A 288358-nucleotide genomic window follows, 5' to 3' on the forward strand; every position below is an offset into this window, starting at 1 on the left:
AATTTGTACCAAGTGGACAGACAGACAAGAAAGTTTTCTAATAAAACCGTGGTAAGGAGAGTACCCTCCAAAACACACAAAACACAAAAACTAGTTATTATTTCATTGTGATCCAGTTCTGCTTCATTAAAAATTTTAAGTCTCTCACACATTGGGATATTCCTTGACATCAATTGTAAAGTTTGTACTGAACAAACAGGTAGACCGAAAAACAAAATATTCTCTGCCACACACCACACGTGAAAGCGAGTTAACATTGCATCATCATCCAGGCCTGACCAATGTCGCAGGTTTCAAGCAGCTAGCTCATATTGAAGTTAATTTAAAGCTAGTTGAAAAATTTGTACCGAGTAGACAGGCGGGCAAGAATGCGATCTAATAAAAACTTGGTAAAGATACTTCTCTTAGCCACACACCAGACAGAGAGAGAGTTATTATTTTATCGTCATCCACTTTCGAGTTACATTGAAAATTTCAAGTCTGTAGTACATCGGGACGTTAGTTGTACATGAGCTGCAATGTTTGCGCTGAAGAGACACTAACATCTCAAAGAGTTCCAGACTTCGAGCTTTCATTGTAGCTCAGAAATGAATGATAATACAATATTAACTGGATGCCAATGAAATAACAACTCATCCTAGCGTCTGGTGTGTGGCGGAGGGTACTTTTCTTACAATGTTATTACTAGGAAACTTCCTTGTCTCTTTGTGTACTCGGTCGAAGTTTGCGATTAATGTATATTACCTTCAAGATGGGCTAGAATTTTTAAACTCTTTACGTAGGTCAGAAAGTGTCGATAATGTAATATTAACTCCCTTTCGTACATGTTGTGTGGCAAAGGGTACTTTGTTTATGGTGTTTTTGTAGAGTTTGTCTATTTGTCTATTTATCTGTTCGGTACAAATTTTGCAGTTAGTTTAAAGGAACTTCTCAGTGAGTGACAGACTTGAATCTTTCAAGAACTGGATGACAGGGCAATATTAACTCTGTTTCGTGAGTGGTGGGTGGCGGAGGGTTCTTACTTTACTATGTTTTTATTAGATCGCTTTCTTGTCTATCTGTCTACTCAGTAGAAATTTTGCAACTAACTTTCAGCTATCTTCATGACGAACTACAGTCTTCAAACTTTAAACTTAGCTCATAACTGAATGGCAGTGGTATATTAACTCCCTTTAATGCCTAATTTGTCAGGGAGGGCACTTTGGTTTTCAGTCTGTCGGTCTGTTGGTACAAACTTTGCAATTTACGTTAACAGACTTCCGAATGTACTAGAGACTCCAAACATGCAACGCATGTTAAAGCTGGTTGACAGTGAAATAATTAACTCGCTTCGAAGTCTGGTGTGTGTCGGAGGGTACTTTCTTTGCCATGCATTTATTAGGTCGCTTTCTCGTGTGTTTGTCTACTTGGTACAAATTTTTCAACTATCTTTAAATTAACGTCAATATGAGCTACAGGCTTGAAGGTTTCACCATAGCTCAGTACTGGCTGCCAATGCAATATAAACGTTCCTCCGTCTATGGCATGTGGCTGAGGTTGCTTTACCATGTTTTCATTAGATCGTTTTCTGACCCATATGGAAAGCTTCAGGCCTCTAGTTCACCATGAAGTTAATGTGAAGTTAGATGCCAAATTTGTGGCGAGTAGGCACACATACAAAAAAGGAACACAATAAAAGCATTGATAAGAGCAGTACCTCCACCACACTCCAGACAAGAAAAAGAGTTATTATTTCATTGTCATCCAGTTATGACTTTCGTCGAAAGTTTCAAGTCTCTAACTTATTGGTACGTTACTTTAACCTCACTAGCGAAGTTTCTACTGAGCAGACAGAAAGACTAGGAAACGAAATACCCTCCGCTACATATGACGCACGAAAGCGAGCTAATTTGCCCTGTTATCAAGTTCTGAACTATGTTGAATGTTTTAGACTTATATCTGTATAAGGTGTTAATTTAAAATCAGTTGCAAAATTTATACCAAACACTCAAGAAAACACTCTAACAAAAAAAAGTAGCCTCCACCACACAGTTAATATTGCATTAGGGACATATTCTGACCTATGTGGAAAATTTCATGTCTGAAATTCATTCTCTTTTTTTTAATAATCAGTCTTCTAACAAGTTTGATGCTGCCTGTCACTGGTACCAACCTCTTCATCTCAGAGCAGCACTTACAACCTATGTACTCACTTATTTGCTGAATGTATTCCAATCTCTGTCTTGCTGTACAGATTTGTCCTCTACAGCTCCCTCTAATATCATGGAAGCCATACCCTGATGTCTTAACAGGTGTCCTACCATCCCATCCCTTCTCCTTGTCACAGTTTTCCACACATTCATTTCCTGGCCGATTCAGGGCAAAACCTCCTCATTCGTTACGTATCAGTTCACCTAATTTTCGATATTCTCCTGTAACACCACATCTCAAGTGATTCAGTTCTATTCTGTTCCGGTTTTCGCACAGTCCATGTTTCACTACCATGCAATGTTGTGCTCCAAACATACATCTCATAAATTTCTTACTCAAATTAAGGCCTATGTTTGGTACTAGTAGACTTCTCTTGGCCATGAATACGCTTTTTGCCAGTTATAGCCTGCTTTTGGTGTCCTCCCTGCTCCTTCCATCGTTGGTTATTTTTCTGCCTACATAGCAGAATTCCTTAACTACACTTACTTCGTGGCCATCAATCCCAATGTTAAGTTCTTTGCTGTTCTTATTTCTGCTACTTCTCATTACATTCATCTTTCTTAGATTTACTCGCAATCCATATTTTGTACTAATTACACTATTCATTCCATTCAGCAGATCACTCAGGATAGCAATGTCATCAGTGAATCGTATCATTGATATCCTTTCACCTTGAGTTTTAATTTCACTCCTGAACCTTTCTTTTATTTCCAACACCACTTCTTCGATGTGCAGATTAAACAGTAGGGGCGAAAGGCTACATCCCGGTCTTACACCGTTTTTAATCCGAGCACTTCACTCTTGGTAGCCCACTCTCATTATCGAGCTTTTGTGCATATTGTGTATTAGCCGTCTCCCCCTACAGCTTACCGCTGTTTTTCTCAGAATTTCGTACAGCTTGAACCATTTTGCATTGTCGAACACTTTTTCCAGGTCGACAAATCCTATGCACCTGTCTTGATTTTTCTTTAGCTTTTCTTCCAATCGCAACGTCATAATTGCCTCTCTGGTGCCTTGACATTTCCTAAAGCCAAATTGATCGTCATCCAACACATTCTCAATTTTCTGGTCCATTCTTCTGTATATTATTCTTCCCACTAACTTGGATGCATGAGTTGTTAAGCTGATTGTGCGATAATTCTCGCACTTGTCAGCTCTTGTAGTCTTCGGAACTGTGTGGATGGTATTTTTCCGAAAGTCAGGTGGTATGTCGCCAGACTCACACATTCTACATACCAACGTGAATAGTCGTTTTGTTGCTACTTCCCCCAATGATTTTAGAAATTGTGAAGGAGTGTTACCTATCCCTTCTGCCTTGTTTCATCTTAAGTCCTCCAAAGCTCTCTTAAACACTGATTCTAATACTGAGCCTCTATCTTTCTAACTCGAATGCTGTTCCTTCTTCTATCACCTTATACAAATTTTTCCCCTCATAGATGCCTTCAGTGTACGCTTTCCACCTATCTGCTTTCTCCTCTGCATCTAACAGTGGAATTTCCATTCCACTCTTAATATTATCACCCTTGCTTTTAATTTCACAAAAGGTTATTTTGACTTCCGGGTACACTGAGTCAGTCCTTCCGACAATCATTTCTTTTTCGATTTCCTCATATTTTTCATTCAGCCATTTCGTCTTAGTTTCCCTGCACGTTCTATTTATTTCTTTCCCCAGTGACTTGTATTTCTGTACTCCTGAATTTCCCTGGACTTTTTGTATTTTCTTCATTGATCAACTGAAGCACTTCTTCTATTACCAATGCTTTCTTCTCAGTTACCTTCTTCGTACCTATGTTTTTCTTTCCAACTACTGTGATTGCCCTTTTTAGATATGTCCATTCCTCTTCAACTCTACTTCCTACTGCTGTTTCTGTAGCATTAGAGAATTTGAAGCGCATTGTGTCATTCCTTGATACTTCTGTATCCCACTTCTTTGCATGCTGATTCTTCCTAACCAGTTTCTTAAACTTCAGCTTACTGTTCGTCACTATTAAATTGTGATATGAGTCTACATCTGCTCCTGGGTACACATTACAATCCAGTTTCTGATTTCGGAATCACTGTCTCACTCAAATCTTCCCGTACCATCCGGCCTTTTCCAAGTATACCTCCTCCTGTTTTGATTGAACAGAGTGTTCGCTGTTACTAGCTGAAATTTATTACAGAATTAAATTAGTCTTTCTAGTCTCTCATTCCTTATCCCAAGCCCATATTCTCCTTGTACTGTTTCTTCTAGTCCTTCCCCTACAATTGCATTCCAGTCCCTCATGACTATTAGATTGTCATCTCCATTTACATGCTGTATTACCCTCTGAGTATCCTCATATACTTTCTGTACCTCTTCATCTTCAGCTCGCGACGTATACATGTATACCTGAAACAACATTGTCAGTGATGGATAAGAACAATCTTATCTCTGAACTGTTCAGAGTAACACACTCTCTGGCCTACCTTCTTATTCATAACGAATCCTACTCCCGTTATACCATTTTCTGCTGCAGTTGGTGTTAGTCTATACTCATCTGACCAGAAATCCTGGTCTTCCTTCAATTTCACTTCACTGACCCCTACTATATCTGGATCGAGCCTCTGCATTTCCCTTTACAGGTTTTCTATCTTCCCTACCACGTTCAAGCATGTGACATTCAATGCCCCGACTCCTAGAACTTTATACTTTTATTGGTTATTCAATCTTTTTCTCTTGGTCACCTTCCAGTTGGCAGTCTCCTCCCAGAGACCCGAATGGTGGACTATTCCGGAACCTTGTACCAATGGAGAGATCATCATGACACTTCTTCAGTTACAGGTCCTGTGTCTTTAATGCAGTGGTTTACATTGCCTTCTGGTGTCCTCATACCATTGATCATTGCTGATTCTTCCGCCTTTAGGGGCATTTTCCCACCCCAAGGACAAGAGAGTGCTCTGGACCTCTGTCCACTCTTTCGCCCTTTTGACAAGGCTGTTGGCAAAATGAGGGTGACTTCTAATGCCGGAAGTCTGTGACCGCCAATGCCAGTTATTAATCAAAATTTAAGCTGTTGCGGGTTTCGAAGTCAGGAGGCTTTGATTTCTAATCGAAGACGCTACTCCGAGACCACTGGTGCACAGTGCACAACTATTCATGAAGTTTATTTAACTGTAATTGCAATTATTTACGTAGTAGCCGAACGGACAAGAAAATGACCTAACAAAATCATAGTAAGGAAAGTACGCCCCGCCGCACAACACACACGAAAGTCAGTTATTATCTCATTGCCATCCAGTTTTGACCTGCATCGAAAGTTTCAAGACTGTAGCACATTGCGATGTTTGTTTAACAACAGTTGTGAAGTTTGTGCCGAACAGACAGACAGACTGGGAAACAAAATAACCTCCGCCGTACACAAGACAAGAAGTCTACTTAATTTTGCAGTGTGATTCAATTCTGAGCCACGTGGAAAATTTTAAGTCTATAGCTGCTCTGGAAGTTAGTTTGAAATCAGTATTCAACTTCGTACCGAACAGACACACAAAAGCAATACGGTGCTCACCCTCAGTATTTTAGATGTTTCGGTTTCTAAAAAATCCCAAAATTCTTCTGTTTTTTCTGTATTATCTGTGTCGCCTTCATATCTCCGTGTATGGCAGTTAACAAGGGCTTTTTTCTTTCTGCATTTGACTGGCAGTACAGGTAGTCTTTCTTAGTGAGAATCAAATTCTGTTACAATCCCTATTGTACCCTTTTGAACAACGAAAGCTGTACGCAGTAATAAAATCACTTTCAGAATTCTGATTGCAAGTTTTCCTTTGAAGATGCTGTAGTTACAAGCAACTTTTACATTTTCTTCCGGCAATCTTGTTTCTTGTGCTTCAAGAATATGAATTTAATTTTTCTCTAAAACTGCTTCCAGTTTTATTTGTTTACCAGTTTGAGTAAAGATTTTACATTTAAGGCCTCTAAGAAGAATTCCTTTTGTCTCAATGCACTGCATGACGCAATGGTGGATCTTTCTTTCGAATTACTACCTGGGATAGTGCACTTGTTTAGCAGACTTTCCGCCCCACAGTCATCAAATACAAAGCTTGGAAATAAATTCCAGGATTAGGACGAACTGTTAGTCCGAAAAATAATATTTAGTTCGTATTTTACTCCACTAGGCTCTTCCGTTCTCTCCATCGTTTAGAATTCTAATTCCTCTTCCGCGTTTGATATCCTTGGCTAGGTTTCTCCTCTAGCCCTAGGCAGTGCACTTTGCTGGGTGTCACCATCCAGAGCCAAATGGTCCGAGTTTCATTTACAAGGTTGTTATTTCTCGTCACTCCTCCAATCCCCGCCCCCCCCCCCCCCCCCAGGCTCTTTCGTTCTCTCCATCATTTAGAATTCTAGTTCCTCTTCCACATTTGATGTCGTTGGCTAGGTTTCTCCTCTAGCCCAAGGCGGTGCACTTTACTGGGTGCCACTGTCTGGTGCCAAATGGTCCGAGGTTTTTTTATACGAGGTTGCTCTATCTCGCCCCCTCCTCCACCCCCCCCCCATAAGGTCTCTTCCATTCTCTCCATCGTTTAGAATTCTAGTCCCCCTTCCACGTTTGATATCGTTGGCTAGGTTTGTCCTTTGGCCCAAGGAAGTGCACTTTACTGGGTGCTACTATCCGGAGCCAAATGGTCCGAGGTTTTTTTAAGGGGTTGTTCATTCTCGCCCTACCTCAACCACCCCCCCCCCCCCCCCCCCCCCCCCCGCCACCAGGCTAATCCACCGTTCTCTCCGTCGTTTAGAATTATAGTTCCTCCTCCTCATTTGATATCGTTGGCTAGATTTCTCCTCTAGCCCAAGGCAGTGCACTTTACTGGGTGCCACCATCCAGAGCCAAATGGTCCGAGGTTTTTCTTACGAGGTAGTTATTTCTCGCCCCCTCCTGTAGCCCCCCCCTGCCCCTACACTCTTCCGTTCTCTCCATTGTATAGAATTCTAGTTCTTCTTCCGCATTTGATATCGTTGAGTAGATTTCTCCTCTAGCCCAAGGAAGTGCACTTTACTGGGTGCCCCTATGGGGAGCCAAATGGTCCGAGGCCTTTTTTTATGAGGTTGTTATTACTCGCTCCCTCCTCCAACCCCCACCATTAGGCTCTTCCAATCTCTACATCGATTAGAATTCTAGTCCCTCTTCCGCGTTTGATATCGTTGGCTAGGTTTGTCCTTTAGCCCAAGGAAGTGCACTTTATTGGGTGCCACTATCCGGAGCCAAATGGTCCGAGGTTTTTTTTATGAGGCTGCTATTTCTCGCCCCGACCTCGACCCCTCCCCCTAGCCTCTTCCGTTCTCTCCATTGCTTAGAATTCTAGTTCCTCTTCCATGTTTGATATCGTTGGCTAGGTTCCTTCTCTAGCCCAAGGCAGTGCACTTACTGTGTGTCACAATCCGGAGCCAACTGGTCCGAGTTTTCTTTTATCAGGTCGTTCTTTCTCACCCCATCCCCCACCCCCCCACCCCCCACCCCCCTAGGCTAATCTGTTCTCTCCATCTTCTAGAATTATAGTTCCTCTTCCACGTTTGATATCATTGGCTAGGTTTCTCCTCTAGCCCAAGGGAGTGCACTTTACTGGGTGCCACTGTCCGGAGACAAATGGGCAGAGGTTTTTTTTACGAGGTTGCTATTTCTCTTCCCATCCTCCACCCCTCCCCCTAGCCTCTTCCGTTCTCTCCATCGTTTCGAATTCTAGTCCATCTTCCACGTTTGATATTGTTGGCTAGGTTTCTCCTCTAGCCCAAGGCAGTGCGCTTTACTGGGTGCCACCATCAGGAGCCAAATGGCCCGAGGTTTTCTTTACGAGATTTTTATTCCTCGCCCCCTCCTCCGCCCCCCCCCCTTCACTCTTCCGTTCTCTCCATCGTTTAGAATTCTAGTTCCTCCTCCGCATTTGATATCGTTGGCTAGATTTCTCCTCTAGCCCTGGGAAGTGCCCTTTACTGGGTGCCACTATGGGGAGCCAAATGGTCTGAGGCTTTTTTTACAAGGTTGATATTACTCCAACCCCCACCCTTAGGCTCTTCCGTTCTCACCATCGTTTAGAATTCTAGTCCTACTTCCGTGTTTGATATCGTTGGCTAGGTGTGTCCTTTAGCCCAAGGAAGTGCACTTTACTGGATGCCACTATCCAGAGACAAATGGGCAGAACCTTTTTTTACGAGGTTGCTATTTTTCGCATCAACCTCCACCCTCCCCCCCCCCCCCCCCCATAGCCTCTTCTGTCCTCTCCATCGTTTAGAATTCTAGTTCATCTTCCGCGTTTGATATCGTTGGCTATGTTTGTCCTCTAGCCCAAGGCAGTGCACTTTACTGGGTGCCACTGTCTGGAGACAAATGGGCAGAGGTTTCTTTACAAGGTTGCTATTTCTCGCCCCCTCCTCCGACCCCCCCCCCCAGACTCTTCCGATCTCCCCATCGTTTAGAATTCTACTTCCTCTTCCGCACTTGATATCGTTGGCTTGATTTCTCCTCTAGCCCAAGGAAGTGCACTTTACTAGGTGCCGCTATGGGGAGCCAAATGGACCGAGTCTTCCTTTTACAAGGTTGTTATTACTCGACCCTTCCTCCAACCCCCACCCTTAGGCTCTTCCATTTTCTCCATCGTTTAGAATTCTAGTCCCTCTTCCGTGTTTGATATCGTTGGCTAGGTTTGTCCTGTAGCCCAAGGAAGTGCACTTTACTGGGTACCACTATCACGAGACAAATGAGCAGAGGTTTTTTTTATGAGGTTGCTATTTCTCGCCTTCACCGCTACCCCTCCCCCTAGCCTCTTCCGTCCTCCCTATCGTTTCGAATTCTAGTTCCTCTTCCGCATTTAATATCGTTGGCTAGTTTTCTCCTCTAGCCCAAGGAAGTGCACTTTACTGGGTGCCACTATGGGGAGCCAAATGGTCTGAGGCTTTTTTTTAAAAGGTTGTTATTACTCGCCCCCTCCGCCAACCCCTATCCTTAGGCTCTTCCGTTCTCTCCATCGTTTAGAAATGTAGTTCCTCTTCCCCATTTGATATCGTTGGCTAGATTTCTCCTCTAGCCCAAGGAAGTGCACTTTACTAAAGTGCGCGTCATTTGTGTTGGCGGCGGAGTTTAGGTTCGTTCTGCGCATCTGACGTCACAAAACACAGTCAGCCAATGAACAGAGAGGGACGTTGCCATATCTCGACTGCAGTGCCGAGCACGGACGAGTGTCTTCAGTTTTAGAAACGTTCAGTCATAAATAAAGTAATAGAACAAAAGCAATGTCTTGATAGCAGACTTTCTTTTATTGAAAGTTTGGAAAAAGCAGTCTTTATACCAATTGCTCCATATTCTGTTAATTAAACCAAATAAGCAATAAGATTCCTAATTCAGGCGATAGCAAGGAAAGGTGTTTGTATCAACCTCGCGAACCGCTTTTTCGCAATAAAGAACAGCGGTAATTGTTTATTTCCTATTGTACTTCGACGAAGTGTGAATAATTCATAGTCATACCAACAGTGTTTATCAGTATTTTGCATGACGTGTTAGATTCCTCAATAAGTTACATTATCAGACGAGTTGCGTTAGCGTAAAGGTGAAGGTGTTGGGCTACTGAGCGAAATGTTATGAGTTGAAACCTTGTGTAGTGCTTAATATTTTCTTTATTTAAAAACAATATCGAAGTGTCTTACTTCACGAATTTTATTCGTTTGAATGCAATTGTTTTGAAATGTCTAGTACTTTGTCTCTTAATTAACCCTTTCGCTGCTGCAGACACGTGCTCCTCGCATTCCGCGCTGTGCGCGATTTTGTCATCACTGCACTGCTCGTCTGTGCAGACACATGGTGTTCCCACTGCTTTGACACACTTATCATTCGATTTCACAAAAACTATTTGGCCCAAAAATTAGATTTTTACACATTCTCTTGACTGATATCTTCCCCCCATAAATGACTTAATTTTGTTTCGATGTTCAACGCAGTTATTGTGCAGCATTAAATGTAGTAAACCATTGCACGAAATTTTGAAGAGTTTGCAGAGGTAAAACTCCATAGCGTATACTTTCCGTATGGTCGATTTTAGTTGCCACAATGTTGAGAATGAAATATTGACAAGATACCTAAATTTCATGTAAAATTTACTGTATAACAATATCTCATTTAATTTAAGTACCACGTAGGTGTCGTATGTAACATTGAGAAATGTTCCGTCTTTCGCGACTGTAATAAAAGTTTTATTTACACCGGGAGCGTTTGGCTTTATTTTAAAGCACTTCAATCAATGAAAGGTATGGCACATACAAAAAGGTACTCATGTTCTCTTTCTTGTCTTTGTTCCACAGTCGCAGTTTTATCAATGGTATTTAAATATATTCCTCTTCTGCAACTGTAATAAGAGACTTATTTCGACCAGACGCATTTCTCTCTTTTGAAGCATCTTCAGTGGACAGTATTTTGTGTCCTCCATTGCCAAGTCACCTTTCGTAGTTTTGTGCTGCGGTAACACAATATTCAAGGTTTGTGTCGGCTCATCAGTGTTTTAGCAAATAAATGCTGCTTGTGTGTGCCACACACAAAAATTATATTTGACATAGCTCAGAGCACTTCACTGATAGACGGTATATTCAAGTCCTAATGTTTTTGTGAGTCCACAGTGTTGTTTAATGTATTTTGTCTACTTCCTTTTGATTGATTGAAGTGCTTTAAAATAAAGCCAAACGTGCCCAGTGTAAATAAAACTCTTGTTACAATCACGAAAGATGGAATATTTCTCAATATTACATGACACCTATGTGGTACTTAAATTAAATGAGAAATTGTTATACAGTAAATTTTATATGAAATTTAGGTATCTTGTCCACATTTCATTCTCAACATTGTGGCAACTAAAATCGACCATACGGAAAGTATACGCTATGGACTTTTACCTCTGCAAACTCTTCAAAGTTTCGTGCAATGGTTTACTGTATTTAATCCTGCATAACAACTGCGTTGAACATTGAAACAAAATGGGGGGAAGGTATCAGTCAAGAAGATGTGTAAACATCTAATTTTTTGGGGAAATAGTTTTTGTGGAATCTAATGATAAGAGTGTCAAAGCAGTCGGAACACCATGTGTCTGCACAGGCGAGCAGTGCAGTGACAAAATCGCGCACAGCGGGGAATGCGGGGAGCACGTCTCTGTAGCAGCGAAAGGGTTAATGCGGCTGTGGTGGCTGTACTTCATGAACTGCGCGCTCACCCCTAAACGTAAGCTTGCGAACTATGATATACTATGGCGCTGCTTCTCTTGGCGCGTGCATCGTGTGCAACCGGCAAAGCAGCAATCTCCTGCGTCTGGGCGGGCATGCGCGAGCCGCCAAGATAAAAGAATTGAACTATAGGTGCCGCTATGGGGAGCCAAATGGTCCAAGGCTTCTTTTTACGAGGTTGTTATTACTGGGTGCTACTATCCGGAGCCAAATAGTCCGAGGTTTTTTTTACGAGGTTGCTATTTCTCGCCCCCACCTCCACCCATCCCCCTAGCCTCTTCCGCTCTCTCCATCGCTTAGAATTCTAGTTCCTCTTCCGCATTTGATATCGTTGGATGGGTTCCTCCTCTACCACAAGGCAATGCACATACTGTGTGTCACAATACGGAGCCAAATGGTCTGAGGTTTTTTTTACGAGGTTGTTATTTCTCGCCCCATCCCCCACTCCCACCTAGGCTATTCTGTTCTCTCCATCTTATAGAATTCCAGATCCTCTTCCGCGTTTGATATCATTGGCTATGTTTCTCCTCTAGTCCAAGGCAGTGCACTTTACTGGGTGCCACTGTCCGGAGACAAATGGGCAGAGGTATTTATTTACGAGGTCGCTATTCCTCGCCCCCTCCTCCACCGCTCCCCCTAGCCTCTTCTGTTCTCTCCAACGCTTATAATTCCAGTTCCTCTTCCACGTTTTATATCGTTGGCTTGGTTTCTCCTCTAGCGCAAGGCAGTGCACTTTACTGGGTGCCACTATCCAAAACCAAATGGTCCGAGGTTTTTTTACAAAGTAGTTATTTCTCGCCCTTCCTCAAACCCCCCCCCCCAAAAAAACTATTCCGTTCTTTCCATCGTTTAGAATTTTAGTCCCTCTTCCGCGTTTGATATCGTTGGCTAGGATTGTCCTTTAGCCCAAAGAAGTGCACTTTACTTGGGGGCCAATATCCGGATCCAAATGTTACGAAGTTTTTTTCACGGGGCTGTTATTACTCGCCCCCTCTTCCACCTCCGCCCCCTAAGCTCTTCCGTTTTCTACATCGTTTAGAAATCTAGTTCCTCTTCGGCGTTTCATAACGTTGGCTTCGTTTCTCCTGTAGCCAAAGGCAGTGCACCTTACTGGTTGCCACCATCTGGAGCCAAATAGTCCTAGGCTTTTTTATGTAGATGTTATTTCTCGACCTCTCCTCCACCCCCCCCCCCCCATGACTAATCCGTTCTCTCCATGGTATAGAATTCTAGTCCCTCCTCTGCGTTTGATATCGTTGTCTAGGTTTCTCATCTACCCCAAGCCAATGCACTTTACTGGGTACCACCATCCAGAGCCAAAAGGTCAGAGGTTTCTTTTTATGACGATGTTATTTCTCGCCCCTTCCTCCACCTCCACCCCTCTAGGATCATCTGTTCTCTCCATCATTTAAAATTCTAGTTCCTCTTCCACGTTTGATATCGTTCGCTACGTTTCTCCTCTAGACCAAGGCAGTCCACCTTACTGGGTGCCACCATCTGAGGCCAAATGGTCCAAGTTTCTTTATGAGGTTGTTATTTCTCACCCCCTCCTCCACCACTCCCCCTCCACCCCAAGGATATTCCGTTCCCTCCGTCGTTTAGAACTCTAGTTGCTCTTCTGCGTTTGATATCGTTGGCTAGGTTTATCTTCTAGCCCAAGACAGTGCTCTTTACTGGGTGCCACTATCCAGAAACAAATGGTCCAAGTTTCTTTTACGAGGTTGTTATTTCTCGCCCTTCCTCCACCCCCTCCCCCTCTCCCCTAGGCCATTCCGATCTCTCCATCGTTTAAAATTCTAGTTCCTCTTCAACGTTTGACACCGTTGCCTAGTTTTCTTCTCTAGCCCAAGGCAATGCATTTTACTGGGTGCCACTATCCGGAGGCAAATGGTCCGAGTTTTTCTTACAGTGTTGTTATTTCTCGCTCTCTCCTCCACCACCCACCCCTAGGCTCTTCGGTTCTCTCCATTGCTTAGAAATCTAGTCAATCTTGCATGTTCGATATCGTTGGCTAGGTTTCTTCTCTAGCCCAAGGCAGAGCACTTTACTGAGTGACTCTATCCGCAGCCAAATGTTCCGAGGTCTTTTTTACGAGGTTGTTATTACTTGCCCCCTCCTCCAGCCCCCGCCCCTACTAGGCTCTTCCATTCTGTCCATCGTTTACGATTCTAGTTCCTCTTCAACGTTTCATATCGTTGGCTACGTTTCTCCTGTACCCCAAGGCAGTGCACTTTACTGGGTGCCACTATCCGGATCCAAACGGTCCGAGACTTTTTTTATGAGGTTGTTATTTCTCGCCCCCTCCTCCACCTCCACCCCTAGGCTCTTCCGTTCTCTCCATCGTTTAGAATTCTAGTTCTTCTTCCGCGTTTGATATCGTTGCCTAGGTTACTCCTCTAGCCCTAGGCAGTGAACTTTACTGGGTGCCACCATCCAGAGCCAAATGGTCCGAGTTTTTTTAAATAAGGTTGTTATTTCTCGCCCTTTAATACACCCCCTACACCTAGGCTCTTCCTTTTCCTCCATCGTTTAGAATTCTAGTTTTTCTTCCGCATTTGACATCGTTGGCTAGGTTTCTCTTATAGCGCAAAGCAGTGCACTTTACTGGGTGCGACCATCTGGACCCAAATGGTCCGAGATTTCTTTCATGACGATGTTATTTCTCACCCCCTCCTCCAGCCCCACCCCCCTAGGCTCTCCCATTCTCACATTCATACAGAATTCTTGTTCCTCTTCCACGTTCAATATCGTTGGCAAAGTTTCTCATCTAGCCCAAAGCAGTGCACTTTACTGGTTTCCACCATCCATAGCCAAATGGTACAAGGTTTTTTTTACGTGGTTGTTATTTCTCACACGCTCTCCACCACCCCCTTCCCCGCCACCAGGCTCTTCTGTTCTCTCCATCGTTTACAATTCTAGTTCCTCTTGCGTGTTCGATATTGTTGCTAGGTTACTCCTGTAGTGCAAGGCAGTGCACTTTACTGGGGCCACAATCCATAGCCAAATGGTCCGAAGTTCCCTTCCTCCACGCCCATTACCAAGGCTATTCCCTTCTCTCCATCGATTAGAATTCTAGTTCCTCTTCCGTGTTTGATATCGTTGGCTTGGTTTCTCCTCTAGCCCAGGGTAGTGCACTTTAATGGGCGCCACTATCCGAATCCAAATGGTCCAAGGTTTTTTTTATTAGGTTTTTATTTCTCGCCCCCTCCTCCACCCTCACCCCCTTGGCTCTTCCGTTCTCACCATCGTTTAGAAATCTGGTTCCCTTCCGCCTTTGATATCGTTGGCTAGGTTTCCTCCCTTGCCCAAGGCAGTGCACTTTACTGGGTGCCACTATCCGGAGACAAATGGCCCGAGGTTTTTTTATGGGGTTAATAATTCTCGCCCCCTCCTCCAACCCCCAACCTAGGCTCATCTGTTCTCTCCATCATTTGGAATTCTAGTTCCTTTTCCGCATTTGATATCATTGGCTAGGTTTCTCCTCTAGCCCAATTTAGTGCACTTTACTCGGTGCCACTATCGGGAGCCAAATGGTCCAAGGTTTTTTTTACGAGGTTTTTATTTCTCGCCCCGTCCTCCAACCCCTGCAATAGGCTGTCCATTCTATCCATCATTTAGAATTCTAGTTCCGCTTCCGCGTTTGATATCGTTGGCTAGGATTCTCCTCTAGCCCAAGGCAATGCTTTTTACTGCGTCACACTATCCAGAGTCAAATGGTCCAAGGTATTTTTACGAGGTTCTTTATTCTAGCTCCATCCTCCAGCAACCCCCCCCCCCCCCCCATAAGCTCTACCGTTCTCTAATTCGTTTATAATTCTAGTTCCTCTTCCGCATTTGATATTGCTGGCTAGGTTGCTGCTCTGGCCCAAGGCAGTGCACTTTACGGGGTGCCACCTTCTAAAGCCGCATGGTCCGAGGTTTTTTTTTTTACGAAGTTTTTAATTCACGCACCCTCCTCCAACCACTCCCTGCCCCCCTAGGATAATCCGTTCTCTCCATCGTATAGAATTCTAGTTCCTCTGCAACATTTAATATCGTTGGCTACGTTTATCCTCTAGCGCAAGGCACTTTACTGGGTGACACCATCCGGAGCCAAACAGTCCGAGGATTTTTTTATGTGGTTGTTAATTCTCGCCCCCTCCTCCAACCCCCCCTTAGGTTCTTCCATTCTCTCCATAGTTTAGGATTCTAGTTCCTATTCTGCCTTTGATATCGTTGGTTAGCTTTTCTGTCTAGCCCAAGGCAGTGCACTTCACTGGATGCCACCGTCCGGAGCCAAATGATCCGAGGTTTTCTTTACAAGGAAGCTATTTCTCGCCCCCTCCTCCATCCCTCCCCCACACTCTGCCGTTCTCTCCATCGTTTAGAAATTCAAGTTCCTGTTCCGCATTTTATATCATTGACTAGGTTTGTCCTCTAGCCTGAGGCAGTACTTTTTACTGGGTGACACAATCCGTAGTCAAATCATCTGAGGATTTTTTTTGAGGTTGTTTATTCTCGCTCCATCCTCCAGTAACACCCCCCCCCCCCCCCACTTAGGTTCTTCTGTTCTCTCCATCGTTTAGAATTCTGGTTCCTCTTCCACGGTTGATATCGTTGGCTAGGTTTCTCCTCTAGCTCAATGCAGTGCACTTTACTTGGTGCCACCATCCGGACCCAATGGTCCGAGGTTTTTCTTATGTGGTTGTTATTTCTCGCCCCCTCCTCCAGCCCCCCACCCTAGGCTCTTTCGTTCTATCCATCGTTTAAAATTCTAGTTCCTCTTCTTCGTTTCATATCGTTGGGTAGGTTGCTCCTGTAGCCAAAGGCAGTGCACTTAACTGGGTGCCACCATCCGGAGCCAAATGGTCAGAGATTTTTTTATGTGGTTGTTATTTCTCGCCCCCTCATCCGCCCCCCCCCCCCCCCCCCACGGAGGCACTACCGTTTTCTCCATTTAGAATTCTAGTTCTTCTTCCGTGTTTGATGTCGTTGGCTAGGTTTCACCTCTAGCCCAAGGCAGTGCACTTTACTGGGGGCACTATCCGGAGCCAAATGGGCCGAGGATATTTTTTTCAAGATTGTTAACTCTCGCCCCCTCCTCAATCCCCCACCCCAGGCTCTTCCGTTCTCTAAATCGTTTAGAATTCTAGTTGCTCTTCCGCAATTGGTATCGTTGGCTAGGTTTGTCCTCTAGCCCAAGGCAGTACTTATTTCTGGGTGACACTATCGGGAGTCAAATGGTCCGAGGTTTTTTTTACGAGGTTGTTTATTCTCGCCCCATCTTCCAGCAACCGCAACCCCCCGCCCCCACCTAGGCTCTTCCGTTCTCTCCATAATTTAGAATTGTAGTTCCTCTTCCACATTTGATATCGTTGTCTAGGTTTCTCCTCTAGCCCAAGGCAGTGCACTTTACTGGGTGCCAACATCTGGACTGAATGGTCCGAGGTTTTTTTATGTGGTTATTATTTCTCGCCCCCTCCTCCCCCCCCCCCCCTCCCCCAGGCTCATTCGATTTCTTCATCGTTTGGAATTCCAGTTCCTCTTCCAGGTTTGCTATCGCTGGCTAGGTTTCTTGTCTAGCCCAAGGCAGTGCACTTCACTGGGTGCCACAATACGAAGCCAAATGGTCCGAGGTTTTTCTTACGAGGTTGTTATTTCTCGCCCCCTCCTCAACCCCCCACTCAGGCTCTTCCGTTCTCTGTATCGCTTATAATTCTAGTTCCTCTTCTGCGTTTGATATTGTTGGCTAGGTTTCTCTTCTAGTCCAAGGCAGTGCACTTTCCTGGATGCCACTATCGGAGCCAAATGGCCCACGGTTTTTTTTACGTTGTTGTTATATCTTGCCCCCTCCTCCACCCCCTGCTCCCCCTAGGCTCTTCCGTTCTCTCCATCGTTTGAAATTCTAGGTCCTCTTCCACATTTGATATCGTTGGCTAGGTTCCTCCTCTATCTCAAGGCAGTGCACTTTACTGGGTGCCACTATCCAGAGACATATGGCCCAAGGTTTATTTTACAAGGTGGTTATTTCTCGCCCCCTCCTCCACCCCCTCTTCCCCCTAGGCTCTTCCGTTTCCTCCATCATTTGGAATTCTAGTTCCTCTTCCACATTTGATATTGTTGGCTAGGTTTCTCCTCTAGTCCAAGGCAGTGCACTTTACTGTATACCACCATCCAGAGCCTAATGGTCAGAGGTTTTTTTTACGAGGTTGTTATTTCTCGCCCTTCATCAACACCCCCCCCCCGCCCCCCGTAGGCTCTTCCGTTCTCTCCATCAATTAGAATTCTATTTCCTCTTCCACCTTTTATATCGTAGGCTTGGTTTCTCCCCTAGTCCAAGGCAGTGCACTTTACTGGGTGCCACTATCCGGAGCTAAATGGCCTCAGATTTCTTTCACGAGGTTGTTATTTCTCACCCCCTCCTCCACCCCCCTCCTTAGGCTTTTCCATTCTCTCCATCGTTTAGAATTCTAGTTCCTCTTCCACATTTGAAATCGTTGGCTAGGTTTCTCTGCAAGGCCAAGGCAGTGCAATTTACTGGGTGCCCCCATCCAGAGCCAAGCGGTCCGAGGTTTTTTTTACGAAGTTGTTATTTCTCGCCCTTCCTCAACCGCCCCCCTCCCCCTAGACCCTTTCGTTCTCTCTATCGTTTAGAATTCTGGTTTCTCTTCAGCATTTGATATCGTTGGCTAGGTTTCTCCTCTAGCCCAAGGCAGTGTACTTTACTGGGTTCCTCTATCCATAGTTAAATGGTCCGAGGTTTTATTTATGAGATTGTTACTTGTCGCCCCCTCCTCCACCCCCCCCCACCTCATGGCTCTTCCATTCTCTCCATCGCTTAGAATTCTATTTCCTCTTCCCCGTTTGATACCGTTGGCTAGGTTTCTCCTCTTTCTCAAGGCAGTGCACTTTACTAGGTGCCACCATCCGGAGCCAAATGATCCGAGGTTTTCTTTACGAGGTTGTTATTTCTCACCCACTCCTGCACCCCCCCCCCTCCATGCTCTTCCATTCTCTCCATTGTTTAGTATTCTAATTGATCTTCCGCATTTGATATCGTTAGCTATGTTTCTTCTCTAGCCCAAGACAGTGCACTTTTAATGGGTGCCACCATCCGTAGTCAAATGGTCTGAGGTTTTTTTTACAAGGTTGTTATTTCTCACCCCATCCTCCATCCCCCCCCCTCAGGTTCTTTCATTCTCTCCATTGTTTAGAGTTCTAGTTCCTCTTCCATGTTTGAAATCGTTGGCTAGGTTTCTCCGCTAGGCTAAGGCAGTGCAATTTACTGGGTGCCACCATCCAGAGCCAATAGGTCCGAGGTTTTTTTTTACAAGGTTGTTATTTCTTGCCTCCTCCTGCACCCCTCCCCCCCTTGGCTCCTCCGTTCTCTCCATCGTTTAGAATTCTAGTTCCTCTTCCACGTTTGATATTGTTGGCTAGGTTTCTCCTCTATACCAAGGCAGTGCACTTTGCTGGGTGCCACCATCCGGAGCCAAATGGTCAGAGGTTTTTTTTTTTTGTTTTTTCTCTGCCACTCCTCCACCCACCCCCCACACCCTCGGCACACACACACTCGTCCGTCGCCATCACGTGCGAGATTGTGCCATGTACTTGAGACCAGCTCTAACGGAGTTGCCACTTTTCTCTATTTTATTCAATTTTCGTCTTACCTCCAATTATTTTTACTTCCGTCATGTCTTTGCGACGTATAGTTTGAACAGTAGTGGCAAATGACTGCATCCCTGTCTTACACCCTTTTATTCCGAATAGCTCGTTCTTGTTCAACGGTTCTTACTGTTTCGTCTTGCTTTCTGTAAATATCAGATATTACATAATTTCCTTATAGCCTATACCAATTTTTCTTAGAGCGCAGTACTTCTTTCACCATCTACGTTACCGAACGCTTTTTTCCGATCCACGAATTCAGTTAAGGTGTCTTAGTTATTCTCAAGTCTTGTTTCCATTATCGAACGCAGCGTCGGAATTTCCTCTCTGATGCCTTTATCTTTCCGACAGCCAAACTGACTATCATCTGCTCCACAATTCTCTTTTTTTCTTCTGTGTGTACTTATAGTCAGCAATAGTAATGCATGAGCTGTTAACTAACTTGCAAGATAGTTCTCGCACATACCTGCCCTTACCACCATTCGCTACACACCAGATCAGAAAGGAAGTTACCGTTGCATTTTCATCAAGTACAGACAGTCCTGAAAATTTCTGCTTGTTATGGGCCCTCGGGCTTCGCAGCGCGATTCCTCACGTACTGCCAACTGAAAAATGTCTCTAAAAAAATTTCGTCCTGCGTATTTTACGGGCAGTAAATGGACGCTAATGACTTGCTGTCTGGCAACACTGTAATCGTGTGTACGGTAACTACCTCTGTCGTTAATAACAGCAGTGCTGTGCAGTTAGTACAATGGTTAGCTTTTTGGGTTAGCATACAGGAAGTAGAGAGTTCGATTCTGTGTAGAGGCGTATTTGTTTTTATTTGCTATAAGTAGTCTGCTTGGTACGGTATCTGGCATCTTAATAGTCTTGCAGCAATTACAGTGAGTCTTCTACAAAACATTTGCAATCACATACTACAAACACAGAAATGAAAATACAACAGTTTTCATTGGTCTGCTTTTAAAGAGGTCTTTGCACGCCGTGGGCGCGAATTGTTTCGCGCCACCGCATCTACTAGATTCCAAACTTGTATTCTGTGTACCCTCCCCCAATGGTCCCATCGAAAGTACTTGCAAAGCACGTTGCTTGCCCTACTGGTGACGTAAGGCAAATATAATACACCTGAACTTGGAAACCATAATAGGTGGTATTAATCGATGGGACAACTGGGGGACGGTGCACATAAAACAAGTTTGAAATCTAGTAGATGCAGTGGTGCGAAACAATTCACGTGCACGACACGCAAAGGTTTCTGACGAGTGAAAACAATTGTATTTCCATTCCTGTGTTCGTAGTACGTAACTGCAAATGTTTTGTAGATGACCCACTGTAATCGCTGTATGACGATTAAGAAGTCGGATACCGACCACGCAGACCACTTTTAGCAAATAAAAACAAATGGTCCTACACCTAGAATCGAACCCTCGACCTCCTGCATGCTAAGTCTAAACGCAATCCACTGCATCAACTCAAAAACGCCAGTTACGACTCCGGACGGAGGTAGCTACCGTACATGTGATTACAGTGTCACCAGATTGCCAGTCTTTAACGTCCATTTACTGCCCGAAATATGCGTAGGACAAAATTTTGTGAGACACTTTTGTATTGTCATTGTGTGAGGGACCACGCTGCGAAGACCGAGTGCGCGAATATTTCTTCACCCTGTGACAATACTTGTAAAATGTTTAACAAAAAACGTGGAATGCATCCAATAGACAATAGTAAGGCGTGTAGAGAGTAGCTGTCATTTTCACTGCAATAAAATTGCTGATGATTTAGGTGAAGTATGCATACGTGAGTTGTCTGTTACATGCGCCTCATTTTTTCGTTTTATATTTTGCAAGTGTTGTTGTACCTTTTAAAAATTCACAGTCACAAATTGTCAGGACTATGATAGGTGTTAGGAATCAGTATGGGGCTAGGAGAAACTATTTTATACTTTTTACTATTAAAATGTTTTTTATTTAATTTATTATTCTATGCTTTTACCGAATGTGTGTAAGCTTACGGTGTTTTTATGTCGGAACTCATACTTTCTGGTTGTATAAATTATTTAGATATTAGTTATATCATTATGTACTATGAACAACATTGAACTTGCAACGTCATCTTATATTGTGCTAGAAAATGACATCAATATAAATTGGAAACCGGCAATGCAGTAAAACAAAAAGCTTTGAACAACTGGAGCGGTTATTCATTAATTCAAAATTGTAAATTTTGTCGATTATTTTCAGCTACGCTACTTTTCCGTCCATCGCGACATCTGTTGTGTTGTTTTACTTAAACAGTGAGCGATACAGGAGGAACAGAGACGCGCAAAGTGACTTTCAAGAAATAGATACGTACATATAATAAGGGCAACATATGCTAACCGAGACTGGAGAAAGGGACAAGAGGAGGCGTTTAGTACGCAGTTTCATAAACCGGTTTTCCACTAGTTAGTACGATTCGGTAGCTGCAGCTTCTACCTCGCCAGCGACGTAATATGCGCTCATGTTTGTGGAAATAGCACCAACATTTTGATACGTTTGCGGCTCTTATCTCTGCAACTATTTCGTGTGTACATGATAATGTCAAAGAGAAAACTGTTGCTAGGTCAAGGGCATAACATGGCTAATATGACCATGCCCAGGAAAACATTGTGGTAATCCAATTAACTACCATTACAGTAGCTGTTAACATCACAAAAGCCTGTCCATTCTGCCTGGTCGCCTTCAGTCAGAAGAACTATGGCGATGTGAGGCACAGCACAGGCATATGCCTCTCTTGCCTTGCGTCTTATTCCTGTTCTAAGAACTCTGCCTCATCCTTCATTAACTTCAAAGTGACCCAATTTCTCTTAGGTCGTTCTTCTTCAAATGTTGTTGCTCAATCTACAGTCACCTCTCCACTGGTTCCTCAGTCAGTCTAATTCTAACGTGGTTGGCTTCAGATCTTCTCCTGCCTCATATCACTGGCCTTTTCAAAAATATACTCCAAGACAAAAAAGAAATGACGCACCAAGAAGGAATCATCTGACTGGAATGGAAACCAGTAGATGTGATGTACATGAACAGACAAACAAATGATTACGACTTCGGAAAAACTGGATGACTTATTCAGGAGCAAACACTTGACAAAATGAGCAAGTTAATAACGCCTTGATCCGCCTCTGATCCTTACGCAAGTGGTTATTCAGCTTGGCATTGATTGATACGTTTGTTGGATGTCCTCCTGAGCGATATCGTGCCAAATTATCCAACAGCTGTGTCAGTAAATGGCAAGCCGAATAACTCCTTGAATATTGGCCACAGGTGGAACAACATGTTACTCAGTTGTTCAATTTGTGAAGCTCGTTCTCTTCAATAAATGATCCCAATTTACTGAAATTGTCATCGTTTATTTGTTTGTACATGTACATCACATCTAACGATTTCCCTACCACTCAGATAATTCCTTCATGGTGCGTCTTATTTTTTTAGAGTTTATCTCCCTCTCTCGTGATTTTAGGAAGGAGTTTTCACTAAAATCAGTTTTAATTTATTGGCACGATCAGGAATCATTTATACCTCGTGTATTTCTTCTCGCCAATATACTTCCCGTCTTTGGCATACTATAAAGTTTCCAGTAATATTAAATTATCTACTTCACAGAGTATCTCAATTCATCAGTTTTGTTATATCGTCTATTTCACCTGCACGCAAATCTGTGCTATGTGGATGACTGTGGTTTTGTTTATAAGCTGAGCAGGCTAAATCTGTCACAGCAGAGTTTATAGTAAGGCACTCGAATACCTGGTACACCGTTCCTTAATGCTGTTGTTATTCCCCAGCGCTAGTTTTCTGTGATTTAATTAAATCGCTCAAGTCAAACAACCACATGACTGCTTTAAAAAGGACAAATCCAATTAGTTACTTCGTAGTCCATTCACATCGTGTGCTGACACACTATCTGTTATCTGCAATGGCCTTATCGTCGACGGGCGCGAAACTAAGCTTTGTTCCTTTCTTTTTACATTCAATGTTCAGTTTTTTAGACCTCTACGCTGGTGCATTCTGCCCTTGACAGCCCTCCGTCCCTCGATCTCTTGCACTGGCTGAAGGCAGAGAACAGAGTTGGGGACTATTTTACCTACAGGATGGTTCAAGAAGAGAGAGCTAATATGTAGATTATTTTGTAGAAGACTGCACGTCTTTTGGATACGGTTGTCCTTTCGATCTATTGCGCAATACTAAGAGGCTGATAATAGCTCATTCTGAAACTCTTTAGAGATTATTTTATCACTCCTTGGGTGTCAGGATATCCTGAACGAATATCAGTTCCTAAGCTATAACTCAGCATCCGAACAGGATTTGGAAGGCCCAACGGGATCGCCCGACCACCATGTCGTCCTCAACTGAAAGGCGTCACTGGAAGTAGATACGGATGGGGCATGTAGTCAGCACACCGCTGTCCCGGACGTTCTCAGTTTTCACGCCCGAAGCCGCTACTTCTCAATCAACTAGCTCCCCAATTGGTCTCAGGAGCTGAGCGCACCCCGCTTGCCAACAACGCTCGCAAGTCTCGGACGGTTACCTACCAAAGGGTTAGCCAAGCCCGACAGCGCTTAACGTCGGTGATCGGGCGGGAACCGGTGTTAGCACTGCGGCAAGGTCGTTGGCTCCTAAGCTGTAGATGTGCTTGAAAGCCTGCGCAAGAACGTGAGTCACACACTGCATCATCATCAAGACTCATTTCATAAGAGCAACGCTCTCGTAATATGAAAAACCTTCACTCAGTCCAATCTGTAGTCTCACTTGAGCCCAACGGTTTCTAAGAGAGTCCTCGAAGTCAAAGGTATTAAACATTACCATGTCCGAGGTGACTTGCAACTTCTTTAAGACGTAGCATTTCTTGTGCGGCCCATTTCTGCGCTCACAGGGCCGCTGAAAGCGTGGCGATCCGCTCATATTTCAAATCGATTACAAACTGTTTGAGGCTTTCGTGTAAATTTCTTGCCTTGGTGATCCCTTCTGGTGTAGCGATTTCCACAAACATGAGTGATTTGGCGAGTAGGGCTTATTTCACTAAACTCGGACTAAACTTAGGATATTCTGCATACCTACGATATTCACTAAGTTTTTTGTTCTTACTGCGGCCGTTGTACGTGATTATCAAAAAGGTTCGTTGGAACAGCACTCAAAAGCGGAGTCATTACTTGCCTAGGAGCAGCCCGTCCTCCAATACCTTGCCGTCGCCATTAGAAATTCATTCTATTTTTAATTTACTTTTCGTAATGATCGCACACCTCTCTCTACGTAATTGTGTGCGTGCATTTCTGAATGGTCTGTTTGGGAACTTTCGATTTATCCTACATCTTTTATTATACTAACGCATTCTATGTCATTTTATATGCCGTTTTCGAGTCCCGGTCCTGCACACATTCGCATTCGTCGTCGCTGATTCCGCGTAACGTCCCGATGCAGCTAACATCACTAGGCCCTTCCCTTTCCTTCCGTTTCTTCCCCTTTCCACCTTCAATTTACATTTTGTTAATGTGGTCTTCAGTCCAAAGACTTGTTTGATGCAGCTCTTCATGCTGCTCTATCCTGTGCAAGCCTCTTCGTCTCTTCGTCTGCAAACTACATCCGTCTGAATCTGCTTATTGTATTCATCTCTTGGTTTCCCTCTTCAATTTTTATCCTCCAGTACTAAACTGATGATCCCTTGATGCCTCAGAATGTATCCTACCAACCGATCCCTTCTTATAATCAAGTTGTGCCACAAATTCCTCTTCTCCCCAATTCTGTTCAGTTCCATGCATGGCTACACTTCATACAAATACTTCCAGAAAATACTTCCTGACACTGTAATCTACACTCGATGTTAACAAATTTCTCTTGTTCAGAATAGCTTCCCCCCCATGAACCATGGACCTTGCCGTTGGTGGGGAGGCTTGCGTGCCTCAGCGATACAGATAGCCGTACCGTAGGTGCAACCACAACGGAGGGGTATCTGTTGAGAGGCCAGACAAACGTGTGGTTCCTGAAGAGGGGCAGCAGCCTTTTCAGTAGTTGCAAGGGCAACAGTCTGGATGATTGACTGATCTGGCCTTGTAACAATAACCAAAACGGCCTTGCTGTGCTGGTACTGCGAACGGCTGAAAGCAAGGGGAAACTACAGCCGTAATTTTTCCCGAGGGCATGCAGCTTTACTGTATGATTACATGATGATGGCGTCCTCTTGGGTAAAATATTCCGGAGGTAAAATAGTCCCGCATTCGGATCTCCGGGCGGGGACTACTCAGGAGGATGTCGTTATCAGGAGAAAGAAAACAGGCATTCTACGGATCGGAGCGTGGAATGTCAGATCCCTTAATCGGGCAGGTAGGTTAGAAAATTTAAAAAGGGAAATGGATAGGTTGAAGTTAGATATAGTGGGAATTAGTGAAGTTCGGTGTCAGGAGGAACAAGACTTCTGGTCAGGTGACTACAGGGTTATAAACACAAAATCAAATAGGGGTAATGCAGGAGTAGGTTTAATAATGAATAGGAAAATAGGAATGCGGGTAAGCTACTACAAACAGCATAGTGAACGCATTATTGTGGCCAAGATAGATACGAAGCCCACACCTACTACAGTAGTACAAGTTTATATGCCAACTAGCTCTGCAGATGACGAAGAAATTGAAGAAATGTATGATCAAATAAAAGAAATTATTCAGATTGTGAAGGGAGACGAAAATTTAATAGTCATGGGTGACTGGAATTCGAGTGTAGGAAAAGGGAGAGAAGGAAACATAGTAGGTGAATATGGATTGGGGGACAGAAATGAAAGAGGAAGCCGCCTGGTAGAATTTTGTACAGAGCACAACATAATCATAACTAACACTTGGTTTAAGAATCATGAAAGAAAGTTGTATACATGGAAGAACCCTGGAGATACTAAAAGGTATCAGATAGATTATATAATGGTAAGACAGAGATTTAGGAACCAGGTTTTAAATTGTAAGACATTTCCAGGGGCAGATGTGGACTCTGACCACAATCTATTGGTTATGACCTGTAGATTAAAACTGAAGAAACTGCAAAAAGGTGGGAATTTAAGGAGATGGGACCTGGATAAACTAAAAGAACCAGAGGTTGTACAGAGATTCAGGGAGAGCATAAGGGAGCAATTGACAGGAATGGGGGAAATAAATACAGTAGAAGAAGAATGGGTAGCTTTGAGGGATGAAGTAGTGAAGGCAGCAGAGGATCAAGTAGGTATAAAGACGAGGGCTAGTAGAAATCCTTGGGTAACAGAAGAAATATTGAATTTAATTGATGAAAGGAGAAAATATAAAAATGCAGTAAGTGAAACAGGCAAAAAGGAATACAAACGTCTCAAAAATGAGATCGACAGGAAGTGCAAAATGGCTAAGCAGGAATGGCTAGAGGACAAATGTAAGGATGTAGAGGCCTATCTCACTAGGGGTAAGATAGATACCGCCTACAGGAAAATTAAAGAAACCTTTGGAGATAAGAGAACGACTTGTATGAATATCAAGAGTTCAGATGGAAACCCAGTTCTAAGCAAAGAAGGGAAAGCAGAAAGGTGGAAGGAGTATATAGAGGGTCTATACAAGGGCGATGTACTTGAGGACAATATTATGGAAATGGAAAAGGATGTAGATGAAGATGAAATTGGAGATACGATACTGCGTGAAGAGTTTGACAGAGCACTGAAAGACCTGAGTCGAAACAAGGCCCCCAGGAGTAGACAATATTCCATTGGAACTACTGACGGCCATGGGAGAGCCAGTCCTGACAAAACTCTACCATCTGGTGAGCAAGATGTATGAAACAGGCGAAATACCCTCAGACTTCAAGAAGAATATAATAATTCCAATCCCAAAGAAAGCAGGTGTTGACAGATGTGAAAATTACCGAACTATCAGCTTAATAAGTCACAGCTGCAAAATACTAACACGAATTCTTTACAGACGAATGGAAAAACTAGTAGAAGCCAACCTCGGGGAAGATCAGTTTGGATTCCGTAGAAACACTGGAACACGTGAGGCAATACTGACCTTACGACTTATCTTAGAAGAAAGATTAAGGAAAGGCAAACCTACGTTTCTAGCATTTGTAGACTTAGAGAAAGCTTTTGACAATGTTGACTGGAATACTCTCTTTCAAATTCTAAAGGTGGCAGGGGTAAAATACAGGGAGCGAAAGGCTATTTACAATTTGTACAGAAACCAGATGGCAGTTATAAGAGTCGAAGGACATGAAAGGGAAGCAGTGGTTGGGAAGGGAGTAAGACAGGGTTGTAGCCTGTCCCCGATGTTGTTCAATCTGTATATTGAGCAAGCAGTAAAGGAAACAAAAGAAAAATTCGGAGTAGGTATTAAAATTCATGGAGAAGAAATAAAAACTTTGAGGTTCGCCGATGACATTGTAATTCTGTCAGAGACAGCAAAGGACTTGGAAGAGCAGTTGAATGGAATGGACAGTGTCTTGAAAGGAGGATATAAGATGAACATCAACAAAAGCAAAACAAGGATAATGGAATGTAGTCTAATTAAGTCGGGTGATGCTGAGGGAATTAGATTAGGAAATGAGGCACATAAAGTAGTAAAGGAGTTTTGCTATTTGGGGAGCAAAATAACTGATGATGGTCGAAGTAGAGAGGATATAAAATGTAGGCTGGCAATGGCAAGGAAAGCGTTTCTGAAGAAGAGAAATTTGTTAACATCCAGTATTGATTTAAGTGTCAGGAAGTCATTTCTGAAAGTATTCGTATGGAGTGTAGCCATGTATGGAAGTGAAACATGGACGATAAATAGTTTGGACAAGAAGAGAATAGAAGCTTTCGAAATGTGGTGCTACAGAAGAATGCTGAAGATTAGATGGGTAGATCACATAACTAATGAGGAAGTATTGAACAGGATTGGGGAGAAGTGAAGTTTGTGGCACAACTTGACCAGAAGAAGGGATCGGTTGGTAGGACATGTTCTGAGGCATCAAGGGATCACCAATTTAGTATTGGAGGGCAGCGTGGAGGGTAAAAATCGTAGGGGGAGACCAAGAGATGAATACACTAAGCAGATTCAGAAGGATGTAGGTTGCAGTAGGTATTGGGAGATGAAAAAGCTTGCACAGGATAGAGTAGCATGGAGAGCTGCATCAAACCAGTCTCAGGACTGAAGACCACAACAACAACAACAGAATAGCTTTCCTTGCCATAGCTAGTGTACAGTTTATATCCTCTCTATTTCGACCATTACTGGTTATTTTGCTCCCCAAATAGCAAAACTCATCTACTACCTTAAGTGTCTCATTTCCTAATCTAATTCCCTCAGCATCACCTGATTTAATTCGACTACATTCCATTATCTTCGTTTTGCTTTTGTTGATGTTCATCTTATTTCCTCCTTTCAAGACACTGTCCATTTCATTCAGCTGCTCTTCCAAGTCATTTGTTGTCTCTGACAGAATTACAATGTCATCGGCAAACCTCAAGGTTTTTATTTCTTCTCCCTGGACTTTAATTCCTACTCCGAATTTTCCTTTTGTTTCCTTTACTGCCTGCTCAATATACAGATTGAATAACATCAGGGATAGGCTACAACCCTGTCTCACTCCCTTCCCAACCACTGCTTCCCTTTCGTGTCCCTCGACTCTTATAACTGCCATCTGGTTTGTGTACAAATTGTAAATAGCCTTTCGCTCCCTGTATTTCACCCCTGCCAACTGATCTTCCCAAGGTCGGCTTCTACCAGTTTTTCCATTCGTCTGTATTTTGCAACCTCGACTTATTAAACCGATAATTTGGTAATTTTCACATCTATCAGCACCTGCTTTCTTCAGAATTGTAATTATTATATTCTTGCCCACCAGATGGAAGAGTTTGCTCATGGCGCGCTCTCCCAAGTCTATCAGCAGTTCTAACGGAACGTTGCCTACTCCCGGGACCTTGTTTCTCCTTAAGTCTTTCAATGGCCTGTCAGGATCTCCACACAGTTTCATATCTCCCATCTCATCTTGAGCTACGTCCTCTTCCATTTCCATAATACTTCCCTCAAGTACATCGCCTTATATAGACCCTCTACATACTCCTTCGACGTTCGGGCTTTCTCTTCTTTGCTTAGGACTAGTTTACCATCTGAGCTCCTGACATTCATACAGGTAGTTCTCTTTTCTCCAAAGGTCTCTTTAATTATTCTGTAGGCGGCATCTATCTTACATCTAGTAATATATGCCTCTACATCCTTACGTTTGTCCTCTATCCATTCCCGTTTAGCCGTTTTGCACTTCCTATCGCTTTCATTTTTGAGACGTTTGTATTTCTTTTCGCCTGCTTCATTTACTGCGTTTTTATATTTTCACTCATCAGTTCTATTCAATATCTCTTGTGTTACCCATGGATCGCTACTAGCGCTCGTCTTTTTACCCAATTGATCCTCTGCTGCCTTCACAATTTCATCTCTCAAAGCTACCCATTCTTCTTCTATTGTATTGCTTTCTCCTGTTCTTGTCAATTGTTCCCTGATGCTCCCTCTGAAACTCTCTACAACCTTTAGTTCTTCAGTTTATCCAGGTCCCATTTCCCAAATTGCCACCTTTCTGCAGTTTTTTGAGTTTTAATCTACAGTTCATAACCAATAGATTGTGGTCAGAATCCACATCTGCCCCTGGAGGCTGGTTAATGACGTCACATTGGCACCACGTTTTACCACAATTCTTCCCATAGTCACCGTGGACGCCTCACACGATGAGAAGGTAACCACACCCCCTCTTACCAACATTTCACCCTTTCATTTGACACCTCTGCGACAGAGGACAGAACTACGACTCCTTGCTTTGAAATCATGCTGTATCTGATGGGTGTGCGAGAAAAGTAGTTGAGACACACCACCGACTAGAAGCAACAAGAAAATGCCCCAAGGGCGTGGGATAAAGGACGTCAGTGAAACCACCACATTACTTTGGGCGTGGTTTCCCACAAATTTCGCAGTCGGAAACGACAGTTCAGAGTGGACGACCATCTTGACGACCGTGAACACTTGTGACACCCTCCAGATGTTTCGACCCTTCTTTAAGGATGTCGTGAGGCAGCAACCCCATTAGAAGTGATCGCACCCCTTTGAAGTCCAGTGCTCTGGTGTACAGGGTGGAACGACTAGGGACCGTTTAAAGCCATTCGATGAAATCTGAACATGATTCGAAGCAGCTAAGGACGCCTTTTCCTCTCCCGTTTCGCACCCTTCTCTGGCGTGATCACGAGGAGGTGTAAGCTTGACACATGCATGAATAAAACGGCAAAGAGACCATCTAACACTCCCCAGGTTCGCCATCCACCTGCATTTGTTGGGCGCTTTAAATATGTACCTGTACAGTGAGAACCCGAGACGGAGTCCTAGGCGGCTAAAGTCAGGCAACATCCTGATACCCCTTCATTCCGTATCCCCGCTAACGGGAGCTAGAGCGGCAGTATATTCTGTCTGCAGAAGCGTAAGACTCCATCACGGGTTATTTCTGTACAGGTACTTTTCGAAGAGGTCAACAAAGGTGCACGGATGACACCGAGGGTGTTGGTATTACTGTACTGAGGAATCTTGGCTGGATCCTCTGCTGTTTTATTGACGCATGTGTAAATCTCCCCCCACCCTCCACCTCTGATCACGCCACGAGAGGGCTGAAGAAGCAATAGCAGACTTTGCTGCTTCGGATCACGTTCAGATTTCGTCGAATAGTTTTAAACGGTCCCTTGCGGTTTCACCGTATACATCAGAGCAAAAATTGCGGTTGCACTGCACATCGACGGGGTGCCATCATGTACAGTGGGGTTGCTGCGTCACGAAGTCCTTAGAGAAGGGGTGCATTACCTGGGGGAGGTCAGCAATGTCAAAGGATGACAATAACGTCGTCCTGTTCTTCATTACACTGTGAACTGTCCTTTTCGACAGCGAAATGTGTGGTAATCAACTCCCAGCGGAAAGGGGTGGTGTCATTGACTCTTTTTATGCCACCCCCTGAGGTCTTTACGTGTCGATTCGGAGCGACGACGTGCCTCAATTATTTTCCTCGTCTACCCATCAGGAAACCACGTGATTTCAACGCAAGGCTTCACGGTTCTGCCTTCCGTCGTACAGGCGTCAAATGAAGGGGGGCAGGGGGGGGGTGAAAAGTGGGTAAAAGAGGGAGTGACGACCTTCCCATCATGTGACACGTCCACAGGGGCTTTGGGGAGAATCGTGGTGAAATTTTGTGTCAATGTAACATCATTAACCCACGCTACACCTGACATGAACTTGTGAACTGTGACCCCGAGAGTGTCGTCGCATTGTACCACGCTTTTGTATCATTACACAGGAAGGTTGTATGTACATATGAGCCACATCCAAACTTGTACGTCGTAATGGGAGACAATTATGGTGTTTCGAAAAAGCGACCCTTTAACTGTGTTGTGCAGTGTATACGTACAATATACCCTCTATACATTTCATAAATTTCATTTACTAATTGCATGCAACTGGGTTATATTCCGGTCCTGCACACCCTTTCGGCTTACCACACATAATATGGTCTGCATACAGCGAAAGGTTTCTTTTTCGACATCTCTCGCTGTTGAGTTTCAAAACTGCGTCTCCCCTTTTCTCATTAGTCACGTTTTTAACCGAAGTATCCACATGTGATCTGATTCTCTTCTCGTCTTTCTTCTCTAATACCACTTCTGCACCAAGACGTTAAACCTGAGAAGTAGTTAAATTTATACATCACTCCTTTTTAATCTCCTTTTGTGGTCCGAACAATAGCTTTATTAAAGCTGCAGAACCTACCTACAGCACGCCTCCTATTGGCGAAGTCCACATCGTGAGAATCTTTTTTTCCGTTGTCATATTTTGAACATATTTAAACGAATTGCTCATGGCCTGCTTCCAACACATCAGAATCAACCGCCCTCTCACGTTTCTCTTGAGCCAACGTAATTCCAAACTGCCTTGACGTCTGTCAAAGCATGGATTTCCCTTTCAAGCTCTAGTTCGGAGACTCCCAACACATGGCCGTCATCTGCAACAAGGAACGCTTTCTTTCTGCCATTACCTCTGACATAGTAAGGCTTCAGTCACTGCGTAGGTAACCACTTCTCCTTATACTTGCCACATCATCGCTTGCATAAGTCATTGTTCCACATCACAGTACTTATTTAGCAAGGCGCTCCGACCATCCTTACCATCAGCAAACGTGACCCTTCTTTATTAGTTAACGAAATACAAAGATTGAATCGGTTGTATATCTGCACTTGCATCATCCATACCATTCGTTCCTCGCTTTTTTCCCTGTAAGTCCTTTCTTAGAGGCTTCTCACCTACGATATTAAACTGACACCTCGATATTTAGAATATATTTTTCCCTCAGCACGTCCGCCCCGATAGCTGAGTGGTCAGCGCGGCGGTCTGTCACGCCAAGGGGACTGGCTTCGATTCCCGGCTGGGTCGGAGATTTTCTCCGCTCAGGGACTGGGAGTTGTGTTGTCTTCATTATCATTTCATTATCACCAGGGGAAGGCAACGGAAAACCACCACTGGAATCACTTCAGTAGACGCTCATGCGGTGGACCTCTCTGACGAGGCTTCCCCCTTGAACAGACCTGCCGTCAGGCAGAACACAAAGTTAAGTTTTCTATCAGCACTTTTAAAATACGAAGAAACGATGCCTTTCTTCCAGTCTACTGCTGGCTGTACATCCACATCATATCTGAGTGGAGAACTTATTTATGTTTTCGTTACCACTTACTCCCACGACCTTCTTCATTTCACCAGTTTCGTTACTCAATGATTTCTTGGCCTGACAGGAAAAGACAGCGTTTCCTAGGTCACATCCCTTTTAGAGCAATGTGCTACGCTCATTTGATAATTTCCACAGCTGAAAAACCATTCTGAAGGGTCCGTGGTACACCATACGGCTTCCATACCTTTTCCTCAGGACTCATAATGTTTTTTGCTCACAGTTTCCTCGCTTGCAAGGAAACTGAATTACAGGAGATACCGTTGCAAAGTGAATCTTTAGGCAACTCATGCTTCATATTTTCCAGTTCATATTTCCAGGTGGAAGGAGTATATAGAGGGTTTATACAAGGGCGATGTGCTTGAGGACAATATTATGGAAATGGAAGAGGATGTAGATGAAGACGAAATGGGAGATAAGATACTGCGTGAAGAGTTTGACAGAGCACTGAAAGACCTGAGTCGAAACAAGGCCCCGGGAGTAGACAACATTCCATTAGATCTACTGATGGCCTTGGGAGAGCCAGTCATGACAAAACTCTACCATCTGGTGAGGAAGATGTATGAGACAGGCGAAATACCCTCAGACTTCAAGAAGAATATAATAATTCCAATCCCAAAGAAAGCAGGTGTTGACAATTGTGAAAATTATCGAACTATCGGTTTAATAAGTCACAGCTGCAAAATACTAACGCGAATTCTTTACAGACGAATGGAAAAACTGGTAGAAGCGGACCTCGGGGAAGATCAGTTTGGATTCCGTAGAAAGTCTGGAACACGTAAGGCAATACTAACCTTACCACTTATCTTAGAAGAAAGATTAAGAAAAGGCAAACCTACGTTTCTAGCATTTGTAGACTTAGAGAAAGCTTTTGACAATGTTAACTGGAATACTCTCTTTCAAATTCTGAAGGTGGCAGGGGTAAAATACAGGGAGCGAAAGGCTATTTACAATTTGTACAGAAACCAGATGGCAGTTATAAGAGTCGAGGGGCATGAAAGGGAAGCAGTGGTCGGGAAAGGAGTGAGACAGGGTTGTAGCCTCTTCCCGATGTTATTCAATCTGTATATTGAGCAAACAAAAGAAAAATTCGGAGTAGGTATTAAAATTCATGGAGAAGAAGTAAAAACTTTGAGGTTCGCCGATGACATTGTAATTCTGTCAGAGACAGCAAAGGACTTGGAAGAGCGGTTGAATGGAATGGATAGTGTCTTGAAAGGAGGATATAAGATGAACATCAATAAAAGCAAAACGAGGATAATGGAATGTAGCCAAATTAAATCGGGTGATGCTGAGGGAATTAGATTAGGAAATGAGACACTTACAGTAGTAAAGGAGTTTTGCTATTTGGGGAGTAAAATAACATGATGGTCGAAGTAGAGAGGATATAAAATGTAGACTGGCAATGGCAAGGAAATCGTTTCTGAAGAAGAGAAATTTGTTAACGTCGAGTATAGATTTAAGTGTCAGGAAGTCGTTTCTGAAAGCATTTGTATGGAGTGTAGCCATGTATGGAAGTGAAACATGGACGATAACTAGTTTGGACAAGAAGAGAAAAGAAGCTTTCGAAATGTGGTGCTACAGAAGAATGCTGAAGATAAGGTGGGTAGATCACGTAACTAATGAGGAGGTATTGAATAGGATTGGGGAGAAGAGACGTTTGTGGCACAACTTGACTAGAAGGAGGGATCGGTTGGTAGGATATGTTTTGAGGCATCAAGGGATCACAAATTTAGCATTGGAGGGCAGCGTGGAGGGTAAAAATCGTAGAGGAAGACCAAGAGATGAATACACTAAGCAGATTCAGAAGGATGTAGGGTGCAGTAGGTACTGGGAGATGAAGAAGCTTGCACAGGATAGAGTAGCATGGAGAGCTGCACCAAACCAGTCTCAGGACTGAAGACCACAACAACAAATATTTTCCAGTTGTCCCACTACCACAGCACATTGTTGGTCATGTGCACCGTCGTTATTTCACGCCTGTAAGGTTTCAAAACTGGCTGTGTTCTATGGTTGCACCCTTTCTCGACCGAACTGGCACTAGAGTTAGGTATTTACGGTAACAACAGGTGCCGCTATTCATCGGCCTCGTCGTATCTGTGCCAGACCGATTGATTTTCTCCTTGCCTCCGTGATTTTCTATGCGGAAATACCTGTGGACCGAGGAAACGGAGAAAACGCGGCCTTCGTTTTACGTGTGAGGCGCCTCGCGTTTAGGGACTAGTATGGTATTGGAGCGGGCTGCTGACAGGTTGCTATACCGACGCGTAGGGACCAGTAAGAGGCTAGGACATGCTGTAGCGTGCTGTATGCGTGTATCCGGCTGTGGCCCCGACACGCTGCAGGCGGTGGCCGGCGCTGCAAAGTCAGTTGTCTGGCTACCTGGGCCACGGTGCGCTGGCCTAGCGGCCAGTGAGCGCCAGTTTCCTCCTGTCCACGCCGGAGGCCGACGCAGAAGGCCGCGAGGCTGCAGCAGCCTCGAGGCACTTCGCAGCAGTTCGCAGCCTGGCGAGTACTGCACCTACTCACTGTTGCTCCTACACTGTGTGGTCACAAGTCTGCAGGCACGCACTGCCGTTCAGTACAAGCGCGCCAGGCGTTTACCTCAACGCCGCCAGGACCACCTCATTCGCACCGTTCATCGTCACCGTACCTGATGGGCCCTCCTGCACTGTGTTCTGTTTCTCGCTCTCTCCAGTCGTTCATCACAGATTCTCGTGGAATCCATCCCTCCACCTTTATGTTAGCCGGCTCATCAATTTTTGTAACGAGGAAATGTCGTTCTGCCTTGAGCGAAAACATTTTTTTCCTAGCTTTACTACACATATATGTTTCGGACAAGTTTCTCAATCTTCAGGGGTTTTTATTTATTATCGTATTATAATGTACCGGTGTTCACAATTGTGTTTGGTATTTGCAGCACAGCTATAACTATTGCGTTGCAGAATGTCATTTTTTGCAGGTCTTGCGCTTTTGTTCTTCTAAGGGTGTCTTAACGGAGCTTCCTGACATACACTGTTTCACTGGTTCATTCATGGTCAAGCAATGAGACCTTAGTAAACCCTCGCCGCCAGTTTTGTAAAGGCCTCGCCGCTACTACGGTAGTGGGCCGCGATGCCACTGTTGTTACGATAGGACCAGTTTGTTAGTTCGTGAAACGGCTTCTGGTGCAGTACACCGTTAAGACAATTTCTCCCTGCCGCCATTACACAGCTATACCCCAGGCTCAGCTAACAGGATAGGGCAACGAAGGTTCTACAACACTCCAACAAATTAGTAACGAAGTCACACAAATGAGTTAAAAAGGTCTACTTATCTTTGTGACTGGTCGAATAATGAGGTCTGCAACATTGCATGTAATGTAACACAAGAAAGGCCATCGAGCGAGGTGGGGCAGTGGTTAGACACTGGACTCGCATTCGGGAGGACGACGGTTCAATCCCGCGTCCGGCCATCCTGATTTAGGTTTTCCGTGATTTCCCTAAATCGCTCCAGGCAAATACTGGGATGGTTCCTTTCAAAGGGCACAACCGACTTCCATCCCTCATCCGATGGGATCGATGGCCTCGCTGTCTGGTCTCCTTCCCCAAAACAACCCAACCCCCCAACCCCCTCTCTTCGAATGAGACCAGACAAAAAAGGCCCTCAATGGTTAAGTGCAAATAATCGTTGGTACACTACACAGTACATAGAAAATGCAATTACAACAACTGTCTTTTCACTTCTAAGAGTTCACGAAACGACGTCCACAGTCTAAGTCAGCCCTGGACGATGATCTATAACCAACCGGGAGAGACCTGCTCTTCTATTTTCTGAGCAGTCTTCCGTCCGTTGTCGTCCGGTCATTGGCAGGTTGTACTCCGCTGGCAGCTGGCCGAGGCGAAGTCGATATCTTATTCCTCGGCGCCGCCCGTGGCGATTGTGGAAATCGCGCAAGTGGCGAGTCTATAGCACTGGCACCAACTCGCATCTTTCCGTCCCTTGTGCTTTTGCAGAGACTGTGTCTTGTTCGGACGACACAGCAAAAATATTACGTGTTAGGAAACTCCACTCAAACACCCTCAGAAGTACGAAAGCACGAGGTCTGCAAAAAATGACACAATGCAACGCAATAATTGTAGCTGTGCTGCAAATACCAAACAGACATGCGAACACCAACATGTTGTAATAAGATAATAAATAAAACCTGCTGAAGATGGAGAAAGCTCTCCGAGACATATATGTGTGTAGCAAAACTAGAAAACAAAAATTGTATTTGCTCGTAGCAGAAACACATTTCCCTATAACATAAACGAGCGAAGTGGCGCAGTGGTTATTACACTGGACTTGCATTCTGGAGGACGATGGTTAAATTCCACATCCGGCCATCCTGATTTTAGTTTTTTACCCTTTCTCTAAATCGCATCAGGCAAATGCAGGGATGGTTCCTTTGCAAGGGCGCGACCGACTTCCTTCCCTAATCCGATGGGACCGAAGATCTCGCTGTTTGGTCGTCTGCCCAAATCAACCAACCTAACTTGTTACATATTATGAGTAAACACGGACAAGGAAAGAACTTCGCGTCAAAATGATTATGGTTCTCTATTATTTTTCGTTTCCATCAGCCTGGTCTGATGTGGCCCTCCGCGACTTCCTCTCGTATTCCAGTCTCTTCATCTCAGAGTAATACACACAACATCCTAAACTGTTTGTTGCCTGTATCCACAATCTCCGTATCCTTCCACAGTTGTTGCCCTCTAGCACCATGGAAATCGTTTTCGGGTGTACAGGTTGATTCTTCGAAATAAAGGAAACAACAACTAGCTTCAAATGAAAATGCAGTTTGATCTTCACAAGGCTGCTCACGTCTAGGTGCACATTTATTGACGTTTACATAGGTTTTTTTTTCTCTCTATTCCACCTTCTGGTGGAACATCCTAGGGACAGTAGAGCCGTCGAAAATCCTCCATCATTTTTTTGAAGTGTTGTTTGCTTGTCTTCATGAAACAGTTAAGAGTATATGAAACCCTTACTTGATTTATGCATATACACGTAGCCTAAAGCCCCCACACACCAAAACGTTTTGCCACTTAGGAAGACATGTGTTCCACAGTCCATGATTCACTTCCGTACAACGCTTTACACCAGACGTACATTCTCAAATATTTCTTCCTCACTTTAAGGCCGATGTCTGATATTAGTAGACTTATTTTGGCCAGGAATGCCGTTTTTGCCTTTTATAGTTTCTTTTTCTTATATACCCCATGCTTACCCGCCATGTATTATTTTGCTCCCAAAGTAGGAGAACCCCTTCACTTCATCTACCGCGCGGTGCCCAATTTTAATGTTGAGTTTCCCGCTGTTCTCAGTTCTGCTACTCCTCATTGTCTTCATCTTTCTTCAGTTTAATCTCAACCTGTATTCTGCACTCATTAAACAGTTCATTCCATTTAACAGGTAATTTAATAATTTTTTCATAGTGTGAGGCCCCAGTCATATACCGCCATTAGACTGTTTTTTATTTGCCGCGTAACACCGACAGTATGCCATCTTAGCCACTGTATAACACTTAAAACACTTGATAATGGCACTTTGAAGCCGAAATCATGATCGTGTAAATATAACACTGTAAATAAAAAACAGTCTAATGCGGTACTGACTTTAAAAGAACAGGTAATTCTTCCTCACCTTTCACCGAGTACTGCAATGTCATTACCGGATCTTATCAGTGATACCCTTTCATTGTGAATTTTAATCCCATTCCTCAACCTTCTCATCTTTTTCGTTGTTACTTCTTCGCTGCATGATATAGATGCGACCAAGTGCCGTGCGTAACACGCCTGCCCTCGGGGTCATCGCACATCTGTGTAGGAGGGCATTTGGCCAAATCTCTTCCCCATCCTCCCCTAATCCGAGCCTGTGTTCCGTCTCGCAACGTTAAACACTAAACTTACTTCTTTCTGTGTCGCAAGACCCGAACAACTGGCCCTCTAAATTCCGCAACTGCCCTCCGTCATTCCGTCCACTCGTGCACAAATTACAGCATGACACGTCCAGAGCGTTGTCAACAGATTTTTGGCCACAGAGTGTAGTAATTACTAATGTTTTGTAATCTCTTTCAGTTATAGCATTTTAAGTGTGTCTGTACAGTTGCTCGGCGGTCTGTGTAAGCAGAAAGCCTGATTTAAGCCATTAAAGGGTACGGGTGTAGTCAGTCGTACAGAGATTGATTTTAAAAAGAATCCACATACGTTGTTAAGTAATCGACACCTCCATCCATGAACTGACATCATCAGCCAGCAGAAAGTTATTGGATAAACTTGCAGAAACAGAAAATCATCGCTAGTGATTTTTTGGTTCCCATCGGCAGTTTGACCAAACGCAGTTCTTTTTTCACTCGTTATTGTTTTTGTACCGTCTTTTGTAGATGAATTGCTACCATTGATTTTGCCTAACATGGTTCCGCTAAATGTATTAGTCATCTTCAGTGGTTTTAATGTCCCCTATGCTTTGTGTGTGCCCACTGACTTTTTCATAAGCTCTAGTCGAACGCAGCGTAAGTTTTCAATCGACTACTTCTCACAATCTTGCAATTCGCTGCCCATAATCTAGGAGCAAGGTTTAGAACAGCGTACAAAAAAAAAGTAAGGCTATGTGCAGTGAATTGTAAAACTGTGACATGAAGTTGAATGGAAACTTACACGGCGTTCAACTAGTGCTTGCATAAAGTCGTCTTAGGAGAAATGAGAACCACTATAGATGTTTAATACAATTAGGAGAAATATGTTTGGTTAAAAAAAACGAAAATTTAGTTCCAAATGAAGAAGAATATTTTTTCTTCTCTACACCGTATCATTATATATTCAGAGAGTTTCAGAAGTGATGGTCAGTATTCAGGGATATGACAGGAATGATCATTCGAAACACAAAAGTCCATTCAACATGGTCTCTCAAACGCATACCTTAAGACCTATGAGCAATTCTTGATCATCGATACTGTGAAACTAATCTCCCCTACTTCAAGCTCTTTGTTTTCCACATTTTGTGAAGTGGTAGTATGGACCAAAACAAGAAAAATTTCCTTAAACATGTGGTCTAAAATGCATACCTTAGAAGTAATGAGCACTTGTTCATTAGAAGAATTGTGTTTCAAAGTAGCGAAAATGAAAAAGTGCTCATAACTTCTAAGGTATGCATTTTAGAACATATGTTTACTAGACATGTTTTCTTGTTTTGGTCCATACTACCACTTCACAAAATAGGGAAAGCAAAGAACTTACAGTAGAAGAGAATTGTTTCACAGTATCGAAAATCAAGAATTGCTCATAGCTCTTACGGTATGCGTTTCAGAGACCATGTTTACCTGACTTTTTTGTTTAGAATGATCATTCCTGTTATATCCCTCTACACTTAAACCGTACAACTTGTTTCTTACTCTCCTCTCCTTGAGTCTACTATGCTCTTAGACTGAGGCAATTGTAACGGCATGCTTGTTAGGTATACACAATAAGTCGTCTACGTCAACGCCTCAGATTAAATACGAGACTACAGGCTGAAGGAAACGAATGTTGATAAAGATGAATAATTCTCGATCAATGACAAGAGGCTGTGATAATATACTAGTCCAAGAAAGGAGTCAGAAGCAATTACGAAATATAAAAAATCATTATACTCTGGAATGAACAAATAAACGAATTGTTTTATAGAAGAATGTCCGTGTAGTATGGATCACGTTTTAATGCCGAACGAAATTACAGAAAAACAGATGTAAAATGGAGATAAAAAGATAGATGGTTTGTTCTATAATAAAAGGGATTGAATATGTGCTGGCCTCTCATGGGTAGCACCAGATGCAAGTCTCAACTACAAAAGGATTTCAGTAATAGCTTGGTACACAGAAAAGTCTACCGCTATGTTGTACATCGTATGACGTTCTCTAGTCGTTAGCTAGGCTGTGAATATCTTCCTGACATATAAGGTCCGTCTCTGTGACAACACTGGCTGATTCAGTAGCCCTATGGCTGTCTTTTTATGCATCCCACTATGCTTCAAAAACTATGCGCAAGATTTTAATATTTACCTTTTCGAACTAAATTTACTGTATTTAAATTTTGTGCAGGGATACGTTTTCGCTTATGGCCACGGTTTTCGAGTTATTCAAGAAAGACGCACAAAAGTGACCTTCAAACGCACCCGCGCCCCACACTCATCCCTCACCAGTCAGAATTTCTAGTATGTTCTTAGTTCCATTCCCTCCTACCACACTACAAAAATTTGCAACTATACGAACTTTTCGAACATTCGAACTTTTTCTGTCTCTTATTGATTGGGCTATTACGCTACCAGCATAGTCGGCTATTTCGTTAACGTCATTAATTGAAATCTGCCCGTGAGGGTAACGAATGAGAAATGACTAATGTAAACGTTACGTTAAAGCTAATTACGTTGATAATTCGATCCAATCTTAGCCCTCACAAGCGCAATAGTTTCTAAGTCAGACGGCTTGAGGAATACAACATTAATTTATTTTATGCTGTTGAAATTCACAAAATTGTAAGGTCAAATTTGCAGAAAGTCTTACAAGTTGTCAGCGTTCGATGAGCCGGTAGCGTAATGAGGCCAGTCAATAAAGATAAAAAAAGGCCGAATGTGGAAAATAATTAATGTAGTCGTAAATGTTTGTACACTGGCAGGAAGAAGTGGGGGCTGAGTTTGGGCATGAGGGTGCGTTTGAAGGTCACTTTCGTACGTTTTTCTTGAATAACTCCAAAACTACGGCCTCTAGCGAAAACGTGTCTCGGTACGAATTATAAGTACATTAAATTTCGAACAAAGAACGTCCTGTTCATTTTTTCTATACGACTAAAAGTTTGCCCGTAGCTAGCGAAACAATATCAATAGCTCATGGGTGTTTCTTGAAGGCCAGATATAACATTGCAGGCTGCATAAAACGACGGCGATAGGGCCAGCTGAATCACTGTGTATAAAAGCCTGCTTTTAATAATCTTTATTACAGTTTGTTGTTGCATTTATCTTTACAATAATGGCCTGTTTCATTCATATTTCGAACAACCTCAGATCTGTTAAAACAAATGAAGGACGTGCTAAAAGTTAGATCTTATGTAACTAATCCGAAACGCACATATGGTAAATATAAAAGTTTATGCAGTACGCACTCTACTTGCAGAAGACCCCTTCAGTTTTATGTGCTGTGCGCGGCCTTCTTAATTCAGTAATGTACATAAATGTCTGAAATTATAAAGGAGTCAGTAACCGATCTGCAAAAGATATTATGATTTTTTTCAGGTCACATAAATGGAACATTAACCCAATACGTATCACCGATAGTCACTTTTCGATCGGGTAGTGTTAGAACAGGGCAACTTGAATACTTGAGTGCTGAATAATTAGCTCCTGGGTTCTTCATCGTCCTTAATAATCTGACAATATTTCCATGCCACTTCCGATTTATTCTTGACAGATATACCACAACACATTCTCAATTTTTTTTTGCTATCTTTTGTCTGATTTTGAAGATATCTTCGCAACAAATTAAATCAACCATGATTTTAACAGAACTCGAGCACAAAAACTATGCTGCTCTGTAAGGAACTGAACTCTTGAAGATGCAACTGTTGTTATGCATATACAGGGTGAAAAGTGTTTAAACCGACAAAATCTGGGAGGTTGTAGGGGACATCAAAACAAATATTTTTCCCCAATGTCATTTTTTCCTATGAGGAGTGTTTAAACCGGTACAGGAACTGTGCTCTTGGTGGATAATCAACTGGTTCCAGGTTGTGGACACGCAGTACGTGAAATGGACGTAACGCATGCTCTCGAAGGACTATTCTTACATTCGTCTGATTCGTCCCCATGTTACGTGCAATTGCACGAGTGCTGATTGAAAGATCCTGCTCCACATGCTGCAAGACAGGTAATCTGCTAAATAACCCGGTCTCAAGCAGACGTTGGCACACAGCAGCAAAGGTCGTATGATCCGGGATACGGCGATTAGGATACTGTTGTTGATAAACCCGCTGTGCAGCTCGTCCGTTATGGTGCGCTACGCAGTACGCATCAACCATATCAGTGTACTCACTCCAGGTGTATCGCTCTATTAGTAAACAGAGACAATACACTACGACATTGGTGGACAGCAGTTGCCTACAACTGAAGAGCGTAATACGCCCTCTAACAGCTGAAGATCGTAATACGGCCTCTAACAACTGAAGAGCGTAATACGCCCTCCACCGGGTTAAATAATCCTCATAGCAAAAAATGACATTAGGGAAAAATATTTGTTTTGATGTCCCCTGCAACCTCCCAGAGTTTGTCGGTTTAAATACTTTTCACCCTGTATATATATAGAGATGTAATATTCAAAAATTACTAATATGTTGTTAAAACAGTTATTTTCGTACTCCTACCATGACAATTTTTTAAAGATCCGTGCACCAATCGGTAAGGGTTCCGCGCACCAGTCGGTAAAAATGGAATGCTTATGGAATCGCTCTGTTCTCAGAAGTCCGTCTGTCTGCCTATCCAACAGTAAATAACTATATTTCTCAGTTTAAATCTATGTCACATACTGACATTTCACATATTATAATAGTCGTAAACTCACTCGTGAAAATCGGTAGCCCCTTTTTTTCTGTGATCAGTGTTCTGACTGATTTGATGCGGTCCGCCGCGAATTCCTCTCCTGTGCTAATCTCCTCATCTCAGGGTAGCATTTGAAACCTACGTCCTCAATTATTTGCTCCAATCTAAATCTTCCTTTTCAGCTTTTGCCCTCTAAAGCTCTCTCTAGTACCATGAAAGCCTTTCCTTGATGCCTTAACAACTGTCCTATCAACCTATCCCTTCTTGTCAGTGTTTTCCACATATTCCTTTCCTGTACGGAAGCCCCGACTGGGACTCGAACCGGAATCTCCTGCTTACACGGCAGACGCTCTATCCGGCTGAACCATCGAGGACACAGAGATAGTGCGACTGCAGGGGCTTATCTCTGGCAAGCTCCCGGTGAGACCCACATGTCTAAATCAATGTCCACACGCTACATTTGTAGTGCCCCTGCACAGACAACCTCTGAAACGGTTTCGATGTTCGTTGTTAACTCAGGATCATTTGTTGCTAAGAGGTCAAGTGTGTTTTCACAACCGATAACTATTTGCGTGGACTCAAGAACTAACTGCTCGAAATAATTTTCAGAGAATGCGTTTAGCACAATTTCGGATGATATTTTATGCGTACCTCCGGAATTAAACATGTATTTTCGCCAACATATGGAGGGTAAATTAAAGTCATCACCAATTATTATCGTATGAGTGTTCGAAATCAAACTCAAGTTTTCTTTGAACCTTTCAGCAACTGTATCATCTGAATTGGGAGGACGGTAAAGGACCCAATTATTATTTTATTCCGGTTGCCAACAATGACCTCTGCTCATAGTAACTCACAGGAAGTAGCTACTTCAATTTCGCGACGAGTTAAACTACTTCTGACAGCAACAGCCACGTCACCGCCAGCCGTGTTTGGCCTATCCTTTCAGAACACCGTTAGGATCTTCGCAAAAATTTCGGCTGAGCTTATATCCGGCTTTAGCCAGCTTTCATTGCCTATAACGATTTCAGCATCAGTGCCAAGCCACATGTCCTGTAGATACACGTAATGTGCCTTAAACTCAGTGGATTCCTTTGCCTTGTGCTTCATCGTGCCACTAATCATTGCTGATTCTTCCGCCTTAGGGGCAGTTGCCCACCGCCAAGGGCAAGAAAGTGCCCTGAACCTCTATACGCTCCTTCGCCGTTTTGACAAGGCCGTAGGCAGAATGATGGAGACTTCTTACGCCGGACGCCTTCGGCTGCCAATGCTGATTATTACTCAAAATTTGTGCAATGGAAGGTTTCGAACACGCGGCCGAAGACGTTTCGATTACCAACCAAAGGCACTATCTCTTTTTTTTAAACTCATTTTGTTCGTTATTGTCTGTTCTGTTTGTTCGAGGCGGACGTCCCATGAGGCTTGTTCAAGTTCATCATTGATCCATTAACTCAGTTTTTTTTATTACAGAGGGCAAGTAACACTCTGATCGAACCTGCTGAGTTACGGTGCCGGCAGCCCTAGACCATGGGTCCATGACAATTAGTGATCCCAAATTCTCGTTGACCACCTACAATGGCCATGATAGTGGCCGGATAGCTGAAATATTGTTGGCAAAAATCTGGAAAAGTTCAGCATTGATTTAGATCAAATTTTTAGACGATATTCTAATAAATATTTCGATGGGAATAGTCTATATATTTTAATACATTAACATGTGGATAATGTATGATAGTAAATGTTGTTATCAAACCGATTTACTTCAGGTTTTTACGCGATCCTCCAATAAACTTGCAGATGGTCATAGCCTATATACTTTTTGAACAACGATGTACAGGTTTTCTGTTGAAACCGACTGGTAGACCGAATATGCTGTGCAGTGCTGTGCTGTGTGAAACAACGTGCGAATTCGTTTTCTTTGCCGCTGTCAGTTTTAACTATGATAGCAGCGCATTTAAACCACTGCACAAATTGTTTCCCAATTATATTTATTTTCCCTCCTTGCACATAATTTTAAACAATATTTATATACGCAGCAGTTTGTTGTTCTACTCCTTGCAGTCAGCTTCAACAGAAAATGGGGAAGTTGTATTTATGGCTTATCTTCTTATGATTGGAATTCTGCTACGGAATATGAATCGTCAGAAATTCTGTAATCCTTCCGTTTACAGATTAAAACAATGCGAAATACTGTCACTGAAGTTACTGTCCTCACAGATCCAGCAACTGAGAAGGTCAGTCTCATATACTGTATACCTAAGATGCCAACCGATATACCCATTCGTTTTAAGCGACTTCGATTCCCAACAAAGGTTTCGTTTGCAACAACAATAAATAAGGTTCAAGGTCAAAGAGATGTTGGAAAGAGGGAATAGACAGGGAGGGGAGAAGGAAATGGAAATAGAGGGAGGCAGGAGGAGATGGAGAGAGGGAGGGGGGATGGGAGAGAAGATGAATAGATAGAGGGGGAGAAATTGACGGACAGAGAACGCGAGGAGAGGGGCGGAAGAGACGGATAGAGAAAGGGAGTAGAGGAATATTGGTCGTATGTCCAATTCAAATATTGTGGTGCAGTGTGTAGTGCTGTTACCTAAACAGGTGCATTTTGTAGTACCAAAAAAGAAATAAAAAGGAGTCCCAGTCTATTGCATTACAACTGTGACACATATTATTCTTCTTATTACAAGGGGTTTTCATAAAAAAAAGTATGTCCTAATAACAGACATTCGGCAACACGTAATTATTCGGATATGGGTCATTTTACTCCTGACGGGGTGGCGACAGAAAGGGCATCTGGTCATCCCTTAAACTGACAATGCCAACTCCGAAAGTTCTCACGCCGACCCCACATAGATACGGGACAAAGGCGAAAGAAAAAGAAGGAGGGTGTTAAACCTTGAACGCAAAATTATTACTGTTTTAGCCGTTTTGTAACACAGATGGAGCGGAATTCACAGAGAATCGACTATTAAATTACTACAAAAACCGCGTATGGGAAGCGATTATGGACGCTAGGCATCAGGTTCAGTTTATTATCCAATGTATATGTAGGCATACTTTTACTGGATACATTACGACTACCAGGTGCTGTTTGTAACAATTTCTGCCTGACACGTGCTATTGGAGAAAGTTACCATTGAAGAAACCCAACGAATGCGGTTAGTGCACGACGTCGCACAATCCTATTTTTCACTCGTGGTACGACAGTGTCTAACAAGAAAGTTTAATAGGCGATAGGTTGATCATGGAAGTCCAGTACCATGGTATCTCCCTTCAGTAGACGACAATCCCGCTTTGGGGAGGTCTAACGACCTCAGGGTATTCCAGACAGAGTGCACGAGATTCTGCGGAGACTGTCCACATTTATTATCTTAACTATTTTTCGGATTCCATAATAGCACTACATTTCAAACGTTTCGATATTATTCTTTTCCATTCTCTACATGTCCATTCTCAGAAATGTCTTCCTCAAATTAAGGCCTATGTTTGGTACTAGCAGATTTCTTTTGGTCAGGAATGCCCTCTTTGCCTCTACTGGTATGCTTTTTGCGTCCTTGCTCGTCCAACGTGTGTTCTTATGCTTCAAAGGTAATAGAATTTCTTCACCTAACCCAGTTTGTTGGGGTTCTTAAGGTTACGTTTACCGCTAATCTCATTTCTGCTACGTGTCATTACTTTCTTCTCTTCGATGTTTTTTCAATCCATAGCGTGTGCTCAGTGCATTGCTTATTCCATTCAACAGGTTATGTAATACTTTCTCGGTTTCATTGAAGATACACTATGTGATCAAAAGTATCCGGACACCTGGCGGAAAATGACTTACAAGTTCGTGGCGCCCTCCATCGGTAATGCTGGAATTCAGTATAGTGTTGGCCCACCCTTAGCCTTGATGACAGCTTCTGCTCTCGCAGGCTTACGTTCAATCATGGAAGGTTTCTGGGGAATGGCAACTCATTCTTCACGGAGTGCTGCACTGAGGAGAGGTATCGATGTCGGTCGGTTAGGCCTGGCACGAAGCCAGCATTCCAAAACATCCCAAAGGTGTCCTATAGGATTCAGGTCACGACTCTGTGCAGGCCAGTCCATTAGAGGGACGTTATTGTCGTGTAACCACTCCGCCGCAGGCCGTGCATTATGAAAAGGTGCTCGATCTCGTTGAAAGATGCAATCGCCATCCCCGAATTGCTCTTCAACAGTGGGAAGCAAGAGTGCTTAAAACATCAATGTGGGCCTGTGCTGTGATAGTGCCAAGCAAGACAACAAGGGGTGCAAGCCTCCTCCATGAAAAAAACGATCATAACACCACCGCCTCGGAATTTTACTGTTGGCACTACACACGCTGGCAGATGACGTTCACTGGGCATTCGCCGTACCCACACCCTGCCATCGGATCGCCACATTGTGTACAGTGATCCGTCACTCCACATAATGTTTTTCCACAGTTCAATCGTCCAATGTCTACGTTCCTTACACCAAGCGAGGCGTCGTTTGGCATTTACCGACGTGATGTGTGACTTATGAGCAGCCGCTCGACCATGAAATCCTAATTCTCTCACCTCTCGCCTAACTTTCATAGTACTTGCAGTGGATCCTGATGCAGTCTGAAATTCCTGTGTGATGGTCTGGATATATGTCTGCCTATTACACACTACAACCCTCTACAACTGTCGGCGGTCTCCGTCAGGCAACATACGAGGTCGGCCTGAACGCTTTTGTGCTGCACGTGTCCCTTCACGTTTCCACTTGACTGTCACATCGGAAACAGTGGACCTAGACATGTTTAGGAGTGTGGAAATACCTCGTAGAGACGCGTGACCCATTGACACCCAATCACCTGACCGCGTTCGAAGTCGGTGAGTTCCGCGGAGCGCCCCATACTGTTCTCTCACGATGTCTAATGACTACTGAGGTCGCTGATGTGGAGTACGTGGCAGCAGGTGGCAGCACAATGCACCTATGAAAAACATTTGTTTTTGGTAAATTAAAAGAAAGGTCAGCGTTGGCCGTAATATTGATGTTTTATTGATAGTAGAATCGAGTTTCGATGACATAGTGATCATCTTCGGTGCTGTACAAATTAAGCTCAGACACTGGTATCAGTTTATCAATAACCAAAACTGAGTTATTGTGATCGCTTCACAGTTTTGGTTATTGATAACCTGATACCAGTGTCTGAGTTTAATTTGTACAGCACCGAAGATGATCACAATGTGATCGAAAATCGATTCTGCTATCAATAAAACATCAATATTACGGCCAACGCAACGCTGGCCTTCCTTTTAATTTAACATATATGGTCTTTGTGCATACAGCACTCCATAGAGTCGCCAATAAATTTGTTTTTGGGGTGTCCGGATACTTTTGATCACATAGTGTAACAATTTCATCACCTAACCTTATTGATATCGTTCCACCGCGAATTTTAATCGCCCTACGAACCTTTTAATTATTTCTTAGATCAGCTCTTCGGCGTATAGATTGAACAGTAGAAGTAAAGACTACATTCCTATATTATACGTTTTCTGGTCTGCAGATTTCGCTCTTCACATGGTCTCTCATTCTTATTTTTCCCTCTTGGTTCTGGAATATATTGTGTATCACCCGTCCTTCCAAGTAGCTTACAAATATTAGTCCGATAGTTACGAACATCTTGCACCATTTCACACTGTCGAACGCATTTTTAAGTCGACAAATACAATGGGTGTGTTTTGACTTTTCTTAAGTATTGTTTCTATTATCCAGCGGAACGTCAAAACTGTTTCTGTGGTGCCCTTACCTTTCCTTCAGCCAAACTAATCGTCATATAAGAGATCATCTGTTTTGTTGCCCATTCTTCTGTATATTATTCTTGTTAGTAACTTGGACGCACGAGTTGTTAGCTGATTATGCGAAACTTCTCGCTCTTATCCGCCCGTGTTCTCTTTGAGATTGTGTGAGTGGCTGGAGCACACAGAGTCGTATTCCAGGCTGCCCATTAATAGCCAGCAGTTCAATAAATACTTAAGCGAGGTCGGCAGACAGCTACGGGAAAAGCCCTCGTCGGTGCACCGGAACACTTGTGCAGAACGCGGATTTGAGAGGCGTACTGCGCCACTGTTCCGATCATCGCCGGAGGCACGCTCACCACGAATGGTCTGCCAAATCAAATTCGTGAGGTTGTCGCGACATCACGTACGCCCTAGGTAAGCCTTGTTGGATGGTCAATGTTCCGTGACAGGAGGACAAAAGCCAGTAGTGAAGTCCCTCTAGAACCACTGAATGACTCTTCGTGGAAATGGGAAGACAACGATTTGTACGTGTCCAGCTCTCGGAATTAACTGTCACATCTGCAGGCGATACAATCTTTGAACTTCAGCTATTTATATCCGCGCGTGTCCCACAACTAGAGTTCCATCTCCCTCTTCGTCTGGCAACTAGTTGCACCCATTTCCTCTTCACTGCCGTAACCCATTCTGTTATATCACAAACTTTCGTTACAACACAAATATCGCTAGCTGTCTTCGAATCTGGCCTGACATCGATGTTCCTACGCCTCTGTGTGTGCGGTTCTCAATTTCCCTTTTTCGAATGCGGTTAGTATAGTCCGCGCAAACCGTTGTGGCCGCTAGATGCGCAGTCGGCTGGGGAAGTGTGAGGACAGCGGCAGTCGTCCCCTCAGAGAGCTGCTGGGGAAACGCCATTCTAAACTGAGAAAAACGTATGAACATCCTCGATGTTTATACGTGCGTTCGATACGTGTTTGCCAATAAAAACATAAACGTATTACGAGATTATAAAGTAAAATGCTATAAGAGGTGGGAAATTGTTTCACCTGTGCAACGGGAAATGTCACCGCTGATGAATTTGGGTTGTGTTGTACGTCACACAAACTTCCAGCGAGAACGTTGTAAAATTAATTTTGGTAACATGTGAGGCATCTTTGAGCCGTCGGCACACGGACCGTGCATCCGAACGTTGAGAGTTGAGCGTGCCGAGTTTCTGACGTCATAGCGTGGAATAGCATGGTCGGGAGTCTTTCCGAACGTGCAGAGCAACATCGGGCATGTCAGATATTCTGAGCGTGCGTCTGAGCGTTGACCAATGAGATGGCCAAACGCCACCTACGTCACACGCACGCCGTCTCCCTTCAGTACAGAGTTGTGAGGCGCCATATTGGCATTCATTTGAAGCCCACACGTATATATGCAGTTTCTGAGCACCAGCAAATTGAGAATCACTGGAAAACTCGTTGTTACTTGTGTGATTCGTTCCAATAAAATAATGAGAAACTTCATATTCGTGGCAAAAGAATTATTGTAAATTGCGTATTATGAGAGTAGGCTATTTGAAGGCAGCGACACACTGAAGATCCGCCCAAAACGCAGTGTTCTTGGTACAATTTGTTATAATTAAATTTCAATTAGTAACATAATTATCTACGATTACCGTTTTTAGCAAAGGGTAACACAATATGTTTACATCTTAGGAGCCTAATGTTCGTTTAGCGTTTCGGCGGTGGTTCGCTTCTGAACGCTTCCAATGATTTTTTTCCTAACATTTGCATATTTATTAGGTTCTGATACTTTATTATTAGTTTAATACAAGTGTATGCTATAATATTAGATGTTATGGAAATATAAGTTCACCTTTTTTTGACTTTGTTCGATAGGCTTAATTTACAGGACAGCTCGGGCTACTGGTATAAAGGTATTTTGCTTCTTTTTCTTTTACGCTTCCTAATTCACATGTTACAATGATTCTGCTACTGGGTAGGAACAGCGATCAAGTAAGACTGACCTTGGGGTTTTACTAAAATGTGGGAATGATGAAATACTGTTTATCTTATGCGGAGAAGTATTCCAAATTTGTACCGCACTGTTTGTAATGGAACTTTTATAAGCCTGTGTCTTTATCGAATGGACATGATACTTTCCTTTTCGTGGACGATGGAGGAAATGTGCGTTTTAACAGAGCTAACGTGGGAATTTTACGCGCGCCCATTGGGTAAACAGTGTGATTTAGGAGCTAGAAACATCCCTCAAACTGCCGCTGGAGTGCGTTGCGATCGCGTATACCACGTTGGGGCCCACGTACCGTATGCACGAGTCGCATCGTTCCTGAGCGTTCAGCAGCACGTTGGACTTGGCACGCTCAACGTGAACGTTCGACAGCACGGTCCGTGTGCCGACGGCTTTACCGTATCGTGTCACCTATGAACGAGATTATAGAGTATTCATCACTGCGCCCATCATCAGAAACACATTCACTGAACTGAACTACCTGCAGATATTTTCGGAACAGCATTCCCTTTGGAATCATGGTAATATATTTGTTCATATGGTTTTGCAAAACTCAAGCTTTGTCCAGGTAAATAGCGGTTGTTGTCATCCGTATGCAATAACTGCACAGTCCGCAAAAATGAAGATCTCGAGGTGGCAGTATCGCTTCTTCGCGTAAGAAATTTGCGTCCATCGTCACGTACTTTGGACTTGCCATTTGGCGAGTAAAGAACGAACATTTCCGCGCCCTTGCACTCAATCTGTATTGTAGTTAGGTAGTTCCACTTTTAACTGTATCTCCAAGCAGAACGAGTTCACGAAAAAGAGCGTAACCAAATACATGAAAGTCGTGTATCGTGACGACACAGCAGCCGGTCGGTAGCTGATAGGGTTGGACTGCAAGGCCAGGGACGGAGCGGTGTCAGCAACGTTGAGCAGTTGTCTTTCGTGACGGAGAGTATTATAGACTCTCAGAGTCTGCAGGAACTGACAAATTACAAAATTAAGAGGAGAAATGTATCAGCGAATGGTCAGAAGCAACTCTGGCGACGGAGGAAGGATCGCACGAAGACGGCAGCGAGCGGCGGCGTACCAGTAACCCCATGCAGTTCGCGGAAATGGAAGCCGAACTGCGTGGGGGAGCTGGACGCCGTCGCTGGTGCGCGCAGCGGCCACCAGGCAGCAGCACGGGACGTCACTGGGTGGGAAGCCCGGCCACGGGGAAGCCCCACCGCAGGGCGACAACTCACTCTGCTGTAACACCGGGAACCGACGACACCCGAAGCGATAATCCAAGTACTCGGCAGGGCGTAGTGGTCACCCGGCCCTTGCGGCAACTAACTTTGTGACTCAACGAGGTACAGTCACGTTCCAGTTCAAAGAAGTACACATCGTTACCTTGCACTGCGATCGTTAGAAATGATAAAAGAAAACACCTTCGCAGGAAGGTGCGACTAGTTGTTGTTAACATCATTAATTTTACAGGCAGTTGAGGATTAGAATGGGGAACGAAAAGGGGAAGAAAGGTGCGAGCAGAAGTTAAGCAAATCAAGGGGGTGGAAGTTGTAGGAGGGTCACAATGGTGAGTGGAGCAGGAGTCAGATATCTGCCCCAAGGCAGAATAAGTGAAATACACTCATTGACTACACAGAGAGATGTGTTATTGCACAACAATTTTTATGATGTAATGAACAACATAAGAAAATTCAATTTTTTTGCAAATAGTTTACAGCTTTTTATTTGCACAGAAATGGAATTCGAGGATAGGAAGGAAACTGAGGAAAATGTGTTCCGTCTCCGCGATCTGATTTTAAAAGACGACGAAATGAACGAGTTATTGAGTGCGGAAAAAAGAACGGACTTGTTTTACGAAAAATCTATCACGAGAATTACTACAGCAGCCAGTACTTTATTGAGACGAAGCGTTGAGTCATACACGCTGCAGTGAGTGCTGTAAAGTGGTTGAATGTGAGCAGTACCGCAAAACAACACAGCTGGTCAACATTTCATTGTTGTGAATGCAGACTGAGTGGTTTCACTTCTCTGTCGGTGTGACAGGAAAACGTCAGTCCATCACATTGAAATGGACAAAAAAAAATTAAAAATGCGTACAGAATACAAAAATCGAACTTTTGGCATGAAATAAGCAGACACCAATTACTCCACTGACAAACTGGTTCACTTCATGCTTCTGGCATTCCATCAAGACCTGTAACCTACAAAACCGGTCTGGAATCTTGTAAAGAATAAGATTCGTAGTCGCAATAAGTCGAGCATCTCATTCTCTGAGCCGTAAAAATAACGGCTGATAAACTTTCTGCTAACAGGTAAACGTCGTGTGACACCCACCCAAAGGCTTTCTACGAAAAACGCTACTTCGCAGACTTGCGCCTCAGTTTCGCTGCTTTTATATTCGAGTAGTTTTTCAAGTGGCCTCATAAGGCATTCTGGACCTTCTGACAGAATTTTCCACCATGAAAAAAACTGAGATGATAACAAGAATCGAACCTGGTACCGCTGCGTTACAGACCAAAAACGATTACTTCTACCTTTTTAAACTACAAAAATTTTTTTAACAGCTAAGAACAATTTCACACAACCAGTAGATCACGATGACAGTTTGCTTGTATTGCAGCGGCATCAGATTTTAGCAATGCGATATTAGAAAACTATAAAAGTGTGCGATGTATACTGAAACTATAAGAAAACTAGCGAACCCAGCAATTCTTCACAGTCGCTAAATGTAAATGGGAATTGGATATATGTTCTGATCTCCTTCTCCCCCCACTTTGTGTATTTCCTGCTCCTCCCTCTCTCTGTGTCCATTTCCTACCCCTCTTCCCTACCCGCCACCCCCTCCCCCATCTCTGTCCATTTCCTCATCCCCCACTCTGTGACCTTGAGCCTTGTCTTTTGTTGTAGCCAACAAAAACTTGATTGGGAATTAAAATCGTTTAACACAAACAGAGAGAGGTGTTCTGTTACTGGATCTGTGAGGACAGCATCTTCGGTGACAGCACTTCACGTAGTTATAGTCTGTAAATGGATAGGATTACAAAGTTTCCGACGATTCAGATTTCGTAGCAGAATTCTAATCATAAGTCGACGAAACACAAACACAACTTTCCTGTTTCCTGTCGACACCGACTGAGTGGGGGAAAACAAATCAGGGCATAGTCGTGTACACAACTTTTGTTTAATATTGTGTGTAGGGAGAAACAGTATACAGGGTGTAAATTTTAAGTTGACAAACCAGAATAACTCGAAAAATAAGCTTCACACGAAAAAATGTGTAGAATCCAAAGTTGATTATTTTCGAGGGGGACATCTGGTGGTTCTAAAATTAACCCGCCACCCAGCCCCCTGGGGGGGGGGGGGGGGGGGAGGCAACTTTAAAATTTGAAATGGGAACCCCCATTTTTCATTTCAGAATCTACATAAAAAGCTACGTACATTTTGTCCTGAACATTTGTTTTAATTCTTGGTAGTTGGCGCTGTAATTCAAGAAAATCCAGGTTCTCATTTTTGCGTGGAAAATGGTTACGGATAAATAAAAAATACTTCGTATATTTCGATTCGCTAAAACTATAACTCTTCCGCTCTCCCCATAGGGTGGAGTTCGCGAGAGAGGAATTAGCGTTTTACAAATGTTAACTCATTTATTAATTTTTTCCGCAGATTCGGATAAGTTGGGTCAACATTTGTAAAAGTCTAATTCCTCTCTCTCAGACCCCACCCTATGTGGAGAGAGGGAGAGTTTTAGTTTTAGCGAATCAAAGTTTGCGAAGTAAGCATTTTTTATTTATTCGTAACAATTTTCCACCCAAAAATGAGAACATGAATTTTCTTGAATTACAGTGCCGACTACTAAGAATCAAAACAAATGTTTAGGACAAAATGTACGTAGATTTTTACGTGTAAATTGATTTTGCAATAAAAAGTGGGGGTTCCCACTTGAAATTTTAAAGTTGCCTCCTGCCCCAGCCCCATGCGGGCTAATTTTAGCACCAGAAGATGTCCCCCTCGAAAATAATCAACTTTGGAATCTACACATTTTTCGTGTGAAGCTTATTTTTCGAGTTATTCTGGTTTGTCATCTTAAAATTTACAGCCTATACATGGGAGAAACATTTTGTGTAGCGGGTTAAATCCTCTGCTACCTTAGTTAAAAATGACTGCAACCAAGGGAACGAAATTTTCACAACACAGGAGACCATTTTCTTTCTCGCAGTCACGTTTAACATAAAAGCAGTACATTGTTGTTTAAAAAATATACAGCCTGTGTCCGCCTGAATGTTTATTAAAGCATCGTGTAAAAATTTGAAATGTATCGGTCAAGAGCTTTTCGAGGCACTTGGTAACAACGTTAAACATGGACTTGTCTTTACATAAGAGAATAGATTTTAAATATACAGTACATAGTGTTCATTTTAACTGAAGCCGTAGAAATATCTCGAAAACAACACATCAGATCGAAAAACGATATTATTTCAATTTGTTTGTGTCGGAAGTATCCAATGATACTCTTCACCCCCAGCCCGTGCGTGGGTGGCGGAGAGCAACTTTGAAAAGTTCAACAGGAACACTCGTTTTTTTTATTGCAGATTACGCTTCTACGACAAAATCTACATACGTTTCGTCTGAAGCATTTTGTTCACTTCTCCACAGGTGGCGCTGCAATGGGAGAACAGAAATCGGTACACAATCGTAATTTGCGACATGCTAGTCAGTGGGACCCCACCTATATGCTGCGAGAGTAGGACAGGCCAGCATTTCATAACTTCTAATTGGAAACCCCATTCGCAACGTTATATTGCTCCGAGGTATTGAACAGGAGACTACTCGCGCGCCACTATGGCTGTGGCCCGAGGCGAACGCTACTTTTCCGACTTGATTAAGTGTCAAACCTAGTACCGCCAACTTCAGTACACGTAGTGTTCCTCTTTCCAAATGACCGTACACAGGACAGAAGCATGTCTGCGGGAATGTCAGCACAGGCGTTTCTGATACGGTCTGCCATGTCTTCACGGCTTGTTGGCTCATGCTGGTACACCTTCTCTTCTAAATATCCTCACAGAAAGAAACCCGGTGACGTCAAATCTGGCGACCTAGCGGGTTACTTAATAGGGCCACCTCTGCCGATCCACTGACCAGTGCAAACAGGGTCTGCTACCTCCCGTGCTTCCATTGCGTAATGCGCTGGGCATCCGTCATGCTGAAACCACATGCGTCGTCGAACGTCCAGGGCAACATTCTGCAATAGTATCGCTGTTTCCTGTTCGAAAAACGTTCGATATTTGCGTCCATTCAACGCGCCGTCGGTAAAATAAGGAGCAATGAGTTTGTACTCCTTGATGCCACGGCATACGTCAATCGATCAAGGCCGACCGCGGTGGTCTAGCGGTTCTAGGCGCTCAGTCCGGAACCGCGCGACCGCTACGGTCGCAGGTTAGAATCCTGCCTCGGGCATGGATGTGTGTGATCTCCTTAGGTTAGTTAGGTTTAAGTAGTTCTAAGTCTAGGGGACTGATGACCACAGATGTTAAGTCCCATAGTGCTCAGAGCCATTTTTGAATCGATCAAGGACGTTGACGGTCAATTTGCCGTAACCAGTGGAGATTACCTACACTCCAGTAATGTATGTTATGCCGGTTAGCGCTACCATGGTTTCGGAATGTAGACTCATCGGGAAACACTACGACCGGTACGAACGTGGGAGTCGTTTACATTTGTTAACGTGCTAATTCACAAAACACTTTCCTGTTACGGAAATCAGCGCCAAGAAGTTCTTGATGCAGTGACACGTTGTATGGATGATACAACGACGCAGTATTGTGAACTGCCTACGGACCCCAGATCACGTAAGAAACAGATTGACCGTCCTGACGGCGGAACAGGCAACCGTAAAAATAGTTTTCCCGTCGGTCAACAGATGCCGCAGGCGACGCTACAATGCTAACTGACCTGTCCACGTCGCGGAATTCGCAACGCTGTATCTTCGGTGACGTAAATGGCGCTGATTTGTGTTCGGCTAGAGCGCTGCGCGCGAAATGCATTCGTCACACAGCTGACTGTAGACCATGATCGGCAATGTTTTTTCCCGAGTTTTCAATCGAAGAATGTGGATTAGCTCCTGTAATTCTACAAACCAAGTTATTTCTACTGTAGGGATACTTCTCACAATCATATGCTAAATGAAAAGTAATACACAATCTACACTCGCGTAGACCTGTTACTATAAGTAGTGTTGTTTTCAAGTGAAAGCTGTGTGAGGATTATTAGCGCACAGATAAAAAAAAATTAAAATAGGCAGCGTCTATAGTTTGCATGCTATGCTCGTTCTCTTCTATCCTCCTCCCTTCATTCCAGTATAAACGTTTGTTCACAAGTATAAACGAATGGCAGTGAACATTGGCGAATTATCTATGAATACTCATTTGCAGCAGTGTAAACGAGGTTTTACACTCGTTCACTTCGTTCGCTCTAGTATATACCAGGATTTAGAGGGACCGATGACCTAGCAGTTAGATGACGGCTATAATTCATTTATTTCACTGTTGCCATCTCAGCTCTAGAGCCATTTTCAAGTACCAAGGGAAAGGTCTTCTAAGGTAATGCTTCTTAAATTGTTTACCAAATGTTACCACACTATGCTTTGCATTTTGTTATCCATATCTTATATTGGTTTCAGTTTTCACATTGCACACAAAAACGCCTCTACAGCCAAAATTACGATAGTGAAGTGAATAAACAGTTTAAAAAAAGTTCAAATCGCAGCAAAGATTTCATTTAAAAATTATATGGTATGATTCTTGTACAGGAAGGGCTGCCACGTTATATCAGAATATAAGATCGACAAAATTTAGATATGATCGAATGCTTAGGGCTCTTTATTAATTCTTACTCGTAACTAATTTATAGATTTACCTGAATTTAAAATCCACTCGCATAACCTTTATTTTTGACGGGAATCTGAACATTTTTAGTCCAGGATTTGTTCGTCTACTCCTTCCACAGTTGATATACTCGCAGGCCCTCGGCAAGATGACTCGATCCACTACCACCGGTATGTCAGAAACAGCTGTACTTCACAGACGGCAAATAGTGTAAAGCTGCACGCGTTCGGCCGATGTTGCCACATATTTCACAGAACGGAGTGCCGTCTAGTGGTTGATTCCACAAATAAGGGTGTGACGCTGTTGCCGCCTGGTGGCCGTTCCCTGACAAGGGTTGCCTGCTAGACCAAGCGATTGGGCAATCTGTTTCTTACGTGATCTGGGCTACGGACGTACCGGAGTCGCGATGTAATTGGCGGAGCTTGTCCGTGGGTTTTGCTGCACTGCATTTCATTAGCTTCTCCTGTAACAAGTTTGCTTCGTTTCCTTTTGGCGGTCTGTACGCTGCCACCAGACATAAAGGCATTCACAAACTTGTATAAGAACGAACGAGAGCGAGCTTTCTCTGGAAAACGCTCGGAATACAAGACAACAGCAGCCTCAACATTTCTCCTACATCCTCCGTAAACCAGGAACATATCTTTTTTTTTCTTCTGTGGTTGCAGCATTCTTCGTCCACTTGCACGTCTGTCCTCCAAATGATAGGTAGATGTGTAGACAATAAACACTGTGCAAGTGTTGTAACGTTCAGAGGCTTTCTGTTGAACGTCAGTACGATACGTGAGCTCCGGTCGCAATGCACTGTCTGCTATCATACGTCGTGGGCCGCTACATGGGCACGGTAGCGAGTCGTCACCTGTTCGATGCGTCGGAGGAATGCAACGTTTCCCATTACAAGTTATGAAATACTGGCCTGCCCTAACCTGCCATGCCACGTGCCATTGGATATTCAAGGGCCACTGAGTAGGATTTAAATTACGATTGTGTACATATTTCTATTCCTCTGGTTACAGCGCCACCTTTGGCGAAGCGAAGAAAATGCGTCAGACAGAACATGTGTATATTCTGTCGTAGAAGCGTAATTTGCAATAAAAAAAATGGGTGTTCCTATTGAAGATTTCAAAGTTGCTCCCCGCCACCCACGCACGGACTGGCGGTGAGGAGCCGAGTGTGGTATCATTGGATACCTCCGAGACGAACAAATTGGAGAAATAATGTTTTTTCGATCTGATTGTTGTTTTCGAGATATTTCAATGTCTTCAGCTAAAATGAACACCATATATATCCTTCACAAGGTTTATTAGACTATCTTGTAAAATCGGACAAGCACTTTTCGAGATTTTTGGTAACAACTTTAAGGGACAGCTTGTCATTACTAGCTTGAAGCAGCCCGCCACCATTCCTGCTCGTGTGCCAAGCTTTTCGTCTCAGAGAGGCACTTACAGCTCGATGTCCTACTTCTACATCTATACCCCACAAACCACGTAGTGGTGTGTGGCGGGGGGCACTTTGTGTACCACTGTGACCTTCCACTTATTCTGTTCCAGTCCCCAGTAGGCCGCTTCATGTCTGCCCGAAATATTCTGTTTTACCTTCATCGTCTTTTCTCTAAATACACGTACGAGGAAGCAATATATTGGTTGACTCTTCCAGAAACGTCGGTTCTCGGGATTCTACATCTACATTTATAATCCGCAAGCCACCAAATGGTGTGTGGCGGAGGTCACTTTACGTGCCACTGTCATTACCTCCCTTTTCTGTTCCAGTCGCGTATCGTTCGCGGGAAGAACGACTGCCGGAAAGCCTCCGTGCGCGCTCGAATCTCTCTAATTTTACATTCGTGATCTCCTCGGGGGGTATAAGTAGGGGGAAGCAACATATTCGATACCTCATCCAGAAACGCACCCTCTCGAAACCTGGACAGCAAGCTACATCGCGATGCAGAGCGCCTCTCTTGCAGAGTCTGCCAGTTGAGTTTGCTAAACATCTCGGTAACGCTATCACGTTTACCAAATAACCCTGTGACGAAACGTGCCGCTCTTCTTTGGATCTTCTCTATCTCCTCTGTCTAACGTAGACTACACCGTGATGTAGGAAGCTTTCCTTGCAGCGTCTGCTACTGCTGTCGGGGGATCTAGGTGAACTTTCGCGCTCGCTAAAGAGATCCGTGAAGCAACGCGCTGCTCTTCTTTGGATCTTGTCTACTTTCTCTATAAATCTCATCTGGTACAGACCCTAGACTGACACGCAGTACTGAAGTAGTGGTTGAAAGGGAGTTTTATAAGGTACCTTCCTCATGCGTGGACAACAGTTTCTGGGGATTCTTCCAATGAAGCTCAGCCTGGAGTCTGCCTCATCTTCTATCACTAGGAGACTTCGAAAAGCAAGTTACGCGTTATTACGGGAGGCCACGTAACTTTTAGCCACCTTAAACTGACACAGACACTACTATTCAGTATACTCACTGAGTCGCTGTAAGCAGCTCTCGGAACGTGCCAGCAATCACTCAGTTCTGTGACGATGGATATTCACTTTCGGTCACGGACACATTCGGGAATCGTTGTGTGAACTTCCTCAGCGCAGCAAAATCTCGTGGTCGCCCCCCTCCTCCCCCCCCCCCTTGGCTCCCCCTAAATGCTCGTTCATCTTGCTGAAAAGATGGAAGTCGCATGGTGGAACACCTGGAAGGTCGGCGGATGTTTTCAAACCACGCACAGAAAACGATGAAGCAATGTCCTTACGATCTTAAACAGCGGTGGCTGTTGGAGAATTTGCGCAGAGCATTTGTTTGCAAAAACAGACATAATATCTGATAGGATAGCCGCAGTCAGTGATTTTACAATGCTACTTATAATCGGTCTTGATTGCAAAATTTTTATTCATATGACCGGTTTCGGTTCATCTAGAACCATCTTCAGATCTGATATTTCGGTTACAGGAGTAACCCGTCCAAATCCAGCAACTTTCAATGCTGCGTCACATGATGTGACCGAAATCGGTCATACGAATAAAATTTTTGCAGTCAAGACGCATTGTATGTAACAGAGCATTTGTGTTCGTAACCGTAGTAGCAGCTACCGCCAGGATGCCAGGTAAGCATCCTGTGAAATTCTTCACTGGAGGGTTGGGCAACTACCATTCAGTATGGCACGTATCTCGTAAGGAGTATCACGATAAGATTGAGAAGCGAGCCGGATGTTTTCAGGTGTTGCAAAAGCTTCCTAAGGGTTTTGGTGGGAAATCGAATCGAGAGAGAAACTTTATTTCAAAATTCGAAATAGCCCTGTCCAGGAAATGTTCTACTCCCACGCAAGAGCCCTGTCGTCTCATTGTTCAAATCCTCATTCAAAGATGTTATGACCAGCCGAAACAACAATTGTTGGTCCACAACTGTGGTTTCGTTGGTTGCCCCAGGACATGGCTCATCAGAACTACAAGATATGAAATATTACTTCACTTTATTACATGAATGATAAAAATATTTGCTCAATTTGATACAACCCTTTGCCACAGGAGTGCTTGGTAATTTACAACTGTCATTGGATATTCACCACTCGACGCACTAATTAACAAACTCTGCTCTTGAAATACAGTGTTTAACATTTACAAAAGTACTCCATCTGAGACCTGACTAACCCTTTTGTCCTTCTCGATGATGTTGCCTGCTGCAGCTGGGTTCACGAGCTGTGCCACCTCCCACCTGCTGAGAGAAGGGCATCTGTTCTTTAGTCTCTCCCAGACGTCCTTGCAGTTTCCAGCATAACAACGCTGACGTCTGTGGTATCAATACGCATTGCCGGCTGTGGTGTGGCGCCGCGTTCTTTGGACGATGCCACAAGTACGAGGGCAGTTCAATAAGTAATGCAACACATTTTTTTCTCGGCCAATTTTGGTTGAAAAAACCGGAAATTTCTTGTGGAATATTTTCAAACATTCCCGCTTCGTCTCGTATAGTTTCATTGACTTCCGACAGGTGGCAGCGCTGTACAGAGCTGTTAAAATGGCGTCTGTAACGGATGTGCGTTGCAAACAACGGGCAGTGATCGAGTTTCTTTTGGCGGAAAACCAGGGCATCTCAGATATTCATAGGCGCTTGCAGAATGTCTACGGTGATCTGGCAGTGGACAAAAGCACGGTGAGTCGTTGGGCAAAGCGTGTGTCATCATCGCCGCAAGATCAAGCAAGACTGTCTGATCTCCCGCGTGCGGGCCGGCCGTGCACAGCTGTGACTCCTGCAATGACGGAGCGTGCGAACACACTCGTTCGAGATGATCGACGGATCACCATCAAACAACTCAGTGCTCAACTTGACATCTCTGTTGGTAGTGCTGTCACAATTGTTCACCAGTTGGGATATTCAAAGGTTTGTTCCCGCTGGGTCCCTCGTTGTCTAACCGAACACCATAAAGAGCAAAGGAGAACCATCTGTGCGGAATTGCTTGCTCGTCATGTGGCTGAGGGTGACAATTTCTTGTCAAAGATTGTTACAGGCGATGAAACATGGGTTCATCACTTCGAACCTGAAACAAAACGGCAATCAATGGAGTGGCGCCACACCCACTCCCCTACCAAGAAAAAGTTTAAAGCCATACCCTCAGCCGGTAAAGTCATGGTTACAGTCTTCTGGGACGCTGAAGGGGTTATTCTGTTCGATGTCCTTCCCCATGGTCAAACGATCAACTCTGAAGTGTACTGTGCTACTCTTCAGAAATTGAAGAAACGACTTCAGCGTGTTGGTAGGCACAAAAATCTGAACGAACTTCTCCTTCTTCATGACAACGCAAGACCTCACACAAGTCTTCGCACCCGAGAGGAGCTCACAAAACTTCAGTGGACTGTTCTTCCTCATGCACCCTACAGCCCCGATCTCGCACCGTCGGATTTCCATATGTTTGGCCCAATGAAGGACGCAATCCGTGGGAGGCACTACGCGGATGATGAAGTTATTGATGCAGTACGACGTTGGCTCCGACATCGACCAGTGGAATGGTACCGTGCAGGCATACAGGCCCTCATTTCAAGGTGGCGTAAGGCCGTAGCATTTAATGGAGATTACGTTGAAAAATAGGGTTGTGTAGCTAAAAGATTGGGGAATAACCTGGTGTATTTCAATGCTGAATAAAACAACCCCTGTTTCAGAAAAAAAAATGTGTTGCATTACTTATTGAACTGCCCTCGTAACAACCGCTTTAAATGTGGGATCTTGCCCACTCGTTGCTTATACGCTGCCTAAAGGATGCTGCGTTCTCGGAATGCTATACAACAATTCAACCAAATAACATTAGTAGTTTTAATTCTACGAAGCAATTGACAGTACGTAACTTTAATTACAGCCACCGAGAGGCGACAGTAAAGTTCTTGCTATGCATAAAGTCCAGACAGGTAACTGATACGGATTACAATTAGTTGTTCTTGTAGGACACTCCCCAAATACCTTCCACTAAAGACAGTACCCCTAGGCGATCTGAGCCCCCGAGGCTAGCAGGACCGCCGCTTATCTTCACTTCTTCCAGGTATCGCTCTTTGCGCGGTGCGATCCAATTCTGCTCACCATTGGCCGACGTTGGCTCACCGCCTTCTCTGGTCTTGCGTTCCGCACCTTCGTTCCGGCGCTTGTGGTTACGCCAGAACATGAAATATAATCTACTATTTCAGAGGACTTATTGTAATGACTATCTGACTGTGTAGTAGCCGTACTGCCTGCTTTCCCCTGCCAACGTGCAAACTGGTTGTTTTCCACTCAGGTACTGCTGCGTAGCGTTCCCAACCTGAAACGAGGCAGCTTCCGCACCAAGGGAGTAGAATTATCGTAAATGGACCAAATTTAACCAAAATTATCATACTTCTCAGCGTAGTTACGGTAATACAAAATACAGAGTGCGAAATCTGTTTGAGTGAACTTTGTAGTCTATGTCTTGTAAAACATACTACTGTTCTCGTATCAACAGTGATTCCTTTAGAATTACAGGGTGATTCAAAAAGAATACCACAACTTTAGGGATTTAAAACTCTGCAACGACAAAAGGCAGAGCTAAGCACTATCTGTCGGCGAATTAAGGGAGCTATAAAGTTTCATTTAGTTGTACATTTGTTCGCTTGAGGCGCTGTTGACTAGGCGTCAGCGCCCCTTTTTCTTCGAAGGTGCTACTGTAACTGGACTACAGTATCTGGAGATGTTAGAGAATTGGCTGTTCCCTCAGCTCGAACAAGAAGCACAACAATTCATATTTCAGCAGGATGGAGCGCCACCACATTGTCACTTATCTGTCCGTAACTACCTGAACGTCAACTACCCGAGGCGATGGATCGGCCGCCAGGCAGCCCGTGACAGAGCACTTCATCACTGGCCTCCAAGAAGCCCTGATCTTACCCCCTGCGATTTTTTCTTGTGGGTGTATGCTAAGGATATGGTGTTTCGGCCACCTCTCCCAGCCACCATTGATGATTTGAAACGAGAAATAGCAGCAGCTATCCAAACTGTTACGCCTGATATGCTACAGAGAGTGTGGAACGAGTTGGAGTATCGGGTTGATATTGCTCGAGTGTCTGGAGGGGGCCATATTGAACATCTCTGAACTTGTTTTTGAGTGAAAAAAAACTTTTTAAATACTCTTTGTAATGATGTATAACAGAAGGTTATATTATGTTTCTTTCATTAAATACACATTTTTAAAGTTGTGGTATTCTTTTTGAATCACCCTCTAAAATTATTGCCTTATGCATGGCATATAAAACCATTAGTGAAAAGTTGTGCGATGGCCCCCCTGGTTAAGTTACGTCACGTTTCAAGTCCATCCTGAACAATCTGCGTACACTCTCTTCACTTTCCCGTTGCTGCCAACGCCAGCGACCCAACAATAGTATTACCTGCTACTAGGTAGCCAAGCATTTGTAGGCCATTGTTTGGATAATGCATTTAGCGAATCAGTGTTAGTTCGATGCGAGATTGATCGGTGCGAGACGCGCTACTAATACAAGTAGCACGCACAGAGCCGATCCTGGATCACGTCAGCATTTCCTCTCACCCGTTTCCCCACACGCAGCGATAAATATTAAGAGGTGTTCGTTTTTACCTGTGGTCTTCGGTTGCTATGAACGAGACGATATGAGAGGTAAAAACAAATGCCGGCGATAGACATGGCGCGCGGAGGGGAGAAGAAACTTGCTGTGCTTGTTGTACGCCCTAAAGTGTGAAGAAATTAAGCAGCGCCTTTATTTTACGAGATTTATTCATTTTCTTCAAAGAATGAAAATCAACATGCCGAAGAGCCAATGCCATTACTAATACAAAAGTCCAAAATACGCTGGTCACTCTTAGATCACGAATATTGGTCACAGAAAATATGTGAAATGGTAGAGCGCCAAAATCAACAACGGAATTATTGATATCGAAGAACGTCATTATATTCTCACTCACTGGTCAGTAGAATTCACAGCCACTTAGATGATGAAAGCGAAAGTGATAAGTCGTTAGGACTGTGAGGAAAAAAAAAACCTTATTTTTACTTAATTGTTGTCGACCTCCGTAAGAGTACAATGTATTGTCACATTTTTTTTACGTTCGAAATTATCGTACATCTGCTTACGATAGTACGAGGGTCACTCCAAAAGAAACGCACACTATTTTTTAAAAAAATCCATCTTTTATTCTACATGTTTGAAAGTTTTACAGTGTGTAGATACATCCTTTAGGAACAATATTTTCATTTCTTCACATAATTTCCACCCCTGTCAACTGCCTTAAGCCATCGTGGAACCAGCGCCTGTATACCCGCACGGTAAAATTCTGGACCAACCTGTTGGAGCCACTGTTTGGCAGCGTGCACAAGGGAGGCATCATCTTCAAACCTTGTTCCACGAAGAGAGTCTTTCGGCTTCCCAAAGAGATGATAGTCACATGGAACCAGGTCAGGACTGTAAGGCGGCTGTTTCAGTGTTGTCCATCCGAGTTTTGCGATTGCTTCGACGGTTTTTTGACTGACATGTGGCCGTGCATTGTTGCGCAGCAGCTAAACATCCTGCTTTTGCCGATGTGGTCCAACACGACTCAGTCGAGCTTGAAGTTTCTTCAGTGTCGTCAGATATGCATCAGAATTTATGGTGATTCCACTTGGCATGATGTCCACAAGCAAGAGTCCTTCGGAATCGAAAAAAAAAACCGTAGCCATAACTTTTCCAGCAGGTGTGGTTTTGAATTTTTTTTTGGGTGAATTTGCATGATGCCACTCCATTGGTTGCCTCTTCGTCTCTGGTGAAAAATGATGGAGCCATGTTTCATCACCTGTCACAGTTCTTCCAAGAAATTCATCTCCACCATTCTCGTACTGTTCGCTGCATACCGTTTTTCTTGTTTGTTTGTGAGCCACTGTCAACATCCTGGGAACCCACCTGGCACAAACCTTTTGTAACACCAACACTTTCAGTATTATGCAAACACTTCCTTCCCCTATCCCAACGTAGCGTGACAATTCGTTCACTGTGATGCGTCTGTCAGCAGTCACCAATTCGTTAACTCTCTGCACATTGTCTGGAGTGTGTGCAGTACGAAGCCCGCCGCTGCGAGGACAATCCTCAATATTGCCGTGCCCGCTTTCATCACGTAACCTGCTCGCCCACCGACTAACTCTACTGCGATCGACAGCAGCATCTCCATACACCTTTTCCAATCTCTTGTGGATGTTTCCCACTGTCTCGTTTCCTCATCACAGGAATTCCATGGCAGCACGTTGCTTCTGACGAACGTCAAGTGTAGCAGACATGCTGTGACGGCGCCACTCACGGGAACAGGTGGAACTAAGTTTGAAAACAAGCGGGAATGACGTATCTACACACTGTAAAACTTTCACACATGCAGAATGAAAACTGTATTTTTACAAAAATGTTGTGCATTTCCTTTTGAGTGACCCTCGTAACATGCTTTCGTGCATCGTACGCAGGTATGAAATTATCGCAAATGTACGATAGTTATAGCACGGTTGTGAAAACTGCCGCTGCGCGATTATCGCTGCGGTGTTGCCGGCGGTCTGCGGCTGCTCAAACGACTGTCAGACGCTGCGCGCTCTCGCGGCTGTTTTACTCGCTCGAGCGCAGCCCTCTACTGTCAGAGCGCACGTTTACTGTACAGAGTCCGCGACCCCTCCCTGCATTCACGTTCAAGACCACCGGCGTCGCGTGATTCATTGCGGTTGCCCGTCATTGGCGGCGTCGCCACGGCCGACGACGCTTTTTTGTTCGCGGCGCCGTGCGCATGCGCGCTGCCGGCGCGGTGAAAGCTGTCGCGCGGAAGGCCGCGAACGCAGAAGGCTTGCTGAGACCCGCAGCTGCCTGCACCGGCACGCGTCAGTCAGCTGACCGCTGCGCAAGCGGGCCGCAGTCTGCGCGAGCAAGCGCTGAAGTTTCGTGTACATCGCAGACGCGCCTGTTCGCTTTTGAGGCGACGATGACAACGCGCGTTTAGCGACGTTCCGACGCTACCGATATGAGTAAGTATCGATACTTTTATATACATGTGAAGTGCGTGGCGGAGGGTACTTAGCACGGTACCACCTGTTAGCCTTTCTTCTCGATCCATTCGCGTATGGAGCGCGCAGCAGTGACTACCTCTTCGCGTGCTGTGATTAGTCTTCGCACTGCCTACGAAAGCGATACATAGGGGACTGAGTAGTGTCAGTACTAGGGGACATAAAAAAATATGTTCTGTCTTACGGGAGGTCTTGTCGTGGGGGAAGCCTCGTCAGAAGGTCCACCGCATGAGCGGCTAGGGAAGTTATTGCAGTGGTGGCTTCCCGTTGCCTTCCACTGATGATAATGAAATGATATTGAGGACAACACAACACTCAGTCCCTAAGCGGTGAAAATCTCCGACCCAGCCGGGAATCGAACCCGGGCCCCTTGGCGTTACAGACTGCCGCGCTGACCGCTCAGCTATCGGGGCGGACAAAAGGGACTGTTAATTTTTAAAAATGCACTGATTCACCGAATAATTTATGTAGAGAAGTAACAATTGAAACTCACACCTGAGATGACACGGGCTTTTGTCGAAACCAAAAACGAGTGCAAAAACTGGTGAACAGATGGCGCTGGACTGCAACTAGCCAGTGACAACGCATCGTTTGTGAAACGAATTGTGGTGGTAGAGGGAGTCATATATTCCATAGCCTGGCTGATAAACACCTGCTGCAAGGTACGACTTTGATGCAGTATGGCGCTCCTTCTCCATATTGCTACACGTGTGTAAGATTTCTTGCGAACATCGTTTGGTGAGTATCGCGATCTGCGCTGTCACTTCCGTCATGATTGGTGTCCCAGGTCTCCAGACCTCAACTCCTGTGATTGTTGGTTACCTGAAGTCGCACAGTGTACTGCGATCGTCCGACCTCATTACGGATGCTACAAGACAACATCCGATGGCAATTTCTCACCATACCTTCTGAAATGACGTACACTGATGTTCACAATATTGTTCCTATACGACAGGTATTGTTGATGAATGTCGACCGTCATGCTGAATATTTCTTATGGACAACATCGTCTTTACAAAACAGCAATTGTTATGCTAATTGTTGTTTTTGTATCTTATCAAGCAAGCCCGTTCGTCATTTTAGCACTTCTTTTTGGTTTCAGTACAACCCAGTGACATTTCAAGCTTGTGTATCAATTTTTACCTCTCTACCTACATTATTCCGTGAAGTACAGTATTTTCGAGTGTTGACGGACTTTTGGGTCACCCTGTAGATCCTTGACGTAATAATAGTGAAATATTGTATGTAGGCTTTCGTGGGATAATTTGTGTCTTTTTTTCAAGAAGCAAACAGTTTAGGTTCTTTAGGTTCTTTGTATATGTTCGACTAGCTGAACCTGGCCACACGTTAATGTGGCTCAGTGTGGTTAAACGCAAAACAAAGAAAGGGGAAAGGACACGTTTCTAATATTTTTAATTTCACAGCGCTAGCTTCTGTCTGGCATATTAGCAGCAGATGTTGGACTGATTTTCTGAAAATGGGCAGTGCTTCAGAATAGCTAAATATGTATAGATGTTGAATATCCATCATAACTTCCTTCTTCTCCACCTCTGTCTGCTCATCTCCTCCTCATGCTCTCCACGTTCGTCTCCTCCACCCCTTTCTCTCTTCCTCTTACCACAATCTCTGAGCGCGAGTCTTGCTTATTGTTACTACAAACGAAGTCTTGATTGAGAATTGAAGTTGCTTAAAATGAATGGGTAAGTCGTTTGGGCTCATTGGTATCAATGGCATGAGAGAGACCTCTGCAGTTGCGGGATAATAAGCTTTTGAGCCATAAATACAACATGGCCGTTTAAAAAAAATAGCCTATGACTTTGTGAATGTGTATTAGTGTACCGTGTAAAAATAAGAAGTAATTCGGTGAAGGGCTTTTCGAGACTTTTGGCGACAACGTTTCCTCTTCATATATTTCAAAAAATATAGGTAGTCTATGTAATTCCAAATGTTCATTAGAGTATCGTGGAAGTTTTTGTAACAGATTGGTACAGGACTTTTAGAGATTTTTCGTGACAACGTTTCCCCTTTATGTATTACATACACATTTAGATACTATGTATATTAAAATGTACATAGTCTATGTTCGTCCAGATGTTCGTTAGAGTATTGCAAAAATTTTAAATAAATCGGTAAAGAACTTCTCTAGATTTTTGGTAACAATATTTTCGTTTATATAAGACATATACATTTGTATATGACATACGGCGCTCCAGTAATTACCTAGAAATACACACATATTCTAATGAAACGTGTTAAAATTTCAAAGCAATCGGTGAAGAACTTTCGGAGATTTAAGATTTTGAGCAAACTAACATTTACATTTTTAACAACGTTTCTCTTTACAAATGACAATTATATTTAGATATTATATAAGGCTCTCCACTAGCAATCTAAAAGCATGTGCGTGTTGGAATGAAACGTTGTGTCAAAATTTCAGAGCAGTCGGTGAACAACTTTCAGAGATTCAAGATTTTGAACAAATTAACATTTACATTTTTTTTATACAGACATCCCCTGTTAGTCCTATTTGGCATGGGCCCTATACATTTGAACAATATTTTAAGATGGGACACACAAGTAATTTCTAAGCGGCCTCCTTTGCAGACTGACTGCATTTTCTCAGTGTCCTGCCAATGAGCAGGAGTCTGCAAACCTGAAATACCTACGACTGAATCTATGTAATCGTTCTATTTATATCCCTACAAACTGTTATCTCTGGTATTTGTATTAGCTGACTAATTTTTACTTGAATCATAGCTATTACAATCGCCAGTCTTTTTCCGTTTAGTGAAGAGCGTAATTATTTCATTTCTGAACTTCTGAAACAAGTTGCCAATCTTTGTACCGCTTAAAACTGTTAGAAGGGCCTCACTGAATATTTGCGTGGTTTCATCAGGGGAGTTTCACGATAACAACTACGATATTTGCGAGATGTCTGAGGCTCCTGTTAGCAGGTTTCTGCAACGGCATTAATATATAACACGAACAGGAAGGGTCCCAAAACGCTTCCCTTGGGCGCACCTGGAGTTCCTCCAAAATCTATTGATGACCCTCCATCCAGCATAACGCATTGTGACCTCCGTGTGGTGCGACGGCCTCCTTATAAAACCGAAAGGAAAGTAGTTCATTGTTGTCTCAAAACTAGTATTTCCAGTGGTCCAAACCCAGCTGCGTTATTAATTACAATTGTCCATGTCCATGTCCTCATTATTTCTATGTGTCTATGCCAAAATTGTGTCTCTTCAGTACTTCGTCTTTCCGCCCGACCAGTTACTATTCTCCTTCGAGACCTAGCCCAAAACAACTTTAATTGTAACACGAGAAGTCGTAGTCATTCATAATGAAGAAACTGAAATACAGGAACTTACTTCAAATGTTGTGGTGTAAGTAGGCTGTTTAGGTTTTTTATTGGTAACGCCATCTCTGTATGAAGATCACTGGCTGTGCTGTGTGCAATCTGTGGCTAGTTTGCATTGTTGTCTGCCATTGTAGTGTTGGGCAGCGGCAGCTGGATGTGAACAGCGCGTAGCGTTGTGCAGTGGGAGGTGAGCCGCCAGCAGTGGTGGATGTGGGGAGAGAGATGGCGGAGTTTTGTAATTTGTCATGAACTGCTATATATATTATGACTATTAAGGTAAATACATTGTTTGTTCTCTATTAATATCTTTCATTTGCTAACTATCCCTATCAGTAGTTAGTGCCTTCCGTAGTTTGAATCTTTTATTTAGCTGGCAGTAGTGGTGCTCGCTGTATTGCAGTAGCTCGAGTAACCAAGATTTTTGTGAGGTAAGTGATTTGTGAAACGTATAGGTTAATGTTAGTCAGGGCCATTCTTTTGTAGGGATTTTTGAAAGTCAGATTGCGTTGCGCTAAAAACATTGTGTGTCAGTTTAAGCACAGTCTTGTATAAATTGTTCAAAGGGGAAGTTTCAGTGGTAACGACGGCAAATGAGCACAATGTTAGTCCCGTTTAGACAAAAATAAGCGAAAAAAAGACGGCAGTGAACAATGTTATGTACAGTCTGTGTTGCTGTCGAAGGTTTAGTTCCTGCGATGTTTTGTTTTCCTCTGTTACCAACATCAACGACCTAACAGTTGTGGCATTGCAGCTGCCCGGTATACTGTAAATGAACCACGTGCGACAATTAAACATGAACGTTCCTAGAAGGGATTTCATGACACGTTGTTACTTTCCGTACTTTCGTGTGACACTTCTACCAGAGTACCTGATCGGTACGCGGGGCATAAGCTGGCAACAGTGTGACGGACAGTAGAAAACTTTTCTGAAATGTGTGTATGTCTACTTCCTTTTACCTCTCTTAACGGCTACATACATACATGATTTTTGTGCGCATCTAGGGCAAAGTACCTTTCTAATTATAAATGTTCCACTGGACTCGTGTAACGAATATTAAAAATCGATACTTCAATTGTCGATTTTAACGTATAAGATTGCCTTTAGAATTTGCACAAATTTGCGTTAGATATTCGAATATTCGCGTAAGGTCTTAGAATACAAATAACTTTATTTTCTCTCAGTTGCTTACGGGATTACGAAAAGTGTACATGGTAGACGAGTTCAAGAATATTGCGGGAAATCGACTTTTGTGGAAAGAATTTCATTTATTTGTATACATCAATATTATCCCCTTCGACATTGTCTCATCTGGTCGAGGTTTTTTGTCCCATTACTCCACACAGACGGCTAGTAACACGAAGAGAAGTAGTGGCGAATTGAAGATATATCGTAAATGCAGGGTTTTAGAACCCGCCTGGTGTTTTTCAGTTGCAAGGTCAATAGTGGTGAGTGACCGAATAGTTTTGATGTTTCTCGACAACGGTTCTCTGAGTTCGCTTGTTACCAGTTAATATCCATCGCCTGTTTTGGTATTCTTCGAACGTATACTAAACTGAAACGTTTGTCCACAACTGTCGTCGAGTCTCCCTACCATCAATGCCGTATGATCATTTCATTTCTGTGGGCGAGCAGAATTCCGAGTCCGGTTTCCCCCCCCCCCCCCCCCCCCCTCTGGGACGGACGTCGTTTGTTACGTCTTTAAAACGGGCAGGGCCGATTAGCTTCCACATTCCAGACTCCTACGAGCTGCTGTTCCTGGTGACACTAAAACAGTGTTCTCCCTGTTTTGTTAGCGTCGCCTGGCTTGTAGCAGCTTTCCGCGAAGACTTGTCCGCTATCAGTTCCCACAGCGTACTTGCGCCGCGTGATAACAAGGAGCAGTACTTTAAGAGCCGCTAGTTTCCATTGCGGTCGTAGCAGTTACGGCCGTTACGTCGATTAATGCGTCCCATTTCAGCGTCAACAGCTCTTTCTGCGAGCCACAGAACGGCTTTGGCTGCGTTAGTATATATCTGCACTTGCGAAACACGTATTGTGTTAAAAATTATGTATTTGGCATTGAAGTACAGAGCACGACCGATATTACGAACTGAAAGCCTGCACGGGACAAGTTTTCCTTATCACGTGGCTACTAACATTTTTCTCTGTTTTCTTTGTGCACGAGCAATTTCAGTTCGGCATGCTTATCTTGCTGTCTTTATGTTTGTTTGTACTGCAATCCATAGTGTTGGCTGTGTATGGAAGAATGAATTCTCATTGACATTCCATACTTCCTTAGACGCGTCGTAATAAACAGTTTGTGCTAATGTTGACAAAATCCAACACTTAACTCTGTGAAAAATAAAAGCTGACTTATGTTATACGGTGGTTTGTTGCTAATGTATAACACATTTCGAATCCTCTGCAGACATCTTTAGATGACGTTTTCCCACAAAATACTCTTCGAGCGAATGTTGATCAATTCAGTACCATAAAATTTTTGAAAACATTATCAGCTATCTTATATAATATAATTAAATATATATAATTAAAAACAGTCTTGATCGCAAATTTCTTTTAATTGGAGTGACCGGTTTCATTCCTTAAGGATCGTCTTCAGACTCTAGAACGGTAGGTGGACCTCCATGGAGCAAGCTGCGCCGACCCACGACGCTGAACAGTTGAAACAGCTTCCCCATCAGCATCCTGGAAAACTGGTCTCATCTTAATGTTCCTGTATTACCTATGGAGATCGCTTCATCATGGTATAGGGCCATTCATCGTCGGATACCGACTGGCGACCGTCTTCTTCGCTTAGGCTTTCGCCCAATTGATCAACGTCTCGAATGTCATCACACTGATACCTACTTCAAAGGCTGGTCTCTTGTGGACGGGATCATTATTTCTGGGTTTGTCTGCAGTTGGCTTATCTTTCCTGAAGGCCTGAATCCGCTTCATCGGATGAATTTCTTATTCGCCCGGACGTATCCCTTCTTCTGTAGACGAAAACGACCCCTGGACCATTACGTTCACTACGATGTTGAAGGTGGAATCGACGCTGATGCGTGTACCTTTAACCAGTATCTGGAGACCGCGCGTTGGAAGAGGCAGCGGTTCCCAAGTTACAGAGCGCTTTTGGCAAATATGCTTCTTCTTGTCTTTTGCGATAGTATATTGGTTAAGTTCCCCTGTGGTCTTTGATTCCTCCCTGGTTTTGGTGCGCAATCACGTGAAACCTTGTTTTTTTCACTTCCTTCGTGATAAGAAAAAAATGAAAATAAAATAGAAAATAAATAACTAGAATTAAAAAATAGACAATAGGGTTGGTTTCCTGGTAACTCAGAATTTTTTTTCATGTTTCGTTACTATTAACTATTCGTTTTCTCAATTTGCAGCTCATATTACATGATGATTTTGACTGTGGTCTTCTGAATGTTCAGGAAAGTACCAAGTCAATCTGATAATAAAATTTAAAGAAAGATCGTAAAGTGCCTCCCAGGAAGCCATGAGGTCGCGGTATCGAATCCCATTAGGACCTTGAATTTTTCAGTTTACGTTTTAAGCCAACCTTTGGAGTGTTTATTAGTGTCTGATGACTGCTGTATTTAATTAGTATGGCGATGTTTTTTGACTACATGAGCAGCGTGTTTTCTAGACCTATTACTCCATGCAGCGGCGCCTTTACGCTCCTTTATTAAATTCATGTAGACATTCAGCCTTGCAACTCTTGTGATTTACCTCAGGATCCAAATCTGTTGTCCCCTGTTCTTGTTCGGCATCGAACTTCTTTCTTCCGTGCAGATTTCTGTAAGTGAAGTGGCTATAAAACAAAACTCTGGTTATCTACTTAAAGAAAGCGTAGATTGCTTCCAATTAACTCTGTGCATTATTGCAAACTTTCACAAAAGGTTACATGGGAACCAACTGTTGTTTCTGTCTCAAAGACTTCTCGTTTACATTCTGTCTGTGAATAATATACAGGGTGTTACAAAAAGGTGCGGCCAAACTTTCAGGGAACATTCCTCACACACGAATAAAGCAAAGATGTTACGTGGACATGTGTTTCCAATGGGAACCGAAAACATTTGATCGCAAGGTCGTAGGTGAACCTATTCCTCCACAGGAAAACACGTTTGATATATTCTATACGACACTGGTGACGGCATGTGCCTCACATGACAGGAATATGTTGTCGACCCACCTAACTTGTACACTTGGCGAATGGGTAAAAAGATTCTTCTACCTTGCCCGATTTAGGTTTTCTTATGGATGTGATAATCACTCCCAAAACTGTGATGAAAACATAAGAGTTTGTCACACGAACTTTAACAAATGAATGCAACAGTTTCACAGTATCACAGTTTTCCCTGTGCTCTGTCAAAACATATGTTTCTAACGTTTCCAAATTTTTCCGTGTGTAGATCGTTAAATCCTGCGTATGTCCAAGCAAATCTGAACATGTCCTGGAATTTTGGAGAGCGAAGTTGATTATGTGTGAGTGCCTGAACTTTGATAATTGTGTGAAAATAAAAAATTAAACTTATAACTCGAGGGAAGACATGGACCAAGGACCTCTCGTTCCTCAGCTGCTCACGCTAACCACCAGGCCAGGGGGCGCTTATCTTGCGCATGGGCTACTCAGATGGGGAGGTTCCCTTGTGAGCACTATGGGACTTAACATCTAAGGTCATCAGTCCCCTAGAACTTAGAACCACTTATACCTAGCTAACCTGAAGACATCACACACATCCATGCACGAGGCAGGATTCGAACCTGCGACCGTAGCGGTCACGCGGTTCCTGACTGCAGCGCCTAGAACCGCTCGGCCACGGCGCCCGGCGCACCTTAGCTTGATAATGCGTTCTGTTTGCGGTATTTCCATATTTTCATCCGCCCCTGTAATTTTGTTCATTGTCTCCGCTTTCGGAAAGAGGGGGCAAGAGAAAGGAATCCGCAGATGAATTATTGTTATTATGATGCGCGGGCTACACAATCGAAAGGTATAGTTACTCATTGCTAATAAATTTGTTTATTTCAATACTGCAGCATAGATTCACAAAAGACATTGTAGGCGGGAGGCAGAGGGATATTGCAACCTGTTATTATCAGAATATCGTTGACTATAAGAATATACCTTCTGGTAATGGTATCTCGTCAGATGGAGAGGCGAGCTTCGCAGCATGACATTTGAGTCGCGGGAGGGGTGGTTCCAGGCGCTGCAGCTGTACGTGACGTTGGGGGCGTAGCTGTAGCGGCTGGAAACGCCCCTCCTGTGAAGAATCCACACCACCACCGGCGCTGAACTGGACGCTTCAGGTCGCTGCGTCGAATTGGCCGCCATGTCGCATCGAACAGCCTTGGAGGTGATCGGCAGTGTTCAGGGCATGTGATGTCACACAATATGATGCGGCCTTTAATTTCGGCGTGGGAGGCTGATCCAGAAACAGCTCAACACGCGCTGAAACCCTCCGCTACGTCCAACACTGACCAACGAAGGCGCATGGGATTTGAATGCCTCGCTCAACATGAACAGCTTCAACAAACTGACAATTACTATGGAAAGAGTGCGTGCTGCACGAAGAAGAAAGTGTTCGCGTATTGATACTCCTGAGATTAATAACGCCGTACACGCTGCGTGTCAACGCAGTGCCTTCTGGGACAGTTAACGGAGAATGTGTAGATGGCATTACCAGACTTCTAGGAGATGAACTTAAACATATACTTGATGCAGGGAAGAGTGTGGAGTCCGGAAGCGGAGTTTTTCCAGAACTGGTGTCAATGGGCTGATGACGATAATGATGATGACGACCTGCTGACGGCTTGAGACACTAACAACTAGTCTCGCCGAAGCATGTTTACCACCTTCATCACCATTCTCATCATCATCCCATCGACATTAGGGATCACACACAGAAGAATGTTTACCTGTGGTGTCTGCAGAATTCCGTAATGTTTTCGTTGGACAATGATTAAACACGCAAACCATATACAATTTGTTGGCTATGACAGTTTTTTTGCCGAGGACTGTAAACAGAAGTCTTGAATGATGATTTTATTCTCGTGCTTTCTATTTTTATATTTAATACTATCAAGTGAGTCGTTTAGAAAAACAAGTCAACTTCGTTCTGCAGATAATTTAGTCAGCTTCGTTCAGCAGTTGAGTGTACACTGTTTTGAATCTTCCAGGCAGGTTCAAACTGTTTGCCAGGCCGTGACTCGAACTGGGAACCTTGGCCATCTCAGACAACTCCTCTTCCCACAGAGCTATCTTACATCACTGAAACTTTTTTATTTTTTAATGTAGTGTCCTTGTAGATTAATGCACTTGCTCCAACGATGTCACAGTGCCTTGATCACATCTCGAAAGTCAGTTTCCTCCAGGCCTGCAAAATAGTTCTTCGTTTGAAGCGAATCTTCGTCCACCAAGAAAAATATTCAGTTCTGGGAAGAGATGGAAGTCTGACGGAGCCATATCAGGTGAATAATGCGGCTGTGGCAACAATTCATACCTTAGTTCGTGTAATTTTGCCATGGCGACGGCACATTTGTGCGGGCACGCATTGTCTTGATGGAAGATGACTTTCTTCCTTGGTAAACTAGGCCTTTCTTCGCGTATCTTTTGTTGCAATTTGTCCAAGAGGTAAGCATAGTATTCTCCAGTAATTGTTTGCCCAGTGGGGAGATAATCTACAAACAGATTCCCCTTCGCATCCCAGAACACTGATGCCATGACCTTCCCAGCGAATGAATTGTCTTTATTTCTTTGGTGGCGGAGAATCAGCATGCTTCCACTGCTTTGGTTGTTGTTTTGTCTCTGGGGTATAGTAGTGCACCCAAGTTTCATGTGTGGTCACAAACCAGCGCAAAAAATCTCGTTCGTTTCTCCTAAAACGGGCCAAACATTGTTCCGGTTAATTTTTTCATTTCTAATTCTTGAGTTGAAATGTGGTATACCCTTTCAGATGATATCTGGCGCCGGCCGCTGTGGCCGAGCAGTTCTAGGCGCCTCAGTCTGGAACCGCGCGACCACTACGGTCGCAGGTTCGAATCGTGCCTCGGGCATGGATGTGTGTGTGATGTCCGTAGGTTAGTTAGGTTTAAGTAGATCTAAGTTTTAGGGGAGTGATGACCTCAGATGTTAAGTCCCATAGTGCTCAGAGCCATTTTTTGACATCTGGCAAGCGTGAGCAATTTCACGCACTTTCAATTGGCGATCCTCCATGATCATTTTGTGCTCTTTTGCAATGATTTCTGGAGTAGTGATAACATCTTGGCTGACCACTGCGCGAATCATCATCTAAGCTCCCCCGACCAAATTTAAATTCATTTGTCCACTTGGCAACAGAACATGAATGTCCTTTGCTTTCATACCTTTCTTTACGAAGTACTCAATCACAGCTCGAATCTCGATTTTTTCCATCTTCTCAAATCACTACGCGGGAACAACAACAGAGCCACGTCACCGCCACAGCTCTCTTCCAAGAGCAGTGACGTGGCATGTGTTTACAGCCAACAGTGCAATGAATATCACGTAAACAACTCGATGCGCTAGCGCTGACCTCTCGTGGCGATGCCAAGAACTTTACAAACCACCCTCATAGATGTCCGACACATAGTGACATGAATGGGAGGAAAGCTTCCCATAACATCATGCAAACTTAAGAGAAAAAAATCTTCTGCTCGTTGTGTTAACTTTTTCGCAAATCATTCCTACTCCTGTACAGCTTCCCTACGACGAGAGTTTCCACGCCGCTCTGTATACCACCTCTCCTTATACTGAATGAAGTGGTCCACAACATTTACCATCCATGGTGTACTTTCTTATGACATTGCTGGTTGAGAAACGGTCTTAGAAAACTTTAATCTCGTACGTTTCTGACAAGAGTTTAATTTTTCAGACGTCTGATGAATGTTTATAACAGTCGTACATTATATCGAATCCAAAATATTTTAATTGTTTGCCTTGTATTATTTATTGATAACGCCGCTTTAAGTTTGGCGCTTACCTACAAAGGATGTGTTTTTAGTTTACTACACAGCAAAGTTTTAGATTATATTCTCAACATTTGTTTTAAATTTTTAGGTGCTATGTGTGTGTCTTTTTCTGTCCTCGAAATCAATAGAGTTCGTCAACATACCGTAAAGAAGTACTTTTAATAGTGACAGCTTGTTCAGTTCTACCCCATTATTTACTCTTAAACTCTATTAGCAAACCACATCGTCGCTGACGGTATTAAAGAGGGTAAGAGGTAAAGCTAGATGCTTATGCCACTCCTTTGTTTTTTCGATTGGGTATATCAGTTTTCCGAATTTATGCGCCACAGATTATGTGGTTGCGAACGTGCTCAGACTTGCAGATATCGTATGGAAATGTCGTACTCTACACTCCGTTATATATCATAATTTCGAACTTTGTGTACACTTGAGACATTTCTATTTTCATTCCCAGTTATATCTTTATGCTGAACAGGATGTATAAGTTTAATTCGTAAACGCTGACCGTGGTGGCCGAGCGGTTCTAGGCGCTACAGTCTGGAACCACGCAACCGCTACGGTCGCAGGTTCGAATCATATCCCGGCCATGTGTGTGATGTCTTTACGTTAGTTAGGTTTAAATAGTTCTAAGTTCTAGGGGACTGATGACCTTAGAAGTTAAGCCCCATAGTGCTGAGAGCCATTTGAACCATAATTCGAAAACTAGTGACGAAAACACTGTATGTCTAAACTGGTGGGGGAAACGTTCCAGCGTGTATAGCAATTCATAATACGTGGCTCAACGCTGGAACTTTTAAGGGAAAAGGAAATGGAGAAAAACATTTGTGCAACAGAAGTGTTATATACAAAATCAGACTTGTGTGGCCAATGACCCTAGTAAATCAATAATCAAAGATAGACGTGTGTTAAATAGCTACAGAAATAATATGAAAACAAATTCAATCACTGCATTATTTATCTATATAAATAAAAATGTCTATGTTCGTTTGTTCGGAATCTTAAGTGTCTCAAAATTCTCCACCGACTGCTTTGAAAATTTGGCACTATGTTGCATTCCAATACGCGCATCTTTTTATATACCTACCGCCATATGTTGTACGTAAATATAAATATGTCCATGTGACATTGTAAGAATTTGAAGCGAATCGGTCAAGAACTATTCGACACTTTGTTTCTCCTGTATATAAGTATATAACTATAATATATATAAAGGGGAACAAAAAAAATTTTTATCGATTGCTGACACTCAGGAGGCGTGAACATATTTTAATGATTAACTTTTGTTTATTATTTAGCTTTCCTTAGAGGTATGCTACTGGATACTGAATATTTCTTCTAGATATTAATACTTATAGGTGCAGCAGTATGTAGTAAGCAGCCGGTCCCTGTGGTCGAGCGGTTCTAGGCGCTTCAGTCCGGAACCACGCTGCTGCTACGGTCGCAGGTTCTAATCCTGCCTCGGGGCATGGATGTATGTCATGTCCTTAGGTTAGTTAGGTTTAAGTGGTTCTAAGTCTAGGGGACTGATGACCTCAGATGTTAAGTCCCATAGCGCTTAGAGCCATTTGAACCATTTTTGTATGTAGTAAGCTTTCATGTAATAGTGGATTATAGTTTGCATTCATTAAAAAACTATTAAAGGTGGATGAATAGATGAATGAGTCATAGTGGATTATTGTTTGCATTCATTAAAAAACTATTAAGGGCGCATGAATAGGTGAATGAGTCTTATCTTTTCAAATGGCATACTAAAAACAAGTTCCGGGGTTGCACAAAAATATGGAAACATTGCGAGGAATGGATGCCTGAACATAACTGCAGGTGCTAGTCAGGCCTGGAGATTGCGCTGTTGTATTTGACTACGGAACGGCAAATGTCATTTGCTGTCGGAACACAGTTTTGTGTAGATGTGAGTGCGCCATGTTGGAGCTCCGTAAGTCGGAACGTGGAAACATTGTTGGTGCTCATGTGATGAATGCTTCTGTAACCAAGGCAGCCGAAGTGTTGATGTTTCCAGAGGCACTGTGCTGAACATTTATACTGCATAAAACGAAATCGGAAACTCGCCATCAGTTAAGTCAAAACGTGGACGAAACTTATGTTGAGTGATCGTGACAGACGGTCACTGAAGATGACTATGACGAAAACTAAAAGAACGACACCTGCAGAAATCACTGCAGAACTGAATCTCGCACTCACGAACTCTGTCAGCATGAAAACAACACGGAGAGAGCTCCATAGGCAAGGAGCCGCAGGGCGAATAAGAGTCCCACAAAACACACATTAGTTAAGAAAATGCCTGTAGCAGGAAAACGTGGTGCCGAAGCCATAGAACCTGGACTGTGGTGCAATGCAAGAAACTCATTTGGCTGGATGAGTCTTGTTTCGCACTGTTTCCAACTTCAAGCCGAGTTTACCTGCCAAGAGCGAAACATGGCAGTGGATGGTTGGTGTTTTCGACAGCCTTGTCGTGGTATTCCCTATGCCCTATGGCTACTCTGAAAGGTGTGACCATTTTGGCTGATCAGGTGCATTCTGTGGTGCGATGTTTGTTCGCCTATGGTGATGCTGTGTTCCAAGAGGACGCAGCTCGCATCGCCCAGAGTTGGTCTTGTGAGGAAGAAGATGAAAAGTCGCACCTCCACTACCCACCACAATCTCCAGATCACAATATTATTGAGCCTTTGTGGTCTGCTTCGGAGAGAAGGGTGCACGATCGTTTTCCACCTCCATTATCGTTACCTGAATTTACCACTGTTTTCCAGGAAGGATGTTTAAAATTCTCATCAAAACCATGCAGAACTTGTATTTATCCATTCTGAGGTCGCTGTAACCTGTTCTGTATGTCAGTGGTTTTCCTACGCTGTACTAGGTACGGTAAATGGAAATGAGCGTTTGGCGTTATTGGCCGGGAGGCCCCTTGCGGGGCAGGTCCGGCCGCCTTAGTAGAGGTCTTATTACATTAGACGCCACATTGGACGACCTGCGCGCCGGATGGTGATGAAATGATGCTGAAGACAGCACAACACCCAGTCCCTGAGCGGAGAAACTCCGCGACGCAGCAGGGAATCGACTCCGGGCCCGTAGAACGGCAATCCGTCACGCTGACCACTTTGTTTTTCTTTTCTTTTTTTTTTCGTTGATTTTGATCTGAGCGGACGTCACAAGACATACGTTTAAGTTTGATTGGTGAATCCGTTACTCAGTTTTTTAATTACTCATTACTCTGACTGAATACGCTGAGCTACCGTGCAGGCATCTCTCACCTATCTGGGCGGACACTAGGTACGCTAATGTGTGTTCAGTGTTTCCATATTTTTGTCAGCCCTTGTATATTTGTTCATTGTTTCCCTCTTCGGAGAGGAAGCAAAGAAAGGCATCCGCAGATGAATTGTTATTATCATTAAATGTCGACTATGTAATCGAAAGCTGTATTTACTCATTGCTAAAAGCGTTATGTCAATATCGTGGCTCTGGTACATAACAAACTTGGAAGTGGAAAACAAAGCGATCTTACTACTTGTTATAATCGGAATACCATTGATAATAAGAAAATAGCTTCGGGGAATGGTATCTCAGCACGTGAAGAGACGAGCTTCGGAGAATGGCTGTTACGTCACGAGAGGGGAGGTTCCAGGCGCCCTGGCTATACGCGGCATTAGGGGCGTAGCTGTGGCGGCTGGAACCACCCCTCCTGTGGAGAAGCCGCACTGCCACCGGCGCTAAACTGGACGCTTCAAGTCGCTGCGTCGAATTGGCCGCCATGACTCTTCGAGCAGCCCAGAAGCCAATCGGCAATTCTGACTGCATAGAATGTAATGTAAAACGGTGCGGTGTTGAATTATGGTGTGAGAGAGTGGTCTAGGAACAGCCCAAAATGCACTGAAACAGTTCGCTAAGTCCAACACTGACCAGCGAAGGAGCTTTTTGCGGCATCGGGGGCTTTGAATCCCTCGCGGCATATGGACACTACAACTGACAGACAATTACACTACTGGACATTAAAATTGCTACACCAAGATGAAATGCAGATGATAAACGTGTATTCATTGGACAAATATATTGTACTAGAACTGACATGTGATCACATTTTCACGTAATTTGGGTGCATAGATCCTAAGAAATCAGTACCCAGAACAACCACCTCTGGCCGTAATAACGGCCTTGATACGCCTGGGCGTTGAATCAAACAGAGCTTGGATGGCGTTTACAGGTACAGCTGCCCATGCAGGTTCAACACGATACCACAGTTCATCAAGAGTAGTGACTGGCGTATTGTGGCGAGCCAGTTGCTCGGCCACCATTGACCAGACGTTTTGAGTTGGTGAGAGATCTGGAGAATGTGCTGGCCAGGGCAGCAGTCGAACGTTTTCTGTATCGAGAAAGGCCCGTACAGGACCTGCAACATGCAGTCGTGCATTATCCTGCTGCAGTGTAGGGTTTCGCAGGGATCGAATGAAGGGTAGAGCCACGTGTCATAACACATCTTAAATGTAACATCCACTGTTCAAAGTGCCGTCAATGCGAACAAGAGGTGACCGAGACGTGTAATCACCCCATACCATCATGCCGGGTGATACGCCAGTATGGCGATGACGAATACACGCTTCCAATGTGCATTCACAGCGATGTCGCCAAACACGGATGCGACCATCATGATGCTGTAAACAGAACCTGGATCCATCCGAATAAATGAAGTTTTGCCATTCGTGCACCCAGGTTCGTCGTTGAGTACACCATCGCAGGCGCTCTTGTCTGTGATACAGCTTCAAGCGTAACCGCAGCCATGGTCTCCGAGCTGATAGTCCATGCTGCTGCCAACGTCGCCCAACTGTTCGTGCAGGTGGTTGTTGTCTTGGAAACGTCCCCATCTGTTGACTAAGGGATCTAGACGTGGCTGCACGATCCGTTACAGCCATGCGGATAAGATGCCTGCAATCTCGACTGCTAGTGATACGAGGCCGTTGGGATCCAGCACGGCGTTCCGCATTACCCTCCTGAACCTACCGATTCCATATTCTGCTAACAGTCATTGGATCTCGACCAACGCGAGCAGCAATGTCGCGATACGATAATCCGCAATCGCGATAGGCTACAATCCGACCTTTATCAAAGTCGGAAACGTGATGGTACGCATTTCTCCTTCTTACACGAGGCATCACAACAACGTTTCACCAGGCAACGTCGGTCAACTGCTGTTTGTGTATGAGAAATCGGTTGGAAACTTTCCTCATGTCAGCACGTTGTAGGCGTCGCCACCGGCGCCAGCCTTGTGTGAATGCTCTGAAAAGCTAATCATTTGCATATCACAGCCTCTTCTTCCTGTCGGTTAAACTGCGCGTTTGTAGCACGTCATCTTCGTGGTGTAGCAATTTTAATGGCCAGTAGTGTATTAGGGAAAGAGTGCCTGCTGCACGAAGAAAAATGAGTATCCGTGTTGAGCCTCCAGATCCTAATTCTGGCATACACGCTGCGTGACAACATAATGGCTTCGGACGTACCTAATGGAGAGAGGATAGACGACATCGCCAAACATGGAGGACCAAACCACAAGCATATCGGTGGAGCGAGGAAGAGTGTGGAGTCTGGAAGAGGTGTTTGTCGAGAAGTGGTGTCGATGCGATGATGATGACGATAATGGTGATGACCTGGTGACGGCTTGAGAAACCAACAGCTCATCTCACCGAAGCATCACCATCCTCTTCATCATCGTATCGGCATTAAAGATCACACATGCAAGAATGTTTACTTGTGGTGCCCATAGAATTCCATAATGTTTTCGTTATACAGTGACTGAACACGGAAACAGTGTACGATCTCTCGGCTGTAACAGTTAATTTGTCAAGGAGTGTCAATAGAAGTGTTGGATTATTTTCTTCTTTTATATTTTTGTTTTTAATATTATCAAGTGAATCGTTTAACAAAAGAAGTCGACTAAGTCAACTTTCCTTTGTGATGGAATGTACACTCGTTTGAATCTTCCCGGCAGGTTAAAACTATACGTCGGATCGGCACTCGAACTTGGAAACTTCCCCGTCGTGGGAGGCTGCTCTGTCGACCTGGACTCTCCTGTACTGACTCATGACACATCCACCCTCACAGCTTCACTTCCGACAGTCCTATCTCCCAAACTTCACAGAATTTCTCCTGCTTACCTTGCGGGAGTAACACTCTTACATTACGGCGCACAAGGCGTTTAAAAAAAAGTATTCCTGCAGGAAGTAGTGTGAGCTGTCAGTCAAGTTATTTAGCACACCCCTAAAATGCTAGAAGTCTGATCCCAGGTTACCTACATTTTCCAGGCGTAAGAGAAACCATGTCACGCAACAGATAACGTCTCTGGTTTGCTGCAACCCGCCATGAGCTCCTCTTTATCTCAGAGTAGCACTTGCAATCTACGTCCTCAGTTATTTGCTAGATGTATTCCAGGATCTGCCTCCCTCCACAGTCTTATCCTCTACACCTCCCTCTAGTACCATGGTTGTTATTTCCTGGTGTCGTAACAGATGTCCTATCATCCTGTCCCTTCTTCTTGTCAGTATTTTCCATAAACTCGTTTCCCCTCCGATTTTGCACACAACCTCCTCATTCCTTACCTTATCAGTCCACCCAATTTTCAACATTCGTATTTAGCACCACGTCTAAAATGCTTCTACTCTCTTCTTTTCCGATTTTCCCGCAGTCCACGTTTCACTACCAATTTGTCAGAAATTTCTTCCTGAAATTATGCCGATGTCTGATAGTACTAGACTTCTCTTGGCCAGGAATGCCTTTTTTTGGCAATGCTAGTCTGCTTTTGATGTCCTCCTTGCTACTTCTGTCATTTGTTATTTTGCTGCTTAGGTAGTAGAATTCTTTCATCTTTTTCGTGACCATCATTCCTGATGTTAAGTTTCCCACTGTTCTCATTTCTGCAACTTCTCATTACTTTCGTCTTTCTTCGATTTACTCTCAATTCTTATTCTATACTCATTAGAGTGTTTATTCCATTCAGCAGATCCTGTAATTCTTCTTGACTTTCATTGAGGGTAGCAATATCATCAGCAAATATTATCATTGATATCCTTTCATCTCGAAATTTAATTCCACACCTAAACTTCTTTTTAATTTCCATCATTGCTTCTTTGGTGATTAGATTGAACAGAAGGGGGAAAGACTACACTCTGTCTTACACTCTTTTTAATCCAGTCATTTCGTTCTTGGTCTTCTAGTCTTATTCACTCTTGCTTCTTGTGCGTTTTGCATGTTACTCGTCTCTCCCTATAGCATACCCCTATTTTCCTCAAAATTTCGAACATCTTCCACCATTTTACATTGTCGAACGCATTTCCTGGGTCGACAAGTCCTATGAATGTGTCTTGGTATTTCTTTTTTTATTATCATAAGATATCAAAATAATTTACCCAATGAATAAACCATATATACATTTGATAAATGGACAAAAATCTTTAAGCAATAATTATAGTCTTTGGAGAAGTGGGTGGCTACATGAAAGCATAATGTTAAAGTATATCATGGATATGGCTAATGACGGTAAAAATGGCTAGTGATTTGGAGAAAGAACCCCGGAAAAGCAAGTATGAACACCAATAGAATAGATTCACAATTGTACATAATGGGTGCAAGTACTTGACTGTGAATTTTACAAGAGCATAATTAAACTGTGATGTAAATTAAAGAGCTTTGTCTCCAGTAAATTAAAGAGCTTTGTCTCCACCTTAGGTCTGTGACAGCATCACTGGCTCATGCTTACAACAGAATGTCTGGAATATGGCTGCAAATTTTTAGCCCAACTCGACCCCTTTACTGTGATCTCTGTATACTGCCACCTAAAGTGACGTGCGTTCTTGACACCGTCGCTGTACTCATTAATTTCTTGGCAGAAAGTGAGTTCTGACTTTAATCCCTGAAAAATAGCTGGTTGTGTCGGTGTAGAAATCTCGATGACGAGTTGCAGCATACCTTGCAATTTCTGACCAATAATGGTTTTATGAGCACGTTTAAGAAATTCCTGTTCTCACAGATTTTGTCGTGGTTAACTAATAATAGTGTGGCATCGGAAAGTTGTCAGAAAATCTCTCCTACTACATGACAGGTTTATAACCCTGGGCAATCAAAAGCTTTTAATGAAGGCACACGTGAGAAAACACGCCTTCTACCGAAATAATTATTGTGAGCTAATCACAGCCCTTTTATTTGGATTCAAACGAACTTTCTTGCATGCTGTGGCTGTGGACAATGGCCGATCACACAGTCTCAAGTTCTGAGTGTTTCAGCTGGTTGTCAGATCTTTATCTCTCCAAAAAGTATTCCTGCTAGCAGCTCACACAACGCACACAGGGCTCCCTCCTACTCCTGCTGTACTGAGATGGGACACTGTGACGTCACTGTTCTTTCTCTGCTCGGGGGCTGATTTCAGTGTTGAACAAGTTTATGACACTTTGGTGCTTCTAAGTTAACTTCCCTGTAACGAGCCAATTAAAGAAATCTCGCCAGGCTGCTGAAAATAACAAGTGTCCCTCACTGTACTAAGAGGAAAAGAGAAGCAGAAGTAATTAGCTGTGCGGTGTGAATATTCCCTGCCGTTTTCATGCAGCGTTAAAGAATCAACTATACTGACTATTGGGAAATGCATATTATATTATAAAATAGGTTGCATGACACCTCGGGTATAAACTTCCAGGTAACAATAATATTGATCAAAACAAGAAGAAAAGTTCCTATAATTACATGCCTGGAAGCCAGTACTTGTTAAGATATGGATCGTTTTGCTTGTGCATTTACAGATGAAGCAGGATTCACAAGAGATGGCGTAGTAAATTACCATGATATTCTCCCGTCGGCAGATGCAAATCTTCGAGTAATCACGGAGGTCAGGCTACAGGATCTCTTTAAAATCAATGTCCTGGTGGGAATTGACGGTGCTAGGCTCATAGGGACATAAACTGCAACATATTTATGAGTCCAGTGCATCAACGATTTCTATTTACGAGCGCAGTGCGTCAACGATTTCTGTTTGGTAAGTCAGAGAGTGCTATTGGAGGACATTATTGCAGAAAGACAATAACTATAGTTTATGCATGGTGGGGCGTGACTCTATTTTCTATTTATCATGCAATGGTAGCTCACAGCAATGTTTTACAGCCGACTGATTGGTCTAGATCATCTACTAGCACCAGACTCGATTCCATTGGTTTCTAGCTTCAGGGTATTTAAAGGCATAAGTATATGCTCACCTCCTTGGCAATGTGCAGATGTTATAGAAGCGTATGCCCAATTCGTGTGGTAAACCCCAAATGAATCCAGATGTATTTAAAAGAGTGCATGATTCACTGTGGAGAAGGGCTGAGAGATACGTCAGGATGCACGGTAATCACACGCAGCACTGCCTGTAGTCTCTACTTCTACATAACAGACAGGTTGGAATGAGATGACAGATTGGTCTATATCTCAAATGTATTGTTTTCTGGACGTAACAATGTCGAAACTTTTCTTTTAGCTGTGATCAATACTACCTCATGTACGAATATATGACACTTTCATTTTAAACGACCTGTGTAGCAGAGAAATGGGTTCTGCACAACCTAGGAGATCTTTACCAGGATCAGAATGAATTTTCTGTCAGAAGTTCAGAAGGGCTGTGAGAGTACTGGTGGTGTAGAGCTCGTTGGGGAGCTCAGTGCATAGAGCACTTGCCTGCGAAAGGCAAAAGTCCAAGGTTTGAGCCCTGGTCCAAATCAGAACATATTGTCGTCGTCCCCCCCCCCCCCCCCCCACTACCCCAAGGAGTGAAAATCCATTCTGGAAACAATATGAGTCTGTGGCTAAGCTTTAGCTCCGCTGTATGTTTTTCTTCCAGCAGAGTTAGTTCTGCTAGGTATGCAGGAGGAAGTCTGTGAAGTATGGAAGATAGGACGTCGCAATAGCGGAAATGAAATTGTCAGGGTGCGTCGTAAATCGTTCTTTAACAGTTCAGTTGGTACAGTATTTGCCCACGGTAGGCAAAGGTTACAGGTTCGAATCCCATTGGCTACGCGGTTTTAATCTGTCAAGAAGTTTCAAGTCAACCAGACTGTCATAGGTTACATACATTTTTTTATTATACATAATGTATTTATATCTAATTGTAGTTTATAAGGGAGTAACATTGTTAGCAAAAATATCGAATGGTTCTTGACCGATTTACTTCTAATTTTTACATAATTCTCTAAGAGACTTGTAGACGTGTGGACGAACGTGGTCTATATAACTTTATTATATATATATATATATATATATATATATATATATATATATATATATATATATATATATATATATATTTGTGTGTGTGTATTTATTTAATATGTAAAGGGGTAACCTTGTTACAAAAAAATCTCGAAATCATCTTTTCCAATTTAATTTTTATATAATAATAATATAATAAACATTTGGAGCGACATGTGCCACATATTATTAATATGTATGGTAAGCTACGTAAACATGCGATATGTAATACACAGAGAAACGTTGTTAGCAAAAATCTCAAAAACTTCGTGGCCAATTTCCTTCAAATTTTTACACGATACTGTAAGAAACAACTAGACAGACGTAGTTGGTGAGTTGGTTTTGACGTAATGCAGGAAAGTTGTATTTGTGGCTAGTCGGCATTTGATTATAATACTAATACGGAATGAGAATCGTCCGAAAGTTTGTAATCCTAGCGGTTGTAGATTATAACCATGCGAAATTCGGTGACTGAAGCGACTATCCCCATCAACCCAGCACCTGGAGAAGTCTCCGCCATACCCTGTAAACAATGACCCCAACGGATATAACTATTCATTCTAAGCGACATCAAATGCCAGTCAGGGTTTCGTTCGCAACAGCAATAAACAAGGACCAGAGTCAGAGAGAGAGGAAGGGAGAGAAAAGCCGGCCGGGGTGGCTGAGCGGGTATAGGCGCTTAGTCCGGAACCACGCGGCTGCTACGGTCGCAGGTTCGAATCCTGCCTCGGGCATGGATGTGTGTGATGTCCTTAGGTTAGTCAGGTTTAAGTAGTTTTAAGTCTACGGAACTGATGACCTCAGATGTTAAGTCCCATAGTGCTTAGAGCCATTTGAACCATTTGAATATAAAAAAGGAGATGGACAGAAAATGGTTCAAATGGCTCTGAGCACTATGGGACTTAACATCTGTGGTCATCAGTCCCATATAACTTAGAACTACTTAAACCTAACTAAGGACATCACACACATCCATGGCCGAGGCAGGATTCGAACCTGCGACCGTAGTGGTCACGCGGTTCCAGACTGAAGCGGATAGAGCCGCACGGCCACACCGACCAGCAGATGGACAGATACAGGGAGAGGAAGAGATGGACTTTTATCTGTGTTCACATTGCCAATTTCTATTTTTGTTGTCCATATTCGAACTGAATTCCTATATTAGCTGGTCTGGGATAGATGTACGGAGTGTGGGCCCACATCGTTACTAATTGATCGGGAGCATAAGGAGAATAAGAGGTCTCACTTTCTTCTGAGAGGCCTAGTACCTTCCTAAACCGGCAGTAAGTGGCAAAGCAAAACGAGCACAGTGCAAGAAGTACAGAAACATACAGTGTGTCCCAGAAATATCGTGACAAACGTATTGGGGTTGCAGAAGGTGCCTTGGAAAACAGATTGAGGATAGGAACCCATCTCTAGAAACCGTCACCCAGCGACGCTACAGAGCGCCAAACTTATAGGCGCCAGCGCCTCCTATTAGGCAACCCCTGTGGCAGCAAGACGTGACTTTGTACGGTGACAGGCCGTAGGCTGAATGTCCCACAGTGTTGGTTGTTATTCAGTGATCCCAAATGATTGCCACGATCGCCAGCGAAGAAGACGGAGCTAGCAGCTGCGTGCAGAGGCCATGCCTCTTACGAATACAGTGCTCTGTATTCTTAGTGGATAATGATTTCAGACATGGATATCCATCCGCAGTTTATTTTTCTCCTGTACGCCGATAAACGTAGGACTTTTACAGTGTCGCAGGAGAAAAGTAAATTTCAGATAGAAACTCACGTGCGAAATTGTCATCCACTGAGGTAATAGCTGGGGCTCATCGCTATAAGTTTCGAACACAAACAACACTGCAAGACGTTCTGCCTATGGTCCGTGAGCGTACAAGGTCACGTTTACAGCCAAAGGGGTGGCCTAGTGGCAAACTCCGAGGCCTGTAACTTCCACGCTTTGGGTGTGATTGGATGGCATCTCAGGACTCAGGTCCTGATCCTCCATTTGCTCCTCGAAGTTTATTACAACAATTCTTGAACACTATGTACAAGATGTATCTGTTGGATCCCTCTCAAGACTTGCAGTGGAATGATGGCCATTAAAATTGCTAAACCAAGAAGAAATGCAGATGATAAACGGGTATTCATTGGACAAATATATTATACTACAACTGACATGTGATTACATTTTCACGCAATTTGGGTACATAGATCCTGAGACATCAGTACCCAGAACAACCACCTCTGTCAGTAATAACGGCCTTGATACGCCTCGGCATCGAGTCAAACAGAGCTTAGATGGTGTGTGCAGGTACAGCTGCCCATGCAGATTCAACACAATACCACCGTTCATCAAGAGTAGTGACTGGCGTATTGTGACGAGCCAGTTGCTCGGCCACCATTGACCAGACGTTTTCAATTGGTGAGAGATCTGGAGAATGTGCCGGCCAGGGCAGCAGTAGAACATTTTCTGTATCCAGAAAGGCCCGTACAGGACCTGCAACATGCGGTCGTGCATTATCCTGCTGAAATGTAGAGTGTCGCAGGGATCGAATGAAGGGTAGAGCCACGTGTCGTAACACATCTGAAATGTAACGTCTACTGTTCAAAGTGCCGTCAGTGCGAACAAGAGGTGACCGAGAAGTGTAACCAATGGCACCCCATACCATCACGCTGGGTGATACGCCAGTATGGTGATGCTTCCAATGTGCGTTCACCACGATGCCGCGAAACACGGATGCGACCATCATGAAAGTGAGTTCAGAAAACAGAACCTGGATTCATCCGAAAAAATGACGTTTTGCCATTCGTGCGCCCAGGTTCGCCGTTGAGAAAACCATCGCAGGCGCTCCTGTCTGTGATGCAGCGTCAAGGGTAACCGCAGCCACGGTCTCCGAGCTGACAGTCCACGCTGCTGCCAACGTCGAACTGTTCGTGCAGGTGGTTGTTGTCTTGCAAACGTCCCCATCTGTTGCCTCAGGGATCGAGACGTGGCTACACGATCCGTTACAGGCATGCGGATAAGATGCCTGTCATCTCGACTGCTAGTGATAGGAGGCCGTTGGGATCCAGCACGGCGTTGCGTATTACCATACTGAACCCACCGATTCCATATTCTGCTAACAGTCATTGGATCTCGACCAACGCTGGCAGCAATGTCACGATACGATAAACCGCAATCGCGATGGGCTACAATCCGACTTTTATCAAAGTCGGAAACGTGATGGTACGCATTTCTCGTCCTTACACGAGGCATCTCAACAACGTTTCATCAGACAAAGCCGGTCAACTGCTGTTTGTGTATGAGGTGTCGGCACCGGCGCCCAGCTTGTGTGAATGCTATGAAAAGCTAATCATTTGCATGTCACAGCATCTTCGTCCTGTCGGTTAAATTTCACGGTTGTAGCACGTCATCTTCGTGGTGTAGCAATTTTAATGGCCAGTAGTGTAGTTTTTCTCAACTCTTTTTCACAGCAGTGCATCGAGATCTATCAACTTTTTTTAATCTGGCTTTGTTTTGTAGAATTAGTCTAAGTTCTTCAATTGGACACCAGTCCAGTGCCTTGCGTGTCCGTAATCTAACACATCTGTCCAAACATTGAAAGGGTACCTACAGTTTAAAGTGAATTCGGAACCTCGTGTAATTCCTGGCGGCTCGTCAGATACTCGAGACATGACGGTTCGGTTGAAGGCAGAATGAAAATTTCTATGGTCAGATCCCATGGTCTTTCAGTTTCAAAGGATGCACTTGACCAATGGACCACTGGGCCGTACATACTGTGATAATCTTTGGCTACCTTCGTTGCTTCTTTGAGGAGAAATCCAGAGAGAAAACATAAGCCTTGTAAGCAAAAATTTCTGTGGTTAGATCTCTTGGGGTTACCGTGACTTCAAAATACCATGCAGGTGGACAGCGCTTAACGGCGTTGTCTTCAGCTGTGGGAGAGTTCGCTCCTCTCCAGTTCCATTTCTGAGGGAGATTCAAGGTTGCACTGATGAATTTGATGCCATCGGTGCTCCGTTGGACCTCCCTCCGGAATGTGTTAGCGGCAGGCGGTGCAGAGGATGTGTGTATGCCAGCAGAAACATCATCATCGTGAGTTCTACACAGCTAACAACGTTGCAGTTGTCCCATTATCTCCCACAGATTATTTTTTCGTCTTCGAATCTGCTTCCCCAAAAAAAGTGATGTATTTAGCGCGGAAGTATTGATGTCATTTGCATCTAAGAGGGCTAACACCAAAATCTTCCTCATTGGAAACAATGTAGGCTCTAGATAAGCAAACTCCGCCCTCTGACTTGTGTGTGGAAGTGTTACGTCGCCGTACATTATTGTAAAGACCAAACATGAGATCAAGACAGTAATGAATTAGTCATTTCCCTTACATGTAATCCACATATGGCACTAACAGTGCAGATAATGGCTGACTGACAATATGAAAAGCAAGTTAAGCCTGTAAATTTTCAAATAAGACAACAAAAGTGAAATTCCGAGTGATCAAAAAGTCAGTATGACTTCGAAAACTGAATAAATCACGGAATAATGTAGATAGAGAGGCGCAAATTGAGACACATGCTTGAAATGACATGGGGTTTTATTAGAACCAAAAAGTTCAAAAAATTTCCGACAGATGGCGCTTCATCCGATCAGAATAGCAATGATTAGCATAACAAAGTAAGTCAAAGCAAAGATGATGTTCTTTAAAGGAAATGCTCAATATGTCCACCATAATTCCTCAACAATAGCTGTAGTCGAGGAATAGCGTTTTGAACACCACCGTAAAGCATGGCCGGAGTAATGGTGAGGCATTGGCGTCGGATGTTGCCTTTCAGCATCCCTCGAGATGTCGGTCGATCACGATACACTTGCGACTTCAGGTAACCCCAAAGCCAGTAATCGCACGGACTGAGGTCTGGGGGCCTGGGAGGCCAAGCATGACGAAAGTGGCAGCTGAGCACACGATCATCAGCAAACGACGCGCGCAAGAGATCTTTCACGCGTCTAGCAATATGGGGTGCAGCGCCATCCTGCATAAACATCGTACGTTCCAGCAGGTGTTTATCAGCGATTCCGTAACATATCGGCGTACCCCTCACCCGTCACGGTAGCAGTTACTAAACCAGAATCACGCATTTCCTCGAAGAAAAAAGGCCCGATAACGGTAGATGTGGTAAATCCAACCCATATCGTGACTTTCTCGTCGTGCAATGGAGTTTCCACGACACTTCTAGGATTTTCGGTAGCCCAAATTCTGCAGTTGTGGGCGTTGACAGACCCTCGGAGCGTGAAATGAGCTTCGTCGGTCCACAACACGTTACTCAACCAATCGTCATCTTCCGCCATCATTTGAAACGCCCACACAGCAAATGCCCTCCGCTTCACTAAATCACCAGGTAATAGTTCATGATGCCGATGGATTTTGTACGGATAGCATCGGAGGGTACGCCCAAGTGCCAACCAAACAGTAGTGTATGGAATGCCGGTGCGACGTGCGACTGCACGAGCGCTGACTTCCCCGTGCATAGACGAACCCGCTCAGTCTCCATTTCTTCCTGAACTGTCTCAGCAGCATTACGCCTTGTGCTCGGTCGGCCACTAAGGGGTCTATCGTCTAAACAACCCGTGGCTTCGAACTTCGAAATCATTGTCGCCACAGCTGCAATTGTCAACGGACCTTTACACGTTCGAATCCCCTTCCTATGGCGATAGGATCGTAACGCTGAACTAGCACATTCCCCATTCTGATAATACAGCTTCACTAAAAGCGCCTTTTCAGGTAACGTCAACATGCTGCGACTGCTGGCGCATCTGATTCTCTCTCTCATTACAGCCCCTTTTATACACGATTGTCATGCGCAGTCACTGACGTTTTGCTGTCCAGCGCCATCTGTCGGACATTTTGTGAATTCTGTTTTTTTTTTTTTGTTCTAATAAAACCCCATGTCATTCCAAGCATGTGTGTCAATTTTTACCTCTCTATCTACATTATTCCGTGGTTTATTAAGTTTTCAAATTTATGCTGACTTTTTGATCACCCGGTATGTTGACAGAAAATGGAGTCGGTTCGCAATGAACTGTGTTGAGGAGAGAAAACGTTCACTTCTGTCTGTAGAAATAGGCCACTCACAAACGTCGCACTAGGGATGTGGTGAAGATCAGAGTGGGTAGTGTTTCGACGGTTTAGGTAGCAGCAGGATCATCGGACCGCCAGCGTCTTCTGCGGCGCCAGGGGCGACGTGAAGCTCGTGCTGCTGAATCTGAAACCAGCAGCGAGAGCTGCACGTGGCCCCCAGCGACGTGCAATCAGCAGGACCAGCATTCAGCAGCTGACGAGACAAACAGCAGTCAGCAACTTACAAGACAAGTGGCAGAAAGCGGAAGACATGACAACAGGCTGCAGATAGTAGCTGGCGAGACAATCAGCAGTCAGTAGCTGTGAAGACAATCAGCAGTCAGTAGCTCTGAAAACAATCAGAAGACGTAATCTTCAGTGTGTTTCCATGCAGTTGAATCGAACTCCCAACTATGATAGAGAGGGGAGAGTGTGTCAGCTCGAGGCAGGCAGTCGTGGTACAGAAACGACTGAGGCGGACAATTATAAATTATCCGAGCCGATAATTGTAAGAAAAATTCGAAAATTTTCAAATTCGCCAATAACATGTTTGCAACGTACAAATTACAAGTAAATACACTACTGGCCATTAAAATCGCTACACCACGAAGATGACGTGCTACAGACGCGAAATTTAACCGACAGGAAGAAGATGCTGTGATGTGCAAATGATTAGCTATTCAGAGCATTCACACAAGGTTGGCGCCGGTGGCGACACCTACAACGTGCTGACATGAGCAAAGTTTCCAACCGATTTCTCATACACAAACAGCAGTTGACCGGCGTTGCCTGGTGAAACGTTGTTGTGATGCCTCGTGTAAAGAAGAGAAATCCGTACCATCACGTTTCCAACTTTGATAAACGTCGGATTGTAGCCTATCGCGATTGTGGTTTGTCGTATCGCTACATTGCTGCTCGCGTTGTTCGAGATCCAATAATTGTTAGCAGAATATGGAATCGGTGGGTTCAGGAGGGTAATACGGAACGCCGTGCTGGATCACAAAAGCCTCGTATCACTAGCAGTCGAGATAACAGGCATCTTATCCGCATGGCTGTAACGGATCGTGCAGCCACGTCTCGATACTTGAGTCAACAGATGGGGACGTTTGCAAGACAACAACCATCTGCACGAACAGTTCGACGACGTTTGCAGCACCGTGGACTATCAGCTCGGAGACCGTGGCTGCGGTTACCCTTGACGCTGCATCACATACAGGAGCGCCTGCGATGGTGTTCTCAACGACGAACCTGGGTGCACGAATGGCAAAAACATCATTTTTTCGGATGAATCCAGGTTCTGTTTACAGCTTCATGATAGTCGCATTCGTGTTTGGCGACATCGCGGTGAACGCACGTTGGAAGCGTCATCGCCATACTGGCGTATCTCCCGGCGTGATGGTCTGGGGTGCCTTTGATTACACGTCTCGGTCACCTCTTGTTCGCATTGACGGCACTTTGAACAGTGGATGTTACAATCCAGATGTGTTACGACACGTGGCTCTACCCTTCATTCGATCCCTGCGAAACCCTACATTTCAGCAGGACAATGCACGACCCCATGTTGCAGGGCCTTTCTGGATACAGAAAATGTTCGGCTGCTGCCCTGTCCAGCACATTCTCCAGATCTCTCACCAATTGAAAACGTCTGGTCAATGGTGGCCGAGCAACTGGCTCGTCACAATACGCCAGTCACTACTCTTGATGAACTGTGGTATCGCGTTGAAGCTGCATGGACAGCTGTACCTGTATGTGCCATCCGAGCTCTGTTGGACTCAATGGCCAGTCGTATCAAGGCCGTTATTACGGCCATAGGTGGGTGTTCTGGGTACTGATTTCTCAAGATCTGTGTACCCAAATTGCGTGAAAATGTAATCACATGTCAGTTCTAGTATAATATATTTGTGCAATGAATACCCGTTTGTCATCGGCAATTTTAATGGCCAGTAGTTTATGTTTCTGAATTAATTTTATTTTGTCTTTGCAGTTTATGCAGTATGCTAAACTCACAGTAGTTCTTCATAGCAGATTTTTCCCTGGTAGGCACATTACGGCTACAGGTATTTCTGTCATATCCATCCGTACAACCCCGTTTGTGCTCAAACAATGCCATAGACAGAGAAAACTTTTTCAGTGTGTCGCTTGCCATCTTGTTGATTGTGTGCAACAAAAGTCTTTTTCCATAATCCATCAAGATGAGATTAATGCGATCCTTCAAAAAAGGTTATGCGTCTGTACTACCTAAACTTCCCCTACCACAGTTAAAAGTAGAATGAAGGAAAATGTGTATTCCATCTTCAATAGGATCACTAGTAGCTAATGAAAACTGAGATGCTCAAACCACCCCGTAGGTTGATCACAGGTTTACCTTATTGTTCGGTGCATATTCCGAGTTTAGATTCGTTTTGATTTCTTTTGGTTGCTGCAATTTTCGCAGTCAACCTCGCTGTCATCCGACTGAACTGAGTACACGAAATATGTGATTTCATTAAACTGCCCTGAAAATGTGCACCTCTTTTATACAAAATATTGACCCAAGAATAATAATTAATAACGCTGACTATGGCTAATGGAAATATTCAAGAACAGGACATGCTTTCACTGTGCAATGGGAAAGAAATTTCTGCATAAACAAACGTTTGAATGACTCTAAGATAGTAATTATTCAATGTACTAACATGCATGACTGAGAAGTATTGATGTGATCTCCCTTACAGGCAGATCCTGTGTAGTGACGGTGTACAAACTAACACCGTAATCCTAACGTCTGCACAGGGAATATAAAGTCACTTCATACTTAATGTAGAAGAAGACAGCAACCAGCCACTATTAATAGTGCTCTTTATTTAAGTAAATAGCGCCGTAACCAGTTTCGAACTGACAAGTTCATCGTCAGACGGCTGTTCACGAGATTTGCAAGATACGCTTTACATAATCAAGGAAAACTGACGATTATGTAAAGCCTTTGTAAGAATCAACTTACATTAATAGTACACAGCCACGGTCTCACCATGTCAGTTTTAGACAAAATAGCACTTCGTACTTAATTTGAATTGCAGACGTATCTTACAAGTTGGAAGGTATGCAAAAAATTTCGAGATATTCCTGCTGCTAGCAGCTGATTTCACTTTGTGTAATAATTCTGCTGACCGCAAAATTCACTGCGAAGTTCGTGCTCACGTCGTATGCAGTAGCAAGAATGAAGATAAAAGCATGTATGACACCAAAATATTGTGCTGATTTCGTAAAGGAGTGTGTGAAAAAATAAAATCAAAGATGCTCCTTTGAAATGCCCGTTTATTAACAAGCAAAGCAATGACCAATGACAAACAATATACAGGGTGATTCAAAAAGAATACCACAACTTTAAAAATGTGTATTTAATGAAAGAAACATAATATAACCTTCTGTTATACATCATTACAAAGAGTATTTAAAAAGGTTTTTTTTTTCACTCAAAAATAAGTTCAGAGATGTTCAATATGGCCCCCTCCAGACACACGAGCAATATCAACCCGATACTCCAACTCGTTCCACACTCTCTGTAGCATATCAGGCGTAACAGTTTGGATAGCTGCTGTTATTTCTCGTTTCAAATCATCAATGGTGGCTGGGAGAGGTGGCCGAAACACCATATCCTTAACGTACCCCCATAAGAAAAAATCGCAGGGGGTAAGATCAGGGCTTCTTGGAGGCCAGTGATGAAGTGCTCTGTCACGGGCTGCCTGGCGGTCGATCCATCGCCTCGGGTAGTTTCATAACTAACCTTTTTCGTAGGACTCTCCATACATCTGATTGTGGAATTTGCAGCTCTCTGCTAGCTCTGCGAGTCGATTTTCCTGGGCTGCGAACAAATGCTTGCTGGATGCGTGCTACATTTTCATCACTCGTTCTCGGCCGTCCAGAACTTTTCCCTTTGCACTAACACCCATTCTCTGTAAACTGTTTATACCAACGTTTAATACACCACCTATCAGGAGGTTTAACACCATACTTCGTTCGAAATGCACGCTGAACAACTGTCGTCGATTCACTTCTGCCGTACTCAATAACACAAAAAGCTTTCTGTTGAGCGGTCGCCATCTTAGCATCAACTGACGCTGACGCCTAGTCAACAGCGCCTCAAGCGAACAAATGTACAACTAAATGAAACTTTATAGCGCCCTTAATTCGCCGACAGATAGTGCGTAGCTCTGCCTTTTGTCGTTGCAGAGTTTTAAATTCCTAAAGTTGTGGTATTCTTTTTGAATCACCCTGTATTTACACTTGTCCGACGGTGGATCACGCGATATACTCTGAAGAGCCAAAGAAACTGTACACCTACCTAATATCGTGTAGGCCTCCCGCGAACACGCAGAAGTGCCGCAACACTACGTTGCATGGACTCGACTAGTCTGACGTAGTGCTGGAGAGTATTGGCACCACGAATCCTGCAGGGCTGTCCATCAATCCGTTAGTGAATGAGAGGGTGGAGATCTCTTCTGAATAGCACGTTGCAAGGCATCCTAGATATGCTCAATAATTTTCATTTCCGGGGAGTTTGGTGGCCAGCGAGTGTTTAAACTCAGAAGAGCTACTCGGTAGCATTGCCGCGCGTGTGGGGTGTCGCATTCTACTGCTGGAATTGCCCAAGTCCGTCGGAATGCACAATGGACATGAATGGATGCAGGTGATCAGACTGGATGCTTAAGTACGTGTCACCTGTCAGACTCGTATCTAGGCGTATCAGGGGTCCCATATCACAGCGACTGCACAAGGCTCACACTATTACAGACCCTCCACCAGCTTGGACAGCCCTCTGCTAACATGTTCCATGGATTCATGAGGGTGTGTTCATACCAGTACACGTCCTCCGCTCGATACAATTTGAAACATGACTCGTCCGACCAGGCAACATGTTTCCAGTCATCAACAGTCCAATGTTGGTGTTGAGGGACCATGTGAGGCGTAAAGCTTTGTGTCGTGCAATCATCAAGGGTACACAAGCGGGCCTCTGGTTCCTAAAGCCCATATCGGTGATGTTTCGTTGACTGGTTCGCACGCTGACACTTGTTGATGGCCCAACATTGAAATCTGCAGCAATTTGTGGAAGGCTTGCACTTCTGTCACGTTGAAAGATTCTCGTCAGTCGTCGTTGGTTCCGTTCTTGCAGGATCTTTTTCTGGCCACAGCGATGTCGGAGATTTGATGTTTTACAGGATATATTCACGGTACACTCGTGAAAATCCCCACTTCATCGCTACTTCGGAGATGTTGGGCCCCGTCGCTTGTGCACTTATTTCTAGATAACCTGTCATTGTAGCAGCAGTAACCGATCTAACAACTGCGCCAGACACTTGTTGTCTTATACAGGCGTTGCCGACCGCAGCGCCGTATTCTGTCTGTTTACATACAGTATCTTTGTATTTGAAAACGCGTGCCTATACCAGTTTCTTTGGCGCTTCAGTGTCTAAGTTCATGATGTATGAAAATCGGAACAAAAAGAAGCTCCATACACACAAGAATACTTTAAGCAATATTAAATCACTGGGAGTGTAGTGAATCCAGTACTTTCAGTAACCTCACTGATGAACGATGGAACTAATGGTACTGTACCATTAACAAGGAAAAAGATCCATTTCTTTGAACAAGACGGAAGGTACATCTGTAGACTTGAAAGCGTTATAAACAAAATATTACACCAAGAGTCTAGAGCATCCCATGGTCTGACGGCAATCCTCGTAGCTTCTAGAATGAGATTTTCACTGCGGCGGAGTGTGCGCTTATATGAAACTTCCTGGCAGATTAAAACTGTGTGCCGGACCGAGACTCGAACTCGGGACCTTTGCTTTCCCGGGCATGTGCTCTACCAACTGAGCTACCCAAGCACGACTCACTCCTCGTCCTCATAGCTGTACTTCTGCCGGTGTCTCCTACCTTCCAAATTTCACAGAAGCTCTCCTGCGAACCTTGCAGAAGTAGCACTCCTGGAAGAAAGGATATTGCGGAGACACGGCTTAGCCACAGCCTGGAGAATGTTTCCAGAATCCTTTCTTCCAGGAGCCCTAGTTCTGCAAGGTTCGCAGGAGAGCTTCTGTGAAGTTTGGAAGGTAGGAGACGAGATACTGGCAGGAGTAAAGCTGTGAGGACGGGGCGTGAGTTGTGCTTGGGTAGCTCAGTTGGTAGAGCACTTGCCCGCGAAAGGCTAAGGTCTCGAGTTCGAGTCTCGGTCCGGCACACAGTTTTAATCTGCCAGGAAGTCTCGTAGCTTCTAGTAAGTACACGTCGTCCATAAGCCAACTCTGACAAGTGTCTAGGAGCGGGAGTGGCTAGTCGTCGCTAGGAAGGCAGAAACTCAAAGCAGGATAAATAACAGCTTTGTCTCCCATTGAAGGGACTCTGGTCATCCAGGCTTGCTATTGGCGAACCGACTCTAGCTCCAAACTTACCTTTACTTTACCAGATATAGATCTTCGTATGCTTAGCAATCGATAACACTAGCATAGAATGTCCTTCTAACATATTAGCATCTCTGAACGCATGTAAAATGATAATTTGAAAGGTGACTATTTGATGACCGTCTTTCAACAAGACGGAACATATGGTCAACTTAGCGTCGTGACGTGCTGGAACCGGCTACAGAGGCAGTGTTGCAGCGGAACAGCGATGTAGCCCAACTGCGCCGTTGGTCGTGACTGGGTGAAGCCACAGCTGATGTCAAGACCAGCTGTGGTGACCCCTGGCCACGCCCCGCGGTGTCCCGCAGGGTCACACCCCATCTCTGATGTACAGCACCTCGCTAGAAGTGTAGTTATGTAAGCTTCTCCTGCAAACACTAATGTTCGCCCTGTAATACGTATGATGAAAATGCACTGTACAGTGTATTGTGGGAACCATTACCAAGGAAGCTAACTCTGTTCGCAATATACGTTTTGGCCTGTTTCACCGACTCTGGCACGTGGCGTATCGGTTTCAGTGTACCTACCTACCTACCTACCTACCTACCTACCTACCTACCTACCTACCTCCCTCTCTCTCTCCCTCCCTCCCCCCCTTTCTCCCTCCCCCCTCCCTCCCTCCCTCCTCCGCCCTCCCCCCTTTGCAACGGCTGCACCATGACTGCATTGGCATTCACCTAGATCTCCGCCGTTTCTGTAATAACCAAAAAGACGAAACGGAGCAGTTGCTACGTCACTCCATTCAAGTAGCGTCAAGGAAGCCGCACATCTAAAAAGCCAACTTCCGGTACCACCAGTTGAGCGACGGCGTCTTCTGTCTGGCTACGAAAATCAAATAAGGTCGTTTTGACTTTGCGACACCATTAGCTTTCCGCCACTACCTATTAGCACCAAATGACTGCCACCTGGTGGCTACATATGAAAACACCATCGATCATCATAATATTTATCAAGTTTTGGATGAGGCAGCCTTGCCTCTTCCAGTTTGAAGTAGATTGCAGCTGATCATTCCATGTCTTCTTTGGAGATGCCCAACATTCCTTTTCCCTTGAGGTGTATATCTGTATACTAATGTAGGTATTCGTTCCTCTGACACATAGCGTGACAATTGTTGAACTATATGAAAAAAGTTAGTTACAAACTACTTCGTGCAAACTCTTTATTCAACATGCAGACGTCGCTACACATATTGGAATTTAGGTTATAACATGCTCGATATGCCTGTCATCATTGGCGATGATGTGGCGCAGACGAATAGCGAAATTATGCTTCATCCGCTGAAGTGTCGGAACATCGATGCTGCTGATGACCTGCTGAAAGGCTGTTTTCAGCTCAGCAATGGTTTTGGAGTCGCCTGTGTTCAGATCCGGAGAATATGGCGGCCAATTGAGGACCTTGCCAGTGGCCTCTGAGTACCCCAGAGCCACAATGTCGTCTCCAAAGTGCTCTTCCAGGATATCAAATCACTCTCCTACTTCGATGGGGTCGAGCTCCGTCTTGGATGAACTACGTCTTGCCGGAATCAGGGTCACTTTGGGTAATGGAGATGAAATTATCTTCCAAATTCTTCACTACCGTTCGGCAGTCATCGCGCCATCAAGGAATATCGCACCGATTATTCCGTGACTGGACACTGCACACCACACAGTCACTCTTTGAGGGTGAAGAGACTTCTCGATCGCGAAATGCAGATGCTCAGTCCCCCAAATGCGTCAATTTTCCCGAACCCATCCAACTGAAGGTGGGATTCGTTGCTAGACGAAAACATGCATGCGCATACTAATTCCCAACATCCTCCGCGGCTAACCGTGCAGTTTGAACGTCCTAATGCAAACAATTGAGAATTTATGACGATTTTATTTTATATGGTTCAATAATTGTCATTCTGTACTTCGACTGTATTCATACGATATTCAGTGAAGAATTTTTTGAACAGGCTGATGATGTCGCCATGGTTAGTCCCATGTCGCCCTTGCTGGCCATTTTATTTTCGGAGGGCCTCTGGAATCTGCTAGTTGTAACACCTCCCATTCTTCAATGTGTTGGGTCGGCGAAAAGATATGGTAGCGGTATCCCGGGCTAATTAATACGGAATGTATTTACATGCAAACGGCCATGTCTACCCGTACGGTTTTTACCATCTACAGCTCCCATCGTGCTACAGGGAGCTGTGAAGGGTAAAAACTGTACCGGAAGACTCAGATTGGACTGCATCAAGGAAGTGATGCAGGATGTGGAGTGCAGTTGCTACTGTGGGATCAAGAATATGGCGCAAGAGAGTGGCTTATGGTGTACACCACGCGCCTCACACAATGGATGTTCTCATAATATCGCTGACGAGAGCAGTCTTCAGCATGAGCTTCTGCACTTGAACGTAGTTTTTGAAGCAACAAAATCCTAAGACACCACGGATAATACTTCACGTGGAATTAAAGAATAAGGAGGATCAATTGGAGAGATTGATGGCTTTCCTGGCACGTGTGGGAAGCATGTTGTCAAAAATAGGACGGATCCTCACCAAGCACAAAATAAACGTAATACATGAGAAACAGCAGCTAATCTGACTTGATATTTGGCAGAGGTGAAGTTGACAAGATCCCGTGCGAGGGTGATCTTCCACACGTCGGTCCATCAAAGGCGCACCGAACATTGAAGCTACATCCGGCTTTTACGACCCAATAAATCAGCCTTGGCGAACCACTGTGTCGATTTCCCTCACGCTATGTGGCATCGTCGAAATTCTAGCATAGGGTTTCTGGGACTCAGCGTTGGAGGAAACAATAGAAATACGTTTGAGGAAGAATTTAATTAACGAAGACAGCAGTTTCAGCTTGCACGCAACATGCAAGCCGGCACTTCGTTTAATAAACTCGCAAATACGTCACTAAGGTGCTGTTCATAATCATACATCGATATCCTAGCACGGACGGACCACCTATCAACATATTCAGTTTATGCACAGTTGTTTGCCGCCGATGACATTGTCTCTGGCGCTACTGTACCAGAGGGTGCATGTGCATTGCCGCGGTCCGCGGGTTTAATAGGACGCACTCAGTGTTTGCTATGTCTGAAGGTGGTCGAAAGATATGCGGCTGAGACGTCAGGTGAAGGAACAAAACTTCTGTGAGTGCACGCAGAAATCTAGTGGGTCACCATCGCTCTGTTTATCCACAGAAAACATGTGATACAGTGATCGATATGAGAGTAGCATGAAGTCAAGTTGCAGCTGTGTGTTTTGTACAGTTATATGTAAAACAGATAAAACTTTCAGCGTAATTTCTGTCACTGTCTCTTCACCGGGACGGATTAAAGGAAGACATCAAAGCCGTTCAGAGGTGGGCTGATAGGTCTGTTACCGGTTGGCTGATCAACATGCAAGTATTGCGGAGATGCTTCGTGATGTCAAACGGAAATTCCTGCAAGGAAGACGACACTATTTCGCGAGGCATTGTCGCGCAAATTTAGAGAAGCAGCATTTGAGTCCGACAGCTGAATAATTCTACTGCTGTCAATGTACATTTCGCGTAAGGACCACGAAGATAAAGCGCAAGAAATTAGGGCTCGTGCAGAGGTTTTTAGATAGTTGTTTTTTCCTCACTCTATTTGCGAGTGGAACGGGAAAGGAAATGACTAAAGTGCGCGTCATTTATGACGGCGGCCGAGTTTAGGTTCGTTCTGCGCATCTGACGTCGCAAAACACAGGCAGCCAATGAACAGAGAAAGACGTTGCCAGAGCTCGACTGCAGTGCAGAGCACGGACGAGTGACTTCAGTTTTAGAAACGTTCAGTCATAAATAAAGTAATTGAACAAAAGCAATGTCTTGATAGCAGACTTTCTTTTATAGAAAGTTTGGAAAAAGCATTCTTTATACCAATTGCTTCATATTCTATTAATTAATTAAACCAAAAAAGCAATAAGCCTCCTAATTCAGGAGATAGCAAGGAAAGGTGTTTGTATCATTCTCACTAACCGCTTTTTCGCAATAAAGAACAGTGGTAATTGTTTATTTCCTATTGTACTTCGACGAAACGTGAGTAATTCATAGTCATACGAACAGTGCTTGTCGGTATTTTGCGGGATGTTTAAAGTCCTCCAGGAGATGTATTGAACGACGAGCTGTGTTAGCGTAATGGTTAGAGTGTATGGCTGCTAAGCGAAAGGTTCTGAGTTCAGACCTGGTTTGGTGCTTATTTTCTTTACTTAAAAACAAAATCGAAGTGTCTTACTTCATGAATTTTATTCGTTTGAATGTAATTTTTTGAAATTTCTAGCGGCAATAAAATCGACCATAAGGAAAGTATACACTATGGACTTTTACCTCTGCAAACTCTTCAAAATTTCATGCAATGGTTTACTACATCTAATGCTGCACAATAACTGCGTTGAACATCGAAACAAAATTAAGTCATTTATGGGGGGAAGTTATGAGTCAAGAAGATGTGTAAAAATCAAATTTTTGGGCCAAATAGTTTCTGTGAAATCGGGTGATAAGCGTGTCAAAGCAGTCGGAACACCATCCGTCTGCACAGGCAAGCAGTGCAGTGATGGCAAAATCGCGCACAGCGCGGAATGCGGGGAGCACGTCTCAGTAGCAGCGAAAGGGTTAATGCGGCCGTGGTGGCTTTACTTTACAAACTGCGCGCTCCCCCCTAAACGTAAGTTTGCGAACTATACTAATGCGCTGCTTCTCTTGGCGCGTACAACTGGCAACGCAGCAATCTCCCGCGTCTGGGCGGGCATGCGCGAACCGCCAAGATAAAAGAACTGAACTATAGTAGTGACACAAGGTACCCTCCACCATGCACTCTACGGTTGTTTGTGGAGTATGTATGTAGGTGCGGATAAAATCCACTTGCTGCGAATGTTCCCGAACTAGTCAAGCTTTGGAACGTACATGTCTGCTCTCTCCTTCTGTACACTACTATGCACCGAGTATACATGCTCAGGTTCACTTCGATCAGCTTTCAAGTGAACATTGGCATGTATACTCCGTGCACTGTGCATGATATTTTATTTAATGGCAGTTTTACCTATCATATGCCGATATAATACGCCATGCATGCTGTAGAAATTTCTTTTTACGATGTTACAAAACATATTGTGGTCCCTTGGACAAGGCTCTTTGAAGTGTATTGAATAAGACCCAAGCACAATATAGTTTACCAAAACTGGTAATCTAAATAAATGCTCTACAAAAGCGATCGTGGCTGTTTGAAGTTTTCTTCTTCTGTTTCTATATAAACCTGGATCGCCCGCAAATTGCAACAAAGCCAGGCAAATACAGATCATTTATTACTTTATCTTCTTTCTTCTCTCCTCTGTCTCTCTGTCTCCTTTCTCTCTTTTTCTCTTTTTGTTTCTCACTAACGCTCATTGTACGTTGGAAACATATACACAGTCTTAACACCAAATCACTTGTCACTTTATCTTCTTTCTCCCATCTCCCCTCCCCTCTCTCCCCCTCTACACTACTCCAGCTCCCCCTTTCTCTCTGTTCTATCTTTCATTATCTTTCTTTGTGCATTGTAAATTAACTTAACAACTCTATGGTCCGCAAGCCATAATACTTTTCCTACTGCATCCTCTCTTTATGTCTGTGTCTCTATTTACTAACATTTTCTTTTCCAATTTACATTCAGCATCACACTAACGCTGTTTAACAAATAACAGGATAACACCCAGTCAATGATGATGATGATGTTTCCTGGTCACGTGAGGAGGAGAAATGATGTTTCTATCTCCTTGCTGTTTCTGCAGGAGCATCATTCAATGCTGAGACAGCTTCTATGTCTAACACAAACAGTTTTGCACTCTGAGAGCTATCATTAATCGCCTGTAATTATTCAACATACTTCTCCCAAGCACTGTTCTCTATGTTCCTTTAGATCACACAGTGATTGATTTAACCTATTGCATTTACGCAGCAGATACTTAAACGATGTTCTCCGGTCTATAGGGTTCTCAACCTTAGAACGAATAAACTCACTCAGGCAACACTATTGCAGAATTATCAGTAAAACGGCAGTATACTGGGTAGTATCAGACTAAACGTACGATCCGTGTTCGGACTGATCGGTTGTCGAAAACACATCGTTTCTGGATTAGACTTCGAGTCTTGTTCGGCACTTAGTACGAACATTGAGCTCTGTACATGTTAAAATTCTCTTCTAATTAGTTCTTAACAACAAACATTGTGCTATGTGGCGCGCCGGAATGGTTTTGGATAATTCGTTTTGTTTAGCAGGCGCGCCATAATTCCGCCAGGAGGTTTCTTTTCTTTCACTTACCTTCTCCAAATCCAGGAGCTTCCTCGAGTGAAAAAGAATCTGAGACAAACACATATAGCTGAAGTACTCAGCCCAGCAGATTACTAATAATAATGAATGAACGTACGATCTTTATTAGTCTTTACATCTGAAAAGAAACTAGTGCAAAATGGGTTCTTGTTTATTTTCCTAAACCTTTCGATTTATACGTAATGACAATAATGGTATAATGGTATAACTGTATAATGGTATAATCTTGTTCTTTATTTTGTAGTGCTATCAAGCAGCGCTTTAGAATAATCTTTATACTTCTATTTACATACAGAGGTGGATTGCTGTGTCCATAATGGGGAAGGCTGGGTATTTGTTATCACTGAGGAGCCGTACAAATTTTTTTGTCCCCTACAAGTATGTTTCAAACTATGTTTTATTGGCAGTTCTGCCTGATGCATACGTTGTAAAAGCATCACGATGTACCTCGAGTAACGAAAAGAACTTGCTATCAATAAAATTTATTAAGTACACGCTTTTAAAAGGACGTAAATTGATGACTAAAAGTAATAACACACGTTTCGCTTTCTTATTTCGTCCAACCGTTCGTGAAACTCCCTCAGTGTGGTCACACTTACGTCACCGTATTTTAGCACACACTAGTCAGATATTTACAAACGTAGCGTGCCTTTATTTCCAAGGATAGAATTGCCAACGCCAAAAACAAAAAGTATCTTTAACAGTATGAAAACATAACATCGATTAATGACGCATCAAAGGACATCAGAGAGAAATACAGAGACGGGGATTCCAGTTCGGAGGTTCAGTGCCTTTGCTGATTCCCCTTCGTTGTAACTAGTGGAACCTTAAAATCAAGTGGAAATTGGCGCAACGAGCTTTCGCAGGAGCCCATAAAGAGCTGTACTCCCAATACGCCATGTTCCACCCCACCTCAATCCCTATACGTCTGCCGCATGGAGCTAAACAACATTTTAAGGCCCAGCCTTAATACTACTATCTGTTTGAAAAAAAAAATCTCTTAATATCAATATTTCTAAGAATGTTGACTGTCTTTTTTAATATTCGAGTGGGAAATATTCGAAATAGTTTGGTAATTTAAATAGCATAATAAATTATTGAAAAATATAATCTACTCTGCGTTTTGGCACTTCTCCACCTCAGAACCTTCAACTACCAGTTGCAGCTGCTTCTGTATATAGTTTCGTCTACACTTATCACATACTATACTACTTCATTTGTAGAATTAACCACCACCATTCCTTACGTCTTGGAAACTCCCCTCCACAGTTTTTCATACTGCGCTAACTAGTTGATGTTATTTTGCTCTAACAACTTCTTTCAACCAGTAAGCTTTTTTTTTTTAATTTGTTAGGCCCCAATCCCAGCTATTATAGGTCTTGAAGAGACTGTACAGAATCTGCATTTATCATCTCATCTCTCTTATTTTTGTGCGTCACCAGCAAGTCCGATTCTGAGAGTGTTTCCTTTCCTTTGTAATACATTCAGTACTTGCTTAGCTGCAATTGTATCATTGTTTAGGCCACTTTGCTACTCTTCTCACTGAAAACACCGTAGCCGACAGCAATTTCGACGATGGGTGATTTGTTTAGTTGCAACTGCGCTGGAGCTAAACTCAATTATGATAGCCGTATACACATGTGAAAATTTTTCAGTATTTCTCCTGTACTACGGTAACAAAAGATTCTTAATTTAACCGTTCGATCATAGATTCGAGGCTATGGGAGTCACTTGCAGAAAAAGCGATCTTTTTCTAAAATAATGAAATAATAATTTCTTCTATTCACCATGTTGAGTCACGTGATGGGCTAAAGATGTTCTGATGGATTCGTGAGTTTCTTTCTATTACGACTACTACTAAGGTCGTACTAAAGAAGACTTCTGATTTCCTTTAGTGTTTCTGGCAAAAGAATAAAGAAATTGGTCTTGTAAATGTAAAAGATGCGTCATCTTTAGTTTACCAGTGTTCAAACAGTGTAGCGCATTCAACAGCTGCTTAAAAGTCAGCTGTATGAGCGGACTTGTATCCAATATGTCGTTGGGTTGACACAATATCAGGACAAAATCTGCATTTGTTCCCCATTTTTCTCTTTAGTTACATACTAAGGAAACAGGCTGGTCTACAGGACTGTACAGAATATGAACAAATTATTTCGTTTGCATTTATAATTCCTTCGTTTCTACAGTCATAAAGAAGGGCCTACATCTGTTATTGATGTACCACGATTTACAACATTTAGCACTTCTGTGGGGAATGTGAAAATAAGAGAAAAGAATTTAATCGTTGAAAGTGTGCTGCTACAGAAGGATTCTAAAACTGTGTGGTCATAAGAAAGAAATAAGGGGTTTCTAGGCAGAATTGGCGAGGAAACGGAAACGAATATATACTGTTCGGGTGAGCATTGCCGTGGTCTGTTAGAGACCCACTTGCTAGTAACTGAGTTTGGTTTTTGCGCAAACTCGCGGTAATAAACAGTAGCTATACAGCTTTCACGGGTAACTTCGTATATCATGAGTAACCCTCCGTCATGACAACCCAGAATCGTCATTTCTTTCATCTTTCAATTAGCTCCCCGAAAGTCGTTTTGACCGTGAATGACATGGACATACCTCACACGGGAAATCTCAATGGAGCCAGAATGAAAAAGCAAATGTAGGCAGTAGATCCGTGGGCGCGATACGGACCGCTTTACGCAGTACACTGGAACGAGTCTGCAGTGTATTATATGTTCATATAGGCGAGCTCGTGGCCACGCCCATCTCACTGGCTTACAGCGCTCCAAGCGAGCAGACCTGAAGGTAATTATTCGGGACAGCAATAATGCCTCTAACAGGCATCGAGATGCACGGCAGGGCGTAATACTAAATTGCACCAGCATCAGCGTATCCTAAACTGCTCTTCAAGCACTGTGGTTTTCCATTTCGTTTTCATACGAAGTTTCGATCACAGTATGCTTCGTTTGCTGCTAAACAGACAGTACTAGAAACAGGTGCAGGCTCTATTTCAAGTCTGCTTAACTTAAAAGGAGGATGTACTTTGGCTGAAACCAGATTCTCGCTTCTTCTTCAACTACTGAAGCGCAAGTTTTGTAGCTTTCACTGCTGTGACGTCACGCCAACTAGCGCATCATTTATGAAATGACTCCCGTATCTCCTGTCCTACGGCGTACCTGTTAGTTTCTCCTGCAGCAGCTTTTAGTTCCTTGCTTTTGCGACGAACTACACGTGTTTAATGACTTCACCAGCAAGGTTGTTGGATCTTATGGCTTGGGTCGCTGGTGTCAAAGACTGTCACTGCGTCTTGTTGGCTAAGAGACAGGTTTGTCATTGCTAGGTTTGCAAACTGCAATGACTCACCGGTTTCTTTGTCAACGATACGCCAGAAACTGCGGTGATACTGAGTGATACGAGCTGTGCTGCGACATTAGGGATCAGCTAACAATGCCCTAGAGGGAGTCGTCGAAGGCATAACTTACGGCGCCAGACTGAAAAATGCGCAGGAATAAGTGAGGAAGTTGGCCGTTATCAGTGCTCTGAGGAGATAAGGAGAATGGCACAGAAGAGGAACTCATGGTGGGCCGCATCAAAACACTGAGAAGACTGCTTTCCCCCCACCCCCACCCCCACCACTCAAAACTGTCACAGTTCTGTGCAGCGATTTTTACTGCGGGTAAAGAATCTTTCTTTAACCTCTGAATGATTCTTCTTGTTTCTTTCCTCATTGTGCCCACACCTTGGTAACTTTCAAACTTTCCCTAATTGCGTTAGTTGCGAGCATCATTTCGTAAATAGTTTACATAATTTTTGATTTATTTTATTATATTTATTTATTTATTTAAACTGATCTGCTTAGGGCTGTCAGGCCCTCTCTTACATCGTACCAGGGTTTCACACACAGGCTACGATACCTTTCTTACATCATAGTTACCTAACAATTAACAATTTTAATATGACAAATAGTATTGACATTATCTGACTGCCTATAGCGACAATGTAAGTAATACTGACCTTGAATTAACAAAGTTAATTCTGTCATGTGTGCTGCTGCCACAAATAATAATATTACTACTACTAATAATAATAATGTCACCGACCGGAGTAGCCGTGCGGTTCTAGGCGCTACAGTCTGGAACCGAGCGACCGTTACGGTCGGAGGTTCGACTCCTGCCTCGGGCATGGATGTGTGTGATGTCCTTAGGTTAGTTAGGTTTAATTAGTTCAAAGTTCTAGGCGACTGATGACCCCAGAAGTTAAGTCGCATAGTGCCCAGAGCCATTTGAACCAATAATAATGTCACTAAGAATAATAATAATAACAATAATGATAGTAGCAGGTACAAAAAGAACTTCTAGGTGTACAAGATAGATGTCTTCTGATATAGCAAGTTCTGGGGAAAGGAAATTTGAGAACACTGCACCAGCTAAGAGTAATAGGCAATGAGAAGGATCTGGTTGGAAAGAAGGATATACAGGGGTTTACGAGTACGTGCAGGAACAATGATAATCATTATTTTACTTTAGTAGATATGTCATTAAATGTCTTCTGAAACTGGAGACGGTATTAAGTTCTCTAATGTACTGCTGGAAATGAAGTATTCTTATCCATCATCAGCAACTGTATTTCTGTTTGCTGAAATCATCGGCAACCAGTTGCACAAAAGAAATTTTCTTCCTTTACCGGTTTCAAGTACCTACTGCCTTTCTTCACGAGGCTATATTTATCAGTTTAGCTGCGAGCGTCAAAAGTAAAAAAAAATGGTTCAAATGGCTCTCAGCACTATGGGACTTAACTTCTGTGGTCATCAGTCCCCTAGAACTTAGAACTACTTAAACCTAACTAACCTAAGGACATCACACACATCCATGCCCGATCAAAAGTAAGATAGTGCTGTACTCCTAGAAATACACGAACAGTGTCTAATACAATAATGAACGCTTTAATGCGAAAAGAGCTCTTAAATACTTACATGTTACAGTGTCGGTACAAAAATGGTATAAGGAAACCAAGCAAAAAGTGCAGACATCATGCTAGAACTGGGACTGATCAGCCAATCCAATCGTTTACACTTACGACATTTTCGTTGTGCGGGCGAACAGTAGCACGGACTCATTCACAACTGACTGGGTTTGGTTTTTGCGTAAAATCGCGTTGAGAAGCAGTGATTACGCTCCTTCGAATGTAGTTTCGTGTCTCGTGATCAAAAGGCAGAAACGTCATTGATTTCATCTCGGAATCAGCTCCCCGATTCTCTTTTTGGCCGTGGAGAAACTGGGCATCTGTCACATGACAAACTAAGTAGAGCCACAGACAATAAGAAACCGGATGCAGCAGATCCACTGGCATGATAACGACTTCTTTATTCAGTATATTGCAGTGAGTCTTGACAGCGGTGCAGTGGTGTTTATCTGGAGTGGCCGGCTGTTGACCACGCCATTTCAATCACTTGCAGCGCACAGACCTGTAAGTAATTATTTGTGTTATCATGACGGCAAACGAATCGTCGCCAGTGTGAATGGCTGGTGGCCAATGCTAAACAGAAACATACAGATCACTTCTTTGCATATACAGCAGATTTGTCAGTGAAGTCGATAAGGACCAGGCTGCCTGGTCTGTATCTACAACGACTAAAATAATTATAAGTCGTTCGTAAAAAATAATATATTATACTTAACTGGTGGTACAGGAGTCTTCATATTCAGGAGGAATATAATTACAAAGAGAGAGCTATAGAGGCGTCACCTATGCCATACATTAACTAAGCGCCTTGTTAGAGGTTGCCAGCTATCAGCTGAAGGCTATGCTACTTTCCTACTTGACGTCGTGAGCGAGACTGGCCGAGAGCTCGCTAGAGACTTGTTGCAAGCCGCGGAGCGGCGCTAGTCTCGACTCGCGGGTCCAGGGATACTAGTACCGACCGCGGTCGGTAACTGCAACCCCTACCAAGTGTGGTATCGATCGTTGATATCACAATTTGGACAGCTATAATGACTTTGACACGCATCGAGATGCATATCAGATCGTGATACTAAATTTCATCAACGTCAGCTTACCCTAAACTATCCTTAAAGCAGCGTAGTTTTGTGTTTTTCCATGTAAAGTTTCGATCGTAGTGCGGGTTCTCTGTTTTTAAAAAGACACAAAACTAGATGCAGGTGCAGGCTTTATTTCAAGCCTGATTAAGTTAAACTGAGACTAGATCCCCACTTCTTCTTCAACTACTGTGCTGCAAGATGTGTGGCTTTCATATCTGTCACGTCATCCATGCTGTCAAATAGTGCATCGTTTAGAATTGACACCCTTGCCTCCTCTCCTGTGGCGAAGCTGTTAGTTGCTGCTGTAGCTGCTTTTAGTTCCTTGCTTTTGCGAAGTGCTCGTAGTTAGTGATTTCACCAGGAAGGCTGTTGTGGTTCTCACGGCTTGGGTCGGCTGCGTATCACATCGTCAGTGCGTTTCGTTGGTCAAGAGGCTGGCGCGTCATTTGCTCAGTTTGCAGGTTGCAGTGACACGCCAGACTCTTTGCCAATGGAATGCCAGAAACTGCGGTGATACTGGTTTTCAGAAACGAGGGGCAAAGCAGAACTAACAAGTAAAGGTACAGGTAAGACTGCATGTTCTATAAAAATTTATATAAGGCGCATCTGAAATTTTCGGTGAATGATCTGTTATTAATTGGGATGGTGTTATTATAGGGATGGGCATTTACGAGAAAGCCCACATAGTTTCTAACTCACTGAGGTGAGACAGATTTTGTCTTCGACCTGTCCAAGAATGTGAAGGTTGTGTGATAATCAGAAACTGATGCCGCTATCTCCGTGGTCACATTGCTCCAAGCTAATCACAACGGAAAGATGGTTCTCATTACAGTTGGAACAGATACATGATGCGAGAGTCTACTCGGAGGTAATACGATCTAGTAGACACGAAACTGATACACGCGAGGAGCACAGTTTAAGCGAAAAGCTAGCAGCGACCTCAACCATCTCGATGAAAACACCAGTCTACATCGCCCGTCCGAAAAATAGGGCAAAAACGTCCACAACACACAAAAGCTGGTCCACACAGGCGTCCTCCCCTTCCACCATTTTGCCTCAACTGTAATTTTAACGGTATGGCCCGCGATTGGCTCTCTCAAGGCAAAGACCTTCAACTCTGCGAGACACTCCATATGACACTGTTCAGAGAGGAGCCAAAACTGATAATTTAAATAAGTGCTCCGTGAAAGCTATCGTCGCTGAAGTTTTTTACTTCTGTTTCTTTATATATCTGGACCGCCTCCAAATTGGAACAGTGTCAGGCAAATACAGATCACTTATCACTTTGTCTTCTTTCTTCTCCTCCCTCTCTGTCTCTCTCTCTCCTCTCTCTCTCTTTTCCTGTTTTTCTCACTAACGGTCATTGTACGTTGGAAACATGTGCTCTGTCTTAACGCCATATCACTTATGGGTTTATCTTCTTTCTCCCATCTCCCTTCCCCCCTCTCCCTCTCTACACTTCTCTATCCCCCCTTTTCTATCTTTCACTATCTTTTTTTGTGTATCGGAAATAACAACTCTATGGTCTGCGAGCCGTAATACTTTTCCTGCTGCACTCTCTCTCTCTCTCTCTCTCTCTCTCTCTCTCTATCTCTCTCTCTCACTCTGTGTGTGTGTGTGTGTGTGTGTCTATTTACTAAACTTTTCTTTTCCAAATTTACGTTCAACATCACACTAACGCTGTATAACAAATAACACGATAACACTCAGTCAATGATGATGATGATGATGTTTCCTGGTCACGTGAGGAGGAGAAATGATGTTTCTATTTCGTTACTGTTTCTGCAGGAGCATCCTTCAATACTGAGACTGCTTCTATGTCTAACACAAACAGTGTCTAACACAAACAGTTTTGCATGCTGAGCGCTCTCAGTAATCACCTGTAATTATTCAACATACTTTCCTCAAGCACTGTTATCTATGTTCCTTTGAATCAAACAATGATTAGTGTAGTGTACTGCATTTACGTGGAAGAGACCTAAACGAGGTTTGCCCCCTACCACACGGTATTCAACCTTAGGACGTGTAAACTTTATTCAGACAACGCTATTGCTGACGTAACAGTACCATGGTAGCACACTGGATAGTGTTAGGCTAAACGTACGATCCGTGCTGGGATTGATCGGTCGTCGAGAACACATCGTTTGTGGATTGAGCTTAGACTCTCGTTCAGCTCTTAGTCCGAACGTTGGGGTCCGTGCACGTTACAGTAGAGCTGTTGTAATTAACTCTTAACAAGAAACATTAGACTATTTCGCACTCCGGAGTAGTTTTGGCTAATTCGTTTTGTTTACCAGACACATCACAATAGTATGAGAACATTTGTTTCATTTAACATGGGTATGAACTGTCATATAGCTGCACGAAATCCAGAGGCGTTCTCGAGTCGGAAAAACAAAAATTCAGGCAAACGGATGTAGTTGACGTATTAAGTCTTTCAGATTACTAACAATAAGGAATGAACATATCAGTCCTTTTTATCGCAGTGAGTTTACAATTCCTTCCATGTGAAAAGAATTTAAGTGCAAAATAGATTTTTTTTCCAGAATTGAAGCTGCATTTACGAAGAAGTACTGGCAGAATTGAAGCTGTGGGGACGGGGCGTGAGTCGTGCTTGGGTAGCTCAGTTGGTAGAGCACTTGCCCGCGAAAGGCAAAGGTCCCGATTTCGAGTCTCGGTCCGGCACACAGTTTTAATCTGCCAGGAAGTTTCAGATTCTTGTTTGTTTACCGAACCTTTCGGTTAATATGTAATCAGACTTTTTTGTAATACTATGAAGCAGCGCCTTAGAATAATCTTTATGCTTTTATTTATATGCATAGCCAGCTTACGATTTCCGTAATGGCGACGGCTGAGAATTTGTTATCACTGTGGTCGAGTGCCGGATAGTCCTACAGATTTTTTTGTCCACTGCAATTGTGTTTCAGGCTATGTGTTATTGCCAATTCTATGCAATGCATGCGATACAGTAATCATCGCAATGCACTTCAATGGAATAAAATTTTAAATAACACAGTTTATCAAGCACACGCCTTTAAAAGGACTGAAAGTTATCACACATGTTTCGCATCCTTATTTCATCTAACTATTCGTGTAACTCTCTGTTTGGTCACAGTTATGTTACCGTATTTTAGCACGCTCTAGTTAGGCATTTACGAACATAGCATAACGTCAGAAACAAAAAGCAAAACTACGCAAATATGACGTTGATTTATGATGCGTCAAAGAATATCAGAGAGAGGTACTGCACAGGGATCCGAGAGCGAAAGTTCAGCCAGTCTGTTGATTGCCCTTCTTTGTAAGCAGTGGAACTTTAAAAATCAAGTGGAGTTTGACACAGCTCCCTTACCCCAAGCGATTTGAGCTTTCCAGAAGTCCATAAAGAGCTGTACTGCCTCCAAGCCGCACGCCACTCCACCCAAACCCCCATACATCTGCTGTATGGAGCTAAACAACATTTCCAGTGCAGCCTTAATTCTACTACCTGTTTGAAAAACGTCACTCATTATCAACAGTTCTAAAAAAGTTGACCGTCATTATTTAAATTCGAGTGGAATACATTTGACATTGTAGCACATTATTGAAAATTATACGGAAGTGACAAAAGTCAAGGGATTCTCCTAATATCGGTCGTTAAGGGAACACTGTTGGTCGCTGCGTCGTCCGTGGCGAGAGGTAATGCTTGAAATTTGGTATTCTCGGCGGACTCTTAACACTTTGGATCTTGGAATACTGAATTCCCTAATAGTTTCCGAAATGGCAGGTGCCATGCTTCTAGGTCCAACCACTTCGCATTGGAAGTCTAGTAGTTCCCGTCGTGTGGTCATAATCGTTTACATGGATCACCTGAGAGAAAATTATAATAGCTCTGCCAATCCACTGCCATCTGTATGTCAGCATATCGTTATCCCATGACTTTTGTCACCTAGGTGTAGGTTCTAAGCTATCTTTTGGGTCTTCTGCACCTCAAAACGGTTAACTACCATTTACGCCTGCTTTTGTATATATTTCAGTCTACCCTTACCACGTGCTGTTCACCTTCATTTTCAGAATCAACCACCGCCATCTCTTTAGTCTTACAAACTTCGTCGCAGTGTTTCATACTACGCTAACTCTTTTGATACTCATTACTATAACAACTTATTCCAGGTAATAAGCTTTTTTTTTAAATTTATTGGGCTTGAATTCCTGCAATTATAGTTGCTGAAGGGACTATAAAGTGCCTGCATTTGTCATTTGTTTTATTTTTATTTGTCGCCAGCAAGTTTGATTTTGGGGTTGTTTCTTTTCTTTTTTACTACATGCAGCAGTTGCTTACCTGCAAGTATATCATTCCTTAGTTCAGATTGCTATTCTTCTCACTGAAAATACCGGAACCACCACAGTTTCGGCGATGAACGATTTGTTTACCTACAACTACTGTCAACCTAAGCTCATACTGTGACAACGGCGTACATTTCTTGTGTAAATTTTTCAGTATTTCTCCTGTAGCATGGAAGCAAAAGATTCAAGGTTATAGGAGTCACTTGCAGGAAAAGCATTCTTTTTTTTTAAGAATAATAAACTACTAATTTCTTCCACGCATCATGCTGAGTCATATGATGGGCTAAAGATATTGTGACAAAGTGATAAGCTTGTTTCTATTACGACTATTACTAAGGCCGTGCGAATGAAGATTTCTGATTTACTTCAATTTTCTTCAGTATTTTTCCCAAACGCATCAGATATGGCTTTTGAAAATGTAAAAGATGCGCCATTGTTGTTTAGCTAACCAGTATTCGAACAGTGTAGTGCACTGCACAGTTTCTTAAAATTTCAGATGTATGAACAGACTCGACTTATATCCAGTAGGTCGTTGGGCTGAGACAGTAACATACAAAATCCGTCCTTGTTCCCCATTTGTTCTCTAGTTACACCGTAAGGAAAGAGGGACTGTAAAGAAACGAACAAATTATTTCCTTTGCATTTTTTGTATCTTTGTTTCAACAGAGAAATGGTATATTAATTACTAAAAATAATAAGAGTAATTAAACGCGATGTATCACATTTACCGCTGTAAAAAGAAAAGATTCGATTGGTTGAGCACATGGTGTTACAGAAAAATGATAAAATTAATTAGGCTTGTAGGATAAGAAATAAGGGGTTTGTCCGCAGAATAGGCGAAGAAACGAATGTGTGGAAAACACTGATTTGAAGAAGGGACGGTATGACAGGGCCCCTGTTGAGACATCAGGGGACAATTAACGTTGTCCTAGAGGAAATCGCCGAGGACGTAACTTGTAGGGCAAGATAAGGGATTGGAAAAATGCATAAAATATGTTTGAATACGTTGGATGTTAGTGGTGGTACTCCGGGGTGATAAATAGATTGGCATAGGAAAGGAAGTCATGGTGGATCGCATGAAACTGTTCGGAATACTGCTGAACCCCCCCCCCCCCCCCAACCTCTTCCCGCCAAATCTGTCTTGGTTTTGTGCATTGCGTTTTACTACGACTAACGAAACATACTTCAATCTCTGAATGATTCCTTTCTTCTTAATCTTCTCCTCATTATGCGCACGCTCAGCTGACTTTCATCCTTTACCCTAACTGCATTAGTTGCGAGAGTCATTTCGTAAATAATGCACATAATTTTTGGTTTAATTACTTGCTACCGACCTATCCTGGCTTTACTGGACAGCATTAAGTATCTAACACCGTAGAACTTGTAAGGCGTAGCGTTAATAAATTATACACACAAACCTTCGCCGGGAGTCTGTCTATTAATGAAAACCGTATCAAAGCGTCTACCGTAGCTCCTAAGATTAGCCGTCATGTAAAAAATAAATAAATAAATAAAAATAAAATAAAACAAGGACTCAGCCGTGAACGAGAACTATAATTTAGAGCATGTATAGAAGAAGAAGATATGTGCAAGATGCCTAAGATTTGGCACTAATAGTTTCGTGCGTCTGAATGGTCTTGTAATTAAACGTAACTTCGGGAACTCGCCTGTCCCCCACCTACCTTAGTTATTCCAACTAGGAAAAAGGGGACCTACGGTTTAACGTTGAATTCAAAGGAGGAATCCTTTCTGGAGAATTACACATCGTTGAGAGGTGAATACTGGGTTAAAAGACAAACTAAAAACATGCATGGTCCGACAAGGGTTCGATCCTGCGACCTTTCTGTTTGTTAGGCACACACATCACTGGTAGACCACCAGGGCCGATATAGATTCCGGTCAAGGTTCGCTGCTCTCTGGAGTTTCGGCGGCTGTTTATTGCCTTTCCTGCCAGGTACCGCCTCCTGTGTACGACCACTTTGTTTCGCCCAGTTACAGCGATAAGTCACTCTAAACGACAGGTAAATGTCGAACAGATATCAATACATATATTCATCATTACTTTGCGGTAATAAATTATACACACAATTGGTCCTCATCAAACCATCTATTGGTGACAAACGTATTAAAATCCCCACAACAGCTCCTGAAATTATCGTGTATAGATAATTTTTGGCTCACACCTGCCCATACGGGGCCGTGGAATGAAATTACAGCTTTTCCCTACAGTGATTCAAGACAGTCTCCTCGCCTCTCAGTGACGTAGTTTAAGGTCTAAGAAGTTTCACTACACCGTTATTTGTTGAAAGGTTCGGGTATCGATGCAAAGAAGCGAAACTACGTCCTCAGACAGATTCATTCACGGCACGGTGGCCTATAGGGACATCCTGCTAACACTTCGCTTTCCAATCGCGTTTCTGACGTGCAAGCGAATATTGGCATGGAGGCTGCGAGGCGCAGACTGAATTTAACTCAGACTGAGTTTAACTCTGGCATAAACCCCTCAGTGATATGAAGCCAGAATCGTCGTCCTTGAATCAGCTCCTCGAAACACTTTTTGACCGTGGAGAAAATAGGCGTCTCTAACCTGGGAAGAGTCGCAAGAGCCAGAAAGAAAAAGCAAGCGTAGAGGGTCGTAGATACGTGGGCGCGAAACGGATTGCTTTACGCTCTTCACTGCAGTATTGTTAGCGCCGCTCTGGTGTTTATCTGGGCTGGCGAGCTCCTTGTCACGCGCGTTATATTCGCTTACAGCGCTCCAAGCGGACAGACCTGGAGGTAATTATTTTTGAGAGCAGTAATGGCTTTCGCATGCATCGAGATGCACGCCAGGGCGTGATTCTAAATTGTACCGACATCACCTTAAGCTACACTATCCTTAAAGCACTGTAATTTTCTTTTCATATAAAGTTTCGATCATAGTATGCATTCTTTGTTCTTATACAGACAGAACACTCGTAACCGGTGCACGGAGCAGGTCAAGTCTACTTAACTTAAAATCGGGTTGCGCTGTGTTTAAAACAATATTCTCGATTCTTCTTCAGCTACTAAACTGCAAGCTGTGTAGCTTTCACGACTTTCGTGTGGGACCCTTCTCACTGCTTCCAACTAGTGCATCATTTATGAAATTACTTCGCACTTCCTCTTCTATCATGAACCTGTTAGTGGCTTCTGTAGCTGCTTTTAGTTCACTGTTTTTTTAGGTACTCGTGGTTAATGACTTACCAGCAAGGTTCCTCGTTCTCATGGCTTGGGTCTCCGCCGTAAAACTACGTTTTGTTGGCAAAGAAGCTGGTGGGTCATTTGCTGGGTTTACAGATTGCAATGACTCTCCAGGTTCTTTGTCAATGAGACGCCAGTAACTCCGGTAAAGCTCGCAGTAAGAGAAATGAGAGCCAAACTGCTACCAAATAAGGTTCAGGTAAGATTGCATGTTTTAACGTGAATGATCAGTTATTGATTCGGAACGTGACATTGTACGTATAGGACTTCAGAGAAATGCCACTTAGGGTCGAACTTAATAAGGTGAAGCAGGTTTTAACTACGTCATGTCCAAGAGTGTGTAGTCAGGGTCCAAGTGCAATGCTGCGAACGAAACGCATCGCGTTATGTTTCAGGCGGCGACAAGGCCACAGTTACATGTGTGAAACACAAGCTCTGTGCATAAAATGTACTTGCAGATGGTTCAAACGTCCAAAAGGATGCTCCTTATGGTAAGCCGTGAAGCGAATGAACCATCAACAAACGCAGTGTAAGAATGCAGAGTGTAGCATTGAATAAAATGTCCTCTGGATTCCAGCTTTCGACGAACAGAGATTGTTTGCAGATGATGCTGTCATTTACTGTCTTGTACAGTCATCAGATGATCAAAACGACTTGCAAAATGATTTAGATAAGATATCTGTATGGTGTGAAAATTGGCAATTGACCCTGAATAAGGACAAGTGTGAAGTTATTCACATAAGTACTAAAAGAAATCAGCTAATTTCGATTACGCGATAAGTCACACAAATCTGAAGGCTGTGAATTCAGCTAAATACTTAGGGATTACAATTACAAATAACCTAAATTGGAACGATCACATAGATAATATTGTGGGTAGAGCAAACCAAAGACTGCAATTCATTGGCAGAACACTTAGAAGGTGCAACAGCTCTACTAAAGAGACTGCTTACAACACGCTTGTCCGCCCTATTCTGGAGTATTGCTGTGCGGTGTGGGATTCGCATCACGTGGGACTGACATCGAAAAAGTACTAAGAAGGGCAGCTCGTTTTGTATTATCGCGAAATAGGGGAGATAGTGTCACAGACATGATACGTGAATTGGAGTGGCAATCATTAAAACAGAGGAATTTTTAGTTGCGACGGGATCTTCTCATGAAATTTCAATCACCAGTTTTCTCCCCCGATTGCGAAAACATCCTGTTGGCACCCACCTACATAGGGAGAAATGATCATCACAATAAAATAAGAGAAATCAGGGCTCGCACAGAAAAATTTAAGTGCTCGTTTTTCCCTCGTGCCGTTCGTGAGTTGAACGGTAGAGAGACAGTTTGAAGGTGGTTCATTGAACCCTCTGCCAGGCACTTTATTGTGAATAGCAGAGTAATCAAGTAGATGTAGATTTTATTGCCTGCACTACTCTGCAAACTCCGCTCCACCTGAGCTTGCTCTGTAAAGCGGTCACCGGGTTAAATTTGACGAAACCTCTGCCGTGGACCGTACTAGCGGTGTGTACAGTGTGGGTAAAGAAGCTATTCGAAAAAAAATTCACTGACAACACTCTTGGTGGAGAGAGTGGCGTGCGGACTCAGCGTAGCGTGGGATCCAGAGCCCGCGAGGTGAAAGCAGCTCCCTCGAACGCACAGTCAACGTATGCCCATATATGGCGATACCGCGGTCAACAGTGACGTCACAGTCGGCAGCTAGACTATATAACGGCGTACCAGCAGCCCAAAAGCACCCGCTACACTTGACAGTGACCAGAGAATCCTTGGTCGAAAGATCGTGGCATTTTGGACACTTGACGCTGCTGGCTCCTGAGAACATTTCATTCCACAAACATAACGACGAACAAGGTTGATTAAGTGCAACGGATCCAAGATGCTACTCCAGGTGTAAAATGAATGTGTGCAACGGAGAGTAATAAACGCTAAAATTAAGATTTGGCCCTGTCTAACTACCCTCTAAAGCAGATCTTAGGATCTCTTAATTCTGCAGGGTGTTACAAAAAGGTACGGCCAAACTTTCAGGAAACATTCCTCACACACAAATAAAGAAAAGATGTTATGTGGACATGTGTCCGGAAACGCTTAATTTTCATGTTGGAGCTCATTTTAGTTACGGATGAAGCTTCATTCCAACGTGATCAAATTGTAAATTTTTACAATCGACATGTGTAGGCTGTCGAAAATCCGTACGCAATTGTACAATCACGTCATCAACACAGATTTTCTGTGAACGTTTGGGCAGGCATTGTTGGTGATGTCTTGATTGGGCCCCATGTTCTTCCACCTACGCTCAATGGAGCACGTTATCATGATTTCATACGGGATACTCTACCTGTGCTGCTAGAACATGTGACTTTAAAAGTACGACACAACATGTGGTTGATGCACGATGGAGCTCCTGCACATTTCAGTCGAAGTGTTTGTACGCTTCTCAACAACAGATTCGGTGACCGATGGATTGGTAGAGGCGGACCAATTCCATGGCCTCCACGCTCTCCTGACCTCAACCCTCTTGACTTTCATTTATGGGGGCATTTGAAAGCTCTTGTCTACGCAACCCCGGTACCAAATGTAGAGACTCTTCGCGCTCGTATTGTGGATGGCTATGATACAATACGCCATTCTCCAGGGCTGCATCTGCGCATCAGGGATTCCATGCGACGGAGGGTGGATGCATGTATCCTCGCTAACGGAGGACATTTTGAACATTTCCTGTAACAAAGTGTTTGAAGTCACGCTGGTACGTTCTGTTGCTGTATGTTTCCATTCCATGATTAATGTGATTTGAAGAGAAGTAATACTATGAGCACTAATATGGAAAGTAAGCGTTTCGGGAAACATGTCCACACAACATATTTTCTTTCTTTGTGTGTGAGGAATGTTTCCTGAAAGTTTGGCCGTACCTTTTTGTAACACCCTGTATAAATTACAATGTAAACATAAATGAATGATGAAGGCAAATAATCCTACTAAATGATGTTGTTCCTGCTCATGTATCTATTGCAGATTTTAAAAAAACCTTTATATTACAAAGTTTACATTCCCTAAGTAAAATTACTAATCAATTTCCCAACTCTGCCCCTTATTATGACTGCGTGGTTTAATATCAATAACGCGAAATGACTGACATCATCTACGTACCAAACACTAGAAGACACTGCTTTCAAAGATGATCTATGGTGGTGTGGAACCTCAGTGGAAATAAACCAATGTGTTCACAGCTGTTTAGCTTTTATAGCCTTAATAAGCCGAAGGAATTTGCAATATCACCGTATGTACCGCATCCGGTGCGTCGAAGTGATGGTTCTCGTACTTTTGTGCGAGGATGGAAGAACTCCAGCCACAAATAAACTCTTTCAAACTCTAGGGTGACAGAAGGCGGTCCTCTGACTAATATACTCTAGTACTGTCTTCTCCTCTGTGTGTTCTACAGACGAGGAACGCGAACTCCCAGCCACAATGACGGAATTCAGATAATTAGAATTATGTGAATACCTTCAACTGCTAAGGGACGTTGATATATATATATATCAACGGGGACAGGTGAAAATGTGTGCCCCGACCGTGACTCGAACCCGGGATCTCCTGCTTACATGGCAGACGCTCTATCCATCTGAGCCACCGAGGGCACAGAGGATAGTGCGACTGGAGGCACTATCTCGCGCACGCCTCCCGCGAGACCCACATTCTCACCTTGTATGTCCACACACTACATTCGTAGTGTCCCACCCCAACACACTCACTACTCGTGGAAGACATTCTTGCCAGGTCCCGTAAGAGTTCGGGAAATATGTGTGCATCCGCACAGAAGAAGAAGGTCATGGCCGGTGTTGCCAGAACTTTTTTTTAAACATTGTTTGTGATGTCGAACATTATGAGGCAAATGTCTGCAGACCAAGTAGCGACACAGATAAAGTATGGTCTTATTTTCGACCTTGCCGTCCAGTGATGCGCTAGATTAGACAACTGTCGTAACCGGCAAGGAACATCAGAGCATCCGCCAGGTGGCTGGAATTGAGGCTCATCAGATGTGACCTGTTTTGAGCTGACCCAGGTCCATCGGGTAAGCCTCTCCTCCCCGCCCGCAACTGCCACCACGTTGTCACTCTTCTAGCCGCCGTAGCACCAGCCGTTGTGCTGATGGTGAACAGTAGAGCTAACACCTGCAGTCTGCAAACACGCTGTAATCGAAGACTTGTAAACATTCTGACCAAATCACCCTGATTTGTCACGAAGATAGCCACGCACTCGAGGATCCATCTGTAGTCAACTAGTGTAGTATATTTTGCTAATAATGTTCTGAAGCGTGTTCCTGATTTTGGAACAGCGGCAAAAGGAATGGCTAGAGATCCAAAAGTATAACCTTCGCTTCAACGACATATACTTTTGTACTCTGCCGGTAGCACTGGCAGATCGTCGTAATGCCTGCTCAGTTTGGAAATCAGAATGTCTGGCATGGAATTGTTGTAGTTACCACCAGTATGCATTTGTAACCCTGTTGTGAAGACCATACTGACAACATATTTCTTTTTAATCGCCTTTTGAGTAATTTGCGCTGTCCTCTGGCTTTTTCTGCCTTCTGCTTATCCTTTCGTTTTTACGTAACAACTAGGCCTATCATGCCCTATAATTTATTTTCCACGTTTCAGCTGTTGTCTGCCCGAACTGTCCTTCCTCCGTACTGCTCCTTACATCTGGAAGTTATTCCAGGATGACGTAGCTTTTTTTCCTTTGAGTGAGTAGTCTTCTAACGGGTTCGATGCGGTCCAGCACGAATTTCTCTACTGCGCTATCCTCTTCATCTCGGAGTAGCACTTCCATCTAACGTACTCAATTATTTGTTGAATATAGTTCAGTCTTTGTCTTCCTATACAGTTTTTACCCTCTATAGCTCCCTCTAGTACCATGACTGTAACCTTGTCCGTCCTTCTTGACCGGTTTTTTTTTCCATACGTTCCTTTCTTCGCTGATTCTGCAGAGAATCACTTTGTTCCGTACCTTATCAGTCCACCTAATTTTCAACACCCTTCTATAGTACCACGTATCCGACCCTTGGATTCTCTTCTCTTCCAGTTTTTCCACAGACCATGACTCACTACCGCACAATCCTGTGGCTCCAAATGTACACTCCCAGAAATTTCTCCCTCGGATTAAGGCCGATGTTTTATACTAGCGGACATCCTTTGGTCAGAAATTCCCACTTTGCCTGTGCTAACCTTTGTATGTTTTCTGGTTTTCCTCATTACTTCCGTGTTCGTTGTTCGCTGTAGCGTATGTCCCACGAATCTATCCGCTCTCTAGTAGTACACAGAATCTCATAGACCTCTTTTCTCGCCTATACGTTTTAGTTCTATTTCATTTCGCACTTTATCGGACCAGACATCTAAGTTGATTCGGGACTTCCTAGCAGATGGAATTCAAGACGTCGTTGTTAAAGGGATCAAATCGACAGATGTAAAAGTAATTTCAGGAACACCGCAAGTGTATGTTTTAGAGACGTTACATTTTACAAAATATATAAGTGATGTAGTGAAAGACTGTCTGCGGATGATGCTGTTATCTACTTTGAGGTTGCAACGCGAGAAGATTGTAGCGAGTTACAGAAAGACCTGCCGATGATCGGCAGTTGCTGGAGGGAAAGGAGCGTAAGTGCAACGTGTTGTGAATAAACAGGCCAGGGGATACATTATGCTGCTGGCGATATAGCACTGTGAAGGGTAACAACTGTAAGACACCAAGGGATAACAATAATTTGGTTTGGTCGCCAAATCAGTTTTCCTTATTTTTAAGTTTCACAATGTGTCTCATGTTAGCGCCTCATGTTGCTTAAGAGTACAGTGTGAAACGAAATAGAGAAATGTAGATCACAAAGAAGAAGTGAACGCTGTTGTTTGTTACTTATAGTAATTCCACGATAACCCGTAGCTCTAGATCACGGAGTCTCGGTTTCGATTCCACGCCAGGTCGGAGATTTCATTCACAAGGGGACGGGGTGTTGTGTTGCCATCTTCATTCCATGTTCATGGACGGGCAAGGTGGCCAATTGGCGAATAAAAAGACTTGAGCTAGGTGGCCGAACTACGGCAGACTTAGTCACCAAGCCGATAATGCTATACCACGATTTCATTTTAATCCTTACCAACATCAGCGTCGAAACAGGCTCAGGCAGTACAACATGTTATACGCGACACAATCTTTGCCACTAGGTGGCGTTAGTGACAGTACCAAAACATCTGTGACAGTAGGCATATCTGTGACGTCTGAACGCATGTTACAAGAAGATGTATCACTGAACTTCAATTATATAAAAAATTAGTACAGGAGCCATTATATACGGGCTGATTCAGCTGGCCCTACCTACGGGTTTTGTGCAATCCACAGTGCCTTCGAAAGTCACGTGCGAGATTTTTATATTGTCTCGCTTGCAGTGCGCAAACTATTAGTCCCAATGAAAAAATGAATAATTTTGTAGGAAACGTAATGTCGTTAAATTTTTTACGGGGACACGTTTTCGCTGGAATACGTTGTTTTCCAGTTGTTCAAGAAAAACCCGCTTCAGGATCACTTCTGTACGTTTTTCTTCAATAACCCGAAAACTGCGGTCTCTAGAGAAAACGTATCCCAGTACAAAATTTAACTACATTAAATTTCCTACAATAAGGTCCTGGTCACTTTTTCTGTAGGACTAAGAGTCTGTATGTAGCGAGCGAGAGAATATTAAAATTTGCTGTGGTATTTGAAGGCATGCGGGTTGCATTAAACCGGTACGTAGGGACAGCTCAGTCACTCTGCATAAAAGCAGGTACATCAAATTACAAAAATTTAACGCATTTGAAAGTTGGTTCTAGGTGAACAAGAATATTATTACAATTAGAAAGGACTTCTCGATGTACAGCCCAGCGCCCGAATATGTTTGTACTAGGGGTGAGAGTCTGGAGGAAACTAAATCGGAATGATCACCTAAAACTAGAGCAGGGAAAGCATTTGGTACGCTGAGATTCATTGGAAGGATCTTAAGGAAATGTAATTCATCACCAAAGGAAATGCCTTCCGAAACTCTTTATTGCTACAGCAGGCTCATCGGTTTGGCACGCTTGCCCGGCTGGATTAATTGGAGCGACAGAGAAGATCCAACGAAGAGCATTTGGTTTCCTCACGCGCTCGTTTATCGAGCACGAGAATGTTACGGTGATGATGAATAAACTTCAGTGGCAGAGGTTACAAGAGAGGCGTTCTGCACCACTTAGCAGTTTACTGCTGAAATTACGAGAGCGTAGCTTTAATGAGGAGTCGGACAACATGTTACTACGGTACAGCCGTTCGTCAAATGCAGCGTTCGCGAATAGAACAGGGAAGGGCTGGAAACGGTAGCGTTGCAGTAGGCACACTGCGTAAGATGGCTTGCAGAGTCTAAATGTAGCTGTAAATGTAAGCCAATCCACGTAACTTTTATCGTTCTTCGTGAACACCGCTTATCAAATTCACAGATTATCCTTGTCTGAACTTCCTGCGACCCATGTGATACTACACCCCAAAATTTTCTCCCTTATTTCCATGTGGATAATTTACCAGTAGAGCTCTGTTTGTTAAAGGCAGCTTTCTTCGCCCACTCCAATACACAAAAAGCCTACTAGTGCTTGTGAATTCAGACCTGGGTGTTCATGAATAATTACGAACTTGCTTTCGCTCTGAAATTTACCCAAAATCATTGAATAGGACCTCCCCTAATGCAATTTCCCTAAAAGATTTGCACTTGCGAGATGGGAGATCTTTCGCAAGCTTAACTAAGAGGTTAATGTGAAGTGACTGAGAATAATTTAGATGTGAATCCTGATTGCCAAAATGGAACACCTGTAGACTCAACCTGTGCAGAAGAAATGTGCCTGCAATTTGTAACCTATACTGCCTTACAAAAACTGTTACACTATGACATACAAGATAAGCGTCTGTGTCATCCCGCCGAGCGGTCTAGGGCGCTGCAGTCGTGGACTGTGCGGCTGGTCCCGGCGGAGGTTCGAGTCTTCCCTCGGGCATGGGTGTGTGTGTGTTTGTCCTTGGGATAATTTAGGTGATGTAGTGTGTAAGCTTAGGGACTGATGACCTTACCAGTTAAGTCCCATAAGATTTCACACAAATTTGAAAAATTAGTGTCATCCCGTTCGAAGACCCACCAGGAACGAGAGTAAAAATAGTCCTCGCCCATCTGTGATTCTGCAGAAAAACGAATTTTGGAGCCACACGCCCTGATTGGGTGCCGCAGGTGAAAGCTGCGCGTACGACCAGGATATACTTCACGATGTCCTGCAAGGATACACTCCCCTGGCAGACGGAGTTCGCTAGAGATTGAAACGCTCGGGGAACGAGTGACTTAACCCGCCCTCTCACGCGACCTGCTTCTTACCGCAAAGCACGCCAGACTTGGTGTCTGTTGTGGTTGTTGCACGCTACGAAACGACCGTCCTACACCTCACAAAACGTAACACGCTCCTCGTCGCGATTTACGATCTTAGCACTTTACAGAGGCAGTTACCGGTTGCGTCTCGCTCATAAGCCACACAGTCTTTTTACGAAAACGGACGCGTCTAAATTAGCTGCGTTAAAACTTTTCACGACGTCGAAGAAGAAGGGAGAAATTAGCGAAGATGATTGTGAGCTGTCCGATAGATTGAACAGAGAATTCCTGGTAGAGGAACAGCACATAATGCTGTGCAACTTTCTCAGATACACACTAGTAAACTCAGTTGAATTTCTGTATCATTTTAGGTCTTAAATGAAATACACAACAGTTAAAGCATAGTGTCTAATTTCAGATTGTGCATGCATAATATTCATATTCTAGACGTTGTAATGACTACCATCACCGCAGCTCGTACTCTAAAGTGCGCGTTACTTACGATGGCGGCCGAGTTTAGGTTCGTTCTGCGCTTCTGACGTCACAAAACACAGTCAGCCAATGAACAGAGAACGACGTTGCCAGAGCTCGACTGCGGTGCAGAGCACGGACGAGTGTCTTCAGTTTTAGAAACGTTCAGTCATAAATAAAGTAATTGAACAAAAGCAATGTCTTGATAGCAGAATTTATTTTTTTAAGAAAGTTTGGAAAAAGCATTCTTTATACCGTTTGCTTCATATTCTATTAATTAATTAAACCATACAAGCAATAAGCCTCCTAATTCAGGCGATAGCAAGGAAAAGTGTTTGTATCATTCTCATTAACCGCTTTTTCGCAATAAAGAACAGCGGTAATTGTTTATTTCCTATTGTACTTCGACGAAACGTGAGTAATTCATAGTCATACCAACAGTGTTTGTCAGTATTTTGCGTTATATTTTGAAATACTCCAGGAAATGTGTTGGTTGAAGATGGGCGTTAGCGTAATGGTTAAAGTGTTTGACTGCTGAGCAAAAGGTTCTGAGTTCAAGCCTTGTTTGCTGCTTAATATTTTTTTCTTTATTTAAAAACAATATCGAAGTGTCTTACTTCATGAATTTTATACGTTTCAACGTAATTTTTTGAAATTTCTGGTGGCAGCTAAAATCGACCGTACGGAAAGTATATGCTATGGACTTTTACCACTGCAAACTCTTCAAAATTTCGTGCAATGGTACATTTAATGCTGCACAATAACTGCGTTGAACATCGAAACAAAATTAAGTCATTTATGGGGGGAAGGTATCAGTCAAGAAGACGTGTAAAAATCAAATTTTTGGACCAAATAGTTTTTGTGAAATCGAATGATAAGTGTGTCAAAGCAGTCGGAACACCATGTGTCTGCACAGGCGAGCAGTGCAGTGATGACAAAATCGCGCATATCGCAGAACGCGGGGAGTACGTCTCTGTAGCAGCGAAGGGGTTAATGCGGCCGTGGTGGCTTTACTTCATAAACTGCGCGCTCCCCCCTAAACGTAAGTTTGCTTGGCGCGTGCAACTGGCAACGCAGCAATCTCCCGCGTCTGGGCGAGCATGCGCGAACCGCCAAGATAAAAGAATTGAACTATAGTGGCTAGCGTTGCTTCCTCTGGATCATGGGGTCCCGAGTTCGATTCCCGGCTGAGACTGGGTGTTTGTTCTGTTCTCATCATCGTCTTTCGTGACGGTGACTATATTGGACTGAGTAAACTATTGCACTGTGAAAAAATTGGGACTTTGTACGGGCGCTGATGACCGCGCAGTTGAGCACCCCCACAAGCCAAACATCATCATCGTCATCAAATGCCGACAGCGCACTTCATCACAAAATGAAAGAGTTTTTTTTTTTCGATGCTGATCAGCACAACTGAAAAAGATAATTACCGGCAAGATGCAGAGTGAGACGCTCCATAAAAATCAAGAGATAGGTTTACATCTTCTATGAAAACTTTCATAACAGCGAAAACGTCCAGTGTGTGTAACTTGAATTTACAAGCTGAGACAGACTGCCAATCACTTTAAGATTTCTGGCAATTGGGGAAACATACCAGTCGTTGGCCTATGCAACAAGTATTGCAGAAAATACATTAGCCGTACTTCCGTGTCCATGCATAATGTTATTAATGCGAAAGTAATTCTGTCTGTTAAGCTTCCACGACTAAATAGCTGAACCGATTTTAATGAAATTTGATATGGAGATAGCTTGAACGCTGGGGAAGAACATAGGCTACTGTGAAAAGTGTTTAGTACAAGAAATTTATCGATTTGAAGAAAATAATGTGAAATATGGAACAATAATTGCTCTCAGTAAAAGCTATTTACTCTTTGATTTTTGAACTTTGTTACATTTACGAATATGCTTTTATTGTTGGATGTGTTATATATATAAAACTTTTCAACGTAATGAATACAATATTTATACAATCCTCAGCCTACTTAATCCATGCTTCTATTATAATTTCAGTCACGAGCCCGTCGCATTTTAGCCGCCGAGCGTCGCGCTTCTCTTGTAGCTTTTGAGACAGAGAGACCTTGTGCCTTTACGTGTAGAATGTGGGAGGCTTTTAGTGAGGCTGCATTTGATTATTATATACGAGGGCCGCGGATAATAGGGAGAAACGTGAGGACCTCTGACATTATTGCATGTACAAATGTAATAAAATTTGCACTGCGCCGACCTACAAGTTATTTATTTTCTTTCTTCGTCAGTTTAATGTTATTTAATAATTTTAGGAAGCCCACATTTTATTTTAGTGCCATCACTCACCGTAACAAGACTCGATTAGCGTCAAAAATTCGTTGTCTTTTGGTTAGCTATCCTGATCCTTGATCTCGGGTCCCGGGTTCGATTCCCAGCCTGGTCGGATTTTCTCCGCTCGGCAGTATGAGCGCGCGCGCGTGTGTGTGTTTTGTCCTTATCATCATTTTATTATCAACGACTCGCAAGTGCCCGAATTGGCGTCAAATAAAAAGACTTGAACCAAGCGGCCGAACATCCCGAATGGGATCTCCTCGGCAATAAAGATACTCGCCCATTTCGTTTCATTTTACTGAAATGCGAGCGCAGCCACGGATAACATTTTATAATAAATGACGCCAACTATTGCAGATAATCCTTCTGCGAAATTAATAAGAAAGACCCACAGTATTTTCCAAAAGAAAAAGCGAATAAAATGTGTGGAAGTAGCTAGGCTCTAACCTCCTCTACTCATTATAAGTTATGACGTAGTGAACTACGTTATGATTTCAATAGGCAGCTTCGCCTGAGTTATATACACTGTCTAAAATCTGTATTTGCAGTTATCAATATTTTTTATTTAACTATAACAAATAGTACCAAAAAGACGCGCTTTTCATTGTGTCTGTATTATCTGAGCTCGTTTATCAAAATCTGCTCGTATAGACTTCATCACATATCAACGACGTTCTATGGCGGATCTACTCATTTTGGCAAAACGCTTCTGCGATATCCCCAGGATTAAAGTACCACGTAAATAAGCAAAAGTTCGCCTACAGTTCTCGACATATTCGAAAACAAATTCCCGTAAGGCGTTAAAAGCCGACTACAAGTACCACACATAGCACCAATTTTATAGGGCGGGCAAAATAAACGTCGGCCAGAAAATATTCCATGCACCTTAAGATAGGCAATCCAGTTTACATCGTCCAAAGTATTCTATTTTGCATCACCTTCATTATGTCTTCCTCCTTCTCCTCAGTCTTCTACCTGTTCTTCTTCTTGCGTTCAGCACGAAGTGATGCACAGTCCGTGAAGATTTCTGCAGACTACTAGAGGAGCTACGCTTGCATTCGTAGCTCCTTACAGCTGCTGAGACTGCGCTTGACACTTCACATTCATGTCTCCTTCTTCTTCTGTGGTAATCTGCTTTAGCACAGGTATCTACTGGACACTCCCCTCTCGCCTCTCTCCTCTACCTCTTACTGAATCTGCTGATAATTTCGACCATTTTTAGTGTCCCTCAACATTCCAAGTGCTCTTCTTCCCCTCCCTAAGTTTCCTTCGGTCACTCTTCGTTACAGAATAATTCCTGCCAATATAGGCCCCAAAAGCCGTGTTTCCCTCATTCCTGTCATTTCCACAGTGTTTCTTTCATTTCCTTTCCTAATCTCAGGACTATTTCTTCATTTGTCATTCTCTAGAGAATGACGGTACATTGGTCAGTGAGCTACTAGAGGAGGTGGAGAACAGCGGGTGAAACGGTGTTCTAATACCACTGGGCCTCGTTGAACCCTGACACAGGGGATGCAACGTCATATCGCCAAGGTTGTTGTAAGTTTGACTCGATTTTGTAATCACTGTAATAACATCACATACCCTGTCAATCCGTGAAGTTTCACTTTGTTTTCTCCTCCACTTCAGCGTGATTCACTGTTTTGTCAGGCACTGTACTTTCCCAGGCGCTGTAATCTTTAATCGTATACTTTTCAGAGGTCAAGTTCATTCATTATGTAGCCGTGAGACGGAAAATTCTTACGCCTTGTTGACAACCAGATGTGCGAGTCATTGCAGCCTGAGAACCCTTCTCGCCAGCAACACGCCCTAACAGCTGCGATGCGAGCGCGTCTGGTGGCAAAATCAACAACCACTCTGGTGTGCGCGCGGTCGAGGTATAGCGACGTTTAGAATCCTATGAATGCCAGAGAGATCCAGAAAGTGAAAGGTTTGTTGACGTTGTTCTGATAGAGCTAAGAAAGATATCGCATGTGCTTTGTCTGGAATGTAGTATATATTTAATGCTGTTATGGGAAGGCGGTCCGCAATCAGTTTGCGTGTGGTCGTGCGGAGTGAGCATGAAGTTTTCTCCTTATTAGAAAACTTTATGTCTAAGGAACTATGGTGGATACAGCCACGCGTTTTTTGCTGCTGGTAGCTTAAGTAACAAAGCGTTTTGTGCATACTGTTTCACAGGAGCTCCGTTTCACCAGTGTACTGGTGCACCATCTTGCTGAAACGCTACCTGGGGCTGAAATTCGTTTAACTGAGCCGCAACGTGAAGTTTCAATGTGTTCCACGTAAACGTAATGATAGGCTCCGTGAAAAAGGACGTTTGAATAATTGTGTTGTGCATTAAGCCATACGTTGCATACACTTTCGGGGTGCCCATTACCTGCTTTACCTCAAAGATCCGCATATCATGATTGTTTTCTATCGCCGGTCGCTGTAGCCGAGCGGTTCTGGGCGCTTCAATCCCGAATCGCGCTGCTGCTACGGTCGCAGGTTCGAATCCTGCCTCGGGCATGGATGTGTGTGATGTCCTTAGGTTAGTTAGGTTTAAGTAATTCTAAGTCTAGGGGACTGGTGACCTCAGATGTTATGTTCCATAGTGCTTAGAGCCATTTGAACCCATTTTTTGTTTTCTATCTCGGAGACGTAAAAAGTCGCTTCATCGAAAAAAACAAATTTTTATTAAGATGGTCATTGCTTGCATGATTCGTTCCCACGTGTTCATAATAGCATCCTCAGCACGTTTGGACCCATCTTCTGGCTGTAAAACATGCGGTAGTTGCACCTCGTACGCATGGAAATGCAGCGGTTTTTGTAAAATTTTCGCCGCAGTGCTTTACTGTATGTCTGTTTCTCTGTAAATACGACACGTCGTTTTCCGCACATATCAATAGCTCCGTCACTCACCCCAGATCTATCGCGTCCTGCCTTGTCTCTTTAAACTATCAATACCATCCTTTGACGCTCTTCACATCTGCCGGATCTCGACCATAGACGTTTAGGAACGGTCGCTGAACCGTAATAGTTACCGTGTTTCATGAAACCACTAAAGACATTGCGTCTTCTGCAAAGACGCCTCAGCGCTCGTAAATTATGCTGCCTGTCGTATGAAAACTCCTGGAGCTAAGCCATCATTTGTAAGAATGCCGTACGGATAGGTGCAAGGGTATCCATAGAAACTTAAAGCGTTGTCCTAGCAGATGCAACAAGCCACGTACCTGTCTGCGGTATAGTCGCTTAGAAATAAACTTTTGTAATAGGGGAAAGAGTTTATACTCACCCTGTAATTTGAGATAAAAGAGCGCACTAAGTTAAACTCGAATGTGGTCGTAGCTGCCCGCATGGTCGAATTGGTTCGCCCTACGACCTGCACCCCACTTGACTTTGCCGAGGAGCGTGAATGACATGGTGCGCCTTTCATGCTGTGGACTCCTGTTGACGTCCACTAAAATTCTTATGCAATCGGCTGCTGCTCAAGCACTGACACGCAAGGTAAACGTTTTTTTCTGGCTTCCTCGTCCAAGCAAGTGGTCTGTCACTGAGATGACATAACAGCGAGTGGCAAGCGACAAATCACCGCCGGCCGCAGTGGCCGAACGGTGCTAGGCGTTTCACTCTGTAACCGCGCGACCGCTACGGTCGCAGGTTCGACTCTTGCCTCGGGCATGGATGTGTGTGATGGCCTTAGTGTAGTTAGGTTTAAGTAGTTATATTTTAAGTCCCATAGTGCTCAGATCCATTTGAACCATTTGACAATCACCGAAGCCACGCTGCTTGCCGGAGGTGAGTCTCATCAGATATGACCACGTTCCTAAGTAGTCGTGTCTGGTGAGGCTTCCTTCCTGCAACTGCTGAGCACCCAGCACCATTTTACAGGAGACCAGCCTTCGACTTGATGTTAAAGAGTGAGCCGTTGTTGCAAATAGTGATTTCAAACGAAGGGAAATGCCATCGTCGAAGAACTGTAGCTACATTGCAAGAGCAAAACAGCTCTGGCCACGAAGAAAGCGCTACGTACAAAAGTAAACAACCGCAGTCGTACAGTTTACCACTCCTCCCTTTATGTACATCCAGCGCAGCTGCATTTGATGTTGTGGTCTTCGGTCCAAGGAATGGTTTGCTGCAGCTCTCCTTGCTACTCTGCCCTATACTTGCCTCTTGATCTCCGAATAACTACTACTACCTACATCCTTCTGACTCTGCTTCCTGTATTCATCTTTTGGTCTCCCTCTACGATTTTAGCCCCTCCCCCCTCATTTCTCTCCAGTACTGAATTGGTGATCTTGATGTCTCAGATTGTGTCCTGTCAACCAATCCCTTCTTCTGGTCAAGCTGCGCCACAAATTTCTTGTCTCACCAGTTCTTTTCACTACTTCCTTCTTAATTACGTGATCTACCTATCTGACATTCCACATTCTCCTGTAGCACCACATTTCAAAAGCTTCTATTCTCTTCATGTCTGAACTGTTCACGTCCATATTTCACTTCGTACACGGCTTACACTCCCTACAAACGCTTTTAGAAAAGACTTCCAGACACTTAAGTCTATATTCGATGTTAACAAATTTCTCTTCTTCAGAAACACTTTTTTTGCAATTGCCAGCCTACATTTTATATCCTCTCTATTTCGGCCATCATAAGTTATTTTGTTGCCCAAATAGCCTAAAGTTAAAGCAATTACAGCCCTCAGTCGCAAAAATTAAGTCTTTTGGCCTGGTTTCGACGCTTATATGAGTGCCTTCGTCAGAAATGAAACATTGAAATAAAATAATTATCAAGCGATAAAGCTTTAGTTTCAAAAATTTTAAAAAAGATTACATGGAAGGCGAGCCTCCATGGGCTGCTCTTACATGTCACGCCACAGGAAAAAAATCCTTTTCTGCTTTTAGAGTCTCGTTTCCTAATCTAATTCTCTCAGCATACCTGATTTAATTCGACAACATTCCATTACATTTGTTTAGCTTTTAATGATGTTCAGCATACCGAGAAAAAAACAGTAGCGTGGAATTGTTGAGCAGGGGAACTCAACTGCAAAAATGACGGTGAGAGCAGCGAGATAGTGAAACCTGGTGGCGACGTGCAGCCTATTCCTTTGGAATACCATCGAGATGCTTCTGTTGCTAAGTTTCCACTTTCGTCTTGGTTCATCATTTAACAAGGAAGCACTATTCTGGCCTCGAGACATGGACACCTGTCCTGCTAGAAGACATCAAATGCGAAGGGCTGCATGTGATCTCCAATGATGTGCTTAAATTTGATACCTGCCCACGTCTTTCGAGCATTTTAAAAATGTTTCAATATGGAGAAAATCCGTGAGAGACTCCTGACTGTCTGCTACCAGGCATACAAGATCTCTGGGGTGTCAAGGGGTTGCCTTCCTGCAGGTGCCTAGGACTCCAAGGGTTGACTCTTTACAGGGACGTTTTTAAAGTGCTCACCAAATGTGGGCGAGTGGTACTGAGGGTTTTGCCAAGCTGGGGTATCTTAGGCGGACCCTTTGCCATTTTACTCATGCATGTGTCAGTGTCGCGTTCCCCCACGATCACGCCACAGGAGAGCTTGAAATAGAGAGCTGAAAAGCGTAAGCACTCTTTGCTGTTTCAGATCGCATTCAGCTTTCATTAGGTGGGGTTGACCTCCCCCTATTGCTTCCACATTGTGCACCAGAGCAAAAATTGCAGTCTCACTGCACTCCAAAGGGGTGCAATCACATTCAATTGGGTTACTGGATCACGATGTCCTTAGAGAAAGGTTGAACCGTCCGCAGATTGTCAGCAGTGTCAAACATTGTCAAGAACTTCGTCCCGTTGCTCATCGCACAGTGAACTGTCGTTTTCGACCGCGTACTATATCCGAATCAGTGCCTCGGGGGAAGGGTTGATTTCGCTGACGCCTTTATACCACCCCCTGAGACTTTGTGTTTGTTATGTGCGGTGGTGTATCTAAAATATTTTCCACGGCCACCCATAAGAAAACCGCGTAATTTCGACGTTGAGCGTCGGAGTCCTGACCTCCATCGCAGAGGCGTCAAAAGAGGGGTGAAATTTGATTAAGGTGGAGGGGTGCGAATATCTTCCCATCGCGTGACATGTCCACTATGGCGTAGCGCAGAATTGTGGTGAAACGTGGTACCAATGTGACGTCATTATCCACCTTCACCTGACATGAACCTCTGACTTTTCGCATGTGTCGCCGGGCCGGAGGATGACGAACTATGTCAGGACTTTCTCCATTGCAGGGGAAGGTCGTAGCTACTTATGAGCCAAGTTTAAAACTTGCACGTTGCAATGGAAAACACTTACGTGGTTCCGAAAAAGAATCCTTCAACTGTGTTGTGCAGTGTATTTCCGAAACTTAGTTTTCACTACACTTTAGAATTTTGTTCTAGTATACTTTATGCCCTTGGTTCATAGAATTTCCACTCACCTCTTTTCCCCAGTTCACGTCTTGCAATGCGCAGTTACTGTGCAAATAACTAACAGAATACTGTGAGCTCAGTGACGAAGTTTTCTCCTGCTTATAGGGATAGTGGGCCAATGTGGTTTCAGATCCTTACGTTACCTGCAGGAATTGTCAGTATACTGAGACTGCACTTAACTCTAAGATTCATGTAGTTTCTACAAGTAATATTCCACTTACGTTCACAACGTGGATCTCTAAATATGGGTCGGATCATTCAAATGAAACCACGATCTATTTTACATACAGTACGAGCTCATAAACAGGCCAGTGTGTTTCCTCAATTGCGAATGTCGCGTTGGGTTTGTAGGGAACTACTCACGAGGAGACTTGAACAGTTGCCTTTGGGAAAAAAATCAAGGACTCCACCGAGGAATCCTTATGATAGCCGCCCTTTTAAGGATTTAAAATTATTATATTTGTGGATAACAAACCCAACATTACATCCGTTGAAGAGATCCGGCTGTCTAACGTGGAGTTACAACTGAACGACCACTTGCTCGCTGATGCTACAAACCTTTTTCCATCAACGAGTCCCCACCCGCCCCTTTCTCTGTCATTTCCTGCATCAACACAAGTACAACGCTGTCCTCTAACAGATGTTTATCGAAGTCTACTGCTCCGCCGGCCGGGGTGGCCGAGCGTTTCTAGGCGCTTCAGTCGCAGGTTCGAATCCTGCCTCGGACATGGATGTGTGTGATGTCCTTAGTCAGGTTTAAGTAGTTCTAAGTTCTAGGGGACTAATGACCTCAGAAGTTAAGTCCCATAGTGCTCAGAGCCATTTGAACCCTTTTTTTCTACTGCTCTATTCTAAACCGTCTTTCACAACATACAGCTGCCACCGCAAAGGAAAGGTGTCATTACGTGTAACAGTTTTAGCTGGGCGCCTGAAACGAATTTTTGAAGTCTCCCGACGAGGATACCACAAAGCTGTCTTATATTTCTTGTAAAATATTTAAGTCAGAGCGCTAGCTCTCCACAATACATTCTTAATCTATAAACAATTTCTGTTTTCAAGGAAAGATATATTGTTATCAGCATTTTTCCATTGATTGATGTTGCCTCAGTTCCTTTCGTTGTAAAACGAGGAATAAAATATGTGGATGTGGTCATTAGAGCTTGCTAACCAGAAATGGCTCGGGCGAACGTATAACACTTCGACACCGGCTAATACTGCATATTTCATGCGGCCACTAGCTAGAAATTGACATGTAATTCGTTAAGTTCCATGTGCTTCCGCAGATTAATAGAGGAGGAAACACGTGCATTAGTTGGTATCTGGTGAGGTATCAAGAATGCGGTTCGTGTAATTTCTTAAATCGAGCACCATTCCTAATGCTTCACCGGATGTCATCTAAATTATTACGTCCACTTTAACTCACTTATTTCAGGAGGCGTCCTGCTAAACGGTCAAAGCGTAATATTTATTAAGACTGAAATATAAGAAAATCTACGCTTTAAGGTGGTCCCGAAGGAAGAAATATTTCAATGTGTGGAAAATGTCGTAGACTAATCACAGAACTTCATAACTGTTTTTCGTGGCATATTACGGATTTTCTGTCTGTTTTTTGTCCATATGCCGTGGCTACTTCAACCAAAACCGTTTTATTCAATGGCAGCGTAACACAGCCGGGTTCCTCTGCTTAGGGCCTTGAAAATAAAGGCAAAAGAGACATGCTGCAGTTCTGTGCACTTATTAATTGTGTTCGGTTAGCGTAGCCATCTTTAACAAAGGTCTAATGTAATACCATACACGTATGCTTTCGTACGTTCCACTGCTGGAAATATTTCTCCTTGTCATTTACCACGAGACTTAACAAAAACTCCATTATTTTTGCCTTCTTGGAGGTACCTTTCTCAACTGCATTCCTCAACAGTGTGTGCTCTACACAAATTGCGTCTAACTGTACAGTGTTGTGTATTCATCCAAGCTATTGCCAACCTACCCCAAACTTCAGACTGTTGAGTCTACATGGCAGAAATTCCTTCACGCGGAAATATGTTTCCAGTACTACTGTGGAAGGTACGATTTCACTTAGATCGCATATTACGTGCGTACATCTTTCGAAAACAAGTATCATATTTAAAGTTCTCCACTGTAGCAATGCAGAGCTACGTACGTCCATTGCAGAAGAGTTGGCGAAGTGACGAAATAACTTCTTATTTGGTGTTTGATTTCTCGGCATAAATCACTACTTAGCTCTGAGTTGTTTGTTTGCTTCTTTGTATGTTTAACGGTAGCCAGCCATACAAGTCTACCGAGAACTCTCTTGTATAATCATTAGCTATGCCGCAGACATGTACGCTAACATTTATGAAAATTACAACACCAAAAACAATATATTAGACGTGGTTAAACGTTAACGTCAATTCATTAAATTATACACAGGAATCAGAATCTCCAAACATTATGACATATGGTGGCCGAGCGGTTCTGGCGCTACAGTCTGGAACCGCGCGACCGCTACGGTCGCAGGTTCGAATCCTGCCTCGGGCATGGATGTGTGTGTTGTCCTTAGGTTAGTTAGGTTGAAGTAGTTCTAAGTTCTAGGGGACTTATGACCTCAGCAGTTGAGTCCCATAGTGCTCAGAGCCATTTGAACCATTATGACATAAAAACAATGAATGTCTGTCTCTGCGTTTTCGTGGGGAATGTCCCTCCATGTATGTATTAAGCGTCTTGAGTGATTGGTGGATGACCAACACGACCGAGGCACTTGCCTAGACATATTAGGCTAAAGGCCACTTCAGGGTACAAGTGATAGGGCCCATGTGCAGTTTTCGATACGCCATTGCCTGTTCCTAGCCATGGGCCGCTCCACAGAAACATCGCAATTGGAGAAGCCTAGATGAGGGATAGTGCCTCAGGGTCTAGTACACTTCCAATGCAATGGCTGCAGTTCAGATGGCTCTCAGTGCCGAAGAGTCGCTTCGCAAGTTACATTCACTTCGCCGTGCGACGATAACGGTTCGTACTGTTCTCCACAAGTCGAGCCACAAACAGTCCTAGGATTTAGCGAAGCCATTTCTCCGCGATAACTTGTCTACCACATGTGCTAGACGTACAAACTTCTCTGAAGTTGGGGAAGATGTTGCTGGGTAACTGCACAGGTGGAAGTGACGGGACGGGTTGCGAGTCCGGTCCACATCCAAACTCAGCAAACCACTGTGCAGTACTTGGCACTAGGTTTGTCGGTTCCCTTTGTAAGACATGTAAGCCTTTCTTGCCGTTCCAGTCACATATGGGGCGAGGGGATAGTGATTGTTTAAATGTCTCTGTGCCTGAAGTAATTAGTGTGATCTCTTCAAGGTCACTACGGAAGAGATACGCAGTCTAACTGCATTTTCCCAGTATCCTGTGGTGCATAATTTTACACTTCCGATTTAAGGATCGTGTTAATTTCTGCACCACTTTAAAATCATCTAGATCTGCGTCAATATTTGTGTAATTTTTTTCTGGCAGGACTTCATTGCAGACAACTGCATAATCTGCAAAAACACTGAGGTTAATAGTAACCTTGTTTACCAGGTCACTAATATGCTACACGAACAGCAAGTGTCCGAACACTCTTCTCTGCGGGCACCTGACGTTTCTCCCCAATATGTCGATCATTCTCCATGAAAAATAACGTACTGCCTTATCCCCACGAAGCAGGTAAGAGTACTGGCCGGGAAAACGAAGTTCCTGTTTGGCGACGGTTAGACATTTCAAACGACTGCAAAGTACAGTTTTCCATTGAACAAGCCATAATTGGGATGTAATGTGCGCCATTTGCAGTCTGAGGCAACTGCGTGTTCTGGACAATAGAAACCGCTGCTGTCGAATCCGTTTCCCAACCACAGCCAGCATCACGAGGAGTCCATCTGTCGAAGCACGGAGTTCCACATGTGGAGGAGGACCCAACACTGGGGATGAGACCCATCCATCCGTTACGGCCAAGTTGGAGATCGTGACGTTTGTTGCCGACTAGCAGCTCTTTGATGTGTGTAAGCCTCCTCTGTTTACTGCCTCCACACATGCTACACTGCTGTACAAAATTGCTTTGTAGAGGCGAAACGCCGAAATGTCACTTTATGATTAATCCACTTCCCAGATATTGATTTTTATTCCCGTTTGAATTCCCTCACCTGCGCAAATTCTCGCTCTCCACGTCGGTAAGCCATATTGGCTCCATCTTCACACTACTGTTCCTTCTGTCACACTATATTTCTACTCATACGACAGACGGCACTGCCGTGTCATCCCTCGCCGATATAAAGCTCTTCTTAACTTCCAAGTCAAGATATATCCGAACGATTCTTGATGGACGTTGCAATTCCGCTTATGTTCCTCGAATCCTTATTTGGCGACCCTGTCAGGATTTGATCTGAAGTCACTTCTGAGATTATTATGTACTCTTCAGCGATTACTGCTGGCATCTGTGTGGGCATTAGGGATGTGAGTCGTGCCTTAGTAGTAAATCGAGTCACAGCCCAAATGCTCATACAGCTGCTAGGTATTTCACCCTGGCATCGGCAGCTGACTGTACTCCAGAAGTGGTCACCCCCATCAAGAGGGGGTGAAGGGCCAGATATCATTCACCCAGAATGCATAGCAAGCGAGGCTCCAATCTGTCATGATGTCTAAATCTCCAAAATGCACACTAAGTGGGCATTAATAAAGCTAGAGATCCAGATTAATTGAGGCCAGATAAACAAACTTCCGCTCTATTTGTATATGTTCCATTTCATACAACAGAGAGGGGGCAGGGAATGACGTATAGTTGCAATAATATGAGGCAGTGTGATGGTGTGGCTGATAGAAATAATGGTAGAAAGTTGGCATGCAGTGCATGCCATACAAGGTATGGTAACAGGCGATAGCTCATAAGTGATACTTAATTATAAAGCTGAGTAACTCATAAATTTATATTCTAAGCAAGTATTTTGACTGGTGCAATGCATTAGTGAAGACATCAAATTACGTGTACGTGCTGATGTGGATATTTGTCACTGTACGAATTGCTATGACAGAACATGCGTTGTACATACTTGACGAGCATGAAGTGGACATATGAACAAGTTTAGTTTTTTTTTTTTTAAACTGCGGTGTACGTTGTAATGGAGTTTACGCTGTCGACAATATGGATGTGATTGGTTGCAAAGGTAGCTATGTAGACGCAAAGACTCTCTTGTTATACCAAAGCCACTCATCCCCATCAAGACTATGCACATGAGACATTGAAAATTAAAGGATAATTTTACTACGAAGTAGTATTTGCGAGTTTCCCCCCGATAAATATGTCACTAATACTTAAGTTATAAAAAGCGTCCTTTTTTAATTACTTTTCATGTCAGGTAAAACAAGGTAGAGAGCCTAAATTCAGGTCTTGAAACTAGAGCCATAGAACTGTGGAAAGAATAAATACATCGTGCTTGGAACTGTTTATTACTGTTAAATAACCTTATCGTGCACCTCACTCGCAGAGAACGCACACTAACAGAAACGTCGGTTACTTAATTGTTTTAAAAAATACAGCAACCGGCTGCTTTCAGTTACTTATGGAAATGTCAGATTTCTACGAAATGTGACATGAAATCTTTGCTCTTTATGTTTGTTGGACGCCCTGAAGTATGTGGAAGAGGCTGTACTTTTTGTAGCAGTTTGTCAAAATGGATACATTTGTTAAGAAGAAATCTAAAAGTTGAAGTGGTTTACTTGTATTGTAGGAAGATCACTTTTATGCATCCTCTGTATATATCCCAACACTTTCACCTACACCCTCATCTACACTTAAATCCATACTGTGCAAACCACTCTGAAGTGCATTAGGTACTTGCCATTGCGCCACATATTCGGAATTTTTTGCCGTTCGGTTCGCTGTGGAGCGCGAGAAGTATTTCTGCTGTAAAATACCCGTGTGTGCACAGTAGATAGCCTAATCTAGTCTTCGCAGTCCATACAGAAGCGATTCCTCCGTGATTGTGGTATGTCATAGATTCATCACTTAAGCTAGTTCTTGATACATTAAAAGAAGGCTTTTGCGTCTATCTTCAAGTATCTACGAGTCTGGTTTTTTCAGCAGCTCTGTGATGCTCTCCCGTGAGTCAAACAGAATTGCTGCGGCTCTTTATATCCGTTCAGTACCCCCAGTTATCCCTATTTTGATAAGGGCTACACATACATGACTGATGCTCTTGATTGGTCCACATGAGTGTTACACAACTTCCATTGTAGACAAATGGCATTAGCGGAGTTTTCTACCCATAAAAATATTTCTCCCACCTGCTTTACCTCCGACTGAGCTTATTTTATGTCTCATTAATTGGTATTTGTATGAGATCACTCATTCACATTTCACGCTTCCACAGATTGCGTTTAGTCCAAATCGAACTGCTCACTTCTTTCATCTTCTGCGATAAGTAAGAGTAGGTTTGCAGTAAGTGATGATATTTGCTCTTTACCACAGGAAGAGCGACATTTATGTTTTCAGCTTCTTTCTGTGGTTGCAGTAGCATTCACTGTTGCTGAGACTGCACCTAAAAAATGTCCACGTATTGAAACCAGAAAATCATTCCAAATGGCTTTGATAATCTAGCTCCGAAGCCGTAAAGCCGTGATTCGAATTACAGAACAGCTAATTTACTGTTCCATAAGAGTTCATCCGTAGGTTTGAATGCGGCTTCTACCTTCCTCGCGTCATGTTTGAACCAAATTACGAGTGTACGGAATCTAAGACCAGTTCTGTAACTAAACTGAACAGTTCCAAGTAACCAGATAATTCTTAATGATCCGAAATCTTCAGACTGAAAAGTAATTTCTGGCGTTTTACATTTCTTGTAAAATATTTACATCAGAGCGCTATCCTTCACAATACATTATTAATCTGTGAACAACTCTCGGGAACAGGCATTTTTATCAGTATCTTTCCATTCATTTTCTTTCCTGTTGCCCCATTTCCTTTCGTAGTATCAAGCAGAATAAAACAATAGTGGCATTATAGCTTATTAAGCAAAAACGGATTGTGCCATTGTATGGCTCTTCCCTAAACATTATGACACCGGCCGTTTGTAAATATTAGATATTGCATGCAGTCAATAGATAGAAAGTAACATATAGTTTTTTAAGTTCCATGTGTCCCCGCAGAATAATACTCTAGAGAAGACATGCATTAGTTGGTATCCGGTGAGGTATCAAGAATGCGGTTCGTGTACTTTCATAAATCGAGCACCATTCCTGAAGCTTCACCGGATGTCACCTAAATTACCACGTCCATATTAGCACACTTATTTCATTAGCCATCCTACTAAAAGGCGAAAACACAAAATTTATTGAGGCTGAGATATAAGAAAATACATGCACCAAGTTGGTCACTTAGAAGAAATGTTTCAATGTGTGGAAAATGTCGTAGACTGTACTAGACTCGTCACAGAACTGCATAACTATTTTTCGTGGCGTTGTAAGTAGACTGTTTATGTTTTCTTATTGGCAACGCCACGTAGCGCTCTATATGAAAAATCACTGGCTGTGCTGTGTGCAGTCTGTGGGTAGTTTGCATTGTTGTCTGCCATTGTAGTGTTGGGCAGGGGCAGCTGGATGTGAACAGCGTGTAGCGTTGCGCAGTTGGAGGTGAGCCGCCAGCAGTGGTGGATGTGGGGAGAGAGATGGCGGAGTTTTGTAATTTGTCATGAACTGCTATATATATTATGACTATTAAGGTAAATACATTGTTTGTTCTCTATTAAAATCTTTCATTTCCTAACTATGCCTATCAGTAGTTAGTGCCTTCCGTAGTTTGAATCTTTCATTTAGCTGGCAGTAGTGGCGCTCGCTCTATTGCAGTAGCTTGAGTAACGAAGATTTTTGTGAGGTAAGTGATTTGTGAAAGGTACAGGTTAATGTTAGTAAGGGCCATTCTTTTGTAGGGATTTCTGAAAGTCAGATTGCGTTGCGCTAAAAGTATTGTGTGTCAGGTTAAGCACAGTCGTGTATAAATTGTTCAAAGAGGACGTTTCAGCGTATTACGGATTTTGTATCCGTATGCCGTCAAGAAACAGGGAAACATTTCCAACACCTACCGTGTACAGTGTAATTAATTGTAATTAATATAATTAATTAATGTCATTCTTTTAATTGTAATAATATTGAGTCCCATCTCCATACATAACAGCACCCACCAGTAGTGAATCGCGGCCCCTGGCTTACACATCGACATGGATGTGCTGCTGCCGTCTTTACGCCCCCCTGAAGGCGAGATACGCCGAGCTCGCCGCTGCAGAGAGACTTTGCGGACGCACTGTATAAGCCATTCTTCCCGTCCCATTTACGTATGACGCACGAGAATAATCATTGTTTAAATGCCGCTGTGGATGCACTAATTTAGTTTGATTTTGTCTTCGCGGCGTATGCGGAAGACATACGTAGACTCATTGAATCCTATTGACGAACCCAAGTTTGCCCACTGGTTTACCTGTGACTGAACCTTTGTGATCATGTAGCAGAAATTGCTACACCAAGGTATTGTCATGAGCTGACTGATTTCAGTTCTAACTTACTGATACTGTAGTCACCGGATCCGTTTCTGCGTTTTGTGAGGTGCATAATTTTACACTTCTGATTTAAAGAGGGTGTTAATTTTCGCAACATACTGAAATCTTATCGAGATCTGCCTCAGTATCTGTGGACGTTTTTTTTTCTGGTGGAACTTCATTATAAATGCATCGTCTGCAAAAGGTGTAAGGTTAATATTAGCATTGTTAACTAGGTGACTAACATGCAACGCGAAGAGCCCCTTCTCTGGGGACACACCTGAAGTTTCCTCCCAGTCTGTCGCTGATTCTCAGTCAAAGATAACAACGTACTGCGTTGTCCTGTACTGTCCTTGAAGCTTGTCTTGTAGAGTAAACGTCGAAATGTCGCTTTATGATTAAACCACTTGCCAGAGACAGACTTTTATCCCCGTTCGAACCTTCTAAAATGCTCAAGTTCTCGCGCACTGATTCGACAAGTCATACTGCCTCTACCTTTCAAGCTATCACTTCGTTTGTCGGCTCATCATTCTCTATTTGTATCGTCGTACAATATTACTGCTCGGATGACAGAGGCGACTGCCACGTCTCATCTCTCGCCAATCTCAGTCACGTTTTCGCGACGTAAAGCTCTACTTACCCTCCAAGTTAGGATTTGTTCGGAGGACTCTTAATGGACATGGCAATTCAGATAATGTTCTTCGCTTCCTTATTTAGAGACACTCTCAGGAGTTGATCTGAAGCCACCTATCAGATTATTATGTGTTCTTCAGCGGTTACTGCCGGCATCTGTGTGAGCATTAGGGCTGTGGATCGTGTCCTTTAGTGAATCGAAACGCAGTCCATATGCTTATACAGCTGTCTGGTACTTCATCCTGGTGTCACCAGTTCATTTTATTATTTGGAAAAATACAGCAACCAGCCAGTTTCAGTTAATAATGCAAATATCAAATTTCTACGCCATGACGTATGAGGAAGAGGCTACAATTTTTGAACTAGTCCGTCAAAAAGGATACAGTTGGTAAGTAGTAAAGTAAATGCTAGAGTAGAATGAAATTTTCACTCTGCATCGGAGTGAGCGCTGATATGAAACTTCCTGGCAGATTAAAACTGTGTGCCGGACCGAGACTCGAACTCGGGACCTTTGTCTTTCGCGGGAAAGAGCTCTAACTAGTTATTTTTTTGTTCGTTTTTGTTCGGGGCGGACGTCCCATGAGGCTTTTTCAAGTTCGTCGTTGAGTGATGAACTCAGTTTCTTTTTATTTCAAAGGGCATCTAACCCTCTGACCGAACACGCTGAGCTACCGTGCCGGCTTCATTTGAGCTACCCAAGCACGATTCACGCCCCCTCCTCAATTCGGTATACAGTGCAAGAAGAATGTTTGCCGTGAAACGCCCCTGTGTGCTCAGTACGTAGCCTAATCTTCTCTTCGTGGTCTGTACGGGAGCAATGCCTATGAAACTGTGGTGTATGATAGATTCGTCACTTAATACTGGTCACTGATACTTTGAAAGTAGGCTTTCATGCGATACCTTCATGTGTGTATGAGTTCAGTTTTTTGATCAGTTTACTGATGCCCTCCCATGAGTCAAACAGGACTGAACTGCCGCTGTTCGTGCTGCCCTTCTGTATATTGTTCAGTATCCCATATTAGTAATATTCGGTATGACCCTTACATACATGAGCAGTGGTCAAGAATGGTCTGCATGGGTATTATGTACTTGCTATTGTAGACTGATTGCATGAGCCCAGTGTCTTACCAATGAACCTAAGCCCTACCCTGCTTTACCTCCAACTGAGCTTATTTCACAAACTGGTGCAAGTAGGTATTTATCTGAGTTCATTCATTCCAACGGTGACTCATAGATCCTTCGCACTTCCATAGACTGTGTTTGGGCCAATCTAGAACTACTCAGGGAGATACTCAAATTTTCTTTTATTTTTCGCATAAGTAAGAGTAGGCTGCAGTCAGTGATGATGTTCGCACCTCACTACAGGAAGAGCCACATTTAAGTTTTCAGCTCCTTTCTGTAGTTGCTGTAGCATTCACTAGTGCTGAGACTGCACCTAAAAAATTCCCTCATGTTGAACCCAAAAAAGCATTCCAAGTGGTGTTCATAAGCTGGCTCTCAAACTGTAAAGTGGTTGAATCGAATCGCAGAACAGCTAACTTTGTGTTCTGTAAGAGATCGTCCGTAGGTCTGAAACTTCCTGGCAGATCAAAACTGTGTGCCGGACCGAGACTCGAACTCGGGACCTTTGCCTTTTGCGGGCAAATGCTCTACTATCTGAGCTACCCAAGCACGACTCACGCCCCGTACTCACAGCTTTACTTTTGCCAGTACCTCGTCTCCTACCTTCCAAACTTTGCAGAAGCTCTCCTGCGAACCTGTAAAGCTGCAAGGATGGGGCGTGAGTCGTGCTTGGGTAGCTCAGTTGGTAGAGCACTTGCCTGCGAAAGGCAAAGGTCCCGAGTTCGAGTCTCGGTCCGGCATACAGTCTTAATCTGCCAGGAAGTTTCATATCAGCGCACACTCCGCTGCAGAGTGAAAATCTCATTCTTGCATCCGTAGGTCTGAACGCAGTTCCTACCTTTCACAGATCATGTATGGGCCAAATTACAATCTACAGAATTTCACATCAGTTTTGTAATTAAACTGAACAGTTCCCAGCAACCATAATGGTCAGAGATCTTCAGATAAAAAAATAAGTTCTGGTGTCTTATACGTCTTGTAAGATATTTACGTCAGATTGTTACCCCTTCAGAATACAATCGTAATCTGTGAAAAACTTATGCTTTCAAGGGGACATGAACTTTCGTCAGTATCTTTCCATTCGTTTTCTTTCATGTTGCTTCATTTCCTGTCGTTGTAACACGCAGAATAAAACAAAAGAGGCATTATAGCTTATTAACTAGAAACGGATTGGACTATTGTATAGCTCTTTCCTAAATGTTATGACACTCGGTGTTTGTAATACTACATATCGCATGCGGTGACTAAATAGAAATTCACATATAGTCCGTTAAGTTCCGTGTACTTCTGCAGAATAATACGGTAGGGAAGACACATATTAGTTGGTATCTGGTGAGGTATCAAGAATGTGTTTCGTGTAATTTTTTAAATCGAGCGTCATTCCTGATGCTTCATCAGATGTCATCTAAACTACCACATGCGTATTAGCACACTTATTTCAGTACTCATCATGCTTCCACATCGTTTGACAGCTCTTCATTCACTTTTTCTGTCATCACACTATATTTCTGCTCAGATGACAGAGAGCACTGCCGTGTCATCTATCCCCAATCAGCCACGTTTACGCGATATAAAGCTATGCTTACCCTCCAAGGTTGGATTTATTCGAACGATTCTTGATACACATTGCAATTCCGCTAATGTTCTATGTTTCCTTATTTGGCGACCCTATCAGGATTTACTCTGAAGCAACCTGCCAGATTATCAAGTCTCTTCGGTGGCTACTGCCTTCATCTGTGTGAACATTGGAACTGTGAATCGTGTCCTTAGTAAATCGAATCACAGCCCAAATGTTCACACAGCTGCCAGGTACTTCGCCCAGGCATCACCAGTTGTCTGTAGCCTACTCCAATACTGGACACCTTCATTGATCGAGAGGAGGTGAAGAACCAGACATCTGCTTCACTCATATAGCATAGAAAGTGAGGCTCCAATGTTTGTTGTGATGGAGAAGAAACTGTTATCGGCCGCTGTGACCGAGCGCTTCTAGGCGCTTCAGTCCAGAACCGCCCGACTGCTGCTGTCGCATGTTCGAATCCTGCCTCGGGCATGGATGTGTGATGTCCTTAGGTTAGTTAGGTTTAAGTAGTTCTAAGTTCTAGGGGACTGATGATCTCCGATGCTAAGTCCCATAGTGCACAGAGCCATTTGAACCATTTTTTGTTATCCCACAAAATTCCAGTTTCTGAAACTCGAGGATAGACGGAAAGAAGGCGTCAATAAATCCAGAGATCCGGATTAATGAAGGCTAGATAAACGAGGTTCTAGTGTGTTATATGGTCAATTGCATACCGCAGAAAGAGAGAGGGGAGAGAGGTGGCAAGGGAGGGACAATATTATAGTGTGTTTAAAATCAGTTGCGACTTTTGACAGTTCAGTGCGCAGGGAGTGGAGGGAAGCGTAGTTTCCAGCGTGTGCTGAGTGCATCAGCGGGTAACCACAGTGTATGGCCACGGTCCACTCGTCGTGAAAGCTGTGAGGCAGGCTTGCCTGCGTTGACAGCACGTCGCGCCGTGCATGCCGCTCGATCTGCAATCTTTCTCAAGCGACTTGAGACAAACTGTTCGGTAATAAACTCCGATTCTCGCACATCTTATACCTTATTTCGTCAGCTTCATGATGAACTGCCTATCACATCGCTGACGGTCATTGTTGTTCTAATACTCCCTTATTAGGTAAACTACGGCAAGAAATGTTTACAGTTTGCAGTGAAAATTAAGGGTCGGTACGACTTTGCGTTTGGTGCATGTTACATCACACGTTGCTGCTTATGACATGCAGATAACATATTGAATTATTCTTTAAACTTGGAAGTATATCGGTATCTGTCTCCAGGCTCGAGAAAGTGGAATGTATGTAATGAGCGCTCTGTCAGAAAAGAATGCGCCAGTGAAAAACCAGATTGAACTATTCATAAATTCCTCATATCTCATAACCGGTCTGAGATACCGAAACAAGATTTTGGCAAATGATAGCACACAAACAGGAGATAATTTGACCATGTGATTAGTATGTACAACATCTAAATCTACTGCGATCGTCAAGCAACTACAAACTTTTTCCAATGAAATAATGTAACATTTAAGGACCATCGGTAGGTGGCGAAACAAGAATTGCTGTTGTTTTTGCAACAATATAAGTGGAGAAGTAACAAATTGATTATTATACTGAGAATAGGCTTTTTCATAAATCATTGACCTGTCTTGCACTCAGTTGCTGGTTTAATATTACAGTGTTTCAGGATTCTGTCGCAGTTACTGTTTTAACTGCAATAGATGTTAGTAACACACTGCTTTTTTTTGGGAAAAGAAGAAGATTTTAACATGACAATAAGAGGATTTACGTATTACTCAAAACTTATCGGTATCCTTCATGGATGCCTCTCCTGAACTATTCTCTTGGTATGGCTGACAGCCGGCCGCAGTGGCCGAGCGGTTCTAGGCGCTTCAGTCCGGAACCGCGCGACTGCTACGGTCGCAGGTTCGAATCCTGCCTCGGGCATGGATGTGTGTGATGTCCTTAGGTTAGTTAGGTTTAAATAATTCTAGGTTCTAGGGGACTGATGACCTCAGATGTTAAGTCCCATAGCGCTTAGGGCCATTTGATTTTTTTTGTTGCTGACAACTCGAGGCCAGTTCTGTGACGTCACATTTCCAATGACATCTTTTGTCGGCATTTAAACCCCACTGAGCGAAGATTTCTTGTTGTTTTTTTGCCACGTTACTTTTCCCCTAGGCCCATATATTCTCAATTGGATTCCAACGAGCGTGACAGGGAGGCAGGTTGATTAAACTAAGCCCTTTTGCGTTAGCTAGTTTGTCGACCTGGTAGGGTGGAGCCGGCCGCTGTGACCGAGCGGTTCTAGGTGCTTCAGTCCGGAACCGCGTTGCTGCTACGGTCGCAGGTTCGAATCCTGCCTCGGACATGGATGTGTATGATGTCCTTAGGTTAGTTAGGTTTAAATAATTCTAGGTTCTAGGGGACTGATGACCTCAGATGGCTTTGAGCCATTTGGTAGGGTGGAGTTTGTTGCTTGCACACCACTACAGGTTCCGTTATGTCTCCCTTATGCATGCTACGTTCAACTTTATCCAATAGAACGTTTCTTACTACCCAGAGCAAAATATCCTCTTACTTCAACTGCACTGTTGGAGCTTTGTCAATCAGAAATGAGTAGTACGCGCATTGTACATTACTGTTGTCGAATTTGGAGGAATATTCTGCAACAGAACATTATCTTCATAGCCGGTGAACGTGTTCTTGGACGACAACTTTTAATGCGAACCTCATGTTCAGATGTGCTGCACTGTCGTTATTAATGCAATGCCAAAACAAAACACTTGTTCACAATACTTGACGGTTGCAGAACTCTTCACCACGGGAATTGAGGGACGCAGGTGTGCATCTAACGCACGACACCACGTGGTACTGTTTACCCACTGCGTGGTACCAGGAGGCGACATGGTAGGGAAAGGCGGCTCACCATTGGAGTCACCCGAGCAATGGCGGCACGACCACTGCGGTGAGCCACACGTCATACGTCGCAACTAATTTTGAACGCACAATAGGGATTGCGATGGTGTGGTGACAGATATAATAGTAGAAGGTATTCGTCACGCATTTGCGTTTTGCTGTCTTGTATAGACATTGGCATTTCGTGAAATATTTTGCATACCTTACGAGGCCGGGCAGCAGGTGGTAGCCCGTAATATTGATACCTATCGTAGATCTGTGTAACTCATAAATTTATATCTGAGCAGGCATTTGACTGTTGCAGTATGTTAGTGAAGACATCAGATTACGTGTGTGTGTTGATGCGGATATTTTTCACTGTACTAATCGCTAAATATACTATGTCAGGACATGTGTTAGCCGCGCGTATTGGCCGCACGGTTAGAGGCGCAATGTCACGGATTGCGTGGCCCCTCCCGCCGGAGGTTCGAGTCCTCCGACGGGCGTGGGTGGATGTGTGTATTGGTCGTAGCATAAGTTAGTTTAAGTAGTGAGTAAGTCTAGGGACCGATGACCTCAGCAGTTTGGTCCATTAGCAAATTATATATATATTAATTTCTGTGTATATTGTTATTGTATATTACTCTGTGTGCAAAATGGATGTGTTTGGTTGCAAAGATAGCTTGTTACATACCTGTTAGACCAAAACTTGTCATCGCCATCAATAATGTGTCCAGTTGCGGCCTTCCTCCCGGTATATATATGACTAATACTGGAGTTACATAATGTGGCTTTATTTATTATTTTTCATACTAGATAACTAAACAGAAAGCCTTAATTTAGGTGCTTAAATATAGAGCCACAGCTGTGGATCGCTAGAGATTGTGACAAGGATGAATATATTGTGTCTCGAGATGATTTATTGTTATTAAACAACCTCACAGTCCTCCTTACCGTAAGAGTATGCACTCAGACGAAAACTTCAGCTACTAATATCGGATTATTTCTAAGATGTGACGGAAGACTTTCGCACTTTACTTTTTCTGTACGCCCTGAAGAGTGAGGAAGAGACAATAGTTTGTGAATTAATCTGTCGAAATGGATACAGTTGGTGAGTAGAATCCTATATGTTGAAGCGGTTTTCTCGAATCGCAGGGAGAACAGTCTTATGCAGGCTGTAGGTACATCCCAACAGTTGCACCTACACCTTCGTCTCCATTTAAATCCGTATTATGCAAACCAATCTGAAGTGCATGGCATTAGATGCTTGCCACTCCGCCACTTATTCGGATTTCTTACCGTTCGATTCAGTACGCAGTGGGAGAAGAATGACTGCCGTGGAATGCCCCTGTGTGCTCGTTTGTTGGTCTAATCTTATCTTCGCGGCCGGCCGTTGTGGCCGAGCGGTTCTAGGCGCATCAGTCTGGAGCCGCGCGACCGCTACGGTCGCAGGTTCGAATCCTACCTCGGGCATGGATGTGTGTGATATCCTTAGGTTAGTTAGGTTTAAGTAGTTCTAAGTTCTAGGGGACTGATGACCTCAGATGTTAAGTCCCATAGAGCTCAGAGCCATTTATCTTCGCGGTCCGTACAGGAGCGAGGCCTATGTGACTGTGTTGAATCATAGATTCATCATTTAATGGTTGCCGGCCGCTGTGACCAAGCGGGTCTAAACGCTTCAGCCCGGAACCATGCGGCTGCTACGGTCGCATGTTCGAATCCTGCCTCGGGAATGGATGTTTGTGATGTCCTTAGGTTGGTTAGGTTTAAGTAGTTCTAAGTCTAGGAAACTGATGACCTCAGATGTTAACAGAGTCCCATAGTGCTCAGAGCCATTTGAACCATTTGAACTTCATGGTTGGTCCTGAAACTTTGAAAGAAAACCTTCCTTGGGATAGTTTGCATCTATCTTCAAGTGTCTACGAGTTCAGTTTTTTTCAGCAGCTCTGTGGCGAGTCAGACAGAATTGTGAAGAGTCGTGCTGCCGTTCTTTATATCCGTTCAGTACCCTCCCCCCCCCCCCCAAGGTAGCCCTATTTTGGTATGGGCCTTACATACATGAGCAATGTTCTAGAATGGTCCACACGAGTCTTATGTAACTTCCACTGTAGACAGATGGCACAAGCCGAGTGTTCTACCAATAAAGTGATGTCTCACACCTGCTTTACCTCCGACTGAGCTATAGTATGGCCTCATAAATTGGTATTTGTATGAGTTCATTCATTCGAGTTGTGACTCCCTGACCTTCCACACTGCTCCAGATTTTGTTTGAGCCAAACCGAACTGCTCACTTCTTTCATCTTCCGCGATAGGTGAGAGTAGATTGCAGTTTGTGATGATGTTTGCTCCTGACTACAGGAAGAGCGACATTTATGTTTTCAGCTCCTTTCTGTAGCTGCAGTAGCATTCACTACTGCTGAGACTGTAACTAAAAACATCCATATACTGAACCCAGATGAACATTCCAAATGGCGTTCATAATCTAGCTCCCAAACTCTAAAGCGATAGATTCGAAATATAGAACAACTCATTTTATGTAGGGTAAGAGACTGTACGTAGACTTGAATGTAGTTTCTACCTGCCGTAGATCAAGTTCCACCCAAACTTCGATCGCGCGGAATATCAGACTAGTTTTTTTTATTAAATTGAACAGTTCCCAGCAACCAGAACATTCTTAAAGAGCAGAAATATTTAGACGTAAAAGTGTTCGGGCGTCCCTACGGGACTGTTACAGAACCATTACTTCTTATATCATATATAGAAAGCTAGTGTATAACGCCACAAATACCACGAGGCTTTTCGCGGTTGGTACTGTTGAACACAGAGAAGTGGCAACGCTAAGAAATTTTAGCGAAAGGCAGGAAGACCTGTAGAGAACTGACGCATGGTACAGGGATTAGCAGTTGATACTCTAGATAAACACATGTAACGTGTTGCCCATACATAGACAGAAAAGCCCATTATTGAATGGTTACACGGTTGCAGAACAACAACGTCACTTCCATGAAATATATTGCAGTTTGGATGTCGAGTGATTTTAGATGGGACAACCAGAAAAAATTAATCGCAGGCAATGCATATTCCGGACTGAGATTCATTGCGAGAATACTCAGGACATGTTGGCCACATTAACTGAGTCTTCCGTCGCTTGTCAGTTGTACAACATTGTAAATATATTGTGTTCAAACATTATGAATTACCTCGAAGAAAACGGTCTATTGACATACAGTCATCGTGGGTTTAGAAAACATCGTTGTTGTGAAACACAACTAGCTCTTTATTCACATGAAGTGTTGAGTGCTATTGACAAGGGATTTCAGATCGATTCCGTATTTCTGGATTCCCGGAAGGCTTTTGACACTGTACCGCACAAGCGCCGCGTAGTAAAATTGCATGCTTATGGAATATCGTCTCAGTTATGTGACTGGATTTGCTATTACAACGAAGTAATTGACGGAAAGTCATCGAGTAAAACAGAAGTGATTTCCGGCGTTCCCGAAGGTAGTCTTATAGGCCCTTTGCTGTTCCTTATTTATATAAACGATTTTGGACACAATCTGAGCAGCCGTCTTCCGTTTTTTGCAGATGACGCTGTCGTTTATCGACCAATAAAGTCATCTGAAGATCAAAACAAACTGAAAAACGATTTAGAAAAGATATCTGAATGGTGCGAAAAGTGGCAGTTGACCCTAAATAACGAAAAGTGTGAGGTCATCCACATGAGTGTTAAAAGGAACTCGTTAAACTTCTGTTACACGATAAATCAATCTAATCTAAAAGCCGTAAATTCAACTAAATACCTAGGTATTACAATTACGAACAACTTAAATTGGAAGGAACACACAGAAAATGTTGTGGGGAAGGCTAACCAAAGGCTGCGTTTTATTGGCAGGACACTTAGAAATTGTAACAGACCTACTAAGGAGACTGCCTACACTACGCTTGTTCGTCCTCTTTTAGAATACTGCTGCGCGGTGTGGGATCCTGACCAGGAAGGACTGACGGAGTACATCGAAAAAGTTCAAAGAAAGGCAGCAAGTTGTTTATTATCGTGAAATGTGGGAGAGAGTGTCACAGAAATGATACAGGATTTGGGCTGGAAATCATTAAAAGAAAGGCGTTTTTCGTTGCGACGGAATCTTCTCACGAAATTCCTATCACCAACTTTCTCCTCGGAATGCGAAAATATTTTATTGACACCGACCTACATAGGGAGGAACTATCACCACGATAAAATAAGGGAAATCCGAGCTCGTACGGAAAGATATAGGTGTTCATTCTTTCCGCGCGCTATACGAGATTGGAATAATAGAGACTTCTGAAGGTGGTTCGATGAACCCTCTGCCAGGCACTTGAATGTGATTTGCAGAGTATCCATGTAGATGTAGGTGAGCTCTGTATTGTGTATGCTGTACAATATCTTGTAGAACATATGCAATATAGTGCTTTTCATCTGTAATTATCCACCCATAAAGGAGGTACCTCACAAAACACTCATTAAATCAATATCTGAAAACTGCGGTGAGGCTTGGATCCGTTCCGCGTAAGACTGATATAGGTAATAGTGAAGAATGAAAAAAAAGGGCAGCGCGTTTTGTCACACATTCATCTAGTAAGCTGTAAAGCTTCACCTAGATGCTGAGCTAACTCCGGTCGGTGGCAGACGTAACAAGAAGGCGTTCTCCGTCACAGAGTGATTTACTGTTAAAATTGCGATAGCGTACATTCCTAGGAGACACAAATGCACTGTAAGAAAGAAAGGCAACACACCATGAAATAATTATGCAAATGGGACGGAAATCAGTGGATGTGACGTACATGTGCAGACAAACAGATGATTAAAATTTCAGAAAAATTGTATCATTTACTCAGGAGAAAGATGTTCACAAATGAGCAGGTAAATGACACGCTGGTCCACCTCTGGTCCTTATGCTAGCAGTTATTCGGCTTGTCTCCTGAGGGATATCGCGCTAATTCTGTCCCAGTTGGTGCGGTGGATCGTAAAACTCGTAAGATGGTTGGAGGTCCCTGATCGTAACGCCCCAAAATTGGGGAGAGATCCGGCGACCTTGGTGGCGAATGTAGGGTTTGACGGGCACAAAGACAAGCAGTAGAAACTCTCGCCGTCTGTGGACAGTTATTATCTTGCTGAAATGTTAACCCAGGATGGCTTGCCATGAAGATGAAGAAAACGGGGCGTAGATCACCACTCTTGAGTAAATCATCCAGTTTTTTTCTGAAATTGTGAGAAATTGTTTGTTTGTACGTGTTCTTCTCAACTACCATTTTCCGTCCCATTCGGATAATTCCTTCATAGTGCGTCGTTTCTTTTTGTATCTTAGAATGTAATATATTGCTTGCTCCTGTATCTTGAAAAGAGACCACGAAGGTGATACTGAGATCCCAGTCCGCAAGGAGGTTTTCCAACACTCTTACTTCCCGCTGAACAGTTGCAACAGGGAAGCGGCTAACTAATAGTGGAACCCAAAGTACCCACCGTCACCCACCACAAGGTGACGTGCGGAGTGTAGCTGTAGATGTAGAAGCGGGAAATATCCGCAAAGTGACGTAAGATTTTTATCTTCCGTGATTCAACTGTGCAACCATAAGTACGAGCATTATGAATTATCCGTTACTCGTCAGGACATGAGCGCTGCGCTATTAGAGATACTCAAACTGCACAGTGGGAGAAGACGCTGTGCTTTATGGTCCATTTGGGGTTATTGTGAAGGATTTCTATCTACTGCTCCTCTCTCGATTTCATCAACGCCAGAAATACAGCGCTTCTTACTAATGCTTACACCAGTCTATTACTCTTATCCTTAACTGACCCTGTTATAATGCAACCGGAACGCTATACACAGGGAAAGCTTTGATCTGTGTAATAAATTCCATACTCAACAAACATTAAATATTTTTTTAACAATACAGTACTGGTATCTCTAGCTATTCTCTAAGGAGAAGAGAAAAAGGGAAATGTTCTGTCAGTTGGTGGTGCCACTACATTCGCAGTCGAAAGTCGCGACAAAAATATCAGCCTTAAAGCAGTTCTGTTATCGATAAACTACAGTTACCCCAAAACGAGTATCTGAATGCAAGCATCTCTTTCTAAGCACGGAGAGGTGTCCGCTGCTCCACAAGCTAATTTTCATTCTTCCCCGCCAACGTTTGCACAGGGGTTTAACACTTAAACTCTAAAAATAGTTGTTCGACGTCCCTCAGTAACTTCGTTGGCGTAGCGTACTCCTAGTATCCAGTACTGCGTATCTTCCGGGTTACGATTTCAACGGCGCATTCTTTGTAGATCTTGCACTTCTCGATCACATTAGTGTGGGGCCCTCACAGCACGTCACGAATCTGGGCTCCACGTTTGGTGACCGCGCAAGGGCTGGGATTCTCTGAGGTCTTCAGCGGACACTCCCGGCGTCTGAGTAAGTATCGCGTTTGTGAATCGTATGGTTATAAGTCGAATCACATGCCCGATACTGCCACAGCCGCCAGGCGTTTCATTCTGTCACGGCCAGTCGACTGAACTGCTCTCACTGATCAAGAAGAGAAAGACAGTCAACGTCTTGATGACAAGAAAGCGGAGGACAGTAGCAGCTGGTTGTTCACGCCAGTGATACATACTTTTTCACATACATATATTTATATTTCCATTGATACCTACTGGTTCAGTTCCTTGATATCAACAATGGACTGTAACAGTTTCTATTTACAATTGTCTTACTTATCGTGGCAATAAATGTTAGTGTGCTTTTTTTCTAATCCCATAGTTAATATAAGTTGACACTACATGGGTGGCCAGAGTCAGTTTCTGTAAATTCTTGTGGGTGTGTTACTGCGCCATATCTGGCTGATGACGGCTGCCTACAGCAGTAACTGGAAACATTTTTAGTTTGGTCATATCATGTCGAGGTCACACTCCCACTAGAACTGTACAGAAATCAGATTACAAGATTTATAATACTACTTTTATTTATTTCTGTTTAATCGTATTACTAGCACTCGAGCATAATTGCTGATCAGTCATAAAATAAACTAATTTTCCTTCTTATAAGTCATAGACGTTCATACTTTCTGTGAGTCACGCACCTAGTATTTCCTGCCATGAGGAAGACTTGATTAGCTCCCTGAATCCGACACGCCATCTAACATTTTATGCATATTAAAAATATGTAGACTATGTCTGTTTGAATGTAAATACCGTGAAAAAATTTGAAGTTAATCGGTCAAAAGCTTTTCGAGATTTTTGCTGACAAGGTTTCCCCTTATAAAAAACATAACATTTGTCCACCCAAACGTTTATTAGAATATCAAGTAAAAATTGTAAGTAAATTGTTGAAGAACTCTTCAAGATTTTCGATAACAACATTTCTACTTTATGTGGCATATATGTATTTATATACCATACGTATTAAAAATACGTGGACTACATATGTCCTAAAGTTTATTAGAATAACGAGTAAAAATTTGAAGTAAATCGATCAAGTATCATCATGACTTTTGCAACAACATTGAACAGTGGATGTCTATATATTTATTTACCATGTACAGCATATTTGAAGAAATGTAGGCTATAACTGTTTGAAAATTTATGGAAGTATTGGGCAAAATTTGATATGAACTGGTCAAAAACTGCGGGATTAACATTTCCCATTCGTTTAAAAATTTGAAGTAAATTAGTTACAAACTCTTAGAGATTTTTTGGTAACAATGTTCAACAAGTTCTTGTCCTTGTATAATAGATTAGAATATATATATATATATATATATATATATATATATATATATATATAGCCTGCTTCCAAGTTTTTATTAGGGTGTCATTTAAAAATTTGAAGTAAATTAGTCAAGAACTTCCTGTCTTTGTATAGCAGATTAGTTATATATCTTTTCTAGGTTTATTTATGTACAGTTCTTACTAATTTCTTTCTTTAATTTCTATTTTATAGTTCTGCAATGGCTGAGGAGTTTTCAACCTGAGCCACTGTAAGTACAGCTCCTTTTTCCGTTGAACAGCAAATTTCTGTCCTTCATTTTAAATAATGAGTCCTTTTTTTCCCATGTTTTTATTTCTTTACCCCAGGATTTAGAAAGCTGCATTTTCATTCGGTTGAGTTAGTTTCTTCCATTTTCATTAGATGTTTGTATTCATAGCCTCCTTTACCGTATATGTACTTATACATGACTGATATAAATTTCTGATGGTATGCTCTCCTAGTAAGTTGTTTTGTGTATCGTTCCTTTGTAGTTTTCTGTTTATGTGTTGATTTTGCCCATTTAGTTGAGAGGGTTACTTTCCCTTTGATTATAAAACAGTTTATATCCATTCCTCTCAACACCCTTGCATTCTCGAATAATTTTCCTATCTTCTCATTTGCTATTAAACAGTGTATTATTGCTCTTCTTCCGTGGGACATGTAGGAACATTGATGAACATCTCTATCTTTTAAAAAATGTTCTATTTCTAATGTTATTAAAGTCTCGTAACATTTTTCCTTTCTGATTAACTGGTATTTCTCCATTTGTCCCAACTAGGTTCTTAATGGATTGTTGGTTGATCTGTTGTACCATTCATTCTCATCCCATAACAATATACTCAATATTATTTATAGAGTCAAGGACACTTTTTAGGCTCACTAAATATTTAGCTGATTCTCTCGTTCTTCCTTTTTCAGGGGCATACTTCGATAAAATGTTCAGTTAATCTCTAGCTATTTCGATTTATTACTGCCATTCAGAAATGATGTGGGCATCGCTGACAAGTAATTCCAACAAAATATATGGCGCGTCAATCCATCGGCAAAACACAACTTTTGTCTCTGTGTCCCCAGCTTTGAATTAATCTACAAATCTTTACTCTACACAGAATCTGTAGCTGTTATCTGAACTACTCCTAAGTTTCTTGTAAACCGCTGGGAGTACAAACCAGTTTCAGAAACTTACTTCTTACTGTCCTTCACTAGCAGAGACTAAGTCTAATACATACCTCATACTTTGACCTTCTTCTTTCCTTCTTTTTCTTCCACCTGTCATCTTCCACTCCACTGGTACTGCACAAGAGATAACAGGATAATTGTGCAGCCTGTGATGATGTTTTGCTGTGCCTCTAAAAGGAGCTCTGTTCACGCATTTAGCTCCTTATTGTAGTTGCAGGAGAGTCCACTACACCTGAGGCTGCACATAAGCCTAAAAGGCTGACGTCTTTCCGCAAGCATGTGAAATTATTTCATATGTCGTTCATAATCTGGACCCCGAACTCAAAGTGGTCTATTGTAATCATAGGATGATGAAATTGATGTCAACAGTGCCAGGTCTAAGCGAGATCCTCCCTTCTGCAGACATTCTTTGAACCAATTGCAAACACTTGGAGGAGTGCCTCGGTCAGAGATCGAAGTATTCCATCTCTCTGTTAGAAGTGCACAAGTGCTAAGTCACTATTACAGACTGTAACCGCAGAATACATCCCGCTCTCTGTCTGTCTCTTTTTCATTTACAACGGAACTAAAGAGATCCATAGAACTACTCATAACTACTTGTCATGCTTTAACCATCATTCTAATGACACAGTCGTCCCCCTTTTATGATGGAAGTGTGCCACAATGTGGAATAAAACAAAATCCTTTGTAATCAGAAAGCTGTATAGAGCTGTTATAGGCTATTGACATGAGTAATTTTTGATACAATTCTTTTAAATGTAAAGTTTTTTTTACAGCATATTGCTTTACTTTCAAAATACATTCTCAGTCTGTGAACATTTTTATTATTATTATTATTACTAACGATCCATTCATATCACTGATAGCCATAAACCGTGTTCCATTCTTTTATTTCGTGGTATCATATTTTATGCTCTCATATGGTACAGAATATACTTGGTGTTTGGACTGGATTCTGTTTTATTAACCTGAAAACAGTATGTTTTATAGCTTCTTTATAGAGCGTCATCGAAATATTCGCGCCAGGCATTTACAGTCCTTTTGAGAATATTAATCGTACACGGACAGTAGACACAAAGTACCAAGTGTTCTGTTGCAACAACGTCCACAGAATAATATGGCAGGAAGACGTGAAAATTAGCTAGTATTTGATTAGGTATCAGGAACATGTTTCGTGTAATATTTAAATCGATACTGTTCTTGATGCTTCATCAGATGCCATCTGAATTGTCACAGCCCTATTATCACATTGTCCTTCTTTTCGAATAGGGCCATAAGCACAGCATTTAACTCTGTTTAAATCTAAAATAATGTCCGTACTATGTCAATGAAAGGAAACCAACAGCCACACGAGCAATAAAAGCTTCTTAGAAGAACAGCTCATTTTGTATTATCGCGAAAGAGGAGAGAGATTGCTACAGATATCATTGGTCAATTGGTGCAAGATTAAAAACAAATACATTTTTCCTTGTAGTTACATATTTTCACGAAACTGAAATTACGAACTCCTTCCTCTGAAGGTCAAAATATTTTACTTACTGAACAGTTAACTGTAAATTATAGAGTGATCAGGTATATGTAGATGTGAGTCAGAGTTGTTGACTGGCACTTTGTATCACGTTTCTCCCTGGTCTGCAGGCTCCCACTAGATTTCCATATTGTAACAGTGCTCTTCTACTCACCGTGAGAGGGGTCTGCACAGCTTCTGTGCCGCCAATCGCTGCAACATTACTCTCGCATTTTTCATTTTCACTTCTACACATCGTGCGAGTCTGTCTTTATTTGGGCCGTTAGTTGTGAGTGATGCAGTCGTCACAAATGTTGGTGTAAACATTTCTCCGCACTGGTGGCATAGACAGCTCATTTGGCGACTCTGCCGCCCGGAGTGGCCGAGCGGTTCTAGGCGCTACAGTCTGGAACCGCGTGACCGCTACGGTCGCAGGTTCGAATCCTGCCTGGGGCATGGATGTGTGTGATGTCCTTAGGTTAGTTAGGTTTAAGTAGTTCTACGTTCTAGAGGACTGATGACCTCAGCAGTTAAGTCCCATAGTGCTGAGAGCCATTTGAACCATTTGGCGACTCTGCCAGGGCATTGTCTGAAGTCATGAGCCGGTTCTTTACATGCTATTCCACGATTCATCTGGATGTCTAAGAATGTGAATCGTGTCCTGATTATAAATTGAATTTCTTTCCTTGTGCCGATTCGGCCTCCAAGTGCTTCATCCTGGGAACAACAGTCGACTGAACGACTATTATGAACTCCCTCATTAATCAAGAAGACGTGAGTTGTCTTAATATCCCACTGACAAGGACAAAGCAGAAAGTAACAGGCTGCTGAGTATTACTACGATGTTGAACAATGTGTGATGTGCCAAGTTAGGAATTTCGAGCATACGTGTAAATCATACATAAATTAAACAAAACTATGTAACTCTAGAAACTAGTGTGCCATACTCATCTAATATATTTTGCTGTCGTGCAGTACAGAATTTCTCTGTGTGCCAACATCCACGCAAGATGAAAAGCGGTAACTTTACGATAAAAAAATTTCTCAACTTTAATTTTCTCACTTGCTCCACCAAATCATCTTAAAGTAACTTACATAGTCTTCTGCCATCAAAATTTGCAGGCGAGTGTAACACGTGAACTGTAAAAGTAAGTGGTCGACATTCATCAGCAACCTTTTCGGCGTAGCGTACTCTTGGTATACAGTTCTAAGCATCTTCTGGGTTCGGGTTGCAAGGGCACATTCTTCACGGATGTAGCAGTTTTCACACAAATTAGTGTGGAGCCCTCACATCGCATTTCGAGTCTGGGCTGCACCTTTGGCTACAGTGTAGGGCTGGGATTCCCTGACGTCTTCAGCGGCCACTCCTGGCGTCTTAGCAAGTACCGAGTATGTGAATCGTGTCCTGGTTGCAAGTCGAAGCACATGCCCGATACTGCCAAAGATGCCAGGCGTTTCAGTCTGTCATGGGCAGTCCACTGAACTGCTCTCACTGATCAAGAAGACACGGACAGTCAACTTCGTGAATACTAGAAATCGGAAGACAGTAGTGGCTGTTGGTCCGTCCTAGTGATACATAGTTTTGTGTTTATATATTTATTTATCCATTCATACCTGCTGGTTCATTTTCTCGGTATCAACAATACACTGTACTAGTTTTCATCTCCATTTGTTTTAGTTATTGTAGCAATCAATTTTGATGCATTTTTTACTACACTCAGATTTAATGTAGATTGACAACACATGAGCGACCTGAGTCCATTTCAGTAATTTCAGTAATTTCATGCCCGATACTGCCACAGATGCCAGGCGTTTCAGTCTGTCATGGGCAGTCCACTGAACTGCTCTCACTGATCAAGAAGACACGGACAGTCAACTTCGTGAATACTAGAAATCGGAAGACAGTAGTGGCTGTTGGTCCGTCCTAGTGATACATAGTTTTGTGTTTATATATTTATTTATCCATTCATACCTGCTGGTTCATTTTCTCGGTATCAACAATACACTGTACTAGTTTTCATCTCCATTTGTTTTAGTTATTGTAGCAATCAATTTTGATGCATTTTTTACTACACTCAGATTTAATGTAGATTGACAACACATGAGCGACCTGAGTCCATTTCAGTAATTTCAGTAATTTCATGCCCGATACTGCCACAGATGCCAGGCGTTTCAGTCTGTCATGGGCAGTCCACTGAACTGCTCTCACTGATCAAGAAGACACGGACAGTCAACTTCGTGAATACTAGAAATCGGAAGACAGTAGTGGCTGTTGGTCCGTCCTAGTGATACATAGTTTTGTGTTTATATATTTATTTATCCATTCATACCTGCTGGTTCATTTTCTCGGTATCAACAATACACTGTACTAGTTTTCATCTCCATTTGTTTTAGTTATTGTAGCAATCAATTTTGATGCACTTTTTACTACACTCAGATTTAATGTAGATTGACAACACATGAGCGACCTGAGTCCATTTCAGTAATTTCAGTAATTTCATGCCCGATACTGCCACAGATGCCAGGCGTTTCAGTCTGTCATGGGCAGTCCACTGAACTGCTCTCACTGATCAAGAAGACACGGACAGTCAACTTCGTGAATACTAGAAATCGGAAGACAGTAGTGGCTGTTGGTCCGTCCTAGTGATACATAGTTTTGTGTTTATATATTTATTTATCCATTCATACCTGCTGGTTCATTTTCTCGGTATCAACAATACACTGTACTAGTTTTCATCTCCATTTGTTTTAGTTATTGTAGCAATCAATTTTGATGCATTTTTTACTACACTCAGATTTAATGTAGACTGACAACACATGAGCGACCTGAGTCCATTTCAGTAATGTTCCTGTGTGTGTGTGTGTGTGTGTGTGTGTGTGTGTGTGTGTGTGTGAGTGTGTGTGTGTGTGTGTGTGTGTGTGTGTGACTGTGTCATGTCAGGCTGACGATGGCTGCCTAGAGTAGTAGTCGGAAACATTAGTAATTTGATCAAATCATGTCGAGGTCACATACCCACTAGAACCGTACAGAAATAAGTTTACAGTATTTATAATCTTTTTTTTCACTTCAGTTCTGTTTATTCGCATTACTAGCACTCGAACATAATCGGGAAGCAGACGTAAGTTAAACTAATATACATCTTGAAACTTACTGTCAAATTAAAACTGTGTACCGGACCGATACTCGAACTCGGGACCTTTGCCTTTCGCGGGCACTCCGCGTACACTCCGCTGCAGAGAGAAAATATCATTCTGGAAACATCCCACAGGCTGTGGCTAAGCCATGTCTCCGCAATATCCTTTCTTTCAGGAGTGCTAGTTCTGCAGGAGCCAGCCGCGGTGGCCGAGCGGTTCTAGTCGCTTCAGTCCGGAACCACGCGACTGCTACGGTCGCAGGGTCGAATCCTACCTCGGGCATGGATGTGTGTGATGTCCTTAGGTTAGTTAGGTTTAAGTAGTTCTAAGTTCTAGGGGATTGATGACATCAGCTCTTAAGTCCCATAGTGCTCAGAGCCATTTGAACCATTTGAAGTTCTGCAGGGTCCGCAGGGGAGCTTCTGTAAAGTTTGGAATGTAGGAGATGAGATACTGGCAGAAGTAAAGCTGTGAGGGCGGGGCGTCAGTCGTGCTTGGGTAGCTCAGTTGGTAGAGCACTTGCCCGCGAAAGGCAAAGTTCCCGAGTTCGAGTCTCGGTCCGGCACTCAGTTTTAATCTGCCAGGAAGTTTCATATCAGCGCACACTCCGCTGCAGAGTGAAAATATCATTCTGGAATATAAATTTTTATTAGTCAGAGACACACTTCCTGTTAGTCATGCGCTAGTTTTTCCTGCCATTAGGAAGACATCCACTACTAATTAGCACCCCGAGTCCGACACACCATCGCAAATTTTAAACATATTAAACAAATATATAGACTACGTCAGTCTGAATCTAAATGTTGTGTAAACATTTGAAGTAAATCGGTTAGGAACTCTTCGAGATTTTTGCTAACAACATTTACACTTTATAGAGGACGCATTGTGTATAAGTGCAGGTATTTCTATTGGTGACTATGGACGGTCTGCTGAACAACATTACATCAGGATTCACGTCATTTGCAGACTTATAATTAGAGGTGTTTCAAGTGTAACATTTTTAGATTTTTTTAGTACCTCAAAGTACATGTGGCAGGAGCAAGACATTGAAGTTTATTTCCCCCTTGGCAGCAGGTCACATATTCATGTGCAGACATCTGTAAAGACAGGCATAGTCCACCTACAATCAGTGGTTCATTTACGGCCATGCAGAAAACATTAGGGTGTAAAGTTTGTGAAGTGTTGTAGAGATGACACCCAAAGAGGGCCTACTATGAAAAGAAACGGACCACAGACCATCACTCTTGGTTCTCAGGCCATATGATGGGCGACAGTCATGATGACATCTCTTTGCTGTGCAGGGCATCTCCAGACACATCTTCCGCCTGGAATCTGTACTAGCCAGTCCTATTTCGAACTAGGTCCCGATGGCCAACGAAGACTTGTCTGGAGGTGTTCCAGACAGCAGTGGAGCACCAGCCTGGCGGTCGTCCGCAATACGTCCCGAGATCCGGGAGTGCTGGTCTCATGTTCCATTTCTTTTCATAGCTTGACCCCTTTGATTGTCATCCGCGTCAGCCTTACAGCATAGCTGTACGTCGACGATATACTACACCCCGTTTTGGTGACCTATTGGCAAACCATCCTGGGCTTGCATTTCAGCAAGATACTGCCCATCAACACAAAGATAAGTTTGTGCCGCTTGTATACCTGTTTGCCAAACCCTACCTTGTCCTGCAAGCTCGCCGTATCATTCTCCAATTGAGAACTTTTGGAGCATTTTGGACAGGCCCTTCAACCATCTCGAGATGTTGACGATCTAACGTGTCAATAGAACAGGATTTGGCGCGATATCCATCATGCGGGCATCAAAAAAAAAATTATCAGTCGCTGCCAAGCCGAATAACTTCTTGAGTATTGGCCAGAGGTGGAACAGCGCGTTATTGACTTGCTCAATTTGTGATGCTTTTCTCTTCAGCAAATCATCTAATTGTTCTGAAATTGTAATCATTTGTTTTTCTGTACATCTAAATCGCCTCTACGTATTTCTGTCCCATTCACATAATTCCTTTGTGGTAATACGTCATATTACTGCCACTGATAAGAAATAAGTCGATTCTCGAATGAAAACTTTTGACAGAAATTCCCAGTGTCATTTTTAGTTCCAGATGTACTAGCCAGAAGCATCCAATTATTTGTCACTCAGACATAATTATGAATTAATACCCACCAATCCGCCACTTTTCTTCGCTTCTGAGAAACTGAAGTTGTGTGACGTCTCTCGCACCACAGCTGCTGTATGGCAAATTAAATAATTCGAGCAAATGTTTGGGACATTCCGTCATCAGCGAAGCGTACCTCGTGTCTCTCTGTCTTAAATTCATCCATAAAACTGCTCTCTAAGTGAACTGTGTCCAAGTCACTTGGAAATCTCCACGAATAGAAGCCATTTTCAGAAGCCTACTGTTTACTGTAATTCAGTAGCAGAGATTGATTCTAATACACATCTTATTGTTCGCTGTTCTTCTTTCCTACTTTTCCAACGGCTTCACATCTCGTAATCCACTGGTGCTGTATAGGAAGTAACAGAATAGTGTGCAGTCAGTGATGACGTTTTTCCCTGCTTATAGAAGGAGCTCTTTTCACATTTTTAGCTCCTTACTAGAGATGAGTCAGGTACTGCTGAGGCTGCACGTAACCCTAAGGCTGACCTTTTTCTGTGAGCAAAATTAGGATGCCGAGTGTTCAGGTTGCCTACTCTAATCACAGGACGATGAAATTCATATCAAAAGTGCCTGTGTGCAGACCCATGCGTAAGCGAGATCCTCCCTTCTGCAGACGCTCTCTGAACGATTCACGCACGGGCACTTCGTATTTACCGTCGGTCAAAGACGAGGATGCTATCTCTTTATAAGAACTGCACAAGCGGCTTTCCGCTATATAGTTTGTAACTGCAGTATATATTCTGCTCTGTCTTTCTCTCACACTTTTTCATTTACAACAGATATAATGCGCTGCATCGAACTACTCATTTCAGTCTACTAGTCACGCTTCAACCGTCATTCTTAATCACACAATCGTCACACTTTTATGAAGGAAATGTGTCTGAGTGTGGAATGAAACAAAATCTTTTCAGTCAGACAGCCGGACATAACTATGGTAGGGTTTTGGCGTCAGCAGTTTTTGACGGAATTATTTTATTTTTAAACATTTTTACAACAGACTGCCTGAACTATAACTCATTCTCATTCTGTGAACACTCCAATTATTATTTTTATTTTAATTAACGATCAGTTCCTATCACTGATAGCTATATGCCGTGTTCCGTTGGTTTATTTCGTAGTATCACATTTTCCGGTGTCAGATGGCGCACAATACATTAGGGTTACTGGGTTGGATTATACTTTACTAACCTAACCAGAAAAGAGTACCGTTTGTAGCTTCTTTATACAATGCCATTGAAATAATCACGCCATACATTTACAATGCTTTCGACAATACACATCGTACATGTACAGTAAGTACAAAGTACGAAGTGTTCCGTTCGAGCAGCGTCCACAGAATAATATCGGAGGAGGGACCTGAAAATTAGCTGGTTTTTAATTATCAGGAATTGTTCCGTGTAATTTTTAAATCGATACTGTTCTTGATGCTTCATCAGATGCCACCTAAATTACTACAGCCCTGTTATCACTTTCGTTGGGTATCCAAAAGAGCCAAATCCAGAGTAGTTAACTATGCCGAAATCTAAAATAACGCGCGTACCATATCACTGAAAGGAACGCGACGGCCACATGAAGAAATAATGCTTTATAGGAGAACAACTCGTTTCGTAATATCGCGAAACAGTACATGTACTTGGAGGTAGTTACCAACCTAAAAACTTATGACTTGCAATAGCTATATAGATCTGCAAACGATGTAAATACTGATGTAAAGTTGTTCAGTACACTGTCACCAATAGAAATATCACTGTCGCCATTAGAAATGTCTGCACTTTTACCCGTTACACCTTGTATAAGCCAAGCAGGGAGGAATGGGGAATCATTCTACAGATGATACAAGCCACATGTGGGAAAATTTACTTTGACAAAGGAAAGACTGTTACGGTCCAGCGCCTGCGAACGAGCATCCCTCGGAAGTGATGAAGATGGTCGGCTGCTAGTGCCTTCGTGATCACCTATGGAAAGCGGTAGAAAGACGGTGAGACTAGGAGTAGGTGACAAGATGTTTGACATCTACACCTCATCACAGAATGTGATGGTGGAATGCTTGCCCTCCCTGCAAACCAGTATGTCGGTGGAGGCGTGTTGCATTGTTGGCTGAATCCCAAGTCAGTGGTTGTGTCCAGATACATCCTTATCTAGGCGAAGGGTTGCTCGAAACATGCTGCATGCCACTGATGCAGGCTGGAGGCAGCAGATGATGCTATGGGGGTGGGAGGGTGGGGGGTGGGGGGGGGGGGGGGACACATTCACGTAAACTTCCATGAGACCACTGATGGTAATCTAAGGTACTAGGAAAGATGTGGACTCCATGAACAGTATTGTGGACCACCTACATCACTTCATCCTTGAAGTCCCCATGACTGGCATCCTCCTGGGGGATAAACTTCCGTGTTGGAAATCCAGTATCGTGCTATCGTGGTTTTAGGGGGATGATAGTAAAGACACGTTAATGTCTTCGCCATCAAATTTCCCTGGTGGAACACATCTGGAATTCTGTATGGGACTCTGCGTGCTTCATCCAACCAGGCGAGATACTTCAAATGATCTAGTGGCCCGTAATTTACAGGAATTGCATGATCTGTGCCCTGCTGGTGTATTAATTTCCAAAACAATAGGCCAACACTATGTCTTTCCATCCATCCATCCAACCAACCAGGCGAGATGCTTCAAATTATCTAGTAACCAGGCGAGATGCTTCAAATGATCTAGTGCCCCGTAATTTACGGGAATTGCATGATCTGTGCCCTGCTCGTGCATTACATTCCAAAAGAATGGACCAACACTCTATCTAGCAGGTGGTAACAATGTTTTGTATCATTGGTATGTATCAATGATTCAACAGTAGAGCAGGAGTGGGGGACATCCTACTGAAGAATATAATTCTCTACTGAAACAAGTAAAAGCCAACTCAAGATGCAATGTAGTATTTGTTATTGATTGCGAACCAAATAGTAGGGAATAGTAAGCTCACTAACTCACTCGGAAATTTCACTGCTAATTGGTTATGGCCTTAAGCTTAATACAACACCCTACCTTTTTTTCCTTTTCTGGAGAGCATCTCTCGTTTTCATCAGCAGAAATACAGTACTCGTCTATTCCACCACTCTTATTCCTACCAGTAACACTATACGCAGAGAAAGGACTGATGTGTGTAATCAAACAACAGTTTTTCATGTACCCAGACCGTAATCTTTCCTTCATTTCGCTAAATTCATGCCATCACAGTGTATACTCACAAAGTACTCCACCTCTTTTTTCAATAGTCTACCAGCGATATCGCCGGCTGTTCTCAAGGGATACACAGTAAGAGAACTGTTGTATCAATTGTTGGTCCACCTAGATTCGTGATGGGAGGTCGCAGCAAAGACATGGGCTTCAAACCATCCCAGTTATTGATTTCTGAATAAAATACAGATCGTATAGATCTTAAATTAGATTTCCCCTGAGATATTGAAGTCTCTCATTTATCTACGATAACGCTGGAAGCTGAAGAAGTGAATTAAAATTGGGGCTGCGGCCGGGACTCGAACCGAGATTTTCTTGTTTACTGGTTAGATATGCTGACCATATGGGCATTATGGGCAACAGAGCTGCACGAACTACTCAAGTCAAACACCCTCCCTACCTGGCAATAGTGACCATATAAGAGGAGATGTGAATTGGAGTTTGTGTTGGGGAGGGTATTTGACTCAAGTACTTCATGAAACTGTATTGACCATAATGCTGCGATGGTGTAATGGTCAGCATATCTGCCTAGTAAACAAGAAGACCCGGGTTCCAGTCCCGGCCGCAGCACAAATCTTAATTCGCTTCTTCTGCTTCCAACATTATCGTAAAATACAGATCATATAAAACGAATATCCGAACGTAGACGCTGTTGTCGAAACAAGGAGAGGTGTTTGGGGCACCACAAGCTAACTTGCGCAGCCTGCAGGCGACATTTGCACAGTAGTGTGCCACTTATACTGTAAAACTAGGTGCTCGGCATCCCTTGTCGGTGTAGTGCACTGCTACTAACCACTTCTGCGTATCTTCTGGGTTCGGATTTCATGGGGAACATTCTTTGTGGATCACATTAGTGTGATGGCACGTCATGGGCCTGGGCTCCACGTTTGGCGACCGTATAAAGGCTGGGATTCTCTGAGGTCTTCAGCGGTCTCTCCTGGTGTCTGAGTAGGTACCGAGTATGTGAATCGTGTCCTGCTTGTAAGTCGAATCGCATGCCCGGTACTGCCACAGGCGCCAGGTGTTTCACTCTGTCATGGCCAGTCGACTGAATTTCCGATCGCAAGAAGGCGTGGACACTCCACTTTGTGATGACAAGAAAGACGTAGGACTGTAGTAGCTGACAGTGCACTCGAGTGATACATAGCTTTTCATTTATGTATTTATTTATCCATTCATTCGCACTGATTCAGTTTCTCTGTACCTTCAATGGATTTTAACTGTTCTTATTTACATTTGTTTTAGTCCCTGTTGCACTCAGTTTTAATGTGCTTTTTCCTGCACTCAAAATTAATGTAAGTTGCACTACGTGAATGACCAGATTCTATTTCAGTAAGAATGTTGTGAGTGTGTGTGTCTGTGTTTGACAGCGTCATATAAGGTGATGAAGGCAGCCTCCAGTAGTATCTGGAAACGTTAGTAGTTTGATCATATCATGTCGACATCACACACCCGCTAGAACCACAGAGAAATAGGTTCACAATGTTTATAAAATTACTTTTACTATATTTCTGTTTATTGCTGTAACTACCAATCGAGGATAATTAACCAAGCATACATAAATTAAATATATTTAGATTTTTATATCAGAGACGTTCATACTTTCGTGCCATGAGAAGGACATCCTGTATTAATTAGCTCCTTGAGTCTTACACGCCATGTCAAATTTTATACATATGAAACAAAATATGTCGATCATGTCTGTCTAAAAGTAAATGCTGTTGCATTTTTGGTGTTGTTCTTCTTCCTAAGAGCGCCAATTTGCTGTTTTTTCCACATTCCACAGCACTATGCACTGAACGCTTGTTTTAATGCAATGTTTTGGTTTCTGTTGCCGACTGTCAAATCTGGCAAATATGGCACTAAAATTGTGTTTTATTCAGTTGCTGTCAGACAGTCCATAAGTGAAAATTATCAATATACCGTAGTATTACGCGCAACTGAGGAGGACAGGACCACAAAAGATGAAGATATATCTGCACCTACACCCGTTACACCACATATAATGTAGAAACGTTGTCAGCAAAAATCTCTTTTACTAGGGTAGAGCTACCTTCAGTGGTGTGTCCTGTTTTGAACTGAGCCCCAATGGTCAGCAATCTCTTTGACTAGGGTAGAGCTACCTTCAGTGATGAGTCCTGTTTTGAACTGAGCCCCAATGGTCAGCAATCACTTTGACAATGGTATAACTCCTTCATTGATGAGTCCTGTTTTGAACTGAGCCCCAATGGTCAGCAATCTCTTTGATTAGGGTAGAAATACCTTCAGTGATGAGTCCTGTTTTGAACTGAGTCCCAATGGTGAGCAATCCCTTTGACTAAGGTAGAACTACCTTCAGCGATGAGTCCTGTTTCGAACTGAGCCCTAATGGTCAGCAATCTGACTAGGGTGGAACTACCTTCAGCGATGAGTCCCCCATGGTCAGAAATCTCTTTGACTAGGGTAGAACTACCTTCAGCGATGAGTCCTGTTTTGAACTGAGCCCCAATGGTCAGCAAAGACATGTCTGGAGACGTCCTGGACAGCGGTGGGATATTACCTTGACTGTCGCCCGACATACAGCCCGACAGCCAGGACTGATGGTCTGGGGTGCCATTTCTTTTCATAGCAGACGCTTTTGGTTGTCATCTGCGGCAACCATACAGCAAGATGGCACGCCGACGACTTTCTGCGCCCTGTTTTGTTGCCCCTTATGGCTCTGAGCTTAGATTTCAGCAAGATAATGCCTGCCCGCACTCGGGTAGTGTTTCTACTGCTTATCTTCGTGCTTGCCAAACACTACCATGGCCAGCGACTCAACTGGATCTCTCCCCAGTTGAGAACGTTTGGAGTATTGTGGGCAGAACCATCCAACCATTTTGACGATCTAACATGTCAATTGGACAGAATTTGATGCGATACCCCACGGGAGGACATCCAACAACTCAGTCATCAATGCCGAGTAACTACTTGTATATGGGCAAAAGGTGGACCATCGCGGTGTGTATTTACGTTATATTATTGCCACTGAGAAACGATAGGTCGGTTCTCGAAAGACAGAAATTCCAAGTGTTATTTTTTAGTTTTATAGGTACTAGCCAGAAGGACTCAATTTTGTGTCCCTTTTATGAAATTATGAATTAGTAACTACACTCCTGGAAATTGAAATAAGAACACCGGGATTCATTGTCCCAGGAAGGGGAAACTTTATTGACACATTCCTGGGGTCAGATACATCACAAGATCACACTGACAGAACCACAGGCACATAGACACAGGCAACAGAGCATGCACAATTTCGGCACTAGTACAGTGTATATCCACCTTTCGCAGCAATGCAGGCTGCTATTCTCCCATGGAGACGATCGTAGAGATGCTGGATGTAGTCCTGTGGAACGGCTTACCATGCCATTTCCACCTGGCGCCTCAGTTGGACCAGCGTTCGTGCTGGACGTGCAGACCGCGTGAGACGACGCTTCATCCAGTCCCAAACATGCTCAATGGGGGACAGATCCGGAGATCTTGCTGGCCAGGGTAGTTGACTTACACCTTCTAGAGCACGTTGGGTGGCACGGGATACATGCGGACGTGCATTGTCCTGTTGGAACAGCAAGTTCCCTTGCCGGTCTAGGAATGGTAGAACGATGGGTTCGATGACGGTTTGGATGTACCGTACACTATTCAGTGTCCCCTCGACGATCACCAGTGGTGTACGGCCAGTGTAGGAGATCGCTCCCCACACCATGATGCCGGGTGTTGGCCCTGTGTGCCTCGGTCGTATGCAGTCCTGATTGTGGCGCTCACCTGCACGGCGCCAAACACGCATACGACCATCATTGGCACCAAGGCAGAAGCGACTCTCATCGCTGAAGACGACACGTCTCCATTCGTCCCTCCATTCACGCCTGTCGCGACACCACTGGAGGCGGGCTGCACGATGTTGGCGCGTGAGCGGAAGACGGCCTAACGGTGTGCGGGACCGTAGCCCAGCTTCATGGAGACGGTTGCGAATGGTCCTCGCCGATACCCCAGGAGCAACAGTGTCCCTAATTTGCTGGGAAGTGGCGGTGCGGTCCCCTACGGCACTGCGTAGGATCCTACGGTCTTGGCGTGCATCCGTGCGTCGCTGCGGTCCGGTCCCAGGTCGACGGGCACGTGCACCTTCCGCCGACCGCTGGCGACAACATCGATGTACTGTGTAGACCTCACGCCCCACGTGTTGAGCAATTCGGCGGTACGTCCACCCGGCCTCCCGCATGCCCACTGTACGCCCTCGCTCAAAGTCCGTCAACTGCACATACGGTTCACGTCCACGCTGTCGCGGCATGCTACCAGTGTTAAAGACTGCGATGGAGCTCCGTATGCCACGGCAAACTGGCTGACACTGACGGCGGCGGTGCACAAATGCTGCGCAGCTAGCGCCATTCGACGGCCAACACCGCGGTTCCTGGTGTGTCCGCTGTGCCGTGCGTGTGATCATTGCTTGTACAGCCCTCTCGCAGTGTCCGGAATAAGTATGTTGGGTCTGACACATCGGTGTCAATGTGTTCTTTTTTCCATTTCCAGGAGTGTATATTTTCGCCACTCTCGTTCGTTTCTGTGAAACTGGAGCTGAACGACGTCACCCTCACCACAGCCGGTGTGGGGTGCAGGCGTTGCTGACAACTGCATCAAAATATTTGTGACGTCTCGTAATCGGCGGAGCGGACCTCTTAAACTACTTCATACAACTTCGTCATAAACGAGATCTGTTGTTGTTACCTGCACTACTTCCAAGTCACTTGCAAATCTGTGGGAATACAAGCTATTTTCAGAAACCTGCTTCTTACCGTAATTCACTAGTAAAGATTGATTCTGACAAATACCTTACGGTTTGATCTTCTTCTTTCCCTTTTTCTTCTGCTTACCATCCTACAGTCCTCTCGTGCTGGACCAGAGGTAACAGAGTATTGTAAAGCCTGTGATGATTTTTCGCCCTGCCTGCAGGAGGAGCCTTGTTCACAGTTTCAGCTCCTTACTGTAGTTGCAGGAGAGTCCACCACTTCTGAGGCTGCACATAACCCTAATTCTGACCTCTTTCCGCAACCACCCGAAATTATTCCATGTCTTGTACCTAACCTGGATACCGGAACTTTAAGTGGCCTACTTTATCATAGGACGATGAATTTTATGTTAACAGTAGTTGTATGCAGAGCCAGGGGCAAGCGGGATCTTACCTTTTGCACACACTCTTTGATCCAATTTCGAACGCTTCACGGAGTGCCACTAAGTATTTACCGTCTATGAAAGATCTTTAGAAGAACTGCACAAGTGTCGTGCCACTAATAGCCTATAACTCCAGAATGTATTCTGCTCTCTCTCTCTCTCTTTTTATTTAGAACAGAAATAAACAGCTGCATAGTACTACTCATAACAGTCTACTTATCACGCTTTAACCGTCGTTCTTGTGGCACAGTCGTCACACTTTTATGAGGAAATGGAACAAAGTCCTGTCAGTCAGACAATTGGACATAAATCTCGTAGACTTTCGGCATCAACTGTTTTTGACAGAATTATTTTAATTGTAAACATTTTTACAACAGGTTATCTTACTAAGTACATTCTCAGTCTGTGAACACATACTATTATTTTATTTAATGATCGATTTCTGTCACTTACAACCATAAGCCGTGATCCTTTGTTTATTCCGTGGTGTCATTTTCAACTCTCATACGGCACAGAATAGACTAGGCGTATAGGTTGGATTGTACTTTATTAACGCGGAAACTATACGTTTGATAGCTTCTTCATATAAAGACACTGAAATATTCACGCCAGCCATTAACAGTTCTTTCAACACTATAAATCGCACACGGATAGTAGCTACAAAGTATCAAGTATTCCAATCCAATAGCTAGGAGTATGAGGGAATTTAAAATTAGTTGGCATTAGGTGAGGTATCAAGAATGTGTTTCGTGTAATTTTAAGTCGATACCGTTCTTGATGCTTCATCAGATGCCATCTAAACTGACACAGCCCCATTATCACACTGTCGTTGGTTTTCGAAAACACCAAATACAGTTCTGAAATCTAAAATATTGTCCGTACTACATAACAGAAAGGAACCCGGCAGCCATAGGAAGAAACAAAGCCTCATAGGAGAACAGATCATTTTGTATTGTCGCGAAACAAGAGAGAGTGTTTTACAGATATCATTGGTGAATTGGGGTGACTTTAAACAAAAGCGTTTTTCCTTACAGGGAGACAATTTCACAGAACTGCAATCAGCAACTCGCTCCTCTGCATGCCAAAATATTTTATCGACGCCCAGTTACATAGAGAGAAATTTCCATCGTAATAAAATAAGAGAAATCAACGCTAGTAGAGGAAGATGTACGTGTCCATGCTTCCAACGTCCTCTTTGAGTGTGGAACGGTGGAGAAATGGAGAATGAACCCTCTATCGAACAGTTAAGTTTAAATTGGAGAGTGATAACCTTGCCTGTAGGCTCTTCACTGGATTTGCGTATCGTAACGTCGCACTTCTAGTCACCAGCAGAGGAAACGGCCAAGTTTACGTATCGGGGATCCTAGCAATATTATTCTCGCATCCTTCACGTTCACTCCTAAAGAGAGAACACGTTTGGATTTATTTAGGCCGTTCCCTATGAGCGATGCAGTCGTCGTGAATGTTAGTGTAAGCTCTTAGCCGCACTGGTGGCATAGACAATACATTTGGCGACCCTGTCAGGGTTTAGTCTGAAGTCACGTGCCAGATGATTACGTGCTACTCGACGGTTATTCCTGATGTCTGTGACCGCAGTAGGAATGTGACTCGTGTCTTTATTCTAAATCGAATCACCTTCCTGATGCGGACTCAGCTGCCAGGTGCTTCGTCCTGATATAACTAGTCATCTGAAGTACTATTACAAACATTATTATTAATCAAGAGGATCTGAGTTGTCTAACATCCCTTTGTCAAGAATAGAACGGCAAGCGACATGCTCTTGTCTATTACTACGATGCAGAAGAACGTATGATGCAGCAAATTACGAATTCCGAACGTATCTACAGACCGCGCATTAATTAAACCAAGTAATATACCCCTAGAAACAGATGCATGACTCCCATCTAATATATTTTGCTGACCTATCTAGTATGCAAACTAAATTTCGCACCAAGTGGAAATCTCTACGCAAGGTAGAAAGCAGTAACTTTACAATTAAAACACTCACCTTTAATTTGCTCACTTGCGCCTTTCAACTATCTAAAATTTTTCCTGATATCCATTTCAATCTATCCATTTCTTTATATTTCTCTCTTCATTTTCTCAGTCCAAAACACAAGCACGCAAACAAATTCATTCAAATACCCGCATAGGCAGCACACACACACACACACACACACACACACACACACACACACACACACACACAGGCAACTACTGAAATCAAGCACGTGGATGATCCAAAACGTTGAGAACACCACCCACTGCGAAACTGAATGTGTCTGATGCCGTTGTGGGCATGTGATGCGTCAGGGAAAGTATGTAGCATGTAAAGGTTAGAATTGCAGATACTAGTATATGTTGTACATTAATATGTACACAAATCAGTACTTTGTTTTTTTTTTCTCTCCATCGAACACTCTCCCCACAAACATGTCACAAACATTATTACTTGATGTTTTCTGCATGGCCGCACTGCACCATTAAGTGACTAAGCCTGTCAGTATAAACAATTCGTTTTATGTCTAGACATCCACTCTTCAGCACCTGACCTACTGTTCATGGGAAAATAACCATTAATTGTTGGTTCTTGTCATATGTGCTTGGAGCTACTAACCAACCACAAAACATACGACTTGTAATGTCTATAATTATTAGTCTGGGAATGACGTAGACGAAAGTCTGCAATTACACATGTTACACTCCGTATAAGTGGAGCAGAGAGGAAAGGGGAATCACTTTGGCGACAGTACAGCCGCAAATGGGAAAATCCACTGACAGAAGCAGCCTCGATAGAGGACGGTGTTATGGTACATCGCCTTGGAACAGGCGCCTCTCGGAAGCGGCGAAGCCCGCCGGCTCTGAGCGTTTTACCTTCGTTAACATCTATGCAAAGTGGTAGGATGGTGAAACAAGGAGAGGTGTCTAGGCATGGGACGTCTACACCTCAGCACAGAATGTGGAGGCCAGAGGCTTGCCTACTGTTAAGCAGGATGGGCAGATTACAGCGCTGGGCTGGGCACAAGTGTTTCACAGCACAGTGGTTCACCTTATATTTTTGAAAATGGGCTCTCCACAGCAGATGAGCCCTACACGTTCCTTTGTTGTCCCAACGACATCGTCTATTACGACTGCAGGTGGTACGGGATCATACAGCGTGGACGGTCTGTCAGCGGAAGCATGTCCCGCTGTTGGATGAATCCCATTTCTTGACGGCGTGCCCAGATGGACATGTGCTCGAAACATGTAGCGTACCACGGATGTTGCACAGTGGGTGTAGTATCATGCTATGAGGGACATTCGGAAAACGTCTGTGACGGAAGGCGAGAATCGTGCTTCTGTGGTTTGAAGGGGATGATAGCAAACTCGTTGATGACTTAGCGAATTAATTCACCTAATAGAACACATCTGGGAAGCAACATTCGCAGACCAATAGTGTGATTGGATTGAAGAGTTCCTAGATAACAGAACGCAGCATGTCGTTCTCAGTGGAGAGAAGTCTTCCGAAGTAAGAGTGATTTCAGGTGTGCCGCAGGGGAGTGTCGTAGGACCGTTGCTATTCACAATATACATAAATGACCTTGTGGATAACATCGGAAGATCACTGAGGCTTTTTGTGGATGGTGCTGTGGTATATCTAGAGGTTGTAACAATGGTCAATGCGGGAGGATCTGCAGCGAATTGACGCATGGTGCAGGGTATGGCAATTGAATCTCAATGTGGACAAGTGTAATGTGCTGCGTATAGATAGATAGAAAGAAAGAAGCTACAATATAGCAGGTCGGCAACTGGAAGCAGTTAATTCCATAAATTATCTGGGAGTACGAAATAGGAGTGATTTAACATGGAATGATCATATAAAGTTGATCGTCGGTAAAGCAGATGCCAGACAGATTCATTGGAAGAATCCTAAGGAAATGCAATTCGAAAACAAAGGAAGTAGGTTACAGTACACTTGTTTGCCCACTGCTTGAATACTGCTCACCAGTGTGGGATCCGTGCCAGATAGGGTTGATAGAATAGATAGAGAAGATCCAACGGAGAGCAGCGCGCTTCGTTACAGGATCATTTAGTAATCGCGAAAGCGTTACGGAGATGATAGATAAACTCCATTGGAAGACTCTGCAGGAGAGACGCTCAGTAGCTCGGTACGGGCTTTTGTTAAAGTTTCGAGAACATACCTTCACCGAGGAGTCGAGCAGTATATTGCTCCCTCCTACGTATATCTCGCGAAGAGACCATGAGGATAAAATCAGAGAGATTAGAGCCCACACAGAGGCATACCGACAATCCTTCTTTCCACGAACAATACGCGACTGGAATAGAAGGGAGAACCGATAGAGGTACTCAAGGTACCCTACGCCAAACGCCGTCAGGTGGCTTGCGGAGTAGATGTAGATGTAGATTCAACTAACCAGCGAGGTGTTTCAACTGATCCAGTGGCCTGCAGTTTGTTGGAGCTGCGTGATCTGTGCGTCGGCACTGTATTGCGTTCCAGAAACAGTCCCACACGCTATAGAGCAGGTGGTCACACTGTTTTGTCTCATCAGTGTATACTAATAATGCAACGGTAGCCCAGGAGCGGGCGACAAGCAGTTGACGAATATAATTATGGACTGAAACGAGTGTAGCCAGATGAAGATGTGCATGATAATATTTGCTGCTTTCTCTATCTACAAATCTTAGTTGAATAACAGCCACGGAACTGAACAAGGTTCAGCACGGATAAAGTTCTATTCGTGAAGCGTTCTCTCTCTTCTCTGTCTCGCTCTTTCTCTTGCTTGCTGCCCCCCCCCTCCCCCCTCACCCCGGTCTCCAGCAGTCTCCAATGATATCTCACAGAAGCGTGCTAGACGATCTCCTGTGGAGCAGTTCCCACAATTTGATCATCTTCTTTCGTTTCTGAGAGACTAAAATTGACCCTAGTCTGGGCTCGGCCGTCAAATCAAGTAATTCTTTTTTTTTTAATAGTCTGGAAGCGATAGCGCTGACTATTCGCTACGAATAGGGAGCAAGGGAAGTGTTGTATCAGTCGTTGGTACATTTAGTTACGTAACAGCTGAGCGGGAAGTTCAAATGGTTCAAATGGCTCTGAGCACTATGGTACTTAACAGCTGTGTGGTCATCAGTCCCCTAGAACTTAGAACTACTTAAACCTAACTAACCTAAGGACATCACACACATCCATGCCCGAGGCAGGATTCGAACCTGCGACCGTAGCAGTCGCGCGGTTCCGGACTGCGCGCCTAGAACCGCGAGACCACCGCGGCCGGCAGAGCGGGAAGTCACAGCGAAGCTATGTGCTTTAAACCAGCACTGTTATCGATTTCTGAGTGGAAGACAGGTAATCTAAAACGAGTATCTCAATTCAAAGGTCAATGTCGAAGGAGAGAAAGATGTGCGAGCCACCACAAGCTAACTTTTGTAGTCTCCCGACAGCATTTGCACAGGCGTACACCACTGTAACACTACCTTGTCGGGGTAGTGTACTCCTATCCACGAGCTCTACATGTCTTTCGGGTTCGGATCTCGCAATGTTCAGACACATCAGTGTGGAGCCCTTACAGCACGTCACGAGTCTGGGCTACACGTTTGGTGACCGTGTAGGTGCTGTGATTGTCCCGAGCTTCTCAACGGCCCCTCTCCTGGCGTCTGAGGAAGTACCGAGCATGTGAATCGTGTCCTGTTTGTAAGTCGAATCACATGCCCGATACTGACACAGCTGCCAGGCGTTTCATTCTTTCACGGCCAGTCGACTCAACTACTGCCCTCATTAATCAAGAAGACGTGGACAGCCAGACTTCGTGATGGCAAGAAAAGCAGAGAATAATAGTAGCTCATTGTCCGTTCCAGTGGTGCATATTTTTCATTTATATATTTATTTATCTTTTCATTCATACCGATTCAATTTTTTGTATGAACAATCGACAGTAACAGTTTCCATTTACGGTTGTGGCAGTCAGTATGACAACCAGCTTTAGTGTGTTGTTTTTCTACACTCAAACTTAGTATTAGTTGACAATATGTGAGCCACCAGTATGTTTCATTGAGATTCATGTGGGTGTGTTGCAGCGGCATATGAGAATGACGAAGGCTGCCAACCGTTCTAACTGGAAACGTCATTAGTTTGATCATATCATATCGAGCTCACACACCCACTAGAACCATACAGAAATAAATTACAGTATTTATAAAATTACTTTCACTGTTTTCTACACACTCTAAGCAGACACTAAACTAATTTTCCTTCTTATAAGTCACAGACGTTCATACTTTTTATCACTTAGGCACTAGTTTTTCCTGGCAGGAAGGAAACCAACCAGTAGTCATTAGCACCCCGAGACTGACACGCCGTCTAGCATGCTGTATATATTAAAAAAAATATGTGGCTATGTTCGTATGAACGTTTATTATAGCATAACTGACAATTTTGAAGCAAATCGGCCGTGATCTCCCCCTCTGCCCTCTCTCTGTCCTTCACCTCCTCCCCTGTCTCTCTTTCAATCTCCTCCTCCTGTATCTCTCTCCACCTCCTCTCCCTTGTCTGTCTGTCCATCTACTCCGTGTCCATTTCCTCCCACCCCTTGTTCGGTCCATCTACACTTCTCGCTGACCTTGAGTCTTCTTTATTCTCATAATCTGAAGTAAATCGGTCGAAATTTTTGTTAACAACGTATTCCATTTATATATTAAATATATATTTATGCACCATATATATTAAAAATTATGTACCCTATATCTGTCAAACTTTATTGCAGTATCATGTAAAAATCTGAAATAAATTGGCCAAGCACTCGTACTTTTCAAGATTTTTGGTAACAACATTGAACAACGACTTATCTTTATAGAGCAGTATATATATATATATATATATATATATATATATATATATATATATATATATCACTCCGTCTTCGGGCCACGAGTGGCCTACCGGGACCATCCGACCGCCGTGTCATCCTCAGTGGAGGATGCGGATAGGAGGGGCGTGGGGTCAGCACACCGCTCTCCCGGTCGTTATGATGGTATTCTTCACCGAAGCCGCTACTATTCGGTCGAGTAGCTCCTCAGTTGGCATCACGAGGCTGAGTGCACCCCGAAAAATGGCAACAGCGCATGGAGGCCCGGATGGTCACCCATCCAAGTGCCGACTACGCCCGACAACGCTTAACTTCGGTGATCTCACGGGAACCGGTGTATCCACTGCGTAAAGGCCATTGCCTGTGTATGTTTATATACCATATAGATTTAAATAAATGCAGGCTATGCCTGTCAGAACGTTTATGAGATCGTAAAAATTTTAAGTAAATAGGTCAACTACATTTCTAAATTTTTGGTAATAGCATTAAAACTTCTTTTCTTTGTATAGTAGTACAGAACATAATTTTGTATATATACCAGCTTTGTTTATATGCAGTTCTTACTAAATTGTTCCTTTCCTTTGTGTTTTTTAGCCTTGCAGTGTCTGAGGAGTATTTGTCCTGAGTCACTGTAAGTACAGCTCTTTCTTTAGTTGAATTTTAATCCTTGGCTGGAAATAAAAAGTATATTTTTTCTTTGTATTTATATTTCGGAGGGTTCCGGAAGTTACCTTTTCAATCGGTTGATTTTGTTTCTACCATTCTATTTCGATGTTTGTACTCATAGCTTCTTCTATCATTTATAAGCTTACAGCTGACTGTTTTAAATTTCTAACGCTAGGAGTTTCCATAACGATTCCTTTGCAATTTATGATTTTTCCTTCGTGGGGGGACCATAATCATGTAGAAGTTTTTGAAAAAAATTTCCAACATTTGATTGTAGATTTGTATTCACTTGTTTCACAATGTCGTGATTTCAGCTTTGCAGACATTCTCAAGTGAAATCTCAAAGAAAAATATTTAGTTCGTACGCACTATTTTCACCATGTTACGTGGTTTGATATGTTCTCATATCCTTTAATACGGCGACTGCTACATAAGACCTGATAAATGTTATGTGGAAGATGACATATCATTTAGGTAGACCCGACATTTTTTTGAGATTTCACATTTCACTTGGGAATGGCTATAAAGCTAAACTCACGATTGTGTGAAATAGATGAATACAAATCTATAGTCAAATGGTGGAAATTTCTTGGGAAAAGAACCACCTCCCGATTTTGACCATCTAACACGCCTATTTAGCATCATATCCCTCAGGAGTATATCGAACATTATCAATCACTGCCCAGCCGAATAACTGCTTGTATTAGGACCAGAGGTGCACCAACGATTTTTTCACTTGCTCACTTCCGTAAGCTATTTCTCGTGAATAAATAATCCATTTTATCTGATACTGTAATTATTTGTTTCTCTGTACGTGGACATCACATCTAACATTTTCCATCCCATTTGGATACTTTCTTCATGGTGCATCGTTCTTTTGTGTTAGAATCTGTTGACCTCATATTACTGCCACTGAGAAGTGATAAGTCGATTCTCGAAAGAATATATATGACAGAATTGTTTTGTGTGTTAGTTTCAGAAGTAATAGCCAGAAGCATCCAATTCTATGTCACTGAGACCTAATTGTGAATTAGTACTCACCTTTTCGTCACATTCCTTCGTTTCTGTGAAACTTCTCTTTCACCCCAGCTGGTGTGGACATTGGTGACATATGACATACTTCCAACATTATGTTTGCGACGTTCCGTCATCGGCGAAGCGGACTTTGTTTTTCGGTGACCCCGGCGTGAAATTAATCTACAATTCTTCACTATAAAAGAAATCTGTAGCTGTTTTCTGAACTACTAAGTCACTTGTAAATGTCGCCAGAAACTTACTTCTTACTGTTCTTCACTAGTAGAGACTGATTCTAAAAAATACCCTATAGTATGATCTTCTTCTTTCCTTCTTTTTCTTCTACTTGGCATCTTGCAGTCCACTGATTCTGTATAGGAAGTAACAGAATATTGTGCAGTCAGTGATGATGTTTTGCCCTGCCCGTGGGAGGAAAATCTGTTCACTCTTTCAGCTCCTTACTGTAGCTGCAAGAGAGTTCAGTACAGCTGAGACTGCACACAGCCCTAGGGCTGACCTATTTCCCCAAGCACGCTAAATTATTCCACATGTCGTTCATAATCTGGATCCTTCCTCCTGCAGGCGCTCTGGGAACCAATTGCGACAGTTTCATGGAGGGACAATAAGTATTTACGTTCATCAAAGACCGAGGATTCCATCTCTTTATAAGAAATGCTGTGCGACGGAGTAGTATGTAACTACAGATTGTATTGCGTTCTCTCTGTGTCTCTTTTTCATTTACGTCAGAATTAAAGCACTGCGTAGAAAGGTTCATTACAGTCTACCCGTCACACTTTAACCTTCATTCTTATGACACAGTCGTAACACTTTTATGAAGGAAATGTGCATAAGTGTCGAATGAAACAAAATCTTTTGTCAGAAAGCTGGACATAATTCTCGTATGCTTTTGGCATCAGTAGTTTTTGATAGAATTATTTTAATTGTAAACTTTTTACAGAGAATCACCCTACTTTGAAAACACATTCTCAATCTGTGAACTCTGTTATTATTATTATTTTAATTAACGATCCATTCCTATCAATGTTAGCCATAAGTCGTAATCCATTTGTTTCCTTCGTGGTGTCAAATTTTATGCTCACAGATGGCGCAGAGTAGACTAGGCGTATAGGATTGGATTCTACTTTATTAACCTGAAAAGAGTGGGTTTTATAGCTTCTTTATAGAATGCCGTTGAATTATTCCCGCCAGCCATTAACAATGGTTTCAACAGTACAACTCGTGCGTAGACAGTAGCAACAAAGTACCAAGTTTTCCGTTCCAACAGTATTCGCAGACTAATACGGCAGGAGGAATTTGAAACTGAGATGTCATTCGATGAGGTATCAGGAATAGCTTTCGTGTAATTTTCAAATCGACACTGTTCTTGATACTTCATCAGATGCCATCCAAATTGCTACAGTCGCATCATCACAGTGTCGTGTGCTGAGATATACAATAATGACCATACTGTATGAGTGAAAGGAACCCGACGGCCACATGATGAAACAAAGCTTCGTAGGAGAACAGCTCGTTTTGCATTATCACGAACAGTACAGAGAGTGCTACTCCTCATGTCTGAGTACGCAATAGGAATGTGAATCGTGTCTTCATTCTAAATCGAATCACTTTCCTGGTGCGGACTCAGCCGCCAGGTGCTTCTTCCTGATATGGTCACTCGTCTGAAGTACTGTTACAAACCCTCTCAGCAGTGAAGAAGACGTTATTGCTCTAAAACGCCGTTGGCAAGGAAAGAGCAGGGACCGGGATACTGTTGTCTATTACTACGACGCAGAACGACGTGGGCTGCAATAAGTATTGAATTTCCAGCATGCCCTCAAACAGTCATTAATTAAACCAAATTATATACCTCTCCAAATTAACGTGTGATACTCATCTAGTATATTTTGCTGGTCTACCTAGCTTACAAAACAAAACGTCTTACTGCGTGCCAGCCTCCATTCAAAGCAGAAAGCAGAAATTTACAATTAAAAAACTCTCAACATTAATTTGCTCACTTGCTCCACCAAATCATCCAAAATTTTTTCTCATGTCCTACTCAATCCATCCATGTCTTCACATTTGTCGTTTCATTTTTTCAGTCCAACACACACACACACACACACACACACACACACACACACACACACACACACACACACACACACTCATGAATATACGCAAGTGGCTAATAAAACTAACTACACGAATTATCCAAAATATTATAAACACCATCAGACTGAGTGCGGTCTGTAGACGTTGCAGGCACGTGATACGGTGCAAGTGATACGGTGCAAGTAATGTACACACATCAATGTGTCACATGTTTTTCTTTTCGTTGAACAGTCTTCCCCCATTCACATTACAGACTTTATGACCTGATGTTTTCCGCACAGTCGTACTGCATTACTTAGTGGTTTGTGCCTGTTGTCATAGACTAATCGTTTTCTGTCCACACATCAACAGCAGATCTGATGCTCAGGCTAAAATAAGCATTAATGTTTTGCTGTTGCCACATGTACTTACAAGTACTAAGCAATCTAAAAACAAACGACTCGTAATAGCTGTAATTGTGTCTGCAAATGACGGGAATACTGATGTAACGTTGTTCAGTACAGTATGTTGAAATAACTGTATTTGTGTCTGCAAATGACGGGAATACTGATGTAATGTTGTTCAATACAGTATGCTGAGTGTATACACGTACCTAAGCGTCAATTTACTCCACAAATCATCACTATTACAGAGATCTGTTGTCTGATACCTGAACTGTCTCACAAAATTCAGCTGTATACTTTGGGAGACATGCCCATTTTCAAAAAATACTTCTGACTGTATTTTACTGGTAGAAATTGATTCCAGTGGCTTTTTTGCCTCAGAGTTTACTTCTCTTCTTTCTTGCTTTCTTTACTTTTCGAAATTCTCATCGTGTATTAGGGTTGTGCTCAGTCAGTGATGATTTTGTTTCCTCTCCTGGCTGTACGTTGAGCTACAGTTCTTTTCTGCAGCTCCTTACAGCAGTTACGGGAGAGGTGAGCATTGCTGAGGCTGCACATAACATTCACGTATTGATATTTGTCGTTAAACTTATTTAATGTGCATGTGTTTCCACTGCATGCTTTGACGCTTGGACCCTGATTCAGAATTATGTATTCACGGTTCAGCACATGTTATGGTTCTGCCCAAAGGTAACTCACCTGGGAACCCACATTGTCCAAGTCTTATGGTAGTTAGAGTGTTTTGGATGACGGAATGAGATGTACATACACATACTCGCTTTTGCAGTCACTTTTATTCTTTTCCACACCAGCATAAAAAGTCCCGCAGTTCATCCAATTGTTTGTATATTGTTTGTTCAGTCAAGGTAATGTTTCTTAAGCTTGTACACTTTTCAAAAATATAAACAGAATCAAAGAATGCTTTTCTGCTAAAGTACATTTTTCTATTGGACATGCCATAATAATTAACACGTTAGATCCTATGTTTACATAACTATCAATTGCACAAGTGATTAAGACTTTTTGCAAAATCACCAAATCAAACAAATCTTCCAATTCCTTGCATTAGCTGTTTGTATGTTTAATTATTGAAGGGCTGTCGCATATGTCATGAGTGTAGTACAACTAGTAAAGATGTTGTCAAGGTTCGAAAGTTTTAAAAGAAAGTTTAAAAGGATCCAGCTTTGTTACGACTAAACTGGCTTTATAACATGGTTTAATATACATTCAAGTAGAAGGCTGAATCCCGTACTACAGACCGCAAGATAGAAAGTACACCGAAATTTCTATCTGCACGTCATCTTTCCAAATTCTCGATACATATAAAAAGTTCTCTCCTTTTGCAGTTCGATATCATGCACGTTTGTTGTGAAAGACTCGATGTTTTTAAAGAGTGGGGAAAATAAAATTGGCCCATAAAATGTTTGTGTCCCTTAAGACAGGCATCACAACTTACATCATCAGTCCCAGGTAAATTGATGTATGTAAGGTTGCCTATCTTAAGGTGGGTAAACATTTTACGGGCAAAATTTACTTCACATACCCCTTATATCGGTTTTGGAGTTTGCCTCTCAAGCAAAGGTCTCAAGTCAGCAGTGATTAATCAGTTTTCAGGTTCACAAAGTATCAGTTGCTGGGAGCTCATGATGAACTAGTTCCATGTCACTCGCCCTAGTGAAGAGCAAGCGAAATTAGTAGTGGTACCTGTCGGCTTCGATAAAACTTGCACGTCTGTTGCAAAATCTGACAATGTTTTGTTAACTGACGGTTCCTGAATCTAGTGGTTGCTGTTAAAATTAACGACTGTGCTCTCCAGAGCAACGGTTACATATATTCGACCATATCTGTGCGTATGCTTAAGCTGTCTTTGTCCAAAACACACTATATCTCCTCAATCAGCACGAAAAGGAAAGTGGTCTGTACCTCTCTGAACTATTGTCGTGCTCTAGATAAGGCCATATGGATAATTATGGAAACTATAAGAAGTTTCAAGTAATACTCTTCTGTTGCCATATTTCGTAGTGCAGTATCTGGAAATGTTATGATCGAGTCTGTTCTAAGGCGTAGTTCCACACAAACATCAGCGTGGATGAAACATTTGTAGGAGTCGAAGCCTCACTTGCCACTTTCGAGCCACAGGACAGTCTTAAGTAATATTCATCCCAATGATGAAATACACTCAGCTGTCAAAAAGTCCTTGGTTACTTCCTAACATAGTGCCGGACCTCCTTTTGCCCTGTGCAGTGCAGCAACTGGACGTGGCAGGGATTTAACAAGTCGTTGGAAATCCCCTCCAATAATATTGTGCCATGCAGCCTCAATAGCTGTTCGTAACTGCGAAAGTGTTTCCGATGCACGATTTTGTGTACAAACTCAGCTCTCGATTATGTCGCATAAGTGTTCGATGGGATTACTGTCGGGAGATATCGCTCGCCACATCATTCACTCGAATTGTCCAAAATGTTCTTCAACCCAATTGCGGAACAACTGTGGCCCACTGACGTAATGCACTGCCATTCATAAAAATGCCATCGTTGTTTGGGAACATAAAATCCATGGCTGGCTGTAAATGGTCTTCAACTAACCAAACATAATCATTCACCATCAATGATCGCTCCGCACTACACCACACTGTTATAGAGCCAACACCAGCTTGCACAGTGCCTTCTTGACGGTGACGACTTGGGTCCGTGGCTGCGTCGGCTCTGCGCTACAATCGAACCCTAACATCATCTCTTACCAACTGAAATCGGGACTCATCTGTCCAAGCCACGGTTTTCCAGTCGTCTAGAGTCCCACCGATATGATCACGACCCCAGGGAAAGACGCTGCTGTTAGCAAACGCACTCACGTCGTTTGTCTGCTGTCATAGCTCATTAATGCCAAATTTCGCTGCACTGTCCTGTCGGTTACGTTCGTCATACATACGACATTGATTTCTCCGATTATTTCACGAAGTGTTGCTTGTCTATTAGCAGTGACAGCTCTACGGAAACGCCGCTGCTCTCGGTCGTTAAGTGAAGGCTGTTGGCCACCGTGTTGTCCGTGGTGAGAGGTAATGGAAACTGAGTATTCTCAGCACATCCTTGAGACTGTCGATCTCGGAATACTGAATTCCTTACATTTCCGAAATGGAATGTCCCGTGTGTCTAGCTCCAACTACAATTGCGCGTTCGGAGTCTGTTAATTCCGATAGTGCGGCCATAATCACGTTAGAAACCTTTTCACGTGAACCATCTTAGTACAAATGACAGCTTCGCCAATGCGCTGCCCTTTTATACCTTGTGCAAGAGATACTATCGCAATCTGTATATATGGATATCGCTGTCCCATGACTTTTTGGACCTCAACGTATTTCGACGAGTCAAACTTTCACTCATGTTTCTGCTTCATCGTGTCACTCGGTATGCTTATCGTAAAGCAGACATTTCAGCTCTGGCGAAACAGGCATGAGCTGGGCCTAGGCATTCACCATTTCTCTGCGACAGAAGTGACGTACTGCTAACATATGGTTCTGCAATATCTCCTAATTTCGGTTTATTTGGGCCATTCTTTATGTGTGTTGTAATTTTCACAAACGGTACCGATATATTCATCGGCGCTCCTGGTTTGGACTAGACATTTCACAACTGTGCAGGGCTGGATCGAGTAATTGGATTTCACAACCAGCTCCGGTGTACTCCCGGCGTCTCTGTGAGTGCCAGGTAAGTGACTCGTGTGCTAGACGTTAAACGAGTCACAGCCTGACACTTACAGCGCTGCCAGGTACTTCACTGTCCGATCTCCTGCCGACAGAAACACGATTGAAGACGCTTAGATTAACCAAAACGAAATTTCCAACATCATCGTTGCAAGGAGAGCGGAGTATTCATACACTCCTACTGAAGAAGAGCAAACGCTGAACTTGTCACATTTTATACTCACAGATGGCGCGCAATAGACTCGGCATCTATGTTTTCGTCATACTTTATTTGCCTGAAAAGAGTACGATTTATAGCTTCTTTATAAAATTCCATTGAAATATTCCCGCCAGACATTTACAATGCTTTCAGCAGTATAAGTCGTACGTAGACAGTAAGTACAAAGTTTTCCGTTCCAGCAGTATTCGCAGCATAATATGGAAGCAGAGACTTGAATGTTAGCTGTCATTCGATGAGATACCAGGAGTACGTTTCGTGTAATTTTCAAGTCGACACTATTTATGATGCTTTGTCAAATGCCATCTAAATTGCCTAAGCGCCGTTCTCACAGTGCCTTGGTTATCGAAAGGGACAAACGTACAGTACATAACTGTTCTGAAATATAAAATAATATCCGTACTGTATCAGTGAAAGGAACCCGACGGCCACGTAATGACACAAAAGGCGTCAAAAGAGATCAGCTCGTTTTGTATTATCGCGAGCAGGACATCGAGTGTTACTCCTGATGTCTGAGAACGCAGTAGGAAAGTGAATCGTGTCTTCTTTGCAAATCGAATCACTTTCCTGGTGCGGACTCAGCTGGCAGGTGCTTCTCGCTGGCATCGCTACTCGCCTGCAGTACTATTGCCAACCCTCTAATCAAGAAGACGTTAGCTGTCTAATATGCCGTTGGCAAGGAAAGAGGAGAAAGGCGAAGGCTGTTGTCTATCAATACGACGCAGAGCGACGTGGGCTGCAACAAGTATTGAATTTCCAGCATACCTTAAAACGTTCATTAATTAAACCGCATTGTATACCTCCCGAAATTGATTTGCGATACTCATCTTTTTTTTTTTTTTTAGAATTCTCAACATTAATTTGCCCACTTGCTCCATCAAAGCATCTAAAAATTTTCCTCATGTCAAATTAATCAGCCCATGTCTTCCTATGTCTTTCCTCATTTCTTCAACCAAAAAATCAAAGCATCTAAAAATTTTCCTCATGTCAAATTAATCAGCCCATGTCTTCCTATGTCTTTCCTCATTTCTTCAACCAAAAACACAAGAACAGAGACAAACTCATTCAGGTATCAACACAAACACACACACACACCTTAACATACGCAAACAGATATTAAAACCAACTACACGAATGTGCCAAAATATTATGAATACCACCTACTGCTAGACTCAATCCTGTCTGTGGCCGTTGCAGGCAAGTGATTCGGTAAGGAAAGTATAGAGGATATGCATATACAGGGTCACAATTATTGAACTATATGAAATAAAATCGTGATAAATTCTGAACGGTTTGCGTTGGGACGTTAAAACTGCACGATTGGACGCGGGTCAAGATCGGCATTGGTATGCGTACGACAGTTTGGTTTAGCAACGAAGCCCACGTTCATTTGTACGGGTTCATCAACAAGCATAATTGGCGCATTTGGGGGACGGAGAATCTACATTTCGCGATCGAGAAGTGTCTTCACCCTCAACGGCTGACTGTGTGGCGTGCAATGTCCGGTCACAGAATAATGGGAGTGATATTCCTTGATAGCTGGACGACTACCAAACGGTCCATAAAGGTTTCGGAAGATGGTTTCAACCCCATTAGCCAAAATGACCCAGATTTTGTCAAGATGTGGTTCATGGAAGACGGAGCTCGACCTAATCGTTGCAGGAAAATGTTTGATGTCCTGAAGGAGCACTTTGGGGACCGCATTCTGGCTCTGGGGTATCCGTAGGTAACTGGCAGGGGCCTCAATTAACCATCATATTCTCCGTATCTGAACACATGTGACTCCTTTTTATGGGACTATATTAAAGACAAGGTGTACAGCAATAGCCCCAAAATCTTTGCTGAGCAGAAAACAGCCATTCAGGAGGTCATCGTCAGCATCGATGTTGCGACACTTCAGTGAGTCATGCAGAATCTCGCTATTCGTCTAGGCCACATCATCACCAACGACGGCAGGCACTTTGAACATGTCATAACCTAAGTCCGAATATCTGTAGCGACTTTTACGCGTTGAATAAAGTGTGTGCACGACGTATTTTCTAACAAATTCTCATTTTTCATATAGTTCAATAATTGTCACCCTGTGTTTTTATGTGTGGTACCTCAATATTTAAACACATTTTGTAACTAGTTCAGATTTTTTTCATATAGTTCAACAATTGTCCCACTGTATTTTTATGTATAGTACCTTAATACGTATATACATTAATAATGTGCCACACACATTTTCACTGTGTCGAACACTCTTCCCATAAAGACATTACAAACTTTATAACCTGATGTTTTCTGCACAGCCGTCCTGCACGACTAAGTGGTTCATGCCTGTCAGTATACAGTAACTTTGTTGTTTCTACACATCCACACTTCAACATCTGACCTGCTGCCTAGAGGAAAATAAACATAAATGGCTTGCTGCTGGGACATGTACTTGGAGGTACTAACTGATGTAAAAACATACGACTTGTAATCGCTATAACTATGTCTGCAAATGACGTAATTACTGATGTAATATTGTTCAGTACAGTATGCTGAGTGTGTTCACGTACCCCAAGCGTCAGTTTACTCCACAAATCATCAGTATTACAGAGATCTGTTGCCTGATACCTGAACTGCTTCTGAAAAGTCAGCTGTATGCCTTGGGAGATCTGGCTTATTTTCAAAAAATAATTGTGACTGTATTTTGCTGGTAGAATGTGGTACCAGTGGCTTATTTGCCTTAGAGTTTACTTCTCTTCTTTCTTACTTTTTTTACTTTTCGAAATTCTCATCGTGTGGCGGACTGGCGGTATATAAAGAGCATTAGGGTTGTGTTCAGTCGGTGATGATTTTTTTCCTCTCCTGGCTGTAGGTTGAGTTACAGTTCTTTTCTGCAGCTCCTTACCGTAGATACAGGAGAGGTGAGCATTGCTGAGGCTGCACATAACATTCATGGAGTGATATTTGTCATTAAACGTATTTAATATGATGTGTTTCATTGCATGATTTCACGCTTGGACCCTGACTCAAAATTATGTATTCAACTTTGACCACATGTTATAATTCTGTCTAAAGATAACTCACCTGGGAACGCACATTGCGCAAGTCCTGTGGTAGTTTAGTTTGTTTGGGATGATGAAATGAAATGTACATACACATGCTCGCATGTACAATCACTTTTAAGCCTTTCCACACCAGCCTGAAAACTCGCGTAGTTCATCCAATTGCTCCTGTGTTGTTTGTTCAGTCGAGGTAATGTTGCCGGCCGGAGTGGCCGAGCGGTTAAAGGCGCTACAGTCTGGAACCGCACGACCGCTACGGTCGCAGGTTCGAATCCTGCCTCGAGCATGGGTGTGTGTGATGTCCTTAGGTTAGTTAGGTTTAAGTAGTTCTAAGTTCTAGGGGACTTATGACCACAGCAGTTGAGTCCCATAGTGCTCAGAGCCATTTGAACCATTTTTGAGGTAATGTTTCTTACCCTTGTACACTTTTCAAAAGTAAAAACTGAATCAAGTAATGCGTTTCTGCTAAAGTACATTTTTCTGTTGGACACACCATGGTAATTAAGATGTTAGATCTTATGTTTACGTAAATATCAATCGAACAATTGGTTAAGACTCTTTGCAAAGTTTCCAAATAAAACAAATCTTCCAATTCCTTGCATTAGCTGTATGTATGGATAATTATTGAAGGGCTCTCGTACATATGATGAGTGTAGTACAACTAGAAAAGTTATTTCCAAGGATCCCAAGTTTTAAAAGAAAGTTTAAAAGTACCAGTGAAAATCTAGCTTTGTTACTTCTAAACTGGCTTTATAACTTGGTTTAATATTCATTCACGTGGAAGGCTGAATCCCGTACTATATACCACAAGATAGAAAGTGTAGCGAAATTTGCATCTGCACATCATCATTCCAAATTCTCGATATATATCAAAAGTTCTCCACTTCAATATAATGCACGTTTGTTGTAAAAGATTGGATGTTGTTAAAGGGTAGGGAAATTAAAATTGCCCGAAAAACATTTGTGCACCTTAAGATAGGTAACCCAACTTACATCATAAGTCAAAGGTAAGATTGACGTTAGTTGGCTTGCCTATGTTAAGGTGGATACATATTTTACGGGCCAATTTTACGAGGCCTGTTCAGAAAGTAAGCTCCGATTGATTGCCAAATTGAAACCATAGTGAACATCAGAAATGTTTTACTTGTAACAATTAGCTACACCTTTCAGTTACTTCTCTACGTAGTCGCCGTTCTGACTTAGACTTTTGTCATAGCGTTGTACCAACTTTTCAATAGCCTCATCATAGAAGGCAGCCGCCAGTGCTTTCCGCCAATTCTCCACGCTGGCCTACACCTCGTTGTCTGTGTCAAAATGTTGTCTTCAAAGACAGCGGTTCATGTGACCAGAGATGAAACTCAGGGGGAGACAATTGCGGACTGTATTGTGGGTAATCTCACATTTCCATTTGAAAACGATGCAGGAGCGTCTTCATTGCCCCTGCAGAATGCGGCTGAGAATTGTCTTGAAGAAGAAACAGCACGACAGTTATGTAATGTTAGCTGCATAGCTTCAGGCGAAATTTCTCACCAGGCCCTCGTACTTGGCGGCAGACACTATTTTCTATACATCTTTACGCACTCACTGCGAGCTCAGAAATGAGAAGAGCGACGTGATGCTAACTGGGGTTATACTAGAGACACTACCCAACACATCTGTGCAAAGCTTTATCGGATTTTCATAGTCGTTTCCATTTCGAGACCGATCGGAGCTTACTTTCTGAACGCCCCTCGTATTTCGCACACCCTGTGTATCGGTTTTGGTGTTTGCCTTTCAAACGAAGGTTTCAAATCGGCTTCGATTCATTAGGTTCCAAGTTTGCAAAGTATCAGTTGCTGGAAGTTCATGATGGAAAAGTTGCATTTCATTCGCCAAGTGGAGAGCAAGCCAAACTAGTGGTGGTACCTGTCTACTGGCAAGAAACTTGCACGTCTTTAGTAATACTTCCTGAATCTAGTGGTTGCTATCAAGATTATGCTGTCCTCAGCAACAGTTACACATGTTCGACCATATCTGTGAGTATGCTTAAGCTGTCTTTGTCGAAAACACACTACATCTCCTCAATCAGCACGAAAAGGAAAGTGGTCTGTACATCTTTATCTATTGTAGTGCCCTAGATGTGGCTGTGCGGATTATTATAGCGTCGATGAGAAGATGGAAGTAATGGTCTTCTGTTATCATATTTCGCAGTGTAGTATCTGGAAATGTTACGTTCGGGGCTCTTATAAGGCGTGGTTCCACACACACATCACTGTGGATGAAACATCTGTAGGACTCGAGCCTCACTTTCCACTTTCTAGATCACGAGTCACAGGACAGTTTTAAGTCATACTCACCCCAATGATGACATACACTGAGCTGACAAAAGTCCTTGGATACCTCTTAATATCATGTCGGACCTTCTTTTATCCAGTGCAGTGAGCAACTTCACGTGGCATGAACTCAACAAGTCGTTGGAAATCCCCTGCAAAAATATTGTGCCACGCTGCCTCAATAGCTGTCCATAACTGCGAAAGTGTTTTCAATGCATGATTTTGGGAACGAACTCTACTCTCAATGATGTCCCATAAATGTTCGATGTTACTACTGTCGGACGAATCGCTCGCCAAGTCATTCACTCAATTTGTCCAAAATGTTCTTCAAACCAATTGCTGAACAACAGTGGCCAAGTGACGTGGCGCTCTGTCGCCCATAAAAATTCCATCGTTGTTTGGGAACATGAAATCCATGGATGGCTGCAAATTGTCTCCAAGTAGCGTAACATAACCATTCAGAATCAATGATCGCTCCACATTACACCACACTGTTATGGAGTCACCACCAGCTTGCACAGTGCCCACTTGCAACTTGAGTCCGTGGTTTCGTGGGGTCTGCGCTACAATCGAACCCTAACATCATCTCTTACCAACTGAAATCGGGACTCATCTGTCCAAGCCACGGTTTTCCAGTCGTCTAGAGTCCCACCGATATGATCACGAGCCTAGGGAAAGACGCTGCTGGCGATGTCGTGCTTTTAGCAAAGACACTCAGGTAGTTTGTCTGCAGCCATAGCTCATTAATGTCAAATTTCGCCGCACTATACTGACGGTTACGTTCGTCATACATGCCACACTGATTTCTACACCTATTTCGCGGTGTGTTGCTTGTCTATTAGCATTGACAACTCTTCGCAAACGCCGCTGCTCTCGGTCGTTAAGTGGAGGCTGTCGGTCACCGCGTTGTCCATCGTGAGAGGTAATGTTGGAAACTGAGTATTCAGGGCACACTCTTGACACTGTGGATCTCGTAATACTGAATTCTCTTAGAATTCCGAAACGGAATGTCCCACACTTCTAGGTCCAACTACAATTCCGCGTCGTGCGGCCATAAACACGTTGGAAACCTTTTCACATGAATCACCTTAGGACAAATGCAAATTCGCCAATGCACTGCTTCTTTATACCCATGACTTTTATCACCTGAATGTATTTTGACGAGGCGAACTGAACTTTCACTCATGTTTCTGCTTCATCGTGACACTCGGTGTGCTTATCGTAAAACAGGTATTTCAGCTCTGGTGAAACAGGCATGAGCTGGGCCTAGGCATTCACCATTTGTCTGCGACAGAAATGACGTACTTCTAACATATGGTTCTGCAATATCTCCTAATTTGGGTTTATTTGGGCCATTCTTCATACGTGTTGTAATTTTCACAAACGGTACCGATATATTCATCGGCGCTCCTGGTTTGGACTAGACATTTGGCAACCGTGCAGGGCTGGATCGAGTAGTGGGACTTCACAACCTGCACCGGAGTACTCCCAGCGTCTGCGTGAGTACCAGGTTAGTGATTCGTGTGCTAGTCGTGAAACGAGTCACAGCCTGATACTCACGCAGCTGCCGGGTACTTCACTGTGCGATCACCTGTCGACAGAACCACGATTGAAGACGCTCACATTACCCAAAACGAAATTTCGAAGATCACTATAGTCAGGAGAGAGAAGTATTCATCTACTCCGAGTGAAGAAGAGCAAACGCTGAACTTGTCATATTTCATGCTCACAGATGGCGCACGATAGTCTAGGCTTATAGGGTACGACTATGCTTTATTTACCTAGAAAGAGTACGTCTTATAGCTTCTTTATGAAATTCCATTGAAATATTCCCGCCACACATTTACAATGCTTTCAGCAGTATAAGTGGTACGTAAACAGTAAGTACAAAGTTCTCCGTTCCAGCAGTATTCGCAGCGTAATATGGAAGGAGAGACTTGAAAGTTAGCTGTCATTCGATGAGGTATCAGGAATATGTTTCGTGTAATTTTCAAATCGACACTATTCTTGATGCTTTATCAGATGCCATCTAAATTGCTTAAGCCCGTTATCACAGTGCCTTGGTTATCGAAAGGGACAAACGTACAGTACATAACATCTCTGAAATATAAAACCATATCCGTACTGTATCAGTGAAAGGACCCCGACGGCCACGTAATGACACAATGCGTCAAAAGAGAACAGCTCGTTTTGTATTATCGTGAGCAGGACATCGAGTGTTACTCCTGATGTCTGAGAACGCAGTAGGAAAGTGAATCGTGTCTTCTTTGTAAATCGAATCACTTTCCTGATGCGGACTCAGCTGCCAGGTGCTTTTCGCTGGCATCGTTACTCGCCTGCAGCGCTATTACAAACACTCTAATAAAGAAGACGTGAGCTGTCTAATATGCCGTAGGCAAGGAAAGAGCAGAAAGCAGGAGCCTGTTGTCTATTAATACGACGCAGAACGGCGTTGGCTGTAACAAGTATGGCATTTCCAGCATACGTTAAAACGTTCATTAATTAAACCGCATTGTATACCTCTCGAAATTCATTTGTGATACTCACCTAGTTTTTGTTGTGTGCTAACCTCCATGCAAGATAGAAATCTTAGCATTAATTTGCCCACTTGCTCCACCAAATCATCTAAAATTTTTGTTCATGTCAAATTAATTTGCCCATTTCTTCCTATTTCTTCATTTTTTCAGCCAAAAACACAAGCACAGACACAAACTCATTCAGACATGAGCACAAACACGCACACATATACGCGAGTGCGCTTGTGAACATACCCAAACAGCTATTAAAACCCACTACCCGAATGATCCAAAACATTATGAATGCCACCCAGAGCGAGAATAAATGCTGTCTGTCGGCGCTGCAGGCAAGTGATTCGCTAAGGAACGTGTAGAGTATGTAACGGGCATAAGTGTACATACAGGGTGACAATTATTGTACTACATGAAATAAAATCGTGATAAATTCTGGACGGTTTGTGCTGGGACGTTCAAACTGCACTGTTGGACACGGTACATGATGGGAGTTAATATGCGTATTACTGTTTGGTTTAGCGACGAAGCCCACTTTCATTTGTATGGGTTCATCAATAACCAATATTAGTGCATTTGGGGGACGGAGAATCAACATTTCGCAATAGAGAAGTGTCTTCACCCTCAATAGGTGACTGTGCGGTGTGCAACGTCCAGTCACAGAATAATGGGAATGACATTCCTTGATGGTACGGTGCCTAACAAACGGTTTGGAAGATGGTTTCATCCCCATTAGTCAAAATGTGCCTATTTTGTCAAAATGTGGTTCACGGTAGACAGAGCTCGACCCCATCGAAGCAGGAGAGTGTTTGATGTCCTGAAGGAGTACTTTGAGGACCACATTCTGGCTCTGGGGTATCTGTAGGCCTCAATTATCTGTGGTCCTCAATCAGCCGCCATAGTCTCCGGATTTGAACACATGCGACTCCTTCTTGTGGGGCTGCATTAAAGACAAGGTGTACAGTAACAACCCCAAAACCACTGCTAAGTTGAAAAGAGCCATTCAGGAGGTCATCGACAGCATCGATGTTCCGACACTTCAGTGAGTCATGCAGAATTTCGCTATTCGTCTAGGCCACATCATCACCAATGACGGCAGGCACATTGAACGTGTCATAACCCAAATTCGAATATCTGTAGTGACTTTTACATGTTGAATAAAGTGCCTGCATGCCATATTTTGTAACTAATTCACATTTTTCTCATATAGTTCAATAATAGTCACCCTTCATTTTTATGTGAGGTACCTTAATATGTATACACATTAAAAATGTGACACATGATTTTTCGCTGTGTCGAACACTCTTCCCACAAAGACATTACAAACATTATGACCTGATATTTTCTGCACAACCGTCCTGCAACACTAAGTGGTTTTGGCGTGTCAGTATAAACTGTGTTGTTTCCACACTTCAACACCTGACCTGCTGCCTAGAGGAAAATAAAATTAATGGCTTGCTGTGACAACATGTACTTACAGGTAGTAAGCACTGAAAAAACATCTGACTTTTAATAGCTATAATTACGCCTGGAAATGTAAATACTGATACAATACTGTTCAGTACAGTGTATACAGGTACCCTAAGCGCCAGTTTACTCCACAAATCATCACTATTACAGAGATCTGTCGCCTGATACCTGAACTGTCTCATAAAATTCATCTGTATGCCATGGAGATTTTCAAAAAATTCTTCTGGTTGTCTTTTGCTGGTAGAATTTGGTACCAGTGGCTTATATGCCTTCGAGTTTACTACTCTGCTCTCTTGTTTTCTTTACTTTTCGAAATTCTCATCGTGTGGTGGACTGCCGATGTTTAAGGAGCATTAGGGTTGTGTGCAGTCAGTGATGTTTTTTTCCCTCTCCTGACTGTATGTTGAGCTACAGTTGTTTCCTGCAGCTCCTTACGGTAGTTACAGGAGAGTTGTGGATTGCTGAGGCTGCACATATCATTCACGTGTTGATATTTGTCGTTAAACTTATTTAATATGCATGTGCATCCATTGTAAGCTTTGACGCTTGGAGCCTGACTCAGAATTATTTATTCAAGTCTGACCACATGTTATAATTCTGCCCAAAGATAACTCACCTGGGAACCCACATTGCCGAAGTCCTATGGTAGTTTAGTTTGTTTGAGATAATGAAATGAGATGTATGTACACATGCTTGCTTTTACAGTCACTTTTAAACTTTTCCGCGCCAGCCTAAAAACTCGCGCGGTTCATCCAATTGCTCCTGTGTTGTTTGTTCAGTCGAGGTAATGTTCCTTACGCTTGTACGCTTTTCAAAAGTAAATAGTGAATCAAAGAATGCTTTTCTACTGAAGTACGTTTTTCTGATGGTAGTTAGACCATTAGCCATCGTTAAGTGAAGGCCGTGGGCCGCTGTGTTGTCCGTGGTGAGAGGTAATGTTGGAAATTTGGTATTCTCGGCGCACGCTTGACACTGAGGGTCTCGGAATATCGAATTACCTTCGGATTTCCAAAATGGAATGTCCCACACGTCTAGCTCCAACTACAGTTCCGCGTTGTGCGGCCATAATCACGTTGCAAACCTATTCACATGAATCATCTTAGCACAAATGACAGTTTCGCCAATGCACTGCCCTTTTATACCTTCTGCATGCGATACTATTGCCATCTGTATTGATGCATATCGCTGTCCCATAACTTTTGTCACCTCGATGTATCTCGACGAGACGAACTGAATTTTTACTCATGTTTATACTTCAGCGTGTCACTGAGTGTGCTTATCGCAAACAGATATTTCCGCTCTGGTGAGACAGGCCTTAGTTCATATTAGGCATTCACCATTTCTCTACGATGGGAGTGACGGATTGCTAACACATGGTTCTGCATTACCTACCACTTCGGATTTATCTATGTGTGTTGTGATCTTCACAAACGGTAGCGATATACTCATGGCACTCCTGGTTTGGACTAGTCATTTGGCATCTGTCCAGGGCTGGATCGAGTAATGGGACTTCGCAACTTGCTTCGGGGTACTCTCGGCGTCTGTGTGAGTACCAGGTAAGTGATTCGTTGCTATTCGTAAAACGAGTCACAGCCTGATACTCACACAGCTACCGGGTGCTTCATCGTGCAATCACCTATCGACAGAACCAAGACTGAAAATGCTCACATTAACCAAAACGAAATTTCCAAAGTTGTTGTGGTAAGGAGAGAGAAGTATTCATCTACTCCAAGTGAAGAAGAGCAAACGCTTAACTTCGAACATAGACTCTAAGGTGTCAGCCATTAAACCAAAGTAAATGCGCTTCTGAAATTATAAGTCATACATCTCCACATGCAGAAACTCTTGATGGCAAGCCAAGAATATTGTACTGAATGTTCCCTCATGTGCAGTTCTTCAAGAGATATTCCTTTTTAGGTCAACAGCCTTTCTACAGGGTTCATGGCGTTATCCGTACAATACACGTAGCATATTCTACTTTTTGTTCTCATGTCTCGCCTCTGTTGTTCCGTTCAAGAGCCAAGTTGACTGCTCCAGGCTCCCCTCTTCCATCCATTTCTTTCTTCGACTATTCATTTTACTACTTTATCTGTCCTTTTAACTTTTCATGTTCTCCCACGACATAAAACCTAAAGAAGTAGAAAGTAACCAACTGTAGTGAAAAACAGCGAGCTATTAACTGGCGTTCGAGTCCAGCAGGATGTTAACATAGACGTAACTTTTTCAGATGCGTAGCTTTGTCACTGTAGCAAGCGCTAAATGTTCAACGGGAGAATAAGCTAGAAATTAGAACTATATATTTCAGTTTATACTTATGCTTCATCTTCGTGAGCTGTTTTTACTAAATTAACAGTTTATTCGTTTCGGTTATGCTGGGTGAAAAAATGAAGAAAATGCTGAAAACCTAAATGTAGTCCTTCAATATCTGAATACCCTTACCTTCTCAAAAAAAAAACAAAAAAAAAAGTTAAGTGGTACGAGGTGGTTTTCCGGGAGATCCCAAAGTCAGGTTCGGCCGCCAAATTGTGAAGGTTTCCCCTATCCTTCACGCACGCTGGTGTGAGTGTTGTGCGCCAAGTGTATCAGACATGTGTAAAAGATTGTAATGGTCGTGTGTGTTGTGTAATGTCATCTTTGCGTTGCGAGATGATGACAGAAGGAATATGCTGGAATCCGTGCCGGCACACAGCCCACTCTTCTCGGGTAGCACCAAAGGGACTGCCCAACTCAGCGTCGGTGTCTGACGGTCACTTCACGTTCGACAGTGCCACATACGCCCACAGTGTGAGACACTGAGGAGAGACTTGGAGTTTAATCGAGGACACTGTCGCGAACTCTGGTGAACAGGAATTCTACGCCAACACTCCCCCTCCCGTTTGTCGGACAGGTAAATGAAAAGCTGCCGACATCACGTGCCGTGCCGTACCCTGGTGGTTCCCCATCCAAGTAGCGACCACGCCCGGTGTTGCATAACTTCGGTAGTCTGATGGGAATCGGTTTCTCCGGCGGGACAAAGCTGTTGGCCCCTTACTCTCTCAATCTCTGTCATGGGTGGCAGACGGACAAAAATGGCGGTTAATAATGCAAATATCGACCTCCAACGAAATGAAACTTTTGCATCCGCTGACAGGTTCAAATGTTATCGAACTGCCAGTTTAATGACTCATACCAGCAAAATACCACGATGAATTATTTATAAAAAAAATGGAAAAACTGGTAGAAGCCAAACTTGGGGAAGATCAGTTTCGATTCTGGAGAAATATAGGAACACTCAATACTGGAACTTATCGCAGAACACAGTGTAAAGAAAAGAAAACTTAAAGTTTATAACATTTGTAGGTTTAGAGAAACCTTTTGACAGTATTGACTTGAATAAACTCTTTGCAATTCTCAAGATAGCAGGCATAAAAAAACAGGGAGCGAAAAATTATGTATAACGTGTACAGACTCCAGATTATAGTAGTACTAGTCAAGAGGCATGAAAGGGAAGCATTGGTTGAGAAGGGAGTGGGCTTATTCAGGCTGTTTATTGATAAAGTAGTAAAGAAAGCCAATGAGAAATTTGTAGAAGGAATTAAAGTTCAGGGAGGAAATATAAAAAATTTAAGATTTTCCGATGAAATAGTAATTCTGGGAGAGGCGCCAAAGGACTTGTAAGAGCAATTGGATGGTACTGATGAGTGTCTGGAAAAGAGATTATAAAATGATGAGCATCAACAAAAATAAGACAAGGCTAATGGAATGTAATCGAATTAAATCAGGTGAGGCTACAGGCATTAGATAAAGAAATGAGACACTAAGAGTAGAGGAGTTTTGCTGTTTGGTTGGCCACGTTGCATCAGTTATTTCCGGCTGAGTGCGATTCAGTCAACTGTCAGGTGAACGCGATTTCTTTTGGCCGGAAAACGCTGAAGCCTTCAACAGGTCGTGACCAGACCCTTTCCACATCTTTGCTCTGTCAGACTAAGCTTTCCGTCTCGAATTACGATAAATACTAACATTTCCTCCTTATTTTCCTTTCTCTCTTCTTTTCACAGAAGTTCATCACGTAACTTGAACTTGTAGATATAACGCGCGTTCTAAAAGCAATATTTATGAGAACAACCCTCCACCTCTCCCCCTCCCCCCCCCCCCCCCCCCCCCACACACACCTTAACCCATGTCTCTCCAATGCCCTCGCTGACTACCCAATGAAGTTCCATACCGTTTCATAAAAATTGCTGCTCATGAGACCTCTCCCGTTTCCAACATTTACCACTCACTGAAAGTTGCTTGTAAATTTGACGCCATTGTAAGATACTCGCGCAAATTGTTAATGCATCTGAACTGTCTTCTCAAGCCCAGGGTGTTAAAGAGACATTCGATAGAAATATGAATCTGGCCCTGTAAGGTAGCTAATATTAGGTGCAGATCGTAACAAATTAATTAGAAATGCTGCTGTCACATAACTAGAATGCATTAGTTAATAAAAGTGAAAGTTTTCGATCTATTCTAGAAAGACAAAACAGCTGTTCCCCTTTTCATTCTACATGTAAATTATCAACTGTGCTTTCAGGGGTCAAGTGATACACAACAATCATGTTCAATTACTTTCAACACTCAATAACAAAATATTTAACTCTTGGACATATTGAAATAGTAATTATTAAATCGTTATCTCTACAGATGAATATGTTATCACAGGCAAGATTGATCAAAAATCTTCATCTATTAAATTTACTTCTACAATACTGTTGCTGGTCAATGCACTGAGTTGGTGGAGATTAAATTTACCTTTTAAACCAATGAAAAAAGTGTCATGTACCGAATGTGAGTGTAGATTAGTATCCTAGCTTTTGATATTCAATGGTCGAAGCGTACGCAGGTTCGAGTGAGGAAAATCTCGACTCAGCATTTACTGTGACCTAATGCGCAATGGTACTTTACCAATCGGGATCTGCAATGGCGTTATCTCTGTGCTGGATCTGAAACACTAATTCCCTACTTTGGCCTTGACTGAATCCACTCAGTCACAACATTCCTGCATGCCATATGAAACTTAGAAAAATCAGTGAATTACTGTGCTGATAAACCCCTTACGTTATTTGATTTTGTAACAGCTGAGCAAAACTGAACATACTCAAAAACGTTTCTCTCTTTACTTATTCTGATCATTACTGACACACAATATTTTTTGCGCAACGCAATCTGACTTTCAATAATCCTTACAAAAGAATAGCCTTGACTAACAATAACCTATACCTTTCATGAATCATTTACCTCACAAAAATCTTCATTACTCGAACTACTGCAATACAGCGAGCGCCAATACTGCCAGCTAAATAAAAGATTCTAACTACTGAAGTCACTAACTACTGAAGTCACTAACTACTGATAGGCATAGTTAGCAAATGAAAGATTTTGATAAAGAACAAACAATGTATTTACCTTAATAGTGTTCAAAAGTCATAATATATATATATATATATCAGTTCATGACATCCAGTCTTACAAATTTACTGTCCGCTCTCAAATCTCCGCCACCTCTCTCCCCACATCCACCACTGCTGGCGGCTCACCTCCAACTGCGCAACGCTACGCGCTGTTCACATCCAACTGCCCAACACTACAATAGCGACTATTCCAACAATGCCATCCAGCCACAGACTGCACACAGCACAGCCAGTGATTTTGACACAGAGCGCTATGTGGCGTTACCAATATAAAAACCTAAACAGCCTACTTACACATAGAATGTTTATGTTTCCCTAGTCGAAATAATGGCTACTGCACACTCGCTAAGGGTTGGAGCGACGTTCACAATTTCATTGCCCGCAAAAATTCCCACAGGAATAATTAACTACCTCTTTGCTATCTGTCGCCACGATATGTGAAGCATATTGTCCACACTTCGCAGATGCTAAGCTCTCAATGCCCTCACTATTTTCCACACACTTATGCGGTCCAGTGAAAGATGAGAGGGATCTAAGAAATTTTTAGTTCTCAAAATGCTTTTATTTTGCATCGCTGTCTCATTAGAGGTGAAGTTTTATTTTTCTTGCTGGGTCGCCACTAGCCCTGATAAAGCCGTGCAGCCACTTACCCTCGGTCCCGGCCGCATTTACGTGAAAAGGAATAATGTATTGATCTGGCCTTATCGCTTTCTGCGCTGAAGCTTGCCATTCTTTTGTTAAGTGGGGTTTTCCAATGCTATTAGCCACCTGCTCGGTTTGTCTCCAGAATGTGTTTCACATTAACTTATTTATGTGTGCCCCAGTCCTTATATTGGTAGATATTGTTTTCTTAGTTATCAGTACATGAGATTACTGCAGTTGCATTTTGTTGGTAATATAGTTTTCTGAGGATCTCATACTATATCGTACTGTCGTTATGGACCGAGCTCATGTAAGGTCCGTAAAATCTGGATGCCTTACACCATTGTCCTGCAGTTCATCACATTTGCTCCCGTTCTTCCTTTCCTTACTTCCTATAATGTGCAGCAGTCAGTGATGATGTTTTCCCCTGCTTACAGAAGAAGCTATTTTGACCCCTTTAGCTCCTTTCTGTAATCAGCAGGAGGTTCCTCCACTGCTGAGACTGCTACTATCAATTAACGTTATCGCAGTGAGCCTTGAAGGCTACACCTATTATCGAGTAAGTCAACGTATTCCACATGGCAACCGTAAGGTGGATCCAGAATATAAGCACGTGTGAGTCAGATCACGAGACAATCATTTGCTTGTAAAGTATGTACATGCATCCAGGCATAAAACAGGTTTATCCATTCAGCAGAGTTAATCGGGAACTACTCACATAGGAACTGGAATTGTATCTTTCGTGCTAAAGTAAGGATTCCATCTACAACTCAAACAATAAATTCGTTACCCTTTGGGACACACGTGTTGGGACTGTTACAGAGTTCAGAGCTGCTGATGACAGCTACAGAGAAGTGACTTAACGCTGACGTCATTACTGTTGGTTTGTTTATCCTGTCAGATGGAGACGTTAAGCTCAGTGACCATGTTGTTAGAGAGAATAAGTCTTTCTCCGCCTCCCAGGTTTCTCTTGATCCCCTGCTTCTCACACTCATCAACAACATAAATACAACACAACTATCTACAAGTTTTCACCAAAATCTACTACCCTTTTTCTAAACTGTTTCGCAAACAAGCGTCAAACTTTAGACACTAAATGTGTCCAAGTGTGCAGTAAATCAACTGAACCTGTCTTTTGTCGTTTCTCAGTATCAGTAGTATAAGAGTACATAACTTCTAAACGATTTACTTCAGATCAATGTATCTTCACAAACTGGTCTGATGCAGTTTCCCACACGTGCGAAAGGCCATTTGTCTCCGCCTGTCTGCTATAAGCGACTTTCATTTGAATGTGCTCACCGTATTTAAATGTTTGTCTCCCTTTACTGTTTTTACCCTCCATTACCGAATTGACGACTCCTTGATATGCCGTATCAACTGATCCATTCTATTACTCAAACTGTGCTACAAATGTATTTTTCCCCTAATTCAACTCAGTACGTTCTCATTAGTTATTCAACCTACACATCTAGTCTTCATTTTTCTCCACACTTCAAAAGCTCTACACTGTTCTTGTCTGTCCGCCAGAACACTTACTTATACAGAAAATAATCTCGCTCACGCAGACAAATATCACACACCTATCCACCAATTGCAACCAATTGCGAGCAACTGCTACCAATTCTAGAATACTGTTCCAATTTTTGGAGCCCTGTCAAGTAGGCGAACATGAAAGGAAGCCAGAGACGCGCTACTAGGATCGGAAGGAAAGTGAAACGGAAACGTTTGTGTAATTGAATGGGATTTCTTGGGAGCAAAACGATGTAGGTCTCGCAAAACCTTGTTCTGTAAATTTAGCAAATCTATATTGTAAGATAATTGTGAGACCGTTTCGTTTCCACCAACGTATAGTTCGGGCACGCGTTACATAAATAGACAAGAAAGATTATGGCATCTACAGAGATATTTTCCGAGTCATTTGTGCTTCGCCTATTACACGAATGGAAAAGTGACGAACAGTGATAATATTAGTATGATGTACCCTTTACCATATATTTTCGAGTGGCTGGTGGGGTATTTATGTATGCACTAGCTATACCCGGCGAACTTCGTTCTGCCTCTGAAAATCTTTATATGTCATAGCTGACCCGGCAAACGTTGTTTTGCCATATAAATTACATCTAGTCTATAACAATAATGTATACGTGTAACACAATGCATATGTGTAACACAATAGTCGTTGTTCGCGGGAGGTCATGGCACAAACAATAATAATGGCCGAAAACTGTGTAGGGAATGAGAAAAGGCTTAGGGGGAAGTCCGTCAGTATCGGCCACTATTAGTTGTAGCGTTTCTACGGTAGATCGCGCGGGTTAAACAATTGCAGCCGATACGCGGCTCGTCCATGAGCATACAAACATAGCGGCAATTTTGTGTCGAAACATGTTCGCCAGCATTATGAATGAAGCCAAGGGCACACGCATAGATTTTTATCGTACGTAAAAATATTGTACGATTAAATTATTTTAGAGGAACAAAGGAAAGCATAGGAGCTTCTTTGTTCCACTAAAAGAATTTGATCGTACGATATATTTCCGTACGAGAAAAATCGATGCCTGTATGCCTAAATGTCGGTTTGGCGAATGACGCGTGCTACCTACTTCTCGGTCTAGTTACGTCGGTTAAAAGAGGGGTATTCGAATCGTTGCTTTTGGAATGTTTTCTTCAATTACCTATCTATCGAATAGTGAAAGACTATCACCGGTAGACACCTGGCGGGGATAACTGATCAAGTGATAATTGATCAGTTATCGACCGGGGTTGAAAATTATTAAATCACTAAAATCGCTATCAAAAAATAGGGGTTGGTGGTAGAAGGGTGAAAATTTATGCCGCATCATAAAAAAATAAAAATAAAAATTTCTGTTCACAAAATAAGAAAAAAATTTTTGGGGTGGACCACGCTTATCACTTAGGGGTATGAAAAATAGATTACGACCGATTCTCAGACGTACCGAACATACATATAAAATTTCATCAGAATCGGTCGAGCCGTTTCGGAGGAGTATGGCAACTGACACTGTGACACAAGAGTCTTATATACAAGGATTGGTCAATGTCGTTAAAAGCACGCATCGTCAGAACGGGAAGATGACTGAATGGCAAACGCAGCGCAGTGTATCCCGTGACCACTTCGCCGTTCACGGGCTCTGCTGTTGAAACTGGATATAAGTCACCTCTTTACAACCTCAGTCACGTTTACGCGGTCCACAGTTCTACATACACTCCAAGTTCGGATACATTTGGGCCATTTATTATGGCTGTTTACACTTTCACAAACCTTAGTGTAAAGATTTTTGGTGTTCATGTTCTGGAATGCGCATTTGGCGACAGTGTAGGGGCAATTCCGACGTCACCACTCAGATTATTACGTGGTCGCGAGCGGCGAGTGTTTACTGCTGGCGCCTGGGCAAGTATCGGGAATGTGAGTCGTGATCTGTCAGTAAGTCGAAACACATTCCCGATACTGTCTCAGCCGCCAGGTGCTTCTTCCTGGCATCAGCGATCAACTGTACTCCATTCAGTGAGAAGACATCAAAAGTCAACCATTCTGGTACCACGAAAACAGATAGTGTGAGACGCTGCTCCCCTTCCTACGTAGAGGATGAAGATCTTTTGTCACAAACACTAAAAGTGTAGCATAGACGCTAAGGGGACGTTAGGCTTAGGCATAACGCTTACCGGCCAATGATCTTCTTCAGTGCGGTCGCACTCACATTACCCGAACACATACGAGAATCACTAGATTAACTGCCGTGAGTAATGAGTATATTGGGCTGGGGCACTACAGATGTAGTGTGTGGACCGTAGTTGGAAGTGTGGAACTCACGGGGAGCGTGACAGAGATAAGTCCCTGCAGTCCCACTAGCATCTGTGTCCTCGGTGGCTCAGTCGGATAGACCATCTGCCATGTAAGTAGGAGATCCCAGGTTTGAGCCCCGGTCGGGGCAGACATTTTGAACTGTCCCCGCTGATATTTATCAACGCCTGTATGCAGCTAAAGGTCTGGATTTCATTGCTGTAAAGTTGTTTGTGTGACCTCGCTTCGCATGCCACTATTGGCGACCGTTCAGGATTCACTGCGGCGTCACGGCCGCATTCTTACAAGCTACTCACAGGCTACTGTTAATAACCCCAGTTACGTATTCTTGGTGCGGAGTTCTACATACCCTCCTTGTTTTGATTCATTAATTTCATTCATTATGAGAGTTCCGTTCTTCAAAAACGTGAGGGTAATGGTTTATGGCGCTCATGCATTGGACTCCGTACTTGGCGGCGGTACAGGAGCGATTCCGAAGTAACCAGTCACGTTATTATAAGCTCTTCAACAATTTCTCCCGGTGTCTGAGTTGGTACTGGAAATGTGAATCGTGGTTGTAAATCGAATCATATTCTCAGTACTGACTCAGCCGCCAGGTATCTCATCCTGGTGCTTCCAGTGTAGTGTGCTACAGCCACAGAGAAGATATGAGGAGTCAACCACCGAGGTGGGAAGGAAAACGGATCAGCTGATACCCTCCTTGACTGCTCTAGGGTAGGGATTAATATGTGAAGCAACAAACAACGGAAATCCAGTATCTATGAGGGATATTATTATTATTATTATTATTATTACCTCCAGTCAGCCGCGGACTTAAAAACACATTGAAAATCCGATGAATGTTCAAATGTGTGTGAGTTCTTAAGGGACGAAACTGTAGAGGTCATCGGTCCCTAGACTTACACACTACTTAAAGTAACTTAAACTACACTACTGGCCATTAAAATTGCTACACCAAGAAGAAATGCAGATGATAAACGGGTATTCATTGGACAAATATACTATACTAGAACTGACATGTGATTACATTTTCACGCAATTTGGGTGCATAGATCCTGAGAAATCAGTACCCAGAACAACCACCTCTGGCCGCAATAACGGCCTCGATACGCATGGGCATTGACTCAAACAGTGCTTGGATGGCGTGTACATGTACACCTGCCCATGCACCTTCAACACGATACCAGTTCATCCGGTGTAGTAACTGGCGTATTGTGACGAGCCAGTTGCTCGGTCACCTTTGACCAGACGTTTTCAGATGGTGAGAGATCTGGAGAATGAGCTGGCCAGGGCAGAAGTCGAACATTTTCTGTATCCAGAAAGGCCCATACAGGATCAGCAACATGCGGTCGTGCATTATCCTGCTGAAATGTAGGGTTTCGCAGGGATCGAATGAAGGGTAGAGCCACGGGTCGTAACACATCTGAAATGTAACGTCCACACTCCAAATTGCCGTCAATGCGAACAAGAAGTGACCGAGACGTGTAACCAATCGCAACCCATACCATCACGCAGGGTGATACGCCAGTATGGCGATGACGAATACACGCTTCCAATGTGCGTTCACCGCGATGTCGCCAAACACGGATGCGACCATCATGATGATGTAAGCAGAACCTGGATTCACCCGAAAAAATGACGTTTTGCCATTTATGCACCAAGGTTCGTCGTTGAGTACACCATCGCAGGCGCTCCTGTCTGTGATGCAGTGTCAAGGGTAATCGCAGCCATGGTCTCCGAGCTGATAGTCCGTGCTGCTACAAACGTCGTCGAACTGTTCGTGCAGATGTTTGTTGTCTTGCAAACGTCCCCATCTGTTGACTCAGGGATCCGTTACAGCCAGGCGGATAAGATGCCTGTCATCTCGACTGCTAGTGATACGAGGCCATTGGGATCGAGCACGGCGTTCCATATTAACCTCCTGATCAACCGATTTTATATTCTGCTAACAGTAATTGAATCTCGACCAACACCAACAGCAATGTCGCGATACGATAAACCGCGATACGCTACAATCCGACCTTTATCGAAGTTGGAAACGTGATGGTACGCATTTCTCCTCTTTACGCGAGGCATCACAACAAAGTTTCACCAGGCAACGCCGGTCAACTGCTGTTTGTGTATGAGAAATCGGTTGGAAACTCTCCTCATGTCAGCACGTTGTAGGTGTCACCACCGGCGCCAACCTTGTGTGAATGCTCTGAAAAGCTAATCATTTGCGTATCACAGCATTTTCTTGCTGTCGGTTAAATTTCGCGTCTGTAGCACGTCATCTTCGTGGTGTAGCAATTTCAATTGCCATTAGTGTAACTTATGCTAAGAACAACACACACACACTTGCCCGAGGCAGGGCTCGAACCTCCGGCGGGAAGGGCCACGCAGTCAGTGACATGGTGCCTCTAACCGCGCGGCCACTCCGCGTGGCAAATCCGCTGAAACTTTGTGCAAATGAGTGGCGCATTTATCACTCCACGTCGCAGTTTTTTTGCTCTGAGACCACAGCGAGCACGTGTAGATGCCTAAAAAATAGTGCCTCGTGACAAATGTGAAGTCCTGCTGAGGATTTTCTCCTTATGACATGCAGCTCACATAACGTAACTGCCACACGTTTCATTTTCGTGACAATTTTCGTCTGCATGCCGTAGGCGCAACGAAGAGGTCGTGCAGCGTTTTCACCCACCATACAGCCCCGACTTGGTTCAAATGGCTCTGAGCATTATGGGATTTAAGATCTAAGGTCATTAATCCCCTACAACTTGTAACTACTTAAACCTAACTAACCTAAGGACATCACACACATCCATGCCCGAGGCAGGATTCGAACCTGCGGCCTTAGTGGTCGCGTGGTTCCAGACTGAAGCGCCTAGAACCGTTCGGCGAAACCGGCCGGCTCCCCGACTTGACTGCCGTTGATTTTCACCTCTCCGCTCAGATGAAACTGTTAGCTGTGGGGACAATATTTTGGCACAGACAATGACCTACAGACTAGCAAGGAGCATTGGCGGAAACCACACACGGCTGCGTTCTATGACGAAGGCATTGGAAGGCTGGTACCACGTTACGACAAATATGTAAGTCGGAACAGCGACTGTTATAGAGAAGTATATGGAAGGTGTAGCTAAATGTTACAAATAAAACATTTTTTATTTTATACGTGGTGTCCGTTCTTTCGGAATTCTCCGAAAGAAAAGACACTATTTTGATCCTGCAGCTACTACAAATGAAGACGCAAAGGAATTACAGACATTAGCTGCCACGGGTTATATCAATGGGACAATTTCAAGTCTAAACATGATTTTGCAAGTGATTTTTTTAATTGCGCCATACTGCTTTAGGGAATTGATGTCCGGGCCCTGGCCTTCAAATCTTAAGAATGTAAGCGGGCCCGTTTGTCCATAAGGCCCGCCTTGCAGGAGTAGTGAAACGTCAGCAACTACTGTAGGCTGGGAAACGTTTGAAGTTACTTTTCTGCCATACACTGCTTCAAAACACGCACGACTATCGTTAGCAGCACGCCTTCTGCGGGGCGCAATATTACATTAAGGCAGATTTGCTTACCTGTTTACCGTGTCTGTTTATCGGATTTTCACTGGTTGTCTGCCATGTCTAAATGCGCGGCATCTCTCTGCAAGCCTGGTGTCTAGCTCTATATGTTCGATTTTGGGTTAACTCAGGATAGTCAAAGTTTTCTGTACGGTCACTGTAGGTGCCGCACGCGCGGGATTCAGTCCGATGTCAGATGCCGGATTCGTACGTGTTCTTCACGGGCTACTATTTGTAAAACGAGTCACGTATTCTCAGTGCGCAGTTCTGCATGTACTCCCCGTTTTGTTTCATTCAGGCCATTCATTATGCGATTTGGGATTTTCAGAGTCATTGTAGTAAGGATTTGTGGCCATCATGCATTGAGCTTCACATTTGGCGACCGTGCACGAGCAAAAAGTCACCGGTCAGGTTATTACAAGCTCTTCAGCGGTTACCCCTGATGTCTGGGTTAGTACTGGCAATATGAATCGTGACTCGTTGTAAATCGAATCATGTTCCCAATACTGACTCAGCCATAAGGTGTTTCGTCCTGGTGTTGACAGTGTAACATGCACCAGTTACGCACCCATTTACCGAGAAGGAATGAGCAGTCAACCACCATGGCGCAAGCAAAACGGATCATGTGAAACCTTTCTTGTCTGTTCCAGAGTAGGGGTTAATAAGTAAAGCGACCTCCAGTATCTACGAAGACTTTTTTTTTAGATTTTCAGCTAGTCACGAAATTAAAACCATAGTGAAAATCCGGTGAAGCTTTATTCAGATGTGTGATGCCGTGTCCCTAGTGTGGCCTTTTATCGCTCTACATCGCACTTTTGAGTTCCGAGTGCACAGTGAGGATCCATATATGCCTCGAAAATAGTGCCCCCTGCCAAGTGTGAAGTCCTGCTGAAGGGTTTCGCCTGATTTCATGCAGCCCACACAACATAACTGTCATGCGTTTCCTTTTTCGTCACAATTCTCGGCTGCATACTGTAGGAGCGACGAAGACACTCCTGAAGCGTTTTCGACGGTAAGTGTCTGATCGCTCACCATCAAGCCAGGAATTGGCTCACTCTGATTTTGATCTCTTCGCTCATTTGAACCACTGGCTAAGAGGGCAGCGTTTTGGGACACAGCGAACTGCAGAGCAGCATACAGCACTGGTGGAAAGCACAGGCGGCTGCCTTGTATGATTAGTAGCTAGAAGATTAGCTAAATGCCACACATAAAACATTTTTAATTTTCACTGTGGTTTCCACTTTGTGACCGATTAGAGGTTACAAGAAAATATATTGCTACATGGCTAAAACGATCACCAATCACAGTTGCAGGTTGACTATCTAATGACTACCAGGGTCAACAAAAGATTTATTTCCAGTATTTAATTTAATTATTGACTGAATTTACTATTTAAAATGTTGTCATAATCTACTCAGTAAGGAGTATACTCTTACGTCTAAGGTTTAACAGAACACGTCAAGTATTAACATTAGAAAATGTGTGTGAGTCTCGTGGCAGCTTAACTCACGGCGCCAGTATTTGAGAGAGCAGCTAGCGACTCACAACAAACTTTAAACGTCGTATCGAACGTTTGTGAAAATTTTTCTCCTAACAACCCCCCTCCACCCCAGAAAATAATGAAAGGAAAAACGTTTTTCATTTACTACCTTTTGATGTCCATGCAGTAAAATCAATGGCTCCAAGGACTATAGGACTTAACATCTAAGGTCATCGGTCCCCTAGACAGAACTACTTACTAACATCCATGCCCGAGGCAGGATTCGAACCTGCGACCGTAGCAGCCGCGTGGTTCCGGACTGAAGCACCTAGAGCCGCTCGGCCACAGCGGCCGGCTCATGCCGTAAAATTTCAGCTCCAATCATGCCATTTTAATTCAGTATTTATTTGCTAATAACGCTATTTGCAACACGCTTTGCAGGTAGTACCCTGATATAGCATTGAAAGCAGCTGCGAAATTACATCATTCTACGACTCATAGTTAATATAATAGAGATATCTCGTCATCAACTCAAAGACACGTGAAAAACCGTTCATGAAACGGACCGCACGTAACACAGTCTATACTCATACAGTGTTTGATAATAAGAGGACTTCTCATCTTCCAGCAAAGATTAAAGATAATTTCTGTAGCTTTTATAAACTTTTTCATTAGATTGTGGTTGAATAAACCGTAACTAATGAAAACAACATAATTAATGTTTTGCATCTTCAACAATAACCGTTCTACATGCTTGATGATGAGTATATCATACTTTAACTCACTTGTAATCAGATCACCCATCAACTTTCACGCAACACACACCTACCCACCCGCATGCACACACACACACACACACACACACACACACACACACACACAAAGTAGGCAAACATGGAAGGAATTCAGGGATGCACTGTTAGGACTGCAACAGAAGTGTATCTATCACATATGTTTGCGGAACTTGAATGGGAACCCTTGAGTTCGAGTCTTGACAGAACTGAAGAGTATGAGGGTTTACTGGATTTCGCTCTGCAGCCTAGTGTTCATTGATATGGAACAATGTGGCAGATTAAAGTGGTATACCTAACTGTAACTGTGGCCAGAGGATCTAACTTTTTTTCGTTGTGGATTGCCTATGGAATACAAGGTACTGGGTTCGTGTCTCGCTCCGAAACGTGTCTTTAACCTGTCAGGGTGTTGCATTCCGCTGAGAGTGGTTGAATCATTCTGCAAAAAATCGCGTTATGCTGTGGCGAAACCATTTCTCGGCCATACCCTTCGTTCTACGAGTGCTAGTCCCAGAAGGGACGAAGGAGTACTTCTGTGAGGTAGGAGGGAGGTATCGGCAAAAGGTATACAGTGAGGGTGGATCGTGAGGCGTACCTGGATAGTTAAGACGATAAAAGCGTTACCCGCGAGATGCGAAGTCTTACGTTAGGTCCCACTCTGGCACACAGCTGTAAAGTTCCCGAAAGTTTCACTATTAGATAGATCCACACTCCCTAAACCCCCGTTGAATATTCACCCATATCCTGCTCCCCACCCTCCTCCTCCAGCCCTGTCAGCAAGTGCACGAAAACCGACTTGTAAGACTAATCTGCAACCCTCTAGTAATCTTCCCACCCTCCCTTACCTTAACTCGTGTCTCTTCAATACCCTCAGGCCTGCTCTGAAAAAGTCTATTTCGTTTCGTAACGATAATTTGCTACTTACGAGACCTCCACCCTCCCCAACTTATTACGTGCACTACCTCATAGAAGTCAGCGAAAGATCTCCTCGAGGTGAATCCATTTCCAAAATGTATTGCTCACTGAGCTTTGCTGGTGGAATTTGACGCCATTATCCTGCTGTTTCTGTTCTTTCTTTCCTTTGCCCCAACAACGTGCAGTCAGTGATGATATTTTCTCCTGCCTACAGGAGGAGCTATTTTTACATATTTAGCTCTTTGCTGTAGTGCAGGAGATTCACTACTGCTGAGACTGCTCATAACTTTTAACATCCTTTTAGTGAGTCTTGAAAGCTAATCCACGAGCAAGGAAACTATTCCACATAGCGATCATAAGGTGGATCCAGATTATTAGAACGCGTGAGTCGAATCAAAGGACGATCAGTTGCCTCTGTGGTATGTACACTCACCCAGGCCTAAATTAGGATTATCCGTTGACCCCACTGTGTTTGAGTTAACTGGAAACTACTCACACAGGAACTTGAATTTTATCTGTCTTGCTAAAGTAAGGATTCCACCGACAACTCAAAAGGGAATGAATTAAATCGTTGGGCTATTATGGATTTTGAAATTGCTGATGACGGTTACAGAGAACTTGCTTAAAGCGACGTCACTGCTGCTGGTTTGGTTCAATTGTCAGATGGGGCGCTAAGCTCAGTGGCGACTAACATGTTGTTTGAGAGAATAAGCCGTTTCCGTCTCCCTCATTTTGCTTGACCCCTCGCTTGTCAAGTTCATCAACAACATAAATACAAAACGTCTCTCTACAAGTATTTCCCAACTTCTACTTACCCTTTTTAACCTGTTCCAGAAACAAGTAAAACGCTTTACAGACGAAATGTGTCACAATGAACAAGGAAAGAAAATCTCTTGAATAAGTGAGCTGAATCTAAGTTTTGTGGTTTCTCAGCCCCAACAGTATAGGAGGGCATTCCTTCGAAACGATTTAGCTCATATCAGTACGCCTTCACAAGACTGGTTTGTCGCTATTTGCCACGCGTACCTACCTGTTAGAACCTACTTTCATTCGAACGTGCTTACCGTATTCAAGCGTTTGTCCCCCTCTACAGTTTTCACCCTCCACTACCGAACTGATGATTCTTTGGTGCCTCAGGATGTGCTCTGTCAACTGACCCTTTCCATGAATCAAGCTCTGCCAAATTTAGTTTTCCCTAATTCGATTAATTACGTCCTCATAAGTTATTCCACCTATCCATCTGGTCTTCTCTTTTCACAACACTTCAAAGACTTATGTACTCTTCTTGTCTGAACAGTTTACTGTTCACGTTTCACATGCTGGCAAAGGTACACTCCGCACAGATACCTTTAGAAAAGACTTCCTAACCTCTTTTTCAGAGCTGCTTTTCTTCTTATTGCCACAGTGCGTTTTCTATCTTTTCTAGCTCGGCCACTATTTGTCATTTTCGTGCCCAAGTAACAAATCTAATCTACTACTTATCAGTTCCTAATCCAACTCCAAAACAATCATACTTATTCGACTACATTTCATTAGCCTTATAATCTCTTTTCAAGACATTATCCTTTCCCTTTTGTTTCTCTACCAGATTCTTAGCCGTCTCTGACAGAATTACAATACAGTCGACAAAGCGCAAAGTCATTTTTTCTTCTCTCTGGTCCTTAGTTCTCTTTTCATAATTCTCATTGCTTTCCTCCACAGCTTGCTCAGTGTGCAGCCCGCATAACATCGCGGATAGGATATATTCCTGACTCAGTCTCTTCTCATCTGTGACTTCCCTTACATGCCCATCCATTTTTGTAGCTGAAGTTTGGTTTCTGTGCAATATACAAATAAGCTTTCGCTCCCTTATATTATCGTTGCCACCTTCAAAATCTGAGGAAGCCCACTCTGAATTGTCAAAAGCTTTCTCTAAATTTATGTACGTTTCCCGTTTAAGAACAGTATTAGAAGAGTCCAGTTAAGAACTAAGATTTGTTGGAAGAATTTTGGAAAGGAAATCACACACACACCCACCAACATTCACACAACATCACCTACCTTCAGGGACGCACTGTTAGGACTGCAACAGAAGTGTAACACCTTTGTTTGCAGAACGTGAATGGGAACCATTGAAAGGAACCATGTAGATATCACGAAACCCTGTTGTGTACATTTAGCGTATCTTTATTGGAAGATGACTGTGAAAGCATTTCGTTGCTACCAATGCATACTTCGCATAGTTACCACACAAAAAGACTGAGATTTTGCGGTGCAGTCAGATCCATTTAGACAGACATTTTCCTTCGCCCATTACACGAATGGAAAATAAAAGAAAACTAATAATATTGGCGCGATGTATCCACCACTGTACAGTGGCGTGCGGGGTATGTATGTGTACATTGGTCGCAGTCGTCAGAAGCATGCGTCGTGGTGACTGGAATATCACGGAACGGCAAACGCACATCCTTGTCTCCGTATTCACTTCTTTTATGGGTTGCTTATGAGCTCTTCTGCGAAAACTAGACGCAAGGCATCTATTTACGTCCTCAGTCACGTATTCCTAGTGCCCACTTCCACCTATGCTCCTGGTTCAGTTTCATTCACACCGGCCATTGCGCCTGTTTAGATTTTCAGAAACTTTAGTATATAGATTCCTTGAACTCATGCTCTGGACTACACATTTGGCGACCGTGCAGAGGCAGTTTCGGAGTCACCAGTCAAATCATCAAGTGCTCGTGAGGGGTGAGCGGTTATCGCTGCCGTCTGAGAATGTATCGGGAATGTGAGTCGTGGCGTGTAAGTCGAAGCGCATTCCCGATACAGACTCAGCCGCCAGGTGTTTCCTCCTTACATCACGTCACCTGTACTCCTTTCACCGAGAGGACATCAAAAGTCAACCATTTCAGGTACGACCGAACACGGATCAAGTGTACTGTTCGCGATTCCAATGTAGGGATGAAGAAGTGATGACTTCCTGTCAGTTAATGTGGCCCTTCTGACAGGAAATCACAAATTCAGTCGTTCAACTGCGACTATGTTCCATAGGCACGCAATATGATTAGAAGCCGTTTGTGACTTCTAAAAAACTAGAAATATGAAATCAACTTGAGATCCCCTGTAGATTTCACTCATTACTTCGTGTGGATAAAGAACCAGTTGCGTTTCACAAGGACGACACTTTATCAGTGCGGTCTGGTTGTGTGTCTGTAGATCGTTTTCTTCGGTCTGTTTCATGATTTTGGAATTGAATGTATGCTCCTAAACCCTGTTACAAATCGGTGCCACCGTTATTGGTGTTTCGGGTGCCAGTCCGTAGTCTTCTTCCATTGTCGAATTTTTTCGTATAGTTTGGGCTGTTCGAAAGTACAGGCCTCTTGTCGATTAACATAATTGCTCCTCATGAATTACAAAAATTGATGGAATTGTGTTGCCATTATACCACAAAGGTCGTATTGCTAAATTAAAAAAAAGGGCCTGTCTATTGCCGTTGCCCATTTGTAATCATATCGCATCAAAAAATAATTACCTCAGATTGTTTGCAGCCGTTATTGATGTCTAATATCACAATATGCATCCGGTACTTAGTCCTGGCTTAAAGATATTGTAAGTTCGTCGTTTAATTAGCGATTTGTGGATATTTCTCTGCGTAGCCTCTTTCAAAGGCTCCCACACTTCGGGCCGTGCACTAAAACAAAATACGAGCGTACAGAATATTATACCAACTGTGTCATTGGACTTAAAGAGTTTCTAGGAAACAGAACACAGCTTGTTACTGTAAACAGAGAGAAGTCTTCAGTCTGATTGCAGAATTTCAGAACAATCGCTCAAAGTAGTTGCTTCCATAAAATTTCTTGACTTATGCGTACAGAGCGATTTGAAATAGAACGGCCGCCTAGAATTAATCTCGAGTAAGATGCTAGACTGAGATTCATTGGAAGAATCATCATGATATATGATCCGTGCCAGAGAGAACTATCAGAGGAAGCAGAGGAGATCCACGGAAGAGCACCACATTTCGTCACAGGTTTATTTAGTAAACACGAAAGCGTGTCGGAGATCGTCAATCAAGTCCCTTGGCAGACGCTGTAACAGAGACGTTCTGCAGCTCGCTGTGGTATATTCTTGAAGTTCCGAGAACGAACGTTTGTTCGTTCATAGTAGAGTCAACAACTACATTGTTTTCTCTTAAGTATATCTCGCGAAAAGACCGTGAAGATAAAATCAGAGTTATCCGTGTATGCACGAGGATTGCCGGCAATCATTCTTCCCGCGAACTGTTAACGATTGGAACAGGGAAGCCAGGAAGTGAGAGTGGTACACAAAGCACCCTCCGCCACACACTCTAATCTAATGTAATCAGGAAGTATGAATGTAGATGTTCTCGTCTAAGTGCGTGCAGTTCATGTTAAGAAAACCGTGTCTGCTGACAACTGGTGGAAGTGTAACAACACGAGCAGTCTAGTATTTAACAATGAAATTCGCCAACAGCCGGGCAGTTGAGATGTTATAAAATAACGTATACCAGTGATGCGCGGCTTTTGTCGAATTTCATTGTTAAATAGTTGGCCAGTCGCTGTCCCATGTCCACAACAGGTCAACAGAAATTGAAGATTCTAGTGGTACCAGTAAGTAACTAACAGACACTTCCTCGAAATTAATTTCAGTTGAATAAAAATGTTTCACTTCAACTATCATAAACAACGGCTTTTTCTTCGAAGAAGTACCAACTGCAAATCAGAACTATGAGACTTCTGTAAATCATGGTGAATATATTGTTCAGTCAAATTTTAAGGACTGTGCGTCACAAATACCCTGTATAACATTAAATTAAGTGTTAAATACAGTCAGCATTCAATACAGACCTGGCCTGGCGCATACGTATTTTAGGAATATAAACCAAGCCAATACTGAATATTCACATAAAACAAAAAGTATTTGATTTTCTTTAGCGGAGGCGGCTGTGCGGTCTTTGGCCGCCGGCAAAATGCAGCCTTGCTGTTGGATGACAGCTATCCTTCTGTCCACCAGGACCATCGAAAACTGCGTGATTCGTTACAGATACAGAACTACTGCAACGCTATTATACCAACCTTTAGCACAAATAAATAGCTCCACTCGTAGCACGTTTCTTCGCTCATCAGTGATGAGGGACGTAAACGTCCTATACATACAATACAGTTGAGAATGAAAACAAGAACAGTGACAGCTCGCATTTGGCCTTCCGTCTGACTCCACGTGGTGTTTACCTGGTTGTTCCAGTACAGTGCATGTGATTCAATTTGGAGACCTTTTCGTGCGTAACGTAGGACGGAAATCTTGCACTTTAGTTGCCATCCGGTGAGGTATCGAGAGTGCAGTTCGTATAATTTTGAAATCGAATGACACTCTTGATGCTTCTTCGGATGCCATCTACATTTATTTTCACGTCCATATCTGCAATCATATTTCCGTCAATGGATATTCTATTAAGAGATAAGAACAGAAAGTTTAACAGTGGTGGTGTGTAAAGAAAATTGGTCCCGAATATCACTGTTGCTCCCATGAGGAAATGGAATACTGTGAAAAAAGCCGGTATTTATATGAAACGCAAGTACTCGCACCAATGGCGAAACGGTAGCCACTTTGTGGCGTTTCTCGACCTCAGACTGCTTGCTCAAACTGCAACCAGTCGTGGTGAGTCATGGACCAGTAAACTAGTGCCTCGTCACAAATGGCTTCTCGTGCTGCTCAAACGACGGCTTTTTTTAGAGGTCCGAAACAAAAGAGACTGCTACTTCAGATTTATGTACGTGGGTTCGAACTTTAATAGTAGCAACTGTTTGTTTACAATTGATACAAAACAGATACGTGTTTCTAGGTTTTAGTGTCCTTCAGAGTAATCACCAAAAATTTGTATAACACGGTGGCAGCGATAAGAAGGTTGGGTCGATAGTTGAAATGTAGAGGTGTGATACCAGAGTAGGTCGCCAGTCTGACCTTATTTTGTTTTCCTGGAAGACGATATCTTTACTAAAAGAGTTATGATTCAGTGTTTCTTCAATTAACATTTCCATTTATTAATAAATGTCGAATTATTATTACACAATACACCGAGTGGACTGAGATGTGAATGGGAATCTGGATTGAGGAGGGAAGCGGGCTCCAGTAATCAGTGAGGACGTGGAAAGGCAGTGCGCCATGGTGGCGAAGCGGTTAGCGTGTCTAGCTAATAAGCGGATGACCCGGGTTCGAATCCTGAGCTTGGCACAAATTTTCATTCGTCACTTCAGTCTGCATATATACATCAACATAATCATGATTCTGCGCCTACAACGATAGACGTTGTAATGTTTATCGTCAAATATTTCACACATTAAGTCACTTGTAGTCAGACATCTGAAGAAGTTTTGTACGAATATATTGGAGTTCGAGTCTCTAACTGTATAGAAATGGAAGGGGGAGAGGGAGCTTGACTCGTGTTAGTTCAGGTGGGAGGATGGGGGGGGGGGGCGGGGTGGATGTAACTCGCTCAGCTGCCTCAGATGTACCTGAAGTGATACGAAACTGGAGATAACTGGTGTGGTCTTCGTACCCGTCGTGTGTAACTGATTAGGTTCTGGAAAAAAGGAGACTGTGGGGGCGTGTCTTCGGGCGTACCTGGAGAGCTCATCTAGTAAAAGCATTGCCCGCGAAATGGAAAGTCTTAGGCTGGAATCCGAATCCGACACACAGTTGTAATGTGCCAGCAAGTTTCACTGTTACATAGGTCCATACTCTAACACCTCCGTCGAAAATTTTCCCATATCCTTCCGCTACAACCTTGTTAGCAAGTCCATGATAACCGACTTGCAAACTCTCATTCGCAACTGTCTATAGTAATCTTTCCACTCTCCCATAGCTTAGCCAGTGTCTCTTCAATGTCCTCAGTGAGCCGTGCGGGATTAGCCGAGCGGTCTAAGGCGCTGTAGTCATGGACTGTGCGGCTGGTCCCGGCGGCGGTTCGAGTCCTCCCTCGGGCATGGGTGTGTGTGTTTGTCCTTAGGATAATTTAGGTTAAGTAGTGTGTAAGCTTAGGGACTGATGACCTTAGCAGTTAAGTCCCATAAGATTTCACACACATTTGAACACCCTCAGTGACTACTCAGCAAAGTTCTATTTCATTTCATGAAAAAACTGCTACTTGCGAGATCCCCACACTTCCTAATGTACCACCAGCGATTAACCATAAACGTCAGGGAACGATCTTCCGGAATCGTAGCAATTTCCAAAATTCACTCCTCATTGGTACTTGCTGGTGGAATTTGGCGCCATTGTCCTGCAATTCATCCTTTGCTTTCTCTCAATAACGTGCAGTCAATGATAATGTTTCTCCCTGCTTACAGGAGAGGCTATTTTTACATATTTATCTCCTTACTGTAGTTGCAGGGGAGTCCTCCACTGCTGAGACTGCTCCTAACTTTTAATATTCTTGAGGTGAGTCCTGAAGGCTGAACCTATTCCACGAGCAAATGAAAGTACCCCACGTAGCGATCGTAAGGTGGATCGGGAATATTTGAACGCGTGAGTCGAATCAAAGGATGATTAGTTGCATGTATAGTAAGTACGAGCACCTACGCTTAAATCTGGATTATCCGTTGAACCATACTGTGTCTGTGAACTACTCACACAGGAACTAGAATTTTTTATCTATCGTGCTAAAGCAAGGACTCCATCGACAGCACAAACAATAAAGATAATGAATTAAGTCGTTTCCCTCTGGAGCAGGCGTGTTGGGCTGCTGCGGATTTTGGAACTGCTACAGAGAACCGGCATAACGCGGACGTCACTGTTGCTGGTTTGGTTCAGCTGTCAGTTGGGGACGTTAATCTCACTGGCCATTGACGTGTTGCTTGAGAGTTTTTCCATCTCCCAGACTTCACTTGATGCCTTGCTTCTCACATTCGTCAACTACGTTAGTGTTCTCTACAAAATCTACTTCTCGTTTGCTAACCTGTTTCAAAAACAAGTGTCACACTTTACAAGTGAAATGTGTCAGAACGCGCAAGGAAAGAAAATCTGTTCAGTAAGTCAGCTGAACGTATCTGTTCTCGGTTCTCAGTCTCCGTGGAACAGGAGTGCATTACTTCTAAACGATTTGCTCGGATAAGTCTTCACAAGACTGAACTGATGCACCTTACCACACGTGCGAAACCCTCTTCATCTCTGCGTAACTCTCACAACCTGCTTTCATTCGAACGAGTTTACTGTAGTCACGCGTTTGTCACCCAGTATAATTTTCACCCTCCATTGCAGAATTGACAATGTCTTTATGCCGCAGAACGTACCCTATCAACTTATACCTTCTATGAGCCAAGTTGAGCTGTAAATTTTTCTCTAATTCTACTCAGTATGTCCCCATTAGTTATTCCATCTATCCATCTAGTCTTCAATTTTCTCGTGTAGCGCCACACTTCAAAAGCTTCTGTAGTGAAGAGGAGGTTAGTATTTGACGCTCCGTTGACAACGAGGTCATTAGACACGGAACACAAGCTCGGCATAGGGGCGGATGAAGAAAGAAAGCGGCCGTGCGCTTCTGGTAGGAACCATCCCGGCGTTTGCCTTAGGCGATTTTGGGAAATCACGAAAACCTAATCCAGGATGACGAGAGACAGGTCTGAACCGTCGTCCTCCCCAATGTGAGTCCATGGTACTTATATACTCTTCTTGTCTAAACGGTTTGCTGTTCACGTTTCATATGCTGACAAAGCTGCACTCCACACTTATACCTTTAAAAAATACTTCCTGACATTTAAATTTATAGTCTATGTTGATAATTTTCTCCTTTCCAGAACTGCTTTTCGTGTCATTGCCAGGGTCCATTTTCTATCCTCTCTAGTTCTGCCATCATCAGTCATTTTGGTGTCGAAATAGCAAAACTCATATACTCCTTATAGCGTACGAGCTGCTAATCTAAATCTTTCGACGTCGACTGGTTTAATACATCTACATTTCCTTAGCTTTGTTTTGCTTTTGTTACTGTAATCTCTTTTCGAGGCGCTATCGGTTCCGTCCAACTGCTCTTCCAAGTCCTTAGCCGTCTGTGACCGAATTACTGTGTAATCGTCAAACTGCAAAGCTTCAATATCTTCTCTATAATCCTTAATTGCCTTTCTAGATTTCCAATTGCTTTCCTTTGCAACCAGCTCAGTGTTCAGATTGAATAACATCGGCGATAGGCTACAATCCTGTCACAGTCCCTTCTCACGTATGGTTTCCCTTGCATACCCTTCGATTGCTGTAACAGCAGTTTGGTTTCTGTGCAAGTTGTAGACAACCTTCCGCTCCCTGTATTTTATCCCTGCTACCTTCAGAATTTCAAAGACTGTAGTCCAGTCCACACTGTAAAATCTTTCTCTACATCTAAAAATCCAAATCGTATCTTCGTAATAAAAAAAGTAATGGGGATGACGAATTCCAGTCTAATAGTTGTTGGAACGGTTCTGTGAAAGTGCAGTGCATCTGTAAAAGAAACCACATACAAGACGCTAGTGCGACAAGTTCCAGAGTACTGTTCCAGTGTTATGCGTAACAGCAGTCATCGAAAGAATCAGAGACGTGTTGCTAGGTTCTTAACAAGACCATAAGAAAGTGTAACGGAAATGTTTGCGAAACTTGAATGGAGAACCATGGAATAAAGACGACATAGTTCTCGTGAAACACTGTTGTGTGTATTTAGAGAACCTGTATTCGAAGACATGTCTGACCTGCTGTCACCAAACATGTATTTCACGCAGGGATCACGGGAAAATGATAAAAGAGATTAGGGCACTTAGAGAAGCATTTACACGGTCATTTTTGCTTCGCTTATTAGGCGAATGGAAAAGGAACGAAAGCTGATAATTTTGGCACGATGTACCCTCCGCCAAACACTGTGCTGTGACTTGTGAGACATTTACACTGCTTAAAAATTGCTAAGGAACAGGTTACAATTGCTAAGGAGCAACAGCCAATTGTTGCGGAACAACTGACAACTGCTACGAAACCACCCGACCATTGATGGTAAAAGTAAAGGGAGAGAGCGGGAGGTTGCTGATAGTAAGGTAAATATAGAGGGCGGGAGCTTTTAAGGGCAGCGAAGACTGTGCACGAAACCTGTGTATGCATTCGGCAGTTCATGCAGTACAGTGTTTGACGAAGGTGTTCTGAGACCGATTAGTGCGACATTGCGTTTCGTACAGCAATATGTCTACAAGACATCATCTGAATGCTCACGATCGTGCACGAGCAGTTGAACGGCTCAGAGGCAATCAAATGTCACTACTGCGGACACAGTAATGGGTGTGTTCAAAAGTGTCATCTCGCCATTAAAAAAGGCCACCGAAGGTGAAAATGCTATGCGAACACATGCTGGTGGTGGTAGAGACACCACAAGAGAATCGATACGCAACCGTTGGGGCGAAAAGGAACCGACATATCACTCAGACCTTGCAGCCGCTACGTGTCTGTCAGGAAAATTTTGCGGCGATTATATCAGGTTTGTTTGTATGTTCCGAAGCCTGTTGAATGTATCTCCCTTCAACCACGCTATCGTCGAGAAAGAGTTCGCTAGTGCAGGGATTATATTGGTATGGGTCAGCAACAGTGGTCCAGAATGATGTTCTCCGACGAACTGCACTTCACTGTGGCAAGTGATTCCGGCCACCTGTTAGTGCGGAGACAGTGAGGAGTGCGTTACCCACCACATAATGTTTAAAATGTCTTCGGTATGGCCGAGGCGTTATGGTGTGCGCAGACATTATGCGAAATGGGCGAACACGCGGCGTATATTTGCGCGAGGTACCGTTAGAGGACAGGGAGGTTATTCTGGATTACGTCCGTCTGTTTAGGGGTGCAGCAGGTCCCAACTTCCTGCCCACACAGGATCGCTCAGATGTCGGATACACTGGAAAGTGAAGATATTGAACGTGTGGACTGGCCTGCCTACTTCTTGGACATAGAATATGTATGGGATGCTCTCGGCAGTCGTGTTTCTGATTGAACACTCCCTCCCCGAACCATGGAAGAAAATGAAAACCGCCTTGAGAGACAGTGGGTCAATATCCCATCGGGATTCCTCAACAGTTTGGTAGGCAGCGTGAATAACAGGTGCAAAACGTGCATTATTGCCCGAGAAGGGAGGGGGATTTTCCTCACTGAGAGTTCGATAACTTTATGTTAGGAGTCTGACCTGTGTCAAACATGAACGTTATTTATGTCTGTTGCCCTGCTTTGCCGTATGGTGAAATCTGTACCGTATTTTCATGATAAATATGCCACTCTACCTCTATCAAGTATATACTGTTTCATGTCGTTCATCATTGCCTGTGATTATCCCTGTCCAACAATGGATCTGTTCCTTAGCAATTGTCGAGTAGTGTAGGTATGCACTGGTCTCATTCGATGGGAGCATGCATCATGCGGCTCGGAACATCACGGAAAGCTAATCGCACCTCCTTGCCTGCCCCGTCCACTTCGTTTGTAGGCTGTATACGGACTCCACTGCTGAAACTAGATGTAAGGCATCTCTTTACATCCTCGTTCATCTATTCCGGGTGCCCAGTTCTATACATACTGCTAGTTCGTGATCATTCGAGCCATTCATTACGAGTGGTGAGATTTTCACAAACGATAGTGTAAAAGTTGTCTTCATGCTCTGGACTCCACATATGGTGACCGTGCAGGGGCAAATCCAAAGTCGTCAGATTATTACGTGCTCATGAGCAGTTACTCCTGGCGTCTGGGGATGTGTCAGGAATGTGAGTCGTGGTCTGTTAGTATATCGAATCACATTCCCGATACTGACACAGCCGCCAGGTGCTTCTTCCTAGCATCATCAGACAAGTGTACTCCATTCACTGAGAAGACATCGAAAGTCAACCATTGTGGTACCATGGAAAACGGATCAACTGAGACACTGCTCGTGCCTTCTGTGTAGAGGATGAAGACGTGTTGCCACAAACGCTGAATCTGTTGTGTGGAGCCGGCCGCGGTGGCTGTGCGGTTCTAGGCGCTCCAGTCCGGAGCCGCGCTGCTGCTACGGTCGCAGGCTCGAATCCTGCCTCGGGCATGGGTGTGTGTGTTGTCTTTAGGTTAGTTAGGTTTAAGTAGTTCTAAGTTCTAGGGGACTTATGACCTCAGCAGTTGAGTCCCATAGTGCTTAGAGCCATTTTTTCTTCATATCACTGCTGAACATTTACCTCCCCCTCCATCCAACGATGTACCCAGGTGGACGTTAACCTACTTGTGACACTAACTCGCTACCTCCCCTCGGCTAGCGTTGTCGGCATCTTTACACACCTTATCCTGTACCTCTTCTATGCCCTCAACGTCTATTCTGTAAAATTTTACTTCGTTTCATAAACCTAGCGATTGCTGATATTTGCCACAGGAGCAACAGCGGCTGTAGCAATTAAAATTTAGTACCCAATGGCCACACTTAGATGTTTCTGGCCGACATAGGACATGCATCTTTTAATAAGACTTCCCATCAGTTATCCGAACATTCACAAAAATTAGCGAAAATATCCAGATCTGCAAGCTGTACCCCTTCCCTTCCTTTTTCTTCAATAATGTGCAGTCAGTGATGAAATTTTCTCCTGCCTACAGTAGGGGCCCTGTTCACACTTTTAGCCCCTTTCTCTAGTTGCAGGAGAGTTCAGTACTGCTGAGACTGCACCTAACTCTTAACACTGAATTCGAAAATAAAATTCTGTCTACCTACTTCACAGAAAATCCTGAAATTATTTGGTCTTATCTTGAACCAATAAACGGATCGAAGACATCTATCCAGACACTATGTGCCCATAATGGCCCTGAAATGGAGGACCACACAACAAAGGCCGAAATACTGAACGTCTGTTGGCAAACCGTTTCACAGAAGCAGATTGCACTATAGTCTCAGAAAAAACATTTGTTGTTAATAATGCGTTACGGAAATTGTTTAACATGGAGTAGCAGCGTAATTTGTTTAAATATCGCTGTGCGGTATTTGTTAATGTTTACTGTCTCTTAAAAAGTATTTTTGTTGTCAAATAATGCATTGCGAAAATCGTTTAATTCAGAATATCTATTTAATTTGTTGAATAACGTACAGAGGTAGTTGTTTTACTCGGCATATCGACATAATTTGTTAAACAATATACTGCAGTAATTGTTTAAAACTGTATTTAGATACATCGTAGGATGGATATGTAGCCATTTGGAATACTCTTAAAATTGCCACGAATTACCTAGAGCTTATATATAGCAGTTTCTTACGAGAGGAAAGGGTTAACTATAATTAGATGTGTTCTTATTCTTTTTACTCTGCCTCGGGTGGTGATGAACGGACTCTGCTGATAATTCATGACGATCCTTCCACTACAGTGCACAGACCTCGAATGATGTCCACGCATTTGCTCTGGAAATACGAGGATGAGGAGGGGGAGGGAGAGATTCGATTCCAGTGGTCAAGAGAGAGGGTGGGGGGTGGCCTTGAGTGAACGACATACGATTGCCTCACGTAGTGGGCAGGATTCCCGGAAACCTTATCACGAGAAATCTTATCAAGGGACTGAACGGGTAGTAACTAGTTCGGCAACAGAACCAGCGGTTTTTACCGGGTTAAAGGAAGGGTGGGGTGGGGGGTGACCTTTGTGATAACTAGCACAGTTGCCTCAGGTGTGAAACGATACTCCCATATCTCATACAACAAGCACGTGTCAGTGGAATGTGATGCGTCCACGATGTTTATCCCATCCTGAAGCCGCTACGCAGCCCTATTTACAACTGCATACTGCCAGATGAGGTCAGCAGACCGAGTCTCAGGTGTGTGGATACTTTAAACTTCCACGTCATCAAGTGACGTCAGAGAAAGAAACTATGCTTGTCGCTGGGATCGGAACAGCTTGGTTTTATGCTGATTATGGACTGCATAAACCAACCTGTTCCCTTCCCAGAGACATGTCGCCGACTGCTCCTGGTGCTGCTTTGACACTACCGAAAAGAGGTGTTTTGGCAAGTATTGTATCTGTGACGATACCCTGTGGCATGTAATGGCCGATATTTTAACACAAAACCTGTCTCGTGAAAGCCACCGTAGGAGCACATTGTCATGAACTTCTTCAAAATGTGTTTCTCCCTTTATTTATGAGCCCAACAACCGACGTCATGAAAGATTATGTTTTTATCGAACTAATGAGCGAGATAGTTATCGGCAGGCCTCGCTAATATGAAAATTAAATGTTGTTATGTGTCATATGTATTACTTTGTTTGTGTGTGTGTGTGTGTGTGTGTGTGTGTGTGTGTGTGTGTGTGTGTGTGTGTGTGTGTGTGTTTGTGTTGATTAGAACAGACCGCAGGACTTAATATTAATCATAATAACTTAGTTTGCTCAACATGTCTCGAGTGGTTGCTGACAGAGGTTGGACAGCTCAAAGTATGTTGTGCATGCATAGTTTCACAAGTGATGCCAGATGTGACGAAGCGGCTCTGGATGCGATAGTAGTCAGTTCGAATCTCCTTGATGAAAGCAATTTTTTTTGGTGGAGAGTAGCTGTTGATGCAATAACTTACTTATCTTTACGTTGTGGAAAAATGGCTCAGCACTAAACTTTAAACAAATCTATAATATGTAAAATGTAACACGGTCCATCGGTTGTCGTAGCACTCACTCTAGTGTTGTTATAGAGGAGATGGTTACCCATCAATTGAAACTACGACAACGCACTTGCACTTTTGCCCGGTTAAAAACTGATCATTATCGCTAGATGTGCGCAAAAATTGCACGCATATTCATAGTATACGTGTTTCAGATCCCCAGTATACTGTAGATTTGCTATCTTCAGCCTAAATAACGTGAAGCAAATGCTGAATTTTTTACTCTAGATGGTTCTCTACCAATTCTATTCCCAGTTTCTTCCACATCTGATCCCATACTCCTTCTTTAAAGCTCTGCATGTTGACGCTCTTCCTAATACCGATTATGATTTCGTTTGTTGTAAAATATCTTTAACTGGTGCTGGTCACGATTTACTAGATTTACGTCTTTTTATATTTTTGACCGTGTTGAGTTCATGTATTTGACATATTTCTTCTCTTGGTTCAATCAAGAGGAAATGTGTGTTCTCCAGTTGTTCCTTAATTTTACTTTGGAGTTGTTTTGTTGTGTCTTCCTTTATCTGTTGAATATTAGTAGCCTCGAATAATTCATGTATTTTGTCTGTGTAATCTCTTTCTTACATTTTAACTGTTTACTGTCTTTGTCTTCCTTCCTAAGTACACAGTGACAGCTTTTGAGTTAATTATTTATGGATTTTGTGTCATTTATTGTATATTTAGATTTAAATTCTTCGTTCCTAATTTCTTTTTCAAGAAGCGTATTCACACTGGGAGTTACTGCTGCTTTTCTGTTTAGATTAGCAGTATTTATAGTTGCAACTATGATATGCTGCAGTACGTGGCTGTTTATGTTTGGTTTTATGCTGTCTTACATATCGAAACTTTTCAAGAAAAAATCGATATATATCTGTTATGCTTTTCTCCCGTCGTATCGATATATCGGTGACGAAATGACATATAGACTGTCGATATTTTTATTTTATGTTATTTTTTTACACAATTTTCGGTACATATTTGAAGTCGTTCTTTTGAAATTGTAGTAGAACATAACTTTGACTGTGTGAATGAGTCTTACTACTTTTACAATTTTGATCACGTCCAATCTTTCTCTTTGAGTGTGTGGAACAAGTATATGCGGCAGAAAAGAAAAAGTCCAATTGCACTGGGGGCTGGCAGTGTGAATGGAATAACAAGAGTTTCGATGTGAAGAAACAGGACACCAATTGAGTTAAAAAAAAAGAAAGAAAAACAATTATTAACGCAATTAGTGTGCTATTTCTTCACACTGGCATTGTTCAAAAACAGTTGCTGAAAATGATGAACAAAACTGTAAATGACAAAATTGGTCTTTGCGGTGGGCGGGGAAATGCTGACGTAATCGGCGGTCGGAGCTACCATCAGAAACTGAAACGTTTAGCTTCACCACGCAATTTTGACACTACAACTCCTCGGTCGCTGGCGTGTGCAGAAATGAAAAAATAGCAAAGTCAACATCTTCTGAATAAATCGAATATGTGACGAAACCGAGCGATGGACCGATCGGATACCTTTCATTGTGCCACTTACATGCGGTTTCAATTGTTAGCAAAGTGGTTATCGCCAAGCGTGAACGAGCATGGTTTTCCTTTCAATTCTTGCTCTAAAGGGAATGGTCGGACTGCTAGTTTGTTGATGTACAGAGTATCTGACAATAAATCAATACTTAAATATACAGCTCTAAAACCGGCAGTATATTTACAATGTGAAGGCGATATTGTTATGGGCTGGTACGTCGATATTTCATTCGCCAACATATCGATAAGTTTTCTCGATATATCGGGAGCAAGTGATGGAATTTCCCCAAATATCGATGTATCGGATTCCCGATATTTTTAAAAATATCAACAGTCCGACTTCCTGCGGTTACTCCGGAAATTACCTTCCCATCTGTCGATTTTATACCGTTAAGAGCGACGTGTTGGATCCAGTCTGCTGGGAAATGTGTAGCAACTTCCATAGCAAATTTGTACACTGTCAAGCGCTAGTTAAAACGCTTAAGTCTTAAAAGTAAGGTGGCGCAGTGGTTAGCACACAGGACTCGCATTCGGGAGGACGACGGTTCAATCCCGCGTCCAGCCATCCTGATTTAGGTTTTCCGTGATTTCCCTGAATTGCTCCAGGCAAATGTTGGGATGGTTCCTTTGAAAGGGCACGCCCGACGTCCGTCCCCATCATTCCCTAATCCGATGAGACCGACGACCTCGCTATCTGGTCTCCTCTGCCAAACGACCCAACCCTCTTAAAAGTAATTTAGATGAATTCGCATTTAATATCCTAGTAGCACTGAAACAGAACTGGTATCTCCTCTGCCCCGAGTCTTAAGTTAGCCAGTAGCCTTCCCTTTTAACGGGACCTCCCGTCTGTCACATGATCGCCCTTATCAGAGTCAGTGAGAGGTCTTTAGGAATTCAAGCCTTTTTCCGGTCTTCCCGCTCACTGATCTTCCCTAGCAGGATGTGACTCCTTTCCCATCTACGCCATCTCATTTGTTCCTCTCCTTCATCTCCATCACCATTACCGCATCGATTTGTGAAACGTTAACAGAACAGTGTGCAGTCAGTGATGACGTTTTCTCCTGCCTACATGTTCAGGATCATTTCTGTAGTTGCAGGGCTGTCTGCTGCTGCTGAGACTGCACATAACTGTAACATGAGTCATGGACGTTGCACGTATTCCTTAATCAAACGAAACTATACCACAAGCTCGATCTATAATATCAGAACCTTATTTTAATAAATTTTATTTAACAAATTATAACATTACTCACACGTATATCGCGAGGACATGAGTAAAGTCAGTTTATAAATAACTGTGTACGTTGCAGCTCATTTACTTCTCAGTTGGAAAATTATAGCAGTAAATTACTATTCCTTATGTAACTTTTTGACTATGAACCCAGAACCTTACGCCTGCCAAGGAGACACTAAGTCACCTGTTTTCTTTTCTACCTTATTTCATTCTTCAGAACAAATAATGTTCACATAGTGTTTAATCTAGATTCTCTATTTTGAAGGTGATCGAAATATTTTTAATCCCTCTTTGATGTGCGACGACACCTGTTTGCAGTTTGCAGTGGTCAGATGCTCCGCATTTGCTTTTAGCCAGTTCACTGCGTTTGCTTTGGTGATGGGACAAAACGTTCCTTTTCATATTAACACCACCGCGTCTGAATACAGTACGGACCTGTTCTTATCGCTAACTTATTTTGAGGCCATAACTAGCTCTTCTAATTATCCTCGCTTACGAATTTGTTTGCCAAGCTGTCTGCTACGTTACTGGTTTAATATTACTTAATGGCGGTCAAATCTACTTCATTTAACTTTTAGTTTGTTGGCTTTATCGCACTGACAACCTTGTAGCCAGGGGTCTTCATTCACTGAGGAATTTAAGGAATAGAATGTTGCAAACGTAGTCCCAGTTAAGATTCGGATATTCTCCGTCTATTCTCTTTGGTCTTAGTCCTTTTATTATTAATCCCAGACATAGGACGAGTAATTGCATGCCTAATATGTGCACACGTCCAGGGCTAAGTGAGGTTCATCGATTCCAGAGATTATATCTGAATTAATCGGAAGCTGCTCAAGGAGGGTTATTAATCTTATCTTCCATGATAAATCAGTTGTCCATAACATGAAACTGGACAATCACCGCATACTATCCTTATCACAGCTGAGATGTTGCTCTTCAAATACACGGCATTAAAACATGAAAGCGGGTGAAAAAATTAGCTCAATACCATTACTAATGTGTAAAAATGATAGAAGAGCGGTGTTGTGCTGTGATCTTCTAAAGTCTAAGAAGATGATATTACATAAAACTCCTCAGTTATTCTTCTATAAACATCATTTACCACAGATACTACGGTTTGTTGAATTACATACCAATAATAAATGCCTTAAAAGTCTAAACGATCATGACTAAACACCAGAATGTCCAGAGCGCGCATTTTTCGTAATTTCATAACATATTTCTCTCATACTTTTTAATGTAACAATCACGGTGGTGCTAACATGACTGTTCTTTAGTGATAGTAATTTCCATTGTCTTTTGATAAAAGACTAATGATTTTACATATCTCCAGTACTATGACTTTCTGTTAGTATAATATTTAGTTTCACATATGGAAAGCCTTATCGTACGAGAAACAGAAAACGAATTTTGTACTATAGTTCGAATTCCACGGTCAGTTATCCTCAGTAATAAATAGTTGCATCCGCCAGTATGAAAAGTTGATAACCGAACATCTTACAGAAGCTTCAGCAGGAACCGTAGAATTCTTATACTCACGTGCCAGTACATTTAGTCCCTAACGATATTTATGGTTATAGTAGTAATGAATTGAGGATGAATTGTGAAATTCAGAAGTACACGTAAAACTTTTCATGTAAACAGTAGGACAATCCCAAAGGTTCAGATTACAGTCTTGTATTCTGGGGATATCTTAAACAGATTGTCGGTAGACACCAGGCAAGCAATTGGAAGTCCCCAGATGTCCCAGAAAGAGTCCCTTATTTTTAAGAAAGCCGTTTTTTTAATTTGTTACAATATTTGGACTAGTGTCCATATTATACAGGTTTTAAATTTTCCCTGTTCGTAGATAGCTGATAGCGCTGTCTGCAATCAGTATGGTTGTACGTGTGCTTGATATGAAGTAATAGATAAAAACAACATCTAAATGGTGTAAGAGGAAGACCAATGGCCGTATTTCAAGTATTTGTTCTTAGCACCTCCAGTTCTTTGAAAGAAAGCCATTGCACTTCCTCTTACACCACTGAACCGCTCTTTTTATGTACTACTTCATACTCTTAATAATTCCAGCGAACACTTTAGCTGTCTATGTACAGGAAAAGTATACGTAATTTCAATGGGGCCCATGGTAAAGCATTGTGGTGTTCAAATCAACCGTCAGTTTGATGAATGCCTCGCTTCAGAGATTAATCGAAGTCGTTTCTCAACGGAAAACTTGAGATCGTCCATATGGGTGCTGCTAATACAAGTCTTGCTTTAGGCAAATGTATTAAGAAACCGTATAACGAAAGACACCTTTCATCTGAAGACACATAAAATTTGAAATGGCGCACAAATTTATTGGCAGTCTCCGCATTCCCAAGTTCCGCTAGCGCTTAATATTACTCACTAATCAAGGGCTAGCTTTGTGAATCACCTACTTTATAAGCACACTAATTGGTTCTGTATAATAAAGGAAAAGTGAATGGAATGTTTATCATAGAAATTTACACATTAATGTTTGTGAAAATTGCAACAACCAGAAGCAAACCAAACGCTGCTTATATTAGGTGGATGACAAGACAGAACTGGGTAGAATTACTGAACTGCACGGATATTCCACGCCAAAATGGAAAAGGAGCTCCTCAGTTGTAACGCTTAACTTCTGTTCACACAGCTCACTTTCTCTGGTAACTGTGTTCTTTGAAAATTTGTTAACGGACAGGCAATCGATTTCGGGACGCTTAAATCCATTGAGAGGCGTTTACCACAGGCTATCAATAATCTAATTCGGAAGCACAAGATCCCCAACCATCACGAGTTCCTGGTCAGTTTGTTGGCTGGTGGTTGGTCTTATTACCCATACGGGCTCAGGTGACCTCGATTTGCAGTTGCGAGTTCGATTATCGTTGGCGTCTAAAGTGCCTGACGATGAGATTTAAGTGTTTCGAAATCGATTGCAGTATGTTAATATATTGTCAAAGAACGCAGGTGGAAGGGCATGTGAGGTGTATAAACAAAATTCTGTCTGTATATTACGCCTGAATGTGAGAATTCAGTTCATTACTACGATCTCCAAACTGCATGGTGATGTTCCACGCAAGTGGGTGCCCACAAAGCAGTAAGAGAGTTAGCTGGAAAATCAAGACGAACAAGGCGCGGAGCATCTCGCAAACGTGCCTGGTGAATGACGTGTTGGGCGACTGTGTAGTCTAGGAAACCAAAGGCATTCAAAGAAAATTACACATGTGGTGCGTCATTGGCCTCATGAAATATGGCAGCCAGTTTCCTGAAGAAGCATTATTTTGCAGGAATCTAAAACAGCCTTGTGATTGATACTGTCGTCAATATGTAGGAGCTGTGATCAGCCATTCATCCACCATACCGCTCAACACCGGATTTTCCAATTTGCTACATGTACCTGACCAGCAGTAAAAGATAGAGTGAAGCGGAGCTAGCCCGGAAACACGTTTTGCCACTCTACATTAAAAATAAGGCATTTACGTGCTCATTACAGTCTGAGGTGTTTTGTAGTCTCTCGATAGTGGAAACCTGTTGATGACTGCCATCGATCCAGAACATATAAGATGGCGCAGAACTGGTCAAGTCCACAATCCAGTGTTCTGTCACTAACGCTGCTGTGTAGTCCATTAACGCAGTATGAACATGATGACATATGTTGTGCTGTGATCACATTTCGTTGTTCTCATATGTCAATCCGTATGACCCTTTTATATCCTCTGGTCGCACATAAACTGATGAGCGAAAACATTAGGACAAGAGGACAAGAGCTTCATACACTATGTGATCAAAAGTCCCGGACACCCCCAAAAAAAATACCTTTTTCATGTTAGGTGCATTGTGCTGCCACCTACTGCCAGGTACTCCGCATCAGCGAACTCAGTAGTCATTAGACATCGTGAGAGAGCAGAATGCTGCGCTACGCGGAATGCACGGACTTCGAACGTGGTCAGGTGATTGGGTGTCACTTGTGTCTTACATCTGTACGAGAGATTTCCACATTCCTACACATCCCTAGGTCCACTGTTTCCGATGTGGTAGTGAAGTGGAAACGTGAAGGGACACATACAGCACAAAAGCGTATAGGCGGACCTCGTCTATTGATTGACAGACACTGCCGACAGTTGAAGACGGTCGTAATGTGTAATAGGCAGACATCTATCCAGACCATCACACAGGAATTCCAAACTCATCAGGTTCCACTGCAAGCACTATGACAGTTAGGCGGGAGGTAAAACTTTGATTTCATGGTCGAGCGACTGCTCCTAAGCCACATATCACGCCGGTAAATGCCAAACGACGCCTCGCTTGGTGTAAGGATCGTAAACGTTGGACGAATGGAAAAACGTTGTGTGGAGTGACGAATCACGGTACACAATGTGGCGATCCGATGGCAGCGTGTGGGTATTGCGAATGTCCGGTGAACGTCATCTGCCAGCGTGTGTAGTGCCAACAGTAAATTTCGGAGGCGGTTGTGTTATGTTGTGGTCGTGTCTATCATGGAGGGGCGTGCACCCCTTGTTGTTTTGCGTGGCACTATCACAGCATAGGCGTACGTTGATGTTTTAAGCACCTCTTTGCTTCCCACTGTTGAAGAGAAATTCGGGGAAGGCGACTACATCTACCAACACGATCGAGCACCTTTTCACAATGCACGGCCTGTGGCGAAGTGGTTACATGACAATAAAATCCCTGTAATGGACTGTCCAGCACAGAGTCCTGACCTGCATCCTATAGAGCACCTTTCGGATGTTTTGGAACGCCGACTTCGTACCAGTCCTCACCGACCGACATCGATACCTCCCCTCAGTGCAGATCTCCGTGAAAAATCGGCTGCCATTCCCCAAGAAAGCTTCCAGCACCTGATTGAACGTATGTCTGCGAGAGTGGAAGCTATCATCAAGGCTAAGGGTGGGCCAATACTATACTGACTACCAGCATTACCGATGGAGGGCGCCACGAACTTGTAAGTCATTTTCAGCCAGATGTCCGGATACTTTTGATCACAGAGCGTAGCTTGTTTGTCCGTCTTTGGAGCGAAATACATCACCGATTCTATGTATCAGGAATGCGACATGTCATTGATAGCTTTATGGGGGTACGTGCTATTAGCTGTCTACAAACAGGCCATATACGGGGGCTATCCACAAAGTACATTACGTTTTGGAATTAAAAATAAATAAGGTATTGGAAATTTTTTAAAATAATATACAGATGAAAGCCACACTTAAATACTACTTTTCTACATAGTTGCCATTTAAATTAAGGCACTAATCGTAGCGATGGACGAGCTTGGAAATTCCTTCGTCGTAAAATTCGGCCGCCTGCGCCTTCAACCACGTGGTTACCTCTTCTTTTGGGACAGAAAAGGTGTGATTTTTGTGGATTTCCTGGAAAGAGGCACTACAATAAACTCTCAAAGGTATTGCCAAACTCTGCACAACCTCAGAAGAGCAATACAAAACAAGCGCAGGGGAAAGTTGGGCTCAAAGATCTTGCTGATTCACAACAACGCCCGGGCCCACATGGCAAATGCCACTCATGAAGTTCTCGAATCTTTTAAGTGGAGTTGTTTCCTCATCCGCCGTACAGTCCCGACCTGGCACCGAGCAACTTCCACTTATTCCCAGCAATGGTTCAAATGGCTCTGAGCACTATGGGACTTAACTTCTGAGGTCATCAGTCCGCTAGAACTCAGAACTACTTAAACCTAACTAACCTAAGGACATCACACACATCCATGCCCGAGGCAGGACTCGAACCTGCGACCGTAGCGGTCGCGCGGTTCCAGACTGAAGCGCCTAGAACCGCTCGGCCACCACGGCCGGCTGCCCAGCAATGAAGAAATGGTTGGCTATGCAGCGTTTTGGTGACGACGCACAGCTTCAAGAAGAGGTAACCACGTGGTTGAAGGCGCAGGTGGCCGAATTTTACGACGAAGGAATTTCCAAGCTCGTCCATCTCTACGATAAGTGCCTTAATTGAAATGGCAACTATGTAGAAAAGTGGTATTGAAGTGTGGCTTTCATCTGTATATAATAAAAAAAATTTCCAATACTTTATTTATTTTTAATTCCAAAACGTAATGTACTTTGTGGATAGCCCTCGTAATTCGCGCGAATAACGGGCCGCTGACCTGCTTACGTTATGTGGCGCCCGAAGCGACCCTGATGGAATCCATTGGATTTGCATCACGTGAATTTCGTCGCCGAAACATCAACGTGTGTTCACTATAATGCTCTTCAAACCACTGTAGCGCGGCCCCGACTCTGAGACAGGGACAGCTATATTGCTGAAAGATGACTTCGCCGTCGGGGAAGACATCAAGTATGAAGGGATGTAGGTGGTTCGCAGCTGTCAACGTGCCTTCGCTTATTCACCACAGGTCCCATGGAAGCGCAGGACAATGTCTCTCACAGTATAACACTGCGTCCGTGTCGCGCTGCAGGTTTCGAGCCGCCTCTCATCTCGATGACAGCATCTGTGAAGACGACCATTGACGTAGTGTAACAAAAATGTGATTCACCCGAAGAGCCGATACGTTTCCATCGGTCGACGTCGAGTCCCGACGGCCCCGTGCACACTGAAATCGGAATTGACGATGACGTTAGGTATAAATGGAAATGTCGTGTGGCTAGGGCCTCCCGTCGGGTAGACCGTTCGCCTGGTGCAGGTCTTTCGATTTGACGCCACTTCGGCGACCTGCGCGTCGATGGGGATGAAATGATGATGATTAGGACAACACAACACCCAGTCCCTGAGCGGAGAAAATTTCCGACCCAGCCGGGAATCGAACCCGGGCCCTTAGGATTGACAGTCTGTCACGCTGACCACTCAGCTACCGGGGCGGACATGACGTTAGGTGAACATGTGAATACGTAGTAGGGGTGGTCTGCTGCGGAGCTCTATGTTAAACAATGTACGATGAACGGTGTGCTCCAAAACTCTTGTGTGCGCACCAGCATTGTGATCTTTCGGCAGAGATACCGTCTGCCTTACTTTACAATGTAGACAAGCCTCCGAACCCTGCGTTCTGTGAAGAGTCGAGGACGTCCAGCCATTTAGCGCCTAGTGATAGCTTCACTGTCCTTCCTGTAGATGCTCGCAACAGTAGCACGTCCACATTCGACCAGCTTCGCCATTTTCGAGATGTTCGTTTACAGGAAGTGCGTAATTATAATCTGCCCTTTGTCAAAATCACTTATCTCAATGGATTTTCCCATTTGCAGCCCATATCTTCGCTAGGGTGATCCCGCGTCAGTGTCTGCTCCGCTTGCATACTTGACACACACAGTGTTTACGGTTACTACAAGCCACACCACAAGGTGGGAAACGGGGCCAAATTTCTAGTAGTTTACTGTCGAGTTGAGATTTTCACAAATGTTTTATTCGTATCATACAGAAACTAGCAGTACGGCAATAAACAGCCTTTTAAACACGCCGCTAACGGCAATCAAGTAATTTATAGCAATACAACAATTTAAAAAAATTTCTTTTAAAAAAGCAGAAGCTAGCAGTACGGCAATAAACAATCTTTTAAAACACGCCGCTAACGGCATTCAAGTAATTTATAGCAATACAACAGTTATAAATTTAAAAAAACCACACAGAAGCTAGCAGTACGGCAATAAACTACCTTTTAAAACACGCCGCTAACGCCAATCAAAGTAATTTATAGCAATACAACGATTTTAAAAAATTTAAAGAACATTAGTAAACAGGCTACTAAAGTAAATACAGAATTTTGTTAATAAAGTACGGTGACGTAGGGAAGCTACCAACACCGCCATTAAAAAAATTAAACAGTTCTCAGCAAACACACGATTAATGGCAATAAAAGGAATTTACAAACTTGGAGGAATTTAAAAAAAATTTAAACAAGAGTGTCGTGGAATATCATTAGAACATAACAGATATGACGGACCCGTGTAAGGCGGCCACAAATCACTCACACAGTGATGCTCAGGCTAGACAGAATACTGACCATGTGACTACGTAGGCTTTCCCGGCGTAATAAGTCTTGAAAGTCTCTTCGGGTTTGCTGCCGGATCCTAAAATCAACTTGACTCGATATTTCGGCTATCCAGCTGGTCACCATCTTCAGGAAATGCTGCTTCTGCTGATGAGTCCCGCTGAGAACTGACGCAAGATTGCAATTCGACGCCCTATATAGGCCACCGTTCAGTACACGGCGCATGCGCCGCCCATCACGGTTTCTGGCTTCCAAAACAGCGAGGTGGCGCCGCCCTTAGTGAAACACTGCTGGCAACGATATATCGAAATCAAGGCCGCACCGAAAAACGCTCAGATTTGATGCGAGATAATACAGGAAAATGAAATTTGAGGAAACTGCTGTGATTGCCAACATTTCCGGTTTTTGGAATAGTGTCTATAAACAGGCGATTGAAATTAGGTTGGCTGATAATTTAATCAACAGAGACAATGGGTTTCCTCTTAGCAAAACGTGGAATCCTGTATTATCTCGCATCAAATCTGACCGTTCTTCGGTGCGGCCTTGATTTCGATATATCGTTGCCAGCAGTGTTTCACTAAGGGCGGCGCCACCTCCCTGTTTTGGAAGCCAGAAACAGTGATGGGCGGCGCATGCGCCGTGTACTGAACGGTGGCCTATATAGGGCGTCGATTTGCAGCCTGGCGTCAGTTCTCAGCGGGACTCATCAGCAGAAGCAGCATTTCCTGAAGATGGTGACCAGCTGGATAGCCGAAATATCGAGTCAAGTTGACTTTAGGATCCGGCAGCAAACCCGAAGAGACTTTCAAGAATACTGACCAATTTAAATACGCCCGTAAACACAATTGCCACTGTCAGGCTGGTCACTGCACCGACTTTTAGCCAGCGAAAACTTGTTGTAAGATGGCTTAACTTGCTGACAGAATTAGAGCTAACCTCGTGCAAGGAAACATTACACCACACAGTCCTGAATGAGCGACCACATGATCAACCAACAAGAATCATGAATTTACTCGTAACCCACTAAAGAATAGCGAAACAATTAAACTGCCAAAACTACACCTCTCACCGGACAGTAACGAGAGGAGAAGGAAAGATCACTGTCTTCAATTACACCGGTGCCAGGGGCAGGAAACCAGGTCGCCGGAGGCCACAAGGCAGAATGCTGCTGACACAAAATTATTACTTAATGATTAAACCTTCCACGAACTTAACTTGCAATTATGCTCGAACAGGCAGTACACGACCTCCGATGGCAAGGATCCACACATCCGCCCGCGCACGCGTCGCCAGCGTACCCAACACGCCACGGTCACGCGGCAACACGCTCTGTCACCAGAGTTCACGTCTTCTCTGCAACGTTGACGGGTAGTGACCGCTCCTTCATGTTAGATGTCTCCTTTTAAACTCCAGTGTTGAAACGGAGGATTTAAAGAAGCTTGTTAACGTCCCACCAAGGCGAATTGAACAGCAACTACCCGTGGGGCGATTCTGTATACAACCAACACGCGGGGAGCTTTTCCGTCAACTCGACTCGCTCGTTACACACAACCGACATACATTACGTGGCGACTGGGTACAACCGACTACGCCTGCTTCGCGCTGGAGAGCCACACTGCCCTCCCGTGTCCACCACACTCTCTGCGCGCAATGCCCCTACTTCCGCGCCGTTACAACCGGTCAAAGATCTCACTTCATCCATAGCAGTTTCCCGGAAGCAAAAACGCAGATATCGATAGCAGAGGGATAAGACAACCAAGCAGCCACTTAATGACATACAACATATCAAACAAACATGTCAGGGGAAGAAAGGAAAACCAATGCAATCTAAACACAAGGTGTAGCACGAGTCGATACACGGCTCAATACTGTTGTTACTGCATCACGTTCTGCAACGCCACCAGGCGGCATAGAACGTCGCGATGTGCAGTGGTCGTAGTGTTTTGGCTTTTCAATGTATCTACGACTGTGATAGAAGCTCGAATAGTTCGAATCAGTCTGACAAATTCGTGTCCCAGACACTGATCATTCTGCCTGGTTCTAACTCACTCACACACTGATGTTCCCCCCACGTCGAAGAGGCATAGCGACACTTGCTTACGCACATGAGTATTTCCGAGCTACTTCTATTCTGTCTTAATGACATATTCATGGGCCTTCTTCACTCATTATTTCAAGTAATTTTCACAAACGTTAATGTTTAATTATTTATCACTATTTCTTTGTACCTTATAATATCAGTGTAATGTAATTTGTCCTGTGCTGGTTATGACATCAAGAATCTGCAAAAAAGTACAATTTGTAGACTGACAGCATGAAGATATGGAGAAAGACGACTCAGCAACAAGCGACGGGAAACGCATCGTCGGACCGCAGTGGTGAGCTCTTCTCGAGGCATCAGTGGAGTGGCAGCGCCACGGCGTGCAACGTTTCGACGCGTCTCCCGCCCGCCATCTTCGGGCGACCTGCCGGCGCCCCGCCGGAAGCCGCCGCCTGGGGGCTCCCCACCGGGCCTCTCCTTTCCCGAGGGAGCGCCGGGCTGGCCGTCGGCGCGCACTCGGCAGCGGCAGTCCCGTCTGCCGGTTAGGGGAAGCGGCGGTGGGGAGGCCGGACGTCGAGCCCCGGCGCAATCGCGTCGGTACCGCCGGTCGCCCCCTCAACCCTGTCCAACCCGAGACGAGCAGGAGGAATGCGCCCCAGTGGCGCTTCATACTAAAATGTAGACTTTCACGGCCGTAAATGTCATGCCCATTATAATTATCCGGGCTGTTATGCCGTGGTCGGTTGATGAATTCTGTGTCACTTCCCAACGTTTCGTCCCCGTCTGCGGAGGACATCTTCAAGGGGGTCCGTAGCTCGATGGAAGGTCCAACACACCCGCTGGCTCGCTACTGACTGCCGCTAAATTCCGTGTACGCGCGCTCCCGCGCCGCGGCGTGACGTCACGTGTTTTGAAGACGTCAGTGCAATTGGCCGCTGTCCGTCGCCGTCGATCGCCGTTGCCATCACCCAGTAGTGGACCGTCATCCATATACCGTTTAATTTCACGCCCTCCTCCTTTCGGTTGAAATTATTAGGGTGTTTAGCGATTTCGATTGCCTCCCTGCAGAGCAGGGCCGGCCAAACGCTGCACAGTGTGCAGACGTGCGGAAGTGCTGCAGATGTGCGCACGTGTGCGACAGCGAGCAACAGCGACATCTGTTATTAGACATGTGTCCTAAATGAACGGCGGCGGCTCCACTTCCCTGTTTATGTGGTACAAGCAAGAGCTTGTTTGTGAAAGATTTCTCTCGGTGATGAAAATGAATAAATCAAGGTTTCGATGAAGCATAAGTGATGAAAATCTTCGCAACTGCTTGCGTTTGTCAATGAGCCGTGCTTTTGCGCACGATTTTAACTATATCATCTCTCATGACCAGTGATAAACGTGTTCAGAATTAGTCCTTTCATAATTAAAAATTACTGTTAACTAATTGTGCATTATTGCCTCATTCTGCTCCATGTTACATTATTATAAGGAAAATTGGTCATTAAACCGATTGTTCCAATGTATACTTACATTTAAGGGTTTTTATTAACCGAATTGCAGAGATCTTTCTGTACACTCTCTTCAATGGAGGACTTTTTTATTAACCGCGACACAGTTTTGAGAACGTTGTTTGTAGGGTCCTTATTCAGCTTCCTATATGCTTGCGGATCCAGTAGATCAGTAATTTTACTCTGATAGTCGGCCACATTCATAACCACCGTTCCGCTTCCTTTGTCAGCTGGGAGAATCAAAATACTATCGTCATTCAGAGTTTTAAAGCTCTTCAAATGGTTCAAATGGCTCTGAGCACTATGGGACTCAACTGCTGAGGTCATTAGTCCCCTAGAACTTAGAACTAGTTAAACCTAACTAACCTAAGGACATGACAAACATCCATGCCCGAGGCAGGATTCGAACCTGCGACCGTAGCGGTCTGGCGGTTCCAGACTGCAGCGGCTTTAACCGCACGGCCACTTCGGCCGGCTTAAAGCTCTTCTCTCACCCACAGTTATATTACTCTTCGGCGGTTTTACATTGGCTAATATTCTCACTGTTTCTATACGGATTTCTTCAGCTGTTACAGAATCCACACTGCGAATTCATGCTTCTACACTGGCTGTAATTTCTTCCGTGGGCACCTGTATTCGAACCACCACCCACAACAGAAGCGGGGTGTTATCAAGTCGTTAGGGACAGAGCTAGAAATATTTGTGAACCTGAGTTGCTCGACGCTGAGATGGAACATCTCCACAATGCACTAACGAAGAACGGATATTCGTCCGCCGAAATAAAACGTGCGTTGAGGCAGCCACGCAGAAATCATACTGACGTACAGGCTACTGCAAAATCTAATGTCTTCCTGCCGTTTGTTAAAAATGTAACGGAAAGAATAGGGAGGATCTTGACGAAGCGGAATATTACCGTAATTTACAAGCCCACCAGGAAGATACAGGAATACCGTAAGCCTGCCAAGGACGCTCGCAAACCATTGGAAAAAGCTGCAGTGTATAGGATCCCATGCAGCTGTGGAGATGTTTATGTGGGTACCACTAAAAGAACTGTTTCTAAACGTTTCGAAGAGCACAAGGGCAATTGTAGAAGAGGAGAAACGGAACGATCAGCTGTTGCGGAGCAAGCTTTCCAGTCAGGGAACCACAATATTCGTTTCGAGGAGACGCAAGTACTAGCGGCCACAAGCGGATATTATGAAAGGCTCTACATGGAGGCAATCTAAATCGCTAAACACCCTAATAATTTCGATCGAAAGGAGGAGGGCGTGAAATTAAACGGTATATGGATGCCGGTGTTAAAGAAGATGTGTACCACCCGTCCACTACTGGGTGATGGCAACGGCGATCGACGGCGACGGACAGCGGCCAATTGCGCTGACGTTTTCAAAACACGTGGCGTCACGCCGCGGCGTGGGAGTGCGCGGACACGGAATTTGGCGGCAGTCAGTAGCGAGCCATTGGGTGTGTTGGACCTTCCATCGAGCTACGGACCCCTTGAAGATGTCTCCTGCAGCCGGAGACGAAACGTTGGGAATTAATACAGAATTCATCAGCCGACCAGGGCATAACAGCCCGGATAATTATAATGGCCAATAGCGCTTACCTCACGGAGCCGTTCATCCCGCTGAACGGGCCATCAGTACAGTCTTAATTCGTGTGGTGCTTCGAGCACAGAGCCCTGGAACCCACTTGGCTGTTGTAGCACGTCTGTGTTCCCTAAACTGAAAATGTTTCCCCTGTCGATCCTGAGCTGCTTCACAAGAGACACGTCCGTGTAACCTATCTTCTGTATTGCTCCACATACCACGAGGAGACACAGGGTGTGGCCTACGTATGATGGCCACACTCGACTCCCTTGCAGTAATCCTCAGACGGATTTTATGAAGGTTCAAATGGTTCCAATGGCTCTGAGTACTATGGGACTTAACTTCTGAGGTCCAGTCCCCTAGAACTTAGAACTACTTAAACCTATCTAACCTAAGGACATCACACACATCCATGCCCGAGGCAGGATTGTAACCTGCGACCGTAGCGGTCACGCTGTTCCAGACTGTAGCACCTACAACCTCTCGACCACCACGTCCGGCTGTTTATGAAGGAAATCAGCAAATACTTGGTAGTCTCTTCAGGTTCAACTTGATATTTCGGCCACCCACTTTTCCGCCATCTTCAGTTGAGATTCCCTTCTCGTTCACACTCAAACCTGATGCCAAAAGTGGTAACTGTCATCATATATACTGATCTGCCAGAATATTATGACCACCTACCTAATAGCCGAAATGTTCACCTTTGGCAAGGACAAGAGCGGCAACGCATTGCAGTATGGAGGTGATAAGTTCTTGGTGCGTGACTGGAGAGGGTTGGCACCGTATCTGCACACACAAGTCACCTAATTCCCTTAAATCACGGGGAGGGGGGCGATGAGCTCTGGTGCCACATTCAATCACATTCCAGACGTGTTCGTTTAGGTTCATATCTGGCGCGTTGGCAGGACAGTACATCAACTGGAACTCTACACTGTGTTCTTCAAACCACTCCATCACACTTCTGGACTTGTGCCATGCCAATGCCTTCAGGAAACACAATCGTCATGGATGGGTACACGTGATCTGCAACCACGGTAGAGTACGCCTTTGCCATCACGGTGCCTTACACGAGCTGTACTGGACCAATGGATGCCCACATAAATGTTCCCCATAACATAATGGTACCACCGCCAACTTGTCTCCATCCTGCCGCACATGTGCCAAGGAGGTGTTCCCATCGGCATTATGAAAGAGATATAGGGATTCGTCAGACTGCGCAATGCCCTGCCACTGCGTCAACTCCAGTGCCGACAGTCAAGTGCCTGTTTCAGTTGTAGTTGTCAATGCCGTGGTGTCAACGTTGGCACATGTGTGAGTCGTTGGCTGCGGATGCCCATCGTTAGGTGTGTTCAGTGCACTGTGCATTCAGACACACTTGTACTCTGCCCAACATTAAAGTCTGATGTTAGTTCCGTCACAGTTTGCCGCCTGTCCTGTTTTACCAGTCTGCTCAGTCTACAGTCCGACATCTGTAATGAGAGGTGGTTGCTCAACCCCACATCATCTCGATGTGGTTTCACCTTGGTTGCGCCATGTGTTAAAGACACTCAATATGGCAATCCTCAAACACCTGACAAGTTGTGCAGTAGCCGAAAATCTTGTGCTGAGTCTCCGGGCCATCACAACCTGCCATCGGTCGAGCTCAGATCACACGGCCTTCCCCATTCTACACATGGCCAGCATGCTCACTGATTCTACATGCTTCGTGTGACTAGTAGTCCTTCCTCACCAGGTGACGATGCTATCGTCTGGGGGGTCAGTGGTCATGTTCTGACTCATCAGTGTATAATGCCTCACAACACATGGGCCACCCGCTAGTGGTGTTCCCCTTCACACACGTCAGTGTCACATACCCTTGCTTCGTGATACACGGTGCAGAGGTTTGGAATTGAATCCATGAGTTTGGTGATCAGAGTCTCCACGCCACTGCCTGCCCTGTCCACTCTACCAAAGGCAAAGTGGCGTAGGGGGAAGAGGGGGAGGAGGGAACGTGAACAGCGTGCGGTGTACCTGGATGGTCACTCACTCAAGTACTGGCCATGCCTGGTGGTACTCAGTTTTGGGGACTTGATGGGAACCAGTGTGTGCAGCTCGGCACAGACGTTGGTGTCGTACTGTGACGAGGGACGTCCTCCAGCTCTTCCCCGGCTAGATAGGGTGGAAGTGGCGGCGGCGACATCGGCCGGCGGCCCGGGGTTCGACACCCGGCCTCTCCACCTCCTCCTCCACCGCCAGCGGGCGAGACTGCCACCTCCGAGGGCGCACAGGTCGCCGGTTCGGCGCTCCCTCGGGACAGGAAAGGCTCGGTTTGGCGTCGCTAAGCGACAGCTTCGAGCAGGGCGCCAACACTTCTCCTGAGGGTCGCGAGCGGAAGACACGCCGTACCTTGCGTGCAGACGGCGCTGTTACTCTGCTGATACCTCGAGAAGATTTCACCAACGAGACAACCGAGTTTTTGTGGATTAGAAGATCAGACTGAGAGACTTCTGGAAGGCCTTCGGACTGGATCGCCTGTCGATTTTCTTGCGGCCAACGAGGAGTCACTGCCGTGGTCTGGTGCCTGTGAAAGTGCCATGAGTGAGAGTCGCAGATTGTCCAAGGCGAGGCTCATTCCTGACACTATCACAGTTGCCAGGGAGGGCAGGACGGCGGCAGCCGACGAAGTCCGACGTGCGGCGGTCCAGAAGAAGCCAATATGCTGCAGACAGCGATGCGCGCCCTGAAGAATGTAATTGTTTCCTTCGTGCTGGAAATATTCGTCACAAACGTATAGCCAGAACTTTATTTCCCCAAAGTCCGATCGATGGCGAAATGGAAACCACAGTGAAAATCACGTTTTATTTGCAACATTTAGTACTTACTTACTTCCCGTGTCCGGAACTAGACTTCAGACTTCCAAAAATCAGCAGCCAATATGGCCTTGTCATTTGCCTCACATAAGTCATTCATTGTGCAGGGCTGGTCTAAATATGGACAGATAAGCAGGTGTTGAGGATCCTGGACACAGCCACACAGACAGAGAGTGTTCTCATTCTCTTTTAGGAAACCCCATTGCCGCAGGTTTGTCTTGCACTTTGTCACTTCTCATACGGTTTAGGGTTCTCCAGACTGTGTATGGTAGGTCTCCACTAGGCGCCAGTTCTTCTTTTACATCTTTATGGGGGTATCTCAGGTCGATTTCCCACCTTTTCAAACGATTCTCTGCAGCCGACCCTTCCAGGGCTCGGGTACGTGACAGGAAGCTCTTCCTCGAACAAAGCCGTCGGTCAGCAGGCTGGTGTCCATGTAAAGGATGACGCATGTCCTTTTCTTGCTTGGTTTTTTCTACTTCGGCAGCGATGTCACGTCGTATGTTGGGCGGTGGGATCCCCATGATTAAGTACATCTTGTGCACTGGGGTTGGCCTCAAGCATCCGGTAACAATCCGTGCCATTTCATTCACCGCGACATCAAATTTTCTCTCGTGTGTTGATGCAGACCATACTGGAGCGACGTATTCCGCGGCTGACACACTGAGCGCAAGGGCTGAAGTTCTCAGGACTTTTGGGTTTGCACCCCAGGATCCGCTGGTTAGTTTCCTGGTGATGTTGTTTCTAGTTGAGACTTTTTCCCTTGTGGCATTACAATGATGTTTATAGGTCAGTGTGCGATCCAAAGTGACACCAAGATATTTGGGCGTTTTACAATGCTCGAGACGTCCATCTCTCCATATTACATTTAATTCACGATTTGCCTCCCTGTTCTTTAAATGGAATGCACAGACCTGCGTCTTTGAAGGGTTCAGCCTTAGGTGGTTTGCCTCATAATACTGGGAGAGAGCTTCCAAGGTACTGGTAATTTCTCTTCTACATCCATAAAATTGTTACCTTGGGCAGCAACTGTAGTGTCATCGGCATACATAAATTGGCGCGTGATGTTTGGCACTGGTTGGTCGTTTGTATATATATTATACAGAGCTGGGGCGAGTACGCTAACATTTAGTTACACCTTGAGACATTATAGTCTAGGAATGCAGGATTCGGTTACGATTGTGGATGAAGCCCGAATCAGTTGCTATTAGTTTACTTTTGAATTTCCAACATTTATTTTAAGACGATAATTCCAGAGTCAGCAATAAATAAAAAAAACATCACACGATAATAATAGGGAAGAAACAACTGTGTAATTAATAGTACTTTCAGTGCGCTACAATTTACTAACTGAACATAAAATACAGACACAGAAAATAATGTTTTGAAACCAAGCCAAGGTGGTTGCAGTTAGAATTTTAAGGCAAGTAACCACAGTCACGGCTGAAGGCATTTAACACAGAAGAATGGCAATTATTAAAAAATTCAACAAACATACATAAAATATAAAGACAGTGAATAATGTTTTGAAAACAAACCAATGTGTTCGCAATTAGAATTTTAAGGCAAGTAACCACAGTCATAGCTGAAGGCCTTTAACGCCAAGAATAATGTTTTGAAAACAAGCCAGTGTGGCCGCAATTAGAATTTTAAGGCAAGTAACCACAGTCATGGCTGAAGGCCTTTAACGCCAATAATGGCAATTATTAAAAAATTTAACAACATACTATCAAACAGCAATGTAATAGCAAGAGTTGATTTAAAAGACAGGCAACTGATCACCAAACAGGTGAGACAAAAAGATAGTAAACTTGATAGCACAACGGTTTAAACTTGCTGTAACGTCAAGAATGGCAATTATCTTTAAAACATTTAAAACATACAATAAAACAGCAAATATAGTAACAAAGGTTCGTTCAAAAGGACAAGCAACTGTTCAGCAGGCAGGTGAGACAAATGATAGCAACGTGGTAATACAATACTAAAATAATAACAAAATAAAAAACACAAAGGCTAGTCACAGATTGTGCTCCAGAAATCGACCTCTGATTAGGTCAGGCTAAAAACACTTTCGCGAGCGATGAGAAAGGCAGCCAAGAGTTGCATTCACATCACAAGATGGTAACTCAGACTAGTGGTAGTCTAACAAGTGACTAATGATAAATTTGATGAGGCTATCTGACGTCCAATAAACCAAATACAAAGATATAAAAGTACGGCAAAGCTGGAACCGGCAGTCTGGACTCCGCCCGCAAAATATTGTGCTTACAGCGCCCAGAACAAAAAGGAATCACTACCACCAAGGTAGAAGAATCGCCAACCAACATACAATCAAGAAAGCTGTCAAACTTACACTCCTTACCGGACAGGGGCGGCAAGACAAGGAAATGTGCACTGCCGTTACATACACTAACCCCCAGGGCAGGAAATTGGGGCGTTAGCTGCCAACAGGCAGGAAAATACCGCCGGTTGAACTTAACAATTGTAACAAGCTGAAGGTAGTAAATAGTAATTAGAAGCCCAGAAAAGCTAATCAGATCCGCCTTCCCCAAGCACTCCACTCGCTGCTCTTTGCCTCGGCGACACTACGGGCAGCAACACGAACCCAGGTCACTGGAGAATCGCGAGATATCACAATGGTGGAGGTTCCTCTACTCGAACTTAAATGCACTCAACTTAAAACTTGCTGGATCCGGTTTCGACGAGGGCGTGCTCTCTCGATCTGGCAGACCATACACGCCGCCAGCAGTCCCGGCGTGTTCTCGCTCTGAGCGGACCTAGCTCCTCCCGAGTCCCCAACCGAACTGCTCACTCACACCACACAGAAAACGACGACGTCACCCTAAACATAGGGCCACACTTGCTACATATCGATAACGCCGCTGCTGCCACTAGCGGACAGGCAATGCTTCGAAACCAAGTGGCGCCAGTCAACACGAGAAAAAGACAACCGCAACCATGTCAACTAAACGGTACAGTCTGGCCTCCAACAGAGGACGAAAACCTACAACTGCACCAACGCAAGCCACAACTAGTTCTCTAGATAGTCGCCACTCTGACTTAGGCATTTGCCATGGTTTGGTATCAACTTTCTGTACGCTGGTCTGCAGCTCGTTGTCTGTGCCAGAATGCTGTCCTCATAGCCAGGGCTTTACGTGAGCGAGGATGTGACAGTCAGAGGGAGCCAAGTGCGGTCAGTATGGTGCGTGATGGAGCACTAACATAACCGAACCTAACCTAGCCTAGCCTAACCTAACATAACCCCACCGAAAACGCTGCAAGAGCATCTCTGTCGTAGCTGCAGGCTGCAACCGAGCATGACAACATTCCTCTTCGCTCGTTCTGAATTGTCCTTCGTAGACGATTTTCTCGCATCGTCTGGTCCACTCACTGAACAAGATCACCGACTGACACTCCGCTTCCTTCCCTGACCGCCCGCGTCATGAACGTGTTTGTACGTCCTGTTTCTAAGATCCTCCAACATTTCCCCGCACTTTTCTGCCACTCATGAAGTTTACATTAAGTGGGCTGCACGAATTCAGGCGGCACGACTCAGCATGAAGAAACAGGATGGCAGCACGCACTTCACACTTGGTGGGAGACTCTGTTGCTCTGGACATATTTACGCGCTGGCTGTGAACTTTAAACGGCTAAGTGCGACGTACCGCGATCGACGGTCATACTGCGCAACTTAGTTGCGAAAAACTTGATCAGATTTTCACTGTGGTATTAGTTTCGCGACCGATCAAAACAATGTCCCTTGCAGTATGTCACTGGACAAAATATTAGCCATCCCTTAAAAAAAGCACACTAGCTCCATCTTAGCCAGTCCCCAAGTCAACATTACAAAGCAGGGCCGGCCAAACGCTGCACAGTGTGCAGACGTGCGGAAGTGCTGCAGATGTGCGCACGTGTGCGACAGCGACATCTGTTATTAGACATGTGTCCTAAATGAACGGCGGCGGCTCCACTTCCCTGTTTATGTGGTACAAGCAAGAGCTTGTTTGTGAAAGATTTTTCTCGGTGATGAAAATGAATAAATCAAGGTTTCGATGAAGCATAAGTGATGAAAATCTTCGCAACTACTTGCGTTTGTCAATGAGCCGTGCTTTTGGGCAAGATTTTAACTATATCATGTCTCATAACCAGTGATAAGCGTGTTCGGATTTATTCCTTTCCTAATTAAAAATTACTGTTAACTAATTGTGCATTATTGCCTCATTCTGTTCCATGTTACATTATTATAAGGAAAATTGGTCATTAACTCGATTGTTCCAATGTATACTTACATTTAGGGTTTTTTATTAATGTGTGAAGGGCTACGCTCAGCTGAAGTCGATAAAACATAACATTCATCTAATTGTCGGTTATTATGCAGATTTCAGACGGAACTGATGAAAGATATAGCAATAATGGCATTGAAATAACAGGTCATCATCGAGAGGTCTGCGGTTATCATTCTGTTCAAAGATCAGTGAGACAGAAATTATGTGGGTGTAACTCAGGGCACCGAGAATTAGTTATACGAGACCTTGCATTAGTTTAATGTTATTTGAAATCATGAATAAGGTTCGCTGGAAGTCGCTAAGTGCTCTCTTTCTTAAATACTAGCTCAAAAACATTACACGTATTTACGTACCGTCAGTCAAGCTGACTTAATAAAAACCCACGGTTGTTAACTGTATTGCTTGTTTTATGGATTAAACTGTTGACATAAAAGTAGACGTCTCAATGAGCAGTGACAGTAATGTTAAATACGCGAAATACCTTCCCATGGTTGGCTTGCAAGCTGTGGAAAGAGCACTAGAATTCGCCGGTACAGAGTATCCCAGCAAGTGGATAAAGCGACATCTGTGCGTAGAAACATGCACTACATGAACGCTGACGGCTGCGGCGTGCACGCTGTGAACCGGAAGTTGCACATGTGCACGAGCACCGCACGCGTGCAGAATTTCTGGCCGACCCTGTTATAAAGAGAATCGCATAAGATGGACATTTGGAATTGGGTACCTCGCTCTTTCTCGCCAAACTGACGAGATAGCCAAAGCTCCAGGCGATGTTACGCGGTATTGGCGTAATCTCATGGGATGACTAATTTTTTGTCTCGTGTGTTTAACTATCACATTGAACTACACTGCCATGTACGGATACTACATGAAAACTTTCTCTTGACCACTCTGCTCTCTGTTTCCCAACCAGTACAACTGAGCAGTCTTCGGTACTTGTGACTGATCACTGTCTGCTGCTAACTTTAGGGACGAAATAATACTGTATGTAACAGCACTAACAATGTAACATGGCTAAGTAATGTGTGCCTCGGGAGCGAGAACTGCCCGTTTCATTGTTGTGTTGATGTGCAGCCAATGTGAAGCATGGCCTCCAACAATTAAAACTGTCTTCGTAAAACATAAAGAAGTACTCTCTCTCTCTCTCTCCTTCTCTCTCTATCTCTTTCTCTCCCTCTGTCTGATTACCTGCCGTTGTCCGGTTACTTATTCATACAAACGTTCCTTTAGACAGAGACCATTTCCTGTTATTTTCCCCTCCCATCCTTTCCCATCGAGCTGAAATTTCGTTAAGGGCGCACCAGTCGACCCAGGAACTATTGCTTGCGATTTTCTTTTACCTGTCGCTGCATTCAAGACCCCTAGGATTAGTAGGAGCATCTTTCCTCGACAAAATTTTTCTGGCACTCAGCCACATACGTGCCAAGTTTGGACAAAGTTCCTCCAGACTTGTGCTGAATTTTACATATCAGTTGCTTTCCATTCCCAACCCCTCTTTAATAAGAGCGCTGGAGTGTCGCACATATGGTATCATTTTTTGTAACGTTTGTGCCATATTTGGTTAAAACTGCAGTTGAAATTCCAGACTCCTCATTCCCAGCACACAACTTCCTACCCTGGGCATGTTGGGGTGTGTCTTACCACACCGCATTCATTTTCCAGATAGTAAATTATATTTGTACCATTCCTGGCCGAAATTCCGCGAGATACTTCGAAGCTATGATGGAATGTGCACACACATAACCATTATATAACAGGCAGACTAATGAAAACGCTGCAGATGGGTAAAAAGTAGGTAAATTGTTTATTATTTCAAAGGTAGTCGCCGTAACTGTTAATACATTTGTCCCACTGTGTAGACAACACGGTTAGTGACTTCTGGAAAAATGTTTACAGTTGCCTAGAGAACCATGATTGTTCACAGTTGTTGACCTTTTCGTATGAAGCAAACCGATGGCCACGAAAGTATTTCTACGGGGCTCCAAAAATGTGGAAATCTCATGGGGAGAGATCGGGAGTGTAAAGAGGGTGTGTGAGGGCTTTCCAGTGAAACTTCTGCGGCGTACCCGAAACGGCATCGTTGGTGACTCGTAAGTAGCTATAAAAAAGTTCCAGGTCCAACTCTGTTAAAAACTTGCGTAATAATTTTTAAATCATTTTTTGGAAACAAAATCAGCTGACCACATTATATTTTTTTTCCTTTCCCTTTCCTTACACATCCTCCACACAGTCGCGATATTTCTCCATGCGACCGTACTGTTTTTAGGAGCCCTGGATAAAGACATTCGTAGCTCTCAATTTGGTTCATACGAATAGGTCCACAGCTGTGTGCAATCATGGTTCTCTAGGCAACAGTAAACATTTTTCCATGAAGGAATTAACTGCCTTGTCTCACAGTGGGATGAATGTGTTAACTACTTTTGAAATAATAAACAGTTTACTTACTTCTTTTCCATCCGTTGATTTTATTTATGTATTTTATTTCGTCCCTTTAGGATCACCAGTGACTTGTTCAGTACGGCGTCCTTTCTACCAATACCTTTTCATCCTCTTGCTCTACAGAGCGAGCCGGCCGTCCTGATTTAGGTTTTCCGTGATTTCCCTAAATCGCTACGGGCAAATGTCGGAATGGTTTCTCTGAAAGGGCACGGCTGACTTCCTTCTCCGTCCTTCCCTAAACCGACCTCGCTCTTCGGTCCCCTTCCCTATATCAACCAACCACCTAACCTCTCGCTCTCCTGCTTAATTTTATTATCATTTCATCTACGGTCTCGCACTACTTCCTATAGCTCGGTCTACTCTATACTGTTGTGTATGAATCATTTTCACTTATTCCAGTTGCTTCCTAACCGCCCCTGACTATTTTTATCCAATTCTTCCCTGTTACGCATGTTGCGTTTCATACCTTCCTGCTCACATGTTGACTGTCCATCATCTTTGTGCCCAGAATGTCTCCTTCTCCCTTCCACATCATCTACGTAAATTGGTTATACACCCTGATACAGTTCCTATCATTAAACAGATTTGTGCGCGAGACGTCTCTAAAGATCTTGCTTTCCTTCTCCTCGATCTGGATATAGGCTCTCCTATTCAAGGTGGTCTCCACCATGGCACATAACGTGGCATTCAGGATTGTCGACATATAACGTATTAATCTAGCGTTCTTTTCTATAATCGTCTTTCTATATGTTGTCTCTGCAACATAACGTAGTTTCTCAATTATAAGTAGTCAATAAATTAAACTTTTTGTTACACCCAAGAAGTCTTTCTTCCTTATACATTTTATTCCTATTCTGCGAAACACTATCAGCTCTTTACTAGAGCTGAGTAAGTTTTTATTATTTCTGAGACTGCACTAAACTCTGACAATCATGTAGTGAATCTTGGAGCTTAGCGACACTGTTTATACGTTAAACAGGTACTAATTAAGTCCCACTCCGACACACAGCTTTAATCTGCCCGGAAGTTTCAAGTTAGCACACACTCCGCTGTAGAGTGAAAATTCATTTGGTGGTATTAAGCGTAATAACATATTACTCTCTGTAAGGCTACCGAATATCCATTACCTCCCCCTACCTCCACTGCTTCCTCATTCGTCTCCTTCGTCTCCCTACCCCTCTCTCTCTCTCTCTCTCTCTCTATCTCTATCTCTCTATCTATTTATATCACACACACACACACTCACACATACAATGGTGAATGCCCTGCGGTATGTAGTTTGTTATAATAAGTACCGGTACATAACGTAAAATAAGGCACTTATAGTTCCAATTACAAGTTAATATATAAGCATTCGTTATTCAGAATGGAATATTTTTCGAAATCTCTGTAGCATCTTTCTCAGCAAATATATGCTAGTAACACGTCGCTATTTACAACAGAAGAAAGAACTGAAATTGAACACCAGTTATAACAATATGATAAATATTATTATTATAATATCAAGATTTTTCTCTTCCTTTTCTTTTGTCCCTGTTTGTTGAGACAGTTTTTAATCTCTCTGTTTCACCTCCCAGCTGTTGTTATTTGTTAAGGATGGTAACAATCTTGTTTGGCTGTCATTTGATTTCTTCTTTGCATGTGTTGCTACTCTAAGATGCCGTGTACTCTAGTAGCGTAGTGCAAGTAACGAAGCGTGGTGATACAATCACTTTGTTGTTTTCCGATACAGATCCTAGCAGCCCAGTCTGAAAAAAGCCCTTTAACTCCTTAGCTGGAAGTAAGTTTCTAAGTGCATATCGTTGCTATTATTATTCATCTCGTCAGAACATCAACGTAACTTACGGAAGAAAAACAACCCTTAAAATGGAGGCTGATTTGAACACCACAGTGTTTTAGTATCCATTGTCCTACTCAAGGTAATTACGATCTTGACGTCCTCCGATCTGTCAGTTTGATTTACCCAGCGAGGAGCAGTGGGGGAGACCTTTAGTTAAGCCCGGAATTTACGTCTGGAATCCTTGCCTCGGTTCAAATTGACTTTGTCTGACATAAACAGAGCCAGAGGTTTGCTTTGATACACATCGAAAATGTTGACTTTACGTCTAAGGGGTTTAACATCCAATGGGTGACGAAATCCTTAGGTGTAATGTGTGGTGTCACCGCCAGACACCACACTTGCTAGGTGGTAGCTTAAATCGGCCGCGGTCCATTTAGTACATGTCGGACCCGCGTGTCGCCACTGTGTGATCGCAGACCTAGCGCCACCACAAGGCAGGTCTCGAGATACGATAGAGCACTCGCCCCAGTTGTACGGACGACATTGCTAGCGACAATACGGACGAAGCCTTCCTCTCATTTGCCGAGAGACAGTTAGAATAGCCTTCTGCTAAGTCCATGGCTACGACCTAGCAAGGCGCCAATTGTAACAGTGCATGTATCTTACGAGTCTCATTTGTATAGTCCAGAGAGATGTATCACAAGGAGTAAATAAAGTTAAGTATATTCCAAAGCTACGTATTTTCTTGATAGCAGTCATAACGTATCTTGTTCCAGACTTGACGCCAGTCGGCGTGTGTGTACGCGTGCCTTTCTTTCGGCTACTTCAGTGTGGCGTAACAGTCTTGTTACGTCACAACATAATGTACAGTGAATGAAGATGCCACTCATTTTCTCCGGGAGTGTACCAAATATGTTGATTGTCTTGAGCGTAATAATCACTTTTTGTAATCTGTTTTGCCTTCTAATGCCACATCTTCAGTTTTTTCGATGTCTACTATTTACACTATCCTCCTGCTTTGTTCAAGCAGTAAACAGATGAATTTAAAGATTTAAAGTCAGCGTCTGAAATCGAACAAAAAAGGTATTAATTATCGAAACCAAGGACGTCAATAAATTCAGTGTACATTAACGGAAAAAATTGTTAGCAAATACATTAAAGTTGACTGAATCGAAATCCGAATCAATCTATTTGTAGTATGGCCACTAGAAGTTGTAGCACACTACTAATGACAAAGATAACATAGACGAGCTCTGGTCTGTAAAAGTGAGGAATACTTTTATGAGCAGTTTTCCATTGTGGACCCCAGTGTTTGTTGTAGGATCGTTGTAGGTTCGTCATCGTTAATAAAGTGTGTAGTTTTCAGTAGATGTTATGATATCATTTAGCAAACCTCAGTAACTGTTAGCTAGTGGTAATATTTATTCTTCATCTAATAATTATTTCGTATTCAGCAGATGGATTCAGCTGTCAACCGAGTGTCTGGCTGCTTAACAGTTCTGCAGCGGCGAGTGGAGGTATGTTTTACTCACACTTTTCTCCTCCTGTTGCTGACCTCCATCCAACATAGGATGAAAGAGTAACCTGTGAGGTCAGGAGAAGATGGGAAAGCTGTAGCAGCCCATTGTCATCAAACCAGTGTTCGTCGAAAAATGTTCATTTTTTTCTATATTACAATTTTACTTCCTCAAACAGATCTTTTGTCGAAACACGTCTATAAAAATTACTTAAAATTTAAAAAGGCATGAATTATTTGACTAAGATTAGAATTATTAAATATATGACTGACGCCGACAATGGAAATCACGTGTAGTCGATGTTGCTCTTTGAGTTACGAGGTAGCTAACATGGCGATGATGATAGAAAGAAGCAGCGCTGCACGCGCGTATCTGCTGTACTCTTGGGGCTATGAACTGACAGACAAAAAGAGAAAAGACGACAAAAGCTAACCCCGCATATGTAGGCGATGAGCAACAACAAAGGATCTGGGAATAGGAAATGTAACAACACCAGATTGTGGAGAACAGACGTTAGAAAAGGTGCTGAGGTGCTAGAACTAACCAGAGAGGGCATAATGGACAAATACAAGGTTGCAGAAGAGCACTGCCCGACAAGTAAAAAGACTCAGATAATTGATACGAGGGTAATCCCAAAAGTAAGGTCTCCTATTTCTTTATAAGTACAGAACTCTATTTGTGTGGCAGTTGGTCACACTGTTATGAAGAGTGCTTCACGCGCTGTGTGTAAACACGCGCACGCCGCGCTGAGGCGCTCAGTCTTGCCTTGGCAGCCGTTGAGAATGGACCTCCCATTGGATGTTACCGCCAAGTGCGAATTGCGCGCAGTTATTCGGTTTTTGAACACAAAGGGCACTACGTCGATTGAAATCCATCGCCAGTTGACGGAAGTGTATGGTGATTCCTGCATAGACGTCAAAAATGTTCGTAAGTGGTGTAGAGAGTTTGCAGCTGGTCGGACCGAAATTCACGGCGAACAAACGAGCAGGAGACCGTCGATTTCTGACGAGACAGTGTTGAAGGTTGAGCAAAGCATGCGTGAAGGGATGCTCTCTACACATTGGTTCCTGAGGTTTCCCGAAGCACCGCTCACAGAATTTTACGGCAACATTGTACTACCGGAAAGTGTCTGCAAGATGGGTGAGACGCATGCTGACTGAGGACCGCATGCGGCAACGAGTTGATGCTTCCTGCGCATTTCTTCACTGCCTTGCAGCCGAACAGGACAACTTTCTGGGCACAAGTGTCACGGGTGACGAAACCTGGGCGTACCACTTTACACCTGAGACCAAGCAACAATCACGACAGTGGCGGCATCCTTCTTCGACAAAGCCGCGGAAATTCAAACAAACACAGTCTGCCGGTAAAGTCATGACAACCGTTTTTTGGGATCGGAAAGGGGTGTTGTTGGTCAACTTTATGCCCACTGGGACCACAATTAACGCTGACAGGTACTGTGAGACTCTGAAAAAACTCGAACGGGCAATTCAGAACCGGAGAAGAGGAATGTTGAGCAAGGTCGTGCACATTCTCCCTGACAACGCTCGCCCACACATCGCTCGGCAAACCGTTGCTCTCCTGCAACAGTTTCAGTGGAACATAATCACCTACCCACCCTAGATTTCTGACTTGGCACCCAATGACTATCACCTGTTCCCTAGTTTAAAAGAACATTTAGTCGGAAAGCGATTCAGCCCTGACGAGGAGGTGAAAGAAGAGGTTCATAACTTTCTTAACAGCATGGCGGCGAACTGGTATGACATGGGCGTACAAAAACTACCACAGCATCTACAAAAATGCATCGACAGAAATGGTGATTATGTAGAAAAATAGCTAAATGTTCAAGCTGTAAACTGATGTAAACCATTGTAGAAATAAACAGGTCTATGTACTTATAAAAAAATAGGAGACCTTACTTTTGGGATTACCCTCGTACTTATGACTGGGAAAATACCAGTTTCGATTGTAATAGGCGTCGTCGTAGTAGGGGGCACGTCAAAACGTGCAGGCAAAGCATCCGCTCCATATCGGCGAATCTAATTAATGAACACCTGTACACAGGAACACACTGAACAGATTTCCAAAGCGGGCTGTTGTTGCACCTTGCCCGGTAATTGGTGTCCGTGTCATCAATGAATTTCATGCATGCATTGACGTTTGCCATGTGACAAACGCTGTCCATATTGAACACCATTATTGTGAGTTGAAAACTTGCAGAGATACGGTCCCGACAATCTGGAGTACCATGTCATTACATAACAGGACACCTATGATTGTGATCCGCGGCATCTTTACAGCACAGCGGTATTGTCCTTCATAGCGATCCATCCTGGGCTTACATTTCAGCAAGAAAAAGCCCGCCCGCACACGACGAGATTTTCTACTACTTGCCTCCGTGCTTCCCAAACCCTATCTTAGCCAGCAAGTTCGCCGGATCTCTCACTAACTGAGAATGCTTGGAGCACTACAGGCTGGGCCTGCAAACTTCTGGGGATTTTGACGATCTAGCGTGCCAGTTCGGCATAATTTGGCACGATATTCCCCAGGAGTACATTTAACAACTCTATGAATCAATGCCACCGGAATATCTGACTGTATAAGGCCCAGCGATGGACCAAAGCATTATTGACTTGCTCAATTTGTGAAGCTCTTTCTCTTGAATAAACCATCCAGTTTTTCTGAAACAATTAGTACATACACATCTTTTGATTTTCGTCTCATTCGGATGATTCCTTTGTTGTGCGTCTTTTTTTCTTAGATTGTATGCAAATTTTTCGTATGTCTTGTAACTATCGTGCAGCCGTCTTCTGAACAACCATGTACGTGTACCGAAGAATAATATACGTTTGGGAAGAGCTCAGGAAACCCGAGAAACAGCAGAGGACCCTAACGGGTCGACGGAGAAAGACCAGAGGACAGAACATGGAGTGTTTTCGGGAAGTTGAAAAGGCTGGCAGCTGAGAGACCTTAGCTCGATGTGGCCTAAACAGAGTCCAAACCAGCCTAAGAAATCATAAATAAAGAAGTAAGGTTGTTCCAGGAAATAGTGAATCTGGCTGTGAGACTACATCAAACTATTGGAAGAACTAGTGGAACACTGCCCAGTCTGAAGTTTGATTAACGTGTCGTACGTGCAGATGGTTCTTTTGAGACACGTACGCTTACGCTTGTCTCTGCTACACAACCAGGCTACATGGCTCATCAGCATCGAATCCATGAGCCAGAGTGGCATTTTTCAGATACACACAGCATTATCGAAGTTACGCCACTCTGAGTACCAGAAAGCCATAGAACCAATCATGATTTGAATACCCAGACACTGCCTTTGGGGCAGCAGTTGATGAAGTGGAAGAAAAGTCACCAAGAACGACGTGCGCCAGTCATCATCAGAGTCTCGACTTGGAAAGCCACTGATCGCCCTGGTGGAGTGGGAGATACGTGCAGTTGTTGACGTAATGAGCAACGACTCACATATCTCCCACTTCAACAGAACGCGAGCAACTGTTCAGAACGTCAACCTGGCGTCGTATTCCGGTGACACTGGCACTAGTAGTAGGAGGTGAAGTGCTTCACAGTGCTACGTGTCAGTACTCTAACGCAGTAACGCCGATATCTGTTCAGTAGTTCATGCTTGCTGCCCCAGCTACGGTATACTGTGAAAATGGGACAAACATGATCCCATCGAGGCTGCACAGTGCCGTGATTTGATATTTTCCCTTGATTAGTTTCATAAATAATTCTTAACCGGTATTTGTGCTGACGCAGTTCGGAGTCGTGATTTTATCGTTTGTTTATTTAGTTTAAAACTTGCTGGCCGATTAACATTGTGTTCTTTCGCTGGCAAGTCCTCTACCGAGTCCCGTACCGAAGCCTCGCCTCCAGTCCCCCAACCCCTCCCAACTGATCCAGTTCTTTGGACAACATGATTGTGGAGATGAAGCAGCGATTAGTATGATTAATCAATAATTCAAAAACAGTCTTAATCGCATTTATTATTATTATTATACCGCCAACCGGTTTCAACCCGACGTAGGGGTCATCTTCTGGGCGTTTACACCATTAGCGGTCTAATAATAATAATAATAAAGGCGATTAAGACTGTTTTTGAATTATTGATCCAGTTCTGCTGAAGCCAATACACTGCCTGTCCGAGTCCGAGGTATGGGCTAGAGCATTTGTAGCAGCTACAATCTGTTTCCCTTCTATCAGAATTCATGCCACATAGGACACAGTATTCTATGTTTCTCTTGGCGAATTAACTGATTGGGGTTGTAATGTCCCTACGTAATGTAATCTTCTTCTTTATCTTCTTTGTCGTCGCCTTGTCCCACGTCACGTAGGGTCGGCGTTGCTCTTCTGGATCCTTCTCCTCCATAGTACTCTATCCATTGCCTCTTCCTTCTTCCATCCTTTCTCCCTTGGGTCCCCGGATATCTTATCCTTCCACCTCATCTTCGGTCTTCCTCTCCTTCTCGCTCCTTCAATCTTTATATCTTCAACTCTGTTTCCGATATACTTTTCCCCTTTTCTCTGCAAGTATTCGTACCACCTCAGTCTGCTTTCTCTATTATCTTTTTCCTCATGGGTCCCACTTTCACAGCTCCTCTTCTGAATTCATTTCTGATCCTGTCCTTCCTTGTTACCCAACACATCCACCTTAGAATCCTCATTTCCTACGTAATGTAATATTATTATAATATTCCGGCTGCGAGTACCAGCGATGATGCACTACCAACGTTCTTTGCTGTAAAAAAAAATCTAGTTTTTTTCCATTGTTGGAGATAAGGAATGACTATTGGCGGATCGTTTTTTGGGGGGTCTGATAAGTTTGCATATAGACGTAATCTGAAGTGCAGAGGAGATTCAACTTGTAATTATCAAGAATAAAAAAGCTAAATAACGTCTACGAACTTCTGTTCGATGATGGATCCCCGGACCTTCACAAATACTATTAGTGTGCTTAGCAATAAAGCGTATAGTGATTTCTTCGCAAATTAACAATACTGGGCGAATCTGACACTATCACGGTCCGAACGACGCGCAATATTTTGCCGTCAGCTTGTGTGTTAAAGACGTTCCCTAAGAGACCAGTTTGTTAGTCAGAAGATATCATACTGTCACTGTCGTTCAACCTTCTCTTTCTGAAAGTGTTTTCAGAAAATCTTACGGCGACTGTGAGTACATTAGCTGCCGCGAGAGACGTAGTCTCCATAGCGAGTTGTAGCAGTTTTCTCCGACTTTGCCTGTAGTTCTCTGAGAACCGGTGAAACGGTAACCTCCGACCGCCAACTCATCCTGTACCTAACCCGCTCTCTCCTTACAGCAGCCACGAAGAAAACATATTCATCTATAGTCAAATTTTTTCGCAGATTTTTAATTTAGACAGGTAAAAAAATGGAAACTGTATGCATATAGGAAAAAATTCGAAAGAGAGTTTAAATTCAGTACTTGTCTTATCTGTGTCAAAGTCAAAGGTCAAGTTAATTAATTAATTTTTTTACGACGTAGCAGTTCATTTTAGGGTTTACTATCAGTTCATAGTGTCCAGCAAGCACAGTGTTTCAGCGATCAGATATGCCACCATCGTCAAGTGAGCTGAAGAACTGATGCTGCCTGGACGATTTATATTTCCTCCCTTACAGAACTTACACCATAATAGAGACCATCAAAATACACACCAGGATCCATCTTAACAAATGAGACTGTGGTTACTTTCCCATGAGGACTTGGGAACTACGGCTGTGACTAAGACCAAAACAGCAAAAACAGTGAGTTGGTGGCCTATGTCCACACTGTGACAGCCGAGGATGCTCTGTTGGGACACACGGAGCAGTCGTTGGGGGTAAAGGGAGGTGAGTTATCAGTTGGGCGTGTGCCCACAAGAGGTCAGTTCATCAGTGCACCTGACAATGGTACCATGTCTGATGGTCGAAATGTTGTGCCAGCCGGATACTATGAACTGGCAGTACACACATGGAACGGTCGATCACCATGTACACGTTTTTACTTTCTCTATGTTTGGAGAGTGTTGTTGCTCCACAACTCTCTACTGAATTGAAGAATAACGACTCCAGCTGCTAAAAACGTTACTTCACAGGCGTTTCTGGTTTTTGTGTTGAACGCATTTCTTGTGTGGAATCTGAAAAGTGTGCGGAGGCGAAGTATTGTCAAAATTGCACGTTTTGTCTACGTTTCACCACAGCATAGTACTCCATTAGAAATGTCCTTAACTCCAACTGGCCGTGGAGTAATATTTTTAGCAACTGGAGCAGTTTTTCTTCAATTCAGTTGACTGCAGTCAAGCAAGAGCACTCTCCTAACTTGGAGAAAGTAATGACATTCATAATATTCTTCGAGTCTGTATGTAGTTATTGGTCCAATATAAGAGATAGTCAACACATTAGATAAATAAAATTAACGACGAAAACTTCAGAGTCGACACGTCATTAAAATACGAAGCTCAGTTGTGCCTGTCGACCATGATTAAGTGATTGTGCACTTCTGTAGACACATGAATATGTATATATTAAATCACAGTGTAATGACACAATGCAGGGAAAACGGAGCTGGAGATCGGCTGGGGACGATGCAGCAAGAGTTGTTGTATTGTCCAGTGTTGGCGGCAGCGTCGGATCCAGCAGAACATTTGCACCGATGTTTCCATGTCTGGGGAAAGCAGTGTATGGTGCCCACGTTGACATATTACATCCCATTTGCTGTGCAGTGTGGGGAAAACGGCTCCGCAGTTCGGTCGGCAATGATGTTGGAGGAGTTGTTGTAGTCTACACTGTTGCCAACATCGTCGGCACCATCGGACTCAGCAAAACATTTGCACCCATGTTTCTTTGTCTTGGGGATCCAGTACATGGTGCCTGAAGTGACACCTGACATGTTTGCTGGGTGAAATGGGAGAAACAGAACCAAAGTTCGGTTGGGGATGATGCTGCAGGAGTTGTTGTAGTCCATAATGTTGCCAACAGCGTCGGCAGCGTCGGATCCAGCAGAACATTTGCACCAATATTTGCTTGTCGGTGGACGCTGCATGTGGTGCCCACACTAGAACCTGACATCACATTTGCTGCGTCATGTGGGGAGAATGGAAAGGCTGTTCAGCTGGGAATTATGCTGCAGGAGTTGTTGTAGTCTCCAGTGTTGTCAGCAGTGTCAGATCCAGGAGAACGTTTGTATCGGAATTTCCATTTCCGTGGGATGCAGTGTGTGGTGCGTGATGTGAGAGGATTAAATGGCTGTCCAGCTGGGGATGATGCTGCAGGAGTTGTGTAGTCTCCAGTGTTGCCAACAGCGTCAGCAGTGTCGGATCCAGGAGAATGTTTGCATCGGAGTTTCCATTTCAATGGGATGCAGTGTGTGGTGCGTGATGTGAGAGGATGCAATGGATGTCCAGCTGGGGAAGATGCTGCAGGACTTGTCGTAGGGAGTGTTGCCAACAGCATCAGCATTGTTGGATCCAGGAGAACGTATGCATCGGAGTTTCCATTTCCATGGGATGCAGTGTGTGGTGCATGATGTGAGACGATGGAGTGGCTGTCCAGCTGGGGATGATGCTGCAGGAGATGTAGTCTCCAGTGTTGCCAACAGCATCAGCAATGTCAGATCCAGGGGAATGTTTGCATCAGCATCTCCACTTCTATGGGATGCAATGTGTGGCGTGTGATGTGAGAGGATGGATTAGCTGTCCAGCTGGGGATGATGCTGCAGGAGTTGTTGTAGTCTCCAGTGTTGCCAACAGTGTCAGCAGCAGGAAAACATTTGCATCGGAGTTTCCAGTTCTGTGGGATGCAGTGTGTGGTGTGTGATGTGAGAGGATGGAATGGCTGTCCCGCTGGGGATGATGCTGCAGGAGTTGTAGTCTCCAGTGTTGCCAACAGCATCAGCAATGTCAGATCCAGGGGAATGTTTGCATCAGCATCTCCAGTTCTGTGGGATGCAATGTGTGGTGTGTGATGTGAGAGGATGGATTAGCTGTCCAGCTGGGGATGATGCTGCAGGAGTTGTTGTAGTCTCCAGTGTTGCCAACAGCGTCAGCAGTGTCAGATACAGGAGAACGATAGCAGCAGGCGAACATTTGCATCGTTGTTTCCGTTTCCGTGGGGTGCAGTGTGTGGTGTGTGATGTGAGAGGATGGAATGGATGTGTATCTGGGGATAATGCTGCAGGAGTTGTGGTCTCCAGTGTTGCCAACAGCATCAGCAGTGTCGGATCCAGGGAAACATTTGCATTGGAGTTTCCATTTCTGTGGGATGCAGTGTGTGGTGTGTGATGTGAGAGGATGGATTAGCTGTCCAGCTGGGGATGATGCTGCAGGAGTTGTAGTCTCCAGTGTTGCCAACAGCGTCAGCAATGTCGGATCCAGGGGAACGTTTGCATCAGCGTTTCTAGTTATGTGGGATGCAGTGTGTGGTGCGTGATGTGAGAGGATGGAATGGCTGTCCAGCTGGGGATGATGCTGCAGGAGTTGTAGTAGTTTCCAGTGTTGCCAACAGTGTCCGCAGCAGGAAGACATTAGCATCGGAGTTTCCAGTTCTGTGGGATGCAGTGTGTGGTGTGTGATGTGAGAGGATGGAATGGCTGTCCAGCTGGGGATGCTGCTGCAGGAGTTGTTGTAGTCTGCAGTGTTGCCAACAGCGTCATGAGGTTCGGATCGAGCAGAACGTTTGGTTTGGCATTTCCATGTTCATGGAATGCAGTGCATGGTGCCCACACTGACAGTGACTGCGAGTGTGCCACGCGATGTGGGGAAGATAGAACCACTGTTCGGCTGGGGATGATGCTGCAGGAGTTGTTGTAGTATTCCAGTGTTGCCAACAGCGTCGGCAGCGTCGGACCCAGCAGAACGTTTGCATCGGCATTTCTATGTCCGTGTGATGCAGTGCATGGTGCGCACACTGACACCTGACGTCACGTTTGTGGTAGCAAAGGCAGACATCGCATGTCCGAGACGTACTGCATTTTGGGATGCCAACAGTGGCACATCATTTCATTTCAGAAGTTTGTCCCTATTAATAAGTAGCTAGTACACTGTGCAACACAATTAAAGGATCACTGCTTTGAAACACCTAATTATTTCCCACTGTGAAGCACAAGTTTGAAATTTCGCTCATAGGTGGCTATAATCTTTCTCTGTAATGGTGCAAAAGCATGGCAACCAGCGTCGTCACCTTGGGGCTTGGCAACGCTTCAAACAGCACAGTATCTACACATGCATGTTTCAAAGAACTGATCCTTTACTTCTGTTGGACATTGCAGTTACAACGCTAGCTTTTTCAAACATTTATTCATTTGTATCTGTAGGGTGTTTTAGTTTTAATTCTAGTGATTCAGAGTCATTGTTCAAAGAGTCAGGTGGATATTTCCAGTTGTGACCCCAAGTATTTCAGTTTTCGCTCTAACCATGCGCAAATCAAATGTATGCTGTGGTATGTATACACAACTTGTGCAGTACCTTCAGTAGCATTTTGCGTTCATGGGACCAATGAACTTGCACAGTCTTAGACTTGGCTGGCATTCTGTTGTGAACTGTTTCTCTGTTTCAGCTACGCGCCACATTCTTCCCTGCACCATACTATACACGCTATTACTACAGGTGGCACATATTAATTCTGTTATTCTCTGCATGGTGTCGACTAAGCTGAATATAACACATGCTAATATTAGCAGTATTCCATTGACATACAAACCACCACATGCTTCTTGGGTGCAGATGGGACTACAGGTAGATATGAATGCCACTGTGCGTGATTAACAGACTTCGTACAGTGGCATGCATGTCTCCCAATGGCCGCATTCTAGCCATCAACCTAATGTACTTGTAATTCAGCACGGTATTGCATGCAGTAAAACATGATGCACGAAGTCATATCCTGAGGCTCTGTGCTCACGTAACCGAACAAGTTCGCATCTGGTGTTCACAAGCTTACACTGGGCAGTCGTGTTGGTATTATCACCCGCTGTAACTGATATCAGCATTGTGTATTTCACATATCATGGGCAAACTTGGTTAGCACACTGCTGGAGACATGCTGTATCACTTCTGTAACTGACGTTCATAAAAACCGTTGAAAGAAGTGAATTTTCACAGCAGAAAAGGAGGTTGTGCAACTTTACAGTCTGCCATGGTAGTGGTGGTGATGGTGGGTGGCGGTGATGGTGGTGGTGGTGGTGGTGGTGGTGGTGATGGTGGTGGTGGTGGTGGTGGTACCAGTGGTGATGGTGAATTTTCACAGCAGAAAAGGAGGTTGTACAACTTTACAGTCTGCCATAGTAGTGGTGGTGATAGTGGGTGGCGGTGATGGTGCTGGTGGTGGTGGTGGTGGTAGTGGTGGTGGTGGTGGTGGTGGTGTTGGTAGTGGTGGTGGTGGTACCAGTGGTGATGGTGAATTTTGACAGCAGCAAAGGAGGTTGTGCAACTTTACAGTCTGTCATGATAGTGATGGTGGTGGTGGTGGTGGTGGTGGTGGTGGTGGTGGTACCAGTGTTGATGATGAGAAATCGCTAATGAACTAAACCGCTACGATCATCAGCTTAACAGCATAGTGCATCTTTTGAACAAAATACAGCTGCAATTGTGCTTGTCTATCTTGGAAAGTGAGGTGAACGTTCTCCATAGCATATTAATGCATCTGTGATGTTGTGTATGTTTCCAGCAGTCGTTCTCCTGGAGGATGCGTACCAGGACACGACCATCCACCTTGTGCAACAACTAAGTGATTCATCCTCCCAGGCGACGCGTCTCCATTGATCAACGGTCCAATCTTCATGACTCCATGCGCACTGCTACCGTCAAACGTGAATGTGTAGGGGTCGTCTGCTGCAGAGCGCTACCTTCAACACTCCTTACTGAATAGTGTTCTCAGAAACACTCGTGCGTGCACCGGCGTTGTGCTTTGTCGTCGGATCTGTCACAGATCCCGCCTGTTCCGTTTTACAAAGTGGGCAAGTCTCCAGGTTGTGTGATGAGGGGTGGATATCAAATACCTTGCCACCTACTGGTGATTCTGCAGTTCTACAACCACTTCCGTAAATGCCCACGACAGCAGCACGTGGTCAGCCATCAAGTTTCGGCGTTTCCGAGATGCTCGTTCCCAGCCACTGGACAATAAGAGTTGCCCTTTGTCACAGTCGCATATGTCAGTGGATTTCCCCATTTTTGCCCTCATCGTCACTAGAATGATTCCACGTTCATGTCTTCTCCGCTTATATACTTTCCTTAGCACGTTACGTACCCATAGCGCTAACAGATGGCATTCCATCTCGCGGTGGGAAGTGGTTGTAATGTTTTAGCTGATTAGTGTGCGAGTGATTTACATCTACATCTACATGGCTACTCTGCAATTCACACTTAAGTGCCTGGCAGAGGGTTCATCGAACCATTTTCATACTACTTCCTACCATTCCACTCTCGAATGGGTCGTGGGATAATGTAACACCTAAATCTTTCCGTTTGAGCTCTGATTTCTCTTATTTTATTATGATGATCATTTCTCCCTACGTAGGTGGGTCTCAACAAAATATTTTCTCTTTCTGAAAAGAAAGTTGGTGATTGAAATTTCGTAAATAGATCTCGCCGCAAAGAAAACAGCCTTTCTTTCAGTGACTGCCATCCCAACTCGCGTATCGTATCAGTGACACTCTCACCCCTATTGCGCGATAACACGAAACGAGCTGCCCTTCTTTGCACTCTTTCGATGTCCTCCGTCAATCCTATCTGCTAAGGATCTCACACCGCGCAGCAATATTCCAGCAGAGGACGGACAAGTGTAATGTAGGCTGTCTCTTTAGTGGGTTTGCGGCAACTTCTAAGTGTTCTGCCAACAAAGCGCAGTCTTTGTTTCACCTTTCCCACAATATTATGTATGTGGCCTTTCCAATTTAAGCTTGTAATTGTAATTCCTAGGTATTTAGTAGAATAGACAGCCATTAGATGTGTGCGATTTATCGTATACCCGAAATTTCTCTGATTTCTGTTAGTACCGATGTGGGTGACCTTGCACTTTTCTTTGTTTAGTACCAGTTGCCACTTTTCGCACCATACAGAAATTCTCTCTAGATCATTTTGTAATTGGAATTGATCCTCTGATGATTTTACTAGACGGTAAATTACAGCGTCATCAGCAAACAATCTAAGAGGGCTGCTCAGATTATCTCCTAGATCATTTATTCATTTATCTAAATCAGGAACAGCAGATGGCCTATGACACAACCTTGCGGAACGCCAGATATCACTTATGTTCTGCTCGATCATTTACCGTCTATCACTACGAACTGTGACCTCTCCGAGAGGAAATCACGAATCCAGTCACACAACTGAGATGATACTCCACACGCACGCAATTTGATTAATGGTCGCTTTTGAGGAACGGTGTCAAAAGCCTTCTGGAAATCTAGAAATATGAGATCCCTTGTCGATATTTTCTGAATCCGTGTTGGTTATGTATCGATAAGTCATTTTCTTCAAGGTGATTCATAATGTTCGAGTACAGTATATGCTCCAAAATCCTACTGCAAATTGAGGTCAGTGATACGGGTCTGTCATTAAACGGGTTACTCCTATTTCCTTTCTTGAATACTGGTGTGACGTGTGCTACTTTCCAGTCTTTAGGAACAGACCTTTCGCCTTTAGAGTCGCCCCAAGTTCTGTCGAGCACACCAGGATCCCTGCCGGGCGAGAAATACTCTGACGGGGTTCCGACCAATCGCGCGAGGGGGGAGTAAGGATGGGGGAACAGAAGGGGCGGGTGAGTGGAGCCTGCGGTTGAGTGGTCATGGGTGGGGTTGCCTCCCCAGCACTTAACGGTGTGTCACTTAGGGCTCGTGCCGTGACGCTTTGTCGCCGCAAATAAGGCGAAAATTGGTGTTTGCAGTTTCACTGCTTGTGAGAGTACAGGGATCTGACGCTGCAGAGGCCAACAGAGATCAAGAGAAGTACCACCAGCACATGGACAGCTCTCTCCTACGTGTAATCTGATTATTCAGAATTCTCTCAATAGTTTCTTTGTGACAACGCATACTTTTCCGGCCACGTTCGCTGAAAAGACTTTGCTGAGTTCTTAGCCGGGTAATAACTTTTCAACAAGTTTCCTACCAGCCATCTTAGCCAGTACATGACGAGGACGAAGCTTACCGAAATGTCGCTTCTAGACATCGCTTTTTAATCCCCTAACAACCTGAGAAAATTTTCCTCAGTCGAAAGTGACTGTTTCAGTTTTTTTGTTTGTGAAATGTCATGAAATAAAATCATGGCTCAGGTGTGAACCTAATGCTTAGATTTCACATGCCTTACTTTCTGGAATCTTTACGCTTTGATTGTCCTTAACGTAATCATGGCGACGTTAGGTATTTCCCTCCGGTTAACAGTTCATGTTATGCCAGATGAGCAATCTACCGTCCAACGGTGCTCGTGGAAACAGCCTTGTGATTTGTGCAGTAACCACCTCAAAGCCCTGAGTATCTTGGGTAAGTAACTGTATTCCACAGAAGGAGTGTCATTTGCAAATGCTGTCTGCTGCCTGAAGTATGTTCTTTTTGTGTTTTACGTTACTTTGGCACCTATCCCTAACTCTGTGTAATATAAAATGTACACTAATGAGCCTAAACATTATGACCACTTGCTTAATAGCTTGTTTCTCCGTCTTTGGAACGAAGTACATAATTGATTCTGATCAGAAAACCAACACTTTTTTGGTAGGTTTGTGGAGGTATGTGGCATTAGACATCTACGCACAGGTCATGTAATTCGCGTAAGCAACAGGCCGCTGAATTGCGTACGCGGTGATGGGTTCCATAGGATTTACATCAGGCGAATTTGGTCGTCATCAGCGCGAGTCCACTATTATGCTCCTCAGACCACTATAGGACGGTTCTGGCTCCGAGATACGGGCAGTTATCCTGCTGAAACATGGCATCCCCAGCGGGGAAGACATCGAGCAAGAAGAGGTACACGTGGTTCCCAGCTGTCAATGTGTCTCCGATTGCTACTACAGGTCTCATTCAAGGTCAGGAGAGTGTTCCCGTAGCATAACACAGCTCCGATCAGCCTGCGTCCTTGGCGCACTGCGCGTATCGGCCAGCCGTTCATCTCGATAACGGCGCTTGTGGAGACGACCATCGACTTAGTGTAGCGAAGAGCCGACACGTTTCCTTTGATCGACGGTCGAATTCCGATGGTCCCGTGCCCAGTGCAATCGTAACTGACGTTGTCGTTGGGTAAAAGTTGTGGTCCGCTGCGGAGCTCCATGTTCAACAATGTACGATGAACGGTGTGCTCCGAAACACTTGTGCGTGCACCAGCATTGTGCTCATTCGGCAGAGATGCCACATATCACCACCTGTCCTCTTTGACAGAGCAGACAAGCCTATGAAACCCATGTTCTGTAGAGAGTAGAGGACGTCCACCCATTTAGCGCGTAGTGGTATTTTCACTATCCTTCTACCTCCTTCCGCGGATGCTCACGACAGCAGCACGTGAACATTCGACCAGCTTCTCCGTTTTTGAGATACTCGTTGACAGGCTCTGCCTAATAATAATCTGCCCTTTGCCAAACTTGTTTGTCTCAATAGATTTCCCCATTTGCAACCCATATTTTCGCTAGGGGATCCCCAATCTGTATCTGCTATGCTTTTGTTACCGCGTCACGTGCCCTCATAGCCACCAGACGGCATCGAACGTCGGGGTGAAGAGTGGTCATAATGTTTCAGCTCACCAATGTAATCTTTGTTTCTGGATATGTATCGAGACCGCTGTGAGCACTTTGCCAGCTGGGGAGTAAAGGACATGGAGCTACTCCATAAGATGCCGACTGGGACGGAATCGTCGTGCTGCTGGAGTGGTTGTCCGAGGACGACTGTTCTGTTGACGCCAACAGTGGTCCTCTGACCTCCTCTCCATCGGCACGCCACCAGCTGGTGGGAACCTCGGCCTGACATCTCGACGAGGGCTACAGACATACACTGGACGCGAACGTGTTATCGCAGTATGCCATCGAAAGTGGTGCAAATTTGGATGCAAGTGTGTGGACGAAATTCAAGGACACTTAATTAAAATGAAGTGTTGTTTAGCTTGTACGCTATGCCATTGGAGATGTGTGGACTGGAGGACTGGGTAAACGTGCTTAAGACGGGCAAAACAAATTGGGTGGGACATATGGGCTGTCCCACGGGGAACAGTCAGTATGCAAAGATATGACAGGGACAATCATTCGAAGCAAGAACATTCGGTAAACATGGGCTCTGAAATGCAAATCTGAAGACCTATGAGCACTTGCTCAGTAGAAGAGATGTATTTCACAGAAGCGAAAGTGAATAAGTCCTCAGAGCTCTTAAGGTGTACACTTTGAAGCCCATGACATTTCTTTCTTGTTTCGGTCCATTATATCACCTCTGAAAATATGGAAAGCCAAGACCTTGCAGTAGAAGAGATTTGTTTAACAGTGTATACGACGGTTGTCCAGAAAGTAATTCCGATCGGTCGCGAAATGGAAACCATAGTGGAAACCAGAAACGTTTTATTTGCAACAGTCAGGTACACCTTCCACCTACTTCTCTACACAGTCGCCGCTCCAACTTCGAGTCTGTCGTAGTGTTGTTATCAACTTTCTAGTCATAGAAAGCAGCCGCCTGCGCTTTCGACCAGTTACCTGGACTGGTCTGCAGCCCGTTGTCTGTGGGAAAACCTTGTCTTCATAGCCAGCGGTTCTTGTGAGCAAAGATGAGGCTCAGGGGAGCCAATTACGGACTGTATTGTGGGTGATCAACCACTTCTCATCGGAGACCCTATAGGAGCATCTTCATTGCCCCTGCAGTGTGCGGCCTTGAACTGCTCGACAGTTGTGTTATGTGGGCTGCATGAATTGGCATGAAGAAGGAACTGCTCGGCAGTTGTGTTATGTGGGCTGCATGATACAGGCGAAATCTCTAACCAGGCCCACATACTGGTGGGAGACGCTATTCCCTCCGCACCTTTACGTGCTCACTGTTCTCTCAAAACTGAAAAGAGTGACGCAACACGATCGACGGGCATACTAGAGACACTGCCCAACACATCTGTACAAAGCTTTACCGGATTTTCCCAGTGGTTTCCATTTCGCAACTGATTGGAACTTACTTTCTGGACAACCCTCGTAAGATGAAGTGCTCGTAGCTGGTAAGATTTGCATTTTAGAGCTAATCTACACAAGACTTTGTTGCACCGAATGATCGTTCCTGTCATATACCTGAATATTGACCATTACTCTTGGGACGCCCCGTATGTACAGTGTTTCACAGTTCCTATTACAAGCTTCTAGGGGCTGTAGAAGGACTTAGTAGATAAGGACCTGATGAGGAACGCACGTTCGGAAATGTACCGTTTGGATGTAACGCAAGTTTCAAGACTGGTTGACTTTCAAATCTCCCTCCTCACGGTACACACAGCGGAGACAGTGAATTCTGACGTGTGCGCTCCAGTGGACCCCAATGCCCCAATGGCACGGCCAATGCTTCGAGTACTCGTCTGCTCCACCCGACGAAGGACGTCCTCTTCAAAGTCGAGAGTGCGACGTGTCCATGGAGCGCCACATTCAGTCCTCCTAGCTGCGAACAGGAACTGCCGACCGCGCCTCTTCTCAGCTTGTGTGCGGTCGTGAAACGGGATATTTGAAAGTGATCCGACCTTGAGACTTATTTCATATCCAAACGGTTCGTTTCCAGGTATGAGACCCTCTTCAAAACTGTATGTACTAAATCATTTCTACATCTCTAGAACTCTCTAATAGGAACTGTCAAAGACCATCTACTCACATTGATTTGTAATAAATAATGTCATGTGTACAGATTGAAGCGGCGAGTGAAAATTTGTACGAAGGCCGGGAATCGAACTCGGGTCTACTGCTTACTAGACACGTGCGTCGGCCTAAGTCATCTAGGGTCAGCGGTTCACACAATTGCACGGAATAGCCCTCCTCAATCCAAATTCTCGCTTCCACCCCAACTATTTTAAATTTCCCCTTCTCTGAAATTATGACATTTCATTTGTACAAGTACCTGCACCTGGGGTTTCAGGCTGGATCCTCCATTTATGTTGCATGCTGGGATGCTCTTTCAGAATATGGAGAGCCTCAGCAATTCTGTTCGTGTGGAAGGGGAGGAATTTAAAGTAGACTGGGACGACAGTGAGAATTTGAATCAAGAAGGGGGTGTCCGAGGGTAATCCGTGCAGTTGTATTAACCGCTGTGCCACGGTTGTTTAATGGCTAAAGCATCCGCCTAGTAAGCAGGAGAGGCACGTTTGATGACTGCCCATGGTAAAAAATTTTCACTCGCCACTTAAGTCTATTTACATAAAATAGTATCTGCATGACAGCAGTAAGTCTATGTCATTTCATGTCTAGTAAATAACTATGACGCATATGAGGAAATGTTACTACAGTAGTGAGCACGTGTTGTGTTTGAGTGATTCGTTCTGCGCAAAGAGAGACAGAGAGAGACTCAACAGGTTGCTGTCTCACTAGCTCTCTTAGGGACAGGCCACATAGTTCAACTTCGTTGCCTAGGAAACTGGAAATATTCGGTATACCCCTCATAAGAGACTATTTTTCTAGTTCGAGTGAGTAAATAGGAAGTGATTCAGAAACAGGCGACATGGATGACGACTTGTGTATGAACAGTTGTGAGAAGACAGCCATCACCAAAGCCACTCTAATCCGAAAGTCACTGTGAAATGTCCAACCCCCACTCAAAATAACGTCCGCCCCCGGTAGCTGAGTGGTCAGAGCGACAGAATGTCAATCCTAAGGACCCGGGTTCGAATCCCGGATGGGTCGGAGATTTTCCCCGCTCAGGGACTTGGTGTTGTGTTGTCCTAATCATTATCATTTCACCCCCGTCGACACGCAAGTCGCCGAAGTGGCGTCAAATCGAAAGACTTGCACCCGGCGAACGGTCTACCCGACGGGAGGCCCTAGTCACACACACACTGAGAATAACACGTGACAGTAGAAGCCGAATTAAGCTGTTGGCTGAAAAGTCACGTGGTATGTTTCCGCATCGTGCTGCGTGTTTCTTCATCACACATCCCTGCACGGTATTCTGCTCTAGCAAAGAGCTACACAAAGCAGTTTTCTATATTGCGGCGTTACGGAAACGCCAGTAACACCGCTGTTCAAGAAAACTCGTATGTAACTAATCCAGATATGGGGAGAGCAATGTAACGAAGATGTTAGGGCTTTTCTCTAAATTTTGAGATCAGGTCCTCTTCCATTTGACTGACCTTTTTCCTCGTAAAAACTGGAATGAAAATGTAACTTGTAACCTCCCAACAGCAAAAAATGTATGTATAACATTCACATTTAGCGTAACCTCTCAACAGTTTATTATTCCGTAACCTACCAATAATACAATGTGACTAACCTCCTAATAAAAAATGTGACTCATATATAACCTTTCAATAATTAACTGACTGTGAATGTAAACTGGTAAATTTGGACGTCAGCAGTGCTGTGTCATGGTCCTGAAAATACATTCTGAATAAATTGAAAAATCTTACCTCAGTAAGGTCGCTAGATAACGCGTATATATCTGCTCCTATAAGAAATTTTTCTGGCACAGCCCAGTGAAATGCTGGCCGGTAGATTTGTCATGTATAAAAAAGAAACAACTGATTTTTCTTTACAATAATCGGGATGACCATGGATTGGAGAAATTAGTAAATTCTTTAAATTGAGATGAATGAATGTCAAAAGTTAATTTTTATAAGAAAGATTATTATTAAGAGATTTCTTTTAAAAAACATTTACATGGGACTTGATATAACAATAGTACATATGCGCGAGGCTACTTTTACCTTATACTACATCGCTCAGGCACCGCCATCGCTCCACACGACCAGCCCAGCCAGCTCGATACACACGACTGCTCGCAACTACTTACTCCTACTGCCACACAGTTCCTACTGCATACAACACTGCTCTCTGGTCTAAGATTCTCTTCTAGCTTACATAGCGCAGGCAGTGCGTGAGCAATCCATCGAAATTACATCTGCTCGAGTGCGCTAGCAAAAAATTCCTTAGCCATGGACCTCTTACAAACTGAACTATCAGACTCTTCTAAACTACTGTATGAAAGATAAAAGTGTTGCCTTCTGGGATCTCAGAATTACGCCCGGAGTGGAGAAGATGGAAGACACTCTGGGGTAGCTCTGAGACCCAGCGGGCAATCGGTAATCAGACGTGTCCAAGTAGGCGCCGCCGAACTTGCCTTGGAAGCAGAAGAGCCACCTGTCGGCTGGTAACTCACTCTGCTCGAACATCCCGCCGCTGGGAAATGGAAAGGTTCAGGAAAGAGAAACCTTGACAAGACTCCTTTCCTTCTGTGGCGTCCAGTGAAGATAACGCAAGGTGGCTACGTGCCTGATCATACAGAGCTAAACTCTGTAGAGAAACACAAGGAAAGTCGTCGATTTTGATGTTAATGTCTAGTGTAACAAACTGTCCCACCAAAAACACGATAAGAGTGAGTATCATAAATCATATTTCAGCATTATAACTTATTTGTATCTGTCTTATACAGATTGTAAATGCCGATACAGATGTTACAGTGACCGCTGACGATGCACCGAGTAGAATCAAGTGCCTTTCGTCAAACGAAAGAGACATTTTCAGTTTAAAAAGACGTTTCAGCCACGATGTTCATCTGAAGGTAAGAATGAATCCCTATTCTAAAGGTTAATTTCTTTACGTGTATTTTTAACTACTCATTTAAATATTAGTATTTAATACAGGTAAGGGTTTCAGTTTGTACTCTTGCTAATGACAGATAAACATACAAGGGTAATCGCAAAAGTAACGTCTCCTATTTTTGTATAAGTGCAGAACTCTGTGTGGCAGTTGGTCACACTGTTACAAAGAGTCCTTCACGTGCTGTGTGTAAACATGCGCACGCCGCGCTGAGGCGCTCAGTCTTGACTTGGCAGCCGTAGAGAACGGAGCTCCCGTTTGATGTTACCGCCAAGTGCAAATTACGCGCAGTTATTCGGTTTCTGAACGCAAAGGGCACTGCGCAGATTGAAATCCATAGCCAACTGACGGAAGTGTATGGTGAATCGTGCATAGATGTCAAAAATGTTCGAAAGTGGTGTACAGGGTTTGCAGCTGGTCGGGCCGAAATTCACGTCGAACGAAGGAGCGGGAGACCGTCAATTTCTGAGCAGTGTTTAAGGTTGAGCAAAACATGCGTGAAGATCGGCGTATCATCCTGGATGATCTCTGCACGTTGGCTCCTGAGGTTTCCTGAAGCACCGCTGACATAATTTTAACGGAAAAATTGAACTACCGGAAGGCGTGCGCAAGATGGGTGCCACGCATGCTGACTGAGGACCACATACGGTAACGTGCTGATGCTTCCCGCGCATTTCTTGACCGCCTTGCAGCCGAACAGGACAATTTTGTGGACTCAATTGTCACGGGTGACGAAACCAGGCAACAATCACGCCAGTTCATAACTTTCTGAACAGCATGGCGGCGAGCTGGTATGACATGGGCGTACAAAAACTGTCACAGCGTCTACAAAAATGCATCGACATAAATGGTGATTATGTCGAAAAATAGCTAAATGTTCAAGCTGAAAACCACTGTAGAAATAAACAGGTCTATGTACTTATAAAAAAATAGGAGACCTTACTTTAGGGATTACCCTCGTATTTCGCTATTTGCATAACTATGCATCTATTCCATAATGTGATGTACATTGCAGTTTTAATAATTCATAATTTAATGGACTCTTCAGATATTCGTTTTATGAATTCTGCTGTTAATTTTATACCTTTGACTTCTATTTGTTCCAAGTTGCCAGGGATATACTTTCATAGTCCAGTGCAATTGTGCCATCAGTTTCTGGATCAATTCAATCTCAACTCTAGGGGGAATTCGCATAGCATTTCTATTCAGCAACCGGTAAGTGCACAAGCGAGACAAGGAAAAGTTTTAGTGTAACCAACGAAGTGGATTTATGCATTTCGTGATTTACTTTCAGTTTATATTTTGAGTATGAGAGTCCATACGAGTTTGTTATAGCGTGTTTGCAGTTGTACGTACCATGTACAAGAAATAATGAAGCATTTGTTCAGGATAAGAGACGTATTTCACAGCAGCGAGGATGAACGAGTGTTTATAGCTCATACAGTATGCATCTTAGAGCCCATATTTGCTGGATTTTTTTTTCTTTTTTTGGTCGATAGTACGACCTGTGAAAGTTGCAACAGCAGTACCGGTACATTTATTCCACTGTCAGAGGTGTCATGGGGATTTTCGCTTAACCTTTCAACTCCGTCGTTTCCGGAACAGGGTCCCTTACTTCATATTGATGCTTTTCTCCTTCTCGACCATCCCTGAAAGACTGCAACATTCACGGTATCAACCTGCATACTAGAAATCACTGAATACTCTTACCTGTGAAGGGCGGTGGTGCTTCACATATCGCTCTCGCATTTGCAGCCAACACCGCCCTCGTCTTTACAGTGAAGTGCAAATTCTTTTAATCACACCCGAAACATCCCGTAAATCTTGCCAAGACCGTCTAGTTTGCTGCTCCAGTTGCTGAATAGTTCGCATCTGAGATGACCGAAGACAGAAAAAGCCAAAAGACTGGAATCAGGTGACCTAGCAACTAAGCTACTATTCATCTTCCATATTGGCACATCAAATATCGCCTTAAAACAGCTTCAAAATGTGCTTTTGCCCCATCACGCGTGTACAGTCCTAAACCTAGAGCAAGGTAAGGTTGCTATGGATGAAATTTGAGTCCAATTACACGGCAATTCAGCAGAGAAGTTTACATTTCAAGTACATTTGTAGTAACGTCGTACTGAAGTCAGTGGCAGATCGTCCCAGGAAACGACTCCTTTATTCTTTTAATGTGTAGCAGCACAATGAAATTTAGAAATTTATTTCTGTAACGTAATGGCAACGGCTTTGCCGCAGTGGATACACCGGTTCCCGTAAGATCACCGAAGTTTAGCACTGTCGGGCTTGGCCGGCACTTGGGTGGGTGACCATCCAGGCTGCCATGCACTGCTGCCATTTTTCTGGGTGCACTCAGCCTCGTGATGCCAATTGAGGAGCTACTCGACCGATTAGTAGCGGCTTCGGTCAAGAATACCATCGTAACGACCGGGAGAGCGGTGTGCTGACCAAATGCCCCTCCTCTCCGCAACCTCGTCTGAGGATGACACGGCGGTCGGATGGTCCCGATGGGCCACTTGTGGCCTGAAGACGAAGTACTTATCAAGAGCACAAAGAAAGACAACTTAAATCTGACGGAGGATGAAGGTCAAATGATGTATCGCTTGTGGGGAAAACTTCATAGAACCGGCCGTGCACTCAGCAAACATTTTTCTTTCATAGACGTGCTGAAGAAACATCACATTTGACGCACCTAAAAAGACGCTATTCTATACAATATATTAATGGCTGTAAAAAGAAATTAGGGCCTTCACTTATTGAAAGGTCTTTGTGGCTCCTAGGTGGCGGTTACAGTCTGACTACTTCGCGAAGCAATTTGTGACAGGTGGTCGAGATGTTTTCCACTTTTGTTGTAACTGGCAGCTACGTCAGCTCTCGCCGCTGTGTCCACAAGTGTTTGTATAGCCAGTCAGAGACGCTGGTGACCAGACAGAGGTAGGATCATGTGAGGCTCCCTTCCGCCAACTGGGTTTTGGCACCAGGACGCTGCCGTCTCGAGCCGCTCTGGTCCAACACCCAGTCGGCGGCGGGTGGCCATTCCCATATTTGGCCCCTCCCGATCATGGGCTTCCTGCAGAGGAGAGAAAATTCACCTGCTGCCGCTGTTCCACCGTCCAGGCTACCTGATGAGGCATTTGTCTACCCTAGGACTCGTTAAGCAGCTGCACAAGCGCGGCCCAAACATCTGTTAGTCCTGCAGCACATCTTACGAGGTCTGTTCAAAAAATTCCGGAACTTTGTCCACAAAATTTTCTACGCTTACCGTTGACTTATTGTGCATGATCTCGTTCGAAATACTCTCCTCCACAATTGATACACCGCTCCCAACGCCGCTTCCACTATCGGAAGTAGTCTTGGTACACCTCTTGCTGGATCTCGCGAAGCGCCGCGTGGGAATCTTCTTTTATCTCGTCTATCGTTGCAAATCTTCGGTCTTTCAACAGGGTTTTCGACTTTGAAAATAAAAAAAAGTCCACAGGAGTCAGGTCTGGAGAGTGTGAGGGATGGGGCAGCACAATGTTTTCGTTTATTTCGTTTTTTGTGCAATGGTCACGCACTATCGTCTTGAATCGCGAGCTGTGGAACGAACTTGGCGGCAACACGAGGCATTCCAAAATGATGTGTCAGGTTTTCATGACATGATCCAACTGCACTATTACATTCTGCTGCAATCGTTTCGACAGTCAGTCTTCGATTGGCACTCAATTTCGTGGCGTTACTGACATGAGCGTCGTCGGTAGCCGTCGAAACGCATCCTGAGCGAGGATAATGTTTAACTTCCGCCTGGCCATTTCTACGGTGTGAACCATTCGTAACACCGATTACGGCTTGAGTACTCATCACTGTAGGCTTCCTGCATCATTTGGTGTGTCTCTGTAAAGTTTTTCTTGAGTTTCACGCAAAATACAGGGTGATTCAAAAAGAATACCACAACTTTAAAAATGTGTATTTAATGAAAGAAACATAATATAACCTTCTGTTATACATCACTACAAAGAGTATTTAAAAAGGTTTTTTTTCACTCAAAAACAAGTTCAGAGATGTTCAATATGGTTCCCTCCAGACACACGAGCAATATCAACCCGATACTCCAACTCGTTCCACACTCTCTGTAGCATATCAGGCGTAACAGTTTGAATAGCTGCTGTTATTTCTCGTTTCAAATCATCAATGGTGGCTGGGAGAGGTGGCCGAAACATCATATCCTTAACATACCCCCATAAGAAAAAATCGCAGGGGGTAAGATCAGGCTTCTTGGAGGCCAGTGATGAAGTGCTCCGTCACGGCCGTCCAGAATTTTTCCCTTTGCACAAACACCCATTCTCTGTAAACTGTTTATACCAACGTTTAATACACCACCTAACCGGAGGTTTAACACCATACTTCGTTCGAAATGCACGCTGAACAACTGTCCTCGATTCACTTCTGCCGTACTCAATAACACAAAAAGCTTTCTCTTGTGCGGTCGCCATCTTAGCATCAACTGACGCTGACGCCTAGTCAACAGCGCCTCAAGCGAACAAATGTACAACTAAATGAAACTTTATAGCTCCCTTAATTCCCCGACAGATAGTGCTTAGCTCTGCCTTTTGTCTTTGCAGAGTTTTAAATTCCTAAAGTTGTGGTATTCTTTTTGAATCACCCTGTATAATGCAGACGTTTGCTTCTATAACTCTTCCATATCGAAATTCGCCAACTGCGCGACACAACGTTCTACTCAAAGCAGCACTGAACAATAACTAGCAGACATACAACAATGAGACTTCTGGCAGTTGCACATTAAACACAGGATTGTGCGTGGATGCCAACCGCATTTCACTCCGACACGCCATTGGCGCGAAATTACCAATGTTCCGGAATTTTTTGAACAGATCTCGTATCTGCATTTTCCTGGGAATTGCGTCAGGCCGCCGTCCGCCAACTGGGTTTTGGCTCCAGAACGCTACTGTCTCGAGCCGCTCTGGTCCAACACCCAGTCGGCTGCCGGTGACCGCCCCTCTGATTGGACCCTCGCGCCACTGGGCTTCTCGCAGGCTGCCACTGTCCAGGACACCTGTTGGGGCTTTTGACGACCCCGGCTCTCGTCAAGCCGCTGCACAAGACTGACTAAAACATCATCTCCTCCAGAACATCTTATCTACATTATCCTGGAAATGGCATGATGCCACCTTCCGCCAACTGGGCTTTGGCACCAGAACGCTGCCATCTCGAGCCGACCTGGTCCAATACCCAGTCGGCGGCGGGCGGCCATCCCCATATTTGGGCCCTCCCGACCTTGGCCTCCTCGCAGAGGCGGGAAAATTCACCTTCTGCCGCTGTCCCATTGACCAGACTACATGTTGGGGCGTTTCAGGACTCCAGGACTCGTTCAGCCGCTGCACGAGACAAGCTAAAACACCAGCAAGACTTCCAGCACAACTAGTTTTCTGGGGACGCACTCTCGACAGGACGTCACTGCAGACCCCTCGGTCGTATCGCCGATTGCGGTCTTCCGCGAACTGAGCTTTGATACCAGAACGGCTATCTGAACACGCTCTGGTTCAAAACTCGGTCGCGGCGGATGGCACTCTCGACGCTGTGGCTGGAGGACAGGAGCACACAACTGCGCTGGCGGTCGACCGGGAGTCTTTCCCCAGTGTGTGCTCAACTCGCAGGTAAATATTCGGAATCCTGAAGATGGATGCTAGCGTTCGACACGTTTTGTATTATTTAAACAGCTTAGTTTCGTAATTGTTTCAGGGCCATGTGGGACTCGTCGCTGCTGTCTGTTGTGGAATTTTATGGTTCTCTCCTGAAGTTCTGCTCATCACGTATTTAACAAGTATTATACAGCGTTTTTGAGGAGAAATATTAAATATTTTAGGACGTGTAGAATGGACTGATTCCAGTAATACATTCTCTACAATACGTGTCCAACTTTCAAGGTTCCAAAGATACAAGATGAAAAGGCAAGTGATTAAGTTCAAAGTTGATTACCGTAAATTTCACCTGCTACTTCAAGAGATCGTCTTGGTGTTCATTTATGGGGCGACACTTATCACAATCCCAACTATCAATTCGTCTCTTGTCTCTTCTTTCTGTTTCTTTTTTTTTCTGTAGATTTCGCCTCTCTAACATCCCCAACAGCAAAACTCTAAAGGATAATTCTGCGGACCTGGCTGGCCAAGAAACGGGACCATTTCTGACGGTTCATCTTCCATGTAACATTAGATGCAGATGGCGAGACACCTGATGAGCAGAACGCACCAGGTCCCGTCATGCTGGAAGAACACAGCCATCCTTGTAGCGAAAGGAATCTCTGCCAGTCATGCTGGAAATTAG

General features: G+C 43.6%; 2 non-coding genes across 2 annotated transcripts; one reads left to right on the forward strand and one right to left on the reverse strand.

The window, feature by feature from the left end:
• Positions 1 to 125114: 125114 nt before the first annotated feature.
• Trnat-ugu lies at positions 125115 to 125189 on the reverse strand. The gene has a single exon. It is a non-coding gene; the product is annotated as a tRNA-Thr (tRNA).
• A 24914-nt stretch (positions 125190 to 150103) lies between these two features.
• On the forward strand, positions 150104 to 150178 carry Trnas-cga. The gene has a single exon. It is a non-coding gene; the product is annotated as a tRNA-Ser (tRNA).
• Positions 150179 to 288358: the final 138180 nt, after the last annotated feature.

The sequence above is a fragment of the Schistocerca piceifrons genome, chromosome 5, assembly GCF_021461385.2.
Source record: "Schistocerca piceifrons isolate TAMUIC-IGC-003096 chromosome 5, iqSchPice1.1, whole genome shotgun sequence".
Classification (NCBI taxonomy): domain Eukaryota; kingdom Metazoa; phylum Arthropoda; class Insecta; order Orthoptera; family Acrididae; genus Schistocerca; species Schistocerca piceifrons.